This window comes from Grampus griseus, assembly GCF_964374135.1.
Source record: "Grampus griseus genome assembly, chromosome: 3".
Lineage (NCBI taxonomy): Eukaryota > Metazoa > Chordata > Mammalia > Artiodactyla > Delphinidae > Grampus > Grampus griseus.
This window is the reverse complement of record NC_139019.1, coordinates 63402127-63690484: the sequence shown is the minus strand read 5'-3', so window position 1 is coordinate 63690484 and position 288358 is coordinate 63402127. Positions and strand designations below refer to the sequence as shown.

At 37.9% G+C, this 288358-nt stretch overlaps 2 protein-coding genes across 5 annotated transcripts; one reads left to right on the top strand and one right to left on the bottom strand.

Moving 5' to 3' along the window:
* Positions 1 to 48846: 48846 nt before the first annotated feature.
* On the bottom strand, positions 48847 to 229755 carry MSH3 (mutS homolog 3). Of its 2 annotated transcripts, none has more exons than XM_082650995.1 (24): positions 229484 to 229755; positions 228147 to 228267; positions 216866 to 217086; positions 212660 to 212866; positions 210909 to 211025; positions 210391 to 210508; positions 208616 to 208761; positions 198558 to 198724; positions 171541 to 171653; positions 168826 to 168940; positions 163121 to 163205; positions 160577 to 160686; positions 142122 to 142254; positions 128168 to 128355; positions 127270 to 127438; positions 121658 to 121722; positions 119144 to 119260; positions 113592 to 113699; positions 107737 to 107848; positions 82890 to 83047; positions 63668 to 63854; positions 58705 to 58834; positions 51875 to 52046; positions 48847 to 49540 (listed from the first exon to the last, which is right to left on the bottom strand). In XM_082650995.1, the coding sequence occupies exons 1-24, from the start codon at positions 229721 to 229723 to the stop codon at positions 49432 to 49434; spliced, it is 3408 nt and encodes a 1135-aa protein (XP_082507121.1). In that variant the 5' UTR covers positions 229724 to 229755; the 3' UTR covers positions 48847 to 49431. The 2 variants fall into 2 exon arrangements, with proteins under 2 accessions (XP_082507121.1, XP_082507122.1); XM_082650996.1 differs by having other exon boundaries at positions 171547 to 171653.
* A 169-nt stretch (positions 229756 to 229924) lies between these two features.
* Positions 229925 to 254162, top strand: DHFR (dihydrofolate reductase). 3 transcript variants are annotated; one of them, XM_082650998.1, is made up of 6 exons: positions 229925 to 230065; positions 230405 to 230454; positions 232928 to 233033; positions 239851 to 239977; positions 244869 to 244984; positions 252917 to 254162. In XM_082650998.1, exons 1-6 carry the CDS (start codon positions 229980 to 229982, stop codon positions 252993 to 252995), a joined length of 564 nt encoding a protein of 187 aa, XP_082507124.1. In that variant the 5' UTR covers positions 229925 to 229979; the 3' UTR covers positions 252996 to 254162. The 3 variants fall into 3 exon arrangements, with proteins under 3 accessions (XP_082507124.1, XP_082507123.1, XP_082507125.1); XM_082650997.1 differs by having other exon boundaries at positions 229925 to 230083; XM_082650999.1 differs by having other exon boundaries at positions 230059 to 230187.
* The last annotated feature ends 34196 nt before the right edge of the window (positions 254163 to 288358 follow it).

Below are 288358 nucleotides of genomic sequence, written 5' to 3'. Positions count from 1 at the left end.
TCCCTGGTGGCGCAGTGGTTGAGAATCTGCCTGCCAATGCAGGGGACACGGGTTCGAGCCCTTGTCTGGAAAGATCCCACATGCCGCGGAGCAACTAAGCCCGTGAGCCACAACTACGGAGCCTGAGTGTCTGGAGCTTGTGCTCCGCAACAAGAGAGGCTGCGACAGTGAGAGGTCTGCGTACCGCGATGAAGAGTGGCTCCCACTCGCCGCAACTAGAGGAAGCCCTCGCACAGAAGTGAAGACCCAACACAGCCAAAAATTAATTAATTAATTAAGTTTTTTTAAAAAAACATGTTGGGCAGCTACACACATGATAAATATCAGCAATTGTCCTGTTCCACCCTCTGTTAAGTGATTGAGGAAATGAATCATTTTGTTTGCATCCATCTCCTGATCAGAACCTTCAGTGGTTCCTTGTAGGCTGGAGAATAATATCTAAGTTCCTTAAACTGCCCTGCGAGGGTCTTTCTAGTCCAATCTGTGTCCAGCACACTGTGCTCACCTGCCCTAACCCTTAGGGTTGGCCCTGCTCTCACCTGGAAAAGTCCACCATCTGGGAAAACTGGGAAATCTGATCTTTTCTGCAGGCCAACTAAGCCCCACCTCTGCCCTGAGGCCCCTACTCTAACCCTATACTCCCTTAGCCTCCTCTGAACTCCCATGGCAATTAGAATTGGTAAGATGTAGTTGACGACCAATATGTATTGCAGGCAACATCTCTTGAAATATTACTTTTTTGGAGGTCAGTAACTCCCATTTTATATTTTATCTTACTAGTCATATTGTGGACGTTTTGAAGAGCGATCATAGCTGATAATAGATCTAATTTCCCTGCAAGGTATTGCACAGGGACCCGCCCAGACAGACAGTGTTTGGTAACTTACAGACACACGGATTCTGACGGAAAAAAAACCCTCGTGTTCAAGGTTCAATGTTCAAATCCCAAATCTGCCACTTGCTGGCTAAGTGAATAACCCAAGGGAATTAACCACTCAGGACCCTAGGACGTCCTTTAAAGGGTAGTTAATGATCACTTACATCGCTTAGCCTGGCATACTAAGTACATTATGCATATTAGCTGTAGTTAATCTTTTCATTCTTATTTTTAACTCTAGGGCACCTTTAAAAGTTCACCTGGGGGCTTCCCTGGTGGCGCAGTGGTTGAGAGTCCGCCTGTCCATGCAGGGGACACGGGTTTGTGCCCCGGTCCGGGAAGATCCCACATGCCGCAGAGCAGCTAGGCCCGTGAGCCATGGCCTCTGAGCCTGCGCATCCAGAGCCTGTGCTCCGCAACGGGAGAGGCCACAACAGTGAGAGGCCCGCGTACTGGAAAAAAAAAAAAAAAAAAAGTTCACCTGAAGCCATAGGTCTCAGAACATAAAGAAGGTGAGGCACCTGACTTTGGCCATCGGAGAGGAGGAGTTTTGCTAGGGAAAGGTTCAAACGAGAAGAAAGGTGGCTTGAAGGAGCTCATGGTCACATCTCTCCTGTGGGTTCCAGGCTGTATATTGAACAATAGTATAAATATGACCCTGCCTTTCACCTTTCAGAATTTATATAAGAACTCAATTGTCCAAATAGTCCTAGCCTGTAAAGCCTGCTTTATTTTTTATTTTTTTTTTGGCCGCATGTCACAGCATGCGGACCAACCAGGGATTGAAGCCACGCCCCCTACATTGGAAGCATGGAGTCTTAACCACTGGACTGCCAGGGAAGTCCCCAGTTGTCCAAATAACAACAGAATTTATAGGGTTCGGTTTACTTTAGGTTTTACTTTTTTCCAGGCTTAGCTGTGGCCGATCCACAGCAGCATGAAACTTAAAAGGCTCTTTTAACAGAAGATAAATGTCACCACTGAAGCCATTTCTTTAAATGATCAATGGACATAATCCAACTTTTATCAGAAACCAGAGCATATGTAATTTGAACTAAGGAAGACAGACCTGGATGAGACACAACAGTAAGGATCTGGGGGGCAAGAAGCAAGATAGAGAAGCTCCCTGACAATGTTATCTGAGAAAGGCAAAGCACGATGGAGCCTTCTAACCCTCAAAAGATAGCACGTCTGAGGCAGTATTGTTTCATATAAATGCTGGGGGACGTCATGATACTGTAATGCATAGTATCAGACTCTAAGTCGAACAGATCAGAATTCAAATCCTGGCTCTGCTATTCATCAAAAGTAAGACTTTGGGGAACTCTATGAGCTGGTACTTCAGAATCCAGTGGAAATGTGTCTACTGATTTCCACATCTGTAAGTAGGGATGATGATGATAATGAACTAACCTCATAGGGTTGTTGTAAAGACTAAGGTATGCATATTTTTAATACAGTGCTAGGGACATAGTATGTATTCATTAGTTAGCTATTATTATTCTTACCCACGTAATAATTCTACCCTATTGTTTTAAGACCACAATCCCCGGTCTTTGCCAAAATGCCAAGAAATCAGCAGAAGCCTGAATTATTTAACAGCTTCCTTCCTTTGATCAATCTTCAGCTATTGCCACCCTCATTCTTTTATTTCTCACAAAGTTTATGGTAATGGACAATAAAGCATTTCCTGTGGGAAAGAGTCATCTGGATTTCCTATGCTGGGGATAAGCTCAATTTCCTGGGAAGGACCATCTGGCACTGCCCCCAGCTAGCCCTTGGAGCCAGGAATATTGCCTGGCAGTGAGCACAGGAGAACATTTCATTTTCTCTTGTAGGATTCAGATTTCATACAAATTATAGCTCTGTTCTCCTTTAGTGCTAGAATCAAATGTGAAAATTAGGCGTGAAATGCACATTCATCTTCTAAAATTGTACAGTTCTATGTAGCAGCAGCCTCTAGGTCTTCACTAGGTCTATAAATTCTGCGATATTTCTATTAAGAAGGCAACGTGAACCATAGAGATTAGAAAGGAAAGCTCAGAAATCCATATACCCTAGGCTGGCAAGAGGAAACTTCAGAAGATTCAAGCCTGAGAGTTTTTACACAGTGTTATATGTGCATTTTCATTTGCTTTCATTTGCCTTTGTTTGCATGAGTTGTGTGAAGTTAACTGTCAATGGGTTTATTTATTTATATGACTCTCATGGTATTATAGTTGCTGATATCTACTGCTGTAATTATTATTTATGACAAAATTAGCTCCTGTTGGTAAGCGTAGTAAATTTTCATTCACAGAGTACGTCTATTTTGTGTTATTTTAATCTCAAATACAAATTGGCAACCACTGTAATTGTGGAAGAGAACAAGGACGTGGGATTATAAATTGCCTTTATGGAGCTTCCCTGGTGGCACAGCGGTTGAGAGTCCACTTGCTGATGCAGGGGACACGGGTTCGTGCCCTGGTCTGGGAAGATCCCATATGCCGCGGAGTGGCTGGGCCCGTGAGCCATGGCCGCTGAGCCTGCGCGTCCAGAGCCTGTGCTCTGCAACGGGAAAGGCCACAACAGTGAGAGGCCCATGTACCGCAAAAAAAAAAAAAAAAATTAAAATAAATTGCCTTTAGAAGACAAAATATCCTTGGGATACTTAAAACCTTATTTTTAAATAGCATCTGATGCAAACTATTATACATAGAATGGGTAGACAACAAAGTCCTACTGTATAGCATAGGGAACTATATTCAATATCCTCTGATAAACCATAACGGAAAAGATTATGAAAAAGTATGTGTGTGTGTGTGTGTGTGTGTATATATATATATATATATTACTGAATCACTTTGCTGTAGAGTAGAAAGTAATACAACATTGTAAATCAACTATACTTCAATAAAATAAATTAAAAAAAAATAAATAGCATCTGAGGAAGAGATAAACCTATGGTCACCTAATCTATTACAAAGGAGGCAAAAATATACAATGGAGAAAAGACAGCCTCTTCCATAAGTGGTGCTGGGAAAACTGGACAGGTACATGCAAAAGAATGAAATTAGAACACTCCCTAACACCATACACAAACATAATCTCAAAATGGATTAAAGACCTAAATGTAAGACCGGACACTATAAAACTCTTAGAGGAAAACAGGCAGAACACGCTTTGACATAAATCACAGCAACATCTTTTTTGACCTGCCTTCTAAAGTAATGAAAATTAAAACAAAAATAAACAAATGAGACCTAATTAAACTTAAAAGCTTTTGCACAGCAAAGGAAACCATAAACAAGATGAAAAGACAACCCTCAGAATGGGAGAAAATATTTGCAAATGAAGCAACTGACAAAGGATTAATCTCCAAAATATACAAGCAGCTCATACAGCTCAATATCATAAACACAAACAACCCAGTCAAAAAATGGGTGGAAGACCTAAATAGACATTTCCCCAAAGAAGACATACAGATGGCCAAGAAACACATGTAAAGATGCTCAACATCACTAATTCTCAGAGAAATGCAAATCAAAAATGTAGTGAGGTATCACCTCACACTGGTCAGAATGGCCATCATCAAAAAATCTACAAACAATAAATGCCGGAGAGGGTGTGGAGAAAAGGGAACCCTCATACACTGTTGGTGGGAATGTAAATTGACACAGCCACTATGGAAAACAGTATGGAGGTTCCTTAAAAAACTAAAAACAGGGCTTCCCCGGTGGCGCAGTGGTTGAGAGTCCGCCTGCCGATGCAGGGACACGGGTTCGTGCCCCGGTCTGGGAAGATCCCACATGCCGCGGAGCGGCTGGGCCCGTGAGCCATGGCCCCTGAGCCTGTGCATCCGGAGCCTGTGCTCCGCAACGGGAGAGGCCACAGCAGTGAGAGGCCCACATACCGCAAAAAAACAAAAACAAAAACTAAAAAGAGAACTCCCATATCACCCAGCAATCCCACTACTAGGCATATACCCTGAGAAAACCATAATTCAAAAAGACACATGCATCCCAGTGTTCACTGAAGCACTATTTACAATAGCCAGGACATGGAAGCAACCTAAGTGTCCATCGACAGAGGAATAGATAAAGAAGATATGGTACATATATACAATGGAATATTACTCAGCCATAAAAAGAAATGAAATTGAGTTATTTGTAGTGAGGTGGATGGACCTAGAGACTGTCATACAGAGTGAAGTAAGTCAGAAAGAGAAAAGCAAATATCATATAATAACGCATATATGTGGAATCTAGGAAAATGGTACAGATGATCTTAGTTGCAAAGCAGAAATAGAGACACAGATGTAGAGAACAAATGTATGGATACCAAGGGGGAAAGAGGTGGGGTGGGAGGAATTGGGAGACTGGGATTGACACATATACATTATTGATATTATGTATAAAATAGAGAACTGATGGGAACATACTGTGTAGCACAGGGAACTCTACCTAATGCACTGTGGTGACCTAAATGGGAGGGCAGTCTGAAAGAGAGGGGATATCTGTATGTGTATGGCTGATTCATTTTGTTGTGCAGTGGAGGCTAACACAACATTGTAAAGCAACCATACTCCAATCAAAATTAAATAAATACATAGCATCTGAGGAAAAATGAGAAATTGAGAAATTGCCACAACTCTGATGACTTTGACGATGACATTTTTGGAGTTAAGAGGCTGAATTTTAGCTCATGATCTCCTGGTTTTATTTCCTATGCCATTACTGTAGCTTGTCAGATCACTGCAGGAATTAACTTGAAAGATCATGGCAACTTTTAAAATATATTCAATTGTCTTAATGGCAAGGAATATTGCTATACGTACACATATATATATATACATATATACATATATATATATATGTATATATGTATGTATGTATTTATTTATTTGGCTGCACCAGGTCTTAGTTGTGGCACACAGGATCTTTGTTGCCTTGTGTGGGCTCTTTAGTTGAGGCATGTGGGATCTAGTTCCCTGACCAGGGATCAAACCCGAGCCCCCTACATTGGGAGCAGGAAGTCTTAACCACTGGACCACCAGGGAAGTCCCTGCTATATTTTTAAGAACAAAAATTAATATTGAAATTGCTTTGAAATGAAGATGTGAAAAAAACTAGACTTGTACAGGGTCAGATGGGTGGACTTCGGTGCATTTGGAAAGAGAGTTTTGCTGATTAGGACTAGCACAGATGAACAGTTGCTGAGACGTTGGGAAATTCTTTGGTTTCCAGTCACTGAAACCCCCTTGGGAACTTTATTGCTAACTTTGCTATATGACCACAGTAACATTATCCCTTGAGCATTTTCGACTCTAAATTGTCAAAATGGTCAAGAAAAAGAAAAAATATTATTTTTCAAAGTCCTTTATCAAAGGCACTTCTGTGGTTAACTTTGGACTGAGGCCACAGGAAGCTGCTAAACCTCTCCTGGGCCACATCTGGTTCCAGCAGTGGCACCATTCTAAGTTCATCCTAAAGAGCCATTGCCCACTGAGGCCAGGATCACTGGAATATTCCCATTAGGGCAACGGGCGGGACACTGCTTGGGCAACAAAATAAAACAACAGTACTTCCTCATATTTTTTGCAGACTTTCATTTCAAAAAATATCTAAGTGTGCCTATATGTCATCTTACAGAAAAGACATTTAGGAAGTCATCTAGACCATGTTTCTCTAAACATTGGTTTACAAAGTCTCACTGTTCTCTGTGAAATGAGAAAAGTAAGAACAATGTAGTAAGTGTGTAGTACAACTACATTCATTAAAATTTAAAGGCCTGTCTTTTATTCTGAAAATTTTGCCCTTCCTATTTTAGGAATTAAAATATCACTTTTATATAAATGATAGTTACTGTTGACAGTATGTTTAAAAAATGTATATCCTTAGCAAAATAAGAAACTGACAACAAAAGTTGTCCTCTACCTTCCAACTTCCAGTTTAAAAAATAAATAAATAAATAACTTTGGATCCACTGATCTGTTCTTTTCAAAAGCTACACTGTATTCAAGTTTCAGGGGTGCTGTCTTCTCCACTGTATTTAAAAATCCTGCATGCACAGCAGCCATGTTTCACTCATCTTTGTGCTTTGACTTCCCTGAGAGCGTTTGGCACTCTGCATGCAGAAGGCGCTCCATAAATATATGTTGTGTTGACTATGAGGCAACCTCCATTCATAGTGAAAACATCGCCAGGGGAAACGGAAGGCAGCCTTTACTTTATGGTAATAGAGTAGTTTGAGATTTGGTTATAACAGTGAAATAGAGCAAAAAGAGATGTGGAGTGACAGGCTTGGGTGGATTCTTGGCTGCATCACTTTCCCATGAACCTCTTAAGTTTTTGGAACCTTGGTGTCCTCACCCAAAACTGTAGAATGTGTGCTTTGCTCCTCTGTGAAGTTAGTCGTGAGATCAGATGTGTGGGTAGCAGACCACAACTTGTCTACCTAGAACTCTATTCTGACGCACCCCAGGCTTCTCCCTGGGTCCCTCATATGATTCTAGGGCAGCCAATCACAGCGTCCCTACCTCTCAGCTGTAAGGCTGGATCAAAAAGATGGGGTATGGAACCAGCAGCCACTGCCCCCTCTGTATAGAAGATGCCTCTATGTAGTTGGAACCTGAGGGAGTCAGCCAAAGAGATAAAGCTAATGGGTCACATTTATTAAGTCCTCATTATTCACCAGCACCATCCTAAGCTCTGTCACACAAGAAGCCTGGGAGGTAGGTGCTGTTATTTTCATCCTCATTTGTCAGACGATAAAGCTGAGGCACAGGGTTTCTCTGGTGGCACAGTGGTTGAGAGTCCGCCTGCCGATGCAGGGGACGCGGGTTCGTGCCCCGGTCCGGGAGGATCCCACATGCCGCGGAGCTGCTGGGCCGGTGAGCCATGGCCGCTGAGGCTGCGCTTCCGGAGCCTGTGCTCCGCAACGAGAGAGGCCACAACAGTGAGAGGCCCGTGTACCGCAAAAAAAAAAAAAAAAAAAAAGCTGAGGCACAGCTAGTAACAGGGAGAGCTGAGTGAACCCAGGCCGTCTGAGAAGCGCCCAGAATCTCAGCCGCTGCATCATACCTGCTCCAAGGTGGAGGGACAGGAGGCAGAGTAAGTCCTAACAGAGCCTCCCTAGGTCCACTCTCATCCTCCTCAGTTACTAGAGCCAATAGATCCCCTTTTTTCAAGCAAGTTGTTTTCCTCAGCTCAGCGCTCAGGATCGTAGAGGGTCGGAACTGTAAGGAGTGTAAGAAGCAAACGCTCCATCCTCTCAGGAAGATGAGCAAACTGAGGTCCCAAGATTTATACAAACAAAGCCATGCACTCCGAACATCCCTGTTGACTCATACCCCACTGCTTCCTCTCACAAAATATCTGACATCCCTACGCAAACACTCTCTGACCCTCCGGCTCTCATGCCATGGCTCTCCTCTGGCTGTTTAATTTCTACTATCCGTCCAATTCCAACCTTTCTGTGCAGCCTTTGTACATCCCTCCAGCCCACAGTACCCTTCCCTCTGGATCACCCTAGCAGTGTAACTGTATTCACAGGCTGCCTTCCGGGATCTTTAATGTTAATATTAACTCTGATTAATTCATGTACCTGACCCCTAATGTCCATCTTGACTAAGTTCCTTGAAGGGTGGGACATTGTCTTTTGTGGTTCCCTAAGCAGCTAGTACCAGGACCTTACATATAATTAATATGTGTGGGTTGACCCTTTACTTGGCTGTTATTCATCTTCCTCTCACATGTTGCTGCCTATCACCTCTTTCCAAGAAAGTCAATAGCCTCCTCACCTTCTGGCAGAATGGCCCAAGCACTCCGCCCATGCCTGCTCTAGTTCTGGGTCTGGTGATGCTCAAACCTTCCAGCCTCAGGCAGGAGTCAGAAGAACCAGGCACTGGGCAGCCCCATGACAGACAAGCCACCATTTGGGAGCTGGATATTCCCTCCATGCAAACTGGACCAATGTACAACTTAGATATGTCACTGTAAATCTGTGCTGAATGAACACCTCAATGGCATTAAAGTTACATCTTAACTTCTTTTCTTTACAAAACAGTGGTCAAGAACCTCTGAAGAAAAGAAATATCTAGGAAACCTGAAGGCTCTGACCATGTGGAAACATTAAATATAGGAAGATATACTGTCCAGAATTCAAAGTGTTGAAAGAAATTCTACATGGGATCATATAAGTATATGAAATCTATGTTAGACCATATAAGTAAATAAACAAAACATTTGGTTTTGCCCAGTCAGAATAAAGTAGCTCCTTTTTTTTTTTAGTATCTTCTATATGTCACTACTACCAAGAGCTGTAACCCTCATGACAAAGTAAGGATTGTTCCATTTTGTAGACTAGGATGCTGACATCCTTCAAGGTTGAGTGACGAGCCCAGGATGACATAAGTGGGGAGTGAGAGAGCATATGGCCATTTAGCAAGGGCTCAAAACACTATTTCATACACATATTTTTAAAAGCATAGCAACTAAATCATTTCTTCAGTAGAATGTGTATGTTTACTCCATTATAACTCACATGAACTTGTCTTCATGCAAATGACAGCAAAGATTCTTCCATCGATCTTCGTTTCAATTATTCTAAAATGGAAACAGTTCAATTTTTATAATTATAAATTTACATGGTCAGTATATTTTACCACAATAAAAAATCACCAGAAAGGTAGATTCATTATAAAAACAAACAAAAGTAGATATTACCACAAATATAATGCACAGAATAGAAATACTAGTAATCTTCTCTTATCTAGGAATAACTAATTAATAATAAAGAGTTCCTGAACAAATTTAAATTCCTCTGCATTGCTATAGTTCTACAGTGATCCCTTAGAAATGTTAATCATGAATGGCTGGCTTTTCTTTTAGCCAGTTTGTTGCTATATTTTTATTTTAGTTTCATTAATATTTGAGAGGAAAGAAGAATTAAAGTCAAAGTACTGGCAAAGTTACACAAATCCATTGTAATCTTCAGTCTGATTGCACCTAAACTGACAGTTTCTCCTTTTGTACCCAGAAGACTCACTGTTCAAAACAATATTGTGTTGATCAAGAGACTGAAAGAAACAAGACACTTCAGAGCAAAGAGGACAATTTTACATATCAGTACAGGTGGAAAGTGCTGTCCTTCTAAACCCAGTAAAGTCATCCTGTTCTCCATACAAACAGGTTTTATTTTTTATAGAGACAACTGATTGTTGTTGAAATATTAACTATCTAAGAAGCTAACAAAAGGTCAAGTATACATGCTTTCTACTTATGCTACTGGCTAACTGCACCTATAACCCAAACAATGTATTACTTATGTGAAAAAGGGGCATATTTTACGTCTCATAACATACTATACTAAGGAATTACTACATAACATGAATTTAGAGCCCATTTTTATAATTTAACAGGATGTGATCATCTGAGCACTGGGAAAAAAGTACAAGAGAATTATTAAAGAAATTGAAAGCCTTTAGAATTTGAGTTATTTTGCCTGGATTGAGAAGGTTAAGAGGTGACCAAAACTGTCTTTGAGATATAAAGGGGAACTGTTAAAAATAAACTGAGGCAGGGACTTCCCTCGTGGTGCAGTGGTTAAGAATCTACCTGCCAATGCAGGGGACACGGGTTTGATCCCTGGTCTGGGAAGATCCCTCATGCCACAGAGCAACTAAGCCTGTGCACCACAACTACTGAGCCTGTGCTCTAGAGCCCGCGAGCCACAACTACTGAAGCCCATGTGCCACAAATACTGAGCCCACGTGCCACAACTACTGAAGCCCATGTGCCTAGAGCCCATGCTCCGCAACAAGAGAAGCCACAGCAATGAGAAGCCCGCGCACTGCAGTGAACAGTAGCCCCCGCTTGCAGCAACTAGAGAAAGCCCACACACAGCAACGAAGACCCAATGCAGCCAAAAATAAATAAATAATTAAAATTTAAAATAAAATAAATAAATAAACTGAGGCATATCAAAATTTTTAAAGTTTACTTGAGCAAAAAATTATTTTAATTGGCAGGGCCAAACTGGAAGTGGTTGGCAGTGCTCCATCAACAGGAGCCAGGGGAAAGACTTTTATACAGAAGAAGAGGAAGCAAAGCAAGGGGATTATTTGATTGGCAATGACTTAAGCATTTGTATTTGGGAAAGCCTAGTTGGGGATGTGTGATTGGTTGTCCTTAGGTCTCAATTTCTTAATCTTGAAGAATTTACCTGCTTATGTTTTGGTTTGCTTATGTGGGCTACTATGGTTTTAGAACCAGCTCAGTCTAATGGTCTCCTTGTTTATTTAACATTGCTTTGAGGGACTGTGTTGAACCTACAGTATTTACTGATCACAAACCATTGTCATTTAAATATGATTTATAATATCTCTAAACTTGAATGTGTAACTGGTATGGTCTGAGGGGCCCACCATGAATAATAAAGACACTGCTATCGCTGGGAAACTCTAAGGGTTTAGAGGTTACCTCCCAGGAACCGGGGACAAAGGCTAGGCCAATTCTTTATTATATAAAATTTTATATCTGATAAGGAGCTAGTGTCCAGAATATATAAAGAACACTTACAACTGAACAATAAAAGGACAACTCAATTAAAAAGTGAGCAAAGGATTTGAACAGACTTTTTTTCCAAAGAAGTTATACAAATGGCTAATAAGCACATAAAAATACACTCTGCATCATTACTTCATTACCCATCTTGGTCATGAAATATTTTCCTTCTTACATATTATTGAATTTATTTTTCCAATATTTTGTTGAGGATTTTTTAGTAGCAAAGGTATTTCTTATTGAATATTGATATCTTGTATCCAGAAACTAACCTGAAATCTCAACTCTTTTTTGACTGAGGGACAGGAAAGCAAAAGCAGCACGGCTTATCTCTCATTCTCTCTGTTCTGTCTGTATTTTCCAGACCTCCACCAGGAAGTCCTGTACTTTGGAAGGAATTAGGTAAGGCTCATCCTTTGGTGCTCGTTTAGGTCCTTTATCCACCATTTAGAATCTGAGGAATGGAGGGGACAGTTGATGTCTCCTTACACCTCTAATAGGCCTGGTCCTATGAGATAAGCTGTGCCTTCTGCTTCATGTCATTCTCCATGACTGATTTCTCCTCGTTCTTCAGTTGGATGCCACGTCTGCTAGATGACTTCCCTGAATTTCTCCGTGTTCCCAACCCCATTTTTTAAAAATATATTTATTTAGGGACCTCCCTGGTGGTACAGTGGTTAAGAATCCGCCTGCCAATGCAGGGGATACGGGTTCCATCCCTAGTTCAGGAAGATCCCACATGCCACAGAGCAACTAAGCCCATGTGCCACAACTACTGAGCCCGTGTGCCACAACTACTGAAGCCCACGTGCCTAGAGCCTGTGCTCCGTAACAAGAGAAGCCACCTCAATGAGAAGCCTGTGCACTGCAATGAAGAGTAGCTCCCCTTGCTGCGACTAGAGAAAGCCCATACTCAGCAACAAAGACCCAACACAGCCAAAAATAAATAGGTAAAATAAATAAAATTTAAAATAAAATGTTTATATGTTTATTTGGCTGCGCCAGGTCTTGGTTGTGGCACACAGGATCTTTGTTGTGGCACACGGGATCTTTAGTTGTGGCATGCGGTGTCTTAGTTGCAGTATGTGGGATCTAGTTCCCTGACCAAGGATTGAACCCATGCCCCCTGCATTGGGATCGTAGAGTCTTAACCACTGGACCACCAGGGAAGTCCCCCAACTCCAGTTTTGGCTCAAGTGCATCTCCCATATGTTCCTCCTGTACTTTATGTATATCTCTGCCATAGGTGGCATTATTACATGGTATTCCTGTGACATGTAGATAGTGTAGTGTGGTAATTAAAAGTAGGGACACTGAAGTCAGAATGTCTGGGTTTAAATTCTGGCTTTGTTTAGTATAGACAATGTGACGTAAAGCTTCTTAAATTCTTTGTGCCTCAGATTCCTCATTTATAACATAATGATAATAATGCCTCTTGCATAAGGTTGCTGAGAAGCAAAATGAACCCTAGATATTTGTAGATAGACTGAAGTTTATTTTTTTAGCTTTTATTATTTAGATAAATAATGTATCTATAGAAATTAGTATTATGTTTGGCACATGGTAATTGATCCATAAAAATTACCTATCATTATTGTTGTTTTTTAAAATTTCTAATTTATCCAGGGGATAGTAAGCTTCTTGAGGGCAGAGAGCTTTATCTTATTCCTTTGTCATTCTCCAGCACTAGCAAGTATGCCTGGCAAAGAGTAGGTACTCAACAAATGTTCTGTTGTTTTTTTAACATAGACAGACAAGAAGGCTTTGGTCTTAGGGGCAAAGCTAAAAAAATAAACTTCAGTCTATCTCCAAATACCTAGGGTTCATTTTGCTTCTTTCCAGAGTCCATGCAGTAATCATCCTTTGGGACTATCCATGGTGCTGACCTTTGCCCAATTGGCTTAAGTGGCCAGAGCCTGCCCCAACAATTTGGGTTGTATTCTCTATTGACTTAATACCTCTGCTGCACCCCCAGTCTGACTGAGCATGCTGTCACCTCAGTGTGCTGATGACTAAGGCTTTTCAGTAACCCTCCCTACCTGACTTCCTAAATCAGCCAGTAGGTGCTTCTTTCCTAAATCCTATTCAACTTGCTTCTCATGACTCCAGTCACTAATGTAGCTAACTCTCTTCTTTATTCCCAATCAGTCCCTTTCTCTCTCTCATGCCTTTTCTGCTTTGGTTCCCCCACTATTTTGTTGTGCTTGTTTTTTTTCTACCTTTTCCTCTTTCCCCAACTATGATGAAAAAAAATTTTATTTGGTATCCGCTTCATTAATGGTGACTCTCCCTCAAAAATCCCTCTGGAATCAGTGGCATATTTTATGTCAGTGCAGAAAGAGAAGAAGTAGGGCAGGCCTTCCATGGGAGACAAGCAAGAAACAGGCAGGTTTTTCAGAGGTAGGGAGCTGTGTGTTTGGCCTCTAACATTCACCTGTTTAAAGTAAGTTCAAATATAGATTTTTCTTAAGACAGAGTTTAGGATGACGGTGGTTATGGAGCGTGTGTGGCAACAGGGCTCTAACTGGGGGTTAAAACAGGTGGGAAATGCCCCACGGATGAACTTTGGTTACATCACTGGCTTGTGTGGGGCCTTATCTGGCTAGAGAGACATTTTTTTGGTCCAGATAAACTCTGCTAGAGGGAAGGCATCCAAAGAAGAAAGGGAAAATTCTATGATCACTTAAAAGAAAATTCCATGACCCACTTAAAAGAAATTTAGCTACATCCACAAACAGATAAAAATCATCACCATCTTTGAGTAGGAAGACTGAGAGCATGTATGTATGCAGTTCCTAACGTTGCTATACCAAAGTGTAACGAACAAGTTTAGCCTGGTTAAGGACCTCAAGTGAACCAGATTCAGATGTGACAGACTTAGAGCTCCTCAGATGGGTGGGTGCTGGGGGTGGTCTGAGCCCAAGGAGCTAAGCCAGCTTCTAACTATTTCCATGAACCCAGGCATTTACTAGAATGTTTCTTTTTCTTTTTTTTTTTTTTTTTTAGCTGTACGTGGGCCTCTCACTGTTGTGGCCTCTCCCGTTGCGGAGCACAGGCTCCGGACGCGCAGGCTCAGTGACCATGGCTCATGGGCCCAGCCGCTCCGTGGCATGTGGGATCTTCCCGGACCGGGGCACGAACCCGTGTCCCCTGTATCAACAGGCGGACTCTCAACCACTGCGCCACCAGGGAAGCCCTACTAGAATGTTTCTGAAGGCAAATGAGTATGTCCTCAGAAACATTTGCTATTGTTTTCGGCAACTATAAGTAACTGGGGCAGGAATTTTTTAAAGTTGTATTTTGTTTTGTTTTGCTTTTTAAAGCTAACACTGCTTAGAGGCAAGCATTTTTCAAAGAGCTTCACATACATTACCCACTCAATTTTTAAAGTAACCCAGTGACCTATGTGCTATTATTATGCCATTTTACATATAAAGAATTAGGGCCCAGAGAAGTTAAGTAACTTGCCCAAAGTCACACAACACAGCTAGGAAATGACTGTGTCCTTTGAGTCAGGATTCAAATCCAGAAGTTCTGACTCCAGAGTCTATGCTGTTAACCCCTCTGCTCCTCTGGTCCTTTAAGGGAACTATGTGTGGTGGGGCTATCTTTCCAGGGTGTAGGGACTGGGTGGATGTGCATTACTTTAAATACTTTTACAACAAATGTCAAGAACACCTTGAAATAAGGATAATAAGTGAAAATAAGGCTATCTCAATAAAAATAAATGCAATTCAAGGAAGCTGAGAAAGGGGTGAGCAAGTTGTCAGTTTGTGTCAGTTTCCCTACCCGCCCTGCATGGGGAGCCACTTTGTTCTTCATTCCTGGGGATCCAGTTACTTAGCTAGCACTCTCCAACTCTGTCCCTCCAAATACACTAGACAATTCGTAATCACACATTATAACAAATATAAAATAGCTTTTTTATTGTGAAAAAAATAGATCTGAATTGAAACTTCTGGACATTTCTCAAATTATCCCTTATGATTTACTCTTTGAAACCATGGAATTTATCTGAGCGAAATTGCTGCCAAATCATCTACCCTTTCCCTTTGCTTCACTTCCTATAGTTTCTAACATCCACCTTGCAAAACAGCCCCTTCCCTCCAGGCTGTGCTGAAATGGGCTCCCCGCCTATTTCATATCCCCACTGCCCTCCTAACACCCCTGCCAATTATATTCCCATCTAGTTAAATCTGTTTTACCTTGACAATCAGCATTCAACATATGTTTTGAAAACTTCTTTCTTATTCAACTGTATCGCTTTTCTGGCTATGTAAGACTTACCAATATTACAACAATATTCTGCTCTTACTTATTGTAATCTATAGGATTTTAGTTATATTTTGCGTGAAATAGGCTTTTATGAACTAACCTAGAAACTTAAGTGCCCCTCTTAACCTTGTTTCCATGGGGAAATGCATTTCAAATAACAAGCTGATATATAGATGATTAGAAAACAAGCCATTTGTACACCATTGGCTGTCTGGAATGTCAAGGGCCTATGACTTTTAATTTGCCACACGATATGCAGCAACAAAGCAGCTAAATGTGTTTTTCATTTCTATGTGACCACTGTTCTCCCAAGCACAGATGTTTCAAGGTTTCTGTGAGCTGATGGAAGAATGGAAATTCTCCAGAAACAACAAAAAAAAACCCCACAATAAATCAACAAGGTGAAATAGTCATTAAACTCCTTGAGAACTGGGTGCGTTAGTCTATCCAAAGAAAATTTTATGGTACAATGTATACAAACAGATTTTTTAATGAAGCTTTTCTGATTAAGGGCATAAATCTAAGAAAGAATGCTAAGAATTCACAGGTGCCAAGTAGCAACAAAACGACCTAAGGGCAATCAACCTATCTATAAAATGGAGGGCATAAAAAGTGGAGAAAAATTGCAAATATAGTCAATTACTATCTATACTAAGCAAATTAAAATAGGAAAATACAAACTAAAAGAGATAGTTATTGTGATGATTATGAACTTGGACCATTCAGGAAAAAAAAAACCCAAAAACTATTGGTTTAATAGCAATTTAACTGCTCTTAGTGGAATTTTTCAAAATAGCTACCAGGATTGATTTAAATAACTGTACGAGACAAATTTTGTATATTTCTCTCTTATTTACAAGGAGAAAAGAATTACATGGTAGCATAGGCAATAAAGAGAGACACCAAATATTAAAACAACATTTTTGGCAAAGATGAAATACGTATAAAACAGAGATAAAAGGAAAGTAGCACGAGAACAATTGAGATATTTGTCATGTGTTTCCAGAAACCTGAAATTAAAGTAACGCTCCTACATCATGTCCAGAAGCCACACTCAGCTATGACAACAAAGAAAACGATACCTAGAAAAATTAATGAATGATCAGATTTCTGAGACCTTTTCGAGGATCTACAAACACAGACATAAGGATTAAAAATAATAAAACATGGTTTGCGAAATAGAAAACTAGAATAATAACAAGAAACATCTGGAAATACTGCATGATAACAGAATGCCAAAATGGAGGTTGTTCCAAGAAACTATAAAAAGACAAAGCTTACGTTGAGCATCGAAAGGCAGGCCTGCTTGCCTAAACCCATGATCTACCCTGTGGTGGTTGCAGTCGCTTGAGACAGCGGCTGGCAGTGGGGGAATAGTCTTGCTTCAGAGGAATGACCCACAGAGTACTCTTTGAGGCTGAAGCCATGGGTCCCTCCTCACACATTTACTTGCAGCTTTAGGATACAATATAACAGAGAGAGATCAAGACAATGGCATTGGCAGCTTTTCTGGCTTGACTATCTTTCATTGGAGAAACCTCATATTGGGGTTTGGTGGTTGAAAAACTTGTTGTCCCCATTGGGGAAATAACCAAGGCCCAGGTAGCTTCTGGGACTACCTAGAGATATAGGACTCCACACCAAAAGTCCACAGGGAGCTGAGAGCTTCGTTCAGTGCCTATACCAAACAGGACTTCATGAAGGCTAGAGCTGCGCTAGGATGGCCAAATTAAGTAAAATCCCCAAATACCTTTAACTTCCATTGTACTTTTTAAAAAAGAACTGGTAAACCTAAGGCCTATCTAGGGTAGTCATAAAGAAGATGAATTGTGAAACGGACCAAGTGAACAATGCTTTGTCCACATGTGTTGCATCAGTTAGGATGCTTTTGGCAGCAAGGAACAGAAAAATCAGACTTATAGCTTAAACTATAAGGATGAATAGTTCACTAAGAAGTCTAGGCAGGCAGTCCTAAGGTTGATTTGATGGTTCAGTTGTGTCATTGAAGACTCCAGCTCTTTCTATCCTTGATTTCACTGCTCTCATGGTCATAGTTCCAGGCATCACATTCTTACATTACAGCTTGCAAAGCTACAAGTGGAGAAAAGTGGACAAAAAAACTTTCTCTTTGCATGCTCCTTTTATCAGAAAGGAAAAGAATCTCCTGAATTCTCTGGCAGATTCCCCTTAAATCTCATCGTTCAGAACTAGATCAGATGCTCATCCCTAGACCAATTACTCTCAAGGAGGAACAGAGTTGCTATGATTGGCTTAGACTAATCAAACTATTAGTTGGGTACATTGCAGCTAGAATGAAGTTGGGATTCTGCTATCAAAGAAGGAAGAAGAAATTATACAAACTTGTCCTTTAGGAAAGGATAAATAGGTAAATAAAAAGCATAAGCAAAATGTTATACAGACTACATAAACGTTTATGCTGCTGCTGTGGTGTGGATGGAAACATGCAAAGATCAGGATAGGCTAAGTAATGCTGCAGGAACAAACAACCCCAAGTAAACAGAAGTTGATTTCTCACTCACGTTACATGTCTATCATGGGTCTGCTCCACTCATAGACCAAGGCTCACAGAGCAGCTCTTATCTGGAATGCTGCTGGCTTTACAGCAGAGGAATAAAAGACATGGCGAACAAGATGCTCGTTCTTAATGTTTCTGCTCCAAAGTGACACATGTCATTTCTGCTCATAATTTATTACCTAAAGGAAATCATTTGGTCATGCCTGAGTTCAACAGCCAGAGAGTATTATCCTCCTGCAGGAAGGTGATCTCAGGGAAGGGCAACAAGTATTTTGAATGATAATGCAATCTACCAAAAGGGTGGATGTGTCATTTACCCGTTATCCACTTCAATGTGGTCATGCACATTTGTGACTCAGCATTAAGCTTTTTTTAAACAACAATCTAGTTTGAATGTTTCTGTTACCATTAAAGACAGTCCTTGCCATTTATCCTATGATAAGCCACCTGAAGAACCAAGTAAATGTACAACAGCATTTGTTGTTTAATTTTTTTCAATAGAATAATGCAACCATATAAAAAATAATTTAAAACACCCATAAACAGTTCCGTTTCCTGAGCTCCATCTCCCCTTTTCCCCTTAGCTTTAATTCATTCTGAGTGCAGAAAAGATTTTTAACTGTCCTCCTAACACCTCATGTTCTCTCTCTCTCTCTCTCTTTTAAATCTAGAATTAGGTTGGCTCAAGAAATAGTTCTGACACAACCACAATAGCCTAATCTTTCACAGTTCAGATATGGCCAAGTTGGAAAAAGCATATTTTATTGTTGAGAAGTTTGTTGATACTGGGGACAAATCCCACACTCTCTAAAGTTCTATTCTAGTCCTCCCAGGACATAGCCTGATAAAGTTCTTGCAAAGCAACTCTCTTCCAGAGAGAGTTTCCTTCTCATTCCGCTCCTGTATCCGCAGGATGAGAATCAGGGCAATTATGTAACTATCTGTGATTTCTCTGTACTTAATTATGGGAAGAAACATTGCTTTTCTTGTTGCCTAGGGTTTTGCAGAAGCAGTTAAAGCAAGTTTTTGCCCTGAGAGCTTATTTTAACTTATTTTGCAATTAACAAAGTTCTACGGCAACATATTATACAGAAATTATATACGATTTTTTGGAAACAGTTAATAGATTAACTTCTTTGTTCTCTAAAGAACTCAAAATTAACGTGAATTGGGCATACGTAAGGCATTTTCCCCTAGTATTTCTCAGTCAAGACCTACAGAAAAGCGATATTATGTGATCTATTAACTTTGTGTGTGTGTCTAAAATATACATAAAATTTACCATTTTAAGTGAATAATTTAGTGGCATTAAGTACAGTCATATTTTTCTGCAAATATCACCACCATCCTTTTCCAGAACTTTTTATCACCCCAAACAGAAGCTCTGTACCCATTTAACAGTAACTCTCCATTACTCCATCCTCTAAACCACTACTCTATTTTCTGTTTCTATGAATTTGACTATTCTAGGTGCTTCATATAAGTAGAATCATACAGTATTTGTCATCTTATAACTAGTTTATTTCATTTAGCATAGTGTCCTTAAGGTTCAACCATGTTGCAGCATGTGTCAGAATTTCCTTCATTTTAAAGACTATTAATTTTTAAACTGACATAGATGATAATGTATTTTAAAATGATCTGCATTGTTTTTAAATATTGTTTTGTCTTTTAATTTACACACAGTTAGATGTACTCTTCAGGTACAGTTCTATGTGCTTCAGTATATGCACAGGTTTGTGTAATCACAAACACAATAAGGATACAGAACTCCCCGAAATTTCTCTTGTTACATTCTACCCTCCTCCAATGCTAATCCCAAGCAATCATTAATCTGTTCTTCCTCCCTATAGTTTGTCTTTTCCAGAATGTCACATAAGTAAAATCATGAGTATGTAACCTTTTGGAACTGGCTTCTTTCAGTCAGAATAATACATGAGAGATTTATCCATGTTGTTTGTATCAATCATTTGTTCCTTTTCCTTCCTGCAAAGTATTCCATTGTATGGAACTGTCATAGTTTGTTTATCCAGCTGCCAGCTGTAAGACATTTGGATTGTTCCCAGTAATGGGCCATAATGAATAATGCTGTTATAAACATTCATGTCTAAGTTTTTGTGTGGATACAAGTTTTTGTTTCTCTAGGGTAAATAACTAAGAGTAGGAATGTTAAATCACATGGCAAATGCATATTTAACTTTAATAGAATTGCCAAACTGTTCTAAAGTGGCTTCCTACTAGCAAAGTATAAGAAATCCAGTTGCTCCATATTCTCACCAGCATTTGGTTTTGTGTGTGTGTGTTTTAAGACACTCTAATAGGTGTGCAGTGGTATCTTACTGTGGCTTTAATTTACATTTCTATAATAACTAATGGTGTTGCACATCATTTTATGTGCTTATTTCCCATTCAGTTCTCTTCTTTGGTGACCAGTCTGTTAAAATCTGTTGGCAATTCAGGTACTGAATTGTTTCCTTATTGCTGTTTTGAGAGTCCTTTATATATTATGGTTATGAGTCCTTTGTTTGATATGGAATTTGCAAATATTTTTCCCAGTATATAGCTGACATTTCATTCTCTTAACAGTGTATTTTGCAGGTCAAAAGTTATGTTTTATACGTTACTAAATAACCAAGAGATCACTAGAAGAAATCAAAGAGGAAATAAAAAAATACCTACAAACAAATGAAAATGAAAACACGATGACCCAAAACCTATGAGATTCAGCAAAAGCAGTTCTAAGAGGGAAGTTTATAGCAATACAAGCCTACCTCAAGAAATAAGAAAAAATCTCAAATAAACAACCTAAACTTACACCTAAAGCAATAGAGAAAGAAGAACAAAAAACCCCCCAAAATTAGCAGAAGGAAAGAAACTATAAAGATCAGATCAGAAATAAATGAAAAAGAAATGAAGGAAACGATAGCAAAGATCAATAAAACTAAAAGCTTGTTCCTTGAGAAGATAAACGAAATTGATAAACCATTAGCCAGACTCATCAAGAAAAAAGAGAGAAGACTCAAATCAACAGAATTAGAAATGAAGAAGGAGAAGTAACAACTGACACTACAGAAATACAAAGGATCCTGAGAGATTACTATAAACAACACTATGCCAGTAAAATGGACAACCTGGAAGAAATGGACAAATTCTTAGGAAAGCACAAGCTTCCGAGACTGAGCCAGGAAGAAATAGAAAATATAAACAGACCAATCACAAGCACTGAAATTAAACTGTGTTTAAAAATCTTCCAACAAACAAAAGCCCAGGACCAGAGGGCTTCACAGGCGAATTCTATCAAATATTTAGAGAAGAGCTAACACCTACCCTACTCAAACTCTTCCAAAATATAGCAGAGGGAGGAACACTCCCAAACACATTCTACGAGGCCACCATCACCCTGATACCAAAACCAGACAAAGATGTCACAAAAAAAGAAAACTACAGGCCAATATCACTGATGAACATAGATGCAAAAATCCTCAACAAAATACTAGCAAACAGAATCCAACAGCACATTAAAAGGATCACACACCCTGATCAAGTGGGGTTTATCCCAGGAATGCAAGGATTCTTTTTTTTTTTCTTTTGCGGTACGCGGGCCTCTCACTGCTGCGTATCTTTGCTCACCTTATCTTTGACAAAGGAGGCAAGAATACACAATGGAGAAAAGACAGCCCCTGCAATAAGTGGTGCTGGGAAAACTGGACAGCTACATGTAAAAGAATGAAATTAGAACACTCCTTAACACCATACACAAAAATAAACTCAAAATGGATTAAAGACCTAAATGTAAGACCAGACACTATAAAACTCTTAGAGGAAAACATAGGCAGAACATTCTATGACATAAATCACAGCAAGATCCTTTTTGACACACCTCCTAGAGAAATGGAAATAAAAATAAACAAATGGGACCTAATGAAACTTAAAAGTTTTGCACAGCAAATGAAACCATAAACAAGAGGAAAAGACAACCCTCAGAATGGGAGAAAATATTTGCAAAGGAAGTAACTGACAAAGGATTAATTGCCAAAATATACAAGCAGCTCACGCAGCTCAATATCAAATAAAAAACCCAACCCAATCCAAAACTGGGCAGAAGACTTGAATAGACATTTATTCAAAGAAGATAAACAGATTGCCAACAAATACATGAAAGGATGCTCAATGTCACTAATCATTAAAGAAATGCAAATCAAAACTACAATGAGGCATTACCTCACACCAGTCAGAATGGCCATCACCAAAAAAATCTACAAACAATAAATGCTGTAGAGGGTGTGGAGAAAAGGGAACCCTCTTGCACTGTTGGTGGGAATGTAAATTGATACAGCCACTATGGAGGACAGTATGGAGGTTCCTTAAAAAACTACAAATAGAACTACCATATGACCCAGCAATCCCACTACTGGGCATATACCCTGAGAAAACCATAACTCAAAAAGAGTCATGTACCACAATGTTCATTGCAGCACTATTTGCAATAGCCAGGACATGGAAGCAACCTAAGTGTCCATCGACAGATGAATGGATAAAGATGTGGCACATATAAACAATGGAATGTTACTCAGCCATAAAAAGAAACAAAATTGAGTTATTTGTAGTGAGGTGGGTGGAACTAGAGTCTGTCACACAGACTGAAGTAAGTCAGAAAGAGAAAAACAAATACAGTATGCTAACACATATATATGGAATCTAAAAAAAAAAAAAAGGATATGAAGAACTTAGGGGCAGGACAAGAATAAACATGCAGATGTATAGAGTGGTCTTGAGGACCTGGGAGGGGGAAGGGTAAGCTGGGATGAAGTGAGAGAGTGGCATTGACATATATACAATACCAAATGTAAAACAGATTGCTACTGGGGAGAAGCTGCAAAGCACAGGGAGATGAGCTTGGTGCTTTGTGACCACCTAGAGGGGTGGGATAGGGAGGGTGGGAGGGAGATGCAAGAGGGAGGGGATATGGGGATATATGTATACATATAGCTGATTCACCTTGTTATACAGCAGAAACTAACACAACAGTGTAAAGCAATTATACTTCAATAAAGATGTTAAAAAAAAGTGTTTTTTAAAAAATTTTGATGAAGGTCCATTTTTAAATTGTATTGTATTTGATGTCATATCTAAAAACTCTTTGCCTAATCCAAAGTCATGAAGATTTTTCTCCTATGTTTTCTTCTAGTAATTGTATAGTTTTACATTTACATTTAGGTCTACAGTAAATTTTGAGTTAATTTTTGTACAAGGAGTATAGTAGAGGTCAGGGTCATTTTTTTTTTTTGCACATGGATATCCAGTAGTTCTAACATCTAAGATTATATTTTCTCCAGGGAACTGCCTTTCTTCTTTGTCAAAAATCAATTGACCATTTTGTGTGGGTTTATTTCTGGACTTAGTCTATTCTATTCCTCTGATCTATGCAGTTATCCTTTTGCAAATGTCACTGTTTTGATTACTGTACTTTTTGAGTCTTAAAATCAAGTAAGATGAGTCTTTCAACTTGTTTTTTCTTTTTCAAAGTTGTTTTGCCTTTTCATACAAATATTAAAACAAGCTTGTCTATATCTACAAAAAAAATCTGCTGAGATTTGGGTTAGAATTCATTAATTATAGATCAATTTGGGAGAATTGACATCTTAATTATACTGAATGTCCAAATCCATGAGTAGTATCTCTTCATTTATTTAGGTCTTCTTTGATTTATTTAATCAATATTTCTAATTTTCGACATACAGATTCTGCAGATATCTTGTTAGACTTAAAAGTATTTTATTTGGGGGGAACTATGTAAATGGTACTTCTTTTTAAATTTCATCTTTCAATTGCTAATGGCTAGTATACAGCAATGTGCTTGATTTTTATGTCAACTGTGTATCCTGCAGCTAAACTGACTAATTAGTTCTAGGAGCTTTTTTATACACTCCTGTGGATTTTCTACATAGACAATCATATTGTTTCTGAATTAACTTTTGTTTTCTCCTTTCCAACTTGCATGCTTCTTATTTCTGTCTCTTGTCTTATTAAACTGGCCAGAACTTATGATGCTAAATAGAAATGCTGAGAACAGATATTCTTGCCTTTTTCCCAATCTTAGGGAAAAGTATTTGGTCCTTCACCATTAGGAATGATGTTAGCAGTAAGTTGTTTGTTTTTTTTTCCCCCTGCATCAACTTAAGGATCTTGTATTCCCAGTTTGTTTTCTTTTGTTTTTTTAAATAAAGAATGGATGTTGAATATTTTCAAGTGCATTTTCTACATCGATTGATATGATCATATGGTTTTTATGCTTTAGTCTGTTAATATGGTGGATTACATCAATTGATTTTGTAATAATAAATTTTTAAATTATTAATGTATTTATTCATTTATTTATTTAATGTGTATACATATTTTATTGGATCTCATTTTTTTTTACATCTTTATTGGAGGAAAATTGCTTTACAATGGTGTGTTAGTTTCTGCTGTATAACAAAGTGAATCAGCTATATATATACATATATCCCCATATCCCCTCCCTCTTGCATCTCCCTCTCACCCTCCCTATCCCACCTATCTAGGTGGTCACAAAGCACCGAGCTGATCTCCCTGTGCTATGCGGCTGCTTCCCACTAGCTATCTGTTTTACATTTAGTAGTGTATATATGTCAATGCTACTCTCTCACTTCGTCCCAGCTTCCCCTTCCCACCCCCACTGTCCTCAAGTCCATTCTCTACATCTGCATGTTTATTCCTGTCCTGTCGCTAGGTTCATCAGAACCTTTTTTAAAAAATTCCATATATATGTGTTAGTATATGGTATTTGTTTTTCTCTTTCTGACTTCACTCTGTATGACAGATTCTAAGTCCATCCACTTCACTACAAATAACTCAATTTCATTCCTTTTTATGGCTGAGTAATATTCCATTGTATATATGTGCCACATCTTCTTTATCCATTCATCTGTCGATGGACACTTAGGCTGCTTCCATATCTTGGTTATTGTAAGTAGTGCTGCAATGAACATTGTGGTACATGACTCTTTTTTTTCTTTGTGGTTTTTTTGTTTTTACTTTTTATTTTTTTTTAACATCTTTATTGGAGTATAATTGCTTTACAATGGTGTGTTAGTTTCTGCTTTATAACAAAGTGAATCAGTTATACATATACATACGTTCCCATATCTCTTCCCTCTTGCGTCTCCCTCCCTCTCACCCTTCCTATCCCACCCCTCTAGGTGGTCACAAAGCACCGAGCTGATCTCCTTGTGCTATGCGGCTGCTTCCAACTAGCTATCTATTTTACATTTGGTAGTGTATATATGTCCATGCCGCCCTCTCACTTTGTCACAGCTTCCCCTTCCCCTTCCCCATATCCTCAAGTCCATGCCCTAGTAGGTCTGTGTCTTTATTCCCGTCTTACCACTAGGTACTTCATGACCTTTTTTTTTTTCTTAGATTCCATATATTAGCATACAGTATTTGTCTTTCTCTTTCTGACTTACTTCACTCTGTATGACAGACTCTAGGTCCATCCACCTCACTACAAATAACTCAATTTCGTTTCTTTTTATGGCTGAGTAATATTCCATTGTATATATGTGCCACATCTTCTTTAACCATTCATCTGTTGATGGACACTTAGGTTGCTTCCATGTCCTGGCTACTGTAAATAGAGCTGCAATGAACATTTTTGTACATGACTCTTTTTGAATTATGGTTTTCTCAGGGTATATGCCCAGTAGTGGGATTGCTGGGTCACATGGTTGTTCTATTTGTAGTTTTTTAAGGAACCTCCATACTGTCCTCCATAGTGGCTGTATCAATTTACATTCCCACCAACAGTGCAAGTGTTCCCTTTTCTCCACACCCTCTCCAGCATTTATTGTTTCTAGATTTTTTGATGATGGCCATTCTGACCAGTGTGAGATGATATCTCATTGTAGTTTTGATTTGCATTTCTCTAATGATTAATGATATTAAGCATTCTTTCATGTGTTTGTTGGCAATCTGTATATCTTCTTTGGATAAATGTCTATTCAAGTCTTCTGCCCATTTTTGGATTTGTTTGTTTGTTTTTTTGATATTGAACTACATGAGCTGCTTGTATATTTTAGCGATTAATCCTTTGTCAGTTGTTTCCTTTGCAAATATTTTCTCCCATTCTGAGGGTTGTCTTTTCTTGTTTATGATTTCCTTTGCTGTGCAAAACTTTTAAGTTTCATTAGGCCCCACTTTTTAATTTTGTTTTTATCTCCATTTCTCTAGGAGGTGGGTCAAAAAGGATCTTGCTGTGATTTATGTCATAGAATGTTCTGTCTATGTTTTCCTCTAAGAGTTTGATAGTGTCTGGTCTTACATTTAGGTCTTTAACCCATTTTGAGTTTATTTTTGTGTATGGTGTTAGGGAGTGTTCTAATTTCATTCTTTTACATGTAGCTGTCCAGTTTTCCCAGCACCACTTATTACAGGGGCTGTATATTCTTGCCTCCTTTGTCAGAGATAAGGTGACTATATGTGCGTGGGTTTATCCCTGGGCTTTCTATCCTGTTCTATTGATCTATATTTCTGTTTTTGTGTCAGTACCATACTGTCTCGATTACTGTAGTTCTGTAGTATAGTCTGAAGTCAGGAAGCCTGGTTCATCCTGCTCCGTTTTTCTTTCTCAATATTGCTTTGGCTATTCAGGGTCTTTTGTGATTCCATACAAATTGTGAAACTTATTGTTCCAGTTCTGTGAAAAATGTGTTGGTAGTTTGATAGGGATTGCATTGAATCTGTAAGTTGCTTTGGGTAGTATAGTCATTTTCATAATGTTGACTCTTCCAATCCAGGAACATGGTGTATCTCTCCATCTGTTTGTATCATCTTTGACTTTTTTCATCAGTGTCTTATAGTTTTCTGCATACAGGTCTTTGGTCTCCTTAGGTAGGTTTATATCTAGGTATTTTTAACTTTTTGTTGTAATGGTAAAACGGATTGTTGCCTTAATTTCTCATGCAGATTCTTCGCTGTTAGTGTATAGGAATGCAAGAGATTTCTGTGCATTGATTTTGTATCCTGCTACTTTACCAAATTCATTGATTAGCTCTAGTAGTTTTCTGGTAGCATCTTTAGGATTCTCTATGTATAGTATCATGTCATCTGCAAACAGTGACAATTTTACTGCTTTTCTGATTTGGATTGCTTTTATTTCTTTTTCTTCCCTGATTGCTGTGGCTAAAACTTCCAAAGCTATGTTGAATAATAGTGGTGACAGTGGGCAGCCTTGTCTTCTTCCTGATCTTAGAGGAAATGGTTTCAATTTTTCACCATTGAGAATGATGTTGGCTGTGAGTTTGTCATATATGGCCTTTATTATGTTGAGGTAGGTTCACTCTATGCCCACTTTCTGGAGAGTTTTTATCATAAATGGGTGTTGAATTTTGTCAAAAGCTTTTTCTGCATCTATTATCATATTGTTTTTATCTTTCAATTTGTTAAGATGGTGTATCACATTGAATGACTTGTGTATACTGGAGAATCCTTGCATTCCTGGGATAAACCCCACTTGATCATGGTGTATGATCCTTTTAATGTGCTGTTGGATTCTGTTTGCTAGTATTTTGTTGAGGATTTTTGCATCTATGTTCATCAGTGATATTGGCCTGTAGTTTTCTTTTTTTGTGACATCTTTGTCTAGTTTTGGTATCAGGGTGATGGTGGCCTTGTAGAATGAGTTTGGGAGTGTTCCTCCCTCTGCTATATTCTGGAAGAGTTTGAGAAGGATAGGTGTTAGCTCTTCTCTAAATATTTGATAGAATTTGCCTGCGAAGCCCTCTGGTCCTGGGCTTTTGTTTGTTGGAAGATTTTTAATCACAGTTTAATTTCAGTGCTTGTGATTGGTCTGTTTATATTTTCTATTTCTTCCTGGCTCAGTCTCGGAAGCTTGTGCTTTCCTAAGAATTTGTCCATTTCTTCCAGGTTGTCCATTTTATTGGCATAGAGTTGCTTGTAGTAATCTCTCAGGATCCTTTGTATTTCTGTAGTGTCAGTTGTTACTTCTCCTTCTTCATTTCTAATTCTGTTGATTTGAGACTTTTCCATTTTTTTCTTGATGAGTCTGGCTTATGGTTTATCAATTTTGTTTATCTTGTCAAAGAAACAGCTTTTAGTTTTATTGATCTTTGCTATTGTTTCCTTCATTTCTTTTTCATTTATATCTCATCTGATCTTTATATTTCTTTCCTTGTGCTAACTAAGATTTTGTTTTTTTGTTTTTGTTTTGTTTTGTTCTTCTTTCTCTATTGCTTTAGGTGTAAGTTTAGGTTGTTTATTTGATATGTTTCTTGTTTCTTGAGGTAGGATTGTATTATTATAATCTTCCCTCTTAGAACTGCTTTTCCTGCATCCCATAGGTCTTGGGTCATTGTGTTTTTACTGTCATTTGTTTCTAGGTATTTTTTGATTTCCTTTGATTTCTTGAGTGATCTCTTGCTTATTTAGTAGCATATTGTTTAGCCTCCATGTGTTTGTATTTGTTACAGTTTTTTTCCTGTGATTGACATCTAGTCTCATTGCGTTGTGGTTGGAAAAGATACTTGATACAATTTCAATTTTCTTAAATTTACCAAGGCTTCATGGGTAAATTGACCCAAGATATGATCTATCCTGCAGAGTTGTCCATGTGTACTTGAGAAGAAAGTGCATTCTGTTGTTGTTGGATGGAATGGCCTTAAATATCAATTAATTCCACCTGGTCTACTGTGTTATTTAAAGCTTGTGTTTATTTATTTTCATTTTGGATGATCTGTCCATTGGTGAAAGTGGGGTGTTAAAGTCCCCTACTATTATTGTTACTGTTGATTTCCCCTTTTATGGCTGTTAGCATTTGCCTTATGTATTGAGGTGCTCCTATGTAGGCTGCATAAATATTTACAATTGTCATGTCTTCTTCTTGGATAGATCCCTTGATCATTATGTAGTGTCCTTCTTTGTCTCTTGTAATAGTCTTTATTTTAACGTCTATTTTGTCTGATATGAGTATTGCTACTCCAGCTTTCGATTTCCATTTGCATGGAATATCTTTTTCCATCCCCTCACTTTCAGTCTGTATGTGTCCCTAGGTCTGAAATGGGTCTCTTGTAGACAGCATATATATGAGTCTTGTTTTTTTATCCATACAGCCAGTCTGTATCCTTTGTTTGGAGCATTTAATCCATTTACATGTAAGGTAATGATCAATAGGTATGTTCTTATTACTATTTTCTTGTTTTGGGTTTGTTTTTGTAGGCCTTTTCCTTCTCTTGTGTTTCCTGCCTAGAGAAGTTCCTTTAGCATTTGTTTGTAAAGCTGGTTTGGTGGTGCTGAATTCTCTTAAGTTCTGCTTGTCTGTAAAGGTTTTACTTTCTCTGTTGAATCTGAATGAGATCCTTGTTGGGTAGAGTAATCTTGGTTATAGGATTTTCCCTTTCATCACTTTAAATATGTTCTGCCACTCCCTTCTGGCTTGCAGAGTTTCTGCTGAAAGATCAGCTGTTAACCTTATGGGGATTCCATTGTAAGTTATTTGTTGCTTTTCCCTTGCTGCTTTTAATATTTTTCTTTGTATTCAGTTTTTGATAGTTTAATATGTGTCTTGTCATGTTTCTCCTTAGATTTATCCTGTATGGTACTCTCTGTGCTTCCTGGACTTGATTGACTATTTTTTTCCCATGTTAGGGAAGTTTTTGACTATAATCTCTTCAAATATTTTGTCAGACCCTTTCTTTTTCTCTTCTTCTTCTGAGACCACTATAATTTGAATGTTGGTGCATTTAATGTTGTCTCAAAAGTCTCTGAGGCTATCCTAAATTCTGTTCATTTTTTTTTTTTATTCTGTTCTGCAGCAGTTATTTCCACTATTCTATCTTCCAGGTCGCTTATCTGTTCTTCTGCCTCAGTTATTCTGCTAATCACAGGTAAGACAAAAAGGAGTGTGCTTACTGCACCTTAAGTGGAAATTAAAGTCTGCACTCATTTTTATTTTTTAAGGGACTTGATATTATTCCTTAATCAGGGAAATGGAATATTTGGGGAAATAAGCATGAGAGTAGTCAGATGTTTTATCATCTATCTTACAACTGTTGATATGAATATTATAAGTTGTGTCTAATATTATTAATTATAAATATTAGACATTGTTAAAATATTACCAATAGAGCACAAAAAAAAAATCAATCACAACCCAAACAGAGTATGAGCTTCAAAGACAGATTTTCTCATCCTTGAGTTTTCTTCTTTGCTTTGGTCATTGGAAACTACTATACCTCTACTTCATTTTGACTCAACCTTCACAACAAGTATACCTCAGAGCTTGAGTACAAAGCACAACAATCGTTAAAATGCATAAGACTACAGTAATTAGTGGCATGTTTTACACAAAGAAACAGTTCTATGTGCTGCTCCACCAGGGCAAGATGCAGCTACAAAGAGGCAGCAGAGAACTAACAAGGAATTCTTAAGCAAAGTTCTTCTCAGAACACAACTAATAGCCTCAGAAACCATGTGCATTAGATATATATTTAAAGGATTCTTCAGAAGGAATAGTGATTTACTTTTTGTTTTTAAAAAATGAGCTGATCCCAAGCAGGACGTCTATGATTTGGTTTAGGGTCAAAATTGTGCCAATATTCATCATTTTAAAAAGAGGAAAGATTAAAGTTCCAGGAAACATGAGAGGAACATAAAATGCATAAATCTATTTTTTCCCCTCTGATACCCAGAAATAACAAACAGGGCCAAACGTGAAGAAGGAAATATCTATAATGAAATCAGTGCAGCCATAATCCCATTGAATAGACTCTGAAGAATGTTTGTCAAATACAGTAAAATTGGGATAAAAAAACTGAAGGAGGATGCAGAAATTTGACATACATCTAGTCTTATCTCAAGGATACAGGTGTAGGGAGGGAGGGGAAAATATGGTGAGCCCTCTCAACAATGCTTACATTGGATATAGCTAGATTGAGGGTGTGGATAAACACAGCAGGGGTAGTAAGCACACACCTTCACACCAGCCTACAGTGAAGCATTTGAAGAATGACCTTTCAGCATATTACTAAAAACAAAACCTTCTTACTGAAGTATACTACACACACAAAATGAATTAAATAAACACACCCATGTAACTAGCATCATCTCAAGAAAGAATATTATCATCACTACAGAAGCCCCTATTGTCCTTTTCCATGGGAGCCCTTCTAACAACATATATTGGTTTTGTTTCTTTCTGTACTTGATATATATGTGTGTGTGTGTATATATATATATATATATATATATATATATGATTTTGTCTGTCAGCCATGTCATTTTTATTTCCCCCTATCTGGTTTCCTAACCAGGGAGGAAGGTGAGGAGATGATGAAACTAGCTCTACCAGAACAAAGATGACTGTACAGAAATAGGTAAGACCAGACTTTCCAAACAAACGGCTTGCGAGAGGCAGGACCTCACACTGTCCTGCACTCTGAAGTGAGATGGACATGAGAAATCTGGGATTGTTAGAATCCTCTCCCCGTTATGCCAAACTAGATAGACCCCAAACTAGATAGTGATGGAAGATGCAATAACTATGTGATTATATATTTGGAGACAGCATACCTGAAGTGGGTTGGCTGATTTCTTGCTGCCTAATGTCACTCCTCCCTGCCTGCCTGCCCGGAACATAATTGAATGATTGCATAAAGATTATAGGATGAAAACATAAAGAAAAAGGCAGAAGCATTATTACTTTTACTATATTGGGCAAAGAGCAGTTCTACATAGAATTGCCTCAATTCGAAGATAAAAAAAATTGTATATGATCCATGCAAAAATAATTTTTATAATTAAGAAAAGGGTTATAACACAAAAAGATAAAAGCAGAATATACATCTGAAGAATTCCTCCAGACAATTTGATAAACTTTTAGGGGAAAATGTGTCCTATGCTGTCTTAGCATCTGAAAAAACAAAAGTAAAGAGAAGGGGATAGTAATGGAGGATAAGAAATAATAGATGAGGATACAGATTTGAACGTTATTATTAAATGAGTAACCATACAGAAAACGATAAAGAGTCAACATATGGTAACTGAGTTTTCTAAAGAAGATAACAGGGCATGAAACAAAAAAAAATATGCTCAAATATATAGAAGAAAAATTTTCCATGTGAAAGGAAAGCTGGAACATGCAGAATGAAAGGGATCAACATGTTTAAAAAAATAATAGAATATGGTCATTAATGAAACAAATTCTGGTTATACTGATGAACTTCAAGGATAAAGAAAAAATCATACAAGTATCTATGCACAGGAAAAATGTCATCCTAAAGGAAAATAAGACTGACTGCATATTCTTCTTCAGCAACATTAGATACCAAAAGGCAAGGATGCAAAGTCTATGGTGCTTGAATGAAACAATGAGATCCTAAAAAGCCAAGCTTCCATTCATTTATACGTGCAAAATAAACTATGTCCATATATGCAAGAATTCAGGAAATACAATAACCAATGAAACCTTTGTAAAAAATATTGTTAAACTATAATCTAACTAAGCTGCTGCATTACAATAAAGAACTCATAGAAAAGTTTTGGTATGAAAAAGCTGGAGATAAGCATTATTTTCACTTAAAGAAAGAGATAAATACAAACATACGTGGCAAGTGTAGATACCAAATAGACTATAATTTTTTTTTTTTTTTTTTTTTGCGGTACGCAGGCCTCTCACTGTTGTGGCCTCTCCCGTTGCGGAGCACAGGGTCCGGACACGCAGGCTCAGGGTCCAGCCACTCCGCGGCACGTGGGATCTTCCCGGACCGGGGCACGAATCCGTGTCCCCTGCATCGGCAGGCGGACTCTCAACCACTGTGCCACGAGGGAAGCCCCTAGACTATGATTTTTATAATTCTTTGAAGAAAAGCTAAATACAATTGACCCTTGAACAATGCAAGGGTTATGGGCACTGTCACCCCAGGCAGTTGAAAATTCACATATAACTTTTGACTTCCCCAAAACTAAACTCCTCATAGCCTACTGTTGACTGGAAACCGTACTGATAAAATAAACAGCCAATTAGCACATATTCTGCATGGTATATGTATTATATACTGCATTCTTACAATAAAGTGAGCTACAGAAAAGAAAATGTTACTAAGAAAATCATAAGGAAGAGAAAATACATTTACAGTACTGTATTGTATTTATTGATACTATAAGTTTACATCTGCTTACAAGATGAGTCATCTGTCAGTACCTATATCAATATTGTCTTATATGATACAAAACACTATAGATGCTATATGTATTACTAACACTAGACATGAAAAATGAAAAGAAAATGTTAAAGAGAAATTCACATTTATTTACAGATGTAACAATCATGCATTGATAATGAGGAAGCAGCAATATGATTATTTTATGGTAGCCTAGTGTAACTGATACAATTGCTTCACAGTAGCCTAGCCTATACACTAATGAATGATCATAAAATTTTTATGGCATACAGCTTACAATCATATTCATAATACAGTACTGGAAACACTGCTACATTAAAACAAACAAAAAAACAAACCACACACATACACTTCCTGTTTTTTTTTTTCGGTACACGGGCCTCTCACTGTTGTGGCCTCTCCCGTTGTGGAGCACAGTCTCTGGACGCACAGGCTCAGCGGCCATGGCTCACGGGCCTAGCCACTCCGTGGCATGTGGGATCCTCCTGGAGCGGGGCACGAACCTGTGTCCCTGCATCGGCAGGCGGACTCTCAACCACTGCACCACCAGGGAAGCCCCACACTTACTTTTTTAAAGACCTAAACGTAAGACCTGAAGCCATACAAGTCCTAAAAGAGAACATAGGCAGAACACTCTTTGACATAAATAGTAGCAATATCTTTTTTTAGATCTGTCTCCTAACGCAAAAGAAACGAAAGCAAAAATAAACAAATGGGACCTAATTAAACTTAAAAACTTTTGCACAGCATAGGACACCATCGACAAAACGAAAAGACAACCTACTGATTGGAAGAAAATATTTGCAAATGATGCAGCCAATAAGGGGTTAATATCCAAAATACATAAACAGCTCATACAACTCAATATAAAAAAAAAAAACTAAAAAATGGGAAGAGGATCTGAATAGACATTTTCCCAAAGAAGATATACATATGGCCAACAGGGACATGAAAAGATGCTCAACATCGCTAATCATCAGAGAAATGCAAATCAAAACCACAATGAATGTCACTTCAAACCTAGTCAGAATTGCTATCATCAAAGTCTGCAAATAACAAGTGTTGGAAAGGAAGTGGAAAAAAGGGGGCCCTATATACTTTTGGTGGGAATGTAAATTGGTACAGCCACTATGGAAAACAGTAAGGCGTCTTCTCAAGAAACTAAAAATAGCACTACCATATGACCCAGTAACTCCACTCCTGGGAATATATCCAAAGAAAACAAAAACACTAATTCAAAAAGATACATGCACTCCAATGTTCATAACAGCATTATTTGTAATAGCCAAGATATGGAAGCAAACTAAGTGTCCACCAACAGATGAATGGATAAAGAAGATGTGATATATATAAAAAATGGAATACTACGCAGCCATTAGAAAAAGAATGATATCCTGCCATTTGCAACAACGTGCATGGACCTAGAGGGTATTATACTTAGTAAAATAAGTCACAGGAAGACAAATACTCTATGTTATCACTTGTATGTGGAATCTAAAAAATAAAACGAATGAATATAACAAAACAGACTCACAGATACAGGAACAAACTAGTGGCTACCAGTGGGGACAGGGAAGCGGGGAGGAACAAGATACGGGTAGGCGATTAAGTGATACAAACTACTATGTAAAAAACAAATAAGCAACAGGGATATATTGTACAGTACAGGGAAATAAAGCCATTATTCTGTAGTAACTTTACTTTTTGGCCACACCATGCAGCATGTGGGATCCTAGTTCCCTGACCACAGATCCAACCAATGTCCCCTACGTTGGAAGCACAGAAGCTCAACAACTGGACTGCCTGGGAAGTCCCTGTAATAACTTTAAATGGAGTATAATCTACAAAAACAACAAACCACTATGTTATATGCCTGAAACTAATACTGTAAATCAACTATAATTTTTTTAAAAAACCACTTACTTGTGATGATAGTCTGATATGCGGTTTCTTCAGTTACAAAAGAGAGGAATACTGTATGGTAATTTTTTTTGACAGCAAAGTTATAAAACAGTAAGAAAGCTAACACATTATTAATTTTATATTAAATATCACTCACCTTATGCCTATGGAAAGATAGGCTATCCGCTTCAATGCAAGTCTTGCACACGGTGTTCTACAACATGAATATTTAGGCAGTGAAGATGATCATGATGACACAAAAACATCTCATATAATTCTTGCTGTAGTTACTAGATTTCCACACAAAGATACACAAACATACACAACAGATAAGTTTATTAACTGCATGGCACAATGATTCCTTACTATTCATTAAGTGGAGGTGAGTCATCATAAAGGTCTTCATCCTTGTCATCTTCACATTGAGTAGGCTGAGGAGAGGAAGAAGAGGAGGGCTTTGTCTTGCTGTCTGAGGGGTGGCAGAGGTGGAAAAGGAGGCAGGAGAGGCAAGCGCATTCAGTGTAACTTCATGGAAACACACAGTAATCTGTCTGACTTTTTTGCTTTCTCATGCATCTAAAGAATGTTTCTATACAACACCGATCCTTTTTCCACCATTTGCTTTTGTTTCAGTGTCCATATCATAGAAGGGTCTGTGTCGTGAAAGAAGTCAAAAGCAGTCTTGTATAATCAAAACTCTTCTGCCAGATTGTCTAATGTCAATATGTTTTGTGGCGCTGCTTCCTCTACATCATCTTCCTCATCATCTGGCACTGGTTTGGAAGCACCCATCTCCATCAGGTTGTCTTCTGTTCATTTCTCTAGTTTGCTGTCTACCAGCTCTTGAATTTTTCCAAGGTTCATATCTTGAAACACTTCACCCTCCATCTTTTTTTTTTGCCATATCCACAATCTCTTTCATGATTTCCTTGACTGTCTTTGTTGTAAAACCTGTGAGGTCATGCAAACATCTGGACAGTTTTCTCCAGCAGGAATTTATTGCTTTGGGCTTCATGGCTTTCACAGCTTTTTCTCTAACTATGATGGCATCTTCAATGGTGTAATCACTTCAGACTTTCATGATGTTTTCTGTATCTGGGTTCTCTTCCATAGCACTGACAATTCTTTCCATAGAGGACCATGCATAATGAGTCTTAAAGGTCCTTATGACCCCCTAATCTAGAGGCTGAGTTAGAGATGTGTTTGGGGGCAAGCAGATCACTTTGATGTCTTCAGTATTGAACTCATGGGGTTCTGGGTGGCCAAGGACATTTTCCAATATGAAAAGAACTTTAAAAGGCAGTCCTTTACTGGCAAGGTATTTCCTGACTTCAGGGACAGAGCATTGTTGGAATCAATCCAGAAAAAGTGTTCTGTTGTCCAGGTCTTCTTGTTGCACAACCAAAAGACTGACAGCTCTTGTTTATCTTTGCCCATTAAGGTCCAGGGGTGAGCAGCTTTATAGGTAAGGGCAGTCTTGGTCATAAACCTGACTGTATTTTCACAAAACAGTAGTTAGCCTATCTCTTCCTGCCTTAAATCCTGCCGCACGCTCCTCTTCCTTACTAATAAGTGCTCTTGGTGGAATTTATTTCCCCCAGAATAAGGCACTTTCATCTGCATTAAACACCTGTTCAGGCAGATATCATTTCTCCTTAATAATTTTCATAATGGCATCTGGGAACTTGTCTTCTGCCTCTTGGTCAACAGAAGCTGCTTCTCCTGTTACTTGACATTTTTTAAGCCAAACCTCTGTAACTACCAAATCAGCCCTTGCTGGTATTAAATTCTCCAGTTTTAGATCCTTTACATTCCTTTTGCTTTAACTTGGCATATAATGACTCCACTTTTTCTCAAATCATATTAGTCTATAGATATGCCTTTTTTATAGCAATCCTGCACCCACATAAAAGCTGCATTTTCAATACGAGCTAAAAATGTATTTTGCAAAAAGTGCAAGGTTTTTGTGTCTTCTGGTGTAGCTGCACTAACGGCTTCATGAATTTCCTTTTCTTTTTTTTACAGTGTGTCTTACCCTGAACTCATTTATCTTGAAATGGCAGGTAACCACAGCTGCAGACCTCAATCTATAATACATACCAAGCAATTCAACTTTTTCTTGTAATGTCATGACTTTTCTCTGCTTCTTGTGAGCACTTCCAGTGTCACTAACAGCACTTTGTATGGTCCCATGGTGTTTTTCAAAGTTTGTGGTATTGCATTAAACAAGGTAAAAAACATGCAAGAACCACAAGAGATCACTTTTTACTGTGACACACAATTTACTGGAGAAACAAACTGCTCACACAGAGACGACTAGCGTCACACAGCATTTTAAGTGGATACTCACAACTCTTGAGCTCACTGCAACAGCTACAGGAGGTGGCTACAAAATTATTATAGTAGTATGTACTACAGTTAATTTTATGCAATTATGACTTAATACTGCATCTTTATGTTTGCTTACATTTCTCTCATCTGCAGATGGTGCCATATGGCCTGTGTTTGCATGTCTAAATTTTGGTAAATTTTAACTTTTTATAGTAGATTTGTGTACATTTTATGGTAATAAATGATAAAATAGACTAGTGTCTGCATATATTTTATACATGGATAACATCCCTTTTTCTTACTTTTTCAATATCTCTAGGCTACTTGATTTATAAGTTTTTTCAAATTGCCACAAATCTCCAAAAATTTTCCAATATATTTATTTAAAAACATCCTCATATAAATAGACCCACTCAGTTCAAACTGATATTTTCAGACCATGATGATAAAAACCCCTCAGAATTAATAACAAAAGCAGATGCTGCAGGTTGGCTCAATCAATATAACTTCAACTCATCTGTCGTATTTCCTCCTCTAGAAAAGAGCTGGAAGGCCAAAGACCAAAGGGATTTCTCCCATTCCCTTGAAGCTAAAGTTATGTATGGACTACCTTTCGCCAACAAGACATAGTTGTGTGAGACTTAGCAGAATTGACTTTGTAAAGTGAAGATCACATGCCTCCTCAGGCAGGTTTTGTCTTGGAATGTGGTTTCTCTGCAGCAGTTATAGTAGAACATCTGGTGTCTAGTAATTATCTTTTGTGAACTGCAAAGGAAAGGTATTGTCTGCAACTAAGAACTTGGCCAAAACAACCCCAACTACTTGATGATTTTAAAACTGTCTCAACTTTAGACCAAAGAAGAAATAAAAACTGCACTTATATCATGTTTGGAAATTAACTACAATGAAAATATCAAAATTTATGGGATTATACCTAAAGCTGTATTTAGAGGAAAATTCATAGCTGTAAAATGTTAACATACAAGTATCATTATTAAATATGAGGACTTTGGGCTCAACTGCCTTTGTTTGAATATTGACTCTTTAACTCAGTGCTCAGAACTCAGTTATGTATGATTACAGGCAAGTTACTTAGTTCCCCTCCAAGCCTGTATTTCCTTATTTGAAAAATGGAGATATTACCTCAGAGGTTGTTACAAAGGTTAAATAGGAAATATCTAAAGCACTCAGCTCAGTGCTTAGCATAATCACTCAAACAATATTAATTATCATCATAAGGAGTTAGAAAATGGATAAACCAGTCTCTTGCTAGAGGAAAACAAAGGGAGGGGAGAGTAAAAGGGGAGTTAGAAAACTTAAGAATTTTCTCAATGAAGGAAATTCCATATCTACCCTTCATTTGCTTTCAGTAGGCTCTAGGACTGTCACAACCCTATTCAAAGCAATGAAAGAATTCGGAACCTTGCCCCAGGAAAAAATCCTTGAGGATTTCTCATAGAAACAATTTGTGTTTGAATCTCCTGATTCTGGGTGAGAGAAGTTTTAAAACTATTTTAGAGGCTATCCAAAATTAGACTGAATTAAGTCTCCCCACGTATGTTCATAATACATTCAATGCCAGTATTGTGGGATTTCTAACTTGGGCCATTTAGTCATCTCTATCAGTCATACTCAAAACAACAAGCATGTCATTTGTAACAGTATTTGATATTTATCAGGCATGTTATAATTATAGAGCTCTTCCTTATGCATTTCTACTTGACCCTTAGAACAATCCTACGAATAAGCTAAGTGAGTCACTTGTTACTATACTGATTAAAATTTTACAGAGGAGAAAATCAAGTTCCAGAGATATTTTATATGACTTGTTTGAAGATACTAAATGGCAGGGCACAGAAATTTAGAACTCAGTTAGGAACCAAAAAGTACTAGACTCACTGTCATATTTTCCTTATATTTTTATCCAGAAGTATCTTTAGGCTGCCTGCTAGAGTCATGGGATTTGAGAGGGTTTTTATTTACTAAGGAGAGAACACACTCCTATTTGTATTTCATCAGGATTTCTTTCTATAACCCATTCAACAGAGATTTAATCCTAAATACCTTAAGAGTATAAGGATCTGCCATTATCATTAGTACATGTATTCCCACCAGTATCTAGTTTTATTCCGTTCCCGAAGAAATGTAAAAAGCTTTTCCATGTCATGCTATATACATTTCAACATTAACTCTGGATTCATCATTTAAAGATCTTAACTCTTCATGAACACACTAACATTTCATCAAGTTTATTGTGTAGTAATGAAAACACTTATGTTTCTCCATACCTACCAGATATTTTTAGTTATACATTTATTTATTTTAAATTTTATTTAATTTATTTTTTATACAGCAGGTTCTTATTAGTCATCTATTTTATACATATGTATTTGTTTATTTTTATTGAAGTATAGTTGATTTGCAATGTGGGATTAGTTTCTGATGTACAGCAAAGTGATTCAGTTCTATATATATATAAAAAACACATATACATATGCATATATATATTCTTTTTCATATTCTTTTCCATTATGGTTTATTATAGGATATTATAGTTCCCTGTGCTATACAGTAGGACCTTGTTGTTTATTTTATATATAGTAGCTTATATCTGCTAATCCCAAACTCCTAATTTATCCCTCCCCCACCCCCTTTCCCCTTTGGTAACCATAAGTTTGTTTTCTATGTCTGTGAGTCTGTTTCTGTTTCTTAAATAAGTTCATTAGTATATTTTAGATTCCACATATAAATGATACCATATGGTATTTCTGATCAGATATTTTTATCTTTCCTTTAGTTATAGTCTCCTTTTCAATTTTAAGATGTTACTGAATCTATAAACAGATAGTGCAAAATGTTCTGTACTTCAGGTATTTCACTAATTCAGATGAGTATGTCGGAATACTCCTCCAACCAGGCTGAACCAGTGAGGTTTTTTGTTTCTAGAAGGCTGATTTCCAGTGTATTCACATATTGCACAAACCTCCAGCACTTTCATGAAATCAGATCAATCACTTGTACTGGTGCCCAAAGTTGCTGCCAAGCTCATAGTAAAGTGAAGCTGGGTAAAGTGAAGCTGCCATTCTGGACAGAACTGACTAAGCAGAGTAGATGCTTGATCTTGGGGTTGCTACTCTCCAGGCCAACCAGCTGCTCATGTGGTGGCCCAAGACAAGCTACTCAACAGGAACAACCATGATAAACTGAACCAATCAAGTCTGCCTTCTTAGGGCATCTGAAGAAAAAAGGAAGTAAGAAAATGGTAGTGGGGGCAGAAACAGAGACCCCTGGAGAGAAGGTAGTAAGCATAAGTGACGGAAATGCAGAGGCCAGAAAACAGAGAGAAACAGAGTACAAAGTCAGTAATGGCAGAGGCAGCAAAAACAGAGAAAAGCTGATTCACTACAATGGTGGAACAGCTGCCACATAGGGAGAAAACGAACCCTGTTGCTGATGAAATAACTAAACAACAGAAATAGAACTGTATATGCTATATTCTGAAAATCATTCAAATTTCTCCTCTTCCATAAGCCCAAGTTAGGCTGCTGTTTCTCTTTTCCTTACTTTCAATGTATCCTCTAGTGTCTTTCTGTTCTTGCAACTTAAAATAGAATCTATCACTATTAACTAAGTTTGCAGTTATTCACTTAAACACAGATCAATGAATTTATGATAAATTGCTGTTCTGAAGGAATCATTTTAGTCGAAAAAATATCTTAACTGTGGTTAGACATTTACGTAACATTTTATTTCTTCTGTTTTGAGGCCAGTAGCTAAATTGAATATAGTAAGATGTCTTGTAATTGGCTACCTACACTCACCTGCTACTAATAAATGTAGTTTTTACATTTAAATAAGATGCCTTGAAGTCTCTGGTACTTTCCTCCGTAGAAAAGTTACATTTTCAACTTGCTCCTTCCTATAAATAAGGAATTGCATTTTCTCACTGCAAGAGAACACTAACTCAATAACTTTTTTATTCAAACCTCACTCAAGGTTTCTATCTGACATAGGAGTGATTGTTCTGGAGCTTCTAATACTGAAGGTTTGTTAAACCACTGCTGACCAGCATTAATTTACACAGGGACCTGTAAGCCTGTTGCTTACAAAGTGAGAGTTTATTTTTGGTTCCATCAACAACTCTTTTCTAAGGTCATCTTGTTTTTGTGCCTACAGTGAAAGAATATTTTAGAACTTAGCTTGTGTACTAATAATATCAAAGCTACTGTTCACTAGAAAATTATAGTGCTCAAGGTCATGAAGCAGAGATGATGCTTGGAAAGATTTTCATTATCTCCTTTCCTGATTATGCTCTACATTGGCTGGAATGTTACTTAGAATATAAAGTACCATTATATCAGAGAGCTTACGAACAGTTTGAGGCATCATGCATGCTCTTTATGGACACTCCTTTAAGTTTCATAACACAAAAATGCAACTTTATGTGTTTCTTTTGCCTAATATTCTGTTACAAAGAAATGCAAGGAGTTTGGAGAAATTAAAGGCCCACCGTTATTTGCAGAACTGACTTCTTATGAATAAGAATTTGAAGGCATTATGACCATGCTTCTCATAACTCAATTCTTTAACTATCTGCATCAAGATCACTTATGAGACTCATTTCAAAAATAAACTTTCCTCTTGGTACTTTCCACTCAATTTTGCTGTGAACCAAAAACTCCTCTAAAAATAAAGTCTATTTTAAAAAATGAATCTGGATACAGACCTTACACTTGTCACAAAAATTAACTCAGAATGGATCACAGACCTACATGTAAAATGCAAAACTATAAATCTCTTAAAGGATAACAGAGAAGATCTAGATGACCTTGGGTATGGCAATGACTGTTTAGATATAACACCAAAGGCACGATCCATGAAAGAAATAGTTGATAAGCTGGATTTCATCAAAATTAAAAAAAACTTCTCTCTGCAAAAGACACTGTCAAGAGAATGAGAAAACAAGCCATAGACTGGGAGAAAATACCTGCAAAAGACACATCTGATAAAGGACTGTTATTAAAAAAATACAAAGATTCTTAAAATGCAACAATAAGAAAATGAACCTTGCAATTAAAAAAACAGGCAGAAGGCCTATACAGACAGCTTACCAAAGATATATTGATACATATGGCAAATAAGCATATGAAAAGATGCTTAGCATCATATGTCACTAGGGAATTGCAAATTAAAATCACAATAAACCTACACACCTATTAGAATGGCCCAAATCCAAAATACTGAGAACACCAAATGCTGGTGAGGATGTGGAACACCAGGAACTCTCCTTCATTGCTGGTGGGAATGCAAAACGGCACAGTCATTTTGGAAGAGAGTTTGGCAACTTTTTACAAAACTAAACTTACTCTTACCATACAACCCAGCAATCACACTCCTTGGTATTTACCCAAAACTGTGTCCACACAAAAACTTGCACACAGATATTTATAGCAGCTTTATTCGTAATTACCAAAACTTGGAAGCAATTACAAGGTCCTTTGTAAGTTGAATGGATAAACTGTAATAAAAACAGACAATGAAATATTATTCAGTGCTAAAAATATGAGCTATCAAGCCATGAAAAGACATGGAGGAAACAAACACATATTACTAGGTGAAAGGAGCCAATCTGAAAAGGCTACATACTGCATGATCCCAACTAAATGACAGAGGCAATGGAAAAGACAAAACTGTAAAACAAAGGTGGTAAAAAGAGCAGTAGTTACCAGGGGTTAGGGAAGAAAAAGGGATGAATAAGCAGTTAGAGGATTTTTAGGGCAGTGAAACTATTTTATATGATACTATAATGGTGGCTACGTGCCACTAAACACTTGTCCAAATCCATATAATGTACAATGCCAAGAATGAACCCTAGTATATATACCACGGGCTTTGAGTGATAATGATGTGACAATGAAGGGTCATCGATTGTGACAAATGTACTGCTCTAGTGGGGGATGCTGACAGTGGTGGAGGCTGTGCTTGTGTGGGCAGAGGGTACACGGGAAGTCTCTGTAGTTTCTCCTCAATTCTGCTGTGAACCTAAAACTGCTCTAAAAAATAAAGTCTATCCAAAAAAAAAAAAGTTCCCTGGGTTCCATACCAGAGTTACTGAACCAGACAGAATCCTGGAGAAGTGTTATGATCCGAGGAATATGAGTTTTAGCAAATCTCTTTGGAGATAAGACGACTAATCATGTAGGGAGAAGTGAGAAAAGGAAAGGAGAGAGAAAATGGGAAAGAAGAGATGAGGACAAAAAGTAACATTGACTGATATTCTTGTGTACCAACCTCAAAGATTCAGATTCAGCAGAGCTAAAGTGAGGCCTAGAAATCTGTATTTAAAACCTCCTTAGGTGATTCTGAAACTACAATGAGGTACCACCTCACACCAGTCAGAATGGCCATCATCAAAATGTCTACAAATAATAAATGCTGGAGGAAGTGTGGAGAAATGGGAACCCTCCTACACTGTTGGTGGGAGTGTAAACTGGTACAGGCACTATTGGAAAACAGTATCGAGGTTCCTCAGAAAACTAAAAATAGAGTTACCATATGATCCAGCAATCCCACTCCTGGGCATATATCCAGACAAAACTATAATTTAAAAAGATACATACACCCCTATGTTCACAACAGTACTATTTAAAATAGCCAAGACATGGAAACAACCTGAATGTCCATTGATGAATGGACAAAGAAGATGTGGTGTGTATGTGTATGTGTGTGTGTGTGTATAATTGTGTATATATATATGTGTCTGTCTGTGTGTATATATATATATATATATATATATATATGTATATATACACAACAGAATATTACTCAGCCTTAAAAAAGAATGAAACAATGTCATTTGCAGCAACATGGATGGACCTAGAGATTATCATACCAAGCAAAGTTAAGTCAGAAAGAGACAGACAGATACCATATGATATCACTTATATGTGGAATCTAAAATACGACACAAATGAACATATCTATGAAACAGAAATAGACTCACAGATAAAGAGAATAGACTTGAGGTTGCCAAGGGGGAGGGAGGGATAGGGGAGGGAAGGATGGGAGTTTGGGATTAGCAGATGCAAACTATTATATATAGGATGGATAAACAACAAGGTCCTACTGTGTAGCACAGGGAACTATATTCAATATCCTGTGATAAACCATAATGGAAAAGAATATGAAAAAGAATATAAATATGTACAACTGAATCGTTTTGCTGTACAGCAGAAATTAACATAACATTGTAAATCAACTATACTTCAATAAAATTTTTAAAAATAAAATAGAATAAAACCTCCTTAGGTGATTCTGATAGAGGGCGGGACATCCCTACATCCAATGAAGGAGCTTCATGGAAGTAAGGTTTTAAAAAAAAGGAGCATGAGGCTGAAAAGGAGGTTAAAATGGCACATAATATTTCTGATGTAGAAAATAAAATGACTGTTCTGAATGTTAAAAAGAAAAAGGATACAGTCAAAGGCAATGAAAAGATGATTTGAGCAAAGGACAAAACAACTAGAGAAAAGGGTTCTTCGTCCTGAGATCAATAATTATTTCTGCCAGACGACAGCCCTGCTATGTGTCTCATGATCATATAGGTGCACACTCTTCACCATCTTCATGGAGACGAGGCCGATGACAAAGTTATCTCTGGGGATTTAGTCTCAAAAACAGATTAGGTAGTAAAGCCCTAACATGCCAATTACCAGAGTGGTAGTTTCTAAATGCCACAATGTAAAGCATTTATTATAAACAAGCAAACAACAACTGGCAGATCGTTCAGATAAAAAGCAGTTCATACAGTGGGTTAAAAAAATCAATTTTTAAAGACGACATTAAAAATCCGTCAAGTCGGTAAGTGTGTCCATGAATTAGCACCTAAAACTAGGGTAACCACGTAATTTATTATTCAGAACAGGACACTTTTGAGTGAAAGAGGCTCTTAACAAGTACACCAGGAAAACAGGTGTAGACCAGAATGTCCCAGATTCATCCCAGGCAAACCAGAATGGATATCTCGCTAATGGTAATACCTCTTTGAACATTAATAAACCTAACGATAATAATCTATACTAACCACAATGTTCCAAAGAGGAATTGGTGGTAATTACAAAGTTAAAAACCGCAGATGGTATTAATCCAATTTCTTTTTGCTCTCCACCCATGTTCTTAGTGTGAAACATCAAATGACACTTTTATAATTACTTGGCACAGCAGTAATTAATACTGATCTTGGAACTTAGTAAAGCTCTACAATAATTTGTAGACCACATTGGATTCAATCTAGTCTTTACTCTGGAATTCATGCAGTGAGCACTATTTCACCAGCTACCTTACCACTACCACCAAGACAACAGGCTCTAACTTGGACAAATTGGCAGAAGAAATTTTAATTTTTTTGTTTTAAGATATAGTATACTTCTACATGGATCTTGAATCCCTAGTGAAATAGTATCTTGATTATGAAACGAAGAGTCATTTCGTTGGATTTCTAATATGAAAGGGTTTGGTTTTTCTTTTCTATTTCAACAAATATTTATTGGGGTTCTACAGTATGCCATGCTTTGTCTAAATGATAGATTAAACAGAGGAGAGAAACCAAATGACTGTCAATCCAATGAAAAGTATTGTTTAGTCACTTGTAATCTATGAGACTAGTGGTTCACAAACCAGACTGCACTTTAGAATTATCGGGGGGAGCTCTAAAAAAAAATCTTGTGGGGGCTTCCCTGGTGGCGCAGTGGTTGAGAATCTGCCTGCCAATGCAGGGGACACTGGTTCGAGCCTTGGTCTGGGAAGATCCCACATGCCGCTGAGCAACTAGGCCCGTGAGCCACAATTACTGAGCCTGCACGTCTGGAGCCTGTGCTCCTCCGCAACAAGAGAGGCCGCGATAGTGAAAGGCCCCGTGCACCGCGTTGAAGAGTGGCCCCCACTTGCCGCAACTAGAGAAAGCCCTCGCACAGAAATGAAGACCCAACACAGCCATAAATAAATAAATAAAATTAAAAAAAAAAAATCTTGTGGCTTGCCACATAAAAATCTGTACATAAATGTTCACAGTAGAACTATTCATAATAGCCAAAAAATGGAAAGAGACCAAATGTGTATCAGCTGATGAACGGATCAACAAAATGTGGTATATACATGTAATGGAATAGTTTTCAGTAATGAAAAAGAATGAAGTACTGCTACCTGCTACCACATGGATGAACCTTGAAAACAGTAAGCTAAATGAAAGAAGCCAGACACCAAGGACCACATATTGTATAATTCCATTCATATGAAATGTCCAAAATAGCAGATCTATAGAGACAGAAAGCAGGTTAGTGACTGTCTAGGACTGGGGATTTGGGGGAGGAATGGAGAGTAACTGCTAATGAGAACAGATTTTAGGGTGATAAAAACGTTATAGAACTGACTACAATCATCAGAGAAATGCAAATAAAACCACAACGAGATATCAGCTCACACCCCTTTGGATGGCTATTATCAAAAAGACAAGCAGTAACAAGTGTTGGTGAATGTGTGGAGAAAAGGGAACCCTTGTACCCTGTTGGTGAGACTGTAAATTGGTACAGCCATTATGGAAAACAGTATGGAGGTTGCTCAAGAAATAAAAAATAGAACTACCATATCATCCAGCAATCCCACTTCCAGGTATATAACTAAAGGAAATCAAATCAGGATCTCAAAGACATTATATCTAATATTAGAATTGCAGCACTCCTTAAGTGTGATACCTGGAGTACATACCCAATCAATGGCATCTTTCCTGCCAATCTCCATGGCATGTGTGCAATCTTCATGTCTAGGACTCTGACACAACTTTCCCTTCAACACCTCAGCACCCTGGCTGGGAAGGAGCCTCACTTAGAATTGCAGTTTGGCAATGCTGATCTTCTTCCAAACTTGGAGCAGGCCTGACCTCCTGCAAATTGGCTGGCTGGCTGATATCCTGCTTTATGTTAGAGAATCTACCTTGTAATATTCCACATTGTCACTTGCCAGACACTGTGGACCGTCACTCCCTGGACACACTGCTCCTGAAACTCTTACCTGCTTGAATGTTGACACTGGCCTGGGCAAGCCAGAGATAGCCCCAACTATCCACTTGGATATGACCTGTGATTGCTGGTCCCTGCAGCTCCCTCAGGCATGAGCGTGACATTCCTGGATTCATCTCCGTTTTCTGCTGGCCTGCCAGTAAGGTTACAGCACTACCTCTGTTAATATAAAACATTTATGGTCTTACGGAGTATTGAAACATTGCTTAAAAAGTGTTATTTTTAAAATTTAAAGAGTAAATCCCAACTAATTCTATTTGGAGATATGTTTGAGAATTTCACTGTATGTTAATATTTCTGGAAGGATGGAGGAATCAGACTACATCATATTCTAACTCCATAAAGGTGGGGAATCACAGGGCTAAAGCGTGAGTGACCCAAAAGTATAGCAACCAACCGCTCGCCATCAACTTGGGGAGACTTAATTGACTGTGTCCAGGGCTCACTGTTAGGGCCATTGTAAGAAATGATCTAAAGGGACCTTCCCTGGCGGTCCAGTGGTTAAGACTCCGCACTTCCACTGCAAGGGGCACAGGTTCCATCCCTGGTCGGGGAACTAAGATCCCGCAAGCTGCGCAGTGCAGCTAAAAAAAAAAAAAAAAAAAGAAAGAATCTAAAGAAGAAATTAGAAGTGTGGCCATCAAGTGAAGGCATTTCACTGAGTAGGAATGAAAACCGAGTGGGAAACAGGATGGAAAGCCTTTGTGCAAAATCATATATTTAGAAACAAAAAGAATAGATATGAGAAGCCAGGTTGTAAGTGCTATAAAAAGCTCAGGGACAAAGCTGAGCACTGTCACCCTAAACATGCAGGGAGGTAGCATTGTTATGAATCAACATGGCTATAAGGTTCAATACCGGGAAGACCATACATTTGCTACATCAATTAGCAGAAAGGTCCAAAATGGGAAAGCTCAGTTCTGTGTACTTGGGAGAAGCAGCAACCTTGGTTCCACAATTAAACCTAAAAAGTAACAAATGTCCCAAATAGTTGAGAACCCCCAAATTCAACATGAAAAAAAATCATATATTATAGCAAGTATTCATCACATGTTTATTACTTGAATGAATGACAAATAATTTAATCCAACAACCTTCAAATTGCTTAAAACTATGACAATATTTAGCTTTTCAAATTTCATATGACCTTACTCTTTCTGTGCTCTAGTTTCTAAAAGCCTGATAATACCTTCTATTTCTCTTCAAAAATTCTTATGCTTACAGTGAATAAACTGGCGGCATTATAAAATTATTTTAGTTCGAATGAAAATGTATATTCCTGCAAGACATTTCAACCAGCTGCAAATTATCTGAACTGAAACAAATAAAATTATGCATTAAATTTTTATATCACTCTAAAAGTTCATGAACTATATATTCTACCACTCCAGGTTTTACTTAGAAGTTTCTGATTTTATTTGAATCTTACCATCCATGAGATTTTCTAATGACATGATAGAAATCTTAATATTCAAAAGTGTTTATACTTTTAAAAGGATGGCAGGAACCTGAAACAGACTTTCTACACAAAAGGCCTCCCTGTTTCTAAAAGGAATATACCACGGTCAGGTTTTATGCTCAGGTCACACAAAGATGGGTTGTTACTAGAGAGTTGTTTTATACAGTTGGTATTTTTAATTCTTTATTTTTTGGTTCCAAAACGTAGTCTTCATTTTCATCAGGAAGAGAAGTCTGTAATTTCTTCCAGTTTGAACTCATCCATCCACTTTTGCAAATCATTTGCATCATTTATCGTCCATAACTTCGCAAAACACTTTAGCCTTTTCCTGGAGAGAAAATAAAATACTATTTCTTTTATAAATGAAATTGTTAGAGGCCACTACATTTCATGGAAAGCTATGAAAAGTCTGTAACATTAGACTCACAGGCAAGGTGATTGGGAAGCTGTGGTTGGGAAGCTATGTCAGGAAGCATCAGCCTTCCTGAGAAACAAGTTTTTCAGTGCTGCTATTATAATCAAGAGACCAAAGCTGTGGATCAGCTCTCTGACTCCGGGGAGGGGAAAGCCCAGCTTCCTCCCTCTTCTAACTCAGTCAGAGGCTATGTGTGCTCACAGGATGAAAAGTAAAATTGATTTAATAATATAATGCAGGCTATGGAAAGAGTAAAATGCCAACATAACAGAGACCTACTTAGGGTCTGAAGAGGGAGTATATGAGTTCCAATCACTGCTCCAGCACCAACTAGCTGCGTGACCCTGGTTTCCTGGTCAGCTTCCTACCCCCACCTGGCCTCATTTTCCCCAACTATAACATGGGGATGACAGCAGTACCTATCTCACAAGGCTGTCGTAAGGAATGAGTTAATGTATGTAAAGCAATAAGAACAGTAACTGGCACAGTGTCTAGGCTGCTGCAAAGGACTGACTGCCCAGACTTGCCGGTGCACACAGCAAGCATTCAATAAATATTAGCTATTACCAAACCCACATGAATGCACTGGATTCAGTTTGCTTTCTTTGATCTCGCCAATGGAATCGATGTGACAGGCGCTTTTAGTGAAAAGGAAAAACAATAAATGCAGTGTATCCTGATAAATCATCAGATTCCATCCCAGTGCAGCCTCTTTCTATAATTCTGTCTTTTTAAGATAACTTTCTAGATTTCAAAATGTCATACATTAGTCGGAAGAGTTAAAATATTTATAAATAACCTGTGAATTTCACTGCTCTTGCTTTATAGGCTATATAGCAGCAACATGTATAAACTCTCATATTTTATCACCATCGTGCTTATGTATCTTTTGTAGTAAAGTTTTATTCTAGTTTCTTTAGGGAAAAAGAAAAATAAGAAGACAACAAGAGAGGATTTAAATCAGCCCAAAGAACTACGGGCTAAGCTTATTTTTAAACTCTCACAGATGATTACTTTTCTCTCTAGAAAAATTTTATGTTAATCTATTATGTTACAAATAACTAGAAACAAGCGGTCACTGATTATAACATTTGTTTCTAACTTGGCATTGAGGAAAGGATCCAGAAGAGAAAGTCAACAGAGGAAACGACATGTCTTTTATAGTATTCCAGCACTTTGGACCTGGTTCACCACCATTTACCACTGCAAAGTGTGGAGTGCAAGGCAGAACCACAGAGGCAGGAAGAGGAGAAAGAGAAGTTGGTTGCACAACTGTACGTCAGTATACAAGTTGGCAAGTGCTTAACTAATATTAGGTGTTAAGATCTCAATATTTAAATAGGGGATGATTTCCAGAACTAAAACATATTCTTACAGTATAGTGGTCAGCCAAGATGTTCTATTGGACTAACAGCCTGTTCACTCCTGGTCATATGGTTATGGACCAGGGCAATCATGTCCTGCCCCAGGCCGATCAGACTCTCCAAGCAGAGAAGGAGTGGGGTAGGAGGTAGGTGAGGAGCTTATGTTGTTTTATAATATAATCTTATATTTGGGGAAAAAAGGCTATAATTTATTATTTATTAGTATGATATTTTCCTAGGAATATCTTCCTTCCAAAGTATGTCTCAAGTTTATATGAAGATTAGTATATATACTGACTATATACTTGCTGGCTATCCAGGGTAAAAAGTGAGTGCATTCACAAAAGCGTTCCTAGATGATGGAGAAGTCGGTTAGAATGAAAACTTTGTCACAAACAAATCCACAAAGTAAGTGACGTGTGGATACTGACTCTAATCACCTAGTTATGTGATATTATTATTTTCATTCCTGTCCTGACAGAATTCTTCATTTCTGAATGCAACTACTGCATATCTGAATGCAATATATGAATAAAAGAAGTACTCTAAACATTTTATATATTGAGGTTTCCATTAGTAATTTTTTGCATAAACGAATATTTTAGGCAACGAATGTGTTGGTACATATTAAGGAGTTAATTCTTTAGAAAAATGATTAAAAGGACCAATTTATCAACTTAATAAAGACCTGACTAGAGAGGCATGAGTGAATTCACGTGAGCTTTGGTAAGAGCTGTTTTCATTTTATTGTAATTAAATGTTTCACAATACTTGAAGAGACACTTGAAGGAAGTTCTGATGTTCATTTACAGGACAATCCTCTTCCTGGGACAACTTGGAAGATTTCATTATAAATCAAAAAATGCAGCACAATCATTCTGACCTTTTCATATTTACTAATCCTTCCAGCTCTTTTGATTTGCTAGCTGCTTTCTTTAAAATTTCTCCAGGAACATCTGCTAGTTTAGCCACATTGAGTCCATAACTCCTTGCTGCAACTCCTCTGGTTATTTGATAAAGAAAGGTGACAAAATCAGGAACCTGGTCTTCTTCACCTAAAAAATAGAGTTAAAAGAGAGAGAGAGAGAGAGAGAAAGAAAACCATGCTTGAAAGTTGAAAGAAATTAGAGGATTAAAGACAACATACAATTCTTATAACTTTATTCAATTAAAATTTATAATCTGAAAAAGAAATCCATTGTTCCTAATCCCTTGTTAGCTCCTTTTATCAATACTACATATCTAGAAAAGGGTAAATACTGCTTTGAAAATGCTTTTGCATTTAGAATCTATCTTTTAGCTCAGTTAAAATGGTTTTTAACAATTACTCATTGTAAGCTAAGAAGTATTTAGTTTTATGCTGTTTGCTGAAAAATTTCCACTGACCTTCTATATCAAAAAAAGAGTGATTCTGATACATGGTACAATACAATTTCTCCTTTAAAAATAGATTTAAAAAAAAAAAGTGTTTTCCAGTGGAAGAATATATGCACCAGTCTTGTAATACACTCTGTAAATTAACATATATAAAAGATGTTTCTAAGAGTGCTAGAAACAAAACCACAAAAACAGATAAGGAAATATTACATGTTGCACAGTTTAAATAACAAGACCGAGAAATTCTGGCTTCTTAAAGATCCTAGTTAACTAAGAGCTATACATATTGAAGTGGATGCTGTCTGGTACCACCCAAATCCCACTCAGGACTGAAGGGTTTACTGCCCCAACTGTCAGGAAGGCTGTTAAGCCTGCAACGCTCAGCGGTGTGCTCTCTTTGGGAACGTCCTCAGCTGAAGAGAACTGCTTCACCCAAGGTCGCGTCCCATCTTGGGAAACCTGCGTCCAGTGACTGGTTGCTATGGGGGTTTGCAGGCAGCCTCTAAGATGGCCACCAAAGTTCCCTGCCTCCTAGTGTTCAAGCCCTTGTGTCACTCCCTCTCCTTGAGTGTGTGCTGGTTCAAAGGACTTGCTTCTAATGAATAGAATATGACAAAAATTATGGCATGTCACTTTTGAGATTACATCATGAAAGACTGTGGCCTGTCTTGGGCACTCTCACTTTCTTTCTGGCTTGTCTGCTCTGAGGGAAGCCAGTGGTCATATTGTGGGCTGCCCTATGGAGGTCCCATGGAAAGAAACTGATGTCTCTGGCCAACAAGTCAGTGAGGGCCTGGAAGCCTACCAACAGCCACGTGAGTGAACTTGGAAGTGGCTATTCTGAGGTCTGCCAACAGCATGTGAGTGGGCTGGGAAGTGGATTGCCCCAGTCAAACCCTGAAGCGACTGCTGCCCTGGCCGATACCATGATGTAGCCTGTGAGAGACTGTGAGGCAGAGGTGTTCAGCTGAGCTGCCCCTGGATTCCTGCTCCACAGAAATTATGAGATAATAAATATTTGCTGTGCTAAGCTGCTATGTTTTGGGGGGTAATTTATTACGCAACAGTAGATAACTAATAAAAGGTATAAGGCCTGGCTCTCTCACCCGAAGTTGAGGTAACTCTGAAGGACCAACCCTCGTCAGAGCTCTCTGCAGCGTGGGCTGAAGCCTTATAACTGTAACCCAGCGTTGATCGTGAGAGCACTCCCCAATAAACTCCGGCATGTAAACCTCAGAATCTGCTTCCTGGGGAACAGTTTACCACACAGTACATATACATGAAGTTAAAACTTCTAAAGAATTGGGATATGATGAAGTACAATAAGACAAAGACAAGACTGTGAAGGGATTCAGAACAAGCCTTCCCAAGATGTGCCACTCTGGCGTGCAGAGTGTCTGGGGCTGAAGACAGGGGAGGCCCCACAGGCTCAGGAAAGGCTTTTTAGCTCCCCCTTCAACGGCCTGAAAGAATTTAGATGGAGGTAGGGGGGGCCCTGGCTCAGAGACAGACTGTTACCACAGATAACGTTTATCTGAATGACCTATGTATAGGGCAAGACAAACATCTAATTACCAAATATCTGTTTTTCTTATTTCCCTGTGAATTACCGTCCTCCCCTTTGATGCCCAGTCTCCTATCCCATTCCTTAGCTCAGGATGGCACAGAAGCCTCAACTGCCTGACTTGCCCTCATATTCTTATGAGGCCCCCGTAGACACATAATTAAATTTGGTTTTCTCCTGTTAATCTGTCTTATGTTAATTTGATTATTAGACCAGCCAAAGAACCAAGAAGGGTAGAGAACAAATTCTTCCCCAACAGCTGCATACAGTTTAATCTTTGATAAACCTAAAGCAGCTCGGGATTATGCAGCTTGTATTACAAAATTCAATATAATTGCACGGTATTGCAAAAATGTCCAAGATGAACCAGATTCACAATGACTTCTGAGACCCTAGTATACTTATTATTATAAGTTTATCAGGAGCTTTTCTCATATATTATTTCATTGGATAAATGTGTATGCTTTATTCTTTTATCCAGCTAAAAGCTAAAAAGCCAAAAGACTGAACACAACGGAGAAAAAGGATAATGGAATTTTCTTTAATCTCCTCTAAGAATTCAGCAACAGACAAATAATACCTTTCTAAGGGTGGGTGCTAGAGGTGGGAGGTGAAAAGAAGGCTGACACTCTCAGAAATACGTAGACTAAAACTCACATTACAAAGCACTAAGAATACCTTTTGCCTCCAAATAAAACTTAAGGAACACAAAGAACAGGTGACAAAGTGGGTGGGAAAAGACTAGGAAAGAAGCAGGTAGAAACCAGTACCTGCTAACCTGGATAGTTTTTTGTTACCTTTCAATGCTCACAAGACCCAAACTGAAGTGAACAGCAGTGGGGTATCAAAAAAGCCAATTCTTTTCATCTCAAAGACAAGTATTGCCTTTATCACTTCAACTGGGTTAGTCCTAACTGATTTCTCCACCTCCAGCCTCTCCTCTATAATCTAGCCTCCACACTGACCTTTCTAAAAAAGAGATTAATTCATCTGTCAGTCCATCTATCCATTCATTATCCACCTATCCATCTACCCATCCATCCACCCATCCATCCATCCATCCACCCATCCATCCATCCATCCATCCATCCTTTTCTGAAAGCCTACTAAATGCCACAAAACCCCCTCATTTAAACACTGCTTTGCTGACGGCTTTTTCCTTTTTTTTTGCTTTATATACATATAAGATGTAGTATATATAATATAGCTGGCTAAGAAATGTTTCTTAAATATAGTTAAATTATATAAAATATGATATTGCTCCCAAAAATCTCATTAACATAACTCAGTACAAACAACTGCTGAATTTGTCATCATATGCTGGTCTCTACTTTAGTACTAATTATGGTAGTTCTTACAGCATCAAGGTAAATAATGTAACCACTCTTCCATAATCACCTGAAGGAGCTATTTTTATAGTTACGTTCTACTTCAGGACTATCTTTCACCACTCTTCCATGGGAGAGAGAGGGAAGAAGAGGGAGAAAAGAGAGAGAAAGAGAGAGGGAGGCGTGTGTGCGTGTACAAAGGAAACATGGAGGTGGAGAGAGCCAGGTCGCAGAGCAGATGGTAAAATGACTCATTTCTTTACAGCTTCAAATAAAAGTTCTTAGTGAGGACCCTACTTGTAAGCTATGACCAATTTCTTAAACAGGTATTACTGAAAAGCTTATCTGACACTGCTTAGAGTCAGTGAAAGTAATCATTCAAGTTTCTGTTTGTTACAGGGAAACTTAGCAAAACTGTTTTAAAGCAAAACTCCTCTAGACAGGTATTAAAGAGATGTGTGCTGATCAAACAGTTTCTGAAGTCACTTTTAGGATAGATTCATAAAAATTTAGAGATGGATGAGGTTAGGAGACTTTTCCAACATCTTATGGACTGGAAGAGACTAAAACGCAGGTTTCTTACTGCTGGTCCATTGCTTTATCTACCACACCAAAGGAAATAGATAAGCATAGTATCTTGGAAGTCACCCAGAAGGTCACTGGGGCATTTTACTGATGACCAATGGCCTCTAATCTAGACAGAAGAGGAATTAGGTCAGAGGTAAAGGATGAAGCACAGATACAGTCAGGGATAATATTGGAAGTAAGCAGGCAATGGAGGAATGCTTCAAGTTTCTGAGTGAAAATTATTTTCAACCTAAAATTCTAGCCCTAGCTAAATTATAAATCAAGTGTGAAGGTATGGAGACATTTTCATTCATGCAAAATCTTAAAAACTTTACCTTCTTTAGTTGATATTATTAGTAGCCTATCCAAAATCTATTCCACCTCTAAGAAAACCCTGATTTATAAAGGAATTAACTCCCTGACCATTTATCTCAGGGAGCAGTGTCCTCATATCCAGCTCCAAATGTTGACCCCAATTAGTCTAGGCTGATCAAAGTTATCCCTTCCATTCTTACTTCTAGGAATTGGTTTAAGAATGATCATGTGATTCAATCCTGAAAATAAGATAGGACACTGAGGAGAAGCTAGTGGGTATCTAAGAAAAGTTCCCTTGCTCCTAAGAAAGAGTCACAGGAAAAGCTGGTCCCTCTTCTTCCTTCCGACATCGTCAATTCTGGATGCGATGCCCAAAAGAGCTGCAGCCATCTTGCTGCTAGTCTGATGATGAAACCAGCAGGGCAGGAAGACAAAGCCTGGAGAACTGCATAGAAGACGAGCTGAAGCCCACCCTTCCTGAGGTTCCTGTAATACGAGATTATATGTATCCTCATCGTCTGAGCTGGTGTGAGCCCAAGTGTTCTGTTACGTGCAATCCAATGCACAGAGGAGAGGTTAAGAGACTTCCTAGGATGACAGCAACATCTGGGCAGCAGGCCTAGGAAACAACCAGTTCAGATGAGCAGGAGGACAAAGGGCTCCAGGAAGAATGACACCAGTGGGGAAAACTGGAACCAACAGGTTCAGTCATGTGGAAAACTGTCTAGAGAGGTGTTTTGCAAAGCTATTGGAGGATACAGGAATTTTCAACAATAGACTCAAATAAAACAATGAAAGAATGAAAACAATTATTACCTTCAAGAAAAATGTTGTACAAGAAAGAAAACATACTTGGCTCATGAGTAAGCAATACCTACTGGCAGTAATAGTGAAAACAATGAATGTGAATGAAACGGAAAAAATGTGAAACTATTATACCAGGAGGAAGGGGAAGGGAGGGCGGAAGACCCTCATTTAACAGAAGTCAGTAAATATTGTGTCAGGTTGATGAACCAAGAGATAGGAAAATAAGCACAGTATTTAGAACTATGGAAGAAATGGATGAAAGAGTCAAAAGCAGTTGCCTTGGGACTGGGATGGGGAGGGGCCGTGGAGTAATAAAAGGATGGAAGCAGGGGACCACTGCCTGTTAGCATGAGTCTTTAGCTTTATTTAGTTTATAAAAATTATGTTCATGAATAAAAATCTAAATCAATAAAATAAAATGCCAAAACACTTAAGATGTAAGGGTCTGGGTTAGTAGTCAGTTCACATCAAACACTTACCACTGACCCTTCCCTGCTAGTGAACTCTGTTTTGTTTATCCCATTGGATTTTAGCTTATAAGCTCCTCCTGTCACTTTGGATGCAGATGAATAGATACAAAACTGCTTCCATGAGAGAATTTATGATGTGTTTTTCAAGACCGCATGGTGGTGAAAGGCCAGGACTGCCTAACATTACATTTATCTTAGGTCCAGTGCTTTGTTTTATTTGGGCCAGTTGCCTGATATCTTTTTCAGGTCCATCCTTACTTATTACTTTTCCAAAATAAAATTTGGACTCTGGAGTATCTTTGATAATGGATTTTCCATTGTAGCACACCAACTGCATAAGCCATCACTGGCCCACAGCTTAAAAATATTATTATTGGGCTTCCCTGGTGGCACAGTGGTTGAGAGTCCGCCTGCCGATGCAGGGGACACAGGTTCGTGCCCCGGTCCAGGAAGATCCCACATGCCGCAGAGCAGCTGGGCCTGTGAGCCATGGCCGCTGAGCCTGCGCGTCCGGAGCCTGTGCTCCGCAACGGGAGAGGCCACAACAGTGAGAGGCCCGTGTACCGCAAAAAAAAAAAAAAAATTATTATTGAACGGGGAAAAAAAAAGCTAAAATCTACTATATTACTTACAGCACTTGAATTTTTTCTATTGGCTAATGATGTACTTTTTCACGAAATGTTTCATTTCTGTGACATGAGTAGTAAGCAGAAGGCTAGGAAAAATACTGTAGCTCCCATATACCATTTCTAGCAGAGCAGAAGAGAACCTGCAGGCAGAGGACATGGATTCTAGGCTCAGTTCAGCCCCCACCCAGGTGGCTGACATGGGGAACCCACTTTACCTGAGATTCACTTTCCTTGTCAAATTAAGATAACATGTATGGCCAGTATAGAGTATTGCTCTTAGTAAGTTATTAATGCTAAATGATATTTGGGGAAATGTACTGAGTATTTTTAAAGATAACTAATACACTTGACTGTTAGGGCATCTTTTCTGAGATGGATCTAAGAATAAAACCTAAATGACCCCCTCACCCCACTTTCTTCTTGTAGAAAAATGAGATAAGGAGGGCCAGAGAAGGATTCAGACATGGTGAGGATAAATGCAAATTCTATCTGACCCTAAGCTTAGAGAAAATGAATTTGGACAAATGTCAATTACAATCAACATTCACAGCTTTCATGATTAATAAGCAATAAGTTCATGCTCCTATGAACTTCAAGTTATAAATTATGAAAACCAACAGAATTCTAGTTGTACTTACTGCAAGAACAATTCATACCTGGGTCCTGTTTGCTTTCATCCTCGTTGACCAAGAATCCCATGTGATAATTCCCCACCTGTTGTGAGTAACTTTTTTCTAATTCACAGACTGGTGGATAATGGGTAACAAAGAGGGTTAAGGATTTCACCTAAAGCAGTGAGACACAATGAAAGTTATTTTATTTTTAAATTTTAATTTAAACTTTTCTCCAACTTTATTTTGAAAAATTTCAAACCTTCATAAAAGCTTCAAGACAAGTACAATGAACACTCATGTATTCTTTATCTAAACAACCATTTGTTAATATTTTGCCATACTTCCCCTTTCTTCCTCCCTCCCCCTCTACACACACACACACACACACACACACACACACACACACTTTTTTTCCTGAACCATTTGAGAATTGTAGACATCATGACACTTGGTCCCTAAATACTTAAGATTCTATCTTCTGAGAACAAAAACATTCTCCTATATAACCAGAATAAAATTATTACACTCAAGAAGCTTAACAATGATATAGCACTATTTACTAATATATAGTCCATGAATTTCCCTTACTGTCCCAATAATGTTCTTCAGAAATTTCTTTATATTAAAAAAAAAAATCAAGACTCATGTGGTACACTTAGTCATGCCTCTTTAGTTCCCATTAATCTAGAACAGTTCCCAGACTTCTCTTTTTTCACTTCTATGTCTTTAAAATTTTTGAAGTATCCAGGAGGGCTGTTTTGCGTAATCTCCCTCAATTTGGATTTGCCTCATTCAATTCAGATTAAAACTTATTACCAGCAATATTACATATATAGGTAGGTGACATACCCTTTTCAGCATATCACATCAGGAGGTACATGATGTCAGTCTGATCTATTATTGGGAATGCTAAAGCTGATTATTTGGTTTAAGTGTGTGCCCAGAAGATTCTTTCACTGTACTGACACCTCTCTCCTTTGTAATTAATAAATAACTTGGGGGGTGATACTTTGAAACTGTGTGAATATCATTTTCTCCAACAATCTTGCATCCAAAGGTTTTACTATCTGTTGATCATCATTGCCTGAATCAGTTATTATTCTGGTAGTTAATAAATGTCGATTACTGGGCATATACCCTGAGAAAACCAAAATTCAAAGAGAGTCATGTACCAAAATGTTCATTTCAGCTCTATTTACAATAGCCCGTAGATGGAAACAACCTAAGTGCCCATCATCGGATGAATGGATAAAGAAGACGTGGCACATATATACAATGGAATATTACTCAGCCATAAAAAGAAACGAAATTGAGCTATTTGTAATGAGGTGGATAGACCTAGAGTCTGTCATACAGAGTGAAGTAAGTCAGAAAGAAAAAGACAAATACTGTATGCTAACACATATATATGGAATTTAAGAAGAGAAAAAAATGTCATGAAGAACCTAGGGGTAAGACAGGAATAAAGACGCAGACCTACTAGAGAATGGACTTGAAGATATGGGGAGGGGGAAGGGTGAGCTGTGACAGGGCGAGAGAGAGTCATGGACATGTACACACTAACAAACGTAGTAAGGTAGATAGCTAGTGGGAAGCAGCCGCATGGCACAGGGACATCGGCCCGGTGCTTTGTGACTGCCTGGAGGGTTCGGATAGGGAGGGTGGCAGGGAGGGAGACTCAAGAGGGAAGAGATATGGGAACATATGTATATGTATAACTGATTCACTTTGTTATAAAGCAGAAACTAACACACCATTGTAAAGCAATTATACCCCAATAAAGATGTTAAAAAACAAAACAAAACAAAGCTTTCTCTATTAGCTGGAATTTTGTAAAGTAGAGTTTTCCCTTCTTCCTCCCTACCCTCACCATTTTAAAATTTATTTTTGTGTTGTTAGTATCAATACAGACTTGTGGATTACTTAATTAGCAATGTTTTAAAGCACAGTTATATGTGTTCTAGAAATCCCTATCTTAAGGGAAGTTAACACCAAATCTTGGTCTAAACATTAGCAGCAGAGGGTAATCAAATTGAAGAACTCCAGTTTTGATTCATCTGCTATTCGCCTTATTAAAAGTCAGAACATATGTCTTTTCTCTAAAAACAATTACAAATAAACCTATTAAGGCAGAATTTCTTTGACAAGTTGCTCTTAAAATCTGCCCTGAAATATCTTAGGACCAGCTGTCTCCCCAGTGTCCCTTCCCTGAGCTGACGGGCATTTCTAGCTGGAAGACCTAAGGGTTTGGGTTACACCACTGTCCCCCTCAAGGCCATTTTCACCCTGCAGCAGCAACACGTAGCCTCCCTGACTCCTCCTTTTCCTCTCTTCCCCATCCCAGCAATCAAAAGACATCATGAAAAATAAAGATTTTCATCCATAAAAAAGTTAGGGACTCTTGTTCCTGAAGAAGCCTCTTCAATGACTTAACTCCAAAGTAAACTTTATCTAAAACTAACACTTTCTTCATCAACATTTAAAATATACAAAAACTGCTACAGAAGCAATGAAAACATAAGTGACAAATTCAATTCTGTCCTAATTTGTTCCTGAAGGTTCTTAAATGACTCTTTGAAATTGCGACAAACTGCTTTTGGCAGCCAGCCTCCAACATGGCCCCAGAGATCTTCGCTTCCCAATGCTCATGCTCTTGAGTGGCCTCTTCCACACTGATCAGGGCTGGCCCTGTGTACTCAACAACATGATGGCAAAATAAAATGCACTGCTGCTTCTACCTTGGCCTCTTGGAATGCCTCCTCTGGGGGAAGCCAGATGCCACTCTGTAAGGATACTCAAGCAGCCCATGGAGAGGCCCACAGCGAAAGAAACTGAGGGCCCTGGCCAATCGCCAGCACCAACTTGCCAGCCACGTGCGTGAGCCACGTTGGAAGAGGATCCTGTAGCCCTGGGTGATAACTTGACTGCAACCTCAGAAGAGGCCCTGGGCCAAAACCACCCAGCCAGGCTGCTCCCAAATTTCTCACCTCCAGATACTCTGAGAGACAATAAATGATTATTGTTGTTTTAAGCCACCAAGTTTCAGGGTATTTTGTTATGCAGTCATAGTAACTGATACACTGCTATAGAGTAGATACAATTAAAGGAAACTCGAAGTTGACAGATTCAGCTCTGTCATAATTTGTTCCTGAAGGCTCAAAACAAAGGAATGTCTTAATTAATCTAGTTTTTATTAAATGAAAGATTCTTTAAATTCTGTAGTGCTTTACAATTTTCCGAAGTGTCACGCACATGATTTCATATATCCCCATAATAACCCTTTCTCCCCTTACCCCTAAAAAGCCCCTCCCTGCTTCCTTCTCCCCACTAGTTTGCTCTCTGTATATGTGAGTCTGCTTCTTTTTTGTTATATTCACTACTTTGTTGTATTTTTTGATTCCACATAAGTGATATCATACAGTATTTGTCTTTCTCTGTCTGACCTATTTCACTTAGCATAATGCCCATCCATGTTGCTGCAAATGGCAAAATTCCTTTTTTTTTTTTACAGCTGAGTAGTATCCTTTTTTTTTTTAACATCTTTATTGGAGTATAATTTCTTTACAATGGTGTGTTAGTTTCTGCTTTATAATAAAGTGAATCAGCTATACATATACATATATTCCCATATCTCCTCCCTCTTGCATGAGTAGTATTCTTAAATGATGTTTAAAAAGTGTGTTTTGGAGGCAGATATAGAACTATACTGAACCTGTAGTTTCTACAATGATTAAAGAAAAGTTCCTGAGCTATATCTTTTTGAAAATACAGAATTTCTTTAAAAGTAAAAAGTATTTATTTTAAAACAGAAAATATGTCATCATTAACTATGTAATCTAACTAAACGTTTAAACAAAAAACTGAGGGCCACAAAACTTTAAAGAAAAGGGGATTTTATTTTTGCAAAGAAATACGAGCAAAAATGTGCTTTTATTGGCTATTTAAGGAAGAAAGAAAGAAATGAAAATGGAAGGAAGACACAGAGACAAAGAAAAGTTAAAAAGTAGAGAACAAAATAGAAAAAGAAAAACCAAAGAAGAGACAAGGTTCAGGCGCAGGTGCTAAGGTGAGAGAAAAAAAGGAGAGATCAAAATGAACAAAACCAGAGACAGTTAATAAAGGGGACAGTTTGATGGAGATGACGGAGGTGCAAAGTTTGACACAAACAAAAGTTCACATTCAGATGCTTAGAAACGAACTCTGGGACTTCCCTGGTGGCGCAGTGGTTAAGAATCCACCTGCCAATGCAGGGGACATGGGTTTGATCCCTGGTCGGGAAGATCCCATGTGCCGTGGAGCAACCAAGCCCGTGCACCTCAACTACTGAGCCTGTGCTCCAGAGTCCGCGAGCCACAACTACTGAAGCCCGCGTGCCTAAAGCCTGTGCTCCGCAACAAGAGAAGCCACCGCAATGAGAAGCCCACGCACTGCAAGAGAGTAGCCCCCGCTCGCCACAACTAGAGAAAGCCCACACACAGCAACAAAGACCCAATGCAGCCAAAAAAAAAAAGAAATGAACTCTAAAAAAAAAAAAAGACACATGCACTGAAGGTGTTACTAAGATAGAGACACCGAAAGATCAGATCAAAGGTCTTATAAGGAGACCTTCTAGGATATTGTTGAAAAAAGTATTTCACAGGGCAAAAATGGCACTATCTCTTATTTGGTTCTTTTCTCAAGGATTGGGTTGCAGGTGATGGGCCCTGCTCTTGATTTAGTTTGCCAAGGAGAGTAAGATACAGTTCTAGGTGGAAATATTGCCAAGGAGGCCTTTCTCCTACTGACCAGGTTTATTCTGCCTCAGCAAAAGAAAGCAAGACACATCAAAGAACTACAAACGTTACTTAGGGCCAATCTACCTGAGTTCCATATATAGCATTTGAATGATCAATTGCAGGAACAGGATCAACTGCAGGATAATATTGAATATTTTGAAACTGAGGTCAGGAAAACAATCTGTATAGTATGCACCATTCCTGTACAAAAAGGTATGCAAGATACTTACATCTCTAATAAAATGCTCAAGTGTAGCATAAGCAATGGCGATTCCATCATGGGTGCTTGTCCCTCTTCCCAATTCATCCAAGATAACCAAAGACTGTGATGTTGCTTTTCTTATTATTTCTGCTGTGTCAGCCAGTTCTTCCATAAATGTACTCTGTCCTTTACATATGTTATCTGCAGCCCCCATCCTACAAACAAGATGACAAAATCCTGATTTTCCTCTGAACTTCATTATTAGGAAGCCAGACATTATTTTCTGAGCAATAACTATAAAAGATCCCTACAGGGGTCTATGTACTTTGAGCCAATAACAGCTGAAATTGTATTAAAAGAAAATATGTTGGATATAAAGAGTGTCTAACATCAAATGGCACCTTACAGAAACATTCTGGGTAGAACCTGAGGTACTGGACAGAGCTCTTGAAAAGCAGGGAAACCTCTGACTCAGCCTCTTTCTGACCAATCATTTCAAATCAAGGTTTTAGTACTCACAGGGGAAAACAACGCTTCTCTGTATCACTGTGTGCAAAATCCTTGAGTACTAGGATGCTGTACAATCAAAGGCTTTTTCCAGTGTTTCCTGAAGAAGATTCCACACCGATATTACAAATTAAAGTACCATGTTGAAATAAAACTTTTCTTTTCTTTTTTTTACTAGAACTAGAATTATGGAGGTTTAAATAACCTCAGACACCTAATACAGGTTCCTAAAGTGGACTTCATGGAACAGTGTTCTTAGAGATGTCAAGAAACAGGTTCAAAAGTTGTAAGGGCTCTTTCCTGTAAGACTTCTTAGAGCCTTTAATATTCTACTACATATTGTGCATTTCTTACACCTGATCTAGTACACAGCATTTCTAACTCATTTAACCATGGACCCTTGAAACTTCTGGAGCACCTTCTGACAATAATGGTTTACAGAACACATTTGGGGGAATGTAAAAAAAAATCTGGGGGGAAAAATTAGGTATTTGCACTCCACGTCATGTAGTTTGCAGCAAAACCTAAAATTCAGACTCTGACCCACTAGCCAGCTTTGTGGACGCTGGTGACTATTTTCTCAGCAAAATACCTTCATCAATTTAGTTTTCCTACAACAGTTCACATGTGACCTACAGCAGCATAATATGTCTCTTATTTCTGGAAAAACTCATGGTAAAACCGAGCCTTAACTATCCTGTGGCTGGAGCCACGTACTGGGCAGGAACAATGGAGTATAATGCCCACCTCCTCAACTTCCAAAGACTGGTGGCACCTTAGGAGAACTGCTCCACTAATCAGTGGCATTTAGAAACTGTAATTAACTATATCTATGATGGAGGTGATAGTGCTGTCGAGTCCGTCTCCTTTAAAATCGATAACTACAAAACATAATTTCTGAAATGTTGCTAACTCAGGAGCATTCTGGTTACTTTTTCAAAGTTTAAATCCTGTTATTTACCTCAATTTTCAATGTTTACTTTACTAATATGTTCCCTACCACAAAGCAAGAATATTACACTTTCCTATCTCTGCAACCACTCTGAATTCTTCAGAACCATAATGTTTGATTCTCACTTAACAATGTTTGATTTTATTCCTGACAGGTTGTGAACTGACAAAAAGAACATATCTTTCGCTGATAATAAAATAGCTCTGATAAGGCAAATATCTGGGGGGGGGTATCTTTGATTCAAGAGTTAGAAAAACAAGCAAGCACTGGCTAAGATTTTAATGAAACAGTTTACGTATACTTAAGTGCTTTCTAGAAATACTACGGTAACAGAGTGGTCTCACTGGGAACTGCAGGAATTGTAGAATGCTTTGGGGAAAGACATTCTAAGGTGAGATTTCAAAACAGGAGGGAAGGCTGAATGATCAATCAATAAAAAAAGATGGTAGCTAATTGGTTCTTTCAGGAAAAAAAAAAAAAACGACAACAAAGATGTGTCCCTACTTACACCATATTCCAAAATCAATGTATATGAATTTAAAAGTTGAATGTAAAAATAGAAACCATACACATACCAAGCAGTCTAGATGAAATTTAATCTCTAGACAGGTGGGTGGATGGCTTTATATACATGGCATCAAAACATGTGTGCAGCAAAACGCCACGGTACCAATGTGTCTTACGGTATTACAGGGTTTCTGTCCTTAAGGAGGTCAGGCCAGATTTCAGGGGATCTTGGGTGTATTTTTATTAAACAATGGTCCCAACTCTACTATTAGACCAGTAGTTTTCAAATACCTTTTACCTGTTAAATCCTTTGTTCACATGAAATTTTACAAAGAAACTCACTCTGCCAATGAGATCAAAGGAACACTGATTTGGTCAAGAACCCAGCACTGAGGCCTCGCTTCCCTTCTAGAGGGGCCGCTGTGGGATTCCTAACACCCTGTAGAACAGTTTGAAAGCCACTCCATTATAGGAGCCAAAACATTTTTTCACAATTCTATTTTTCCATAGCACCTGATGATAAAGTAGCAATGCTGCCCAGCAGACACTAAAGAAATGGTGGCGCCTTAACCAGTCACTGAGGCCACTGGGGAAGTATGTGTTTGTAACTGTGGGAACTGTTTATTGATAAAAATATTTTCTGGGGCTTCCCTGGTGGCGCAGTGGTTGAGAGTCCACCTGCCGATGCAGGGGACAAGGGTTCGTGCCCCGGTCCGGGAGGATCCCACGTGCCGCGGAGCGGCTGGGCCCGTGAGCCATGGCCGCTGAGCCTGTGCGTCCGGAGCCTGTGCTCCGCAACGGGAGAGGCCACAGCAGTGAGAGGCCCGCATACTGCAAAAAAAAAAAAAAATAAATATATATATATATATATTTATTTTTTTTTTTTCTGTTAACTTCTCAAGAAATTTCCTTTAAGGAATTCCTCTTCTTAAATTTATTTTTCCAATAAATTTCAGCAATATAAAGATTTTATATGATTCTGATGGACACAGAATTTTATCAATAAATCCATTTTCCTTTTGGTCTTGGTTACTAGGAAACAACTGGATAGCACCTTATGATGACAAATAGCAACACTGACTTTATCTTAGGTTTCTATCCTTACTTGTCCTTGATCTTTGAATACCATTTTACTTTCTTGTTGTCCTGCTCTATTGTATATATCCCAGTAAACTGTCTAAAATAAGTTTTGGAAATAAGGCAGGGTATAACACCATTAACAAAAGGTCTGTAATTTTCTACTAATCCAACAAGCATTTACAACACATCCTACTGGACAATGATTCTGAAATTTTTCAAATGTTAAAATATGTTACAGATTTAAGGAATTCAGAACATATGTCATTATTATCATTCTGCCTGTATTTGTATTCAAATGCAGGGAAAAATGGAAAATGCATTCTTTAGGTTTCATCTCAGAGTAAGTTTGCTCTGACAGGTTACAGATACGTGATTAAGAAAAAAAAAATCACTCTGATATTTTTAGGAGTGGTGGCTGACTAATCTTTCTAATCCCCTACTCCCTCCTCGTCTAACCCTTATATAGGTCAACAAAGCTTAATAAAGCATTAATGGAGAAAAGAAATTACTACTTTTTTGAATCAGTTTCTAAAATCAAGAACACTTTCATGAAAATTTGAACAAGGGTTTGTTTTTATGAGGTCTTGATATTTTGAGATAACATTCTAGATGTTTCTAAATTATAGCAAATAGGGTGGGGCTCTGTCCCTTCAAACCACAATCTTTGGGCCTTATGAAAGGAAAATGCTAGCATGAGGGAGAAATTCTGAAATTAACAGGTGGAAAAAAGGATTCTTTATATCGAATGATAAGTAATTGGAGCTTAAATATGAAAACTGTTAACTAGAGGAAATGATTATTGTACTGCATCAGGATTTTTTTGGACATACTTTAAGTGCTTTTAAAATAATATATAAGTATATATATTTTACATATATATAACTAAAATTTACCATTTTTAAAAATTATTTATTTATTTATTTTTGGCTGTGTTGGGTCTTCGCTGCTGTGCTTTCTCTAGTTGTGGCGAGCTGGGGCTACTGTTCGTTGCGGTGCGCGGGCTTCTTCTCTTGTTGTGGAGCACGGGCTCGAGGCACGCGGGCTTCAGTAGTTATGGCACGCAGGCTCAGTAGTTGTGGCACACGTAAAATTTACCATTTTAACACTTTTCAGGTGTGTAATTCAGTGGTATTAAGCACATTCACAATGTTGTGCAGTCATCACTACTATCCATTAGCAGAACTTTTTCATCATCTCAAAATAACCCATCAAAAAATAACTCCCTGTTCTTCTCTCCCCTCAGCCTCTGCCTCTATGAATCTGCCTCTTCTAGTTCCTCAGATAAGTGAAATCATACTCTATTTGTCCTCTAAGTGTTTTGTATAGGAGGGCTTTTATATTAGCTAATTTTGCCTTCTTTTTGGAATTGAAGATGTTCTACTCACTTCATTTCGCTAAAAACTTTGCAGAATTCTGTACAGTATGGGTGTTTTAGCTTGGGTTTTTTTTGCATATTATGTAATTTTTATAGAAGGAAATAATCTCCTGAATAGCAAAGTACTCTAACTTAAGAAGGATGGTGTAAGGAAGAATAAAAAAGTTAAAGTCTAAGAAGAGAAAAAAGGCTTCAAAAGAATACCAAATATTGAAAGATGTGTAGATACAGCATGGTATTTAAAAGGTATAAAAAAATGTGAAGTAGTAGATCTGTATCACATTTACACATAAACATTAACCCAGCAATGGAATGAAGTCACAAATAATTTATCACTACACATGTGCATTTTTTAAAAGCCTGGAAGGCCATACACCTAAAGGACGATTTCCAGGTAGTGGAATTACAGGTGATTTAATTTTTTTTCCTTTTTGAGCTTTTCTATAGTTTTAAATTTTGCACAATGAATAAGCTTTACAGTATCATTAGAAAAACAAATGTTATTTTAAAAATCACAGTACATTTAAAACACTTTATACTCTATTGATACATTTAAAACACTTTATACTCTACTGTACCATTGTGTTAAGACAAGGCAAAATGACTGCAATTAGCAAGATAAATAACCAGCTTTCTTCTACCAATATCAAAAACACCTCATTAGCAGCAATGAAATTATTATAATAGATAATGAAAAAGATTTCTTTATCTAGGGTAATTGTTTCTACTAACAGCTGCAATCAGATCACACTATGGTATTTAAAGTCAATTTATAACCGCTATTACAGTGAACTGCAAATATAACCAAGCAAAAAAACACTACAACAATCTTTCAGTGTCAATGGAAACATAGCTGAAAATCAAGGCAGCAATCCAGGAAAATGCCAAACTTGTATTCGCTCACATGAAACCATGTTCACTAGAACCACCTACAAAGCACATGCAGGCCACATAAGGACACAGGTGTTTTCCTATCAAAGGAAACCCACAGTGTGCTGACTGGGCAAATCATTCCCCAACACATCTACTTGTCTATTCAGTGGGATAGTCCCAAGAAAGTCAAAGGAAAATAGTTAACTATTTCTTAACTATTTTCTGTGAAACAACACAATAATTAAGGCCATCAAAGCAAGGATAAATCAGTCATGAGGGAAAAGACTAACCAGATTAATTAATAAGTTCAGTACAGGGAAACGCTACACAACCAGAGGAGGCATTCTTATAACTGAACTCACACTATGAGCTTGAGCAAATCACAATCTCTCTTTCTGCTTTTCCTTCTGTAAAATGTCAAGTGTTGAAACTAAGTAATAGCTCCTAAACCTGGATATGTTTCTGAGTCACTTGCAGAGGTTCTTTTTTTAAAAATATTTTTTTCAGTTGAAGTATAGTTGATTTACAATGTCATATTAGTTTCAGGTGTACAGCACAGTGATTCAGTTATATATATGTAAATATGTGTGTGTGTGTGTATATATTCTTTTTCAGATTCTTTTCACTTATAGGTTATTACAAAATATTGCATACAATTCCCTGTACTATATGGTAGGTACCTGTTGGTTATCTATTTTATAAACAGTAGTGTGTATATATTAATCCCAACCTCCTAATTTATCACCCCCCCTTTCCCCTTTGATAGCCATAAGTTTGCTTTCTATGTCTGTGGGGTTATTTCTGCTTTGTAAGTAAGTTCAATTGAACCTTTTTTTTTTTTTTTGAAGATTCCACATATAAAGGATATCATATGATATTTTTCTTTCTCTGTCTGACTTACTTCACTTAGCATGATAATCTCTAGGTCCATCCATGTTGCTGCAAATGGCATTATATCATTCTTTTCTATGGCTGAGTAATATTCCATTGTGTATGTATACACATACACACACACACACCACATCCTCTTTATTCAGTCATCTGTCAAAGGACATTTAGGTTGCTTCCATGTCTTGGATACTGTAAACAGTGCTGCAATGAACACTGGGGTGCATGTATCTTTTTGAATTATAGTTTTCTCCAGATATATGCCCAGGAGTGGGACTGCTGGATGATATGGCAACCCTATTTTTAGTTTTTTAAAGAACATCCAAACTGTTCTCCATAGTAGCTGTACCAATTTACATTCCCACCAACAGTGTAGGAGGGTTTCTTTTTCTCCACACCCTTTCTAGCATTTATTATTTATAGACTTTTTGATGATGGCCCTTCTGACTGGAGTGAGATGATACCTCACTGTAGTTTTGATATCCATTTCTCTAATAATTAGCGATGTTGAGCATTTTTCCATGTGCCTGTTGGCCATCTGGATGTCTTCCTTGGAGAAATGTCTACAGATTCAATGCAATCCCTATCAAATTACCAAGGGCATTTTCCACAAAACTAGAAAAAAAATTAAAAAATTTGTATGGAAACACAAAAGACCCTGAATAGCCAAAACAATCTTGAGAAAGAAAAATGCAGCTGAAAGAATCAGGCTCCCTGACCTCAGACTATACTGCAAAGCTATAGTAATCAAAACAGTATGGTACTGGCACAAAAACAGACATACAAATCAGTGGAACAGGATAGAAAGCCCAGAAGTAAACCCATGTACCTATGGCCAATTAATCTACAACAAAGGAGGTAAGAATATACAATGGAGAAAAGACAGTCTCTTCAATAAGTGGTGCTCCAAAAACTAACTGTCCATTCTCTAACACCATACACAAAAACAAACTCAAAATGGATTAAAGACCTAAATGTAGGACCAGATACTATAAAACTCCTAGAGGAAAATATAGGCAAAAAGCTCTTTGATGTATATTATAGCAATATTTTTTTGTATCTGTCTCCTAGAGTAATTTTTTTGTATCTGTCTCCTAGAGTAATAAAAACAAAAATAAACAAATGAGACCTAATTAAACTTAAAAGATTTTGCACACCAAAGGAAACTGTAAACAAAATGAAAAGACAACCTACAGAATGGGAGAAAATATTTGCAAATGATGCAACTGACAAGGGATTAATTTCCAAAATATAAAAACAGCAAACAGCCCAATCAAAAATGGGAAGACCTAAGCACGAGTTCTTAATTACGAGGTCCAGGAGTCTCCTTCATCATACCAATAACAACTGTATCTCCAGGGAATCTACCTTCCAGGGACATGCCTGGAATCTGCACTTAAAACTAAACGAAACCAAACCCTCAGGTGACTTTGAAGCATTAAATTCATACAACCACTTCCCATCAAAAAGATGAAGTGAGATATCTCCTGTTTGGCAGACACAGCTACAGGAGCTAAATAAACCAGAGAGGCACTCACAAGGCAACATTTCTGTTGCCAATAAAATTCTCAACAGCCCACTCATTTCGTAAAATATAATGTGGTTTTTAGTGCTGGTATTTACCACCAACTAGAAGACATGTACTCAGTCAAGATATTTTCCTTCTGTCCAAGAAGTATACATATATTTTAACAGAGTAAAAATACTCCACAGTAGGTACTCAATCAATATGTGCTGAATTAAACTAAATTCAGCAAACAAACCAGTTATCATCCACACAGCCAAAAGCAAACATTTAAGATAATTTAATTTAAGCATTTGAAGACCTATTACCTTCCAATTCTCTCTCAAAGTAAACACAATGGTGCGATTCTGAGTACAAAGCATTCCTGAAGCTGGGGACCATAAGAAAGAGTTTACGTGGGGAGGGTGGCATGAAAATTATTAACCAGAGGCCACTTAATGTAAATACCCCTTTCTACCAACATTTAATCGACATAAATAGAAATAAATTATGCTGAGAGAAGCCAATTGTTTTGTTGTTTTTTTTCAACCAGACTTAATAATTCATCGCTTTTCTAAAACTTAAATACTGAGTCCAAAAAGTTGAATGAGGTTTAAGTTTGCACTTATCAGGATAATAAGAAACAGATCTTAATTGAGTGATGCACTCAAAGATGTTAATAATCCTTGGAAATATGTGTCTAGAAATATAATATTTCACCAATGAGTACATATATCACCAATTAGGGCCAAATGTATATGTTTGCCAAAATTCTACTTTTAAAAAAATCCTTCTTATTCAGAGAAAGGTTCATGAGGTTACAACATCCAGGAAAAGACTCCCAAAGCCTCCTGTTTATAGCTTTTCATGCATTTATTTATTCTTCTTACGGCACAGCACACACCACATAGTAGGCACTCAATGAATATTTATGGAAAACATGAATTTAAACCTAGTGTTGTAAATGTCCAATTAATAATGCAAAAATAACCAATTTAAAGATAAAGTTTGGGAATTCCCTGGCAGTCCAGTGGTTAGGACTCCATGCTTCCACTGCACAGGGCACGAATTCGATCCCTGGCTGGGGAACTAAGATCCCGCATGCCACGCGGCATGAACAAAAAAAAAAAAGACCAAGTTTGGAGCCAAATTTTATGCACACATCTGCTAGATTTTAATATTTTTTCCATTGAGCGCAAAAAAGGATCTGAAGTGATTTAGAATAACAAAATATTTATAACAGAAGAGTTACAATGAATATGAAAGTAAGATTACAAGCCATATAGTAGATGCTCAAATTTGAGACAGCAAGTTTAGCATGAGCTTTTAAAATGCTAATTTTAGGGTCTCACGCTGAAGATTCCAATATAATAGGTCTGTGACAGGCCTTAGAAAGCAGCATTTTTAACAAGCATCTCTGATTCTGATGCAGCTGTTCTAAGAATCATGCTAGAGAAATACTCATGGAGAAATACTCCCATATAAGAAGAGATGGGGAAAATTAAACCAAATTTGTTTCTACACTTGCGCCTCAAATTTAGCTCTTAACCTCTTGGCAGTCAAGACAAAAAGGAATTAAAGGGGGAGCAGCCATTGGCTGAAAACATGAGGCCTGGCAGTTTGTCAGGGAAGGCCAATAAAGTGCTTCAAATCTCTTTATAAACAGGCACAGCACGCACATGGAGAGAAAAAAATTCCTTAGCATTAATAAAATGTCATTTATCAGATGGTACTTCATGTAAAACATATTAATAGAAATGAAAATGCCCTTATGACCAATTTTTGAGACTATATAGAAACATATCAAATGGGTATTTCTTGTTCTAATTAATTTAAATCATAGGGACAAACTTTTATACACTGCTGGTGGGATTCTAAACTGGTCCATGTTCCTTGAAGAACAAGAAAGATGCACATTCCTTACACTCTACAGTCCCACTCCTAGGTAAAGCCCAGAATCAGAAAACTCACACGTGTACTAGATGTGTGTAAGACAGGTATCAGCACTGTTGATATTTGCAACAAATTTGAATCATATTAGATATTAATCAAGAAAAATGGATAAACTATGGTACATGCATACAATGGACTATCATAATTAGAGAAAAATGAGTGAACTAGAATTATATGCATCCATATGGATGAAGTTCATAAATATAACATTGAGGGGGAAAAAGCCACTTGCAGAAGAATGATGCTTAAAAGCATACCAAACATAAAGTTTAAAAGCATACCAAATAATTCCATATATTATTTCAAAACATATCTATGTAGTAAAAATATAGAGAAACTCATGAGATAAAAACCAGAGTCAAAAAGGGTTACTCTGGATGGGGTGGAGGGGAACAGGACCAGGGAGGGTTATGGGTTCAGTTGGATTTGCAATGCTTTATTTCTTTAGTAGGTTGGAAGCTACAAGGGGACTGTAATATGTCTGAATAATTTCATAATAAATGAAAAATATGAGGTTATAATATTAAACCATATCCTAGTAAAAATTTAAAATCCTAGGGATATAACTGAATGTGGTCCACATAGACTCCTTTCCAATGGTAATAGGAAGAGAAGGCGAGGACAGGGGGAATGGACAAAGAACAGGGTTCTTCTACTAGAGCAGTGCATCCCAGATGGAGGTCTCAGAGGTTAAAGAGTTCAGGGAACCTCTGCATAGCAGACACACCACAGCCAATAAAAGTGTGAGACTAATCTGTAAGAACTGACAGGGGAATTCAGTTTCCCCCAGGTTAGGAAATAAAAGCAAGCTACATGATAATAATGCTTAGTATAAGACCACGTAAGAGAGAAGACTTATGTACACCTCTAACCTTGTGGAAAGTTAAATGAAAAACCATAAATAGATGCTGACCTGTAGAGAAGGAAACATTTCACTTAATACCCTACTACACCGTAAACAGTTTTCATAATAAGCTTCTCTTACTTTTAGAATTAAATAACTGAGCTCTCCAGCAAGGGCTTGGGGAAATGCTTCTCAGCCTTGCCCACATTTCAAAACCACCTGGACACATGTAAAATTCAAATTCCCAAACCCTGCCCCAGGCCAACTTAGAACCTCTGAGGGCAGGGTCCAGGTTTCAATATACTTTAAAAGCTCCATTAAAAAAAAATCCAATGTACATTAAGGGTTAAAAAAATCAAAGATGTTAAATGTGCAAAGGGCAATGTTTCTGTTATGAAAATTAAAAACACCAGTCTTGCATACTGATCTGACAGAAAGCCATCAATTCCTAAAGGAGGAAGAACTAGGGCTACTTACAGGCTGGGTTACAACTTCGGAAAAATAAAGTCTGATATGCTCTTGGGAAGGTTTAAAGCTTAGAACCCCAAATTCCATGCTACTGAGTAGGGAAGAGAAGTCTGTCCAGGAAAAAAGTATTCCCAGACAATGACCATATATGCATTTCATTAGACGCCTATGAAACATCTCATTTTGACTGATATAACCCTTAACATTTTTGGGGCAGGGGAGTACTTTTGTTACCTGTTTATTTCAGAATTTTGAAAATGTTCATAAGCCAAACTAAAGAAAAGTCACCATAATCCTATATCTTTTACAATATTTTGGAATGCAGCCTTCTATATAGATGGTTTTCTCTGCATATATTTACATATACAATTTGTCATACAAAAGTGGAATCACACTGAATGCCAAGTTTCATAACCAGCTCTTTTTCATGTGTTGCAGTAAGAATATTCTTTCATGTGATACTACTTCTGGATTGGCCCATCAGGACCAGGTAACTATAAAATGTATCCCCAAGTAGATGAATAAACTAATGTGTTTGCAGGAGTTAACTCAGAATGAATGCTACTATACTGAAACAATGAATTTGGTGTTGGCAAGGTTTAAAGTGCGGAATATTTGGTTAACTTCTTTCAAGGATGACAGCTAAGACCAGCAATTCGTAGTGATTTCACACCCTTCAAAAATTATTCTCAAAACCTGGTATTATCAAACTTTTTGTTTTATAGATGTGAGACCTGAGGCTAAGTTTAGAAAAGGAGTACTATACTAACATATATATGAAGACAGACTTTTAAATCCAAAATACTAATGACACAGACTCTAGAAGAAGGAACAAAACTCAAATTTATTGAGTACCTATTACATACCAGGCACTTCATGTACTTAATTCCCACAATAATCTGTGATTAAGCAGTATTATCTCCATTTTATAGATGAAAAAACTGAGACATTGAGAAGTCAAGTAATTCGCCAAAGGTCAGATAGTTAAGTAGAAAAAGTGGGATTTGTACCCAACTATAATACTTTTTTTTTTTTTTTTTAAATTCCATGACACCATACTTCTTTCAAGGCTCTAGATGAATGAAGTAACTAGCACACAGTCAGGAAATTGGTGAACTTGTATTGAGACCTGACCTTTCTGGCTCTAAAGCTTCCATCCTTTCCCACATATAACCTATCTACTCACATTTTAGTAGCACTTATTATTAGCAAGAGATAAGAGAATCCTACTGACCCATGCAGAACTGGGCAAAGTCTGGGATTTTACCCTATTTATATCAAGTTAAGCCAATATGGTTTCACAGATGCTAGCAAAAGACATGAAAACCCTGAATCAGAAACAAAGGACTTTTACCCATATTGGTTTGCATCAGCTGTCAAGTCCCGTAAGGGCAAGGCAAAGGGCTCACCACGGATGCTGTGCATGCAGTGGGTTGTATTACAAGGCAGAAAACTGAACTTGAGGATTCACTACGTGTACAACAAAAAGAAGCACGCTTCCTCTTTGTGGGGAGATGTTATTACCTCTTCCCTCGAGACTGCTTGCTGCAAGCCCAACCCTGACAAATGCCCAGGTAGGGAGCAATCAGGGGCTTTCTTGGTGTACTCAGTAGGGACATGCAGGGACACTCAGGGCCCATGGCAGACTGCTTTTATAAACATGACCTTAAGGTCCATGAAACAACAGCTACTTAAATGGTAAAGCATAAGAGAGTGTCCCAGATTTCAGTGTTTATATCTTTATATCCTTTAACTGACTGAAATGATTCTTTGCTAATTAATGTTTTAAGGTTGTGACCAATCTTGCAGTATAGGGACTTCCCTGGTGGTCCAGTGGGTAAGACTGCGCTCCCAATGCAGGGGGCCCAGGTTCGATCCCTGGTCAGGGAACTAGATCCCGCATGCATGCCGCAACTAAGAAGTCTGCATGCCGCAACTAAAAAGATCCTGCATGCCGCAACTAAAAAGATCCTGCACGCCGCAACAAAGATCCCGTGTGCCGCAGCTAAGACCCAGTGCAGCCCTTCCCCCACAAAAAAATCCTGAAGTATAAAAGATCAATATCTCTCTGTGTTTCAGATAGATCTAGATATTCAAATAGATTAAGGTTTGATTTGTTTGCACAGACTTCATAGCTTGTGTTACAAACTTTGGCCAAATGTCTGGTCGTCTCTCTTTTCATGACGTGAGCAGCCATTTCTAATTATTGCCTAGATCTATAACTACACTAGGGATTGCAAAAAAAGAGAGGGGTGATATTCTAATACTACTATTCCTTCTCTGTTAGCTGGAACACTTCCATAAAGAGAAAATTCTTCTCATAATATTTTTGGAAAGGCATGGTAGCTGCATGATTCTTCCCCTTTATTTTTCAATTTTTATTCTCCAAAGTGACTAGTGATTTTTTGTTTTAAGTATCATGAATTCATTCTAATATCCTCTAAGGTGACTGATGCATTTTTTTAGAATCATAAATTCATGGACATAACATATTCCACTGGATACCCCTCTTAAACATGTTCAAGTCTACCACTCAAAAATAAAACAAGTCCCTTATTGGATCTCTAACCCTGTCTTCCCAGCCAATCTGCTCCAGGGTCACCTACAAACTCTATATCCTAACCTCTCACTTTAACTGGAGTGAGGCCCCACCACTCCACCATAACAGCTCTTGCAAAGGTCACTAGTCATATTCATTTTGCTAAAACCAAGGTGGACTTTTCAGGCTTCATCTCATTCAGTCTTTCAGCGCTGTGGACCACTTCCTTCCTCCTTGAAGCACTTTTCCCCGTGCCCCCATGACACTGGGCTGTCCTGGTTTTCCCCTGCCTCTCTGGGTACTCCTTCTCTGTTGGTTTTTCAAGCTTATCTTCTTACTCAGCCATGACATGTTGGCAGTTCTAAGGCTCAGCCTTGGAACATTATCTTCTTCACTATATTTACTCTCTGCCAACATGATCTCATCCACACCCAGGATCTCACTTCCCACTTATACAAAGATGTCTCACAACAAATCTATATTGTTACCTTTCATCTCTCCCTGTGAACTCAAACTTTATATCCAACTGACTACATGACAGCTTCCCTATGGTCTCAGAGTATTGCTACCTACTACATACAAAAACCAAGTCAATACTCAGCCATAAAAAAGAACCAAATAATGCCATTTGCAGCAACATAGATGGACCTAGAGATTAGCATACTAAGTGAAATAAGTCAAAGACAAGTATATGATATCACTCATATGTGGAATCTAATTTTTAAAAATGATACAAATAACTTATTTACAAAACAGAAACACTCACAGATTTCAAAAACAAATTTATGGTTACCAAAGGGGAAATGAGTGGGGGAGGGATAAATTAGGAGCTTGTGATTAACATATACACACTACTATATATAAAATAGATAACCAACAAGGACCTACTGTATAGGTCCTATTGAATATTCTGTAATAACCTACATGGGTAAAGAATCTGAAAAAGAATGAATATATGTATAACTGAATCACTTTGCTGTACGCCTGAAACTAACACAACATTGTAAATCAAAAAACCAAAAATAAAGTCAGGATCCAAGGAAAAAAAAATCACTCTCTTCCAGTAAATGCCGGCATTCTCCACCCAGATGCACAAAGCACTGTCATCGCTGAAAACTCCATTTATCTCAGCCTCATATCCCATCTATCACCAAATCCTGTTGATTTATTTCCTGTTATTTATTACCTTTCAAATACAACTCCTTTCCATTTAAACTAACACTACAACCCAAACTACTGATACCTCTCACCAAGGCCACCGCAAGGGCCTACTGATAAGACTGCACTGATCAACTGTGTCCTTCCTCCAAACATTCTCTGCATTTCAGCCAATGTAGATGTGATCATACCAAGCCCTGCTTAAAACCCTTCAATGGCTTCCCATGGCTTTTACACAAACTCCTAACACGGCCTACACTTTGTATAACTTGCCCTTACCTATTGTCTTCAGCTTCATGGAGAATCTTGCTCCCCTAGAGGGCCACCCTTCAGCTGTTGTCTCACTATGGTTTTTTTAATGTGAAAGAACATTTGCACATGCTGCTTTCTTGGTCTGAAATGCTCTTCTTTCCTTTGATTAGTTAACGCCTCCTTCAGATTACACATCACTTGCTAAAGGAAGCCTTCTCCTGACGTTCCTGAGCAGATCAGGTCCCAGCACCACAGGCTGCCACAGCCTCATATACCTAGCCTTTGTAGACTTGTCACAGCTGCAACTTTACATTTCTTTATACAATTTTTTGGTTTATGCTGATCTTCTCCATCAGGTAAACTTCATGGGAACAGAAACTATGATTGCTTTGTATTCTGAGTGCTTGTCATATGTTAGATGCCAAGTTAGTATATGTTGGATGAATGAACAAATGAAAATGAATGGATAAAGATCCAAATTTGCTGAATTAATGCACTTTGTCCTTTTCCAGAAGGCTTATATTTGCTCTCACCGAATATACTTTATATAAATATTTTATATACATAGAACAGGTTCTATACATTGGTAAAAATTTTATTATACTAATATTATAAATATGTTATCATTACAAAGGTTAGTTATTGTTATTATCATTGAATTCATTCCTTGTGGCAGAAACTATTTTCTGGTTACCAATAAATCCATTCCTGAACACCTGTCCCTTGCCTAGCTCCATTATAAAAGCTGGATAAAATCAAATTCATACTTTGTTTCGCTTGTAATTATGGCCATGAGACACAGCGCTGGTTAGCGAAATGTAAGTGAAAGTTTTCTGGGAGGCTTCTGAAAAGGTACTGATTTCCTGAAAAAAAGGAGAAGCTTTTGCATTCCTTTTCCCTTTTTCCTCATATGAATATCAATGTGATGTCTGGAGTCACAGCAACTATATTGCAACTATGAGGAGAAGACAACAAAACTGCAGAGCCACTGAAACATCAGAAGTGGTCACCTACTTCAAGCTTCCTTGTTAAATGAGAAAAGTAAACCCTTATTTTCTTTTCTATTAATTGTATCTAAAAACATTCCTGATACTCTGCTAACAAGATTCTCTTCCAGACAAATTACCTTACATTGCCCAAGATATTTTTTCTCTTTCTTTTTATTTTTCTCTTCCTTTTATCTTTTTTCTATTGATGAAATTTCTCTTGTCACTCCTCCTAATAATGTAACCAAAATAAAATACCTAGTATTTTTTCTTAGGAAATAGAAAATTAATTACAATGTTAAAAACTAAAGAAATATTTTTAAAATTTATTATATTGAGTTCATTTACAAATATATGGAGATCAAAATAACATCTGTTTGGTGATATGGCATCAAATATTGGGTTGTCCAAAAAGCGTCTTTGGTTTTTAAGTCAAAAGAAAAGACACATTTTTCATTTTCACCAAGAACTTTTTTTTTTTAAATTTTATTTACTTATTTTTGGCTGCATTAGGTCTCCGTTGCTGTACGCGGGTGCAAGCTACTCTTCATTGCAATGCGCGGGTCTCTCACTGCGGTGGCTTCTTTTGTTGTGGAGCACGGGCTCTAGAGTGCAGGCCCAGCAGCTGTGGCGCACGGGCCCAGCCGCTCTGCAGCATGTGGGATCCTCCTGGACCAGGGCCTGAACCCGTGTCCCCTGCACTGGCAGGTGGACTCCCAACCACTGTGCTTCTGGGAAGCCCTCACCAAGAACTTTATTGAACAACATATTTACTGTTTTGTTCCACTACCTTCTGCCATTTTTCAGGCAACTTCATAATTCCATCTTCCCAAAAATTTTTAACTTTTTGAGCAAAGAATTGTTTACAGTCTTCCAGGGAATTGAAATTTTTTCCTTTAAGAGAATTTTGTAAAGACCGAAATAAATGTAAATCTGAAGGTGCAGTGTCTCATGAATACGGTGGATGAATTAGAACTTCCCGGCCAAGCTGTAATAGTTTTTGCCTGGTCATCAAAGAAACATGTGATCTTGCGTTATCCTGATGGAAGACAATGCATTTTCTGTTGACTAATTATGGACACTTTTCATAAAGTGCTGCTTTCAGTTGGTCTAAATGGGAGCAGTACTTGTTGGAATTAATCGTTTGGTTTTCCAGAAGGAGTTCATAATAGAGGACTCCCTTCCAATCCCACGATGCACACAATATATCACCTTCTTTGGATGAAGACCAGCCTTTGGTGTGGTTGGTAGTGGTTCATTTCACTTGCCCCACGATCTCTTGCATTCCACATGATTGTACAATATCCACTTTTCATTGCCCGTCACAACTTGTTTTAAAAACACAACATTTTCATTACGTTTCAGTAGAGAATTGGACGTGGAAATACAGTCAAGAAGGTTTTTTTCACTTAACTTATGTGGAACCCAAACATCAAAGCGATTAACATAACCAAGCTGGTGCACATGATTTTCAATGCTTGATTTGGATATTTTGAGTATGTCGGTATCTCCTGGTATCTCCCGGGTATCTCAACGTGGTATAATGTTGATTGTTCTCACTGAATGTCTCGATTTGATCGCTATCAACTTCTACTGGTCTACCTGACCGTGGAGCATTGTCCAGCAAGAAATCTCCACAACAAAACTTCACAACCCACTTTTGACACATTTGATCAGTCACAGCACCCTCTCCATACATGCAAAATCTTTTTTTGCGTTTCAGTTGCCTTTTTACCTTCCTTAAAATAATAAAGCATAATACACTGAAAATGTTGCTTTCTTCTTCCATCTTCAATATTAAAATGGCTACACAAAAATTCACCAATTTTGATGTTTTTTTTAAATGCATGCTGATGTGACAGCTGTCACAATAAAATCTAACAAAATTGTTTCAAATGAAGTTAAAGACAGCTAAGAACTACTAGAGCCATCTTACGGTAAAAAAGGAACAAACCTTTTAGCCAACCCAACAGAATTTAGGTTGCTTTGCTTTGTTCATTCTCTGATTAAAACCCAAGCCTTAAAGTGTTTTAATGTCTACTCAACTGCATGAACCTTAGCAATGTGATATATTCTGATGTGTTCAAGGGTCAAATATTAAATAAGCAGGAAAATAAATCAGACACTCTACACATATACTTTGACTATACACTATAGACTATATTTACCTTTTTCTAAAAATGTAAGTATAAGAAGTATAAATAATATTTTAAGAACTGATAAATCTGAGTAAATAGATTAAACTATGAATCCTAATTGGTGAGACCACGATATTTCACCTATATTCCTAATATGGCATGCAATTTAGGTTTAAAGGTTGAGGGTAAATCTTAGCCAGTTGCATGTTATGTCCTTAGAGCAAAAAAGAATATGAATTAAATTATCTTGGGCCAGTGCCTTTTCCAGTCTGTTGTCAGTTCCCGACCTATAAAAATAAGGAGGGTAGACTAGGTTGCAGACTGCTTTATAGAGCCTAGAAGCCAAGTCTCCAAGCCTTCTACCTCTTTTTTTTTGAAATTAAGAAAAATTTTATTTTATATTGCAGTATAGTTGATTTACAATGTTGTGTTAGTTTTAGGTGTATAGCAAAGTGATTTAGTTATACATATACATATATCTATTCTTTTTCAGATTCTTTTCCCATATAGGTTATTACAGAGTATTGAATAGAGTTCCCTGTGCTGTCCAGTAGGTCCTTGTTGTTTATCTATTTTATATATAGTAATGTGTATATGTTAATCCTAACCTCCTAATTTATCCCTCCCTCCACCTTTCCCCTTTGGTAACCATAAGTTTGTTTTCTAAGTCTGTGAGTCTGTTTCTGTTTTGTAAATAAGTTCATTTGTATCACTGTTTAGATCCCACATATAAGTGATATATGATATTTGTCTTTGTCTGACTTACTTCATTTAATATGATAATTTCTAGGTCCATACATGTTGCTGCAAATGGCATTACTTCATTCTGTTTTACGGTTGAGTAATATTCCATTGTATATATGTACCACACCTTCTTTATCCATTCATCTGTCGATGGACATTTAGGTTCAAGCCTTCTACCTCTGATTAAGGCAGAGCAGATCTGCTTTTATCTGTTTAATTTTCAACTTCTACAAATAATTTCCTTTAAGAAAGAACTCGGTAACTAACAACAAGTTTAAAATGACCAGACAAAATGATCTCCTAGGTCTCTTCTGATATTAATTTCATGATGAAATGATTTCTTTAAGTTCCGAAATTCTAAATAGCAAAATCCTATATAGCAAATCTGTTCACCTAACTATGTACGTAAGAAGAAAATTCATGTGACGATGTGGGCTTGATTTATTGTCAGAAATATATTCAAACAGAACTCATGTTTTTACCTTGTGAAAATGCCATCCACAATTCCAACTGTTGCTTCCTCTGCCGGAACATAGGAGCCAATCTGAGCCATGATAGTAATCAATGCAACTTGCTTTATGTAGGAGCTCTTTCCACCCATGTTTGGTCCAGTAATTATCATTACTCTCTCTGAGTCCCCCTAGAAAATTAAAAAGCAATTTCACTTATTGTACTAGAGGGGCTTCTATGTAATAGCTACAATTTATTCCATAAATGAGAATGCATTAGGCAAAAGATTAAGGTGTGGTGTTTAAATATGTCACCCATTAAGTATCACAAAAGGAAAGAGGACCTCTTTGTCTTCAACTTGACCTGTGCTATTACAGAACAGTGAAGTCTTAGCAGCACACATGGTTGTTTCTGCACTTAAAAAAGGAAATAACAAGAAGCAACCTAAACGAGATAAATACTATGGCTTTCTCTTTAAATAATCATTAATCTGCCTATGTCTGTTTTTTATATTACTTACATTTAAAATCTATCAATTTCCATTTGTCCATACTAAAATTATAGGTATTACACATCTAATTGCAGAAAGCCCTAATCTGGGTTGGTAGCACATGAATATTTTCAGTTAAAGAGGGATAACTGCTAAAGGGATGGATAATACCAAATTCTAGATATTGGTTTTATCAGGATTTAATTACTCACTGGTATTTCACCAGAATAAGTGAAAACGGGAGAAAAGCTGCAACACTTGCAATGATTTAATTTCTAGAACTTACCTGTATTAACTAATTCTAGCACTTGCCATGTATAGACTCATCCTAAGAGAAACTGTCCAGCTGCAGCCCTCTACAGAGGAGTTAGCCTAAGGCATCCATGTGCTATGCTATGTGGACCCACCACTCTTGGCAATACCTGCCTGGTCAAGAGTAACCAATCGGTAACTGACCAACAGCCTAAGAGGTGGCTTCCCATACCGGTCTTCTGAAACTAATCAACTAATCTCTTGGGAGGTGAAATCGAGAACCAAGGAGAGGTTCAGTCAAACTGGAGAAGAGGTTGAAAAGAAACACAAAATGAGGCTACAAGGCACTGGGGACCATGAGTAAGAAGTTATGAGTAACCAAAAGGTAGGGCAGGGAAAGAAAAAATACAGAAGAGCCAAGAGGAAATAAGAAACTTCATGCAAATAATGGGGGCATTAGAGTAAAGCATTAGAAAGTCTTACTATTAAAGGTATTAAAAAGTAAACCTGTTCCCATCTCTAAAGATATCCCATATCCTTATTAACCATACATTTCCAGTCTCCCTAAAGCCAAGGTATACTAGAGATCTTGCTCTTCCTGTGTGATTCCTTTCTCTTAGGATTACATATGGCTTTATAATGAGCCTCATGAATCTCCATTACTTGAAGGAACGTGAGTGAATCTGTGTTTCTTGTAACAGAAAGAGCCTAGCACAGTAAGAGCAAAGGAAACAAACTTGGTACAGGTCGAATGATAAAACTTATGATTAAAATTTTTAAAATTCTCCTACAGATGTTAAAAAATAATAAGCCTATTATAAACAAATGAACATTTGGCATATGAAATGTTTTGAAAATTCAAATTAAATGAACAGATTTCTTTTTTAAAATTGACAGAAATTACACAAGAAATAGAAAATCTGAATAATTCTATACCTATTGAAGAATTAAATCTGTAATTAAAAGCCCTTCCAAAAGAAAAACCCCAAACCCAGATAACTTCCCCACTGAATTCTTGTAAACATATAAGAAAGAAATAGCACCAATCTTACAAAAACTCTTCTAGAGAAGAGAACAAGAGGGAACTCTTCCCAAATCATTTCAGAAAGCCAACATAATCTTGACATCAAAACCTGACAAGAGCATTACAAGAAAAAAAAAATACAGGTCAGTTTCATCCATAAATATATAATATATGCAAGACTCCTTAATAAAATATTAATAAGACAATCCAAGGATATACAAACCATTTAGAATTTTTGAGGAATGTAAGGTTGGTTTAATATTCAAAAGCCAATCAATGTAATTCACCACATTAACAGAATACAGAAATCATGATGCTCTCCAATGATACACAGAAAGCATCTGATAAAATTCAATATCCATTCATTTAAAAAATTGCAGGAAAAGGAAATAAAAGGTATAAGAATTGGAAAGAAAATGATGAAATTATGAAACTGTCATTATTCCTACATAAAGGAATAATGACATACAGGAAAAACTGTGTTTCCAGAAAAATCTAAAGTAATCTATGAAAATTATTAGAATTGACAAATGAATTGAGCAAGAGCTCTGGGCATAAGTTCAGTATTCAAATGCCAACTTTATTTCTACATTTTAGCAACTATTAATTACAAATTTTAAAAATTTAATGATATAATTTACCATAGTATCAAAAGAAATCAAATACCTAGGAATAAACCTAACAAAATGACCAAGACTTCTAAAGAGAAAACTACAAAACATTATTGAAAGAAATTAAAGAAGGCCTAAGTAAATTAAAGAAAGCGCCACGTTCATAGACTAGAAGGCTCAATATTGTAATGCTACAATAATTAAACTGGTGTGATTCCGGCACAGACACAAATAGACCAGTGGAACAGAATACAGTCCAGAACAGACTGACATGTATACAGTTTCCTGACTTACAACAAAAGTGACACTGTAGCACAGTGGACAAAGGATGTTCCTTTTAATAACTAGTGCTGAGTCAAAAAGATATCCATATAGAAAAATTTTAAATCTTGATTTCTTAAGTTACATCATAAAAATCAATTCCAGGTGGATTATAGATTTGAAAGACAGGGAAAAACTATAAGGTTATTAGACAATAACATATGACCTTGGGGGTAGACGAAGATTTCATAAGCTGATCATGAATCACAATTAACTGTAAAGAAAAACGCTGAAAATTAGAGTACATTAAAATTAAGAACTTTTATTCATTAAAAGATGTAATTAAGAGAATGAAAAATTATGGAATAAAAGATATATGTACTATTTCCCAAAGACCTGAATACAGTATACATAATGAACTCCCACAAATCAAAAGAAAGACAACCTCAAGAAATATGGCTGAAAAAAATTTTTTTAAATGACAAGAGAGGGATTTCCCTGGCGGTCCAGTGGTAAAGAATCCATCCTGCAATGCAGGGGACGCAGGTTCGATCCCTGGTTGGAGAACTAAGGTCCCACATGCCATGGGGCAACTAAGCTCATGCGCCACAACTGCTGAGCTCGTTGAGCGCCTCAACCAGAGAGCCCTGCATGCCGCAAACTACAGAGCCCACGTGCTCTGGAGCCCATGTGCCACAACTACAGAGAGAAAACCTGCAAGCCACAACTAGACAGAAGCCCGTGTGCTGCAGTGCAAGATCCCACAGACCACAACAAAGACCTCGCAGTGCCACAACTAAAGACCCAATGCAGCCTAAGTGAATGAATGAATGAATGAAGTAATGAATTAATGAATGACAAGAGAAAAAACACAAATGGCCAGTAAGATGACATTCTACTTCAAATCATTAAGAAAATGTAAACCAAATCAGAGAGACCACATCATTTCACTAAATGGCTAAAGTTAAAACCAAAAACTGCCAGTATTAAGCTTTGGCAAAGATGCAAAACAACTAGAATTTTTATATACTGCTACTGGGGAAGTAAACTGAACACTAGTTTGGAAAACTGTTTGGCAGAATCTATTAAAGCTGAAAGTAAACATATCTGAACAATTCTGCTCTTAGGTACATGTCTAACAGAAATGTATACGATGTATATTAAAAAAAATGTAAAAGAATGTTCACAGTAATACTTTTCATAATAGTACTAAATTGGAAGTAACTCAAATGTTTATCAATAGAACAGAAAAGTTATCATGTATTTATACAATGAAATTCTCTATGAAAATGGAAATAAATAATACGCAAAAAATATGGATGAACTGTATAAAACCAATGTTGAATCAAAGAAGCCAGACACAAAGAGTATATATTGTATGTCTCTATTGATATAAGGCTCAAAAACAAGCAAAAATAACCAAAATTATTATTCTTTGGTAAAAGATATTAGGACAGTGATTAACTTTCAGGGGGGAGGTAGCTGCTGGGAGGCCCTCTCATACTCTACAAGTGGAGCTTTTAGAATGTGTTCATTTCCATTCTATTGTTCTACTTCTCAACCTGGTTTTGGGATACTTAAATGGGTACACTGTGAAAATTCACTAAGCTGTACACTTATGATTTGTGCATAATTCTGTATATTTCAATAAAGGTTATTTTAAAAAGGAAATGAATATATTCTCACAAATTAATCTACCAAGCAATACAATTCCAGAAGTTAATTTTGAAATTTCTTTGATAGATTAAAAACAAACAAAAAACAAAGGAAAGTCAATACAATTTTGAAGAACCACAATTGTGAGAGGAGACTTTGTAATAAAGCTATAGTAATTAAAAGTGCAATATTGCTTTAGGCACAGGTAAACATAGCAGTAACAGAAAGCCCGGACACAAACGTATACATGGCACTTGGTATTTTGCTTATTTTATAAATAAGCAAAAAAGATACCATGGTTCAATAAACAATGGTGGGACAATTGGGTATCCATATGATAACTGAGTTAGGCTTGAATCTCACAGAGTCCCTAAATCGAATCTAGATGGATGAAAGAAAGAAATGTGAAAAGCAAATCTTAAACTTTTAGAAGAAAACATGGGAGAACGACTTAATGACATGAAGGTAGAGAATGATTTACTGAACAAGACAGGAAAAGCAACACAAAAATATAAATCATACAGGAAAAGACTAATACATTTGATTAAATTTTTAAAACCGCTGTTAAAAGCAGTCATCAAACACAAAATGAAAAGGCATATAACAAAGAAGTAGTACTCCTACTTATTAATAATACCAAAACAATGGAAAAATGGGCAAAGGACATGAATATGATATTTATAAAAAAAAAAGAAACATGAAAGGCCAAAAACATGTTAATCAGGGAAAGGAAAATGAAATCAGCAGTATTTTTCAAGGGACCTATTCCTTACATTCATATGAAAAAATAAAGAAATATCCATAGTGAAAACTTTTGAAGGAATAATTTTAAGAAATAACTTTTTACTTTCATCATACCATCAAAAAGTTTAAAAGTCTGTTTACATAGCATGTTGGCAAGAATGTGGACAGGAATTTTGGAAATATTTACGCTTTAACTGATGTTAAAGAGTCCATATACTGGTACATATGACACAGCAATTCTTTTAGAAATCTAGGAAAATGCACAAGCGCTCAAAAAGACATTTATAAAGCTGTTCACTCTAATAACTGTTTGTATTCGTAATAGACAAAAAATAGAAATTGTCTGTCACTAGGAAAATGAAAAGATCTACTTTGTACAATTATTAAAACAATTATTTACAAGGTAGAATACAATAAGATAGGTTCAGTGGCACATATTTATGTAAATTTTAAGTATATACGAAAATATTTATATAGTATTAAGATACATCTAGGGCTTTCCTGGTGGCGCAGTGGTTGAGAGGCCGCCTGCCGATGCAGGGGACACGGGTTTGTGCCCCGGTCCGGGAAGATCCCACATGCCGTGGAGCGGCTGGACCTATGAGCCATGGCCGCTGAGCCTGCGCGTCCGGAGCCTGTTGCTCCGCAATGGGAGAGGCCACAGCAGTGAGAGGCCCGCGTACCGCAAAAAAAAAAAAAAGAAATTATAGGTGAATACTTTATAAAGATTGGTCAAAAAGATTAATATATAACCCAAGTTTATAAAGTATACAGAACTCACATTTCAAAAAGTCATTTGTACTCTCTGTAAAACTAGTCAGGGATATGTGACTGCCTTTCCTCTCTAGTTCCCAAGATGACATAGCAAGTACATACATGATCAAGGAATTTCACCTATTTAATGTGTTTATCTATCTTTTCGTGAGGATCATATGTATTTGAGGTACCACACATCAAAGGGTGTCAGATATGAAAGATACATTAAATCTATCTGGAAGACCAGTTTGGATGAGTAAGCGTTCTAACAGAATAGCCAGAAGCCAAAAGTTGGCAAAAAATCACTACCCACTCTGGAGCCTACTAAAGTTACTAGTAATGCACCCAACAGGACTGGCCTAGACAGTGCCCAAACCTGTGATAGCATCAAGCGAGATGCCATGCACAGAGCAAGTTCTCAAGAAACCACACATGGATGGGTGGATGGATGGATGAATGACAGGGAACAAAAGGTGAAGTATTGCACCAAGGGGACTGTTTCTGGATAGCATCTATTACTCTGATGAACCTTTGGAGAGGCTAGAATTTCATTCTTTAAAGTTTTTACCTTAGTATTGGCAATGTCTGGAAAGCATGTCATAAGATCTTAGTATTGTGTACTAAGAGTCAAAACACTGAATTTAAATCAGTAAGTTTTAAGATAGCTAATCAAGTTCCACATTTAATGCCATGTTCTTTGGGAGAAAAAAGAGGTAAAGATAAAAAAAAAAAGGTAAACTTCAAGGTATCATAAGAAAATCATAGACAACAAGTGCCAGGCACTGTGCTCAAGATTTTATATTCGTCATCTCATCCATTTCTCATAACAGTCTCATGGGGTAATACTAGTATCACTGTATTTTCATGTTACAGGTGAGGAAAGAAAGGCTTGGGGAAGCTAACTATTACCTTGCCCAGTAATGCAGAACTACTAAGTAGTAGAACTGGGATGCTAAGTGAAGACCACCCTGACAAATGTCTCAAAGGGAATCCCTACTCAATGACAAGAAATCACAGTCACCACTAAATGAGAGTGCTGCTCTAGCTCAGAGCCAGCATCCTTGGATTTCTCACTGGGTAAACTACAGCGATGATCAGTCAGAATATCCCTGAAGTCAGGAGATGCATAGCAGAAAAAAAAAAAAAAAGATAAAATTGTTCAATGTTAATTTCCAAGACTTGAGTATCACCTAATTTTCTGCAAAAACTGCTTTCTTCCTTGACAAGTACAGATGTTGACATCTATCCTTTAAAAAGAATCATGGTAGGGCTTCCCTGGTGGCGCAGTGATTGAGAGTCCGCCTGCCGATGCAGGGGACACGGGTTCGTGCCCCGGTCCGGGAGGATCCCGCATGCCGCGGAGCGGCTGGGCCCGTGAGCCATGGCCGCTGGGCCTGCGCGTCCGGAGCCTGTGCTCCGCAGTGGGAGAGGCCGCGGCAGTGAGAGGCCCGCGTACCGAGAAAAAAAAAAAAGGAATCATGGTAGAACTACTTTTATAATAGCTGCAGACTGCTGAAAAAGTTCAACGGTATCAAAGTGCTTTATTCCCTGAAAACGTCAATCAGTGGCACGTTACAGTAAGACACTCCTCAGTGAAAGCTTCGTCCAGACAAGCTCTCAGCCAAATCCCTGCACTTTTAACCCAAGGCAAACTCCAAACAGAAAGGGGGAGAATGAGGCTGGAGAGGAGTACAGGCTGTATGGTGAGATACCAAGATAAAAGTCCAAATCCTTCCAACATCTACATGCTTCCCAATTTACGTTCCACTGAGAGCTAGTTGTTACTCTGCCCAACCTTTCATTTTATAGATGAAGAAATCAAGACCCAGCGAGTATGGTGGCCTATCTGAGATGACAGTAAACTAACAGCAGAGCAGGATTTGAAATTACATCTCCCATCACAGTCAGGCACTTTCTCACTACACTCATGTACCAAAAAGTAGTACACGATAAGAATTTTTTAAAAAAGGAATAGAGAAAGTGCTAGAATAGAAAGAAATTATTTCTGGCCACAGTGATGGGGAAGGCTCTAAGGAGGCAGTAGCATATTTTGGGTCTTGAAGGCTGAGTAGTTCAATCACTGGAGATGAGTAAGAGATAGGAAAAGAGAAGAGGAACATTCTGCACAGGTCAGAACACTTTAAAAAGCAGTTATCCTTGACAAGAAAATTCATGAAGTGTTCCATATTTTTAATCTATGGTGAAGGAAGCAAGAATATACAATGGAGAAAAGACAGTCTCTTCAATAAATGGTGCTGAGAAAACTGAACAGCTACGTGTAAAAAAAAATGAAATTAGAACATTCTCTAACACCATACACAAAATAAACTCAAAATGGATTAAAGACCTATATGTAAGACCAGATACTATAAAACTCTTAGAGGAAAACATAGGCAGAACACTCTCTGACATAAATTGAAGAAAGATCTTTTTTTTTTTTTTTGCGGTACGCGGGCCTCTCACTGTTGTGGCCTCTCCCGTTGCGGAGCACAGGCTCCGGACGCGCAGGCTCAGCGGCCATGGCTCACGGGCCTAGCTGCTCCGCGGCATGTGGGATCTTCCTGGACCGGGGCACGAACCCGCGTCCCCTGCATCGGCAGGTGGACTCTCAACCACTGCGCCACCAGGGAAGCCCGAAAGATCTTTTTTGATCCACCTCTGAGTGAACGAAATTAAAAACAAAAATAAATGAATGGGACCTAATAAAAGCTTTTGCACAGCAAAGGAAATCATCAACAAAACAAAAAGAAAACGCAGAGAATGGGAGAAAATATTTGCAAACGAAGCAACTGACAAGGGATTTATCTCCAAAATATACAAAGAGCTCATGCAGCTCAATATCAAAAAAAAACCAACCCAATCAAAAAGTGGGTGGAAGATCTAAACAGACATTTCTCCAAAGAAGACATACAGATGGCCAAGAGGCACATGAAAAGATGCTCAACATCACTAATCATTAGAGAAATGCAAATCAAAACTACAATGAGGTATGACTTCACACTGTTCAGAATGACCATCATCAAAAAATCTACAAACAATGGAGAGGGTGTGGAGAAAAGGGAACCCTCTTGCACTGTTGGTGGGAATGTAAATTGATACAGCCACTATGGAGAACAGTATGGAGGTTCCTTAAAAAACTAAAAATAGAGCTACCATATGATCCAGCAATCCCATTCCTGGGCATATATCCAGAGGAAACCATAATTGAAAAGGATGCATGCACCCCAATGTTCATTGCAGCACCATTTACAATAGCCAGGACATGGAAGCAACCTAAATGTCCATCAACGGAGGAATGGATAAAGAAGATGTGGTACATATATACAATGGAATATTACTCAGCCATAAAAAGGAAAGAAATTGGGTCATTTGTAGAGATGTGGATGGACCTAGAGACTGTCAGAGTGAAGTAAGTCAGAAAGAGAAAAACAAATATCATATGATATCACTTATATGTGGAATCTAAAGAAATGGTACAAATGAACCTATTTTCAAAACAGAAGTTGAGTCACAGATGTAGAAAATAAACTTGTGGTTCCCAGTGGGGGAAGGGGGGCAATAAATTGGGAGACTGGGATTGACATATACACACTACTATATATAGAATAGATAAATAATAAGAACCTACATGCAAGAAGGAAGAGATATGGGAACATATGTATATGTCTAACTGATTCACTTTGTTATAAAGCAGAAACGAACACACCATTGTAAAGCAATTATACTCCAATAAAGATGTTAAAAAAAAAGAACCTACATATACACACTACTATATATAGAATAAATAATAATAATAAGAAGAAGAACCTAGCAAGGGAGCTCTATTCAATTCTCTGAAAGGACCTGTATGGAAATAGAATCTAGAAGAGTGGATATATGTGTGTGTATAACTGACTCACTTTGCTGTACAGCAGAAACTAACACAACATTAGTTAATCCACTATACACCAATAAAAAAAAATTAATTAAAAAAAAGAGTTTTAAAAAAACTGTTGATTTAGAAAAAAAAAAAAAAAAAAGCAGTTTATCCAGGAAGAAAGGAGCACGAGAAGACAGAAATGATAGAAAATAACATTCAAATGCCATTAATATTTCCTCCAATCATTAACAATATATGATGATAATGCTATGTGAAAAACACATTTATAGTGATTCTCACTGAGGATAAACTGGAGACTGGCAGAAAGACTCTTGTACAACCAAAGCTGTAAGAAAGATCCACAGAGAGAATCAAAAACAAGGATACAAATGAACTTATTTACAAAACAGAAATAGACTCATAGATGCAGAAAACAAACTTATAGTTCCAAAGGGGAAGGGGTGGTGGGGATAAATTGGGAATTTGGGATTAACAAATACACATTATTATATATAAAATACATAAAAAACAAGGACCTACTGTATAGCACAGGGAACTATTTTCAGTATCTTCTAATAACCTTTTACAAAAAATAATCCAAAAAAGAATATATATACATATACGTATATATATATAACTGAATCACTTTGCTGTATACGTGAAACACTGTAAATCAACTACATTACAATAAAAAATATTGTTTTAAACAAAAATAAATAAACAAAAAGAAAGATCCACAAAGAATCAGGTAGGAAGGGAAGAGAAGCGATCAGGTCAGGACCTATGCCCCTGGGAAAGGACATAGAAGAGAAGGGGGATCCTTCCTGGGGAGTGAGCGGTTCAGGCCACATATTGGGCGCCCCAGCCCTGGGGTCCAACACAGGGAAGAAGAGTCTCCTTAGCTGGTTAGAAAGCCAGTGGGACTAACAGGAAGGCTGAAAGAAACCTAGACAACGTTCCCGAAGAGTGCACACAAACTTCCTTACTCTTGAAACAAGGTGCAGAAAGCAAGTTGAAACTACACTGGACTCTGGAAGGTTTCCTGCGACCACTCCAGCACATGCCCTAGTCTGAACCAAGCACCCGCTCAGGCCCCACCTGCTTTGTGACACAGCTCCATGCTAGGGTGAGCGCTGCTGCAGCTGAGGAGAATGTTCACTTGCAAGGGACTGCCAGCCCAGACCCGGAATGGCATCTGAATGGGGCAAGAGCAGCCGTTACTGGTGCTGACAGAAACAGCACATCAGAAGTGGTCCTGGGCTTTGACTGTGGCCAGGACCAACACAGCCCGTGCCCAGATCTAGGCCAAGTGCCCACAATGGCCCTGCCTGCTCTACGGCGCAGTTCCACACTAGGGTGAGAGCTGCAGCAGCCGAGGGGAGTGCTCAGTTGTAAAGCAAAAAGGCGGCTCAGACTGGGAACAGCATCTGAACAGGGCAGGGGCAGCCATTACTGGCACTTACAGAGGCAGCACACCAGAAGCAGTCTCAGGATCTGACAGTGGCTGAGGCCAACAGCCCGCACCCAGACTCTCTTGCTCCAGCACTGCTCCCTTCTGGGGCGAGGGTACTGGTGCCGGGAGTGGGGAGAGCAAGAGCACACACTTTGAGGGAATGGAGCCAGCTTGGACCCAACTCTCAGGGCTTCTGCTCCTGCACCTTGGGACCTGTCCCTGCCCCCAGTAGGGTGGTGTTGGCCACAGAGCAGAGGAGAAGCTCCAGCTCTCACTTGGCTCTGGCCCTGGGCCTTCCACCTCCAATCCCATTGCCTACCAAGGTGATGGCTTCTAGCACACCCTGGGGAAAGATGTGACTCATGCTCACGTGAGATCTAGCTCTCCCACCAAAGGCACTGGGCACATTCAGATTATATAAGGTCACTGCCACACAAGGATACCCCTTCAAGACCACAACAGGTAACTGTTTCACCTAATTTCACACAGACAGAGAAAGTTAAGTAAAATAATAAGACAAAGGAATTTGTTTCAATCAAAAGAACAAGAGAAAACCTCTGAAAAAACAACTAAGGAAACAGAAATAAGTAATTTGCCAGATAAAGAATTTAAAGCATTAGTAATAAGCATGCTAACTGAATTAGGCAAAAGAATAGAGGAACAGTGTGAATTGTAACAAGGACCAAGAAAGTATAAAAAAGAACCAGTCAGAACTTAAGAATAACTGAAATGAAAAACATACTAGAAGGAATTAATAGCAGACTAGGTGATACAGAAGAATGCACAACTGATTTGGAAGATAGAATAATGGAAATCACCCAATCAGAAGAACAAAAAGAAAAACAAATTTAAAAACTGAGAACTGTTTAAGGGACTTCTAAGACAACATCAAGCGAACCAACATTTGCATTATAGGGGTCCCAGAAGGAGAAGAGAGAGAAAAAGGGGTCAAAAGTATATTTGATCAAATTATGGCTGAAAACTTCCTGAACCTGAAGAATGAAACAGATAATCAGGTATAGGAAGCACAGAGACTCCCAAACAAGATGAACCCAAATAGACCCACACTAAGATATACCATAATTAAAATGGCAAAAGTTAAAGAGAGAATTCTAAAGTCATCAAGAGAAAAACAGTCATATATAAGGGAACCCTCATAACGTTATCAGCTGATTTTTCTGCAGAAAGTTTGCAGGCCAGAAGGGAGTGGTATGATATTTTTAAAGTGCTGAAAAAGAAAAACCTGCAAACTAGGATAACCTACCTAGCAAGATTATCATTTAGAACTGAAGGAGAGAGAAAGAACTTCTCAGACAAGCAAAAACTAAGAGTTTATCAATACTAAACCTACCCTAAAAGAACTGTTCAAAGGTCTTCTCTAAGTGGAAGAGACTATAACATGAAGTAAGTATCTATAGAGAAGGAAAATCCCAGTAGTAAAGGCAAATATATGGCAAAAGCTGAGGATCAACCACTCAAATAAGTTAGTATGAGATTAAAAGACAAAAAATTGTAGAAGGAACTATAACTACAATGAACAACCGTAAAGGGATAAACATGAAAATGTAAAATATGACATCAAAAACACAAAATGTGGGAGAGGGGATATATAGCTGTTAGGCTAACTGATGCCATCTCGGGCCCTTAGAGTCTCTCCTGTCCTTCCACTGACACTACCCAGGACTGTACTATGCAGTAAATCACTCCTCTGTCGTTAAGGGCTTTGAGTTAACAGATATTGTTTAATAATAATTAGGATCAGGTGGCCTCTATGCTCTGTTAGTCCCCAAACAATGATGAAAACCTTCACTGATGTATTCCTAGTGCCCACAAGACTAGTTACCCATTCATAAATTTAATTTAGGAATGCACATTCTGTTTCCAAACACCTATCCCCCACACCCTAGGTCAATTATAAAATTGTCTCAATGGTCCCTCGGCAGTGCAGACTGCACCTACGAATGCCTCCGTATCACTGTCTCCTCAATCCCAATTGCACCCTGTGAGTAAGTTACCCTATAATAAACTGACACATTGATTATATGGGGCTGCCTGCCTCATCGTTTGGTCTCAGGATGCCTTCTCAGTTGGGTGGGACTTTTTTTTTTTTTTTTTTGCGGTATGCGGGCCTCTCACTGTTGTGGCCTCTCCCGTAGTGGAGCACAGGCTCCGGACGCACAGGCTCAGTGGCCATGGCTCACGGGCCCAGCCGCTCTGCAGCATGTGGGATCTTCCCGGACCGGGGCACGAACCCGTGTCCCCTGCATCGACAGGAGGACTCTCAACCACTGCGCCACCAGGGAAGCCCTGGGTGGGACTTTTCATTCCCACTGTCCTCTAACAGGGGAGTAAAAAATTGTTCAAACACATCTTTTAGAATGTGTTTGAACTTAAATGACTACCAATTTAAAACAAGTAGATATAGTTATAGGTCAACATAAATAAATCCCAAGGTAACCACAAATCAAAAACCTACAATAAGTAAACAAAAACTAGAGAGAAAAGAACACAAGCATACCACAAAGAAAAATCATCAAGCCAAAAGGGAAGCAACTAAAATAATAAAAGAACAGAGAAGAACTACAAAAACAACCAGAAAACAAGTAACAAAATGGCAATGCCAATAAGTACATACCTATCAATAATCAATTTAAATGTCAATGAACTAAATGCTCCAGTCAAAAGACATAGTGTGGCTACTGAGATTTTTTTAAAAAGGACCCATCTATATGCTGCCTACAGGAGACTTACTTCAGAGCTAAAGAAACACACAGACTGAAAGTCAGGTTGGGAAGAAGGTATTTCATGCTAATAGAACAACAAGAAAGTGGAGGTAGCAATATTTATATCAGACAAAACAGACTCTAAAACAATGTCTATAACAAAACACACAAAAAAGGGCATTATATAGTGATAAAGGAATCAATACAAGAAGAGGCTATAATACTCACTAACATATATGAACCTAATAGAGGAGCACCTAAGTATATAAAGCAAATACTAACAGACATAAAAGGAGAAATTGACAATAATATAATAATAGTAGGGAACCTTAACACCCACTTACATGGATGCACAGATCATTCAGACAGAAAATCAATTAGGAAACAGTGGTCTCCAATGACACATTAGACCAGCTGTCTACAGGACATTCTATGCAAAAACAGTAGAATACACATTCTTTTCAACTGCACATGGAATGTTCTCATGCTAGGCCATAAAATAAGCCTCAACAAACTTAAGAGGGTAGAAATTATATCAAGCATTTCTCAATGACAACCATATGAAACTAAAAATCAATTATAGGAAGAAAAATGGGAGAAACACAAACACACAGAGACTAAACAACATGCTACTAAGACACCAATGGATCAATGAAGGAATCAAAGAGGTAATCAGAAAATACCTTGAGACAAATGAAAATGGAAATGCAACACTCCAAAATCTATAGGATGTAGCAAGAGCAGCTACAAGAGGTATGTTTATGGCAATACACACCTACCTCAAGAAACAAGAAAAATGTTACAGAAACAAGCTAACCTACCATCTAAAGGAATTAGAAAAAGAAGAACAAAGGTCAAAGCCACAAGAAGGAAGGAAATAATACAGATCAGAGAGGAAATGAATAAAATAGAGACAACCACCCTCCCCAAAATAGAAAAGAACAATGAAACCAAGAGCTGATTTTTTGAAAAGATAAACAAAATTGATAAACCTCATTAAGGAAAAAAAAGAGAGAAGGCCCAAATAAATAAGAAGAGAAATAATAATTGATATCACAGAGATACAAAAAATCATAGGAGAATACTATGAAGAGTTATATGCCAACAAAATGGACAACCTAGAAGAAACGGACAAATTTCTGGAAGGAGACAACCTTCCAAACTGAATCAAGAAGAAATCTGAACAAATGATCACTAGGAGTGAAATTGAACATATAATTACTGGTAGTGAAATTGAATTTGTAATTTAAAAAACCTCTCAGTGAACAAAAGTCCAGACCAGATGGCTTCAAAGGGGAATTCTACCAAACATACACAGAAGAGCAAATACCTATCTTTCTCAAACTATTCCAAAAAAAACTGAAGATGACAGAACACTCCCAAATTCATTCTATGAGGCCACCATTACCCTGATACCAAAATCAAAGACACTACAAAAAAAGAAAAGAAAATTATAGGCCAATATCTAAGATGAATATAGATGCAAAAATCCTCAATAAAATATTAGCAAACCAAACCCAACAATATATAAAAAGGGTCATATACCATGATCAAGTTGGATTTATTTCAGGGGCTTAAGGATGAATCAATATTCACAAAATCAATGTGATATACCACATTAACAAAAGGAAGGATAAAAATCACATGATCATCTCAAAAGACACAAAAAAAGCATTTGACAAAATCCATTCATGATAAAAAACTCTCAAAGTAGGTATATAGGGAACATATCTCAACATAATAAAGGCCATATATGATAAACCCACAGCTAACATTATACTCAACAGTGAAAAGCTAAAAGCTTACCCTCTAAAATCAGGAACAAGACAAGGATGCCAATTCTCACCACTTCTATTTAACATAATATTGGAAGACCAAGCCACAGCAATCACACAAGAAAAACAAATAGAAGGCATCCAAATTGGAAGAAAATAAGTAAAACTGTCACTATTTGCAGATGACATAATACTATACATAGAAAACCCTAAAGTCTCCACCAAAAAACTATTAAAACTAATAAATGAATTCAGTAAAGTTGCAAGATACAGGACTAATATAAACAAATCAGTTGCTTTTCTATACACCAACAGTGAATTATCAGAAAGAGAAAAGCAAGAAAACAATCCATTTAACATCGCATCAAAAAGAAAAAAAATAACGAGTAATAAACCTAACCAAGTGAAAGACCTATACTCTGAAATCTATAAAACATTAATGAAGGAAAATGAAGGTGATACAAAGAAATGGAAAGATATCCCGTGTTCATGGACTGGAAAAAATATTGTTAAAATGTCCATAATACCCAAAGCAATCTGCAGATTTAATGCAATTCCTATCAAAATACCCATGACATTTTTCACAGAACTAGAACAAATAACGTTAAAATTTATATGGAACCATAAAAGACCCCTAGTTGCCAAAGCAATCTTGACAAAAGAGAACAAAGCTGGAGGTATCACCCTCCCAGACTTCAGACAATACTACAAAGCTACAGTAATCAACACAGCATGGTACTGGCACAAAAACAGACACAAAGATCAATGGAACAGAGTGGAGAGCACTGAAATAAACCCACACACTAATGATCAATTAATTTACAACAAAGGAGACAAGAATATACAATGGAGAAAAGACAATCTCTTCAATAGGTGGTGCTGGGAAAACTGAACAACTACATTTAAAAGAATGAAATTGTAACACTTTATGACAACATATATAAAAATAAACTCAAAATGGATTAAAGATCTGAAATCATAAAACTCCATAAATCATAGCAGTATTTTTGGGGATCAGTTTCCTAAGGCAAAAGAAACAGAAGCCAAAAGAAACAAATGGGACCTAATTAAACCTAAAAGCTTTTGCACAGCACAGAAAGCCATCAACAAAACAAAAAGACAACCTACTGAATGGGAGAAAATATTTACAAATGATATGATCAATAAGGAATTAATATACAAAATATATAAACAACTCAGCATCAAAAACACAAACCACCGCATTAAAAATTGGGCAGAAGACCTGAATAGACAGTTTTCCAAAGAAGATATACAGATGGCCAACAGGCACATGAAAAGATGCTCAACATCACTAATCATTAGAGAAATGCAAATCAAAACTACAATGAGATATCACCTCACAGCTGTCAGAATGGCTACCATCAAAAAGTCTACAAATAAAAAATATTGGTGAGGATGCTGAAAAAGGCAACCCATTTACACTGTTGGTGGGAGTGTAAATTGGTGTAGTCACTATGGAAAATAGTATGGAGGTTCCTCAAAAAACTAAAAATAAAACTACCATATGATCCAGCAATTCCACTGCTGGGTATGCATCTGAAGAAAACAAAAAAACACTAATTTGAAAAGATTCATGCACCACAATGTTCACAGCAGCATTATTTACAATAGCCCAGATATGGAAGAGACCTAAGTGTCCATCAACAGATGAATGGATAAAGAAGATGTGGTACATATATATAAAATGGAATAACACTAAGCCGTAAAAAAGAATGAAATTCTGCCATTCATAACAATGTAGATGGACCTAGAGAGTATTACACTTAGAAAAATAAGTCAGACAAAGACAAATATTTTATGTTACCACTTACATGTGGAATCTAAAAAGTAAAGCAAACGAAGGAATATAATAGAATAGAAATTGACTCACAGATATAGAGAACAAACTAGTGGTTACCAGTGGGGAGAGGGAACAGGGGAATGGCAAGATAGGTGTAGGGAATTAGGAGATACAAATTACTATGTGTAAAATAAATAAGCTACAAGGCTATATTGTATAGCACAGGGAAATATAGCTATTATTTTGTAACAACTTTAAATGGAGAATAATCTATAAAAATACTGAATCAATATATTGTACACCTGAAATTAATAAAATACTGTAAGTCAACTAAACTTCAATTAAAAAGAAAACACATTTATAGCAGAATCATGAGAATAATCTGGCCATAGAATTAAATTAAGCTTACAACTCAAACATATTTTATGGTATGCATTATTGTTGCTCTGCTTTGTCATTAGGTACAAAGTCAACAGGGTATGCACATTATTGTAATCACTCTTACTTTTAACATTTATATAGACAAAACAAGCATTTCTGGGAGTATTTGTTCTGGGAGAAGAGAAGAAATGGAAAGTTTGTGGTCTTTGCTCTCCTCCCACACTACCTCAACTTGACTAGTTTCAAGTATCATTCGTGTAACAAATATGTGAGCTCCTACTATGTGCCCACATAGTAGTAGGTTCTAAGGCACCTTCTTGATCTCAGGGTAAGAAACTGTGACCAGGATTCTAGTGACCATCCTGCCCCACTCTAGAATACTTGGGCTGTGGATTTCCCTTGGGTGACAGAGATCCACAGGGTTCGAGCACTTCCTGGGAATCTTCCTGCTGTGCGTATTTGACTCATTTTCCTCCCTCTTACAAATTTAGAAGCCACCAACCACACTTTTCCCTTTCTCCCTCCCAAAAGGTAAAGTTATATTATTTATATTAAAAAAAAAAAACCACGAACTAAAAACTCCACCTTGGACTGCTATAAAAAAATCCATCCATTACGAAGTCATTTGGTTTAAAAAGTAAACAATCCTGAGACTGCTGTGGGTTATGGTGGCGTTTCCCAAGCAGTACTGAGACAGGCTGGGACCTGGGACCCTTTGCTCCAGTGCTTGCACCTGGACAAACGTCTCCTCGAGAAACAAAATACAAAGAAACTGTGTGAGACTAAAAACAACTGCATGAATGCGCAGTTGGGGTAAATTTTGGATAACAACATACAAAGAGACCAAAAACCGAACTGCCACTTCTGAAGAGCCAGGAGCAAAAGCAGGGTACTGAGCATGCCCCCTGCATACAGCACCACCAAAGGGGTGGGCGAACCCCCTAAGCCACTCTCCAGCCCATCCCTTGGACACACCCCCTACCCTCACCCCATATAAGGAACCAGCTTGGCCTCCCTGAGTGAGCCAGAGAACCTGTTGCTTGTTCTCGCTCCTCCTTGCTGAGGCAGGGGTCCCAATAAAGCCTTGCCTGAATTTCTTGTTTGGCCTCTTATCAATTTCTATTGATTAAGGAGGCTAAGAACCCTGGTTGGTAACAGTATGTTTTGGCAAACTGTCTTGGTCTGCTTCACAGGTTACAGGTGTTCCAAGATGCTGACCCTCAAAGTGGCAGGTGGAGCTGGGGCAGTCAGAGCTCCCAGGACAACCTCCTTTTGCTCTGAGCAACCTTTTCCTTCTCGTTTTATGCCAGTGTACCAGCACTAGCATCATTTTATTGGTGTGCTGCGAAGTGAAAAAGGTTGGAAAGCACTGGCTTGCCTTAGTACACTTTCATGTTTTGGGAAATAGTTCAAGACTATTCAACTTAACCCCTGGCAGTCAACTCCCCTTTCTGGGCCTTGGTTTACTCACAAGTATGAAGAGGTGGTTACACTAAATGATCCCTAATGTCCCTTTCTAGTTCTACAGTATAATTACTGTGTAAGTTGTGAACTTCCCATATAACATCCTGAAAAATAACATTTTGTGAAGAAGAAAAAAGCACAGATTTGGAGTAAGACTTGGAGACTGCTCAAGACTTCAAGTTAATCCTTATTTAACAAATCTGATTAGATGCCTGCTACGTGCCAGAGAGCCGTGATTGACAGTAGGATTATAACTAAAGCAGAGAAGCAAAGTCCCTGTTCTCTTCAAGCTTATAATCCACTGGGAACCACAAACCAAAAAAAGGCAATTACAATTTAGTGGCATAAAGACTAAACTGGGGAGAAATACAGAGTGTTGTGGGTATGTGACAGGGGTACCCATCCCAGCTTTGGTAGGGAAGCTTTAGTGCGGGATGTGACACCAGGACCAGACTTAAAGAAAAGCAGGAGCTGGAGGGCATGTGGGGTGGGAGGTGGGTGTGTGGGAGGTGGGTGCGGACGGTGTGGGGGAAGATGACATTCTAGGCAGAGGGAAGACCATCTGCCAAGTCCCTTAGTGGTGCAGTACGTTGGGAACTATACGACTGGAATTTTAAGCATTAATTCAAATAAGGGAGTGATATGACAGGTTAGGAAAAGCCCTGTGGCTGCAGAGTGGAGAATAAACTGGAGGTGGGCAGATTCGGTGGCTGCTAAGTCTACAAATACTCAGATTATGTAATGAGTCAGGGAAGGGAACCAAAAAGGGAGGGTTTAAAAGCGTATTCCTTTCAATTATGCTTGCAGAAGTCAAACAAGGTTTCCTAGAAGAGGAGGCAGAGCCAGGTCTTAAAGGATAAAAAGGAATATACACCTTGTTTTTTAAAATTTTTTGTATTTCTATTTTTTTTGATGTTCAGATGAAACAATAACTGAATGCTAAAAATTAGGTAGGGATATATTTAAAAGATACTTGAAAAATTCTGTTCAGCTAAACCCACTTTCAGTGAAATGACTCCTCTATGCCATGCCTGAGAGGGTTTTTTCTTCAGCCTTCTTTACATTTTTATACAATCTCCCTGAGTGACAGACCCAGAATTTAAACTCCCTGTACATGCATCGTGATGATTCTTAAATCCCTAACTCCAGCTCAGCCCTCTCTCCTGGCTTTTATATCCACCTTCACCTTGGGATCTCCACCAAATGTCCCACAAGCACCTCAAAGTCACAGTTCCTTTCTATTTGATTCTTTGTTATATTCCTGCCAGAAAATCCAATGTAGCAGGTTAAAAAAAAAATGTCAGTTTGTTTATTGACCATTCGGATATCCTGTACTTTGAAATGCCTGTTGAAGTCTGTTGCCAATTTCTCTACTGGATAATCCGTTAGTTCCCTCATAGCCTTTATAAGTACTCCATCAGTGTTAATTTAATTGGATCTACCTCCCACCAAATTAGAGCGGTATCGTGTCTCTTCTTTGTAAGCCTGAAATCAAGCACAATATTGACACAAAGTAACTGTGTCAAAATCTGTAAGAATAAAATATTCATAAAACAATGCTAGTAAAAAATTCATAAATCAATGCAAGATTGTGAAATGTGAAAAAAAATGAGTATTCTTAAAACCGGTTGAGGAAAAGCAGGCAGTAAGTTGGCTTGTTTAGAAGCATTACAATGAGTTCATATAATACAGAATCCAGAAAAGTATAATTACATGTGCAAAAGACCATTTCTTAAAATTACATGACTATCAAAAGCAACGATGCCACCTGACTTTCAGGAAATTATTTTCAGAGTGTATTTTATAATTAACACCTATAAAATATTTAAAATTGAGTTTTACATAGTAAGTTCTTTTTCAACAGTATCCCTATATAGAAATTTATACCCTGCAAAAAAGAATGCACTTCACCATAGCAACAGTTCTATATCAACTCCTACTCAAGTTAGAAAAAGCATATGTAAAAGAAATGAATATTCTGGAATATTCTGAGGTGCTTGCTGGAATAAATCACTCCACTTATTTTGTAAAAATTTAAAAGTAAGAGTTCAACGTTTCTTTGAAACATTCCTGTAATTAGGCTAATTTAGTTTCTCAAATCTTGCTTTTTTAAATAGTGTAATACGTTACTTAAAAGAGGGGGAAAAAAAGAATAAAAAAAGGAAAAAACAAATTCAATGTCAAGAATAACATACTTGATTGGTGTTTTGGGGGATGAGAATAACAACAGGAAATGATGTTTCAAGTGATTTATAAGTAAACCAAGGTACTATATGGTACAACTCTATTACTTTCTCAAGAAAAGTAACACCCTACTGGTATTATGGAAACTGAAAAAGAAATTCTTATGTTCACAGAGACTTCCTGTAATAAGTACTTCCAAGTACTTATTAACTTGGTTTGATAAATTAAGTAACTTACAAATTCCCTAATGAGAATAAACATGTTTACAGACACTGGGGATCTGGTTATGTACTCCTACAAGTCTTTGGATGATATTGCCAACGAAAAATTGCCACTTGCCATCTGCCTCTACAAGGACTAAGTCACAAACCACTGTAACCGCTGACCTTCAACACATCCTGGAAGGATTTCAGGGTGGAGATCAGGAATAAGGCACTCTGTGCTCTGGGAAAAACTGGCAGAACAGGCCTTCAGATAGTTAGATGTTTTCAGGAGGACATTTTGAGCCCAATTCTTGCATCTCCTCATATCTAGAAAAGCACTAAAATCATTAACAGTGACATCTGCTCCTCGTGACTAGCAGCAAGCCTCCGCGAAAACGTGTACTTCACCACACACACCCCCTTCACTAAAGTCATATGTAACACTGACCTTTCCCCCCACCTCTTTGGAGCAGTTTCTCAGAGCTATCTGAAATGCTGTCTCCCAGGCTATAGTCCTCATTTTGTCCCACATAAAACTCAACTCACAACTCTCACACTGTGCATGCATTTTTTTAGTCGGCAATATCAGAATGTATCGTTAAACTTGATGTAATTTGAAGCATTTCCTTTCACTCACCACCCTTGTGGTCAACCAAATTCACCAGGCTCATATCTCTGTCACCCTTGCTCACAGCCCAAGATGGAATACTCTGTGATATTCCCAACTCCCTTGCTCTCCTGGGCTTCCTTTCTCTGATCTAATTTCCAACTGCTCCCCTACATTTCAATTTTCTCACTATCCTCTGAAAAATTCCCCAATAGTTCTATGTTTCTAACTTCCTTGCTTAACATTTCCTTCATACGCTGACTTAGACTGAAAGCTGGCTGTTATTCCCCTGCAGTCCTCTCATTTCAAGGATGAGCTTTTTGCCACATCCTGTCACATGTATCTCAGGGTTCAAACGTTCTCCCATATCTGCTTCCTCAGGGCTTTACCATCTCTGCTTGTCTTCACCACAGGCATCTACATCTACCTCCAGGTCACCAGTCTCCATCCCTCGCAATCTCTGACACCTGGACCACCTTCACCTTCCACTACAAATCCTGTTGTTTTAGATGATTTCAATGTGCATATGGTTGCCTTTTTCTCAAATGCTGTTCCCTGATCTCCTCATCTCCGAAGACCTTCTCCACTTCCGCTACTCACCTTCCATGGCCATACCTAGAATCTTGCCCTCACCCAGAACACTACCTCTGAAATCTTGAAGTCAGGCATCTCATTCTCTGATACAATCTCTCTCACTTAACTATTCCCTACATATTAATTCTTTCATCTCATCACCAGATAATTTTCCTCTGTGCTGACAAAGACTCCCTCCTTGACTAAATTCTAGTCAGGCTCCTCTGAGCCCTCTTCTTGACTAGGCCCCAACCTTGGCCTATAACAACTGCAACCCTCTCAGCACAAATGACTTCACTTACCCTCCCCACTAAGAGACCAGAACAAAAGCCAGCAGAGCTTCTAACTGCTCAAGGCTGCATTCTTGGGATGACCCCAGTCCCCCTTAAAGTGCCTGCCTACAAAAGCACAACACTGCCAAGAGAGAATTTGTACTTGTTCCAGCCAAAACGTGGTGATAGGCAGATAGACCCCGAACCTTCTCTTAGAGCAGTTACTTCAGAAAGCTTGCAATTATAAATCCTTTCTCTGCCCCTCTAAGAGGTAAATCTTCTACCACCTAGAGCTGCGTGAAATGCAAACATTGAAATGCAAACATTCATTGAAATGCAAACATTCATGGAGATAACTCTCACTGTCCTTCTCAGTCCCTGTGGGAGGGTATTAGCAACAGTTGCCAGTTAATAAACGCAGAAGGGTCTCACACTAACCAAACCCCTTTCTCAATTTTTCTGTTCCCACTTCCTTGAACCTGCCCACACCCACCACTCCTCCCTACTCCCTCATTTTCCCTTTAAGACACCCAGTCACCTCTGTACAAACTGAAGTTGAATTCAGTTCAAGCTGGACTCTTTTCCCTATGCAATAATATTACTGAATAAAACCACCCTTGCCACTTTAATTAGTGTGAGGTAGTATACAGCTCTGTTTATCTTTGACAATGTAATTCTATGTAACACACTAACACACACACACACACACATACACACAGAGTTCACTTTTTTCCCCAGCTTTAATCATTCTCTTGCTAGTATTCTCAATCCTTTAGGGAAAAAAAAAAATCTAAATTCCTTAACATGGCTTTAAACAAATTGGCCTCTTCCTTATTTCTGACACTTTTTTCTTTACACTCTATGTCCCAACCTTCCTCAACATCTTTCAGTTCCCTGAACCCACCCTGCCTCACTCCCAGACTCTACCATGCTGGTTTCTGACCTGGAATACTCCTCTCCATTTTCCTGGCCTGCAGTGACTCACTCTCTTCAGTCAGTATTTCATCCCTGGGAAACTTCGCAAATGCTCCCCCTACATTGGGTTAGGTCAACCTACTACGTGCTCCATGACACCTGGTCTCCTGTACCCTAGCCTGACCAAGCTGTATTGTAATAAACTATCTTCTCTGCTAGACCACCAGCTCTCTAAGGGCAGGGGTATTTCTGTCTTGCTTCCCACTCTCTGTCCTAATACTCTGCTTCACTACCTGGGGCTAAATAGGAACTCAGTCAGTATGTGTTAAATGAATCAGTCAGTATGTGTTAAATCACATACTGACATACAAATAGGAAATCAGTCAGTATGTGTTAAAAATGAAATTTTAAATCATTAATGTAGTATAAGAGAACTCTAGCCCATATAACAAAAATTCTTATCATTGAAATCAGCTGAAGCATCTGTGATTTTTTAACAGAATGTTTGAAAACAGTAGAGCACAAGACAAAGCCTATACTATACACCAACAGGAATCTGCAAAACCATGGCATGATTCTACCCCATTAGCATCTGCGAGCATTTATAAATATAAAATATTTTCCCTGGATTACCAAGGATAACTAATTAAGGCTAATCCTTTAGTTGCTAAATTGTTCCCTCTATAGATAAGTCTTTCATTGGAAATAGCACTGATTCCATATTTGGTGGTGAATATAAAACTACAGCCAAGGATTAGTTGATTTAAAGCCTAAGGTAAAACTTATGTAAATTTTTAAAACATTATTTGGTATTTAAAAGTTTGAGATTAGTGTTATCATCTTTCACTTATTTTTGGCCATGATGTGGTACTTACCAACAAATTTGTACTATTGGGAACATACTGGCCCTGTTCTCCCAGCAGCACGTCAATCACAGGGTGCCGGCCATTTTTTATTATGATTTTCCTTTCTTCTTGTAGAGTTGGTCTGCGAAAAGAAGCATGTTTCAATTTACAAGGCAAGGAAACAGGCTTTAAAAAAATCTCTAAGAGCATGAAAATTTTTGTGGCCAGTCTGTCAGACACACAACAAAACCTTAAACATGGACTTTAAGAACATATGTTCAGAATGTCTTTGAGTATAAAACTTAAATTTCAACTGCAGAATCAGAATTGGAAAGACAATTATAATTATAGTGCTCTGAAGCACAAACTTTAGCAGAGTCTTACGATAGCTCCGTAACTACCTTTATGAGATCCTTTTTATTTTTCTACTATTCTCTAAAATATTTTCATTAACAGAAACTACAGTTCAGATCATTGCTACTTAAATCATTTTTAGTAATAAGCAAAATAAAGAAAATCAGGCAAAATTATTTCTAGATTTAATTACTACATTAATAAAAATTGTGTGTTGGACTTGGGGACAGAAGGACCTAAAAGTTTCATATTCTGTTTAATTAAAACATCTTTATATGGTCTTTAGTATCTTTCACTTTTTTTGATATAAAAAATGTTTGTTTGTTTTGCTGGTTTTGATTTTTACGGTTTTATCTTTCTGTTTTTATCTATAGCTTTATCTATCCAAGCTCTTGTGAGCACTGTCCTTCTCTCAGTCTCCTCCCCAGAGGTTACCACTGAGAGCAGTTTGGAGTCTACTCTTTCCAACCTTCTTCTCTGCATTTAAGTTTATATACACTGATTGTATTGCTTTGTGATTTCTTCTTAAAAAAAAAAAATCATACTGTAAGATATCATTCCACAACTACTTTTTTTCTCCCTTAATATTCCTCAATACATATAAAAGGCAGATTTCACCATTTACCATATGGGTCCAATGGAATCTTTCATTTATTTTTTAAGTATTTCTAAGTCATTTTACAAGTAATATGTAGAAATGCAAATAAAAGAATAGTGAAAAAAATCATGACAAATTTTAGTAAGAATTCAAATACAGCAAATCTCAAATTTTTATTCTCTATTTCCTGGTTTTGAAGGCATATATACCTGGAATGGGCAACACACTGTGAATGTAAATAACTGTTCATAAGCTGTCATGCATGCACCTGGACCATATTCATTTATAAATACTAATTCTAGATTTCAATACATTTCTAATAGGTTTTAGCTTATCATTATTTCTGATTCTTTTACCACTTGCAACAAAAATGCACTGTTTGGAAAAAAAAATGCACTGTTTGAAGAATTTTTTTGAAATCTTTTAAAGCTCATAATTTTGTAAAAGAGAAGACAAGCCATCTTCTTTGTTTCATAACTGCAAAACATTTTTGCACTTACCTTTATAAATACAATTAGAATAATCAATCAAATGAGTATTTTTATTTTATATCATCGATTTTCTTTCAATCTCCTGCCTTCAGCACCTATCCACCAGCAAACAGCATCAAGTAAATTTTAGCGCACAAATATCATAAAAGAATACTCCCAGACGTCCTTTTAGCAAAACAGGATGGTCCCGTTTCTTGTCACTAAGTATTGCATGCTGTGTGTTTCCTTTGGAATAACAAACTGGATAAGAATACTACATTTCATTTTGCCCTCACAAATAAATTACTCACACACTAATTCTTGAGTTGGAGACAGTGCACCTAGGATATTATTATCCACACACTCATAATCTGAGATTTTGTTTACACCAGAAATTTCACCACCATCATTAGTATCTAGAGCACTGCTATCTTTCCCTTCACATTCATCTTTTGAATAACCTAGTAACAATGAAATGTCTCCCATCACTTTTTTTCTCTTTGCTATTATGGGTGAGAAATGAAAAATTCTGAGTTCTCAACTGTGTAGCCTCAAAGTTAGAAGCAAACTACAAGAGTGGCATCTCCAATCTTCTTATATACCTTCTTGAAAGATGATGTAACTCTTCAGAAAATACAATGAGAAAAATGAAGAATGACGTGACAGTGCTTTCTATCTTAATTTTGCATCATCATTCTCCAGCTTCCTTCTTATTTTAGACTTTTACAGCATACTGGGAAAAATTGATAAACAGTGATGAAATCATTCCTAGGATGATAAAAGAGTAAAGCATTCCAGACATAAGCAAGATAAAAATCATTAAAGATCCCCAAATGAATCTTTGATTTATAAAAGGGTCCAATGGACCCATCTGGTAAATGCAAGACAGAATAAATTTTATTCTCCTTTAAAAAAAAAAAAGGTAAATTGTCTCTTTGTTCTTTGGAAGACCTTTAAAGAACTCAAAGCTGAAATTAGGTCCAGTGAACCCTGATGGCATGGAATACAGAAGATGACAGATCATTCCTTGTCAGAACTTCAGCATGCTTTGGAAGGTGCTGAATAATAAGTTAGCTGTTCTCCACTGCTGAACATTTAGACTGCCTAGATTTTCACTGTTATAAACAATGCTCCAATGAACACCCATATATACGTGTGCATGTGCACATTTCCAGGTGTTTCTCTAAGCCAGAGGAAATTCCTGAAGCAGAATTTCCAAAGCATAGGGTATGCGTATTTGTTAACAGATGAGATACCTGTATCAATTTCCCCTCCTACCAGCAGGATATGAAAGGTGACTTTTCATACCCTTACCTGAAGTTGGTATTATCAAACTTTCTAATTTTTAACAGTGTGACCTCATTGCTTTAATTTGCAATCACTGATTCCTAAGGTTGAACGTCTTTTCATCAATTTCTTGGCCACTTGCTGGTCTTTTTCATCTTAACATCCTATCAATGACCTCCTCAAGTGCTTAGACTCAGAACTTTCACATATAAGCACATTTCTGAACTTACTCAAAACACCAAGAAATACTACTTTCCTAAATAAATACTTAAATTCTTCTTAAATATATCTGGCTAACAAAACCCCAAGAATGTACACTCACATGTCTCAAAGAAAGTCACTAAAGTATCTTCTGAGTAAACAATTCGAAATCATCCTTTGGAAAAGGACATTTAAAATTACAAGAAAAGGACAGTTTTTGAATTTTAGGGTATAATTTTAAAATACAATTTTTACCTAAATGGGTTATGAATCTACTGTAAAAGAAAAAAGATGAAACCAACTATAAGCAATATCAGTTTTAAAATAAAATTCTAAGTGCTCTGCCAAGTGAAATCAACATATATTCATGACATTGATATGATTTCCCAGGAAGGTTTTCACTTTAGAATAAAAATTTGATTTTTTCTGCTCTAAAATCTACACTGACTTATTCTGTTACTATCAAAATTACATAATGACAAAACACTTCCTGGTATAGTAAGAAGCAAATGATTATTCAGAGAGCTGAGATGATATACTAGGACAGGACAGTTACAGCAAGAAAGATACGAAGATCATGTTGAGGGCATTTTGTGGCACTGAAGAGAAAGAACTGAGAAAATCTGGATTCTGCCTGAAAAGAATGAAACATTGAACTTGAACAAATTTACTTATTTTATATTTTTAAAATTGCATCATTCTCCTTTAAATGCCCCAGAGAAACAAAACATAATCCATATTAATAAAACAGTATAATGTCCAGAATACGAATTGGATAGAAAGACCTAGAATAAGAACTTCTGCATAAAGATTTAGACTCTAGTGAATAAAGTGTCCTAATAGCATTTAGAAAGAAGAGACTGTAATTATGAAGCCAAATAATCAATTTTAACTGCAATAACTCAGATGCACTGAAATCTTTAAACAAGTTGGAAATCTAAGGAAAAAAAAGTATAAACTTCAGATACTTAAGTACTAGTTTAAAAGGTATTTTAGATAAACGTTTCCTATTTCATGGCTATTTACACTCAATTTTATGGCTGCTAAAAAAGAGACTGAGTATATTACTTAAAGGTTATGGCGTGATTTTTCATTTAAATTTTTCAGGTGGATTTTTCTTAATATAAAATATATAGTATCCAATTAGAATAGTATTTTAGTGTGCAACATTTCTGAAATTGTCTTACTGATAGAAGAGGTGGTTTGGAACAATCGTACTGAGGACAAGTAAGAGGTTGGATAAAGTACAGAAAACAGCTACTTGAAGGCTCCTGACAACTAACAGGACAGCAAGGAATTACCAGGGCAGGATCTGGGGTAGAACTGAGGGTCAGGGAGACTGTTTGCCAATTACTGAGGGAACAGCTGACACTGAGCACTATGGACAGCTTTAATCTGGATTGAGATACCAAAGGCTGTGCATCAGGCATAAGAGTGCATATGAAGTGAGAAATGCAGATTCTGTATCTTTGAACCTTTGAATATTTGAGCCTTTGAATCTCTGAATCACCTCAAGCCCTGATAAGGACTAAGTGATGCCAGACGTTAGTGTATTGAGATGTGACTCTTTCAGAAGAAATATAACATCAAATTATTTCTACAAATGATTTTGCAAATACAATGCCTACAAGATAATCAAAATAACCAGGCATTCAAGGAGATACATGAATGAAAATGAACAGAAACAACAGACAATAGAAACAGGCCCACAAGGACTACAGATATTCGAATCATCAGACACAGACTTTAAGATAACTATGCTTACCATGTTCAAAGAGACAGACAAGATTGCGAATTGATAGAAAATGGAAAATGATTTTAAAAAAATAAATTATTATAGGTATGAAACATACTAAAAACCCTTAGGCTCAGATATTTTTTATTAAAGACAAAAAACTTTTACAATACTTAATTCTTTCTGATTTTTGAATAAACATCTGTGAGTAACAATTGCTGTTTATTAAGTGTTTATCATCTACCTGGTCCTGCTTAGAAGTTTCATAATGTCTTTATCACATTTAATTTGCACAACATTTCTAAGAGGCAGGTATTATTTCGTCAATGCAGAAACTGAGGATCAGACAGGTTACGAAACTTGTTTAAAGTCAGTTGTCAAAAACCAGGCTGGTATTCAAAACTATGCCCCTAAGAGATGATTAGGTCATAAGGGCAGAACCCTCAAGAATGGGCTAGTATTCTTATAAAAGAGACCCCACAGAGCCCCCGATAGGGCAATGCCCACAGGAGTCACAGAGAGCCACCAGTGCAAAATTCCGGTCTGGGGCAGCTGCTAGAGTGAGCTCAGGCACAGAGCACCAGCAGAAGTGGGGCCACCAAAGAGACCTATCTCATGGGCAGGGCCCAGGCACAGAGCCACCGTGGCAGCTGGGTGGCCTGGAGCCCTAGGGGCCCAACCTTTGCCAAGCAAATCTACAGGAACAGGACTGCCACCCCAGTGGGTCAGGAAAGCAGGACCCTTGTGCCCCAGTGGGCCTAGAGGATAGAGCACTGAGTCAAAGATTTAGCTGATGCTTAAGATTTGGACTTCAGCAAGAGCAACTGAGTGCAATTTGCCTCAAAATGAATCATACCTTAACTCTCCCCCATATCTGATTTAGATGATATTTAAATGAGACTTTTATAATTATAAAGTTAAACATATCATAAAGTGTTCCAGTGAATGCTAACAAATGAAAGGATTGCTCCTTTATGAAAATGTCACCCACATAAACCTAAAAATTGAAATATGTAACATTCCCCTCTAGTTATAGTGAATATCTGCTTTCACTGCACTCAATGGTACAGCAAGAAAGGAATTTCTTAAATCAAGCTATATGTGTATGACATTCAGCTTTACCAAGAGTTCAACATATTTGAGTAATTTTAATACCTTACAATAAAAACACTGAAATTAATTGAATAATTCTATCTGTTCTAAAGCACTGGAAAAGGGGAGAAATGAAAAAACACATTACCTGCAGTAATCTCCTTGCTTAGCGACCTTGGCCAAGGAGAAAATGCAGTCAACAGTTGCTAGGTGATGTACTGCTTTACACAAGGAGTGATAATGTTCACTGAAGTTCCTACAGAAACAACAACAACAAGGTGAGCAAATTGATTTCTTAGACCTGTAAAAGCTGCACAATAAGTAATCACTTTGTTAGCTTAGATGAGCATAAACAAAATAACCAGGCATACCTAGCAGTTAAGAAAGGTGGAAATTACAGTGAACTACTTTTCTGTTTAATAACTTGACTGAGGCTTCTTTTTCTTTCACTTGGAAAGAAATATATATATTTAAAAGTTTCTATACAAAAGATGTCTACTATTAATACCTTATTGCACATTTCATCTGACCATGACACCTCAACTCAGACCTAATGAACACTAATGTAGTGATCATTTTCATTTAGCTTAAATAATGTCATGAACTAGCCAAATGGGTCAGTCTCCCTTTGTGCTTCTCCTTCACAGCATCATCCAAACTAGGAATAACAGTCTTATTATCTTTCTCTCACATTGACTGGAAACTTCTCGATGGTAGAGCCCAAATCCATCTGATTTACTTATTTAACATCTAGCCCATAGAGTTGACACTGTAATGAATTTCATTGAAGGCAAGCAAGAAGAAAGGTACTTTTTTTCAGTAACCGTCAGTTGTCTTATTAATAATCCATATAGAAATTAAACCTTAGACTTGTTTTTCGATAGGTCTGCCATTGACTCAAATCTTTGGCCAATTAAGTAGCTGGTGATCTAAAAGCTTAAAAGACTTTACTGAAAGACTTATTCAAGAAAAAATATAGGAATGTATCCAGGGGGTTTCCTTCTCTTTGTTTTTTTTTTTTGCTTAGATTATTCCATTATCTCTTGTCACAGGAGTCCCTTATACCCTTTTAAAGAAGGTCCCCACAAAAGTGATGACTGTTATGCTGAATGCTTCTCTTAAAAAATATTTCTGTATTGTACTATGGGTTTCAGAAACAGAGATTTAGTCTGTTTGCTTCTTAAATCCAAAGGTTTTTAGAGTGCTTCCTAGCTTGAAAATGACATCCAGATTAAGCTACTATGTGATTAGTTATTACTATAATACTGTATTGATCTTTTAGAATCTGTAATTTCTGATTTTTTATTAATATTAGATTATTCTATGTAAATGACTTTTTCAGATACTAGAAACGACACGTTAAATATCCAGTTTTATTTCTGCATTAACTTTGTGAATTGAAAAATTTGTGAACTGAAAAATATATCTTTACATTACAGTATATTTTAAACTTCTTTGAGTAGATGGAGCATAATGAATACAATTTATCAATTTCTCCCTGAATTAAAGTTAATCAAAACAAATAACATGAATCCCACTAACAGTATTAGAAGTCTGTGCAAAATCCCAAGCACAAAGGAGACTGGCCCCTGCCATCAGACAGGAGCACCAAGTTTTCATCTTAAAAATGACTCTTGGGCTTCCCTGGTGGTGCAGTGGTTGAGAGTCCGCCTGTTGAAGCAGGGGACATGGGTTCGTGCCCTGGTCCAGGAAGATCCCACATGCTGCAGAGCAGCTGGGCCCATGAGCCATGGCCGCTGAGCCTGCACGTCTGGAGCCTCTGCTCCACAACAGGAGAGGCCACAGCAGTGAGAGGCCCGCATACCGCAAAAAACAAACAAACAAACAAACAAAACTCAGTTTTGAAGATGCCACGTGATGCACAGATGTAACACTCCTGAGTGGTTGCCCCGTGATCAGGCCTTGTCATTTCTGGTCTGGCTTCAATTTTAGATCTGACCACTCATCTATCCCTTGGACTGTGGCTGATTCTGTCCCTAATTCTAACTACTGACCCATCTGGTCTTCCTATCCTGGCACTCTCTCTTTTGCCAGAGAGCAGCCACATTTGATGTTTCTGCTCTTGCCTCTCTGGATCTGAGTGTCAAAGTACCTGTGGCACTTAAAAAAAAAAAAAAAAAAGCAGCCAATTTTTTCCTACTCTCACTCCATTCTTCTCAAGTCCTGTCCAGGCTACTAAAACCCTAATTTGCCACTACCCAACAGCCTTAGGTTGAGGGTAACTGTCCCTGATGACCTTCTAACTTCCGGGATTGAAATGAGTAACATAACTCTCAGTCAGTACCATTTCAGTTTAACAACAAAAAAGGCAGGAGAGAGAAGGTAATTATTTTGATACGGATGACAATGTTCTTTTTCATGTCAATTGTATAAATAAGGCATGTGAAAAAAAATTTTTAAACTATCATAAACCTTAAACATCACCATCATAACTTCATAATTCTTAAGAAGCCTTGTTTGACTTCTCGGTCTTTGTCTATTTGCTACACTTCGCCAAATTTCAAAGAGATCATTCATACTTAGAAAAATGACAAGCTGAAAAATGGGCAGTTCAGATAACAATCTGATAGACTGGGTTTATGTCATAACAACGTGCAACTTTATCACTAGGCCACCAAACAACTTCACCTAAACACTGTGATTTAATTTCTGGTCAAAAGATATTGGTGGGTCCATGGGAAGAAGATTAAGACACTTGTGTTCTAAAGCTGTTATGACAGTTTACCATCATATGTTTACTATCAAATGTTGCTCAATGATATCTGAAGTTAATAAAAAAGGAGGATATTTTTATTTGCAAATGAATTTCTAAAATAATCAAGTGACTGTGTGAGAGGTATTATAATTCAATTTTTAAAGAATTTGCAGTTGAGATTATTCAATATCCACAGCCCATCTTCTAGAACACAAAAGAAGAGACAGTTTTTTGAGAGAGGGTTCTATTCACAGACTTTGTTACAGCCTTGATTTCTTACGATATTTTGATAAAAAGTAATGTGACTAATGGACAACTGTTAGTATCTCAGTAAGAGACAAAAACACTTTGTATAGCTGGTATTCAATCCTCTGGTGTCACGTTCAATGAGGTTAATCATTTCTGAAATGACATTATATTCACACCATCTGGCACCTCAGTAAACAGTATGCCATAACAATCAATGCTATTCTCAAGTTGGGGCTCTAGTTGCAAATGCTGTAGCTAAATTTCAGCCAATACTCTTTTTTAAGATAAAAAATTTAACATATTTTTCTCATTTTGAAAGTAATATATGTATATTATAGAAACTTTTGATATCATGTATCTGCAAAGTACATTAAATTTCCAGTAACCTCATCATCCAGAATTAATCACTTAATATTTGAGACGATACACACGCCCCCACCCACCCCCACACACACACTTCTCCAAAGATATACACCTGGACAAACCTCTCCTCGAGCAACAAAATACAAAGGAACTATATGGGACCAAAACTAACTGCTCACATGCCCAGTTGGGGCAAATTCTGGACAAAAGACACAAAGAGACCAAAAAACCCAACTGTCACTTTTGAAGAGCCCCAAGCAAAAGCACGGGGTCAGGAGCAAAAGCAGGGCGCTGCACACGCCCCTAGCTCACAACATCACCTAAGGGGTGGGCAAGCCACCTAAGCCACCCCTCCGGCCTGACCCCTGGCCACACCCCTACCCTCACCCCGTATAAGGAACGAGCTTGGCCCCCCTGAGCGAGCAAGGGAACCTGTTGCTTGTTCTCATTCCCCCCTGCTGCAGCAGGGGCCCCAATAAAGCCTTGCCTGAACTTCTTGTCTGGCCTCTGATCAATTTCTATTGATTAAGGAGGCCAAAAACCCTGGTCGGTAACAAAATCTCTTTCTGATGCTATAATTCAAAACTTTGCTGGGCAACAAGAGACGGTACCAATTTATTACCTTTTAAAAACTGACATATTATCTTTTTTGTTCCTTTTTTTCCACTTGTCAGATTGGTTAATTTAAATGGAGTAAAGCTCCCTGAAGACTTCACTGAATACTGTTCAAGTTTTTAAAGAGAAAGATTTCTGTTTAGACTGATGCCCATGGATAGATTCACCATGGGTGGGCTCTACAGCCTGATGGTAAGGGGCACACACCCTACCACCAGATACCCTGGGTTGCATCTGGGCTCCAATCCTTACCCTTGTTGTGAGCAACTTATTTTTCATTTCTGCATCTCACTTTATCCATTTGTAAACTGGGGATGATAACAGTATTTCACTAATAGGGTTCTTGTGAGGAATAATGAGCCAACATATATAAAGTGCTTAGATGTGTGGTGGTCTGGAGCCAGCTCCCATTGACTCTTGAAACTCAGCTGTGCACATCTCTTCCCAATCCAGTCCAGCAGGAGATTGCAATCAGTCCAGGTGGGAGTAGTGACACAACAGAAATCAAACACACACTACTACTCTTCCAGAGAGTTGGCTGTTAACCATTTACCAGCACACGAGCAAATTAAATTAAATATGAGCACGTGACTATTAATAAATCCAGAATGAGACACTCTTTAAGACAAAGGCAGGACTCTTCAAAAAAAAAAAAAATCTCATAAAAATCCAAAAAGGTAGGGGCCTATTCTAGATTCAAATACACTAAAGAAACATAATAACCAAATGCAACATGTGAAAGTTTTTGTTAAATATGGGGGAGGAGGACTCAGACATAGAGAACAGACTTGTTGCCAAGGTGGAGGGAGGTGGGGGAGGAAAGGACTAGGAGTGTGGGATTAGCAGATGTAAACTATTATATACAGCATGGATAAACAACAACGTTCTACTGTATAGCACAGAGAACTATATTCAATATCCTGTGATAAATCATAATGGAAAAGAATATGAAAAAAGAATGTCTATATGTGTATAACTGAGTCACTTTGCTGTAAAGCAGAGATTGGCACAGCATTGTAAATCAACTCTACTTCAATAAAAAAAATTAAAAAATTAAATATGGGGGGAGGGGGAATTGAGGCAATTCAATATTTCTTAAATTAATATTAATTTTTCTTAGGTATGGTGTAAGATTACAAAGCAAAATGTCCTTATTTTTAGAAGATGTATGCTTAAGTATTTAGGTGTGAAGTATTACACTGTCTAAAACTTACTTTAAAATGTTTCAGGAAAAAAAAGTGTATGAGAGAGATATAAAACAAATGTAGCAAAATGTTAACACTTGATAAACCTAGGTGAAGGGTATATAGATCTTCATTTCAATTTTCCCACAGATGTAAAATTTTTCAAATTACAAAGTTAGGGGGAAAATGTAAAGGATGTAAAAATATAAGAAAAAAATTAAATGGCAATGATAAAAACAAAATAACTAACCCATACTTGTCCAACTCTGAAAATGTTAAGCCTTTATATAAGAAAAGTAAACAAAGTCCAAGGTAGAATTTCAAAGTGACACTACTAAACATTCTTAGCAACAAAATGTTAGTACAGTAACAATAAAGTATATTTGGTTTCTTACTAAAGACTAAAATGAGCTTACATTTCAAAGGATTAAAAATAAAATCAGAGAACACATGTACTCAACTATTTTATGGCAGGTCACAAGCAGTAATCTCTACTTTTCTTTTTGATGGAAAGATTTTCCGGTCTATTTCTCATAGCAAAAAGTCAGATTATATTTTTCATTGTAAACTCACTCTAGAAAATCAAGCCATTCAGCACTGCAGTCAAGGACTAGCTGCTCCCGGAGCTGATTCAGATGTCTGTAATTTTCTACAATAAAAGGAGAGTGAAAGCGGCTCACAGCTTTTGTGCTGGAAGAGAAGAAAAAACATAAATAGGAAATCAAGGTTACTAAGAAATCAGTAATGCCATCACTTCAGAAAACTAAAGTAGTTATTGTTCTCTGATAAGCGTTGAAAGTAAATAGCTGTAAATACAGAACATTCTTCAATTATGATCCTGAACTTTACTGACTCCAAAGATCTTTGCTGTAAATAAAATACTTGAAGTTCACAGGACTTTGTTCAGGAAGCTTTTAAAATTCATTTCAAGTTATATCCATATGGCAAAGTCAAAGTTTAGAATTTCTGTTTCATAAGTAAAGAGCTTTTTTCTTTAAATTATACTAAATGAAAATGCTTGCTTTTTTAAAAAAAGATCAGACGCAAATATAACAAAGGCAGTCCTAACAAAGCGGGGAGTTGGACATATTGGTGAGGGTGGTATTATTTTTTATATTTTATACTTTTTTGTATGATTAAAGTATTTCAGTGAAAAAAAAAAGCATTACAAAGAATAGCAATGTATTAATTCAGGAAGCAGTCAAAGAAGAGTTCTTCATGATCTAACTATAGATTCACAGTGACCCTGGATGGGAAGAAATATCATGTACTCCTCTTCTGGGCTTGCATATCACCTCTGCTTCTTCCTCAAGAAGCTGCAGAACACAATGGGGGATGCTATGGGTCCCCAGTCAGAGAATCCAGACCAAGGCTTCAACTCTGCCACTTACTTGCTAGCTATGTGACTTTGGGCCAATAAAACTGGCTTTCTCTAAACTAAAAACCTTCCTCATCTATCAAATAGGGATAATAATAATATCTACCTTATAGGTACAGTTGAGAGGATCAGATAGTGCTTAGCAGAGTACCTATGTCATTAGTACTCAATGTTAGGAGTTGTCCCATGGTGGTGGGGATTACTGCTATTGATGCTATTACTATGATGGGAACTTTAAGAAGAAAAGGTCAAGATTGAGTGATAGGCAGGTGATGACAGAGTGTATCCTGATCTTTGTTTGCACCCTCACTCCTGTAACATGCTGTCACAATTACCTTTAATTTGGCAAGTTATTGGATTATAGGTGAGCCTTTCACATTAGAAATCTGACTTGATATTCTAACCTATTCCTGTCAAGGTTCTGATAGCTAAACAACAGATAAAAAATAACAGTGAAACTTCCCCCATACCGTCTTATTTATTCATTCAATTTACATCATTGAAATGTTCAAAAGACGCTGGCACTGATTTATGCCTTGCTTATTGCTTTTAAAGTATGTCATCTAGATTTCTATGCAAACATATTTATCATAGTTCTCTTCTGACAAAACTCATTTAGTGAGACATTTTAGTGATTGTTCTAGATACACTAACATGATTTCTAGTAATTTCTCTTCACAAAGCATATTACCATTCATTAGCTGTAGCACAGGACAAAAACAGATAAAGAATGCCTGCAAAATGAGGAAACATTCCCTAAAATCAATAATACCCAAAATTCAATTATAGCTTCTGGTAACATAGGAAAAAAAAGGATGGTATCAAGGGTAAAGAAACCCATGACTGTGCCTTCAGGATCCTTTGATAGTGGCCATGGATAATAAATAGTTTTCTTTTTTAATTAAAATAATAATTAAAATTCATAATCATTCACACATCATGTCAAAATAATGTTAAAATTTCCTTCCATTCTTAACATAGAGTTCCTTCATACCATCACCAGCTACTAGTCCCTCTTCTACTATCTTAGGCAAATGTAGTATTTTCATCTCAAGTTCATGCAAACATATTAACAGTAGTAATAAATATTTCACAAACGATGCTACTCACAAGAGGAAATACACTTCGATAAAACCACTTCTTTAAAAGAGTCCCCTCTTGGGGATTAATGCCTAACCAAGGAGAAAAGGCAGGGTCTCAACGCGGTTCTCTAATTTTGTTTCTGATTATTTTCATCAATTCATGATATAACTTAAAAAAAAAAAAGAACATGTAAAGAGCTATTATAACTATGTGCCATGGAAAGCAAGCTCAGTGAGGCACAAAATGAAATGTCAGCTTCTTAAAAGAAATGTCAGGTATAGCATTCATCAAGAAGTTCAAGCAACCAAATTAATCTTATAACTGAAGGTTCTGCAACTTTCTTTTTCCATGTGTTTAAAGTGTTCTCTGAGGTATAAGAATAAAACAGTAGTTCACAAAACAAGAAAAGTGTACACAAATAAGATACCCTTTGGAAAAAATGTTTTAAAATCCAGGATAAAAAGAGTTTAAGATAATTATTTATCTAGTTAAAGTTCCATAAAGAAACTGAAGGGCCAAAATTGCTTTTAATGTCAAGGATGTGGTTATTAACATACCAGAAGCATGCAGGTAAACACATGTCATAATTCACGTTAATAAGAAAAAACATGTATTTTTAAACTTACCTTCCAACCTTAACCCAATCAGTTGGTATACAAGATACAGCAGAATTCTTTACCTCAATCATAAACTAAAATAAATACAAATAAAGGTTAGATATTAAAATGATTAACCATTATATTTTTAAATCTTTTAAATCTTCCTCAAAATTGTTCTATAATAGCTGAAAATAAATGTAATGATTGTAATTCAAAAAAAAAAACTGTGCTATAATAGTCTAGCAAATATTAATCTAAACATTCAAAATAAATCCAGTATTGTTATTGGGAGAGTTCACATGTGTCCGCACAACCAAATATTATTAATTAGGGTTTCAATACTTGGGATAAAGTACAATTTGTATTCAGCAAAAAGTTTGTGATAAAGGATATAACTTGGCGCTTTAATGTTTGTAACACTGTTATGTTCATACTACGAATGGTGATTTTTCTTTAATGACCTTTTTCATTTATTACTACCCACTTATCTTAAGAATTCTATTACTCAGTAATAAGACTGAATTTCTAAGTACACAAAATTTTAAAATATTTGATTATTAGATGTTATATCAGCTTGAGATATGGTCAGTCCCTAATTCTGAACAGAAGAGGATTCATCGTAATAGTTTTTATCCAAGAAACCTAAGTCCTCTAAAAGTATACTCAGACAAAGCACTTAACTTCCTCAGCAATTAAGGGAGGAATAGATTTCTTCACAAGTGTCTTCTTTAAGTTTTCATTTATATGAACCATATCTTTATAGATCCAACTGTACTCTACAAGCTTTTCTGAAATCATCCAGGAAGTAAATGAAATCACTACTTCAATCACACCTTCCATTTTTAGTACTAGTTATATATCATCTCTTCTTCCTGTTCACTTTCCTGTATTATTGCAATGAAACTTAATGTTTTATTTAAATAAATAAACAAATAAAAAATACACTTATTTTGTATGGGATGGGACCCAGAAGCTCTGTGGCGGCCACTAATTTTGAGATGGCTACAGGAACTTTGTCACATGTTTTACAACATTTCAGGTATTTATAATAGGCATATTATTAATAGTATCAGCCTGGGACTTCCCTGGTGGTCCAGTGGTGGAGAGTTTGCCTTCTAATGCAGGGGATGCAGGTTCGATCCCTGGTCAGGGAACTAAGATTCCAAATGCCGCGGGGCAACTAAGCCCGTGCGCGACAACTACTGAGCTCGTGTGCTTCAACTAGAGCCCGCACACTGCAAACTACAGAGCTCATGCACTCTGGAGCCTGCATGCCACAACTAGAGAGAAAACCCACGCTCCAAAACTAGAGAGAAACCCACGCACCACAACAAAGAGCCCGCGTGCTGCAACTGCAACTAAGACCCAACACAGCCAAAAAACAAAAAGTATCAGCCTAGCTTTTGAGTTTACTTTTCTATTAATAGAAACATTGTAGCTTTTACATTAATTATAATAGGAATTAATGGTTAATTTTAAGAATTTTCATCCTTAGCAAAGATTTTATAACTAATGATGTCCTCTTTTATAGAGGGAATTAATACAATTTCAAATCTGATATATCCAGTTAAAGAGTTAAGAGTGAAGAGTCTTTAAAAGTCCCCTTGGCTAAAAAAAAAAAAGTAACTAAGGAAAAAAATTCACAAAATAAATATCACTGATGAGAAATCACTTTAAGAGTAGGCTAAAAAATTCTGCTTAAATATTATTTTGAAATGTTCTATGAGAAAACATATTGGTCTTTTAAAAAATTAACTGTGGGGGGAGCTATGTCAAAGGCAAACAGCAAAATTGAGGACCACGTTAGATCACTAATATTTGGGAAGGACATGGTAACACAGAGCTCCATAGGAATTACTGCCTAAGGATGGTGGAAATTTTGAAAAGAAGCTACAACTGCCTCAGTGAGGTCTCTGGGCAGCCAGCTAGGATAGTGTACTTAAGTTATTCACCATAACTCTGCAGCATGGCAGCTCTGGATTCAGATCCATGCCTTATACTCATTACCAACTGCCACTGGCCACAGCCCTTTGGAGCACCTTGGGAATAGTTTGGACCATAACTGTTCAATCTGTAAGTATCCAGGGTCCATTCTAAGGACCACAGCTCCTCAAGCAAGCCATTTATAGAGCCAATACAGGATGGAAAACAGAGTGAGAATCAGGAAAGCTACGTGGACCTCCTGCTTGTTAAACCCCTGGAGTCACTTCCTCAGGTGCTGGTCCTGTGTGTCATCTTTTCAGCCTGTGTTTCTCCTCAGAATTGTCTTCAACTAGCAAATTTTTTTCTGTTCTACACTAGCTATGGAATAGGAAATTTTCTATTTCATGAACATTCTAAGAATGAGAAGACAGGCCTTTTGTTTAGAGACTTTATTACTAAAGAAAAGGAAACTAACAAAAATTGGAAATTAACATATATTTCAGAAATCTTAGAGAGTTCTCATAGCAACTTCCCTCACTCTATAGTTCGTGACTGTGTTTCTCAGGTGCGGATGCTAGAAGTCTGTCCAGATTCATTGTAACAAACCCTCATATTCTTCTGCTGGGATCCAGTTCTGTCCTGGTTAAATGTCAGATATTGTTACTCGATCTACAGCCCGTGGAATCACTGGACTGGCATCATTGTTAAGTTTGCTGAAATTCTTATCACACTCCAGAAACTGCTCTCCGTTTTCTCCAAGGCCACACTTCACCCATTCCTATTCTCCCCACTTTCTTTCCCACTATGTCTTAGGAATTTGCAAATATTTTTTATTTAGATGTAAAATATAACAGAGATTGCTTTCTACGTCTTAAACCTGCTAAGCAGATATTTGGATATGCTGCAAATTAATAAAATTGTTTCTACAGATTTTCCACTAATATTTCTTTCCTTTTCCTTAAGAAAACTACTAATCAATACTGCCTCAAGTCTAAATATCACCCCATGCCTATTCCATATCTGATTCAAGGTTAAGAAACAATTCTCTCCACAGATAAAACATGAAAGAGACTGCCACAGAAGCAATGAACTAACTATGTAAAGCTATGTAAATTTCTGCTTTCATTACTTTCTTTCCAGGATTTTCTTTCTTTCACTATTTTCTAAACCAATACTCTCTGAGTCAGACACAATAATTTACCATAGTCAATAAGGCTTAGTATTCTAACGCGTAAAAACTGGGAACAAAGGTGAAAAAAATGAATGGTGCCAAAAGTAACACTGACTTGACAGTCTATTTTTACTAATATCAACAAGATCCATGTACCACATAGGGCTGCTATAACAGGTTTTTAAAAATATATTACAAAGTTATATGTATGGAAATAAAATTTCAGACAGAACCGAAGGGTATAAAATAAGAACCACATATATATAAAACAAGGGTTTTCCTTCTCTCCTCCTTCACTTCTCAGAGGTAATCATATTTGATGGAGTCTGTTCTTATTCCTTTGAGTATCTCTAAATTTGCTTATAACTTCAGTACAAATGTTTAAACAGAATTTGATTATAACAATGCTGACTATCATTTGGTGTTCGAATGAACAGAATCACTAATTCCCAAAAAATGTTATAAAAGTGATTCTGTATTGATGTACTATTAAGATTCTACAGATTAAAAAAAAAAAACAAGAATCCATCCTATTGTTAAAAACTAAGAAATTTCTTGCCTCAAACTTATCACCTTAACTTAGTAAAGGTTAAAAATAATAAGATAATTTACCTTCCTTGTTAATCCTTTGTAATCCAATTACTTAATCTCCACTCTGCGCTTTTTCTTAAATGTCAATGCTATACTGATACAAAATAACTAATCTACTATCCCTTATGAATTCCTAATCAGTTTTCCCCACTTTTACTTTAAAACTGCCAAATGAATCCCTGGCTGTCTTCCAAAGCCTTGAGCTTTATTTAAGTCTGAATAGTATGAGCTCTAAAATGTCTGGATTTTATCAAATAAAATCTATGATGTTGATAATCTCTTGTATTAATATTTGTGAGTTGAGTGAAATAACGACATGGTATAAAGATCGGAGGCAGACCTGGGCTGGAAATGAGCTTCTAACTTGGGTAACTTATCTCACTATACTATGCCAAGTCTCAGTTTTCTTTCCTGCAAAACTGGAATAATCCCTTTTTGTGTTGTTACAAGGATTAATAATATATGCAAAGCACTTAGCACCATTCTGAACATTAACAAGTGCTTGACAAATGGTAACTATATTACTATTATTAGTATTATATGAATAATATATGCATAGTGCTTTCCAATTAGAAAATACTTTCATGTATTTTAACTCAATTGGTCTTCACAGTAGTCTCACTACAGAGGTGACTCTTCCATGGTCATGTAGCATTTAAGTGGTAGAAATGGCATCTTTCCCCACTTTTCTACTAAACATCTTTTATTAATGTATCAAGCAATTTTGATCATCTCATTTTCAACAAATAGAACAGAACAGTGGCACTGAGATCACTTGTCAGTTTGCAAGGTCATAATTATATAGTGAAACCAAGAGATGCAATTAAGTATTTGGTATTTGCCTGTTCAGGGGAAGAATGAGAAGTAAGTATATGTAGGGTGAAGTCATTTTTCTGTTATATAGAGCTCTATGTGGAATGCATTATGAAATGTCTGCCTTCGTATAATATCTTAATTTTGTCTAGAAGACAGGCTGACTTAATCACTGGTCTGTTACATTAATAAATATTTTAATAAAGATTATAATTTACTGTAGAATTTATTTCAAGTAATCAAACAAATCAACACTTGGCTAAATAGATAAAGCAGTGCAAATATTTTAAAAACATTTGAAATTACACTTTTCCCCACTAGAAAAATATCTATTTTTAAAAATTCAGAATAAAATGTTCATCCTATAGAAATTATTCACAAATTCCCTAATTTGCTATTTTAACAAAGTAGAATTTTTCAGATCCCCTCAGTTGGAATCTTTATATTTTATTAAACATAAGATGTAGAAGTAGCAATACGTCAAGACTCAGAATATGACCGACAGATACAAGTACACTTTAAAAAGTGTACTTATTCCTGGTTCTCTTTCAGATACTAATATCAAACTTTAAACAGAAATACACATACCAAAAAACACATTCTAGACAGCACCATAATCTTATGGAAGATCCACTAAATGTAGGTTTTTGCTATAGTTTTTTTTTCAGTTCTTTCAGCAGCTATACTGCTTCAAAAGGAACCCCTGCCATTTAATCACTTTGTGATCCAATTAGTGTAGGTTATTCACTACATTAGGCGGTTTGTATCATTTCATCATCTGCAGGCCGGGAGAAAAAGACTAACTTCTCTCTCCCGGATTTAGGGCAAATGAAGTCTTGAAAGTTATTATTTACAATAGTCAAGGTTCTCTACAATTTCAATAGATAATATTAAAACACATGTAACATTAAGTTCCATGGTTTTACCGAGACTAAAGTAAATAAGCAAACCAAATACTGTTATTAAAAGAAAATTCTTATCAAAATAAGCTATTACAATATATTTCCAAGAAACAAAACAGAAAATCTGAAAAAAAGAAAACAATAATACTTTCATCTATCCTCAGATTTTTATTTACATTTTAAAATATCCTTTCCAATTGAGAAAAACTAATGTAAAAGAAAAGTATGTTTGATACTACCTCCTGTCCTGATACTGTCACATATTGTGCAGAAGGATTTTTTAGTATTTTTCGTATTTCTTGCAAATGTGTTTGGATCTTGTCAGTAACTTCCTGAATTTCGTCCTTCCTCTTTTTTATTAAAGGGAAGTGAGAAAGGTCTTTGAATAATTCGGTTTTATCCCCAGTCCTAAAAAAATGAGAAAATGCAAATACATATATTAAAGCATATTACTTATACCAATTAACAATTATTTTTCAAAACATAATGAAAGACCAAAGGGTAGGAAGTCAGGAGAACAAGATTTTAATTCCAGCTCTTCCACTAAATACTTATGGGTGAGTTTCTTAATTTCTTTGAAGACAGACAAAATTACCCTAACATTATTTTCATTTTGCAAGTTCATGCTTGCCATGGTGAAACCAAGAGATGAAATTCAACATTTCATGTTGTATATTCAGAAAATAAACACTAATGTAAATACTGCCAAATCTTTTTTCTTATACATAGAGTTCTTTGTGGGATAAATTGTAAAACAACTACTCCTTAGAGGATAACTTTCCTTCCACAGTTTCTGAATATAAAGCAGAGGATCTCTGGATATCTAGCAAATAAGCACAAGATGCCATCTGCCATCTATTTTTGGATTAATAAACTGCTACTACTTGCTCGGCCTGTACTTTACCTTTTCATCACCTGATACCTGGAGAAGTACCGCATTTGTTCTGTATGACAGAACTGCCTAAACACTAAGTGTTATTTCCAGCTGTAATATAGAGCCTTTAGTATCCGATCACATTTCTAGTTTTACATGCAACTTCTATCATTACTTCTATAGAAGCTTAAGTATCCACACATCAAATGGCAAATACATTACTTTCACTGCTAGAAAGGAAGAACTAAGGGTCTGCTACTTACTTGGCAGCTTGTTCATTGAGAATCTTTAAGTAATGCTCCACTGGACTGAGGAGTTCAGGAATTTCTGAAATAAATGTCTGGAGCAACTCTGACTGAACATGGGAATTAACAGCAGGTATTAGTGCTTGAAATTCTGACTTCAGGTGATACAGGGTTTTGACAATCAGGAAGAACTCTTGCGTAGAACACTGAAAATAGAAATATTTTTCCTAAATAGCATAACATATGTGAAAATGAAATATAGTTAGTGGTCGTTTTAAAGGTAGAATCAGAATAAAAGAAAATTTTAATTTACCGTATAAATTAGTTAATTGAAATAAAGTTTTTGTTGATATGTCCTAAATGTTAATAGTTTAAGCACTTTATAAGATAATATTTTCAAGCTATAAAGAAAATAATTTGAGTCAAGGATAGGAAAGCCAATACTTGTTCAGTATTTTTTCATTTTAAAATATGTTGACCATATAACAAAAATACAGTAAACAATGTCGCAAATAAAAAGAATAATTCTGAGAAAATATCTGCAAAACATTTAAGAGATAAAGGGCAAAATTCTCTCAAGTATAATGAGGTTTTACAAATTGACATGGAAAAGATGAATAATCCAAAGAATAGTGGCTAAACGAACTGACTATGAAGCTCATAGAAAAAAATGTCCAATGAGCACATGATTAATGTCACATATAATTAGGATAAGCAAATTACAATGACAAGATAGCATTTTTCACTCATCAGAATGTCAAAGATTTTAAAGTATGACAATAGCTAAGTCACATAGAGTGTGAAAATGACACTTTTATATACTACTAGTAGAGGCGTAACTTTCTTGAAGAGCAATTTGGCATATATTTATAATAAAAAGTGTATATACCCTTTGACTAAACAATTCCACTTTAAAGGATTTAACTAAAATTATTTTTCACAAGTAGTGAAAATCTTTACAGTAGCACTGTTGGTAATAATATTAAAAAGATGAATAAGAAACAAGTATCCAGCAATTGAGATATTAGGAAAAACTCATTCAATGTGATACTATAAAACAGTTAAAAAACTTAGACATCTGTAAATACTGATGTGCAGGTTGATATGGAACTCTGTAGTTTCAACATATATTAAATATACATAGTATATGTTTACACTATATACCATATATGTATTTACACAGTAAAATATCATTTGTGATTCTTTGAACTATATATATTATTCTACAGAAATAAAAGTATAAATTGAAAATTTCTGGGAAGTACACATGTAACTTTCTCTAGTTACCTCTGGGTAGTGGATATGTAGGAGGGTGGTAAAGGGAGACTTTTTACTCTTTATTTTACACTCCTGTATACTCTTGTAATTTTGTAACATGAACGTGAATAATTTTTTCAGGGGCGTATAGTTGTTTTACAATGTTGTGTTACTTTCTACTGTACAGTGAAGTGGAGTTCCCTGTGCTATATATCATGCTCTTATTAGTTATTTTATACATATTAGTGTATGTATGTCAAACCCAATCTTCCAATTCACCCCACCAGCGCCCCCACCACTTTCCCCCCTTGGTGTCCATACATTTGTTCTCTATATCTGTGTCTCTATTTCTGCATTGCAAACTCTTTATCTGTATCATTTTTCTAGATTCCACATATATTCGTTAATATACAATATTTGTTTTTCTCTTTCTGACTTACTTCACCCTGTATGACAGTGTGCAGGTCCATCCACGTCTCTACAAATTACCCAATTTCATTCTTTTTATGGCTGAGTAATATTCCATTGTATATACGTACCATATCTTCTTTATCCATTTGTCTATCGATGGGCATTTAGGTGCGTCCATGACCTGGCCATTATAAATAGTGCTGCAATGAACACTTGGGTGCATGTGTCTTTTTGAATTATGGTTTTCTCTGGGTATATGCCCAGTAGTAGGATTGCTGGGTAATATAGTAATTCTATTTTTAGTTTTTTAAGGAACCTCCACACTGTTCTCCATAGTGGCTGTATCAATTTACATTCCCATCAACAGTGCAAGAGGGTTCCCTTTTCTCCACACCCTCTCCAGCATTTACTGTTTGTAGATTTTGTGATGATGTCCATTCTAAGTAGTGTGAGGCGTTACCTCATTGTAGCTTTGATTTGCATTTCTCTAATAATTAGTGATGTTGAGCAGCTTTTTATTGCCTCTTGGCCATCTGTATGTCTTATTTGGAGAAATGTCTATTTAGGTCTTCCACCCATTTTTGGATTCGGTTGTTTATTTTTTTCATGTTGAGCTGCATGAACTGTTTATATATTTTGGAGATTAATCCTTTGTCCGTTGATTTGTTTGCAAATATTTTCTCCCATTCTGAGCGCTGTCTTTTCATCTTGTTTATAGTTTCATTTGCAGTGCAAAAAATTTAAGTTTCATTATATCCCATTTGTTTATTTTTGTTTTTATTTCCATTACTCTGGGAGGTGGGTCAAAAAAGATCTTGCTGTGATTTATGTCAGAGTATTCTTCCCACATTTTCCTCTAAGAGTTTTATAGTGTCTGGTCTTACATTTAAGTTTTAATCCATTTTGAGTTTATTTTTGTGTATGGTGTTAGTGAAGTGTTCTAATTTCATTGTTTTACATGTAGCTGTCCAGTTTTCCCAGTGTCACTTATTGAAGAGACTGTCTTTTTCTCCATTGTATATCCTTGCCTCCTTTGTCAGAGATAATTGACCATAGGTGCATGGGTTTATCTCTGGGATTTCTATGCAGTTCCATTGATCTATATTTCTGTTTTTGTGCCAGTACCATATTGTCTTGATTACTGTAGCTTTGTAGTATAGTCTGAAGTCAGGGAGTTTGATTCCTCCAGCTCCGGTTTTTTTCTCAAGATCACTTTGGCTATTCGGGGTCTTTTGTGTTTCCATACAAATTGTAAGATTTTTTGTTCTATTTCTGTGAAAAATACCATTGGTATTTTGATAGGGATTGCACTGAATCTGTGGATTGCTTTTAGTAGTACAGTCAAATTTGCACAATATTGATTCTTCCAATCCAAGAACATGCTATATTTCTCCATCTGTTTGTGTCATCTTTGATTTCTTTCATCAGTGCTACAGTTTTCTGAATACAGGCCTTTTACCTCCTTAGATAGATTTATTCCTAGGTATTTTATTCTTTTTTTTTTTTTTTTTTTTTTGCGGTACGCGGGCCTCTCACTGTTGTGGCCTCTCCCGTTGTGGAACACAGGCTCCAGACGCGCAGGCTCAGCGGCCATGGCTCACGGGCCCAGCCGCTCCGCGGCATGTGGTATCTTCCTGGACCGGGGCACGAACCCTTGTCCCCTGCATCGGCAGGCGGACTCTCAACCACTGCGCCACCAGGGAAGCCCTATTTTATTCTTCTTGTTGTAATGGTGAATGGGATTGTTTTCTTAAATTTTCTTTCAAATTTTTCATTGTTAATATATAGGAATGCAAGAGATTTCTGTGCATTAATTTTATATCCTGCAACTTTACCAAATTCATTGATTAGCTCTAGTAGTTTTCTGGTGGCATCTTCAGGATTTTCTATGTATAGTATCATGTCATCTGCAAACAGTGACAGTTTTACTTCCTCTTTTCTAATTTGTAGTCCTTTTATTTCTTTTTCTTCTCTGATTGCCATGGGTAGGACTTCCAAAACTATGTTGAGTAATAGTGGCAAGAGTGGACATCCTTGTATTGTTCCTGATCCTAGAGGAAATGCTTTCAGTTTTTCACCATTGAGAATGATGTTTGCTGTGGGTTTGTCATATATGACCTTTATTATGTTGACGTAGGCTCCCTCTATGCCCACTTTCTGGAGAGTTTTTATCGTAAATGGTGTTGAATTTTGTCAAAAGCTTTTTCTGCATCTATTGAGATGATCATATGGTTCTTCTCCTTCAATTTGTTAATATGGTGTATGACATTAATTAATTTGCATATATTGAAGAAGCCTTGCATTCCTGGGATAAATCCCACCTGATCATGGTGTAGATCCTTTTAAAGTGTTGTTGGATTCTGTCTGCTAGTATTTTATTGAGGATTTTTGCATCTATATTCATCAATGATATTGGTGTGTAATTTTCTTTTTTTGGTCGTACCTTTGTCTGATTTTGGTATCAGGATGATGGTGGCCTCATAGAAAGAGTTTGGGAGTGTTCCTTCCTCTGCAATTTTTTGGACGAGTTTGAGAAGGATGGGTGTTAGCTCTTCTCTAAATGTTTGATAGAATTCACCTGTGAAGCCATCTGGTCCTGGACTTTTGTTTGCTGGAAGATTTTTAATCACAATTTCAATTTCATTACTTGTGATTGGTCTGTTTATATTTTCTATTTCTTCCTGGTTCACTCTTGGAAGATTATACTTTTCTAAGAATTTGTCCATTTCTTCCAGGTTGTCCATTTTATTGGCATAGAGTTTCTTGCAGTAGTCTCTTAGGATGCTTTGTATTTCTGAGGTGTCTGTTTTGACTTCTTTTTCATTTCTAATTTTACTGATTTAGTCCTCTCCCTCTTTTTCTTGATGAGTATGGCTAATGGTTTATCAATTTTGTTTATCTTCTCAAAGAACCAACTTTTCGTTTTATTGATCTTTGCTATTGTTTTCTTTGTCTCTATTTCATTTATTCCTGCTCTGATCTTTGTGATTTCTTTCCTTCTACTAACTTGAGGTGTTTTTGTTCTTCTTTCTCCAGTTCCTTTAGGTGTAAAGTTAGATTTTTTTTTTTTTGGTGGTATGTGGCCCTCTCACCGCTGTGGCCTCTCCCGTCGCGGAGCACAGGCTCCAGACGCGCAGGCCCAGCGGCCATGGCTCACGGGCCCAGCCGCCCCGCGGCACGCGGGATCCTCCCGGACCGGGGCACGAACCCGTGTCCCCTGCCTTGGCAGGCGGACTTTCCACCACTGCGCCACCAGGGAAGCCCTAGATTTTTTATTTGAAATTTTTCTTGTTTCTTGAGAGAGGATTGTATTGCTATAAACTTCCCCATTAGAACTGCTTTTGCTGCATCCCATAGGTTTTGGATCGTCGTGTTTCCATTGTCATTTGTCTCTAGGTATTTTTTGATTTCCTCTTAGATTTCTTCAGTGATATCTTGGTTATTTAGTAGCATATTGTTTAGCCTCCATGTGTTTGCATTTTGCACAGTTTTTTACCTGTAATCTCATTGTATTGTGGTCCGAAAAGATGCTTGATATGATTTCAATTTTCTTAAATTCACTGAGGCTTGATTTGTGACCCATGATGTGATCTATCCTGGAGAATGTTCTGTGTGCACTTGAGAAGAAAGTGTAATCTGCTGTTTTCGGATGGAACGTCCTATAAATATCAATTAAATCTATCTGTTCTATTGTGTCATTTAAAGCTTATATTTCCTTATTAATTTTCTGCCTGGATGATCTGTCCATTGGTGTAAGTGAGGTGTTAAATTCCCCCACTATTACTGTGTTACTGTCAATTTCCTCTTTTATAGCTGTTAGCATTTGCCTTATGTATTGAGGTGCTCCTTTGTTGGGTGCATATATATTTACAATTGTTATGTCTTCTTAGATTGATCCCTTGATCATTATGTAGTGTCCTTCCTTGTCTTGTAATACTGTTGATTTTAAAGTCTATTTTATCTGAGTTCTGCTACTTCAGGTTTCCTTTGATTATCATTTGCATGGAATATCTTTTTCCATCCCCTTACTTTCAGTCTGTATGTGACCCTAGGTCTGAAGTGGGTCTCTTGTAGACAGCATATATATGGGTCTTGTTTTTGTATCCATTTAGCCCATCTGTGTCTTTTGGTTGGGGCATTTAATCCATTCACATTTAAGGTAATTATTGACATGTATGTTCCTATTATCATTTTCTTAATTATTTTGGGTTTGTTTTTTAGGTCCTTTTCTTCTCTTGTGTTTCCCGCTTAGAGATGTTCCTTTAGCATTTGTTGTAGAGCTGGTTTGGTGGTTGGTGCTGAATTCTCTTAGCTTTTGCTTGTCTGTAAAGCTTTTGATTTCTCCATCAAATCTGAATGAGCTCCTTGCTGGGTACAATAATCTTGGTTGTAGGTTCTTCACTTTCATCATTTTAAATATATCGTACCACTCCCTTCTGGCTTGCAGAGTTTCTGCTGAGAAATCAGCTGTTAACCTTATGGGAGTTCCCTTGTGTGTTATTTTTCCTTTGTTGCTTTTAATAATTTCTCTTTTTCTTTAATTTTTGTCAATTTGATAACTATGTGTCTCGGTGTGTTTCTCCTTGGTTTTATCCTACCTGGGACTCTCTGTGCTTTCTGGACTTGGGTGGCTATTTCCTTTCCCACGTTAGGGAAGTTTTCGACTATAATCTCTTCAAACATTTTCTCGGGTCCTTTCTCTCTCTCTTCTCCTTCTGGGACCCCTATGATGCGAATGTTGGTGCATTTAATGTTGTCCCAGAGGTCTCTTAGGCTGTCTTCATTTCTTTTCTTTCTTTTTTCTTTATTCTGTTCTGCAGCAGTGAATTCCACCATTCTGTCTTCCAGGTCACTTATCCATTCTTCTGCCTCAGTTATTCTGCTACTGATTCCTTCTAGTGTATTTTTCATTTCAGTTATTGTATTGTTCATCTCTGTTTGTTTGTTCTTTAATTCTTCTAGGTGTTTGTTCTTTAATTCTTCTAGGTCTTTGTTAAACATTTCTTGCATCTTCTCGATCTTTGCCTCCATTCTTTTTCCGAGGTCCTGGATCATCTTCACTATCATTATTCTGAATTCTTTTTCAGGAAAGTTGCCTATCTCCACTGCATTTAGTTGTTTTTCTGGGGTTTTATCTTGTTCTTTCATCTGGTACATAGTCCTCTGCCTTTTCATTTTGTCTGTCTTTCTGTGATTGTAGTTTTTGTTCTGCGGGCTGCAGGACTGTAGCTCTTTTTGCTTCTGCTGTCTTCCTTCTAGTGCATGAAGCTATCTAAGAGGCCTGTGCAAGCTTCCTGATGGGAGCGACTAGTGGGTAGAGCTAAGTGTTGCTCTGGTGTGCAGAGCTCAGTAAAACTTTAATCCACCTGCCTGCTGATGGGTGGGCCTGTGTTCCCTCCCTGTTGATTGTTTGGCCTGAGGTGACCCAGCACTGGAGGCTACAGGCTCTTTGGTGGGGCTAATAGCAGACTCCAGGAGGGCTCACACCAATGAGTACTTCCCAGAACTTCTGCTACCAGTGTCCTTTCCCGGCGGTGAGCCACCCCCCCCCCCTGCAGGAGACCCTCCAACACTAGCAGGTAGGTCTGGTTCAGTCTCCTATGGGGTCACTGCTCCTTCCCCCTGGGTCCTGGTGCACACACTACTTTGTATGTGCCCTCCAAGAATGGAGTCTCTGTTTCCCCCCAGTCCTGTCGAAGTCCTGCAATCAAATCCCACTGGCCTTCAAAGTCCAATTCTCTGGGGATTCCTCCTCCCATTGCCAGACCCCAGCTTGGGAAGCCTGACATGGGGCTCAGAACCTTCACTGCAGTGGGTGGACTTCTGTGGTATAATCGTTCTCCAGTTTGTGAATCGTCCACCCAGCAGTAATGGGATTTGATTTTACTGTGATTGCACCCCTTCTACCGTCTCACTGCGGTTTCTCCTTTGTCTTTGGAACGTGGGGTATCTTTTTTGGTGAGTTCCAGTGCCTTTCTGTCGATGACTGTTCAGCAGTTAGTTGTAATTCCGGTGCTCTCACAAGAGGGAGTGAGCACACGTCCTTCTACTCCATCTTCGAACGTGAATAATTTTTACTTTTGGAGCTTGGGATAAAGAGTATGTGCTAAACATGTGCATCTAATTTCACTCTGTCTTGAAGCTACAGACCAAGATTGTTTTAAAAGTCATGAAACCTCAAGATTAGGAGAAAAAACAACAGCAACAATCCCTTAGATGCTACAAAGAAAATGGACTAACAGTTATTGACTTAGAAGCCTCAAGGTATTTGAATCTTAAGCAGCTATGAGGAAAAGTAGGACCCCACTTGAGTTATACCCAGAATCCTAAGACTCAGGAACTGGTGGCACAAAGTGGAAGTGGAAGCTGGGAGTAGGGGAGTTGGGAGGGGAGAAAACAACTGGTTGAAAGTGAATTAAGCAGCAATTAAATCCCTCAATCCCCTGTTCCTCTATATGCTACTAAACTACCACCATTTTCCTACCCTACAGAAGACTACAGTTGACCCTTGAACAATGTGGAGGTTAGGGGTGCCAACCCTTCACACAGTCAAAAATCTGAACATAACTTTACAGTCAGCCCTGCATATTTGTGTTTCTACATCCATGGATTCAACCAACCATGGATCATGTAGTACTGTAGTACATATTTATTGAAACAAATCTGCTATAAGAGGACACGCACAGTTCAAACCCATGCTGTTCAAGGGTCAACTGTAGTTTTCTTCTCTGGAGAAGGTAAAACATAGGGTGTGTGTACCAGCTTCAGGCACAGTGAAGGATGAGAGTACCACCAAAAGCAAGGGATTAAAGGAATGAGTACAAACTGAATGCTGAGATTCCCAGCTGTCCCCACTGAGCTCCCAGAACATTAGCAGTCAGAAAACTGAAAGAGTCCCTGGGGAATCTCACAAGCCCAAGAGGAAAATTCTAAAGGTACCATATACCAGGAGTTCCCCCAATAAGTGGACCATTGAGTTCACACTACAGTTCACCTCATAATTTGCAAGCCACATTCAACTACACAGACCTTGCTATCGGCATTTTAGTTCCCCACTCTTTAAAAATGATCAGACAGATTAAAAATTCTAACATGAAATGCAAAAATTAAAACAATCAATTAATGGACCAACAAATACTAGAAGAAATAGAGCCTATACAGGTAGAAGAAATCTTCTAAAAAAAATGTTAACAATATCCTCAGTTAAACAGAGAATATTGAAATAAGAGTACTGAAATAAACAGAGAATCATGAAGTAAGAATGGCATGTTATATTTTTTAAAAAAGAAACATTCAGAGAATAAGAAAACAACCAAAAATTTTTAGAACTTGAACTATCAGAGTAGAAATGAAAAATGCAACAAAAGAGGCAGAAGATCAACGTGATAAAATTTCCAAGAAGGTAAAGCAAAAGTGTAAAGAGATGGAAATACAGAAGAAAGTTCGATAATCAGTCCAGAAGATTCAATCAACTCAAATAATAGAGCTGCAGAAAGAAAGAAATCATCAAAAAATAATTCAGAGATGTGTTACATATATACAGTGGACTACTACTCAGCCATAAAAAAGAATGAAATAATGCCATTTGCAGCAACATGGACGGACTTAGAGATTATCATACTAAGTGAAGGAAGTCAGAAAGAGAAAGACAAATACCATATGATTATCACTTATATGTGGAATCTAAAATATGACACAAATGAACCTATCTATGAAACAGAAACAGACTCATGGACATAGAGAATAGACTTGTGGTTGCCAAGAGGGAGGGGGTTGGGGGAGGGGTGGAGTGGGAGGTTGGGGTTAACACATGTAAGCTATTATATATGGAACAGATAAACAACAAGGTCCTACTGTATAGCACAGAGAACTATATTCAATATCCTGTGATAAACCATAATGGAAAAGAATACATTAAAAAAAGAATGTGTGTATATGTATATATATATATACACACACACATCTGAATCACCTTGTTGTACAGCAGAAATTAACACATTGTAAATCAACTATACTTCAATAAAAAAAATAATTTTGAATTTATAATTGTACTTCCAAACTTTAAATAATAATAATAATAATAATTCAGAAAAATTTCCCAGAACTTGGTTGCCAGCTTGAAAGGGCCCAATACAATGAATTAAAACAGAACCAAATCATGGCAAATCACCATGAAATTTTAAAACACTGGAGACAGAGAGAATTTTCCGTTTCCAGAAGGAGAGAAAAAAAGAACAACAACAACAAAAAGTCACACAAAGAATCAGGAACCAGTATGACTTCAGACTGTTTAACAACAATAGTAGAAGCTATTGAAGAAGACAATGAAGTAACACAAAATTCTGAAGGAAAATAATTTATAGCTTAGAATTTTTATACCCAACCAAACTACCAATCAAATGTGAGAGTAAAAGAAAAAAGACATTTCCAGACATCTATGTTTCAAAACTTACTTCCAGTGCCCTTTCTCAGGATGCTTCTAGAGAACGTACTCTACCAAAATGATGGAATAAACCAAGAGGAAGTTATGGAATACAGAAAACAGAAGATTCAGTTCAAGGGAAATAAAGGGAATCTAAGAAGACAGCTATTCAACAGGTATAGCAGGGCAACCAGTCCAGGTTGGGTCAGGTAGGAAGGCTCAAGAAAATGAAATTAACAGAATATTTGATGAAAATAAATATCTGGAGATGAGAGGACAATGTAAGTTTGAGTTAATGATAAGTACACAACATAAATAGTATATATATATATATATATATACACACACACATATATATACACATATATGTATAAATGGATGAATGCTAAGAACATATTTAGAAAGATAATAATTAACTACAAGGAATGAAGTAAATTACGCAAAAAGAAAAAAAAGGAAGTTAGGTCCACCTGAACAAAAGCTGAGTTGAAAATGCATCATAAAGCACCTTTTCTCCAGAAAGGCCATGGCTTGCTGGGAAAGATACATACAGGAAGCTGCACTGTTTGTATAAATGTGCAGCCTAGAATTAATTTACAGCCTAGAATTGACCTAGAGTCATTTAATAGTACATGCTAATAAAAGAGCAAAAATTAACATTTTCAATAGAATTTCTGAATAATAATGTCTTGTAATTATTGTAATTTGATAAGCAAAAAAGGGGATTGATGGTTCACGTTCAGGTATGATATAAAGTTTAAGTCAGCAACAGAAGCAAGGTGAAAACCAGAAGTGCTTGCAATCAAGTCCTAAGTGCCCATGGCAGGTTGCTCCCAAACTTCTTAAGCAAAATGACTCAATGGAGCTGCAAGAAAGCTGAGGATAAGGGTAAAACTGTTGCTCCTGGAGTCGCTCATGTTCAACCCCATTTCTGGCAGCAACCTTCTCTGTGGAAGAGCTTGAGAACACATGCCCAAGTGCAGAGGCAGGTCATCACAGGACTGGAAGAACTCCAGCCTAAGCTCCATACTGAACACATGGCTTTGGGCTTCTACCAGTCTAGCTATGAAACTATTCTCGCCTACAAAATTCTGGAAACACTCTCCTTTCAACATTTACTAAGTGCTATAATCCTTTAAATGTATTCACCACCCTTAGCACTTATGTATCATTTTCTTACAAAATAGTTATTGAGCAGTTAATATGAATTCCTATGACTACCACTATTTTCTAAGATTTAAATTTGAAGTCTTACTATCAAAAGAAATGCTTATTTTATTTAAGAGTCGGCCCACTTGGTATCCTCTATTATTATCAACATAAAAATACCTATTTGTGCCTATTCCACGACACTTTCCACACAGCCAGATGGCCTAGGCCTACCACTTCCACAACATCCAAACCGTGTTCCTTACCATTTTCTGAATTTCACATAATTGGCACAATCTGTACCCAGGATATCACTCACCATTTGGTGCATACAGCAGAAGCTTATTTAGAGTAATCTAATGATAAAGAACAGACATGTGTTTGATGGTATGTTCCAAGAGCCAGCTAACTAATCTATAAAAATTTGCTTTAAAGCATTCAGACTTCCTAAAGTTGGTCTGTTACCAAATCATTTCTAATCTTCGCTTTTCAAATCAATCTTTAGGCACATTCTTGTGTAAACACTGAAACAGCAACAAGGAACAGCTTCTGAGTGAGTCACAAGTCCCTTTAGTATAGTCTGAAACTCTAAAAAGTCATTCCTACTCTGCCTGTTGGTTACCTTTAAAAGGATCATATTCCATCATACGTGGAATCTAAAAACAAAAACAAAAACAGAAAACCCAAATTCATAGATACAGAGCACACGTTAGTGGTTGCAGGGGGTGGTTGTGTGAGCAAAATGAGTGAAGATGGTCGAAAAGTATTTGTAAGTTGCTAAAAGAGTAGACCTTAAAAGTTCTCATCAAGAGAAAACAAAAAAAACTTTGTAAGTATGCAATGGTAAAGGATGTTAACCAGACTTACTGTTGTGATCATTCTGCAACATATATATATATATATATATATACACACACACACACACATTGAATCCTTATGTTATATATTGATACCTGAAACTACAATAACGTTGTTTATCAATTATACCTCAATTTAAAAAAGAACTAGATTCTGACATTTACCAGAGTTTTAAACTTTTATAAGTACACAAACTTCATGAAATGCAAATATTAAAGTACAGTTTAAAGAGAGGCAGGAAGGCATAATAGAAATCACTGCATCCATTTTGATGCCATGGATAGTTTGATTCAGCTCTTCTGATTAGCAATTGATAATTTTTTCAGCTTTGCTCCTATTTTCTTTTGAGAAAAACAAAAACCTCTAACATCTGTCAGTGAATCCTTTCAAGTAGTGAAGGCAATGTGTTTGGAGATCTGTTGCTTGATGAACGGTTATAAGCCCTGATTGTCAGCCACTGGGTTAAGGTCGAAAACAAAATAACAAATGGTTTGACATCCATTCTGTAACCTCAAAAGAGTCAACCATAAGACTTTCAACTACCAGGGCAGCCTCTAGTATTGGCAGCAAAACAACAACACAGTGCACCAAGCGATGGTACAACAGATGCCGCAAACCCCTTAACCAATGCACACATTTTTTCCCTAGGGGTTAGTATTTCCCAATTTCAACTTGTTCTTTCTTTTCAAATGTAGCCGAAGCATATGGAACAGTTACGTAAGTCCTCTTGGGCGCTGCAAGTATTCTTGGAAGCAGTAGTTATTATTCTAGTAAAACTTTGTGGGGGAAAAGGCCTAAAAAAAGTAAAGACTCATGAAAAATTGGTCACAACTAAAGTTTGGGCACATAAAAAAAGTTCTACAATAAAATTATTAAATTGGCAAGGGTTTACATTTGGGCAAAAAATAAAATTTGCTTATGTAGGGACAACCAGGGAAAAAAATGCAGTGGTATTCAAAACTGCTACTACATCAAAAATGGTAATGTCCAAAAATGTAAGCCACTAAAACCCCATCAAGGACCCTCATTTAAATATGAATTCTGTCACTTAGTAATAAGTTACTAACCCTCTTCTTAGCATCATCATTTAGTCAAGGTAATGCAAGCTGTTGTAGCATTATATAAAGACAGCAATATACATAATTTCTCACCAGTAAGAAGGTGCTAAACCTTCTCAACCTCATGAAGTTTTTTTTTACAAGGAACAAAGGGTCTAATGTATGTGAGTGACTTCTGCAGTAGGTAAGACACTATAAAAAGTTTATTAACAACGATAAATATAACTAATTGATAATTTTTAAAAATTTTAGGCACATTTTGAAGATAAAGCAAATTATTTCTCTAACAAACCTCACTTGTTACTGTTATGACTTAAACTGTAAAGCTTAAGTGATGAAAATCAAAGGAATGCTTTTTACTTACACTCAATATCCAAACTTGTCTGCATATTAATACCACCACAAATATTTTACTAGCAGATTTCTCCTTCAGTTAAGAAGGAGAAATAAGAAGTTGTTCTGAGGTCAAAAGAAATAAGGCATCTCTTTCTAAAAGTAGATGGTCTAAGTAGATTTCCTATTTTGATGATGGTCCATACTTTGAGGTTGAAACAGGAGAACATCCTGTATTATAACAGAAGGGCCTCTATGTATTGCTATAGTTAACAAAAGTGGGCAAACTTTACTATTTACAATGCAAAAATTGGAATAATCTCAGTTTGTGCAATTAAAATCTCTAAGGATTCTCTCATGTTAGCTGCAAGATTTTACAAAATAAAATAAAAATAAAGCTCTGAGATGTTTCCCATTAGCACCTGGTGTCCTCAAGCTGAAGAACATTATCAGTTTTAAAAGATTCGATTTCTATCACACTTACTTTTTTGTGATAAATGCTACAGAGTCCTCTTTCGATGTCAGGCAATTTACGTAGATGATTTTCTATCTGGCCAAACACACTGGATTCTGAATGGAGAACTTCAGATACAGCATCAAGTCGAGCATTTATCTCCCTGTGAGAACAGAGTAATGGCAATTATCAGATATGTTAGGAACTCAGACTGCAGACATTTCCCACTCTGATGCCCAGCACTGTGAGAGCAGCCACTTAGAAAAGAACAAAGGAGACTCTTCCTCCACACCTCTGGCCCTTCTCTGCCCCTTATCATCGAAATCGAAGAGCAGGTACCACACAAGGAAAGTCATTAACTAGATGGCTAGTCATTAACTAGCCAGCAGAGACTGGCTCCTTAAGTTTTCCTTCCTCCAGAGCAAACACACAGACTACACTTCCCAGCCTCCCCTGCAGTGAGGTATGGCCGTGTACCCAAGTTCTAGCCAGTGAAATGTGGGTAGGAATGATTACACCACTTTTAGCCCTGGCCCATAAAACCTCCTGTGATCTTCCACATTCACTCTTTCCCCCTTTGCCAACTGGATGTTGAGTCCAGGACAATTCTGTGAGCCCCTCACCTGCTGACTCCATCAGCATGGGTGTGTGAGTAGAGCAGAAAACCCTCCACTCCCACATCTGCTACCAAATGAACGTTTCATTAGCAAAAAATAAACTTGTATTGTATTTAAACCACTGAGATTGAAAATTTACTTGCTACCATTGCTTGTATTACCTGGCTAATAAAATGGGTCTACGGTGGGCAAATGAATTTTCTACTCTGACTGAAAGGACGGACCATCTCAATCAAAAAGCAATTCTTTCAGCTAACCAACTTTTTTGAGAGAATACTTGGTGGTGGTGGTTGAATTGATCAAGTGTTTGACTGAAATGGGACTAGGCACACTGAGCCTGGGCAAAGACTGGGAGCAGCAATAGAAAGTGCAGAGGATGGGACTTCCCTGGCGGTCCAGTGGTTAAGACTCCACGCTTCCACTGCAGGGGGCACGGGTTTCGATCCCTGGTCAGGGAACTAAGATCCCGCGTGTCGTACAGCACAGCCAAAACAACAAAAAGGAAAGTGCAGAGGAAAAACATCAGGAGACACGGGAGGCCAAGGCTGCAGGATTTTATGAATGGCTACACCCAAAGTGATGGGCCGCTTGGGGAGAAATGGTGAGACTCTGTCAACTCAACATGGAAACCTGACTAAATGTGTGCTAAATGAGATAAGGCCCATCCAGCACCTATACACATCAAAGGCCTACACTGGGTATGATGGCCATATGTGAAAAGACTGAAATAAGTAAACATATCTAGTAGAAAACGGGTCTTTAGTAAATGCTTTTTGGATCAATGAATGAACAAACAAGCAAGCAAATGAAAGAATGAACTGACATTTGGGGGGAAATGGGGCCATCAGCTGTTGAATACACATCTATCAAAGTTCTGTTGATATCATATACGCTGATGTGAAGGGCAAACCTATATCAGAATCCTGCCTAGATAACTATTAAATTGAGTATTTCACAATTAATTAAGTGCTTTTATCTTTGTTATCCTTATAACTATCTTGTGAATTCACAAAACAGATACTAACTTCAGGTCTCATTTTTTAAAAATATATTTATTTATTTGGCTGCACCAGGTCTTAGTTGCGGCATGCGGGATCTTTAGTTCCCTGACTAGGGATCAAACCCAGGCCCACTGCATTGGATGCCCAGAGTCTTAACCACTGGACCACCAGGGAAGTCCCCAGGTCTCATTTTTGTTCCATTTTGTCTCTGGCTCATCCTCTGCTATGGAGAACAGGCATTTGGTTTAGCATGACAAAGTAGAACAAGCCAGAGCTTTGTAGACACACAGGCTGATTCTTCCATTCTCAATGGGATGACCTCTTAAATCTATTCAGTTCTTTCCATGTCTATTGCCACTACCCTAGTCTAAGTAAAAATCATTTCTCACAAAGAGAAATGTTCTACCAAATCAGCCTCCTAACTTTCCACCCCATGCGCACTTTTGTCCCTTTTTCCAATCCATTCTCTACACTGTAGCCTGAGTGGTCTTCCTAGAACCCAAACTTGTTCATGCCATACCTCTGCCTTAAGCTCATCAATGACCTGCCATTAATCTTAGATTCAAATCCAGAATCCTTAACTGACCTTTCAGACAACTGATCCCTGCTTACCTCACAAGTCTCGTCTCAGATCACCTGTCACTCTCTTCCTTTCACTCTAAGTTCCAGCTGGACTGAACTTCTCCCAACATCACGGTCACTCCAAGTTCTCTGACATCAGGGCTTTATCATCTGCTCCTCACTCTGCCTTGAAGACTCCTTTCCCCTTTCCTACTGCCTACCAGCTTCCACTTTGGCAAACTCCTTCTCACTCTTCCTCTGAAAGGGCTTTCTAGACTCACTAGACTATATTTCATCCTTTGCCATCCTTTTCCATACAACCCTCTGTTTTCTTTCCATAGTGGAACTTACAACTGTATTTACTTCTCTACTATCTTTACTGCTAGACAGTAAGCTTGGTGAGAATGGGGATCATTTCTTCAGTCCCATAGTTCTGAGATCATGATACGTGCTCAATAAGTAGCTGTTGAATTTGATTCAATTGAATTTCAAAGACTACATATAAAATAAATCAAGATGAGGTGAAAAAATAAAAAATTAAATTTTCTTTGCATAAGATTGTTAGGGTAAAACACTGATTTATTTTATCACAACGTTTACCCCAAATGCTATACAAATATAAAGTTTTATTTTAATAACTCACTCCTGCACAAATGAAAGATGACACCAATTGAAATAGATTAAGTTGATGCTGCAGATGGTATGAGGACAGATAAAATAATGCCATCTGTGAATGTATAAAAGACAGCCAGATAGCTACTCCCTCAAAGATTATAAAGGTTGTCTGAAATATGGAAAGATAAAAGCAAAAGAGGTTAATAAAAACCTAAATCACATTTATGAAGTCTTCCAAAAGACTTTTAAAAAAATACTTTCTTGGAAAATAGAAAGGTAGTAGCTTTTTTTAGCCTTGTGACAGCCCAGACAAAAGCCTGTTCACTATGAATCACTTTCACATTAACCCAGCCTTTACTTGTTAGGGAGGTAACAGCTCAGAGGTTAAGAATTTGGGCTGAAAACGTAAATGACCTCAGTTCAAATCCAGGCTCTTCCATTTACCAGTAATTTAAACTTGCCCTATTTTCTCCATCTATAAAATGGAAATAATAATGGTCCCTAACTCATAGAGTTGTTACAAGAATTCAATGAAATAATACACATTAAGCACTTAGCACATTGCCTGGTACATAGTAACTACTCAATACATGTTAGCTGTTACCACCATTATTATTACAGAGATCTTTATTTGGTTATGAAATTTGTTTGGTAGGCATCACAGAGAACAGCTCAGGGGAGGGAGAAACAGCACCCAAAACATAAGCTTGGAAATAACTATGTGTAGACAAGCCTTTAGGCATAGATATGCAAAAAGGTGTTTTGTGCAAAGTGAACAGGAAAGGATTACACAAGGAAAGCTAGTTCTGGCATCTCAAGTGCTACATCTGACTGGTCGTAGTGACCTGAAGTACTGTACTAAGATTGGTTAGTAGGTACATTGAGAAAGAATGCCATAACCAACTACAGATGTCTAACACGGGCAGGGAGAGGGGGAGACGGGGAGAGGGTGTGAGGCACTGTTTACCACCACGAATTTCTCATCACTGGGGCAGCTATACTTCCACTTTTATCTCCTATAAGCAGAATGCAAATCAATGAAAAATGACTTCTAATCAAGTTTTTTAAATAAAATGGTATATCTTAGAACTGTTCTTTAATTAACAGGTATAAGACTTTCTAAATAACCGTAATAAAATAATAGGTCAGACCACCAGAACAGAAAACAATTATTTTGGTGCAGTCAATGAGAGAGATCAACAAAACAGGAAATAGCACTGTCAATTAAACGAGGATAAAGATATTATTCCAAGATGCCCTATGGTATTCTACAACTGATCTTATCACATGATACATTCTAAACAAATGAAAAGAGGACACCTGAGTCATTCATTTCATTCCATATGACAAAAAAACAATGAATGTGAGGTCCTGGGGATGACAAATATTCTTCTTCACCACCAAAGATCCAACGAGTAAATGTGGGTGTCACTGGAGGCCTTCACATTTGAAGATGAACTGAGTGATGACGTTAATGTCTGTTGTATGTGACTGTCACTCAGAAACACAGTGTATCACCTATAGCTACTGCCATAGTAAGGACATGTGATCAGTCTGTACCTGCTGGTTGCTATTTGTGGAGATGCCTCTATAATTCTAACATCAGGTTATTTGGGGAGGAAAGAAGTAAACTACTGGGGAGAGGTTTTTCGTTGTTGCTGTTTGTTCTGATTTTTTACTGAAAGGTTAGCTCTAAAGACAGATGATATAAAATGAGTAAATTAAATTCAGACATTAACACATTACTCATGCGATATGGCTAAACCAACTACCTAAACAACTTTCTGGTAGAAACATGAATCACAGGCCTTCTCCTAGGGCCTAACCATCATTATTTGAATCCACCTAGCTTTGCCTTTCACATACACTATTCACTCATTCATTCAATGAACAATTACTGAGTGCTTATAAAGCACCAATTGCAAAAATAGAAGATGGAGAGTGCAAATATCACGCTCAAAATCTTATAGATCACGAAAGAGTTTATTTTATTTATGAAATTACATTCTAAAGAGCTATTCTCAATATGTACTTTGTTGCAAATTGTAAATCACCCAAGTTTTTAAGGATTTTTATTACTCATGTTCAAATGAGGCATCATTTTACCAAGAGACAATTCACCCTTTTCAGAATATTAAACAGAACAATTTTCTGACAGCTACCTTCCATTATTGGTTCAGGCCACAAACCTGAGTCTTTGAAAAGAGCATGAATATGATTTGTGTTTTTGATGATAATGGGAATGGGTATTTTCAGACCATCCCTCCCACTGCGGACAATTCAAAAAGCCAAACAAAACATAAAACACGTTCATGAAAGCATCAAAGGACTAAAAAAATGGTAAGGAAAAACTATACTAAAATCTAAAAGAAAGCAAGAACCCAAAGAAATAATCCAGCAGTCAAAACCACTTTTGCACTAAAAAGATATGCCAGAAGGATCTGCTGTAAAAATAAGCTGGCCTCATAGTAAGGGTAAACTTGTAGAGTAGGTGAGCATCATTTGGATGAACTGAAACATGTCAAACACTGAACCTGGATTAAGATGTTCCAGACTGGAAGTATCACTGAGAATCTGGCAGGAGCAAATGAAAATCTTCTTTGGGAAAAGACACCTTCATCTTAGCTCTCATGTTATTTATTTATTTTTATTGGAGTATAGTTGATTTACCATATTGTGTTAGTTTCAGATGTAGAGCAAAGTGTTTCATTTTTTTCAGATTACATTCCATTATAAGTTATCATAAGATACTGAATATGATTCCCTTTGCTATACAGTTTATCTATTGTTATGTATAGTAGTCTGTATCTGTTAATCTCATACTCCTAATTTGTCCCTCCCTCCCTCCCTCCCCTTCCCCTTTGTTAACCATAAGTTTGTTTTCTGTGTCTGTGAGTCTGTTTCTGTTTTATATATAAATTTATTTGTATTATCTTTAGATTCCACATATAAGTGATATCATATAGTATTTGTCTTTCTCTGACTTTCACTAAGTATAATATTCTCTAGGTCCAATCATATTGCTGCAAATGGCATTATTTCACTCATTTTTAACGGCTGAGTAATATTCCATTGCATATATATATACCACATCTTCTTAAGCCAATTGTCTGATGATGGGCACTTGGGTTGTTTCCATGTCTTGTCTATTGTAAATAGTGCTGCTCTCTCACTTTATTCTTAAAAATAAAATTTCTAAATAATATAACCAGCATTCAAGCATAAAAAGAAATGAGATGAGTAAGAAGCAATAGAAACAACAGACAACAGGAAGAGACATAAAAACTACCAAGCTTTGTGGGGTGTGGGGCTGAATGATAAAAAATAATAAATTCAAAAGACATTGTCAAAAGAAAGCAGATGAATTACAGAACAGGTAGAAATTAGAAATCAAATCAGTTATATAATTTCCATTACTTTACAGGTGATCTTTCTTTGCTCTCTATAGGATTTTTGTCTCTGATTCAGTGTTATGTGTAGTTTCATCATGATTTAGCAAAATGTGGAATTCTTGTTTGTTTTCAATTGCACTTTGATTCAATTGTGTTTTCTAAACCTAAGGAGTCACATCTTTCATGAAATATGAGAAACTCTCATCTTCTATCTCTTTGAATACTGTCTCTCTTTTCCTATTCTCATTTTCTTCTACTGGAAATCTGATGAGGATTATGTTAGACCTGATTTGTCTTTCAGTCTCTTCTATCTCTGATCACACTATCTTTCTGTGCTACACTCTAGGTAATTTCTTCAGATATCATCTTGGAATTCAGATATTGCATCTATTCTGGTCTAACCCACCCACCATTTCTAAAAGTTGTATGTAGTTCTTCTTAAAAAATCAACCTGATCTCTTTTGATGGTATTTTTGTTCTGTGCTCATGTTTTTATTCTCTTTTGTATTTTTTTTAACTTGGTGGTTCAATATTTATCTTTATAATCCCCTTATCTGAAGGTCTTGGGATTCTAAGTCTACTGTTTTATAATTTCTGCGGACTCAACTCATGATTACTTGTTTCTCCACATCTTTTGTAATTACGGTTTATGAGCTTACAGCAGAACTTGCTCTTTGAAATTCCTAGGAGGCCTAGATGAGAGTGTATCCCTTCAGGGAGGACCTGTATTTGCTTTCGCTAGGAACCATAATGCACAATGGGACAATTTTAAATAAATTTCATAACTTAGAAATTGCCAGACCACAGAGATAAAACAAATTAAAATAACAAACCTGAGTGAAGGTGGGCCTGTGGTTAAGAATTCTTGGAAACTTGGCAACTATAGTACAAAGCAGAGACCAGCTAAATGTTCCTGAATAGACTGCCTCCCAAAAGATGCTGGTTAATCCACATGCAATAACAGGGCAGACGTTTGGGTAAGAGGCATTTAGGGTCACTTTTTTCTTGGTGGCAGCAGTCCCCTTCTCTGCTCTCACTCGCATCCACACAGCAAAGGAAAAGAGGCATGGGGTCAACACCAATCAGTCACAGCTCCCAGTTATGCTTCACCCACCACTCTTCCTTCCCATTTATGAGAAGTAGTGTGTCTCACTGGGCTGAGTAAGAGCAGAGTCACCACAGGTGAACATTTGTTGGCAGGCTCATGGAACATGGGAAACCACAAAGAATAAACAGAGCCTCCTCGTGTAATTAATTTCAGGAAGTTCCAGAGTTAAAATGGCATTTAGTTTTGCTAATATAAACTAAATGTTAAGTGGAGCAAATATATAATATTCTATTACTTTGTCATTTAGGCCAGGGCTATAAATTAGACATACAAATATTAATACTCGAAACATATGGGTTTACCAAAATAAAAGTCATTTAATTATTCAAGAAGATTAGCTATCACTAAAATGTACTTTAGAAAATTACACAAAAATCTAGTCAAGGACCTATTTCCTAAAACCAACAATTTTCAATTTTCTTAAATATTGGTGTGATTTAAATGCCAAGAATAAACTTAGCATGCTTAATTCTCTTAAGCAGTTTTATAAAAATCTAATTTGAATTATAAAAGTATTCTTCATTTGTTCTAATTATGTTATTGAGCTATACAGTGAGTCACAGCATTTTATTTCAGGTATAAAAGTTTCCATCAAAAAAAAAAAAAAAGTTTCCATCACTTGCATCTCCTTCTCCTCATTAGATTACACCTTGACCAAATTAGATTAGACACTCCTTGAGAGTAGGAACACTGTCATTGACACTAAATAATACAAAATTAATAATAACTATCTGGGACTTCCCTGGTGCCACAGTGGCTAAGAATCTGCCTGCCAATGCAAGGGACATGGGTTTGATCCCTAGTCCGGGAAGATCCCACATGCCACGGAGCAACTAAGCCCATGCACCACAACTACTGAGCCTGTGCTCTAGAGCTTGCGAGCCACAACTACTGAGGCTGCGTGCCACAACTAATGAAGCCCGTGCACCCAGAGTCCATGCTCTGTAGCAAAAGAAGCCAACGCAGTGAGAAGCTCATGCACCACAACAAAGAGTAGCCCCCGCTCACCGCAACTAGAGAAAGCCCGCAAGCAGCAACGAAGACCCAACACAGCCAAAAATAAATAAATAAGTTTAAAATAACTATCTTATACTACTAAGTGTTAATGTGCACTTGGTCAATCAGAACAGAAAGTTGAGCTTCCTAAATTCCCAGGACTCAGACAAGTTAAAGTATTAAATAAAAGAGAAAGGCTGTGATCCAAGCCCAATCACATACAATGACAGTCCTCAAATGCTAATGGTTGCGTCATGTGAGAAGGGACTCACACAAAGGCTCTACCTCCTTACCAGTGGTCCTTGAAAATTCTCCTCATGATTCTGACTATAGCTACAGGCAAAAGATAAAATACAGGGATGTACCAGATTCAGGAGAACTGACCAGGACAGATACTGGACAACTGACATCATGGGCACACAGCCTCCTTCCTGTCACGACTGGAAGCCCCCCAGCCAGGTCATCTTATGACTGTCTTCCCATCTTTCTAAAACAAGATGTGGTGGAAAACAGATGCTCTCAAGTCTAACATGGGCTTTCCAGAGAGATGGGCTTGGGTTTGAATCTCGCTTTTACCTGATCAGAATGGGGGTGAAGGGGTGGTAGCAGTACCATTTAAAAAATTCATATGTGTGTGTGTGTTTATGTATGTATTATATTCTCTATATTATTTACTTTTTAAGAATAAAACATTGCAAACACACATAAAACACTACCCCAGCTGTATTTCTTTCCCTTTCCTCCCTTCCCAGAAGTGACCATTTTCCTGATGTTAGTAAATATCCTTTCTACTTCCTATTTTTATATTTCTACCACTTATGTCTGAACCCCTAAACAACACAAATGTGTTACAAAGTTCAGATAAATGGTTATTGTGCTCTATGTATTCTTTTATAACATTGTTTTTATGAGATTTATCCACATTGAAACATGTAGACTTGAGTCATTCATTTTAACTGCCATATGATATTCTAATGTATGACCAGATAACTATTTTTCCATTCCCCTACTAATAGCTAGGTTGCTTACAATTTTTTGGTATCACAAAGCTCACAGCTATCTTCTTGACTGCACAACTGATGTCAGGAACCACAGTAATCCTTTATATGTACCATCTTATTTGGTCCTCACAACACCACTATGGGGTAGGTAATGCAATTCCCATTTTACAGGTAAAGAAACTGAGGTGTACAAAAGTTCATAACGTGACCCAAGTGACACAACTGAATGAGGGAATCAGAACAAGCTCAAGTGTCTCATTAACTCCAAAACTGTGCTTTCAGACATAGCCCTATGTGCTTTGCTGGATGATCTCAGTTAATGAACCTGAGTGTCAGTTTTTCTCATCTATAATATAGAAGCAGTAACCATCTCTGAGGATAGTTGAAAGAACAGAGATAACACAGATGAAAAATGCAGCTGAAAAACCAGATGAAACACCAGTTAGACCTGGTTTCCCTTTCTGCCATTTTCTTTCCACTCATATGATCCTCTTGAGTTTTCATCTTCTGCTTCCCCCCACATAGAGACTAGTTTACAGAGGAACAGACCTCACCTCTCAAGCCTCAGCACTTCCCTCTTCCCACCCTGGCTACTCTTCTTTCCTCAACTCTTAGATTTGGACGTCTGCTCCTTTCTACCAAACATTTCCCTTTCTTTTTTTAAAAAAATATGTCTCATTTTCATCCCTAAAATCAATCTAACATTTTGCATAAATACCTTCACCTGGACAGATACAATCCAGAATGTTTTTCAAAGGTAAGGGAGAGTAAAGATTTTTCAGAATACTGTACTATAGGAGCAAAATTGCATAATGTTTGCAATTTACAAAATTCAGTGTTCTTTACAATCTCACTACAGATATTGAAAAAATGTGTGATACATTTAAATAATCATCAAAACACTTGTTTCCATTCCAGAGATGTGTACATTTGATCTGCCCATGCCAGGAAGAGGAAAGATATGAAATAATTGAGCCTATCTGTTATGGATTGAACTGTGTCCCCCCAAAAATATATGTCGAAGACCTCCGTACCTCAGAATGTGACCTTACTTGAAAATAGGGTTATTGTAGATGTAATTAGTTAAGATGAGGTCATACTAGAATAGGGTAGGCCCCTAATCCAATTTGACTCTATTCTTATTAAAAGAATGCCACATGAAGAGAAATGCACACAGGGAGAATACTATGTGAACATAAAGGCAGAGATAAAAGACAACACATCTCCAAGCCAGCAAACCACCAGAAGCTAAGAGAGAGACACTGAATAGATTCTCCCTCACAGGCCCACTGACATTTTGATCTTGGACTTCTAGCCTCCAGAACTGTGAGACAAATTTATGCCATTTAAGCCACCCAGTTTGTGGTACTTTTGTTTCAGCAGCCATAGTAAACTAATACACTGTCTAAATCACCAATTATGTAATTCAGATTCTACAGGTATGGTCTTTAAGAGCCATATGAAAATCACGTTGACCCCAAATATTTCCAAGCAAATAAATTCTGATTCAGATGGGTTTAGAGTTACGAGCTAGACCTTTTTACATGATACTTAAAACTAGCTATGCCTGAGGTGGATGATAGCCCCTTCCTGTCACCCAGCCTGGCTTCCTTACTAAGTCACATGACTTTCTCTGATCAACTTCTATCTATTTTAATTCCACTAGGGGTTTGACAAGAATGCAAGATGTCGCCACACCATTTCTTCCACTGTTAAGTACAATGTTTTCACACCTGAACAAGCAATTATTCCACTAAAAGAGAAGAAATGATTTCTCAGAACCAAGTCTGTGGCACTAAAACAAGGAATCACATGAAAGAAAACTGCTTCTAAGGTTCTTTTACAATCAAGAAGTTTTTCTCAGAAAATTAAACTTCCCTTATATAGGTTTGTCTTTATTTTCAAAGCCTACTGAGAACCCTAAGATTTTCAAATGGATTCATTTGTTCATAGTTTCTTAATCATCTGTTATATTCAAAGTACTATGAGCTGCCAGTGTATTCTATGTGTGTGTTTGGGGTGAAGTAGTAAGAAACAGGACATAATTGAGAGTAGATAACTTTCTATAATGGGAGGAAGGAGAACAAGGAGGACTTCTCAAAGGAGGAGTCTGAGTTAGGACTTTAATGACTTTAAGGACTTTCTTTTCATTATCCATTCAATAAATACTTACCAGACTATACTACAAAGCCACAGTAATCAAAACAGTAGGATACTGGCACAGAAAGCAGACACATAGATCCATGGAACAGAATAGAGAGCCCATGGTCAATTAATGTACGTATGGTCAATTAATCTATGACAAAGAAGGCAAGAATGTACAGTGGACAAAAGACAGCTTCTTCAGTAAGTGGTACTGGGAAAACTGAACAATTATATGTAAATCAATGAAATGACAGCATTCCTCACACCATATGCAAAAATAAACTCAAAATGGATTAAAGACTTAAATAAAAGGCCTGAAACCGTAAAACTCCTAAAAGAGGACATAGGCAGAACACTCTTTGACATAAATTGTAGCAATATTGTTTTGGATCTGTCTCCTAAGGCAAAAGAAATAAAAGCAAAAATAAACAAATGGTGCCTAATTAAACCTAAAAGCTTTCGCACAGCAAAGGAAACCATCAACAAAATTAGAAGACAACCTACTGAACGGGAGAAAATATTTGCAAATGATATGACCAATAAGGAGCTAATATCCAAAATATAAAAACAGCTCATACAGCTCAATATCAAAAAAAATAAAATAAAAACAACCGGATTCCAAAGTGGGCAGAAGACCTGAACAGCCATTTTTCCAAAGAAGATATACAGATGGCCAACAGATGCATGAAAAGATGAACAATGTCACTCATCACCAGAGAAACGCAAATCAAAAGTACAAGGGGATATCACCTCACACCTGTCAAAATCGTTATCATCAAAAGGTCTACAAATAACAAATGCTGGAGAGGATATGGAAAAAGGGAACCCTAATACACTGTTGGCGAGACTGTAAATTGGTGCAGCCACTATGGAAAAGAGCATGGAGGTTTCTCAAAAAACTAAAAGTAGAACTACCATATGATCCCGCGATTCTCCTGCTGGGTATATATCTAAAGAAAACAAAAACACTAATTCACAAAGATACATACACCCCAATGTTCATTGCAGAATTATTTACAATAGCCAAGAAATGGAAGCAACCTAAATGTCCATCAATAGATGAATCGATAAAGAAGATCTAGTATATTTATACAATGGAATATTCTTCAGCCATAAAAAAGAATAAAATTCTGCCATTTGCAAGAATGTGGATGGACCTAGAGAGTATTATGCTTGTGAAATAAGTCAGAAAGAGAAAGACAAATATTCTACTCTATAACTTATATGTGAAATTTAAAAAATAAAACAAGCAAATTTATATAACAAAACAGAAATAGACTCCACAGACATTGAGAACAAACTAGTGGATACCAAGGGGGAGAGGGAAAGGTGGAGAGGCAAGATAGGGGTATGAGATTAAGAGATACAAACTATTATGTATAGAATAAACAAGGATATATTGTACAAACGGAATTATAGCCATTATTTTGTAATAACTTTAAATTGAATATAATCTATAAAAATATTCAATCACTATGTTTTACAATATTATATGTTTCAGGTATACAACACAGTGATAATGTTGTGAATCTACTATACAACTATACCTCAACTTAAAAAAAGGAATACTGATATATGCTACAACATGAATGAACCTTGAAGATATTATGCTAAGTGGTAAGATAGTCACAAAAATACAAACCTTGTGTTATTCCACTTATATGAGGTACCTATAATAGTCAACTTCATAGAGACAGAAAGTAACATGGTGTTTGCCAGAGTTTAGGAGAAATGAGTACTGAGAAGTTATTCATGAACGTGTACTGAGTTTCAGTTTTGCAAGATGAAAAGAGCTCTGAAGATGGACTGTGGTGATGGTTGCACAATACTAACGTATTTAATACACTTAAAATGTACTTAATGAATGTACTGTACTTAATGACATGTACACATAAAAATGATTAAGATAAATTTTACATTATGTGTATTTGACACTAATAATACAGATTTTGTTTAAAAAGTGCAAATGTAGAAAAATGAGCACAGGGGAAAAATACTTATCAATTGCTTGTTATAAATGAAACACACAGTTGAGTGAGACGGGCAGATATTAAACAAACACTGATAAACAAATACCAATCATAGTAAGTCCTATATACACTATCCAAGAATAATACGAAGAACATAATTTAGATCAGGAGGTCAGAGAAACGCTCTCTGAAGAACTAACACTTTAAGGTAAAACCTAAAGAATAAAGCAGTTAGCTGTGTAAAAACTGAAGAGAAAGAAAAGAATATTTTAGGTAGAGAGACAAGTAAATGCAGAGACCATGAGAAGAGAAAAAGCTCTGGGATGCTCAGGAACTAAAGGAAGGCCAGAGTGAACAGACGACAATGAATGCATGAATGCAGAGGAGAGTCGGACAGAACAGCCATGTTTAGGAATTTTAATTTTATTTGAAGCACAATGGAAAGCCAATGTAGAGTTTAAGGCAGGGGAGTAACATGATTCAGCTTTTATTTTCAAAAAAGAGATCAGTTAGGAGGATACTGCAGCAGTCCACGTGGGACTGACTGCAGTCAAGATGGCAAGACATGCACAGTCTCTGGATATATTTTAGAGGTAAAAGCATAGGACTTAGTATTAGATTGGATGTGGTTGTCAAAAGGAAATGTCCAGAGTAACTCCCAGGTTTCTGGCCCAAGCAACGCATTAGGTGGAGGGGACAGGGAACCAGGAGGAGGAATAGGGTTGAATACGTTAAGTTTGAGATGCCTATGATACACCTATGTGTTTAGGAGCCTGAGTTGAATATATAGGCCTGGAGAATAGAGGAGAGTAAGGACCAAAGATACAAATTTGAGAATCACTGACATTTTGATATTTATGGTCATGGGCATAGGTAAGTTCATTGGAGAGAAGAGAAGGGGAGGGAAGGATAAGGGAAGGAAGAAAGCTGAGCTCCTAAGGTTCAGGCCTCAGGAACTCCAACATTTGAAAGATACAGAGAAGATGAACAGTGAGCAAAGGAAACTTTGAAGAAGCAGCCAGCAAGTAAGGGAGACAAAAATGAGTAGTTTCCACTTTAGAAAAAGGGAACAGACTGTACAAAGGTCCAGAAATATATCACACCTTAGTGTGCTGTGAGAACGGTAAATAGTAGGGAGCAAAACATAATCAGATATACATTTTTAAAAAAATCATCTTTGGGTAATGCAGATAGAAACAGAGAAGGGCAACACAGAGGCATGGAGATGCTTAGTTTCCTTAATAAAAAGTCTTTCATGAAAGGGCTTTCATCTGAGTGCCTTTCATAAAAAGTGATTTTACAAAAAGGCAAGATGATATACTACTACTTCTTGCAGAGAGACAATGTTTTCATCATTGATCAAAATAGTTCATCCACTAGAAGGGGAGGAACTGATTTCTCAGGTTCCCTTTGTGGTTAATAATCTGCTGTTCTATAAGTGTGTATGCACACCTGCACACACATGTACACACACACACACACACAGACACACACAGCTGCATTTCCAAGAAATCACTATCTCACTGAAGGAAATGTCTTATTTCCAATTTGTTCTGCATACTCATGTTGAACATTTCCTGAGGCAGAGACATGCTAGTGGATGTGTGGGTCTGGAGCTGCGGGAGATAATGGAGACAAAGTCATCTGCACATGAGTTACAGGAGAAGCCATGGCCACAGATAAGATCCTAAGTAGTGCTGAAAGTAAGAAGATGCCCCAGGAAAGAACCACGGGTAACATCAACACTTAAGGTGCAGGTAGAAGAAGAGGTACTCACGGAGAAAACTCAGAACTTACCTTTGCTTAATACTTCAAAACACAGGGTAAGTTACTGAATCTTGAATACTCTTCTGAGATGACCAAATCTGCCTTGGAAATTAATATTTTGCCTAAAATACCATTTTAGATACTCATCCCACATTTTTCAAAGTTTTCTGCCCCTCCCCCCTCCCAACCAGTCACTATTTACAAGCAGAATTTGCATTTTGGGGCTTGTGGAGGAAACCAATAAAGTACCTATGGTATATGTATAAAAGACTGACAAGACCATATCAACTAAAAGAAGCAGAAGAAATTCAAAGATGGAATCTCGAAAAAAATGAATTCAATATAATTTAATTTTAAAAGGTCTTAGGACTAATGGCTTGCCAACATGGCATTCGGTTATAAGAAGCCAGAGACCTACACTGAAGAATCTTCTTGCCTAAAATTACAGAACTGATAAAATGTATGGGGCACAACACATAAGAAAGCATAGCCTATTTATAAAAGCCAATGTGGTTTCAGTAGAGTAACATCTGACCTCAATAACCCAAGTGAATTCTTTGAATCAGTAAGTATAGGGTAAAAGCCATTTGTACTTTCTAGAAAGTCACTAGAAAAATTTGCACCAAAGAGGCCATTTTATAGAATAAAAAGTAGTGGGAGTGGAAAATCCTCTGAAACTTGAAACACTTGGTCCTGAATTTATGAACTGTGTGATTGCCCTGGAAGCTAAAATAGGTTAAAAATGTTAAAAAGATCCTAAAGGATTTAAGAGAATTCATGGACGACTGACAAATAATGGCTCTTGAAGAACTTTGGGAGATCCACCTTATAGCTTGCTAAGTTCCCTTGTCACCAATTATTTGCTGTATGATCTCACTATAGACGAAAACTAGGCTTTAAACTAACCTTTGGCTGCCTATGTCAGAGACAGAATATTAGCCTGGATGCATGGCACCTAATGTTAGTACTAAAACAACAACAACAATAAATATATAGCTGAACTACTGACTAATCAGCTGAAGATTTTCTCTAGGTATTTGTTTGGAAGACATGGCAAGTGCAATTAAGATATAACTGGAATTCTTTTGAAGTCAATTTTTTTTATAAGCACATTTTTATTTATTAATATTTATTTATTTATTTTTGGCTGTGTCGGGTCTTAGTTGTGGTGCACAGGCTTCTCTCTAGTTGTGGGGCATGGGCTTTGTAGTTGTGGCATGCAGGCTCTCTAATTATGGCACACGAGTTCAGCCCCAGGGCATGTGGGATCTCAGTTCCCTGACCAGGGATCGAACCCTCATCCCCTGCACTGGCAGGCAGATTCTTAACCACTGGACCACCAGGGAAGTCCCTGAATTCAATTTTAATGGATTAGGAAGCTTAAAGTTTTTAAACTATGATTTAAAATAAAAATGGCAAAGGAAGAAGTTTTGTGTGCCTGTTTTCAGCTATATATGTTTTAGGCTGGTCTAAAGTTCATACTTGAAAGCACTGGAGTTCAATGCATGGAGTACCTTCTCTCAGCCTTTTTGGGAAAGGAGGGTCCCAAAGAGTACATGATCAACCCCCAAAGAGCATACAACACGATCTACTGAATTTATCTCAAATTAATCCTGTTTATACAAAACAAATTTAACAACAGAAATAAAAAATTTAATTTGCATGTAAAAGTCTGCTAGCAAGTCTGTTTCTGTTGAATATTTCAACCAACCAAATAAAATAAAAATAATAATGTGGATGCTTTAGATGCCTTTCTATCAGCCAGAAGGCAACACCCCTTATATTGCTGTCCGCACACTATCTACAGAAAGCCATCTTGTCTGCTTTTGCTCCATGAGGTATCTTTATCTTGTTTGAATACTGAACCAAAGTAGATACTTCCATTTTCAGAATTCCTTCTTTACCTAGTCAGTTACCCCTGTCCGAAGGTCTTTATGGTCAAGAAAAGAAACCGTAATGACCCACTAAAAGGTGAAGTGATTTAGTAACCAATCATCATCAGAACAGTATCTTAAAGCTTAGGACTAACAGTAACAGCATCTGCTATCCTTTGCCAAAGATGGCTATTTACTAAGCACAGCATAAGATGCAGCCATTAGTGAGGCTGCTGTGCAGTTTAAGAGACGATGCACGTAAAGCCCCTAGCATAGTGCTTGCTATATGATAAAGAGCTCAAAACTGGCAGTGAAGATTACTGCCTCATTCTATTCCTTACCGCAGCCCTGTGAGGAGGTACTGTACCACTGCAACGGTGAGAACACAGTGGGCTGGCTAGGGGGTGGTGAGCTGCAGCCTTAGTGGGACTGACTCAGTTGACAGAGCCCACTAACAGCACCAGCACTACATTCTCTCTGGTCCGTCCATATGGGAAGCTGTTCAAGATGGATTCAATGCTGATTTTAAATCTAGGCTCTACCAGCTGTGAAACATCAAGCAAGTTACTGAAGCTCTCTGAATCTGTTTACTCATCTCAAGGACCCACCCTCAGAGGATGATTCTGAATATTAAATACTGGTACATAGTAAAAGCACAATAAATAATAGCATTCATTCATTCAGTCCGTCAGTCAACATTATTTGGACTCCTACTATGTGACAGGCATAGGTCACAGCTCCCAAATCTATCTGCATGTCAGAATCATCTGGGAGCTTTTAAAAATTCCAACTCCCAGGCCACACTGGAGGCCACTGAAATCACAATATCTGGGGGCTGGATACAGGCGTTAAGTATTTCAAAGCTACCCAGGTGATTCCAACGTGCAGACAAGCTTGGAAACCACTGTGTTTTAGGCACCAGACTCACCTACCTTCCTGAAAGCACACCTAGTTTACTCATCCTACCTTCTTAAACATCTCACATCTAAGCCCTCTTTCAGATTCCTACTGTTACTTCTTTAGCTCAGGTCCTCAGAACCTCTCCGTGAACTTGCTAACTTGCTCCCCACCCATGACCACTTTGTCTGCTCCCACACACAAGCCAGCTCTGATCCTATCACTCCCATGTGCAGAATCACTGGATTAACCTCCTCTGGCTACCAGCTCCTCAGCCCAGCCTTCAAAGCCCTCAACAAAAGGCAGTGCCCCATCGCCCCAGCCTCTCTCCCCCTACACCCTTATGCTACTGATGACCCCAACTAACTGGTTAACTCACTTTCTCCGGGCAGACCCCATGTCTTCCAACTGAAAGCAGGCTCGTTGTTAGGGACAAGGAAAAAAATCTTCCCGATAATAGTCTATTGCCAGATACAAAATAAAATCTTCCCCAACTGAAAACAGTGTTCAGATTAAACACACAAAAGACAATTCCTTTTACCTTAGTTTAAGGAGTGGCTGGGTCACCCACTTCTTTAACTTCCGTCTCCCAAATGAAGTTTTAGTATGGTCTAAAACCCAAAATAAACTTCCTTTGGTTTTCATATCAGTCTAAAAAAGACCAGAAAACAAGGTTTATTAACTAGATGATTGTATTTGTACCAAAACTTCTAGTTGTTCATGCATCCTCATTATTCCATAGACCCCAATTTTAAATGATACGCCCTAGCATAAAACAGAGCTCAAAACAGGTGTTCATTTAATGTCAGATGAATGAATGTATACATACACACATCCTTATATACACACACAAAGTACTTATATTTTACACAAGAAAGATACAGTCTATGTATAGTTTTTAGTTCACTAACAATAAATTATTGAGAAGTCTCTTTTGAAATGTTTGTCCTAAACATCTCAAAAATATAACTGCATCCTTTCCTGCCTTGGAAAGCACAGTGAAGATAATTTCATTTTCCTCTGGCAGTTCAGTATCTCCCACTACCTAAGGGTTGCCATTCTAAAGACAGATACTCTCATGACAACACTGAACAAGTTTAAGGAGAGAAGTGAACCTGTACTGCACTCTAGGACTGTACCCCTGAAGGGTTTGATTTTAGTCTGTTTTATTAAATCCTTAGCAAAAATTTATCTATGCTTTGTCACTTTAAAATTAAGCCATTAAAAAAATTTTACAATTAACTAGAGATGGTATTAAATTTTACCAAGGTTTCACTGTAGTACAAAATGTCTAATAATAGGTTTAAGTTCTATTTGGAACATAAAGTTGTTTTCACCTGGTTTTTTTTTTTTTTTTTTTTTTTAACTCTTTCCTTTTCCTTCAAATCAACGAGCAGGTACTTACATAATACCTTCTGTGAGCTCAATAGAATAAGTGGCAAAGGTATATTAAGACATGGTCCCTCCCTCAGGGCACTTACATCCAAGTGTGGGAGAAAAGACTCCTAATGAGGACACAATGCCACCTGGCAGAAATCAACTATAAAAAGTGTGCTATAACCTCTCCAGGCCTTAGGAGTTTAAAGCAGAGCACACACAGAAACTACAGTGGTCATGGAAGGCTCCCTGAGGAGCTGGGCAGGCAGAGCAGACCTATGAGGAGAACCCACATCAGTGACTGCACCATCCCTTCCTGAAACGAGAGCCCGACTGCCTGGACCACAGTAAAGGGTCCCAGGAAGAGTACGGTGGAGGGGACTCATTCTCTAATTACCTGGCATCATTGGAGAAGCAGGCTCAGACAAGAGAGGGAGAGCTGGGGGAGACCTGAGTCCTGTTACACCTTTGCTCTCCCTGGCAACCAGCTCCCTCCTCATGACCCCTTTCCATTGCTCTATGGTAAAGGAGGACAAAGCCCAAGCACAAAGACAAGCAGAAGATGCTAATTCTCAGCTTCTATTTCTACAAGGGCCCAAGTCCTGATAAAGAAAGGGATTTTAGAGGGTATTCTGATGACGGATGATTTTTGCCTTAGGAATTTGATTTCAGAACTGACTCCACTGTAAAGGATGTGAACAGGGAGGATGTGGCAGAAGTAAAGAAATCTTGGAATACCAGGGCTGTGTCTGCAGGCTTTGACTGTGGGCTCTTCTTCACCCCAGAAATGCCCTTTTGTCTGCTACCTCGGGGATGTTTACAGAGTTGATGAGAAAGACTTGTGGGAAATATACTCAACTTCCGGATGACAGAATGACATGATAAAAATGTTATTGCATAAAAGGAAGGCTGACTCCAGTATACAAGGACAGCCTGGCAGAGGGAGAAACCAAGTGAGAGAAACTAGACAGCAATATACAAATCCAGGAGTCAGGAGAATACATTCAGCATTTACTTTAATTCACAGCAGTTCTAGTGATTCACAGCAGATGGTTCAGCTTTTCCACTACTTACTCAAATGACTTGGAACTGCTTTTTCTTTCTGTGACTTTATGTTATAATAACATTAGTTTTACAATATAATATCTCACATTTCCAAGTGATAGTTTAATACATGAAAGCAATAATTTTAATGTCTTCATTACCCTTCTCATTCATCAATAAAGGGCAAGTAAACAATGATGGAAGTTTGCGAAGTGAAATATTATGCATCTTACAGTCAAACTGAGTATCAGAGAAACTTGCTTTATATGCTGGATAATGAAGTAAGACTGCAGACATTTCAACAATCAGTTAAAAGTATGTAGAAAAAACATAACCAAGCAGACCAAAAAAATCCACTTTACATTAATTTCCAAAGATGATGCCTTTCCAAAGAAATATTTGATAAAGAAATTATCAGGATGGACGTGTTGCTTCAATCATTAAAAAGCACAGCTCTATAGCTCCCAACGTAACCCCCAAGTAAGTATTTCATGTATTTGGTCCTCAGAAAAAGTGAGCACTGCAGTTACCAGTAGATGTTAGGCAGAGCTGCCAGCTGAAGACAACACTGTTTTCACCTGCATACCTAAGAACAGACTGCTACCTTATCCCACATTTTTTTTCAAAACCATTTTGAATCTAATAGGCCTTATGTTTACCTGACCTGATTCTGAAGGATTTCCAGGTTCCTTAATGTTGTTCCATTAATTGTCATAAATTCCATTTCACCTGACAACTGTTTAAAATTCCTGTAAAAGAATGAAATATGAGCCATGATGCAAGTGCATAAAGAGAAAAACTAATTTAGGCATTAGAAATACTCAAGTAACATGATTTCCTGCGATAGGAAATCGAACCCAAAAAAGCCAAAAAGAATATTCATCATTATGAGAGTATCTTCTATCGACACTGGGCGCTGTTAGGTAAACTGATGTGAAAGGACAGCTGTTGTCACACCAAAAACCAAGAACAAGAAACGGAAGTAATGGTACCAACAATTTTTAAATTTTTTTATATTTCCAGTAATAGAACCAAACATAGTCTTTTATCATTGGCAGAGCAAGTGGTGGTCTCTTCAGGAAAAGGTATGCAATTTGCTAGAAAAATATGTCAGTATACTTAAAAACGTCCTCCTTATTCTTTAGCATGAGATCATCCTGATAAACACTTTAAAAGCTTTTAATCAACATTCTGGTATGTGCAAATGTTATTTACTCTATAATTAAGACCACAAATTAATGTGGCTAATGTTTTAGTAGAGTATAAAACTGAAAAAGTAGAAATTACTTCCTTAAGTTCAAAGAATTCACATTCTCCATATGTCCCTGTAACTATCCCAAACTAGATTAAAAATTCAATAAATTTCAAATAAACTTGACTATTGAGTTCAATGTGATTAATAAATGTATGCACAATTCAAATTTTGTCCTTATTAGCCTGTCATGTTAAAAAGTATATTAATCAATGCATTACTAACCCAGTAATTAATTTCCTTTATAAGCCAGTCCTTTGACATTTCTGTCCACAGCACTTACAGATTTGATGGCTCATTTTTCCAAGCAAGAAAAATAACGGCAAGTCACTAAACTATTTGGAAGGAAAGCATGAGTGTTTGCATCATAAAACTAACCCCACTCATCATGGCCATAATAAGATGTAAATAAAATCCAGTTTCTTAAGCCAGTTATAGAAGCAAGCTTTCATCCAGGAATCTAGAGCCTAAAATCAGAGCCCAAGGAGCCAGTGCTCATTGAGAGATGCCTCCACTTCTAGATGACTCCCACAACTAAGGTTCCAGAGCCCTGAAAAAGAAATAACTTACTGCATATTAGGAATGTTGCCTAGTACACTGTCCCCTGGCAGTGTAATTTACCTGCAACAGGTTTGACCTAGCTTCCAAAGGATGACTTGTTAATGATTTTTAGAGGGAAGCAACTCCAACACTGATAGTAGGTGTGTGTAGGCCATTCTCTCCTTCTTACAACTGTTAACTTGATTTGCCTTGCATTACAGTAATTTATCTTCTTCTGCTATCCTCATTAATAGATCTAAGCTCCTTGGAGGCATGGGTTCTCTGTGTCTTATACATTTTGCAGCACCTGCAGACCCTAGCAGAAAGTATATGCTCAGCAAAGGTCTGCCATCTTTCTGTGGGGAGGCCAGTTTGGGTTTGTTTGGTTTCCTTGGAGTCATAAAGCCCAGAAATGTATGTGAAACACCCAGAGACAGTAATAAAATGTAAAACATTATTTTCAGGAAGAAACAATTAGGCAGTGATTTGCTGTACAGCTGACAGATGTTCACACACCTTCATGGTCAAAGATACAAGTTGGAAGTATTGCTAGCCTGGACTCTGAGTTGCTATCTAACCAGTTCCTATGTGTTTAAAGAAAAGTCATTTACTTCCCCTGTTCTTGACAGGTTTAACCTACACCCTAGGGGTGATTAATGAACACTTGAGTACCTTAATAAGACAGACTCTCGAAGGATGCTTAGTTGGCATCAAGGACCCACAATTCAGCAGCATTGACATCTGCACTGATCTTAATAAAAGAGATCAACCACTGGGCAATATTAAGTTAGACTGATTCCTATGGAATGATAATTACCAAGCAACTGTAAGAACTAACTATGCTTCAGGTTTCCCATATGTTTGGATGATAATGTACTCTGGAGTTCTGACTCTTCCTTACAAATACAAAAGAAATTTCCTTCTGTCAGTGTCTATTTCCATTAGGAATTATATATATACTTTTGAAGTCAGGGTTATATCTGCCAGCATCCTTAGGAATTTGACAGTATATGATCACTGATCAAGCAATTCTAAATTATTTATCCTTTTGGAAAAAACCAAATTTTATGTGCTTTGAAATAAACCTTATAAACAATGCCTGGCTAGCATTCATCCTGTGTGAACTTCCAGAGAAATCTTCCAAGTAACATGGGAAAATACTTCATTAATATTTCAGACAACAATAATACAAAGGATGCTTTTTATCCCCTCAAGTTTTATAATGGGAGAAAAATGTTCTTGCTGAAAATTGCCAAAGAAATTTAAGATTCTACATCATTCCCATACTACTTAAAAAAAACAAAAACAAAAACCAATCTTTCTGATTTAGACAAAGGCAGCAAAGGCGTAGACCTTATGTGAAAGATCAACCCCTTACAAAGATTCTATTTAAATACTATTAATATTATTTGAAAATGAAAACAGACCAAAAAAAAAAAAAGACACCCTACCACATTACATATGAAATTTATAGTGGAGAATAGTTCTCTATGTAGTTTTCAGAGTTCATACATTCACCATTTGTCTAACCTTTTGATGGTTAATTTATGAATTATAAATTGTATCATACGACAAAAATTCAGTTTTATTGTAGATTCACTTCTAATTTATTTGCAATTAAAACAAATATCTTTGCATTCCTAAATGCTGCCAGTATGCATATGAAAGAAGAAAATAAGAAGAAGGGTGTATAACAGATCCCCAACGATTCACTAGGAGATTACACAGGACTCAGCATACAGTCATACTCACAGCTATGATTTATTACTGTGAAAGGATACAAAGCAAAATCAGAAAAGGGAAAACGTACATAAGGCAAAGTCCAGAGGAAACCAAGGGCAAGCTTCCAAGAGTCCTCTCCTGGTAAAGTCACACAAGATGTACTTAATTTCCCCAGCAGTGAGTTGTGGCAACATGTGTGAAATATCTACCAGAGAAGCTCATTGGAGACTCAGCACCCAGGGTTTTCACTGGGGGCTGCATTCACATAGGCACCTCTTCCCCACCGTGTACCAAAATTCCAGCTCCCAGAAAACAAGTAGGTGTTCAGCATAAACCATACTGTCTGCAGAAACCGTTTAGGCACAGTGAGCCATTCTTACCAGAGAATGCTGGAAACCCTCCCCAAAGGCAAGGTCTCCGATGCCGGTCAAGGGTCAAGCTTGCATGTAGGGTTTCCTAAGGATAGTTGTCTCATCGGGTTTGCCATGGTAATCTTTTCTTGCATCTCTCTTTTCAAATTCTGTTTCTCTTAAAAGTATCTCTGTTGTATTTATTTACTTTTGTATTCCTTCTAGTTTACTCTTTATTCCTAAATTGATCTTTTTCTTTAATATATAGTTCATTCTCAAATCCTATCACCTCATTTCAAATCTTTCCTATTTCTCATCTATTCTCATTTGTCCTTTCACATTTAGCATCATTTCCTTTTAGCTCATTTTGAAGTAGTAGGTTATAGTTAGGAATTATATATATACTTTTGAAGTCAGGGTTATATCTGCCAGCATCCTTAGGAATTCGACAGTATATGATCACTGATCAAGCAATTCTAAATTATTTATCCTTTGGGAAAAAAACAAATTTTATGTGCTTTGAAATAAACCTTATAAACAATGCCTGGCTAGCATTCATCCTGTGTGAACTTCCAGAGAAATATTCCAAGTAACATGGGAAAATACTTCATTAATATTTCAGACAACAATAATAATTTGTGGGCATGTCTTTCTGGCATGCGTTCACTTTCTGTAAGGACATTATCCTGCTCCTTGTTCTTTTTTATTATAATTTTATATGGGATTCCAATTTGGTTCTTTTCCCATTGCTAATTTTTAAGTGAAAATTAGTTTTCCAGAAGTTTCAGAACACAGACATTTTTTAGGATAGCTGATGTTACTTTACACATCTCCCTCTTCTGTTGTTTTTTTATGGTGTTCAATCATGGCACCTCACTTCTGCTTTCATTTGTAAAAGATTAAATGCATGAGTACTGTCCTTTAACCACAACTAGAAAATTATACAAATATATATATACATACACACTATATATATGTGTGTGTGTGTATATATATATACATATATATATACATTTAAAACTGTTTTCAGGCAGTTGGACATCAGGCAGCATAGAACTGTGATCCCTGAGAGAAGAAAAACAAAAGAGGTAAACACTATGACTAACTCTTTGGACAGACCAAGGAAAGTAGAAGTTGTGAGACAGAATGTCAGAGACAACAGAGCTGCATACAGAGAGATGCAGAAGGGTCCCATCAAAGTCTTTGGCCAAGCACTGATCCTAAAATATGCGGAGGACCTCACATGAGATCAGGGAAAGAACCACAAGAAACAGTAGGACGAACAAGGGTTCACATAGGGCTTAGAATAGTTTGCTCTCCGACTAAAGAGAGTAGAAATACCTCAAAATACTTAGGGCATTGGGTAGAAGTCTTGGAAGTGTATTGCTTTCAGGGTGGGATTAAAATAGACATAGACAAGGATTTCCCAATCTTGGTACTAAATGACATTTTACTGAGATAGCTCCTATCTGTCCACCCCACCTCTGCAGAAGAGGAAGTAGCTTACTTATCCAGGATCTATATGATATAGGGTAATTCTTCACAGAGCCAAAGATAAGGGGCTAGTGAAGGTAGAATATGGAAAGGCAAGAAAATTATTCTGCTACCCTTTTTTTATTCCACTGGCCTTTAAACTAGCATTTTCCTAGAATGTCAATTGCCAGCTTTTAAATCTCTCAACTCTACAAAGTTAATCACTCTTTTAAAAAGCTGTCTGTAAGGGGCTTCCCTGGTGGCGTAGTGGTTAAGAATCCGCCTGCCAATGCAGGGTACACGGGTTCGAGTCCTGGTCCGGGAAATTCCACACGCCGTGGAGCTACTAAGCCCGTGCGCCACAACTACTGAGCCTGCACTCTACAGCTCGCGAGCCACAACTACTGAACCCATGCGCCACAACCACTGAAGCCTGTGCACCTAGAGTCCGTGCTCCGCAACAAGCCCGCGCACTGCAACGAAGAGTAGCCCCTGCTCGCCACAACTAGAGAAAGCCCGAGTGCAGCAACAAATACCCAGTGTAGCCAAAAGTAAAAAAAGTTAAAAAAATTTTTAAAAAAGCTGTCTATGTTAGTAGCTGTCCTCTTTATCTTCAACTTTATGGTCTGTGAAATAAGAATTGAAACCAAGAATAAGAAAGGTGATGAAGTTTTATGAATGCTTTTCAATACCACTTCTTAATACTACTTCTCAATTAACTGTGCATTAGTATAAAGCGCAGTGTTATATTATGGTGTTGTGGTCAACGCTATAATACATTCAATACCTATCATGAATACAAATTGACAGAATTCTTAAGCTTTCTTTTAATTTATGTCAATTAATATTTTTAATATTCTTCAGCAACAATACCACACAGCTCATTCTTGCCCCAGAATATTCTATCCAGAGCAGGTAAACTTCTTTCCTAGTACTTAACAAAATTCAATTCAACAGTACTTACCAAATTCAATTTAAGAAATGTTTTTTAATATACCACCACCCTTTTTTTATTTTTGATAAATAACTTACTTGGGTTTGGAAAGCACCTTTTCCAAGTTAAATTCTTTCAGATATCTTATTATGGCAGCCAAAGAGCAAATCACAGGCTTTTCCAAGTTAATGATGCCAGAAAAACTTTGAGAACCTAAAAAAACAGAATATACACCTTCATTAAAGTTATTATTCCTTATTAAAAACAAACATTAAGTTAAATAAAATTTAGTTTATGATTTTTGAAATAATAATTTAGATCGTTATCTCCCAAAATTACCCTTTGGAAAAATACAGAAGTTTACAAATACTTAGGGTACGAAGGGCATTTTCTGACGGTGGATGACCCTTTTTTGGAGAGCAACAGAGCAACTATTTTCAAAGTGTAAAATGCTCATCCCCTTTGACCCAGAAATACTCCAAAATGCTTATTAAAGACGTGTATACCAGAAAGTGAGTTGAAAAATCTTTTCTAGTAGCTTCTGCTTTATAACAAAGTCAATCAGCTATACATATACATATATCCCCATATCTCTTCCCTCTTAAAAAATTAGACACAACCTAATTGAACATCAATAAGGTATTACTTAAATAAATTTCAGTACATCCAGATTATTATGCACCTACTAATGGGAATGACTTTCCCATTAGCTTTCCATCTGGTCTCCCACCTCTATCCCTGTGCCCTATAGGGTATTCTTAACAGAGTAGCCAAAGGAATCCTTTTTAAAATGTGCGTCACATAACTGGATTACTGTGCTTACAAATCCTCCAACATTTCCCAACTCACTGAGAGAAGCAGCACAAGTTCGTAAAGGGTCTACAAGTCCCTACACAACCTGCCTTCCATCTCCTTTCATCTCTAAGCACACCTCCTAATATTCTTAGTTACTCTGTCCCAGCACCCAGACTCCTTGATGTTCTTTAAACACACCAAGCACTTAAGATATGTTGTACTTACTGTTGTCTCTGCCTGAAACTGTTCCTTCACACATCCATGTGGTTTTCCCCCTTAACTCCTTTAATCTTCGTTCAAATCTTTGTTCAACTGCCACATTCTCAGTGTGGCCTTCCCTCACCGCTCTACTTAAAAATTCACCTCTTCCCTGCCTTTCTGTATAGTACTCATCACCTTTAAACACTATTTTATTGTACACCTCCCCCTATTAAACTGTAAACTCCAGAAGGGCAGGAATTTTTGTCTGTTTAATTCCTTACAGTACGTAAAATACCTCAAATAGGCATTCAATAAAAATCAGTTGAAAGAATAAATACAAGTTATATTAAACAAATACATAGAAATATGTATGTTTATGTGTAGATCTGTACATCAAAAAATTCTTAAGGATTTGAGGGGAAGGACTTGTACTTTTTTCCTTACACACAACTATGTTTTAACTTTTTTTGCAGTAGGTATTTATAACCTTTAGAAAAAATTACAAGATATCCTCTACAAATCTGCAATATAAAATATATTACTTTCAACTATAGCTTTTTATAAAACCAAGATGTAAATGATGAGTTAACAAAACTCTTCCCTTCAACTGAGAATTTCACCTTTTAACTGTCTAGCTCTGTTCCCCAGGAAACCTGACAAAGATGAAGTGCCATTGTGTTATGAGGTAGCATTGCATATGGTAAAAATGACCTGAAATCAGTAAACTGCAGCATCTGAACTAGGGGAAATTATAAATACCTGACTCCAGAATTTTGGCCTTCCTTGAGTACACTGACTCTTTAAACTTGGCATGTCCTTTGGAGAAATTCCAGCAAGAGATAAGGTTTCCTATAGGTCATGGGGCTTCTAAGCCAGGGCAGATCCTGCATCCCCCTGATGAAAGTCTGCTTTCCTTGCAACTGAGCAGTCACTAGAGGTGGGAGGGGATTTTAAGCGCCCAATGACTCTGTGGACTGCTGCAGACTGCTGAGGACTCCTCCCACTAAGAGGAACAGCGTCCTGTCGGCAAACTGGATTTTCTGTCCTATATCCTTCTAAGTGAATCTGATGCCAAGAGTGGCTTATGATAGTTTCCTGACTTAGTCTTGTCTTTAGTTGAACATAAGATGATGATCCCTTGGTGATATCTCGGACTGCCATTATAAGTGGGTTACACTCTCAGACGCCTGATTCAATTTGGCCAAGACACCATGAGATTAAAAGGAATGGGGAAAGAAATGCCAACAAGACATTGATGCCTAAGAGGGAGCTGGGGGAGGCTGGTCTAACAGTGAAAGCTCTGCAGCTTGTGACAGGGGATAAAATTGGATCTTAGCATAAGCTGGACTGGCAGGAATGAGGGGTACAGACCAAATCAAACAGATACTTGGCTGAGAAAATGTGAATTAGACAAACAATGGTAATCCAACATATTAAGACCCTGTCACTAATGTTCTGGTATTTTAATTCTGGCCATCAATTTCTGGAAATGCTAGCCTTCATTAGGAGATTTACATTTTATAAAATTGCAGGAAAATCATGGACTATCTTTTAAAGGAAGGTTCTTCTGTAACTAACTTGTTACACTCCAATGAATATGCCAAAAACATCAGGTTACTAAATGGGCATAATTACAAAGAAGCAGCTGCAGTTGTGCTTCTGATGAGTGCAATAACAGTGAACTCTTCCCTCTACTTCCAGCTATTAATCAATAACTATCTAGTTTCCATTAGAGTTTTAGTCAAACTTGCACCTTTATCCAAATCTCAACTCAGTTAAATTTGAGGACACATGGCTAACATGTATAAAATATCTACCTTTACCGTCAACTATGTCTTTTGCATAAAATTCTGTAACCTCTTGGAAAGCGTGGCTGTATTCAAAATACATGTTATCCATCCTTTCTACTCGAATTCTGTCATCCCGCATGCTGAAAGAAAAAAATGCAAAATTAAAAAATTAATTATCCATAATCTTGCACTATCTGTATTTAGGCCTTGACCTGACCAAAATAAATAAGACTCATTCCTTATTCTCTCCCAAGTTGAAAAAAAAGAGACAAAGAGCTAAGGTTTCCCGGTCAAAAGGCTGCATTTCATAAAATATTATTACTTTTACTACTAGTATTTTATATCACCTAGCACACTGTGAGTATTTTATATATATTGTTATTAAGAACTCATTAAAATTAAGGTCAGTTACTTTAATAAACACAAAAGGGAGAAAAATGGAAAAGCATCAATTTAATTGCATCAATTGTTTAAATCCACTAGAAACAGAATACATCATTAATTTCTTTGAAGTGGCATCTTTGGTTGGCACTATGCTAATAAGTCCATTTCTTCTACCACAGCCTCCAGTCAAATATAGTAAATTCCCCTTAAGTCAACTCTCACTGTTTCTATAAGTGGTTCTACACTTTTAAAAAATATGCATATGTGTGTGTGTGTATATACATAAATGATCACGTAAGTACATAAACAAAATCATCAAATCATCATCCATGCTAGTAGTGCATTGTCTTCCATTTTCTAGTTTGCTTGACTCCCCATTCCCCTCCCCTCCTCTCCTTTCCTAATCACCTCACTCCCAACCCATTAACAGCCTAGGAGGAACCCTTCCTCATCTTTTTCATGTTCATATGGTCATACATATGTCATATACACCTACTCATACATGCTTTGTTTTATAAAATGGGGATGACTTTATACAAACTTCCCTGCATCTTCTTTTCTTCACTAAATAATAACTCTTGGAAATCCCTCCATATAAAGTGACCTAGCTACAACTCACTCTTTTTAATGTCTGAAAAATATTTGATAGTATGTAAAAGCCATAATTTATTCCACCATTTCTTTACTATTGGACATTCACTTGATGTTAACATTTTGCCACATGTTGCTTTAGAATATTTTTATCTAAAAAAAAAATTATAGATACAGGTGTATCTTGCACACGTCCCTCTTCAGTCATATTCATCTACCATCTTCAGAAGTAAACACTACCTTCAATTTGGTGTATATTAGCACCATGTATGTTTTTATACTTTACAATATATTTTAGCATCTTTACACAATACACTGTACCATTTCATGTTTTAAATTTCATATAGGCAGTACTCTATTACACCTATCCTTCTACAACTTGCTTTTGCACTAAGAATTATATTTCTAAGATTTATACATGAAGATGGACATTTTTTTTAATATCTTTATTGGAGTATAATTGCTTTACAACAGTGTGTTAGTGTCTGCTATATAACAAAGTGAATCAGCTATATGTATACATATATCCCCATATCCCTTCCCTCTTGCATCTCCCTCCCACCCTTCCCTATCCCACCCCTCTAGGTGGTCACAAAGCACCAAGCTGATCTCCCTGTGCTAGGCGGCTGCTTCCCACTAGCTATCTATTTTACATTTCGTAGTGTATGTATGTCAATGCCACTCTCTCACTTCGTCCCAGCTAACCCTTCCCCCTCACCATGTCCTCAAGTCCATTCTCTACGTTTGCGTCTTTATTCCTGTCCTGCCCATAGGTTCTTCAGAACCTTTATTTTTTTTTAGATTCCATATATATGTGTTAGCATACGGTATTTGTTTTTCTCTTTCTGACTTACTTCACTCTGTATGACAGTGTCTAGGTCCATCCACCTCACTACAAATAGCTCAATTTTGTTTCTTTGTATCTGTTTTTAAATTTTCAATTATTTCTTATTTTTGAGTAAATTTTTAAGATTTGCTTTTCAAATTTAATTCACCTGAATTTATTTTGGGGGATGGTGTGAAGGTAGAAATACACTTTTATTTTCCATATGATTCTCAATTAAGGATAAAGCACCATTATAAAACATTCCATCTTTTCCTACTAATTTAGACTGCTGCCTCCACATTTCTACATATGTGTGACCCTGTTTCTGGCTTCTATCCTATTCCACTGATCTTTTTGTCTATCTCTGTATCAGGACCACAGTACTGTAATTTCCATGGCTTGGTATCAATATCTGTGGCAAGGCCCCTACCTTGCTTTTCAAGATTGTCTTGGTTATTCTTGCGCTTTTGAATTTTTTTAGAAATTTTAGGTTCATTTTGTCAAGTTTCACAAAAACCTTATTGGGCTTTTGACTGGATTTGCAATGAATTAATTTAGAGAGAAATGATATCTTAACAAATCAAGATATCCTATGTTAAAGATGGCATAATGTCTCTATTTATTCATGTCTTTTATATCTCACAATAATGTTCTGTAATTTTCTCCATGTTATATATATCTTTGGTTGTGCTCACTCTTAGATATATTATAGATTAATACTACTGTGAAGGGAATCTTTTCTTCTATTACATTAACTAAAAGCTTATCACTGGTGTACACGAATCTAAATTTTTATATGTAGCAACAATGCTAAACACTTTTTTCCTGTATTGTCTATGCATGAATTAATATCATCTTCAAGAAGAAAATTTCTATTTTTCATTTCTTTTTCCTGTTTCAGTACACAACTGGCTAAGACCTTCAGGGCTGCGTTGAACAAAGGTAAGGCTAACAGCCATCCTTTGTTTTCTTACTGATACTAATGGGAATGCTTCCAAAGTTTTGACTCTTAAATATGATTTTTACTAATGGGTTTTGGAATAAATGACTTATTAGCCCGAGGTTTGGTAAGTTTCCCAGTTTTTGCAAACATAAAAAAAAATTAGTCATAAAGGATTACTGAATCTTAGCTAATGTTCTTTCTATAGGTATTAAAATAATCATATTGTTTCCTCTCACTTAATCTGGTAAGATATTATTCATATTTTCTGATGCTGAATGATCTTTGCATTCCTGGAATATATTATACTTGTCCTGATGTTCTGCGTTGCTTAAATAAAGTTATAAATTTGATTTCTTAGTGTTTTTCTTTTCCCCCAGAAAATCTGTGATAGCATACCTAGCTCCAAAGGCTTTTTCTGTTCTACTGCAAGACTATGACAGGCATAAGCTGCTTCAGGAAGAAATCTAAGAGGGAGGATTTTCTCCCATCTGTAGTGCTGAAGAGGATTTTTCCACCTTAATCCAATGGAGAGAGTATCAGACTAACTATTGCAAATCTCTTATCAATTTTTATCTTCCTGTAGACACCCTTAATACCTGGATTTTTAGAAACCTACTGCAAAGCTATTTAGTAACTCAAAAAGCAATGAATGACCTTAGGTGAGTTCCACAATGCTTTTGTACAAGTCCCTAGAGTGAACACACGAGGCAGCTGGTAACTCAATTACTGTTCTAATATTTTGTTTGAGAAGCAGATGAGAATTTAGAAACACATTAATTTTGATAAAAATGGACTCGTCAGTTACCCTTGAGGCGTTCATGGAAGCATTACAAGAGTGTTAAATTCAACATTCTGCAATCTGTATATAAAATATCCTTATGCAAACATTTTTTTCCACAAACTGATTGGAGTTATATGTGAAATCTCTTATCTGTTTCCCTAGATTTCTTTATGATAAAATCAAATCACTGTATCTTTGAAACAAAAGTCTACTTGAAACACTGTATACATAGAGAGTAATATCCAACCAGAATTTTGTCAAACTAGATTTTAGTAAAATTTCTATATTCAACAGAGAACTGTCAATCTTGGTTTCCTCAAACTGTAGCCTGTGAAATACCTGCATCAGAATCACCTGCAACACACATTAAAAGCACAGATGCCACACCCCAAATGTGTTCCATCTGAATTCAGCAAGAAGCTGGAGGAGAGGGGGTATTTTCATTTCAACAGGGTTTTCGGGGTGACTCGCAGGCAAACTGCAGACTGAAAACACTCATCTACACGAAAAATACTGGCAGCCATTGTAGGACTAGAGTACAAAGTGGAAATATAAATCTTCTCCAAAGACAGTCTATGTTTTTAGCTGCTCTATTAGAGGTGAGCAGTAAATATCTTTTCACCAAAAAATTAAGTCAACGATGGTCCCCTAATTGACCTAGGAGTTAAAAAATTATAAAAAAAACACCTTCCCACCCTCTACAGAGGCTCTTTGTGACCAGAGGCTGAAGCCTTCTAAACAGAAAAGACACTGAACAGAGGCTATGCTCCTCCTCCGTGGGCCTGGGGTGGCAACTGCCCTTCTGCACTGGATGGGAGGACTAATGTCAGCATGTGAGTCTCAGTCACTACACGGGGTATGCAAAGCTGGACTGTTTTAAGATTTCTAATTTTATTTTATTTTTTGAAGATTTATTTTTTATTTATTTATTTTTGGCAGCATTGGGTCTTAGTTGCGGCACGTGGGACCTTCGTTGAGGCATGTGGGATCTTTCGTTGCAGCGTGAGGGCTTCTCTCTAGCTGTGGCAGCAGGTTTTCTCTTCTCTAGTTGTGGCGCGCAGGCTCCAGAGCACGTGTCCTCTGTAGTTTGTGGCGCGCGGGCTCTCTAGTTGAGGCACACAAGCTCAGTAGTTGCAGCACTCGGGCTTAGTTGCCCTGCAGCGAGTGGGATCTTAGTTCCCTGACCAGGGATCGAACCCATGTCCCCTGCATTGTAAGGTGGATTCTTTAGCACTGGACCACCAGGGAAGTCCCAAGATTTCTAATTTAAAAAAATCCTTTTCATATGTTACATGCCTCTGTGTTGCCAAATATATTGTTTTCGAAAAATTAAGTGGCAATAAAACTCTCAACAAGTGTGGAACCTACACTAAAAAAGGGGGGAACTTTAGACCCAGTAATGTCAACTTGGACATAAAATTGGTGATTCTCTGGTGCTGAGTAGCAAACTACCTACAAAGATTTTGATAATGTTTAATTGTGACCAAATGTCAACTTACCAATTTATGATCTATGCTGGCTTTTGAAACTATAATTTTTATAGATAAAAAGAGCCTTGCTAAAGGCTGACAATCTACTCTAGGAAAACCCAAGGCCTCTTCTGACAGTGTCCTTATTGATAATAATAATACGGATTGATTCCAAGCTTGCTGAGTGATTAATTCTTTCCTCTGAGGATAGAATGCAATAGAGATCGAGATTGACTAAAACAGACTATGTAACATAGTTACAATGCCTCTATATCAGAATTAGGATGAAATTCATTAATTTATTACTTCTTACAATAGGGAACCATCACTTTCTTAGAAGACTGAGGGCATTATGTCAAATTATAAAGACAACCACTAGAATGAAAATATCAGAATAACCCCAGAAGAACAGCAAAGAAAACAGATCATATAGTGGAAGATTCTTTAAGATATAAAAATAGAAAACTGAATATGGACAAACTAATATCAAATATATCTACCATAATGACAAATGTAAATGGGCTAAACTCACTTATTTAAAGAAAATTAACCTCGGATTGGATTACAAAAGAAGAAAACCTGGGACTTCCCTGGTGGCACCGTGGTTAAGAATCTGCCTGCCAATGCAGGGGACACAGGTTCAAGCCCTGGTCCGGGAAGATCCCACGTATCACGGAGCAACTAAGCCTGTGCACCACAAATACTGAACCTGCACTCTGGAGCCCATGAGCCACAACTACTGAAGCCCGCACACCCAGAGCCCATGCTCCGCAACAAGAGAAGCCACCACAATGAGAAGCCTGTGCACCACAATGAAGAGTAGCCCCTAATGCTGAATACTAGTGGTCATAGTAACTATTCTTGTTATTCTTCTGACTTTTCTGGGTCTATTATTAGTGCTTGCTATTGTTGCAGTTGTATAATCTTACACAGTATAGAAGTTTCCTGAAGCATTGCTGTCATTTTTGGTGTTGTCTTGTAATTAATAATGGATGAATGCTGGATGTTGAATTTTATCAAAATACTTTTCACATCTGTCTAGATGATCATACATTTTTCTCCTTTACCTTACTAATGTGATGGGTTATATTATTAGATTTCTTTATGTTGAACTGTTTTTATATTCTTCAGCTAAGGCATCACGCTATCTTGTATCTATCCTTTTTAGTATACTGATGGATTCTGTTTGCTAACATTTAATTTGGGAGCTTGATTATATGATTTACACCTTAAAAAAAAAAAGAGTAGCCTCTCATTCTTGCAACTAGAGAAAGCCTGCACAGCAATGAACACCCAAAGCAGCCATAAATAAATAAATAGATAGATAGATAGATAGATAAATAAATTTATTTTAAAAAGAAGAAGAAAAACTTTCTACACTACCAATAGGAGCAAAACTTAAAGTAATTCTGAAAGGTTAGAAAGAAAAGGTTAGCTGGAAAAAAATTGCCCAGATGAATATATTAGGCTAGTGCAAATAAAAAGAAAGCATGGGACAAGATTTTCTTATCAGGCAAGATAAAATTCAGGACGAAAAGCATTATAACAAGACAAAGAGAGGTACTTAATGATAAAAAGGACAAGATGGAAGAAAAGCTTTTCATCCCATATCCTTACAAGAGTTTTAGATTTTTGAACCATTGGAATATACTACTTATTCAAAAAATAAAGTTGTTTCTTTAGAAGAGAGAAAGAGGGCTTCCCTGGTGGCGCAGTGGTTGAGAGTCTGCCTGCCAATGCAGGGGACACAGGTTCGAGCTCTGGTCTGGGAGGATCCCACATGCCGCAGAGCAATTAGGCCCATGAGCCACAACTACTGAGCCTATGCGTCTGGAGCCTGTGCTCCGCAAGAAGAGAGGCCGCGATAGTGAGAGGCCCGTGCAACCGCGATGAAGAGTGGCCCCCACTTGCTGCAACTAGAGAAAAGCCCTTGCACAGAAACGAAGACCCAACACAGCCATAAATAAATAAATAAATAAATAAATAAAAAGCTAAAACTATAAAGCTTCTAGAAAAATATGGAGGAATACGCCTATGAACTTGGTATAGGCACAGATTTCTTAGGAATTAAAAAAGAAAAAAGGAAGAGAGAAAGAAAAAGGAAAGAGTGGATTACAGGATTTACACAAGAGCTCCCAGGAGAAGATGTTTGTCCACTTCCCTGGACTTAAACCTGGGAGGCTAAGGAGTCCAGGAAACCGGAATGGCTGCAACCTTCCTTGTGGAACGCAAGAGGGCAAACGCCAGAGGGAGAGACAAAGGAGAAGAGCCCCTAAATCCAGCCATGCCCAATTCCAGCCTACTTTCAAGCTTTTCACTTACATGAGCCAATATGTTCATTTTTAACTTTTAAAAATTCAATAAGAACTCACTATAAAGTATACAGTTTTCAAAAAGCAAAAGAGGAGTCTTTGCTGTCCAGAGAAGGAACTGGACACAATCACACAGGCAGCATCTTAGAAAGATGACAACCTCTACTGTCGGCCAGATGGGCAATAGTGAACTGAGGTGAGAAAGACCCAGTTTGATTTCAGCTGGTGAGCCTGCTTCCGACCAAACCAAGAGGGAGACAGAGTACAAGTCAGAGACTGTAGAGACCAGGAAGCCCCCGGCTACCACTGCACACTTTCCCACCAAGCAGAGATAAAGGGACCTTAGACAAGTTACCACCGGGGGTAGAAATTAAAAGCAGATTTAGGGCAAGCCCCCACAGGGTTAGAAAGACCCGAAGTAAGGAAACACTAGGACCTAGCCCCAGAGGACAGGCCTGTTGGGGAGCCAGAAGAAGAACTGAGAATCTCCTCACTCACTATGCAAACTCCATGGGGCCTCAGACAGAGGAGGCCTAAGGCCCAGGAAGTAACCAAGGCCTGCACGAATGGCAGCTGTGCCTGCTGTTCAAAAGACTAAGACAGGAGGTCTTATCTTATCTTACCTTATCTTAAGGTAAGAAGTCTACACTAGGTAAACTCATGTCTTTCTAAACTTTTCTCTAGCTTTTGATTTTACTTTTTCTTTTATAGTAGTTGTTACTTTAAGGAAAAAAAAAAAAATTGCTCATCTGTCTGGAAATTGCTAACCTGACAGGGAAGTACTTCTATCTGCAATGAGGTCAGGAAAACTAAGAGGATTAGAGTGCTCAAACTTTGGGGAACCAGGGGGAAGAGAAAAAGGAAGGGGGAGGGAATGGAGGCAGAAAGCCCAAGGGCCTAGAGAAGGCATCATTTCTGCACACAGTCATAACCTCCCAGCTCTTCTTCCCTGACCCTGGAAATCTTCTCTAAGGATGAACTCCCTTGGAACAATATTTTAAAACCTCCATCCTTTCTTATCTTTCAGTCCATCCCAATCCTGGGTCTTTTTGCCACCCATCTCCACATACCATACCCCCAGCCCTGTGCACATATTCTTACTTATTTAACAAGCCAGCCAAGACTCACCTCCTCTAAGACGTTTTCCCAGAAGAATAACCACATGCTAGGAGAGCCTGTGCTTTCTACTGGACATGTGGGACTGCAGTTTGTAAAGTAATACCTTCAGAAATAAAGCTACTTTGTTTGAAGCACACATGCTTTTTGTCAGGAACTTTACTGCCAGAGATAGAAATACAAACTGTAATATGCATTATAAAGGAATGAAAGTTTCATGGAATATTAACCAAAATAATGTCAACTGTGCTATAAAACATTACTTATTTTCAAGTCCAGAAGCAGAGGTGAAAGAAGGGAATGGTTGCTTCTTTGTGTGTTTTTACTGAGAAGCCATATAATGGAGTGGTTCAGAGCCTACGCTTCAGAGCCAGGAAGTCTGGATCAAATCCCAGTTCTGCCACTTATTAGTTGGATAACCCCAGACTTAACAGCTCTCTGCCTCAGTTTCCTGGAAATCTGTATTAAAAGAATAGTAGCTCCCTCACAGTGGGTTTGTGAAGATTAAATCAGTCAATAAATATTATAAAGCCCCTAGAATAGTGTCTAATACATAGTGTTAGTTATTGCTGTTATTATTAACATTATTATTGCTACTTAAGAATGAAAGATAGGAATAGTCATGTGCTCAAAGGAAAAGGGAAAAAAGGGAGAGCGCTTTAGAATAGATGAAATTGGGCAGGACAGGCACAAAGGAAAGAACACATCAGCAATGAAAAATATTCTCAGTAGCTACCAAGATGTCTCTAATGGTACCTTTTTCACTCCAGGGGAGCACAGGATGAAGATGAGGAAAAGCTAATGTGGGATTTCAGAAACCACTACCCCTCCCCAAAACAGCACCTCACCTACTTCTGACCTTTGAGTGACTCAAATAAGTCACTCAAAGGTCATTTAAAAGGTCACTTAAATAGCGGTCACTCAAAGGTCACTTAAATAGTGGTCTTCAAAGATGACAAAACAAAAGATACAGGTTAATTTTAAAGTTTACCTTTAGAAAAATTAACAAAAGTTACTAAACTCTAAAACCAATTACCTAGACATGTACACACTACTATATATAAAATAGATAACTAATAAGGACCTACTGTATAGCACAGGGAATACTACTCAATACGCTGTAATGACCCATATGGGAAAAGAATCTATGGGTTGGCCAAAAAGTTCCTTCAGTTCTTAAGTAAAAATAAAAGACATTTTTCATTTTCACCAAGAACTTTATTGAACAACGTATTCACCATTTTGTTCCACTAACTTCTGCCGTTTTTCAGGCAACTTCATAATTCCATCTTCCCAAAACTTTTTATCTTTTTGAGCAAAGAACTATTCCGGGTGCCTTTTATAGTCTTCCAGGGAATTAAAATTTTTTTCCACTAAGAGAATTTTGTAAAGACAGAAATAAATGGAAATCTGAAGGTGCAATGTCTGGTGAATAAGGTGGATGAATCAGAACTCTCCAGCCAATATGTAACAGTTTTTGCCTGGTCATCAAAGAAACATGTGGTCTTGCATTATCCTGATGGAAGATGACGTGTTTTCTGTTGACTAATTCTGGACACTTTTCATAGAGTGCTGCTTTCAGTTGGTCTAATTGGGAGCAGTACTTGTTGGAATTAATAGTTTGGTTTTCCAGAAGAAGCTCATAATAGAGGACTCCCTTCCAATCCCACGATATACAAAATACATCACCTTCTTTGGATGAAGATCGGCCTTTGGTGTGGTTGTTGGTGGTTCATTTCGCTTGCCCCACAATCTCTTCCATTCTTCCACATTATTGTACAGTATCCACTTTTCATTGCCCATCACAATTTGTTTTAAAAACAGAACGTTTTCGTTACATTTAAGTGGAGAACTGCATGTAGAAATACGGTCAAGAACGTTTTTTTCGCTTAACTTATGTGGAATCCAAACATCAAAGCTATTAACATAATCAAGCTGGTGCACATGATTTTCAATGCTTGATTTGGATATTTTGATTATGTCAGCTATCTGCTGTGTGGTATAACATTGACTGTTCTCAATTAATGTCTCAATTTGATCGCTATCAACTTCAACTGGTCTACCCAATGGTGGAGCATCAGCCAGCGAGAAATCACCAGCACGAAACTTCGCAAACCACTTTTGACACGTTCAATCAGTCACAGCACCAAAAACTCAAATGTTCAGCAAGTGAATGGATAAACAAGTTTGTAGCAATTCTACTGAACAATAAAAAGGAACAAACTACCGATACACTCAAAGCATGGGTGAATTTCACAGGCATTATGCTGAAAGGGGCTGGACATGAAAGAGTACGTACTGTAATGATTCCATCTATGTGAAATTCTGTAACAGTCGACTCAGATCAGTATTTGTTTGGCGTAGGAGGTGGACATGGGGAGAAAAATGACTGCAAAGAGGCACAGGGAACTTTCCGGGAAGATGGAAATGTTCTATATCTTAATTGGAGTGGTGGTTATATTGATACATATATTTATCAAAATTGATTTGACTCATATACTTAAAATGTGTAAATTGCATTGCATGTAAATTATACTTAAGGTTGATTAAAAATTAAAGCTTTATTCCAAAAAAATAAAAAATTAAAGCTTTATATATTTGCCATATATAATTTATAGCTGAAAATTTTCTATTAAAAAATCTGAACATTTTGGTACAGATGAACCGGTCTGCAGGGCAGAAATTGAGACACAGATGTAGAGAACAAACGTATGGACACCAAGTGGGGAAAGCGGCAGGGTGGTGGTGGTGGTGTGATTAATTGGGAGATTGGGATTGACATGTGTACACTGATGCGTATAAAATGGATAACTAAAAAAATCTGAACATTTAGACCAACCAATTCCTGTGCCAGTGTGTATTTCAAATACATTTTTGGAATAAGATTCTAATTCAAGTAGTTATTCAGCAAAAAGCAATGATGCAGAGAAGTATCTCATTTTGAAGAAAAACATTTAACTTCAAAAAGTACATTCCATATTTATATGCTTTGAGATGATCATAGTCTAAATGTCATCCACTATTTCACATACACACAATCATCCTAACACGAAGCAAATTTTTACAAAATAATTTACGTTTCCTGTGGTTCAAAGACATTTTTGTTAATCACAAAAATCACAAAATCTTTACCTGACATTATATGCCCTCGAGAAAAAGCAAAAGAAATCCTACTTTTCTGAGAGTCTTATATAATCCTGAAGAGAATGATCAGCATTAAAACATTCTCAGCTTAGTGGAAATTCATCTCAAACATTTTTTTCATGCATGATTAAAAGCATTCTCTCAGTGACAGACACAAAATCAAGACCATTTCACTCGGATCATATGCCTTTGAGTTCATTAACAAGCTCGAGCCTGCCTCAGACAACTTAAAATAACCAATCTTCCTAAACCGATATTTTTCTCTACAAATAACGAACTCTGATATTATCCCAAGAAACAGCTGCTTCAAAAAAAATAATCAAGTTGACGATCTGGAATTCATAGTACATGAATAACTAACTGATGTTTCCTTTTCAATTCAACAAATCTTCACTACAGGAATACATGGAAAAAAGGAGTTCCTTGCTGTGTGTGTGTTATGGGCTGAATTATGTCCTCCTAAAATCCCTATGTGGAACTCCTAACCTCCAGTACCTCAGAATGTGACCTTTTTTGAAGACAGAGTGCTTACAGAGGTCATCAAGTTGAAGTGAGGTCATTAGGGTGGGCTTTAGTTCAATATGACTGGTGTCCCTAAGAAAAGGGGAAATCTGGACACAGACACACACCCAAAACGAAGACTACATAAAGAAACATAGGAAGAAGATGGCCATCTATGAGCCAGGAGAGAGGCCTGGGAGAGCCTTCCCTCACAGCCCTGAGAAGGAACCAACCCTGCTGGAACCTTGATTTTGGATTTCTAGCCTCCAGAAGTGTAAAACAATAAATTTCTGTGTTTTAAGCCACCCAGTCTGTGGTACTTTGTTACATCAGTCCTAGCAAACTAACACAACCCTACTAAAGGGCTCAGTATCTATTTAGAGGTGCTTATAAACAAATCACTAAAATACCAAGTAGATTGAAAAGAATGCCTGTGGTAGTATCTGCCAATTTCAAGAGTGTAAATATTCTCACCATGGCTGATTTTAAGCTACCAAAGCTTACCTGAAAGAAAATTCCATGGAAATATAACCATCCATTCTCACAAGCCACTACAAGCGAAATCCAGCACAGAGCAAAAACGCAGGCATCAGTATTTAATACACAGGTGATTTCAATGTACAGCCAAGGCTAGAATCCCAACTGAAAACTGCAGGACAGCTTCATAAAAGCAATAAGACTGTTAAAATACAGATTATTTTAGAAGACAGAGGAGGAGAAAACACACCACACCACATAAGAATAGCAAAATAACAAGTGAAGAATGAAAAAAAGAGCTAATATCTACTGAGCACTTACTATGTTCTATGCACTGTTTTAAACCCATTATATGTATTAACTATCTTAATCCCCACTACTACTCTGTGAAAAAGTTCCATTATTATATACCTGGTTTTGCATAAGAAAACAGAGCCACAGAGAGGTTAATAAGATCCACAGCTAAAAAACGAAAACAAAAACAAAAAACCAAGGAAGCTAGGATTCAAACACAGGTTGTCTGGCCCCAGACTCTGTACTCAGACCACTGTCCTGTGTCATCTCTCATTGTACATGACATGTTTAGAACACAGCAATTAGTCTAGTGCAACAAGAGCCCAGAGAAAGGGACAAGGGACTAGACAGGAGAAAGTGCGCCATCTTCCTGGCTTCGTGCTACCTTACTTAAGCAATGGGTTTTCAACTCAAACTCTTGTAAAATCAATCAATTTAACCTTCTTGCATAACTTGTTGTTTAAAGACGTCCAATCAAATAGAAAAGTCTGGAAGTGAAAATCTATCTGTAAAACAAAATCACCACCTCTTTATTTATATGTGAAAATACGATTTAGACACAAGGATTGCTTAGCAGGCAACTGTCATCATTCAGGAGCAATTAGCGTGGCCTAGAGCCTCCGACAAGGAATGCAGGAAAATCATACACATTCCCTAAGCCACAAAGAGAATTCTGGAAGATGGGGCTGCACTCACTAAGCTCCTGGGGCAAAGACAGCACCACACACGAAAAGCCTAAGTTTTCCACTTCTGAGGTTAGAGGAAAGACACCTATAAACACTTCACATCACCGAGGCCCCGGGGTGCGGGGAGGGGGGGGGGGGACGAATGAATTCCACTATTGTTTCCAATATTCAGCCAGTATTTAACTCTGGAATTGTTCTTTTAAAAAAAAAGAGAATGCTTTTTATCTATGTATTTGCAGAGCACTGTAAAACATCAGCATTTTGACAAAGGTAGTATTTTAGTATACAGGGTAATGGCAAAACTGAATAAAACACATACCCTTTAAGTAACATCTTTGCATTGTCAGTACAGAGGGAAAGATAAAGTGAAAGGAAACAGGCAAACAAGGAGGGAGAGAGAGGCTTCTCTCCTTTTACAGGCAAATACTTTTATGCTCACAGGGCCTTGGAACTAACCTAAGGAAGCCCTTTCTTCTGCAGAAAAATGACAGAATGTGTTGAGAGGCTAAGTTCTGTGTCTCTCTGTAGCAGTAAGTAGGTGGGAAGGAGGTAGAATATGACAATCAACCTACAGGCCAGGCTGTTCCCACTGTTCTCCAGAAGGGAGAAGAAATAGGATTTTATTCTCCATGGGTGGGCAATCTCTTGTCTTGCTCAATTTAATCACCCACAAGTAAACTCTGTGATATCTGGGGGTTGAGAGTTAAAAGTTACATAAAGACTGTAAAGTATCCTTACCGATACCTAAATGACTGCCTGGCTTGGCAACCAGGAATTGCTTAAAAAGGGCAGTAACCACTTTATCAAATACTTCCAAACTCCCAATATTTTAGTCAGAAGCAAACTAGTTTTTACATTCTTACTTGCAAAAATTATATCTCAACAGTATTAAACACCTGTCACTTAGTGGCTTATTGGAACAACACACATTTATTATCTCACAGTTCTGTAGGTCAGAATTCTAACACTGGTCTCACTAGGCTGAAATCAGGGTATTGACAGGGCTGTGTTCCCTTTCTGAAGGCTCTGGAAGAGAATCTGGTTCCTTGCCCTTTCCAGTTTCTAGAGGCAGGCTACGTTTCTTGGCTTGTAGCCTCTTCCTCCATCTTCTGAGCCAAAATGGGTGGGTCACACACTCACAGCACATCACTCTGACTCTTCTGACCCCCCCCCCCGCCTTCCACATTTAAAGGACTTGTGGTTATTGAGCCCACCTGGATAATCCAGGGTACTCTCCCTACCTTAAAATCAGCTGAGTAGCTCCATTATTTCCCCTCTGTCATTTAACCTCATATATTCACAGGTCCTGGGTTTGGGACAAGGTAATCTTTGAAGACAGAAAGACAGATACATGCATATATGCATACATGCTACTAGACCACCTGTGCCTGATTCCTCACTATAAAAAATTTATAATTTATAAATTACATAGTAATTACTATATAATAATAGTAATTACCTCAAAGATTTGTTGTGAAGATTACCTGAGTTAATATGAGTAATCATCATGGAATATACCTGGTATATAGTAAGAGCTTCACTATTTTTTACAAACTCTTTAGAATTTCTTTTTTTTTGGCTGCACTGGGTCTTCGTTGCTGCATGTGGGCTTTCTCTAGTTGCAGCGAGCGGGGGCTACTCTTCGTTGCAGTGCATGGGCTTCTCATTGCAGTGGCTTCTCTTGTTGCGGCACACAGGCCCTAGAGTGTGTGGACTTCAGTAGTTGCAGCACACGGGCTCAGTAGTTGTGGCTCGCGGGCTCTAGAGAGCAGGCTCAGTCGTTGTGGCGCACGGGCTTAGTTGACCCGCGGCATGTGGGATCTTCCCAGATATTCGAACCCGCGTCCCCTGCATTGGCAGGCGGATTCTTAACCACTGAGCCCCCAGGGAAGTCACTACAAACCCTTATTTCATCTGTGTTTAAACCTTTCTCTCGTTGTGCAATGTATTTTCCCAACACCTGTCTAGTTAAGTGTTGCCTATCCTTCTAGGCCTTCTCTTGCATGATGCTTCCCTACATTGCATAAAATTGCATTTGTCTAATACAGCAGCTACTAATCACACGGAACTACTGAGCACTTGAAATAGGGCTGCTTGGAATTGAAGTGTGCTGTAAGTGTAAAATACACATTGGATTTCGAAAACTTTGTAAAAAGGAATGTAAAGATTTAATATATAAAAAGGGATGTAACCGTTATATGTTGAAATGATATTTTGGATATACTGAATTAAAGTATATTATTAAGATTAACTGCACCTGTTTCTTTTTACTTTTTAATGTGGCTACCAAAAATTTTAAATTACATATGTGATTCACATTACATTTCTACTGAGCAGTGTTGCTCTACACAGAATTATCCTCTCCCTCTCATGTACTCTCTCAGTATTTAGTTTGCTTTCCTATCACACACACTATATAATCTACTTTGTACTGCAGCGATTTGTATAGGTGCTGGCTTTCCAAGTAGACTGGTAGCCTTTAATGGGCAAAGGTCATGGATCTTCTAATCTCAAGAAGATCCAGGGTAACTGTACAATAACTGCTTATGAAGCTGAATGGAAAGGGAAACATTATTTAGCTAATGTGTTTTGTATACCTTACCTGATTTGTTGTTAACAGGAATGACCGGAAGTCAATCTGTCTTTGAAGCAACTTTTTCTTGGGTTAAATCATGATTAGGATGTATAGCAAATGGCAAAACAAAGCTTCATACAACAATACTTAGCTTATTACATACAACGCACCCATCTATCTTTGACTCCACACTATTGTATTTCTTTTTTTTAAGTGGTAATTGCAACCCATAATATTGTTTTCATAGTCCACTAATGATTTGTGACCACAGCTCAAAAAGCACTGCCTTGATGGGTGGGTCAGGTGCAGGCCTCCCTGGCTGGACACAAACCATCTTAAAGATGTCATGTGATACTCAGCACTCTCCTGATCTCAATGGCCCCACCAGGTAAAGACTAACCCTGTGGTGTGGTCAGGGTCCAACATGGCCATCAGGGAAGACACAGAGATCCACTCATCATGAATTCTTTTCTCCACCAGCCTTCCTGTTAGGGCTGGGGGCAATTTAGTACACAATCTAGTACAGTGTGTTCAGGGCCCATGTCCACTCCCTTGAGATGGAGAGCCCAGCTCAGCATGGCCAATGGATCAGAGCTGAAGGTACAAAGTAACAGAAAGAGCTCATGATGGTGCTGAGGGAAAGAGTCCTAAGAACTTGTCAGAGTTTTCTGAGCTGCTGTTGTGTGAAGGGGCTCCCAAGCAAGCCTGGAGAAACGGCATCAACCTCAGCATTATGTATATTAAATCAAATTATATATTGAATCAAATACTAGACAGGTATTTTCTTTAAAAAGGTGAAGGGAGGAGGGGTAAGGAAGGGAAGAGGGAAAGGGAGGTAGAGAAGAAAAATGGTAGAGGGAAAAGGCAAGCCAGGACTTCACAGACTTTTATTGCTCTAGGGATGAAGACTTGGGTTAGTGGTTAAAAAGAATTCACAAAAAGAGGATGGGAGGGAGAAGAACTTCCTGGCCTGAAAATAAGAGATAAGGGAATAATTTCAGAGTAATCAACAAAAATAATGGAAATTAGTAAGAAATCTCCTTTCAGCAGAATGGTTTGACAGGAAGGAGTCATTGAAAAGACTAATGGATAAGTCTGCGACCACAAAGGCTCCGACATAAGCAAGCCTGGTGGGGAGGCGGGGTGCGCTTTGAACCAAGGTTTTGGTTTAAGGTAGACAATGAAAGGAAGCTTTGTTAGAAGGGAAGAACGTGAAATGAATCTTTGAACTATGAAGAGGGAAAGGGAAGAAAAATAATTGAAGAGATCCTAAGGATAGATGGCTACCTTTTTAAAGAGTTCAATTATGGAGATTTTTGTACTTCATACTGCTATTAGGTTATATCTTAATGATGGCAGGAGGTGGACTTATCAACATCAAATAGGACTGGAGATCTAGTGGGCTTTGCCACTAATTACCTTGGTGATCATGTAACTTCAGAATAAAATGTTTTAATTAGGAGACTTTATGAAATTAAATCTCCAAGCCCAAACAAACAGGTGATTTACAAAAATCAAGTAAAAGTAGTAGAACAATTCTGCACATCTCACACAATTGCTTCCCAACTTTTCTGTTCAAGTAGACTGGCCCCACCTTGGGAGTTCTCTGTAGTAATCATTCCTCCAGACTCCTCAAATTCTGTTTTTTCCTATTCAACTACTATCAATAAACCTATAACATGTACACCCCATTATTCTTTTAAAATAGAGATATTCCTGAGGAGTTACACTCAATGAAAATGCACAAAGACGCTCACTATTTAGATAAACCACACAGCAAACACTCTTGTAGAATATCTATTAATTTATTGTGTTTTAAAATCTGGATTTTCATATATATGAGTTAAAAGTGCTACCCATTAAGGGCTTCCCTGATGGCACAGTGGTTAAGAATCCGCCTGCCAATGCAGGGACACGGGTTCGAGCCCTGGTCCAGGAAGATCCCACATGCCGCAGAGCAACTAAGCCCTTGCGCCACAACTACTGAGCCTGCGCTCTAGAGCCTGAGAGCCACAACTACCGAAGCCCGCGTGTCTAGAGCCCATGCTCAGCAACAAGAGAAGCCACCGCAGTGAGACGCCCACGCACCGCAATGAAGAGTAGTCTCCACTCTCTGCAACTAGAGAAAGCCCGCGTGCAGCAACAAAGACCCAACGCAGCCAAAAATAAATAAATATATAAATTTTTTTTAAAGTGCTACCCATTAAAAGTTCTAGCTAGAGATGTAAAAACTATCTGCACCAAGAAAACTACTGAAAATACAATGGCATTTCTACCAGAGAAGGAATTAATATAATTTTTAAAAGGAAATCAATATAAAACAGATTTTTAATATATTAAGACTTCCTCTTTAAATGTTTGCCTTGAGACACATTTTCCTACTGTGTATTAGATTTATTTCTGCTACTTAATCCACTACCATATCTACTACCACAATCAATATTCTAATTTTGAATTTTCTAAATAGTGAAGTGAAAATTATTACCTAATAAACAGAATGAAACAGAATGGAAAAAGGAGCCAACTTTACCTTTTATCTCCTACTCTAGAAACAAGGAATAAAGAAAATAAGAAAAACAGAACAGAAAGAGAAAAAAACAAAAAAAAGATTTCCTATGAGCATCACAGTAGAAAAAGTTTCAAGTGCCAGAGATGAGGTTGGAACCTTGCTGTCAAATGATAGGAAATTAATATGGTCTTCCCAAAATGAGTTGGCTATCCTCATACCATTTAAATACACATTTACCATCATATATCCCGTACGAATTTCCAGCTACTACAACAATCCCTTCATGTTTATAAAATCCAATTCATTTTTCCTAAGAAAAACAAACAGGAAATATTCATTATTCTCCTTATTCCAAAAGTTACTTGTTTAGTCATTCACTCATCAAGCATTTATTAAGTACCTACTATATTCAAGCTACTATAATAGGTCCTGGGGACACAAAAGATTATTATGACACAGTTTCTGCCACAAGCCATCCCTTCTTTGCCTTTTTCTGAGGAGACTCTTAATCCAACCCCTCCTTAATATTGCTCTCTCTCCACTGTTCCAACCTTGATTCTCTTTCAGTTCCACTTTATACAATCTTTCTCTCCAAACCCCACATCTGTCCTGCCTTAGGCTGCTACACTCACCCTGGCAGGGCAGCCAACCAAACTAGTTTCTTTTCCCTGAGAAAGCCACGCTCTCTCAAACCCCCATCAGCCTGGCTGTCATTCTCGAGTCTCAACGCTGGCATACTCTTCTGGGAAGCCTCGCTTAACTGCACAGACAAAGCTTCGTGTTCTTATGCTACCAGTGACTCTATAAGACCATAACATTTGGCACTTTTGTTATAACTGTTCGTTTTCATGACTACCAGCCCTGTAGACTGTAAGAATCCGGAAGGTAGCGACCTTACTCATTTTTGTATCTTCACCATCTAGTAATAAGCTTGGCACACAATGAATATTTTTAAGAATGAATGAATGAATGAATGGATGGATGAATAATAACGTGCAAATCAGAGGATGGATCAAAAGGTGAGAATCCACTGCAAACATCTATCAATACAAATATTTCTTAGGGATAAGAAAAGAATCATCAATCAGAATTTACTGCCAGCTATCTAAATTAATAAAATAAACTTGAAAGTGTAATAAAATACCTCAATTAGAAAGGTCAACTACTATAAAAAATGGAGACAAGCCCAACTCCAAGGAGCTTAAATGCCCTTTCTGGACCTCAAATACATCACCTGTATTTCTCTTAAACTCTGGTTTGGATTTTTTTCATTCAAGCAATGGTCCCATTTATACTGGATTTAGCTCTAACACTCATACAGAACTTAAATGACAAGAAGCAGATAAACATGACATATGCTGCCCCTAAAGTGTGCTCCAGCATGTTCCCCCTACCTCAGGCATTCCCCCTCCACCTTCAAGAATGTTCCCACATCTGCAAGTACATCACTACTACAACTCAGTAGTTTTTGGTAAACCAACCCACTGTTTTTTCAACACAAATACCAACTTAAGAATCTTCCTATGCCATAAAAATTTATGAAATCACAGGTTTGATTCACTAATTATACATTTTTAATATACCTTAAATAAATATTTAACTATGAAAGTAAAAAATATTTATTTGTGAACTGCTTGGAATTCTATCAAGTAAGTAAACCAAGTGTGACTCGGCTCCACCAGTGCTCAGAATCACCGACTCCCAACCTTCCCTGTTCCAGGGCCACTCCTCTTTTGACCTAAGACTCTACACCTGATTTATGCCCTTCTCCAGGCTCTCTGAATTCACTTGGTTTTGAGTTTCCTTCAATTCTTTTCGAATTTTAACTTAAATACTTATTTTTTTTTTTTTTTTGGTAATAAGCAATAAAGGAGAAACTTTATAAAAAGCTAATATGACTTAATCCTCGTGACAGCACTCTGATGGAGGACTGGTAAAACTTCACTACGGTTATTTTTTGTCTGCTCAGATTGTTAATTCACCAAAGAACGGAAGAAGGACTTTCCCCATTGGTTGTGCTTTTAAAAATATTCTAACATGCTTAAACTTTAGGTGATACCAAAACAAATTTTAAACTGTTTTAAATTATAAAAAATTTGAAAATGGAGTTTTCTTTTTCCCTGAGTCAGACTCACCCCACGTACAAAACTACAGTAAAGATTTGCACATTGGATTATCAACATAATCCAAGTGCTTTTTAAATTTTATTTTAATTAAATTAAAGTAATATCAAGGAAGCAAAGTTCATTCATACTCAGAACAATCTCTAAAATAAGATCTTGATTAGAAGCACTTCTGCTCTGGGAAAGAAGAGTAAACACACTTTTCCCTCTTTCTCTTGCTGAGTACAATTCCCTGGACATTATACATAAAACAAACAGAAGACACTCTGAAAGGCAGACAGAAAGCAGACCAGCAGGGAACTCAAGACCTAGAGGTGAGTCCCCTGAGTTTACTTTTGCCACATATATCCCAGCCTTGGAGGTGAAGAAGCTGACAATCGGGAAAGGCCAACAGGAGCAGGCAAAAAAGGTCCAACAATCCTGCTCTCCCCAAACACCCAGGAAAGGTGCAGCCAAGCAAGACAGAAAACTCTTAGACAATAACCACTCTACTCCAGCCAAACACCACAGTAAAAAAATGTGGTCCAACTCCACCCATGCTAGCAAAGGCCAAGGGGGGAACCTAGACATCCTTTCTCACCAGATGGATAAATGGTATCAACTGGTCACGGTTAGTTTTTAGCCAAGTATAATTTTCTAAATGTCATGCAGCTTCAGAAAATTTTAAGAGTTAATATTGTAAAAAATTCATACACACCACTGACCATATCATTTGCAACAGATGGACTACAACTACATATCCCTACCTTGTCCTGGTTCTCTACCTGGCTCTTTATCTCCTCCCTTTATGTTTCTTTCTATCCTTCTTCCTCCGACTCCCAACTACTGACATTCTCCAAATTCTTTGATCTTATCCTTTTCTCTGTACACTTTTTTCTTTTATGGGAACTGTTTATTTATTTCTTTTATCTCAACACTCGCACTAGGCCTCTTCTCTTTTATCATGCCATTCTTTGCCCAGAGACCCAACTGCCTTCCATTAGGAGTCCACACCCCTTGGCTGAATTTTAATGTCCTTGACTCTCTCTTCCCCCAACTCTCAGCACGAAAGTTCTCCTCCAATCAGAAAAGTCTCCCCACTGTTTTCACACTTCCTCTACTATTTCCAGCCTGTGGGCCCCAGAGTTCATGTCGTTTCCACACAAACATACTGTCCTCCCTCCCCACTACCAATTCAAAGCCCCCTGTCCTGCAAATGCCCCTATGCCAGCCAACCTCCTCCAACAGGCCTTCCTTGGTTATGTCAGGGCCCAGAAAGCTCTCCCTCTCTGTACTCAAAGTTGACCATCATCTGCTCTGTTCATCTGACTTGCCTCAAAAATCAGTTTCTTTGAGAACTAGTAAATATTAATTAATATTTGTTTATTTTTTTCTATACCTTTCCTCTTGACCAGTTTTTTTTTTTTTTTGCGGTATGCGGGCCTCTCACTGTTGTGGCCTCTCCCGTTGCGGAGCACAGGCTCCGGTCGCGCAGGCTCAGCGGCCACGGCTCACGGGCCCAGCCGCTCTGCAGCACATGGGATCTTCCCGGACCGGGGCACGAACCCGTGTGCCCTGCACCGGCAGGCAGACTCTCAACCACCGCGCCACCAGGGAAGCCCTTGACCAGTTTTATAAACATATAACATCTCTAAGCTAAAGTGATCTTAACTGCAGTTAATACAGTGCTTAAAATCATTACTTTCCCTTTGTTTCTCTCTATAGAGAATGTAAGAATGTATACATTCTTACAACAAATGGAAAAGATAACAATTAATATAGTAAAACTAATTTTCTAAGAACCAAATTGAAATCTATAAACACACTTTACATAAATGATCTATAAAATTTTACATAAATTATCTATAAAAGATAATTCACTGAAGAAAAATTGATAGTTTATCATTATTGAGAAAGAATAACTTTAGCTTAGTACTATCTTTGACTAATAGTTATTTACTCTAAATTATCATACAATACAAATTAATTCTGTATCTAGACAAATAAAAGTAAAGCTTTTCGTAGTCTTTCAATTGTTATCCATGGTATATGAAATGCTTTGGAGACCTCTTGTGGTCAAAGTTAAAAAGTACAAAACAAAACAAAAAACCTAATACGTACTTAAAATGGATATTCTGTAATTCCAAAACATTCTGCCTTTTCTCACAAAGCTCTATTATGTCTTCAGTATTAATAAAATATCAACCACTAAGTGACAAAAACGGATGGTTTTAACTTCAGGTTTATAGTGTAAGAAAAAAAAAGGAATTCTAAATCTGAGACTCAAGAACCTACCCATCACTATTTAAAACAAAGAAGAAGATACCACCAGAAACACAAAACAAACTTTTCTCCTTGAAAATTCAATGCTATGTTATTTACTGGTAGTAAATATGGAACAGAGTTTTGGCAAGCTCTGTTCTTCATACCCTAATTAAAAGCATTCCCGGGCTTCCCTGGTGGCGCAGTGGTTGAGAGTCCGCCTGCCGATGCAGGGGACATGGGTTCGTGCCCCGGTACGGGAAGATCCCACATGCCGCGGAGCGGCTGGACCCGTGAGCCATGGCCGCTGAGCCTGCGCGTCCGGAGCCTGTGCTCCGCAACGGGAGAGGCCACAACAGTGAGAGGCCCGCATACCGCAAAAAAAAAAAAAAAGCATTCCCGATCCCCGTTGCTAACTTTTTCTTTTTTTTTCTTTTAAACAAGGCTAGGAACTGTATCTCAGGTTGATAAAAGCTAAATTGTATGGATGTTAAAGTGGACCCACTAGCATTTAGGGAGAAATTAAGGTAGGACCACACTTCACACAGTAAAGCAAAATAAAAGTGAATTAGAAGTTGAATGTAAAAATTTTTTTAAAATAATAAATCGACTAAAATAAAATATAAGTAATTGTGTAAGTGTTTTCAGAATAAGGAGAGATATTTCTAAGCATAAAAATAATGGAATGCTACCATTAAGTATGGAGGCTTAATTGGTCCAGGCAGTACACTAAAAATACAGAGAAATAGTGAATTAATATATAATCAAAAATGTTTTTTCAAGAGATTCAAAAAAAAAAAAAGGAAATCCCCAAGGGCCAAAAACCATATGAAAATCATAGCTGTGGATGGGAGATGACACCGTAAAGGGCCATGCACAGAGAGTAGAATATGAAGATCCAACATACTTCTAGTAGGAGGTCTAGTGGAGCAGAGGGGAGAGGCAGTATTCAGAGAGATAATGGCTGATGGGAATAACAGAAAGAACAGCTTCCATCTATAGAGAGCTTTTTATGCTGGGTGCTGTTTCAAGCACTTTGCCTTTATTTTAACTTATTTAATGCTCACAGCAATCCTATGAGGTAAACATGCTTACTTTCTCTATTTTACAGAAAAGGAAACTGAAGGACAACACAATTGAGTAATTCAACCAAAGTCGCTACGAGGAAAGCCAATTTTCGAACCCAAACCCTATGTCACAAGAGCCACACTGCTTGACCGTTTGACTTTTGAATCTCTACTGCTCCATTCTACACCTAGATATGGATCAGCTTTAGACTACACAGAAATGTGGATTAACTGTTGAGTGTTTAGTCCATTATGTGAATAAAATAAAAAATTACATGTGGTTAGTACACACAGAAAAAATTACATACTCCCAATGCTAACCAGAAAAGTACAAAATAAAACAAGACAAAGGCAGTCATCAAATTTGGTAAAACCCACATATGACACCCAAACTATCTTTGGTATGCCAAATGGCTTTTGAATCTCATTTGATGAGTAAACATTTAGGAACATCCCCAGGCTTGCCAGCCAAAAAATTCCATTTTGGCAATGTCTTTGTGGAATGTTTTATTGAATTTTGCCTTTATTTTTTTATAAAAATAAGTGCTTTGTGACCATCTAGAGGGGTGGGATAGGGAGGGTGGGAGGGAGACGCAAGAGGGAGGAGATATGGGGATCTATGTATATATATATAGCTGATTCACTTTGTTATACAACAGAAACTAACACAACAATGTAAAGCAATTATACTCCAATAAAGATGTTAAAAAAAAAGAAGACTTTCTAGTTAGAATGCTGTGATTATACTTAGCTAGAATTGAATATATCCAATTTTCTGAGAATGAATAATAATCATGGTATGAGATATGATAATATAGTCTCAAATATTTTGTCTAGTTAAAAAAGTGTTTGTCACCAAAATGGGATAATCTATGCCAACTGAAGAATTTCCAGTTGTCTACATTAATTTATACATTTGTCTGTTGAGCATTATATCTTGTGTGAAAGATTTCTAAATGATGTGCTGTTTCAAAATCTTAATGTGGTCTTCATTTCTAGCTGTTGTTCAGTAGTACTGGTTTGAATCATAGTATTCTACTAAAAATAAATCATAAATTATGAAAATAAATAAATGAAAGCTAAAAAATAAGTGGAAATCAGAAAAATGAGAGTGTTGATTCAACTGATCAATTTTAATCTCAATTACATCTAATTTAATCAAATATACACTCAGGTATGAAGGAAAATTAACAAAATCAAAGATATAAAATATGGGAAATATAGTTTTAGAAGACTATCTTTAAAATCTTTAGAGATTTTATTAACTTTTTTAGCCCTCCAAAGGCAGCATCCCTTATCAAGTCTACTTGTCTGACTTTTAATTATCCAAGTTTGAACACTGTCAGAAAAGGATTAAGAACAAAATAAGGGGAATTCATGCAGAACTTTTCGTCTATCCAATTGGCAGAAATTATTTCAGTGATCACTTCCCATACTAGCAAGGGCTCAAACAACCTACCTATACTACAGTGGTAGAAGTATAAATTAATATTACCAACTCTAGCAAGCAATCAAGAGTTTCCTAAATGTTTATACTCTCTAACCAATTAATTCCACTTTCAGGAATTTAGCTTAAGGAAATAATCAGAAATGCACACAAATATTTCTATGCATGGATATTCATCATAGCAATATTTGTAATACTGAAAAAAATGAAAACAATCTAACAAAAGGGGAATAGATAAATTACTGTATGATCCACTTATATGACTGAATGTTATGTAGTCATCTTGTCTTCATAAATACTGACTGAAATATTGGCAGATGCAATGATGTTCTCTAGAATTTGCTTCAGATAAATAATCCAGGGATGGAGAGCGTAGAGTTATAGATGAAATGAGATTGGCTGGTTGAGAAATACTGAAGCTGGTTGATGGATTCATGGGGTTCACTAAACTATTCAGTATAATTTCATATACGTTTGAAATTTTCCATAATAAAGTAAAAAAATACATGGGGAATTTAAAAAAAAACAGAATACAAAACTGATTTTGTAACATGAATCAAAGTTTATAAACAAAAAATGATTATACCCAGAAATAATACACCAAGATGTTTAACAGTAGTTATCTCTGAGTTATAGCTTGTTATTTTTATGGGGTTTTTTTTAACTCTCAACTTTTCCTAAATGAATATGGATTAGGGTTACAATCAGAAAAACATATTTTGAAAGCTACTTTGAAAGAATTTCAAGTCAGATGAAAAAGGAACATTTAACTCGAAGAACAAAGAAACATACAGAACTTCACTGAATCAATTAATTTGATTTTCCAACTGATTTGTCAACCTATTAAATATAAATCTTCGTGGGCTCTCCGGCCTGGTCTAAAGTCCAAATTCCTCAATATATAAAGTCCTCTTCACCCGGGCCCCAGCCCACCTTTTCAGTCTCTTCTCCCACCAAACTCCTTGGGTAACAGTACAGAATCTTCTCACCTAGGCACCTTCATGTCTGTCATGCAATACACCATGTTTTGGGAATCCAGTTAGGTCTCTACACATCTGCTTCTCCCGCTGGATTATAAACTCTGCCAGACACATATCACAAGCACATCTTCTCCCTCCATACGCCATCGTGCCTAGCACACTGCCTCATAAATAAGAGGAGTGACCAGAGATCTAGTAAATTTAACTAGTGGACTCAGCCACAAATTGAAACTTGCAGCACAAATAAGGCATTTCCAAAATTATATAAACTTTCTAAGAAATGATTACCTGCAGAAACTGAAGATTAATTACCAAATAATATCATTTAATAATATCATAAACCCTTTAATTTCAAATAATTTCATTAAATATCATAACCCCCTTTAAAAAGAGCAACTTCTAAAAGCCTTCATTAAGGTGACATTAAGGGTCATTTTGGTTTTCTTTTTCGGAATTTCCACTACTACTGATGAAATATTTTTATAAAGAAAAATCATTTTTAACAACTTTATTATCAGTTTGGGAATCAGATCTAAGTTTCAGAATCAACATGACTTTCCAGCAATGTGCCAACTCACCTCACAGCTGTGGTCCTGTGGATGAGCATCTCTGTTTGCTCTGACAAGTCTGATGGAAGCAGAAGCTCCACTGGCTGCAGGCATAATATCCGAGTTTCTAGCTCTGAACGGGAAGCAGAGTCCTGGAAACTGTCGAACACAACCTCACCTGTGGTGGGCTGCACCCCCTAAAAACAAAAATATAATGGCACAGAAAATATATATATTTTCCCCATTGTAACTATGACACAGCATTAATAAACGTGGAAATAGTAAAGACGACACTCACAAGTATGTACTTGCATTTCTAAAATGTTTGAAAACCTGTCTGCTTTCCAAGACTCTTAAATAAGAAGTCAGACTCACCAATCTAAACTATGCTAGATGGGATTTTAGAGAGACACCCTGAGTCCAACTAAGTCCTGGATCTAACACACCGGACTGAGTGACTGTGACAAGTCATTAAACCCTCCTGGGCCTCAGGGTCATCCTCTGTAACTGGGGATAAACCAGCCTACTTCCCTCACAGAGTTATTGTAAGGGTCAAATCAGAAAATAAATGAACACCTTCTAAGCTATAAAGTACTGTACAAATAGTGGCTGCCAATACTGAGAGTAAGAAGTGATATGTTTCTAGAAACATGGCCACCACAGTAGGAGTAAGGTACTATTTCAATATATAAAATTAATAAATAAAAAATATAGGGGGGATGGGAGTGTCTGTCCTGAAGGCGAGGTCTGGGTGGCTCACCACAGCATCCACTACACAGCTTTTCTTTCTGGCATGTTAATTTCTTTATTGGAGTCACATTCTTTTGGTTTTTTTAGTTAAAAAGATTTTTTTTGGCTGCATTGGGTCTCCGTTGCGGCATGCGGGCTTTCTCTAGTTGCAAAAGCCTTCTTGGAATCTGACATGTTATCACTTTGGGACCGCTGGCCAGCTGCTCCTGACTTGGCCACATGAAGGCTCAGACTGTCCCAGTCTCTGAACTGAAGAGAACTAACACTATTAGCATATCTCTCACTACCAATGCAAGGTATTTCAATGAAGAGTAACAGGAAGACATCTACAAATCCCAGACTGGCATATGCAAGTTCTGAGGAATGGTGGAATAACCCAATGTATCTGGGTGACCTTTGGAGACAGCTGAGACAGAACTACAACAGGGCAGTGGCTGACACCCAACTCACAGCTCATCTTCTCCAGCCGTGTGGCTGATGGTTCAGGGTGCTCCAGCAGGCTGTCAGGCCTGAGCCTCTGACGTGGGAGAGCCGAATTCAGGACATTGGTCCATCAGAGACCTCCCAGCACCATGTAAATCAATCTGTGAGAGCTCTCCCAGAGATCTCCATCTCAACGTTAAGACCCAGCTCCACTCAACGACCAGCAAGCTCCAATGCTAGGCACCCCATGCCAAACAACTAGCAAGACAGAAACACGACCCCACCCATTAGCAGAGAGGCTGCCTAAACTCATACTAAGTTCACAGACACCCCAAAACACACCACCAGATGTGGTCCTGCCCACCAGAACACAGGCACCAGTACCCTCCACCAGGAAGCCTACACAACCCACTCAACCAAACTTACCCAATGGGGGCAGACACCAAAAACAACGGGAACTACGAACCTGCAGACTAGGAAAAGGACACCCCAAACACAGTAAGTTAAACAAAAGGAGAAGACAGAGAAATACACAGCAGGTGAAGGAGCAAGGCAAAAACCCACCAGAGCAAAAAAATGAAGAGGAAATACAGAGTCTACCTGAAAAAGAATTCAGAGCAATGATAGAAAAGATAATCCAAACTCCTGGAAATGGATCAGGAATGAGGAATGAGGAAAACACAAGAAACGTTTAACAAGGACCTAGAAGAACTAAAGAGCAAACAAACAATGATGACCACCACAAAAAATGCAATTTAAAATTCTCTAGAAGGAATCAATAGCAGAATAACTCAGGCAGAAGAACAGATAAGTGACCTGGAAGACAAAATAGTGGAAATAACTACCACAGAGCAGAATGAACAAAAAAGAATGAAAAGAACTGAGGACAGTCTCAGAGACCTCTGGGACAACATTAAACGCACCATAATTTGAATTATAGGGGTCCCACAAGAAGAGAAAAAGAAAGGGACTAAGAAAATATTTGAAGAGATTATAGTTGAAAATTTCCTTAATATGGGAAAGGAAATAGTCAATAAAGCCCAGGAAGCGCAGAGAGTCCCATACAGGAGAAATCCAAAGAGAAACACTCCAAGACACATATTAATCAAACTATCAAAAATTAAATACAAAGAAAAAATATTAAAAGCAGCAAGGGAAAAGCAACAAATAACATACAAGGGAATCCCCATAAGGTTAACAGTTGATCTTTCATCAGAAACTCTGCAAGCCAGAAGGGAGTGGCAGGACATATTTAAACTGACGAAAAGGAAAAAGATTACTCTACCCAGCAGGGATCTCATTCAGGTTCAACAGAGAAATTAAAGCCTTTACAGACAAGCAAAAGCTAAGAGAATTCAGCACTACCAAATCTGCTTTACAACAAATGCTAAAGGAACTTCTCTAGGCAGGAAACACAAGAGAAGGAAAAGACCTACAATAACAAACCCAAAACAATTAAGAAAATGGTAATAGGAACATACATATCAATAATTACCTTAAATGTAAATGGACTAAATGCTCCAACCAAAATACACAGACTGGCTGAATGGATAAAAAAAACAAGACCTGTACATATGCTATCTTCAAGAGACCGACTTCAGACCTAGGGACATATACAGACTGAAAGTGAGGGGATGGAAAAAGATATTCCACGCAAATGGAAATCAAAAAAAAGCTGGAGTAGAAATTCTCATATCAGACATAATAGACTTTAAAATAAAGACTACTGGGTTTCCCTGGTGGCGCAGTGGTTGAGAATCTGCCTGCCAATGCAGGGGACATGGGTTCGAGCCACGGTCTGGGAAGATCCCACATGCCGCGGAGCAACTAGGCCCGTGAGCCACAACTACTGAGCCTGCGCATCTGGAGCTTGTGCTCCGCAACAAGAGAGGCCGCGACAGTGAGAGGCCCACACACCGCGATGAAGAGTGGCCCCCCGCTTGCCGCAACTAGAGAAAGGCCTCGCACAGAAACGAAGACCCAACACAGCCAAAAATAATAAATGAATATATAAATAAAAATAAAGACTATTACAAGAGACAAAGAAGGACACTACATAATGATCAAGGGATCAATCCAAGAAGATATAACAATTGTAAATATTTATGCACCCAACATAGGAGCACCTCAATATATAAGGTGCTATATATGTTAACAGTCATAAAAGGGGAAATCAACAGTAACACAATCACCCCACTTTAACACTTTAACACCCCACTTTCACCAATGGACAGATCATCCAAAATGAAAATAAATAAGGAAACACAAGCTTTAAATGACACATTAAACAAGATGGATTTAAATGATATTTATAGCACATTCCATCCAAAAACAACAGAATACACTTTATTCTCAAGTGCTCATAGAACATTCTCCACGATAGATCATATCTTGGGTCACAAATCAAGCCTTGATAAATTTAAGAAAATTGAAATTGTATCAATTATCTTTTCCAAACACAATGCTATAAAACTAGATATCAATTACAGGCAAAAGACTGTAAAAAATACAAACACATGGAGGCTAAACAATACAGTACTAAATAACCAAGAGATCACTCAAGAAATCAAAGAGGAAATCAAAAAATACCTAGAAACAAATGACAATGAAAACATGACAACCCAAAAGCTATGGGATGCAGCAAAAGCAGTTCTAAGAGGGAAGTTTATAGCAATACAATACTACTTCAAGAAACAAGAAACATCTCGAATAAACAACCTAACCTTACACCTAAAGTAATTAGAGAAAGAAAAACAAAAAAAAACCCCACGGTTAGCAGAAGGAGAGAAATCATAAAGATCAGATCAGAAATAAATGAAAAAGAAATGAAGGAAACAATAGCAAAGATCAATAAAACTAAAAGCTGGTTCTTTGAGAAGATAAACAAAATTGATAAACCATTAGCCAGACTCATCAAGAAAAAAAGGGAGAAGACTCAAATCAACAGAATTAGAAATGAAAAAGAAGTAACAACTGACACTGCAGAAATACAAAGGATCATGAGAGATTACTACAAGCAACTCTATGCCAATAAAATGGCCAACCTGGAAGAAATGGACAAATTCTTAGAAAAGCACAACCTTCCGATACTGAACCAGGAAAAAATAGAAAATATAAACAGACCAATCACAAGCACTGATATTGGAAACTGTGATTAAAAATCTTTCAACAAACGAAAGCCCGGGACCAGATGGCTTCACAGGCAAATTCTAGCAAACATTTAGAGAAGACTTAACACCTATCATTCTGAAACTCTTCCAAAATAAAGCAGAGGGAGGAACACTCCCAAACTCATTCTACAAGGCCACCATCACCTTGATACCAAAGCCAGACAAAGATGTCACAAAGAAAGAAAACTACAGGCCATCTATCACTGACGAAGATAGATGCAAAAATCCTCAACAAAATACTAGCAAACAGAATCCAACAGCACATTAAAAGGATCATACACCCTGATCAAGTGGAGTTTATCCCAGGAATACAAGGATTCTTCAATATACACAAATCAATCAATGTGATAAACCATATTATCATACTGAAGGAGAAAACCATATGATCATCTCAACAGATTCAGAGAAAGCTTTCGACAAAATTCAACACCCCACTTATGATAAAAACCCTCCAAGAAAGTAGGCATAGAGGGAACTTACCCCAACATAATAAAGGCCATATATGACAAACCCACAGCCAACCTTGTTCTCAATGGTGAAAAACTGAAACCATTTCCTCTAAGATCAGGAACAAGACAAGCTTGCCCACTCTCACCACTATTATTCAACACAGTTTTGGAAGTTTTAGCCACAGCAATCAGAGACGAAAACCAAAAAAAGGAATCCAATTGGAAAAGAAGTAAAACTGTCACTGTTTTCAGATGACATGATACTATACATAGAGAATCCCAAAGATGCTACCAGAAAACTATTAGAGCTAATCAATTAATCTGGTAAAGTAGCAGATACAAAATAATGCACAGAAATCTCTTGCATTCTTATACACTAATGATGACAAATCTGAAAGAGAAATTAAGGAAAGACTCCCATTTACCATTGCAACAACAACAACAAAAAATACCTAGGAATAAACCTATCCAAGGAGACAAAAAACCTGTATGCAGAAAACTGTAAGACACTGATGAAAGAAATTAAAGATGATACAAACAGATGGAGATTTACTCTTGGATTGGAAGAATCAACATTGTGAAAATGACTATACTACCCAAAGCAATGTACAGATTTAGTGCAGCCCCTATCAAACTACCAATGGCATTTTTCACAGAACCAGAACAAAAATGACCCCAAATAGCCAAAGCAATCTTGAGTAAGAAAAATGGAGATGGAGAAATCAGGCTCCTTGACTTCAGACTATACTACAAAGCTACAGTGATCAAGACAGTATGGTACTGGCATAAAAACAGAAATATAGATCAATGGAACAAGACAGAAAGCCCAAAGATAAACCCACACACTTATGGTCACCTTATTTTTGATAAAGCAGGCAAGAATATACGATGGAGAAAAGACAGCCTTTTCAATAAGTGGTGCTGGGAAAACTGGACAGCTACATGTAAAGAATGAAATTAGAACATTCCCTAACACCGTACATAAAAATAAACTCAAACTGGATTAAAGACCTAAATGTAAGGCCAGACACTATAAAACTCTTAGAGGAAAACATAAGCAGAACACTCTATGACATAAATCACAGCAAGATCCTTTTTGACCCACCCCCTAGAGAAATGGAAACAAAACCAAAAATAAACAAATGGGACCTAATGAAACTTAAAAGCTTTTGCACAGCAAAGGAAACCATAAACAAGACAAAAAGACAACCCTCAGAATGGGAGAAAATATTTGCAAATGAAGCAACTGACAAAGGTTTACTCTCCAAAATATACAAGCAGCTTATGCAGCTCAATATCAAAAAAGCAAACAACCCAATCCAAAAATGAGCAGAAGACCTAAATAGACATTTCTCCAAAGATATACAGATTGCCAACATACACATGAAAGGATGCTCAACATCATTAAACATTAGAGAAATGCAAATCAAAACTACAATGAGGTATCACCTCACACTGGTCAGAAGGGCCATCATCAGAAAGTCTACAAACAATAAATGCTGGAGAGGGTGTGGAAAAATGGGAACCCTCTTGCACTGTTGGTGGGAATGTAAATTGATACAGCCACTAGGGAGAACAGTATGGAGGTTCCTTAAAAAGCTAAAAATAGAACTACCATATGACCTAGCAATAACACTACTGGGCATATACCCTGAGAAAACCATAATTCAAAAAGTCATGTACCACAATGTTCATTGCAGCACTATTTACAATAGCCAGGACATGGAAGCAACCTAAGTGTCCATCAATAGATGAATGGATAAAGAAGATGTGGCACATATATACAATGGAATATTACTCAGCCATAAAAAGAAACGAAATTGAGTTATTTGTAGTGAGGTGGATGGACCTAGAGTCTGTCATACAGAGTAAACTAAGTCAGAAAAAGAAAAATAAACACTGTATGCTAACACATATATATGGAATCCAAAAAAAAAAAAAAAAGATTCTGAAGAACCTAAGGGCAGGACTGGAATAACGACGTAGGCATGGAGAGTGTACTTGAGGACATGGGGAGAGGGAGGGGTGGGCTGGGACAAGGTGAGAGAGTGGCATGGACTTATATATACTACCAAATGTAAAACAGATAGCTAGTGGGAAGCAGCCACATAGCACAGGGAGATCAGCTCGGTGCTTTGTGACCACCTAGAGCGGTGGGATAGGGAGGGTGGGAGGGAGACGCAAGAGGGAGGGGATATGGGGATATATGTATACATACAGCTGATTCACTTTGTTATACAGCAGAAGCTAACGCACCAATGTACAGCAATCATACTCCAATAAAAACGTTGAAGGAAAAAAAAGTATAATTTTTGCAAAAAAAATCAAATATAACAAACTCTGATAAACACTATGTACATAGTCTATCCAGGGAAACAACTATGATAAGTAAAAGCCATCTCCATCACCCCAAGCCAATAATAGCCAAGATAACCTGGAAAAGATCATCGTTTGGAAGAGAAGAAAAAGATTAAGTAATTTACTGAAGGTCAAGGGGCAATAAAGTGGTGGAGGCAAGATTCACATAGTCTGACTCCACAAGCCACACTCTTACTCACTACTGACAATTACGAAAGGCATGGGGCCAGTAACAGACTGCATGAGCTAACAGGAGGAAAAACAACCAGTCCCTACACTCATGGTTGGCTGGTGGAAAGTCAACTGACACAGCCTCTCCAGAAAACTGCCTGGCATTTTCTAAGAAAGCTGAAAACATCCACATCCTATAAGTCAGCAACTCCTCCCCTACCTATATACTCTTGAGAAACTCAGGCACATGTATAAGGCATGTGCAAAAAGGTTGACAGTGTATCCTTTGTACAAGCAAAAACTGGAAAGAATCCACAAGAATAAAAAAACTGTAAAATGAAATACAATGTAGCAATGATAACAAAAAAACTACTAAGGTAACACATGTAATATCTGATAAATCCCATGTACAAAATGGTAAACAAAGAAGCAAGACCCAAAAGGATACATACAATATATTTACATTTATATACTTTTTAAGGACGTAAAACTGTATCTAAAAGCAAGGGAATTATTACCTTAAAGTCTGGATTATGGTTACCTCCAGAGGGAAGGGGCCCTTCTGTGAGCAGTGCTGTATTTCCTAACCTGGGTGGTTGTCTCAATATTACACTGTAAATTTCTGTTTTATGCATTTTTTCCTTGATTATTCTATAACTTTTTAAAAAATCACTCATTTTTGGCTCAAGGAAGTTCCTTAATTCTAGTCCAGAGGCCTTCTCTAGTGGCCAGATAGCTTGACTGTAAGTACATTAGCATACACATATAAGTTTATCTCCCAATCTACAACCAAATTTTTACAAAAGCTATTAACAGAAGTTCAAGTAATAAATTTATCAGCCAGATAAATTCCCCTCTGCTTTTTTAAATCAGAGAAATGGTCTATGTCATAAAACCTGCAACATGTACTACTCTGTGTGATATGTAACACTGATAAACCCATAGTCAGTCTGTATAAAGCTGTGCATTGCCCAGCCTGACGGTAGCGGGCCTGATGGCAGTGGCACTACAACGCAAAAGCCTTTGATTTCAGACTAACTACCAGTATCCAAAGGATGACTCCTAGGTAGTGACTGGGGAACATGTGACACTCACCACAACAGGGAAAAACCCAGCAAGAACAGGGTAAAGGAAGATGAGATCCGTTTCAGCCACACTGAATTTGAGTGCCTTGTCCAATGAAGAGTTGGAAGCAAGAGCCTGGAGCTCACAAGAGAGGTGCAGCCTGGACCAGACCTCTGGATGTCATCAGCCCAAAAGTGGTTGGTGAGGTAAAGAATGGGTCCCAAGAAAATGCCTGAGATGCAAACTATCATTTCTTTGGTTTTTTTTTTTGCATGCCAGTTCATACACTACGGTTAACTTTGGCAGTAGGCCAGAGCATATTTCTAACCGCACAAAGTAGGAGTTGTATACTATCAGCTCTGCTCCTTAGATTGAGTTCCAGGTAAATATAAAATAGCACATTACATCTGATAAAGCTTAAAAGCAAGTAACCTTACTATTTGTAGGTAGGTTCAATTGCCTGCAGCTAGATAAAAAGTGCTTCTCAAGGGTAAAAAAATCATTTAGAGCCATCCAACAGTAATGCAAAGTCCAGAGAGAAAGGCTTACTGATTAAGCAAATGTCAAGTTAGCACAAAGTTATGCAGTCAGAATGAGGTATTAAAAGGTACTTTGGAGACATTTGGGTTGTAAGAATTTTTGTTGATATTGTAGCTGGTTGCAGAAGTTTGCAAAAAACAAAGAGAATGAGTTATTATTAGGCAAAGTATCCTACTTGTGCTTAACAGAACAAGGGAGTCTAATAGTTCCAAAGGGTCCTTAAACCTAAGATTTTAAGCAGAGTCCAAGTAAGTCTATAAATGGGCAAATCTGCTCACAAATTGCCAGAAGGCAAGATCAATAAAACTATGATTCACAAATTATACTTACCTGGAAGACTGGTTATAAATATTCCTAATCCTTACTAAAAAGAGTTTTGTACTAGCCAGCTATCATTTCCCTTTAACTCTCAAACTTTCCTCTAAACTAGATATGACAATCCCATAATCATTTGTGTTTAACTTCAAATCCCTAGAGGAAATTTGTAAAACCCTTTGTTATCCATGCATGTGTTGACTTTTATTCTGCTATCTGTACACTGTCCACATGCATGCCTGTCACTGGGTCAATCTTCAACCCTAAACTGCTAGAGCCCATGGACAGAAACTATCTGGATCTCTCCATAGCACAGAGTGCCAAGTAGCCACCTGAGAAAATTATAACTAGTAACTTAACATATAAAATTGGGAGGAAAATATTTTTCTAGTATAATTACTTGAGGACACAACCCATCAGATAGCCTCATTATAAACCATACATGATTACACATATTTAAAGATTCTTTGAACATCTATCATTTGTTCTTTTTTTAAATTTTATTTATTTATTTTTGGCTGTGTTGGATCTTCGTTGCTGTGTGCAGGCTTTCTCTAGTGGTGGCGAGCGGGGGCTACTCTTCGTTGTGGTGCACGGGCCTTTCATTGCGGTGGCTTCTCTTGCTGCAGAGCACAGGCTCTAGGTGCACAGGCTCAATAGTTGTGGTTCGTGGGCTCTAGAGCACAGGCTCAACAGTTGTGGCTCACGGGCTTAGATGCTCCGCAGCATGTGGGATCTTCGCGGATCAGGGCTTGAACCTGTGTCCCCTGCACTGGCAGGCAGATTCTTAACCACTGCGCCACCAGGGAAGTCCCTATCATTCATTCTTCACCTACAAAGTACTTACCACAAGTCCAATGAAAACGTTCCCCTTTTTTTTGTCTTTAACATTTTCCTTATTTTCACAGATACACAGAAGATAGCTGGTAGAAGTATCAGTCATTATCTCATCGACATTAACAGCATCATCCAGCTTGACTAAAGGATTTACATGTAATAATCATTAAAGAAAAACAAATGCTACATTCCCATTAGCTTTTCTCCCTTAAAATAATGGTTCATTTTCCTGGGCATTTTTGCTTTATGCAAAACTTTTCCATACAGCATTTACTCTTCTGATTTATTCTGATCATAGTTACATGACTTATCTTCCCTAAGATATAAGACTCATGAGAACAGACAACTATTATCCTCTCACTTCCAAAGGGCCTGTGATATGCCTCAGATCCTGTGGAAGCACCAATGTTTAACCCTCTGCTTTACTTGGATAAGGCTGAGCCTTGACTCCTTAACAATCTCATGATGTTTAATTCCACAAGTCAAAGCATGGATACACTAAAATAGTGTAAATTACTTTCCTCCGTTAAAGTACCTAACAGCTCTCAGACATAGCAAGAGAATTTTTAAAAGATATGAGAAAAGAAAACCAAAAAAGAAAACAGAAACATACATACGTGTGTGTGTGTGTGTGCGCGTGTGTGTGTGTGTGCAGTAAGTCCATTACATAAATTCTCAGGGATGAAAGCTGATTTTGGACAAAGTCAGTCTGGGAACATCCACTTTGGGCATCAGCAGATAAGAGCTACAGCAGCAGCAAAAGAGAAGCACGGAGGGGTGCTGTTTTAGAAGCAGGCTTTGAAAAAGAGACTCAAGTTCAGGCAAAAGAAACAATAAAATTGCGAAGTTCTTACAGCCTGATCAGCTTAAAACAACAAAGAGCTATTAATGGTCTGGGGTCCACTCTGAGTGATAATCGTTCCATATTCATGGTATTAATGGAATAAAACAGCCTTCAGAATTTGGGTAGAAGCTAAGCAGGTGTCTAAATAAGCACATCTGTAATAAACCATAACAGCAATACCTTCACACAGTATCATTTAAGACCTTATCCCTACATTCTTTTATTCTGAGAGACCTGACCCCATTCCACAGTAAACAAAATGCTTCCTTATCATATTTGATATATAATTATTTGGTTTTTAAATAATTGATAGAATTTTATGACTTTGCTGTTAAAATCATTTTGCTTCGAGTAACTCATTGAATTTATCAATGACTATAAACTGGGGGGCAATCATTATATATACTGAGGGTTCTTGCAAGTGAGAAAGCTTACAATCCATTTTGAAAAGTAATAAAATTCTTATGATGCTAACAATTAATGAAGATGACCTACTATTATGTTTTATAAGCAGTTAACTGTGTGTTAACTTGGTAGTTTTCTTTTCACATTTTGAAGTAAATAAGCTATTTTTTAGGTCTCATCTTAGGAAGATCTACAAGAGCTTGTAAGCCCTAAGCACCTAACCACTGCCCACAAAGGCCTAGGAAAGATGCAATTTCACATCAGTTGCTAACTTGCTATCATCTTTTATCAGGCTCTCTTTTTTCTTGCTCTTAAAATACAATGAACTCTCCTTTTACTATGGCATTTGAAAAATGCTTCTTTCCAGCCAATATCAACTCTTCTCTCTTCAGTACCTTACGAATCACAGGTCAAGGTAACCATACTGCCTCATCTCATCAAAAAGGTACCCAATCAAAGAACAGTTTTAAAAAATGCTATTTAAAACAAAGTCCTTGTAACATTTAAGAAAAACAATTCCTATTTGAAAAGGATATCTTCTCCAATAAGTGTAGATTTTGTATAAAGAGCAGTCAATTTCCGGGAAAAGAGTGAACTTTTGCTGTCCCCAATGGCTTTTAACGCAGCTGTTTCAGTTTGTTTCACAACTCCCACCTTCAACAAAAGTAAGAAATACTGCATATCAAATACGATGGAAAATTTGTTAACAAAACATTAATTCTAGACTTTGAAAGGTTAATTCTGAAACATTTAAAATAAACAAATTAGTCCACAATGTCCAGAGGTAGGGCTTAAGTAATAAGTACCACAAGGACCTTGCAAGTGTGGATAAATCACTATGAAACACTCCATCACAGAGTTGAAAAAACTTTTTACCCTAAATATCTAGTATGTTAAAAACTCATGGAGCTATACTGCCAATAATTATGACAAATTTTAACTTCTCCAAAATATCAAATTCCAAAACCAGTTATAGCCTACCATCTTAGAAAACATTTCCCTCTCTGGAAGAGACTCTAATCCCCTTTTCCCACAAGTTGAAGCCAAAGCTGACCTTATATCCCTTGGCCACAAGGCGGCGTACGTGAACAAACAGCCGGTGAGTAGGTATGCTTGCTGTCATAAAGTTGTGATCTAAATGGCAATAGATATTGAGCTCCCGGGCTGCAATCTAAAAAAATTTAAGAAGAAAATATCAATAAATTTCTACTTCTAGATTCCCTGTGCAGTGTTTGTTCACTTTGTTAAAAATCCATCAAGGTATACATTTAGGATTTGTGCACTTCTCTGTGCGGTATGTCAATAAAAAGTTTAAAAGACATTCACTGTGTACAAGCCTATGGTTTTATCTTTTTTTTAACAGCGTCCATGGCCTAACCGCAAAGCCAACATCTATATTTATAAACAACTTAGAAAAATATGACAGGTTTTCTTTTATGTGCTTAGATCTATCAAAACCTTAAAAGTGCTGAGCTTTCCCTGCACAACACAGAGACCATGAGACTGAAGTAGAATAAGAATTTGCTACTTAGCACATGCAAATAACTGAAAATTAGGAGATACCACAGAGTATACATACATGATGAACCTCCTTGGACAGAGGGCATCTTTGAGGAAGTGAGAAAAGAACTCCCTGGTCTGGTTAGCTACTTAATGATGCATGAATGATAGGAATGCAGAATCAGGCAGCACCACCTGATTCCCTACGTTTTTCTACAAAGTCCCAGGGCTTAGATATTGCCCACTGGGGCCACGGAATTGGAGTCATTCCTCCACTCTCACTCCCCTATACCACCTGTCTCTGAACTGTATTAGTTCATCACTGCAGGGCAAGAAGACATCAGTCTTTACTGTGGTCAAGGCTGAATTTAGCACTCAACCTAGAGAGAAGGGCAGACAACAGCACTTCTTTCACCCCTTCATCTATAAGAGGCCAACCACGTGGTTCCTGTCCTCAGGAAACACGCGGATGCTGTTTCAAAGTCTAATTTCATGACACAAAAGAGAGCATCATGCCATCTGAACTAGAGAACACCACTTTCCAGCCACAGGACTCAGGACACTAGAAGAACAAAAGTTGGCCAGGTCTCCACTCCCCATTCATGAGGTGGCAGACGAGCCACCTCATCACTCTCTGAAGATGTACTATCCAACCAGGCCTAAAACTAAGAGATCATCACAATCATTCGTGACTTCAACAGCACCACCAGCAATACCAAGCCTAAGCTTGCCCCTAAATGCTCAAATTTACTTTTAACCTTCTTAACTTAGGCCATTATCAAACACCCCAAATTAAATACAAACCCACCTTAGACTAAGATAGCAAGACAGCTGATATACGGAGACCTGTAAGACTTCACACACTTGTTGGTGGCTGGCAGAGTTAATGTGCTCTTCCACTGAGATTTAACTATGTTCCTGGCTATGAAAATTCATAAGTTAAGGGTAAAAAGAGGAATATCTGTACATCTCAATTTTCTTTTTCTTGCTTGAGTCTTCATTAGGAATACTCACATGATTATGGTTCATTCACAACTGACTTTCGATGGATGAAAGGTACTGGGCCAGCACCATGGAGAATAAGCACGAACATTCCAATAGGGACCCCTCACTTCCTTCCCCACAAATCTAGCATCCACCAAGTTTGCTTGTGTCTATTTTTAGTTTTTACTTTAAATGAAAGTATTTTTGAAGGTAATTGATCACATTAGCTTCTCCATGAGGTCAGAAAATGAAATAAAAACACTGGAAAATATTTAAGGCTGGACAAAAAAACAGGAAACAGTGTCTGAGAAAACAACTTACCTCTGCATCTTCCCCAAAGAATCTATACTTATATCCACATTCCACACACAAAATTGCATCTTTCTGCTGCTGCTTCATTTCTATGTATTGTAATTCTAAGGGGGTGTAGATGCTTTTGGTCCGTTTGTTAGATGGTTTAGAATCAGAAGTCTTCTGTAAGTTTTCACAACTGCTATGTGATGATCCACAATGACTGAGTGTCTTGTCCTGGCAACCGAAAGATTTTTATAGTTTAAAAAGTATTAACTGTAATAATAGTTCCAGAACGTAAATTTGGCACAAGGCTAATAATTGGTGAATCCAAGTGAAAAGTTTACAAGAGTATATCATGTATTAGGCATATTTTCTTGCAGGTTTGGAATTTTCTCAAAGTAAATGACTTAAAAAAGTGAGCCAAACTAAACTACTGTATAATTATTTGAGCAAATTTTGAAAGCCTAAACTAAAAAAGCTTTCTATACTTCTCTTTAAATTGGATTTCATTAAACCAATTATAATTAACCATTTTCTTTTCTTTATTTCCAGATATATAAGGCACAAAAAGTCATCAGGCATCGATCTGTCTCCCTCAGCGGTAAGGCAAAACCACTTTCAACAAGCATGCCAGCAGCTAAACCTGCACTTAACGTTTAAATTTCCAAGTACAGTCTAAAAGATAGTATGTTCCATAATCTTTATTCCAAGAAAGAATCACAATTTGTTTGGTAAAGAGAGATGAGAAACAGCTTTTGGAAAGCATAAAGCACAAGGTTACATTTTCAACATTAGTATTCCTGATATCCACCTGTCTATATGAAAACCATAATTAAATCCAGTTCACAGCTTAGAGCGAATTCCTTGCTTCTGAGACTTATTAAGGTCAAATGAAACAAATCTGTACAATTGATGACATAAAAATTCATATTTTAAGAAAAGGCAAGAAAAATCTAAACATAAAATTTTTCTCTCCCCATTTTGGGCCCCTCCCTCCCCTTCAGTGTGCATTGTGCATCTATCTGCCTTATGCTTAGGTTTAGCAGAAATACCTGCTCAACCATGAAGATCAATTTTCCTCCTTCTGGTGCCAGCCTTATAACTCCTTGGAAACTAACATTTCTTTCTCAATCCTTTAAGGGGTCACGATGACCCACCCACTCGCCTCGTACACACAGACATCTATGGGGAACTTTATATACAATGCCAACATACCATTTCCCTTAAAGATAGCCATTGGTGCATAACATACCGGTCAGACGACCTGGGGAGACACTGGGCACCTAATGGAAGTCTTCTTAGTTTAAATACTTACTTATGACCTTATTAACGTTACTAGCTATATTACTTGTATTCTGCCTATTTTATAATATAATTGTTTCTTGCGTTATCAAATGTATGACTGAGCCTCCAATAAAATTAATGATTAGGCGACTTAAAACAATTGACAAAATATACAGTCCTATATGATCAGTGATTTTAATAGTGTAACTCTAGATATGGGAAGAATCAACAAGAGAGAATCATTTTCTAGACCATAACAGACTATAAGACAGGTGGTTCAGAGGCTCTCGGCTACTGTGAACAGGGCCTAGTCCAGGAACAGCACAGTGGGTGGCCTATCAACAAAATCCTTGCCTGACCTGAGAATGAGTATTCCTAGCGCCATAGGACAAATTGATCACAAAATGCCTCCCAAACCTTGGTTGAAATTAAGACCGAAAGGGAACCGATTATAAAATAAAGACTGTTTGCCCATCAACCAATTCTACAAGAATGAAGTCATTAGCTACTGTGGTTGCTGACCTATATTACACCCTGAAAGGAATTCAGGAAGATCAGGATGAGGCTCTTTGTGAAATTTGCCCTCAGATAGATATTTTCAGGAGAAATTTTTTTATAAACCTGGATTCTTGCATCATCCCATACTTAGAAAAGCACTAAAATCATTAACTAAGATGTCTGTTCCTTGTGACTAGCAGCAACCTTCTACCGAGATGTGTGCTTGAGTGCACATACCCCCTTTACCAAAATCACACATATGCTGGCCTCCCCGCCCTTTACTTCTTTGGAACAGTTCTCAGAGCTCTCTGAGAGACTACCTCCTGGGTTATAATCCTCAGGTTGGCTCAAATAAAATTTTTCACTTCTTTCTTAGATTGACTATTGATTATTTTTGTCAAAAGGATAAATCCAGCTTCTAATTAACTGTCACTGGGTCACTGCCAACATCTAAAAACTTACCAGCTACCCCTGAGATTAAAAATATGGCCTAAAAGACTAGTGACCAGCAGAGGCAGAGAAGAGAGAAAGAGAAATGTCTTATATGGCCCAGGGAGGGGACCGCAGTACAAGGAAAGCCCAGAAACACGTTCTTTACAGTTGCAGTTGCTAAAGGTTTAAAAAATTCAGCTTAGCTGGAGTAGCAGGTAGAGACACAGTTTATCTGAATAGCGAAGCCAAGCAAACCTCCAAAGATCAGCAATGAGATCTGGTAAGGTATGGACAGGTAGGGCAGGAGAAAAGTGGGTCAATATACCAGGTTGGAGAATGCATTTGCTTTTAATTATGATGGATTTTCTACTTCGTTTCCATGACTGTTATCTAAAATTCAAGAAAACCACATATTGCAAAACTTAATGAATACTTAAAAAAATATATTTCCTGGAAAAAGAAAGTTCTTACTTTATACCTTATTCATATAGGGAATGAAAGTAGGAATCCAGCAAATAGTTTTAAGCATACGGGATATGAATAAACAAGTCAATCTGAATACTTGAGTATTAAGCAACTTTTTTTCCCCACCATTTGGGTGAAAATATTTCTCAGATATACTCTTTTTCATATTCCCAGAGACAGCATTCTGAACTCAATTTAACTTTGTCTTGACAATTGAGGATGATGAGAATAATAAAATGGGACTTTCAGGACCTATTTCTCGGTGTCCCTTCTAACTGGTTACTTCTAATGTGCTGTGAATCAGAAATGCCAAGTTGGTCATTTTATGTATAAACCAACAGTAAATCTCATGAGACCCTAGGATAAATTCTCCAATTAATAAAGTGAACATACACAGACAAACTTTTTGACCTCTATACTTTATGACCACTACACTCAGGTGAACTGCTTCTAAGTACTAAAAAAAGATTAAAAATGAAAACAAAGCAACTTCTTTTCTGATGATGTAAAATAAGTCAATGGATCTTACGGCCTGGCTGAAGGAGGAGTTCATGAATCTGGACTTTGTGGGAAGGAGTGTGAACTTCTGAAAATTAGATACAAAATTGTGTTGGTCTGAGTATTTTTCTGAGTAACAAATCCATAGTTTTCATTAGATTTAAATGACTCATAAAAAAAAGTAAAGAACTAGTTCTCTAACTCCATGGTTTTCGATCATGGCTACACATTAAAATGAGAGCTTTTAAACGATATCCATGCCCAGTTTTTCATGAAAACTAACTAAACATGATTCTGAAGAAGGGTTCTTACTATCGGTATTTTATTTTATTGACGTATAGTTGACATACAATATTACGTTAGTTTCAGGTGTACAACATAGTGATCTGATAGTCAAATACATTATGAAGTGATCATAAGTCCAATAACTAACTGTCACCATACAAAATTATGACAGTAAGGTGATTCTAATTTAAAGCTGGGCTGAGAACCACTAATTCTGATTTATAATAGATTTCAATGATGGATCAAGAGTTAAATTCCCTGATTTTGCAATGGTGAAAAATACTAATAATCACCGAACAGTGGAAGAAGTAAGGAAGCCATATACGTTTGGTTAAACTCTGAATTTATTATATCAGCCAAGCTTTCAACTAAAAACCTCAAAACATCTCTACAAATTATTCACTGTGATTTTCCAGACTAATCATGGAAACTATAAGGAGGACTATAAGAAACTGTGCTTGTATTAATTATTAATAAAGAATCCCCCCAAGTCAGTGGCTCCTAATCCAGGCTGTATATCAGAATCTGCTGGGAGGTTTTCTTGGTTTTCTGTTGTTTTAATAAAACTAATTCATCCTGCCTTAATACATAGTAAATCACAATCTCCAGGAATTTAAAAACAAAAAACTAAAAAGCAAAAGCTCCCTCAGCTCATTTGGATGATCAGCCAAGTTTGGGAACCAGTGCCCTGAGTGAACCCACAAACCTAATGGCACGTGAGAACCTACAGTTCTAAGTAACTGGATATTCATCTATATAAGAGTTACATACCTTTTGACTAGTTTGAGATTTGGAATCTTCAGAAGAAACTGCATTCTTTGCACGTAGAAGATCGATATCATCAAAATCAGTACATTTTGGCAGAACTGCAAATCTCTTCTGAAGAGACTCTGTCTGGACTCTATTTTGAGGAAGGGCAGAATCGCAGCAGAATTCTTTCAATTTTTCCAGAGACTTTAAAACAATCCTGGTCCTCAGATGTTTCTTTGGCTCTTAGCAAGTCAGAAGAAAATATAACAATAGTATTTTATCTCATTATGTCAATTCATAATTAGCATAGGATTTTTAAAGAGGGAGCTTCTCACTAAAGCAATGAATCTAACTATACTGTGATAAGGAAATAAAGAAACCTCGGGTTCAGGGTGAAGATGGCATATTGAAACATAGATCTAATTTCACTTGGTCCTGAAACCCCATTAAAAACTACAACAGGGGCTTCCCTGGTGGCGCAGTGGTTGAGAGTCCGCCTGCTAATGCAGGGGACAAGGGTTCATGCCCCGGTCCAGGAAGATCCCACATGCCGCGGAGCAGCTGGGCCCGTGAGCCATGGCCGCTGAGCCTGCGCGTCCGGAGCCCGTGCTCCGCAACGGGAGAGGCCACAACAGTGAGGCCCACATACAGCAAAATAAATAAATAAATAAATAAAAAATAAAAGGGGGAAAAGGATTCAAAAAAAAAAAAAAACTACAACAGGGCAGACAGAAAAGAAGAGGTGACAACTGCAAACAAAATATCTGAAGCTAGAAGGATAAATGGATAAGCAATAACCAATTTAGCATACCTGAAAGCTAAATCCTAAATCAGTAATATATAAAACCAGGAACTAATCCTACTTAGAACACAAAATACTTATTAAATGTCTCAAGAATCAGGGTACCAGTAGCTCTGGAAATGGAAAAAAGGGAGGTTCTAAAATAAACAGAACTGGTTCAAAACAATTTAATCCCTAGACCCCTACCCCACTCCAAACTCAAGGGTAACTGTCCTCCTTCTACCTCAGAAGAAGACTGGAGATTTCTCTGGAAAAGGCAACACAGGCACAGGTGAGACGCAGTACTGTGCCTGAGCCATAAGAATGATGGGAATACAGGCTTACTGTATGTGGAGAAACCAGCCTCTTCTCACCAGCTCCCAGAACACAGGCAGCCAGAGTTCTCTCTCCAGGCAGGAGCTCACAAGACTCTGGACTGGGGAAACTGACCAGCTCCATGGGAAAGACCTAAAGATACTGACACCAGGAATTCACCAAGGAAACCACCCCCAGGACATGTGCCTTCCTGCCTCCACAGCTTTGCTCATGCTATTCTTTCTCCCCAGAATGCCCTTGACCCCAATTTCCACATGGCAAATTGTACTCACTTCGTCCAGACCCATCTCAAAACTACTTTTTCATGAAATTCTGCTAATTCTCCCAGTTTAAAGTCATCTTTTCTTTCTCTATGTTCCTATAACAAGATCGCATCTCTCTACAGCACTTATCACACTCTGCCAATTAGCAGTTATTAATAAGCAAGCAACCCATAAAATAAGGGAAACTATCATGTACTGGGTATCTACTATATGCCAGAATACATCTTTTCACCCTTTAGAGCAATACTATTAGGTAATTATTATTTAATATAAAGAAACTGGGACTGCATTTATTATCTCTTACTTTCCCATTAAAGCAAAAACACTCTGAGGGCAAGAGTTGGGTTTTGTTCATTTCTAAAAGTTTAAATATTTTCATATTAATATGCAAACCTCTTTTTAGATCTATACTTTATCCTGTCTCCTGTTAACCTTGTAGCTAGAAAAATGTATATTTGAAATCTCTTTTCAAATGTGTATATTCATCTTGTTTACTGTTATTCTCCCCTTTTCAGGATGTATACTTGAATCACTCTTCAAACATATAGTGTAAGTTTTTATATTATATAAGGACTTCCCCCTATCGATTCAAAAAAACTTTCCCGTGATGGGAGTGGGGTATAAGTCTCAGAATTGCACTCATGTGAAAAAAGAATATCTAAAACTGAAGTGTTAAAAACTAAGGTGAAGTAGCCAGAGACTCTTCTAGCTAGTGAACGCTCTGCTCTTTTCTTCCCATTATTTATTTTTTTAAGTAAACAGTAAAGTTCATATTTCAAAAAATTCCATGTCTAGGCCTTATTTCCACAAACTTCAGGGTTTGCTCAGCTGGATGTGCAGCAAGGACTTAGCGTGCATGTGGTAAGAGCCCTTGATTGCTCAGTTTCTTGCCCTCCTCCTTACCATCCTTCCCTACCCTACCCTACTCTCACCACTGCCAAGGAAGATTCCACCTTGAAGCTCCATCCTTGAGTTATGCTCAATACAGAAAGGTTTTTGTCGGTTCAGAAAGATCCTGGATTGAGCCCATGCTTCTGTACAACCTCTCTGCTACCCTTCCACATCTCTTAAAGTTTTTTCTCTCCTTTTTCTGTGTAGCCATCTTTCATCCTTAGGCTACAATGACTTTCTACGAGTGCACCACAGCTCAAGAGTTAGGAAAGAAGGTGTCCCACACTTGTTCATTTCTATCAAGCCATTATGATTCCTGAATTCTAAAATAAGAGAAAGAACTGGTACACAAGCGATTACCCAAAATTACAATTTTTTCTTAATGCTCCTAGGACCATCAAATCTTGAGCCATCTAAAAGAAAACCAGGGGGAAATATGAACATGTTATCTGTGGGAAGAATGAAGCTTACACAGGAAAACCAAAATCTTTCATTGCCTTCCTCACAGATACCTAAGAGAGATTCTAACACCTCATAAGGCCCTCAATGAAAAAAACTAAATTGGAAGGCTTCTCAAGTGCAAAGCCCCCAAGAGCTACGAAACCCTCATGTCTGAGAAGGGACACAGATATAGGCACCAGTCCCTCAATTAGGCCTTGAGGAAGACTGTAACTACTGTGCAAAACCTGGCTCATGGAAAACTGAGTACTATGAAAATTAAAAGGGAAACCTCCTAAAATGGAGTTGGGAGGCCAGCAGGGAGAGCTCTCCTGGACATACTACCCAGCATCAATACAGATCCCAACAGGAAGAGACTTACCTTGCATCCCCTATAAAAGTGACACTAGCTTACTACCACCAGCAGGAGGAAGATTTTCTCCTTGCCTGGCAACAGTACAACCAATGAGAGACTGTCACAACTCAGCCAAAGAAAAGCCACTATACTTTGAACTCCCAGTTTCCTCCAATGACCCTCCCAAATTCCTCTTCTCCTCTATAAAAGAGTTTCCTCTCCTTTGCCTTGCTGAACTTGCATGTGGTTTGCCAGAGTTGCATGTCCTAAATTGCAGTTCTTACCTGCTCCCAGATAAATCCATTTTGCTGGTAAAATAATTGGCTGTTCTCCTGTTTTAGTTTAACAGTACCCCAATAAACCTTAACAACCTCCATATTCTGCTCCTATACTTAAAACCTCACTTATACTATTTCCTTTTCTGAAGATGCCATGAAATGAACTATCAAATTGCCACAATATGAGATTAAGACTTGCCAGCATTATCACTAAAGTCTCTGAGCCCTTAAGAGGATATACCCTAGAAATAAGGCCATCGGTTGCTGTCCCAACACGTTAAATAGGCCAAAAACTTCTCAGTAAAAATCTTTCACTGAATTAACACCTTCACTGTTTGAGCTTTAATTTTTTGTGTACCATAAAATGTAAATACATAATAGTTACTTTCTCTACTCAGGCTTCCTCCTCTAGGCCTAGGTTAGGAAGGATCAAGGAGGTAGAAGAATTATCATATTTTAAATAAAGAATTTTAATCTAGAAGGAAGCAGAGTAGATGCTGAAATAAAAATATGTGCCACTATAAACAGATTTTTTTTAATCTGTATAAGAATCTGTTTTACAGATAAAATAATTCATCTTAAAAAAAGGAAAAAAAGAAAAACCTCTGGAATATTACAAACATATTTTAAATCAGTTGAATTAAACACAATGTTCAGGCAAAACCAATCTATACTGAAGTCAGGATAGTGGTTATCCTTGGTGGGGGGAAGGGGTTGCCAGTGGGAGGGAGCACAGAGAGGTTTCCGGGGGTCCTAGTAATATAGTTTCTTGATCTAAGTGATGGTTATATAGGTGACTTCGGTTTGTGAAATTTATCAAGCTTATGATTCTCTACATGTGTTAAACATCTATAATGAATTAAAAACATCAACAAATCCATGTTCATAGATCTCAGGGTCTCAAGAATTCTCTTTTGGGAAGATAAATTACACCCAATGTTTTCGAGGGTTTAAGCTCAAAAGAAGATATTTAAGCTTAGGCAGATAAAAATAAGACACAAGTCAAGGAGGAGAGTCTTAAAAAGAAAAATAAATAGATTTAAGAGGCAGTTTCAAATCTTGTCTAACAACAGAAACCCAGGTAAAGGGCAGAACTTCTTCTTTTAAAAGACTTATTTTTTAATCTTAGTGCCCTTGTTTTTAAATATTCATTCCAAATTGGGGCATGTTGTTTTAAACGTCAAAAGGTGATTCTTTTTTTAAGAGCATAAAATGAAAATGGAAAGTTTGCTGGATAAAATTTTTTACCCGGTATAATAGGCAATCATTACAGAATGCAAAAATGGGAATTTGGGGAATGGCATATTTGATTCCATGAAAAATTTTGATTTTTTCACGAAAACTAAGTAGCTTTATACTCAGCCATAAAAAAAAAAAAAAAAAGAATGCCATTAGCAGCAACATGGATGGAGCTAGAGATTATCATACTAAGTGAAGTAAGTCAGACAAAATCTTTTATCATATGATATCACTTATATGTGGAATCTAAAATGTGATACAAATGAACTTATTTACAAAAACAGAAACAGATTCACAGTGTTAGAAAACAAACTTATGGTTACCAAAGGGGAAAGGCCAGGGGTGGGGGGGCCACGGTGTGGATAAATTAGGAGTTTGGGATTAGCAGATACAAACTACTATATATAAAACAGATAAACAATGAGGACCTACTGTATAGCAAGGGAACTATACTCAATATTTTGTAATAACCTATAAGGGAAAAAAATCCAAAAAAAAAAAAATATATGTCTGACTGAATCACTTTGCTGTACACCGGAATCTAACACAACATTGTAAATCAACTATACGTCAATTAAAAAAATATTTTAAATAACTAAGCAGCTTTATGTTAGGATATTAATTGCAGTGTGTAATAATTATAAATATTAATCGATGTCTTTTATAAAATGGTCTAGGGTAAACTGGAAAAAATGAATTTAAGTCAGATTTCAATTTGAACTTCCTGCATATGGTTTAAAGGTATAATATCTGATACATTTCCCGGGTCTTTTTAAAAAATTGTATCTTATTTTTATATACTCTGGCTATATTTTATAATATCTTTGATTTTGGAAAGTCCACATTTATATAGTATTAAGATAATGGATATTTGTATTTATCAAAATGCATTTGAGACAGAGTTCTACACTGTTTATCTGTAATTAAAGTAAGAATAATAACAAAAAGTCAAGTCTGAATCTGGGGAGATTTTATTTACCAAACGTAGCCAGACATATATATATTCCATCCCATATGTTTTTCCTATGTGATGCTGACACTCCTGCACTGAAAGGTGGAATCCATGTTCCTTCCCCTTGAACCCACACAGGCCTTTGTAACTAATTCAACCAACAGAGTATGGCAGAAGTGACACTATATAACTTCCAAAGCTAGACTGTGAAAGACAATACAGCTTCCGTCTGGCTCTCTCTCACAGATACTCATTCTTGGAAACCAGCCACCACTGCTATGAGGAAGCTAAAATTAGCCCACACAGAGAGACAAGGGAGTCAGCTCATACTGGTAAGTGAAATCTTCAAGAACTTTGTGAGCCAGTTGTAAAACACAGCTATTATGTTACAGTATATAAACTTACAATTAAATGAATTACATTAAAAACAAAGGTAACAGAGGGCTTCCCTGGTGGTGCAGTGGTTGAGAATCTGCTTGCTAATGCTGGGGACACTGGTTCAAGCCCTGGTCTGGGAGGATCGAGCCCTGGTCTGGGAGGATCCCACATGCTGCTGCAGAGCAGCTAGGCCCGTGAGCCACAGATACTGAGCCTGCGCGTTTGGAGCCTGTGCTCCGCAACAAGAGAGGCCGCGATAGTGAAAGGCCCGCGCACCGCGATGAAGAGTGGCCCCCGCTCACCACAACTAGAGAAAGCCCTCGCACAGAAACGAAGACCCAACACAGCAAAAATAAATAATAATAATAATTAATTAATAAAAAATCCTACCCCAATTATCTACTTAAAAAAAACAAAAAACAAAGGTAATAAATACTCAGGCCTCATTGCTTCCTAAAACTTTTATTACATTTTACTATTGTCTATAATCTAAAGATTATTAACATGTATTGTCTCTTTATGGTGTAAATACTATATAATGGTGTGCTATTGCAACTATCCATCCTTTCCCAACTCTAGAAAAGTCAGGGCTTAAGAACGGGGCTACTCTAGACCTTCTCTTCCAAAGCTTAAAAACAATCCCTAAAAAGATCAAACTGATCCACAAGGAATTTAACTACTTGACAGAACAAAATTCAACATTCTTTAAAGAAACACAAATCCCAGCACACGACAACACAAAGTTCAAAATACTTATTATCAGGACTTCCCTGGTGGCGCAGTGGTTGGGAGTCCACCTGCCGATGCAGGGCACAGGGGTTCCATCCCTGGTCCAGGAAGATCCCACATGCTGTGAAGCAACGAAGCCCGTGCACCACAACTACTGAGCCTGCGTTCTAGAGCCCGTGAGTCACAACTACTGAGCCCACACACCACAACTACTGAAGCCCACGTGCCCAGAGCCCGTGCTTTGCAACAAGAGAAGCCACCGCAATGAGAAGCACACACACAGCAAGGAAGAGTAGCCCCCGCGCCCACACGCAGCAATGAAGACCCAACGCAGCCAAAAATAAATAAATTTAAAAAACAAAAATACAAAACACAATCCAAATAATTAATTACTAAACATGCAAAAAGTAGAAAAATCAGTCAAGGTGTACCAAACCAGAAATGATAGAGATGACAGAATTAGCATATAAGGACATGAAAACACATATTATAAACATGTTCCATATAATGAAAAATGAAAAGGAAAAAATAAAGAGGAGCAGAATGGAAGGTTTTTGTTTGGTAACAGCTTTACTGAAATACAATTCACATAGAAAAATGGGATGTTTTTTAAAAAGAACAATACAGAACTTCTAGAGATGAAATATACAATATCTGAACTGAACATTTCACTGAATTAAATTTATATCATATTAGATACTACTGGAAAAAAATATCACTGAACTTGAAAATACAGCAGGAGAATCAATCCAAAATGAAGCAGAAGGGGAAATAATACTGGAAAATAAATGAAAAGAGCTTCCTTATTTGAGGGATAATGTTAAGTAATCTAGCATCCCTATTAATAAACTCTCAGAAGAAGAGAAAGGGAAGAGACAGAAAAAAATTTTGAGAAAAAAGTGGCCAAAAAATTCTTCCAAATTTGATGAAAACTATAAACTGATGGAACCCAAGAAGCTTTAAATGAACTCCAAACAGGATAAAGATTAATGAAGAAATAAGAATTTTTTTAAATACTAGACTAAGGCTCATCAAAATCAAATGTGGCAAATGGGACCTAATGAAACTTCAAAGCTTTTGCAAAGCAAAGGAAACCATAAACAAGACCAAAAGACAACCCTCAGAATGGGAGAAAATATTTGCAAATGAAGCAACTGACAAAGGATTAATTTCCAAAATTTACAAGCAGCTCATGCAGCTCAATAACAAAAAAACAAACAACCCAATCCAAAAATGGGCAGAAGACCTAGACATTTCTCCAAAGAAGATATACAGATTGCCAACAAACACATGAAAGAATGCTCAACATCATTAATCATTAGGGAAATGCAAATCAAAACTACAATGAGATATCATCTCACACCAGTCAGAATGGCCATCATCAAAAAATCTAGAAACAATAAATGCTGGAGAGGGTGTGGAGAAAAGGGAACACTCCTGCACTGCTGGTGGGAATGTGAATTGGTACAGCCACTATGGAGAACAGGATGGAGGTTCCTTAAAAAACTACAAATAGAACTACCATACGACCCAGCAATCCCACTACTGGGCATATACCCTGAGAAAACCATAATTCAAAAAGAGTCATGTACCAAAATGTTCATTTCAGCTCTATTTACAATAGCCCGGAGATGGAAACAACCTAAATGCCCATCATCAGATGAATGGATAAAGAAGATGTGGCACATATATACAATGGAATATTACTCAGCCATAAAAAGAAACGAAATTGAGCTATTTGTAATGAGGTGGATAGACTCAGAGTCTGTCATACAAAGTGAAGTAAGTCAGAAAGAGAAAGACAAACACCGTATGCTAACACATATATATGGAATTTAAGGAAAAAAAATGTCATGAAGAACCTAGGGGTAAGACAGGAATAAAGACACAGACCTACTGGAGAATGGACTTGAGGATATGGGGAGGGGGAAGGGTGAGCTGTGACAAAGCGAGAGAGAGGCATGGACATATATACACTACCAAACGTAAGGTAGATAGCTAGTGGGAAGCAGCCGCATGGCACAGGGAGATCAGCTCGGTGCTTTGTGACTGCCTGGAGGGCTGGGATTGGGAGGGTGGGAGGGAGGAAGATGCAAGAGGGAAGAGATATGGGAACATATGTATATGTATAACTGATTCACTTTGTTATAAAGCAGAAACTAACACACCATTGTAAAGCAATTATACCCCAATAAAGATGTTAAAAAAAAAAAAATCAAATGTGGGCAAACGAGTGATAAATACAAAATCGTAAAAGCAGCCAGAGGAAAAAAGACATATTAGGGAAATCAACACCATAATTAAAAAACACCAAAAACACCTTGATGTCACAAATGTTAAAGGTTAAGAACCTTTCAAGGAATACTATGACTCCCTTTCTTCTTAAATATAGGACTTTTCTAATATATACTTTACCTAGTTTCCTGTGACTTCTCTTCTTTTAGAGATATATATTTGAATTTCTTTTCAAATGTACGTTTTACCTTTTTATTATTATTCAATTTGTTTTCAAAACACATATTTAAATCACTTTTCAAATGTATCAAGTTTCCTTGTGAGTATAAAAGCTTCCTTCCCCTGTGGATCCTAGGTATAAAAATGAGCTTATAAATTGAAGAATTAAGAACTGAAGTGGATCCATATAATGGCATATTATTCAACAATAAAAAGGAATGATGTAATTTAGAGTACTCAAAATCATGGAAAGTAGAATGTTGATGGCCAGGGACTGGGGGAGGAGGGAATGTGGAGCTATTATTTAATGGCTATAGAGTTTCAATTCTGCAAGACAAAAAGAATTCTAGAGATGGATGGAGGTAATGGTTGTACAAAATTATGAATGCACTTAATTGAACTGTACACTTAAAAATGGTTAAGATGAAAATTTTATGTTCTGTGTACTTTACCACAATAAAAAGAAATCAAATCAAAACAACTTTTGAAAGGAAGGAGGTACTGATACATGCTGCAACATGGATGAACCTTAGAAACATTAGGCTAAGTGAAAGAAATCAGACAAAAAGGCCACATACTGTATGATTCTATTTATATGACATGTTCAGAATAGACAAATCTATAGACAGAAAATAGATTCGTGGCTGCTTAGGTCGGTGAGGGGGGCGCTGCTTGGGGAAAATGGGAAGTGACTGCTATTTGGGTACTGAGTTTCCTTTGAGGGTGATGAAAATGCTCTAAAATTGACTTAATGAGGGCTGCACAATTCTGTGAATATACTGAAAGTCATTGAATTGTACATGGTAAAGGGTGAATTGTATAACATGTGATTATATCTTAATAATCTGTTATTTAAAAAAAAAAAAAAAACCCGAGGTGGAGCAATCACCCAGCGTTCGACTGGGGAAAGCTCTTTCTTCTTCCTGAGTGTGATTTTTACCAAGTAGCAAAGGTCTTATTTCAAAACATTCCAAGTCTGTTGCCCCTTTTCCACCTCAGCTCCCCTGGGTGCCTGGAAAAGTTACTTAAGTGTGGTAACCCTCAACCTCACCTATCACTGGAGGACAGCAAGGGTTGTTTGGAAGAATAAAAGAACTACAAAAACCTGTACAGCAATGGCAGGCAAACAGAGGGTTCATTAACAGCTTGACGAATTTACTGAAAAACTGAATAGATCAGATCTATGTAGAGTAATGAAACCCTAGAAAATGCAAATTCTGTCAAGTCATGCCTCTCGTCATGGCCCCTTCAGGTAGGAGGAGAAAAAGGGTATCATCAGATTTATCCTTCTCTTTAACCATACGTCTCCATTTCTATAGTTATTTCATACTAAGGCTTTCATGTTAACCCTAAATCCAAACTTTACCTCTTGATCCACTAAATAGAAACTTTTTTTTTTTTTTTTTTTGGTTTTGTCTCGTTTTCTTTACCTAAATTCCTGGGGATAATGAAGAAAGAAGCATTTTCTGTCCTCCCCTATCACAAATTGTCTGAGGCCAAAAACTAGAGAAAAATCTGCTCAACCATCTGTATCCAATACCTCCCCTAGAAGTCCAACAGCTCAGGAATAGTGGTTTTACCCAAAACCCTTTAGCATACAGAAAAAGCAGCTCCATGATTAAAAAGGACAGGGTAGATCTACATGTCCTGACATTGAAAATTGTTCAAAATGTTCTGCTAAGTGGAAAAAAACAGTTGCAAATTAGTATATATAGTATAATATAATTTATAAAATATTATTATTAGTTAACTTATTTTGGGGTCTATTTGAGTACATATAGATGTGTATAAACAGAAAAACCTGGAAGAATGTACAGCACCCCCAAAAATTAGCAGTAGCCCTTACTGAAAGGGAGAGATTATGAGGTCTTTTACTGTCCACCTTCTACATTTCTGTATTGTTTGAAATTTTTATAACAAGAACGTTTTACTTTTATAATCAAGACAAAAATTTGCTAGAGGGAATAAGAGAGAAAATTGGGAGAACTACAGCCAAATTGCAGAACTCCATCTCTTACCTCCACTCCCCCAACCTCTTACCCACACCACCCCTTATGAAGGGGCTAGTCTACTCAAGCACAATGGAGACCTTTCTCCACAAAGGAAAAAATGGCCCAATACTCCAACAGTCTCCTCTGCCCTCAGGAGAATGTGAGAATATCAGAGTCATTACTTGTAAGAATGAAGAAAAATTGCCCCAGAACTCACCAGCGTTCCCAGACATTACTGAATCACTTCCTTCTTCCTTTTCTTGGACTTTCTTTGCTTTCTTTTTAACAGGCCCATCACTCTCCAGTGGTCTCTTCTTACTCCTATCGATTTCTGCAACCTATGTTAGAAAATGATATTATCTCTAATCTCAAAACTTGATGTATGCAAAATAATTTAAACCTTACTTCTGAATGACAGCAAAGTTCTTGCCATCCACCCTTCATAGAATCATCTGTTTAGAGTTATGGGTGAACTGTTTTACCATCTTCAAAGACAAGGTGGAGACTGGCAAGTCATGAGCCTCAGCACCTCAAGCCCTCCTAGAATTAGAACCAAGGCTGCTACTTTTCTTCACTCGATCAGTCTTCTCCTATCTCAGATTATGAATCACCCTACTTACCTATGTTAAATAGAATACCTTTAAGAAAAAAACCTAATATTTAGAAAAGTTGAATTTAGACAGATAATTTAAAACAGTATCATTTTTGAAATGTTAATTGTCATTTAACTGTTTCACATTCAAACTTGATTTATGTTCACCACTGAAAATGCCACAAGATTATGGACTATATGCTGGCAGAAAACCTGTCAAAAACTTAAGTCCTTCACCAAATAACCTCTAAATGGTAGGCATAAAATAAAATCTTGGTGAATTCATGAAAATATAGGCTATGGTCAAAAAACAAAGACAGGAGAGGAACAATCATCTATGGAAGAAACATAAATGAAGGGAACAAGATTTTGAAGCAACAGGAAGCATACAACAACTAGCCATCACATCTGTATCATCTTAAGAAACTTTATCCACCCAAATTGTGTATCAGACTTTATAACCTGAACTACAAGGGGTACAGTCACCAGGGAACTGCACATGACTTTGACCCGTAAACGCTTGAAATACTAAGCAAGGCTGTTGCAGCCTTAAAAACTAGAGATTTAACGGCAGTTTTCGTCTAGTCAGCTAACCAAACACATACAAATAATAAATAATGCTCCTCTTCAACCCTCAATCCAGAAAAAAAACGGGGGGGAGGGGAGAGAATGGAGATTAAAATATGTATCCTTTGACTCTAACCGCATCAGAATGAGCGGTCTGCCATTAAGAGCCGGTGTGACCTTAGCCTCAAATCTATTACCCCAAGTGTAATATTACCCTAAAATGTCTGAACTGCACCTAGGACGGATGCTGCCCTGCCTCTTCCCTCTTTCTCCTTCTTGAGCCCCGCCCCTTTCCCGCCTGGCCCAGCCATCTCGCATATTCTCGCGCACAGTCCCCGCCTCGTCCAGCTCCACCCACAAGCACCGCCCCCGGCCGTATGGTCGCGCCCACTCACCGATGGCCCCGCCCCGCCCTGGACCGAACCCACCACGTGTGGCGGCAACTGAGGCGGGAGAGTGGCCGCTAGGGGCGCTGCGGAGTCAGAGTCAGGATCCGCCTTCTCGGCTGTACCCGTTGCGGAGGAGGTGGATTTCAGGCTTCCCGTAGACTGGAAGAATCTGCTCAAAACCGCCTGCCTTGCAGGGCCTGGGCCGGCGGGAGCGGCGCCACCAGACACCGGCTTCCGGCGCGACATCGCGGAGCACGCAGCCACAGCCCTGCAGCAGGTCGAGCTGGGAGCGCGAGCCCGCGGCCGCCGTTCCCAGGGCGTCTGCGGGCGCGAGCACGTCGCAACCCTGCAGTGCGCCGGGGCGGGGGGCGGGACGAGGGCGGGGTCTCGCCTGCACAAATAGGACTGAGGGGGCGGGGTGGCCAAAATTTCGCGCCAAACTGGCGGGTAATCCCCGTGGTCAGTGTGACGTGCTATCTTGGAAGTGTTTTCTGCTGCTATCATGGTTCGTCCGCTAAACTGCATTGTCGCTGTGTCCCAGAACATGGGCATCGGCAAGAACGGGGATCTGCCCTGGCCCCCGCTCAGGTACCTGCTGGGCCGGAGGTGGGTCGATTGTGTTGGATCGGAGCTTAATCGGGGCACCTGGGCCGGGCCGGGTCGACGCTGCGAAAAGAAGGGGTCGGACTCGTGACCTGAGTTGGCGGGAGGTAGGCTTAGACTTCCTTCCGCGTCAGGAGCCTGGCGGCTAGTTACTGATTTCCGTCCCGCTCCAGCTGCCCCGCTAGGCCTTTTCCCCCCGCGTCCTACCCCAGAGCAAAGTCCCAGTCCTGGAGGTCCCCCCAGCGCACCGTTTGTCGGGTGCGTTAGAGCTGAAGCCCACGGGATCCCATTCTGAGTAACTCCATGTGTTTCTCTAACTTGTAGGAATGAATACAGGTATTTCCAAAGAATGACTACAACCTCTTCAGTAGAAGGTAATGTGGGATTTTTAAGTGATTCAAATTTGCGAAGGGTCTTGCCTAAGGAAGCTTACCAGTGCAAATTTTACTTAAATTAAAAGTTTTTCATGTTAGTCTGGGACCTTTTGTCCTAACATAAATGAGGATGCAGTTCCCAAGATTCATTAAACTTTTTTTTTTTTAATTTCTTTGAAATTTTATGTGAGCGTGCGTACAACTCAGGTATTGGTCAAAATTGGAAGCTAGGTAGAGGCTTCTGTGGAGGTTAGCGCTGGCAAAGGAAACCAGAACAGGCCTTTGAAATAGCTGCTGGAAGAGATGATAGTGCCTGAATGGCAATGGAGAGGACAAAAGTCCAAAAAGCGGTTACAAGATACTCAATTTGGAGATTAGAAAGTTAAAGGTGATGCAGGAAGGCATCAAAGATGAACTCTCAGATTTTCAGTTTGAGAGTCTGGGTGACATGGAAAATAAAGGAGTGGGGAATAGTGTGCAGCTGTAATGATGATGATTTTAAAGTGCTTGTAGTATATCCGGGACAATTTCAGGCACGGGGAACTAGATGAATTGAGCCACTGGAGAGAAGAGGATAACCAAGGATAAGAATGTGGGCATGAGGGAGAAAAAACCTAAGAGACATGTGTGTTTATTCATTAGAGGAGGAATAGCAGAGTAAACAGGGAAACAGTAAATCAGAAAGGAGCAGATGCAGCATAACTATAACAGGACAGATAAAACGTACTTCAATTTGGCCCTTGAGTCACTAGTTGGAGACATGATGGCAAAAGCTTGAAGCTAAAAAATTGACATGAACCATGTGAATGAAGCACAACTACAGAATTGTGACATGAATCCCAAGTATGGCCTGCTAATAGGAAGAGCATCCCATGCCTGACCTGTTCGCTGGTTTTCAGTAAATATAGTATTACTTGGATAAATGAATGAAAGGGTACCAAGGATGTCTTGGCTTTTTTTTTTTTTTTAACGCCTCCCTATGTCCTTCACTCATCATCTCTACCTTAGTTGTTAGGTTAGGTCTGTGCCATATTCCTCATCAGAATTCCTCACCTATTAGCTCCATTATCTTTAATAGTTGATATCTCCTTATTGAACACGTAAAACTCTGTCTTTGAAAATATAGTGCATATTGTATAAGGGTGCTCTGAATTACAGGGGGTTTTTTGTTTGTTCTTGGAGGAAAAAACTTTTTTCCAACACTTGGAGGTGATATTTGGTAAGCGTAGTGAAGCAAAACCTGAAAAATGCTTAGTCTTACAACTTGCAGTTTGTAAATTTAGTGTTTTTGTTTAAATAAAATCAAACTAATGATGATTCTTTAAGAAAACAGATACAGGGACTTCCCTGGTGGCACAGTGGTTAAGAATCCGCCTGCCAATGCAGGGGACACGGGTTCGATCCCTGGTCCGGGAAGATCCCACATGCCACGGATCAACTAAGCTCATGCGCCACAACTACTGAGCCTGCGCTGTAGAGCCTGCGAAGCACAACTACTGAATCCCGCAAGCCACAACTACTGAAGCCCATGCGCCTGGAGCCCGTGCTCCACAACAAGAGAAGCCACCGCAATGAGAAGCCTGTGCACTGCAACAAAGAGTAGCCCCCACTCACCGCGACTAGAGAAAGCCCACGCACAGCAACGAATACCCAACGCAGCCAAAAATAAATTAAATAAATAAATTTCTTTAAAAAGTAATAAAACAAAACTACATTAAAAAAAGAAAACATACATGCACTCCTTTGGATAGTCTATCAGAACATATCAAGAATCATAGAAATGAGTATGTTCCTTTGATCCAGATACCTGACTCCCAAGGGTTTTTTTCTCCTAAGTAATTAAACAAAAATGGAAGCTTTACATGTGTATAGTTTTTATAGAAGCGTTATACTTGAACTAGATGCACAGAGGCACAATTGATAATGTTTTAAGCTAATTGCATGGAATATTAAGCAGCTGTCTTTTAAAAAATGACTAAATGTATAAAGTATGGAAATATGAATAATACTGTTATATCAGTTATTACAGTACATATTAGATGCTGAGTATTGTAAGTCTTCAATCGCCACAACAACTCTACAAGTAGGAACTACCTTTATCTCCGTTTTATAGATAAGGAAAATAGGACACAGGAGATAAACATGACTCGCCTAGTAGATGACAGAATACATTCTATTTGAGCACTTCAACCCAGAATCTTTGCTCTTAACTACTATAATATACATGACTACAGTTGATGAAAACTATATATTGGTTATAAGTTGGCTAAAGCCAAAGGAAATAACAGTTACTAGACTTAGATAATGGATGACAAATGGTAAATTTTGATAAAGCTGTTTTAAATTTTAATTTTTTAAAGCAGATCCACTAGGTGTCCCTACGACAATCATATCTATGCATATATGTATGAATATATAAAAATATATATGTATACTCCCAAAATACATTTATCTTTTGCGTGTGATTTTACAGGTAAACAGAATTTGGTGATTATGGGTAGGAAAACCTGGTTCTCCATTCCAGAGAAGAATCGACCATTAAAGGACAGAATTAATATAGTTCTCAGTAGAGAACTCAAGTAAGTACTGTACCATAAATTCACCACAAGAAAATCATGTTCCGTTTCTTATGGTAGAGGTCAGTATAGGACAAAATAAAATAGTATGAATGTAACTATGGATGAAGCTACTTAATATCATAAAGGTGATTACAGAAAATAAGCAGTTATTTATGCCATATGACAGTAACTTATTCTGTTACTCAAGTGACTGATTTCATCACCTTGACAAATTACATTAAATCTAACTATGGTAATAATAGATTTGCACGTTTCCTTGAACCATTATTCAGTAGACTTAAATATCAGTTATATAATGTAATTTAATAAACTTTTCTAGTTTCATGTAAAATCAAAATACATATATTATGGAACTTGCCAAACTTAAGTGTTATCCCCTCTCTGTACCTAGCCCTAAATGCAATAAGATGTAAATTTTAGGATTGGGCTAAAAACTGGTCCTAGTCTTGTGCCCTGTTATTTCTAGTTTACCACAACAGCCAAATAATATTTTGTGCTTTTGTTCTTTACCCAGCATCTGAAGGTTAAAATTTTCAAAGTTTTGAAATGGAAGCATTTCCTAGGAATTCTAGGGAGTGTCTCTAGTTGGCCTGGGGGAGGAATTTTCCTGTTTACCAATTTAACATTAGGTAACATAGTTCTGGATGCCTGGAAATGCCCTGGGGACTTGGCAGGGTGAGGAGGGGGAAGCAGTTTAGGTAAAAGCATTAAGACTCTTCATCAAGTCAACTCCAGTGCTTTTACCTTCACCAAGGCTTCCATGGCATTTACTCTACATGTAGTGCAAACTGATTGCTATTTTGTTTCTTTTTGTTATTTTTTACATTGGTCCCAGCCCACTAAAATAACTTCTGGAACCCCAAGGGGTTTTGCAGGAGTTTACTGTGGCGGGGGGAGAGGGGAGCCTGAATTATACCATAAGGGAAGGTTTAGGACTGGCATGGTAATTATTCTCTCTTAAACTAATAATATAATCACACAAAAAATGCAGCATCCTGGGGCACTGCTTGCTTAATAACGGTGGTCATAGTATTCCTTTCCCATGTGTATTATTAGGGTTCACCCAGAGCAGCAGAACCAGTAGAAGATAGATAGATAAAAGAATCTAAATATAAAAGAATCTAAAAAAGAATCTAAATAATCTATAAAAGAATCTAAATAAAAAGAATCTAAATAAAAGAATTTTATTGCAAGGAATTCCACAGTTGTGGGGCTGGGTAGGCAAGTCCAGATACCTGTAGGGCAGGCCATCAGGAAGGGCAGGGAGGAACTCTGCAGAAGGGGCTGAAGCTGCTGCCCGCTGGTGAAATTTCTTCTTCAAGGAAGCCTCAGATCTGTTCTTAAGGCCTTTCAACCCCTTGAATTAGGTCCACCCAGATAAAAGTCATTTAATTATCAACTTTAATCACATCTGCAAAATACCTTCACAGCAACACCTAGATTAGTGTCTAAATAACAGTACTATAGCCTAGGCAAGTGAACACCTGAAGACTATCCAACCACGGAAGGAAAAACACTACACAGCTGTAGCCTAAGGGGACTCAGGCTTATATAGATTTTCTCCTAAATCCCTCCTAGAATGGTATAGGTTAAAAACCTGGAAGAAAGTATACCAGAATATTTCACTGATTGCCTTTGGGTGATGGGGAATATGTTGATGTGCATCTTGCCATCTGCCCCGATCTTCATGCTGTTCTCTTTCTCCTGGTTGCTAGGATATTCTGATTATATCTGTACTTCATAGAATCCAAATTCACAGACCGTATTGCCATTCCCAGAGACTCTTTAATAACATATTCTTGAATACTACTAAGGTTTATTTATGGCCAGCTTGAGCTAAAACAAACATAAAGAAATCTCAGTGGGGTAGATGTTCAGTTGGGCCAGCATATCTCCTCAAATGATGAGTCTTATTTCTTCTTTATGACCCCCCTATGATGGTGTATGTAATTGGATTCAGTTGTTTCTTATGTATTTATATGTAACATTTGTTGGTGCATTTCACTTTTTTTTTTTAAGGCAGAGAGAAAATTTAAAATCTTTATCACCAAGCACACCAAGGAAATAGGGATACCAGTTAGAGAAAAAAATTAGAGTTATTTTTTGTCCTTCCTTCTGCTTCCCTACTTGCTGGTCAGTTCCACACATATCCTGAGCACCTGCTATGTGCCAGGCACTGCTAGGTCCTAAATAAAAGGGGGGGGATATATACATGTAAATCTCTTGCTCATGCAAGCTTTTAGAGATATTCAATTTTTCACCACCACCCCACAATGTAAAAAGAAACTGAATCCTCAAAGTAATCCAAAAATTTGCTGCCAGATACTAGTCATTTTGCATAACTGTTCCCTTAATAAGGTATAGGAAAAATGCCTTTCTAAAGCTTTCTAGACAACCAAGTTGTGGCTTTAAAAGAAATATTATGCAGCCACATTTGGAAAACAGGCATTTTCTCAAAATGTTAAACATAGAATCATCATATGACCCAGCAATTCCACTCTTTGGTATATAACCAAGAGAAATGAAAACATGATTACATAAAAACTTGTACACAAATGTTCATAGCAGCATCATTCATAGTAGCCAAAAAGTGGAAACATCCCAAATGTCCATCAGCTGATAAATGGATAAACAAAATGTGCTACATCCATGCAATGCAATATTATTCCACAATAAAAGGAATGAAGTACTGATATATGCTACAACATGAATAAGCTTTAAAGTCTTTGGAACCAAAAACCAAATAAAGAAGTTTTACTGCAATGCTGCAGCTTTGGCAGCATCTTTAGAAAATCCAAAATTGCCTGCATGATATAAGATGTTGTAAACTGTCTTCAGTCCATGAAGTTGTCTAACATTTCATGGCAGAATAATTTTTTATGGTCGTGCTATCATATTCTCCACAGTGATTAAAACTTTCTTCTCTTCATAAAGCTTCAGTTCTCTCCCCACCACTCACATACTTGGTGTAGCAAAGACTTAGCAACCTGGCTTCTAATACCTGTTCTGGCACCTATTAACCTTGAGCCTTGCTGAACCTCAACTTTCTTACCTACTGAATGGGATTAATGACAACTTCTTAGGGTGATTTTGAGGGTTAATTAATATTTTATATGTTAAATTTCTGGCACACAGAGGGTACCCTACAGATATCAGGTCCTACTCCCCCAGTCCTTGCTATTTTACCAAAATTACATAATTTTGTAGCTTATTGAAAATATTAATATTAATGAGATCACAATGGACAGGCTCATGATCTTATTTCCACCTTAACGTATCAATTTGTTCTTCCTTCCCTCAATCTTGAGACAGAAAACTCCCCTGCTTTTAAAATCAATTCCTTCCCCCGCCTCCACTGTTTTATTCTAGACTCCATTTTGTTTCTGTCCTCAGGACCTTGCTCTATTATACTGCCCTTTAGTATTTTAAACCTCACCACAGATTACTTTTCTTCTCTCAGTTTTCCTGGAGCTTTCTTGTGTTAAATAACCTTAATGTAAGCCTCAATAATATTTATAGTGGCCTGTCACTTCTGTGTTTTGCTCATACTTTTACCTCCTTCAAGACTCAGCTAAGGGATCAGACTCCAAAGAGAATTCTTCCTGTCACCCCAGCCAGATGATGCACAACCTCTGTGCCCATCTAGCATCCTCCACACATCCCCAGTGCATGTCCTTTTCACTTTTATGGGCACTGCTGAGCTATTTCTTTGCCTGCCATCACAATCTTTTTGGTACAGGAAGTGCTTTTTTTTTTAAATCTCTATTTCAAGCACCTGGCATATCTCCTAGCAAAGTAGGGGGTTCCAGAATTTTCATGGAATAAATGGTCTGTAGTCAGTTTATAAAAATAGAATCATCCCACATAACAACACTTTGTAACCTGCCTTTTCCCCACTCAATATATTAAAAGATTAATTTCTATAAATATTTTTAGTGGCCGCATAGTATTCAATTATGAGGATGAAGCATATTTGAATCAATTTTTAATAGTTAGAAATCACATTTTTAAAGACTGAGTATTAAAGGTCTTAAAGTGAACATACTTCTGAATTCTGGTTAAGATGTGATTCTAGCCTAGGGTTTTTCTTTTTAACTGTTTTCCCAACAGTCCTCAGGGAAATTGGGGCAGAATTCTATCTGCCATCCTCTTTCATCAGGCACAATGGAAAGGATAATGTTTATATAATACCCCAGAGTAATCAAATGAGGCAGCTCAAGGCTGGAAAACACTGGTCTGAGGGCTCTGCCTAAACTAGGCCACACCATCTGAGGCCTGAGGGAACCAGAATCTAACACCTTTGTAGCCCATGACCACCAGTTGAAAGCCTATTGTCTGAATAAGAAGTGCCCCTCAGGCCCCAAGGTCAGGCTGCTGGAACTCAAATCCTAGGTCCACCATTTCCTAGCTGTGTGACTATTGGCAACCTAATCCCTCAACCTCAACATCCTCATCTGTAAAAAGGGATAATAGTACCTACATGGGACTGCTGGCAACATTAAATGGTATGATGAGTATAAAGCACTGCCTGACCCTACTACTTGTCAGAGCAAGTAGGCACTCAATAAATGTTAGATATTTTCTTTGTAATACAGCTATCCATCAGGTAGAAAGCAGCCTCCCTTGAATAGGGCTTTTAAGGAAAGGGATGGAAGTATCACTGGAGTGCCTGCTATGTGCATTATCTCTTTTAATCTTCATGCCAACCCTCAGGGAATTCAAGATTCTGGGTAACGAGCAAAATATCAAGCATGGCCACACACTTCTTGATGTAGAGTGTGTGTGCTACCACATACCAACTGTCCTTTGTAAGGGAATCCAATCTGGATCGGATTGAGATAATTATAGAAAGAAAATTTAGCAATGAAATAAGTAACAATATTGAGTGCTTGCCATATGGTATTTATTGTGTTAGTTTCTAGGATTTGTGCTGTGAAGAGGCCGATGAACCATTGGCTCAAATTTTTGCTAATTTTCTGCCCATCTAGGGTCAAGTGTTTCTTGTGAAACATTTCTATACCACTAAGTAGCAATACTGTGCTGAAGCATTTCCTCCATGTCTTTGTTATATCTAAAATCTGAAACAAATCCTTAATCTGTTCTTTGTTTTCCTTTTTAGACTCACTGCAAAAGGGCAAAGAAGTAGTCTTTACCTTAATCCCTTGAATCATTCTCAAGCCATTGTTCCACAGTCTTCACAAAAAGATTGTCCCCTTTCTTTGAAGTTCACACCAACCACGTATACCACCTTCTAAATCATTTTGCCGTAATCCACCTACTTCTAGAATACCTCTTCCGGTTTTCCTTGTATGTCAGTTCCTAAATCACCAATTTACATCCTACCTTAACTCCTGTCAGCAGTCCTGATTTAAACATCCTCAGTTACCAAAACCATCTTGACTCTTTCAAAGTCATTGTAAACTTGGTTTATTAACTAGACTGTCTTCTCCCCCCAACTCCAAATCTGTTTCTTCTAAATTCAGTTCTCCCCTCGAATGGCCTGGTCCATCCTAGTCACTGCAACTGCCCTGATACCTTTGGGGATCCCTTGGCTCCTTTAGCTTCACCCTAGTCTCCGTGTCTTCTTCCAGCTTTGAATCAAAATACATTCTTTGTGCTATCTTAACTCCTTGAGAGATGACAAAGAGCGAAGTAAGTCAAATAGATATCAAGAAGGTGAGAAAGGAGGCAGCAAAGAGAATGAGTAGTCCCCATTAGCTCTTAGTTAATCATTGTTAGAACTACTAGTTCAAAGGCAATTACATTATTTTTTTAAAGCATCAGTCTAAGAACTTGACATTGAATTGTAATTTCTGTTGTGTCTAATTACTCTGAAAGCCAATTCTGCATGTTTCTTCATTTATAAAGGGAATTGCAAACTCTCACCAAAATAACATTTTTGGAGGTTGGGAGAGACTGAGCTAATCAATATAAACAATAAATTAATTGACTTTTCCCCTTTGGGATTTTTAATTACAAAAGTAATAACATGCTCGTTTTTTGATAATTCATTTATTTCTATATTGTTTGAAACATGAGAATCCTTTCCCCACACCCCAAAGGTAACCACTTATTAACAGTTTGAATATCATTCCAAACTAAAGTCACTCAAACATATCACTCTTTTTCCAACATTTTATCTGAAGACTGTCAAGCCTATAGAAAGAATTTTACAGTAAACACCTGTATACCCACAACATAGATTCTACCACATAGATTATTTTATACTATGCTTGTTTTATCATCCATCCAACCATCCATCAGTCTTGTTATTTTTATGCTTTTCCAAGTAAACTGCAGACATTAGTATATTTTCCCCTAAATAATTCATTATATATCTCATTAACTAGAGTTTAATATTACTTTACTGTTTTTTCTTTTGAAATAAATATTATGTACAATGAAATGTACAAGTCTTACATGTACATTTGCTATATTTTAACAAATATATGCACCTATGTAACCCCATATCAAAGATATAGGACATTACTGTCACTCCCAGAAAGCTGCCTCAAGCCCCTTCCCAGTGAATCTTTACCCCATCCCTCCAGAAACAACTACTGTTGTGATTTTTTTTCCACCACAAATATCATGCAGTATCACAAGTGGTTCTGTTTTTCATTCATTGTAGACCATACATACACAAATGTGGGTTGCATTATTGGCCATGGGCCATACTGATGTTAAATGCTTTTTATTGAAAGGTTTCATATTTATGATGCTTTTAATTTTATAATTACTGCCTCCTAGTCAGATTATTTGACTAGTATGAATGGGGTTTATAGAAATTACGTGTAATTCTTTCTTGTAATCTCAGGGAACCTCCACAGGGAGCTCATTTTCTTGCCAAAAGTCTGGATGGTGCCTTAAAACTTATTGAGCAACCAGAATTAACAAATACAGTGGACATGGTCTGGATAGTGGGAGGCAGTTCTGTTTATAAGGTAAGTAACGTTATCTGTGACTATAAGGAAATAGTCTACCCTCTTTCTTTCAGCTTCCCTGCCATCTCAACTTTAAAAGATTAAGCCATGAGCAAAGGAAGCACGTTATTTCTCCTGGAAGTTAGACATATTGCCAATTTGCACTATTCATTTTTTGATACTATCATACAAACTAAATGAAAAGTAAGTTTTTAGGTCTGTACCAGTCTATTTTCAATTCAAAATAGTTGATGTTTCCAATTTTAAAAACATTCTAAATCCTTCCTGAGAATTGTACTTGCACTGCATTGTCTTCTCCTCCCTGGATGTGCCTAAATACACTAAGCTGTCATCTTTTCCTCAAGGATAAATATTATGTCCCTTACTGAGGAAAGGCTCTGTTGAGATACACTGACTAGATGTATGTGAACTTGTTCAAAGCACAAGACTTGCCCTCAACAATTTTCATATAACGTGAGGGTAGGGGGAAAGTGTTACATGATTTCGTATCATAAGAGAAGACACTGTGTTAAATAGAAAATATTCCTTTTTCTTGATACCAGATGACTTCCAGCTTTAAACATTTTTGAGGATAATAAATAGAATTTTATAACTCTTTTATAACACTGAGGAAAGATTACATTTATGGAGAGGAAAAATCAGCCCCTACCCTTTGTGGCTTGTCATAATATATGAACACAAATTATTTTAGAAAGAAGTATACCAGGATCCTAGGTGGCATTATAAAAACTCTGTTTCTTGGGTTCCTGTTTCTACAATCTTTAACATTCTCCATTTGTAATAGGGGGAAAATGGACATTTTCCTTTGATCTTTTCAGCCAAGAATGAATTTCTAAGAAAATAAGTTGTTTATTTTGCTGAGTGCCGATCACAATTTGAATGATTCAATACCATAGTCACTTGAAAATGTATTCTTTAAACAATATAAGTACTTAAATACATTTATATAATTTGATATATCTGTACTTATATAAATAATAAAGAAGTAGAATCTGTAGGTTTTTGCATTATCCGCCTCACACCACATTGACTTACAGAACATTTGGGACTACCAGCCTGTTTTTGTAAATAAGGTTTCAATGGAACACAACCATGCCCATTGGTTTAGTGTTGTTTATGGCTGCTTTTGCCTACAAAGGTAAGAAACCATATGGCCCACAAAGCCTAAAATGTTTACCATCTGACCCTGTACAGAAAAGGTGGGCCAGGATTATTTGGCCTGGGGCAAACCAGCAATGGAGCCTACAGGCCCTTTGGTGGGCCTAATGGTGGACTCTTGGAGGGCTCACACCAAGGAGTACTTCCCAGAACTTCTGCTGCCAGTGTCCTTGTCCCCGCAGTGAGCCCCAGCTGCCCCCCGCCTCTGCAGGAGCATTCCAACACTAGTAGCCGTGTGGCTGACAGGGTCTTGGTGCTCCAGCCGGGAGTCAGGCCAGAGCCTCTGAGGTGGGAGAGCCGAGACTGACATTGGTCTACCAGAGACCTCCCGGCCCCGTGTAATATCAAATGGCGATAGCTCTCCCAGAGATCTCCAACTCAACACTAAGACTCAGCTCAACTCAACGACCAACAGGCTACAGTGCAGGATACCCTATGCCAAACAACTAGCAAGACAGGAACATGACACCACCCATTAGCAGAGAGGCTGCCTAAAATCATATAAGTTCACAGACACTGCAAAATACAACACTGGACGTGGTCGTGCCCACTAGAAAGACAAGATCCAGCCTCATCCACCAGAACACAGGCACCAGTCCCCTCCACCAGGAAGCCTACAACCCACTGAACCAACCTTAGCCACTGGGGACAGACACCAAAAACAATGGGAACTATAAGCCTGCAGCCTGCGAAAAGGAGACCGCAAACACAGTAAGTTAAGCAAAATGAAAAGACAGAGAAACATACAGCAGATGAAGGAGCAAGGTAAAAACCCACCAGACCAAACAAATGAAGAGGAAATAGGCAGTCTACCTGAAAAAGAATTCAGAGTAATGACAGTAAAGATGATCCAAAATCTTGGAAATAGAATGGAAAAAATACAAGAAACATTTAACAAGGACCTAGAAGAATTAAAGAGCAAACAAATAATGATGAACAACACAAATATTGAAATTTAAAATTCTCTAAAAGGAATCAATAGCAGAATAACTGAGGCAGAAGAACAGATGAGTGACCTGGAAGATAAAATAGTGGAAATAACTACTGCAGAGCAGAATAAAGAAAAAAGAATGAAAAGAACTGACAGTCTCACAGACCTCTGGGACAACATTAAATGCACCAACATTCAAATTATAGGGGTCCCAGAAGAAGAAGAGAAAAAGAAAGCGTCTGAGAAAATATCTGAAGAGATGAAAACTTCCCTAACATGGGAAAGGAAATAGTCAATCAAGTCCAGGAAGTGCAGAGAGTCCCATACTGGATAAATCCAAGGAGAAACACGCCAAGACACATATTAATCAGACTATCAAAAATTAAATGCAAAGGGCTTCCCTGGTGGCGCAGTGGTTGAGAGTCCGCCTGCCGATGCAGGGGACACGGGTTCATGCCCCGATCCGGGAAGATCCAACATGCCACGGAGCGGCTGGGCCCGTAAGCCAAGGCTACTGAGCCTGTGCATCCGGAGCCTGTGCTCCGCAACAGGAGAGGCCACAACAGTGAGAGGCCCACGTACAGCAAAAAAAAAAAAAAAAAAAATTAAATCCAAAGAAAAAATATTAAAAGCAGCAAGGGAAAAGCAACAAATAACATAGAAGGGAATCCCCATAAGGTTAACAGCTGATCTTTCAGCAGAAGCTGCAAGCCAGAAGGGAGTGGCAGGACATATTTAAAGTGATGAAAGGGAAAAACCTACAACCAAGATTACTCTACCCACCAAGGATCTCATTCAGATTCAATGGAGAAATTAAAACCTTTACAGACAAGCAAAAGTTAAGAGAATTCAGCACCACCAAACCAGCTTTACAACAAATGCTAAAGGAACTTCTCTAGGCAGGAAACACAAGAGAAGGAAAACAAACCCAAAACAGTTAAGTAAATGGTAATAGGAATATACATATCAACGACTACCTTAAATGTAAATGGATTAAATCCTCCAACCAAAAGACAGACTGGCTGAATAGAAACAAAAACAAGACCTGTATATATGCTGTCTACAAGAGACCCACTTCAGACCTAGGGACACATACAGAATGATAGCAAGGGGATGGAAAAAGGTATTCCATGCAAATGGAAATCAAAAGAAAGCTGGAGTAGCAATTCTCATATCAGATAAAATAGACTTTAAAATAAAGACTATTAAAGAGACAAGGATACTACATAATGATCAAGGGATCAATCAATGAAGAAGTTATGACAATTGTAAATATTTATGCACCCAACATAGGAACACCTCAATACATAAGGCAAATGCTAACAGGCATAAAAGGGGAAATCAACACAATACAGTAACAGTAGGGGACTTTAACACCCCACTTTCACCAATGGACAGATCATCCAAAATGAAAATAAATAAGGAAATACATATGCTAACACATTTATATGGAATCTAAAAAAGAAAAAAAAAAACGGTTCTTAAGAACCATGGAGCAGGACCGGAATAAAGACGCAGATGTAGAGAATGGACTTGAGGACACGGGGAGGGGGAAGGGTAAGCTGGGACGAAGTGAGAGAGTGGCATGGACATATATACACTACCAAATGTAAAATAGATAGCTAGTGGGAAGCAGCCACATAGCACAGGGAGATCAGCTGGGTGCTTTGTGTCCACCTAGAGCAGTGGGATAGGGAGGGTGAGAGGAAGATGCAAGAGGGAGGAGATATGGGGGTATATATATATGTATAGCTGATTCACTTTGTTATACAGCAGAAACTAACACAGCATTGTAAAGCAATTATACTCCTATAAAGATGTTAAAAAAAGAAAAAGAAAAGTTGGGCCATATATCATTAACTTTGATACAGATCTTCAAATGCTGCTGTGATTAGTCCCTTCAATTTTTCTAATTTTTGGTATAGTAAGAATTGGTAGAATACTGATTTGATCGGGGCAAGAGAATAAATGATTTAATGTAAGCCATAGGATTGAAAATAAAAAGTAAAATTTGTTCTATGCCCTTTGTATGGAATTTTAAGGATTACACACAGTTGAATTTATATGTATATGTGTTTTTGTTTTGTTTCAAAAGCTATTTCAAAATCAAGAGTTATTGCTTTCTTAGAGTTGCAGTTGGGACTCCTGACTTTGTATTCGAATTTTAAGATATTTGTTCCAGGGCAGTTTTTTTTCTGTATAAACTATCAATAGTACTATAGGCAGTAATAGAAAAGTCATTAACAATATAATGCCAAATGCAATCATTAGCAACAAAAGACAGAATAAATTACCTACTAGCATTGTAACTATCTGCTGAGAAACTGAGGCATTAAATTTTATGTATATGTACTAAGCATGTCCTTGGGATTTTCATTAGTCAAGGTCTCATGAAATTACTATCCTATCCATATATACATATGTAAATTTTTCTGTGAAGGGTAACTAGATAATTTGGGGTTTTTAATTCTTAAACAACAACCAAAGATAAAAGACAAAATTGAATGCTTAAAATGAAAAAAAGAGTTCATGTAAGCAAACTAGAGCCCAGAGTATGTTTGAACTCACCCTTGTAATTATTGATAAATGATTAGGGCCATTCCCAACTAAGTCATACTTTGCAGGGTCCCAAACTAAAGAATAGGATAATTAAATAGCATGCTTTGGAGGTAACAAGATATGTAGCATGTCTCTAATACCTAGTACAAACTTCAGTATGTAATTAAAGCAAAAATATTAGAGTTTCTATAACTTTTGACACAGATAAATAAGGAAATTGATGCCTTTTGTTTTATTTCAAAGGAAGCCATGAACAAGCCAGGCCATCTTAGACTATTTGTGACAAGGATCATGCAGGAATTTGAAAGTGACACATTTTTTCCAGAAATTGATTTGGAAAAATATAAACTTATCCCAGAGTAAGTAAAATGTTATTCATTGGTCTGAAGCACCTTTGGCTTTCCTGCTTAAGAATTATAGAAAAGAGAATGTCTCTTCAGATTGAATTCGAAGTAGCAATGTGTTTTATAGACAAAAACTATAGGAATTTTTGGATATGTTTTAATGTTGAAGACTTGGGAATGTTCAGGTTTTAATGACTTCACTGAAATCTAGAGAATAGGCATTAGTTCATTCTGTAAGATCAGTGCTTATTTAGCATCAGACTTTGTCTTAGGCATTGGGGATACAGTGTTTACCAAGACAGAAGATGTCACTATTCTCCAGGAGATTACATCGTTTATAGTAGAGGAGGAGGGTGGCAAATAATAGATAAACATCCAAAGAGTCGCTGTGTGGTAAATTGAAATACTGTGATGTGGTAGATACTGTGTAGTCTGAGAAGTCCTCTCTGAAGAGTGATGTCTACACCAGATCTAAATGGCAAGAAGCCAGCCACACAAAGGGCTGAGGAGAGCATTCCAGAAACCAGAAGTAGCTAGCACAGAGAACTGAGGGCAGAAAGAAGCCTGGCGTGTTCCCTGAACCTGAAAGCCATGGTGGGCATTGTGAGCGAGGGGGAGACCAAGAGAGATCAGACCCAGGGCAGGTTTAGAGGGTTCTGAATAGAGAGTGATACTCTTCTGTTTATGGGCAATGGGCTGGAGGAGGCAAGAGTGAAGCAGGGAGACCACTTACAGTAGTTCAGGTGAAAGATGAAGGAACTAACTTAGTGGTGGAGGTGGAAGAAGATGTTACACTTGATTTACTCTGTAGTTTACTTTGATTTTAGCATGAAACTGTCTGCTTTTGAAAACATTTTAGTTTAAAAGCGCTTTTCAGCTGTTGGCTATGCAGAGTAGAAGATTAATTATATCAACACTTTTAGACTAGCTCTTAACACATTCTTTCAAACACTCAGTTGAAAACAGTCATTCTTTGAGTGCAAGTTTGATTTTGGAAATACCTCCTAAAAGCAGCATTCAGAGCCAAGTCTGAATAAATGGATGGCCAAGTTTAGAATAAAGTATATTACTTTACAGAGTAATATAGGTAATGGTCTCAAGTCAAATGAAGTTGGTGACTGATTTTCTTGGGCTCTTAACTAGGTCTAAGGAAAACTGGAAATTCTAAGAACTCTAAAAAGTTTCTAAACAGCTAAAGTACAGGCTTTTGCTTATAGTCTCCAAAGGTGACTACTTAGAAAAATCACATTGATTTCATATATATATATATATTTTTTTAAATCAGCTGTTTCTTTGTCCCACCTTATTTTCTCTTGTACCGCTTAGATGGCTGATTCTCACATTATGTGGCTATTGATCTCTGCTATCCCTCATTTCTTTCCTTTCTTTTTGCTACTAACAAAAAGAATAGATTACTGTGTGAATCAGCTTCATATTAAATACCTTTGTAAACCCTGTCACTCTCGATTAGACCTCTTTCCAAAGCTATGACCCTTCAAGATCCTTGATAACTTAAAACAAATACAATTCTGGCTCTTTGACTCTTAGAAAAGAAAATATTAACATCTCCTGAGAAATGATTCACACATCTCAATATTCACCCATTCGAAGTATATAATTCAATGGTTTTAGTATATTCAGAGTTGTGCAGCCATCACCACAATCTTAAGTTCAGAACATTTTCACCATCCAAAAAGAACCGCTGTACACATTAGCAGTCGCTCTCCATTCCCTTCCCCTGCTGGCTCTAGGAACCACTAAATCTATTTTCTATCTCTATAGATATGCTTATTCTGGATATTTCATGTTAACAGAATCATATAATATGAAGTCCTTCTTGGAATTGGCTTCTTTCGTGGAATTGGCTTCTTTCACCTAGCATACTGTTTTCAAGGTCATCCATGTTGTAATATGTATCAGTACTTCATGCCAAAAAGAATTCCATTGTATAGATTTACTACATTATATATATCCATTCACCAATTAGTAGACATTTGATTTATTTCCACTTTTTGGTTAATGTAATGCTGTTTTGAACATTCATGTACAAGTTTTTGTGGGGATTTATTTTTCATTCCTCTTGGGTATAATCTGGGAGAAGAATCACTGGGTCATATAGTTTAACATTTTGAGGAACTGCTGAACTTTTGATAACGTGACTGTACCATTTTACAGTCCCACCAGCAACATACGAAGGTTCCAGTTTCTCTATATCCTTGTCAACACTTGTTATTGTCTGCCTTTTTGGTTATAAGCTATCCTAGTAGGGATGAGGTGGTATCTCATTGTGGTTTTGATTTGCATTTCCCTAATGACTAATGATGTTGAACATCTTTTCAGGTGCTTATTTGAGATTTATATACTGTATCTTCTTTGGAAAAATACCAATTCACATCCTTTGCCCATTTTTAAAATTTGGTTATTTATCTTTCTATTACTGAGTTTTAAGTGTTCTTTGAATATTCTGGTACAACTCCTTTATCAGATATATGAGTTGAAAATATTTTCTCCTATTATCTGAGTTGTCTTTTCACTTTCCTGATTGACTTTCACTTTTCCTAATCATTTACAGCACAAAGGTTTTTAATTTTTATGTAGTCCAATTTTTCTATTTTTTTCTTTTGTCGATTTTCCTTTTGGTTTCATACCTAAGAAACCATTACCTAATCCAAGCTCACAGAGATTTTTTTCCTGTGTTTTCTTCTAAGAGTTTTATAGTTTTAACTCTTAAGTCTATGATCTGTTTGATTTAATTTATATATGCTATAAGGAAGAGGTCCAAGTTCATTCTTCGGTAAGCAGCACACTAGTTGTCCTAGCACTATTTGTTGAAAAGACTGTTCTTTTCCCCAACTGAATTGTCTTAGCACCTCTGTGGAAAATCTATTGACCATAAATGTGAGGGTTTATTTCTGGACACTCGGTTCTATTCCACTGATCTACATGTGTATCTTTATGCCAGAACCACACTGTCTTGATTACTGCAGCCGTGTAATAACTTTTGTGATCAGGAAGTACTAGTCTTCCAACTTTGTTGTTCTTTGTTGTTTTGACTACTCTATGTTCCTTGCATTTCCACATGAATTTTATGATCAGCTTGTCAATTTCTGCCAAAAAGCAAGCTAGGATTTTGATAGATTGCCCTGTATCTGTAAATTACTTTGGAGAGTATTGCCATCACATCAGTATTAACTGCCAAATCATGAACATTTGATGTCTTTTCAACTTATTGAGATCTTCCTTAATTTCTTTCAGCAATGTTTTGTAGCTTTCAGTGTACAAACCTTGCACTTCATTGTTAAATTTATTCTTAAATATTTTGTTCTTTTTGATACTATTGTAAATCAAATTGTTTCTTAATTTTATTTTCAGATTGTTCATTGCTAATATATAGAAATACAATTGATTTTTGTTTATGGAGCTTGTATCCTGTAACCTCACTGAACTCATTTATTCTGATTGTAAATGGATTCCTTCAGCTTTTCTAGATACCAAATATATCATTTGCAAATAGAGATAGTTTTACTTCTTCCTTTCTAATCTGGATGTTGTTTATTTCTTTTTCTTGCCTAATTGTCCTGGCTAGAACCTCCAGTATGATGTTCAATAGAAATGGCAAGAGCAGGCATCCTTGTCTTGTTCCTGATCTTAGAGAGAAAGCATCCATTAAATACGATGTTAGCTGTGGGTCTTTCATACATGCCCTTTATCACACTGAGGAAGATCTCTTCTATTTCTTATTCATTGAGTGTTTTTATCATGAAGGAGTATTGGGTTTTGTCAGATACTTTTTTTTTGAGTCTCTTGAGATAATCATGTGGTTTTTGTCATTAATAAGACAAAATATATAATTAATACTTAATATGCTATCAATATGGTATATGACATCAGTTGATTTTTCTGTTAAACCCATCTGGCATTTTTGAGATAAATCCTACTTGGTAGTAATGTATAATCCTTTTTATATGTTGCTGAATTCCATTTGCTAATATTTTGTTGAGGATTTTTACATTTATATTCATAAGGATATTGGTATATTGGTCCGTAGGGCTTTTTTGGTAACGTCTTCATCTAGTTTTGCTATCAGGATAGTGCTAGCCTCACAGAATGAGTTGGGAAGTGTTCTCTCCTCTTCTACATTTTAGAAGAGTTTGTGAAGGACTGGTATTAATTCTTCTTTAAATGTCTGAGAAATTTTTAATGGTGAATAGACTGAGATAGGAAATTGCTATCCAAAGCCAAAATTCAAAGAAATTGCTCCAAAATGGACATTCTAAACAAGGCTATGGAAGAAAACAGAAAGTCCTTTCTTCCACTGCAGCACGTCACAGTCATCTGTACTTTCAAGCCTGTAGCAACATAGTAACAGCCTCTTTAACATGGGATGGAGGGAATCCCCTAAGGGATAAGGGAGATATGAAGCAGTATAAATCTTTCATGAAATAGAGAAAAAGGAAACCTCTGAAGCAAAGAGAATATGCTTTGTCCCTGGACATCTGTAACACTGCTCAATTCTGGAGCTTTCTTTCCAAATCTCTCTACATTGGGCAACTTAGAATTGCTCCCTACTGTCCAGAAATGAGTTCTGATCATTCTTTACTCCCCTTCATTCTTTCCCCACAGCTACCCACTTCGTTTAGTCTTCCATTATCCCTATCCTAGGCCTCTGTGGTTACATAGGTTTCAGTTCAAACACAGTATCTTTTATTAACACCAAAATTCCTGGTAATAAAAGCACCAGTATAATGAAATAAAAATGAAAGAGGACTACTATGAGCAAGAAGAGAATAAATTAAAATGTAGATGAAGCCACAAGTGGTAGAAGTCTAAAAGCAGAATATTAATGAAGTAAGATGGTTTTACTTTGTGTCTCCCTTTTTCTCCCAGTGGGTCATTGTCAATGCAATCATTTTTTTTGACAGCACCATGCCAGCCTGTCCATTAATCTGCCCTTATTCATCTTGCCTGGAAGAAGTCTTTCTGTCTCAGACTATTTCACACTAGGATCCAACCAAACCATCAGAGCAAAATATTTTATAGCAGCAGTTTTCCCACTTAATGAGCCCCAAACAGACTTCTCCTTCTAGTTAACAACCTTTCATGTGACCATGTAGTCAAATAGGATTAAAGACCAGAAGAGGCCTTTGAGGCAGTCATTGGCTCCAGAGCTGGGACAGATGCCCCTCACCAGTAGACACTTGAAGTAGGATTTAGATGGGTTGACGTTTCCTCTTCTGTTCCCATTATTTCTTGACTGTCCAACAGGATCCTGGTGTATTTGTCCATATTATTTGTGGATCCCTCTCCTCCTGAGCTTGTGCTTCCTATAGAGTCATCATTTTTAGTTATGATTTGGTTCTTATGGATACCTGTTCCAGGAACTCTGTTTACCTCTATTTTAGACCTTCCATCAAATCACCTCTGCATTATTCTCATGCTCCTTTGTCAGTTCAGATCTTATGATTATTTGTATTCATTTGCTTCTTTAGTGCTTGAAGATTCTAGAAAAGACCATCTATCTGGGTGGTTCATAATAAATAGGTGGTATTTCCAAATCCTGTTAGACTTAAACTTGGAGTTCAAAGGTTGCTCTTAGACAGTTTGTTCTTCAGAAAAGTTTGGAATTATGATTATGAGGTAGTTATCATTATTAAAACAGACTGAATATGTGAATATTGTGGAAAGTAAAATTAATCTTAAGCAGAATTCAATTTTCGTTTCACAGAGAAAATAAACATTATTACCATGACTAGTGAGCATATCTAGCCCATAGCATAGTTATTTCTAAATCATTATTATTCATGGTTTTAGAAATAGCTTTGATTTGATACTTTGCTTTTATCTTGTTAGCTGACAATCTTGATACTCTTGAGAATTTTACACACACACACAAATGTAAATGTTGCTTTTGGTGACTCATCTAAGAAAGTAAAATTGTGGTTTAAAGTTGGCCTAGTAAAATCATTTCTTTAAACAAAGAAAAAACTATATTGCTACTAAAACAGTAGAACAGAAACAGCTTAGGAAATGGTTAGTAAATACAAACATACCTTCTTCCTCTGAAATATATTCTCCTTTTTTTTCTTACCTATTATTATGCTATTGTTATTTCATGTTTCTAATTATATATTTTTTCAAAATGGCATAATCTCTAATTGGTCAACAAAAGGTTAATTCCTATTATTACTCAGCATTCTGTTGGGTATCATAAGAGACTTAAATTTGTTTTCTATGTTATCTCTGCCTACGATGAGGTTAGAAAATAGTTAGGGGGACAAAACAAACTAATATCATTAATGGGTAACATTTGTAGAGCACTTAATATATCAGGCACAGTGCTAAATTCTCTATAAGGATGAAGACTTTTTATTGATAGCTAAGTGTCACACAGCAGAACCAGGTTCAAACACAAGCCTGACTAAAGCAAGTCTTCCTGACCCCTCACCTCCAGCACAGTGGATACAGCCAGCACAAGCCTACAGAAGTGCACCAAGATTAGGGTTGTGGACAAGAGTGGTCAGAACAGCCTTCAGTGGAAGACCCGGGTTTGGGGTTTTTTTTTGTTGGGGGCGGGCAGTGGTGTTCAGTGAAAAATAATTTTTTTTGTTGTCATAAGAACACAGCATGAGATCTACTCTCAACAAATGCTTAAGTGTACAATATACTATTTTAAACTGTAGGGCCAGCGTTACACAGAAGATCTCCAGAACTTGCTCATCTTGCTGAAACTTTATATACCGTTTGAACAGCTACTCCCTGTTTCCTCCTTCCCTCAACTCCTGTGAACTACCCTTCTACTCTCTGTTTCTATGAATTTGACCATTGTAGATTTCTCATATAAGTAGAATCATGCAGTATTTGTCCTTCTGTGACTGACTTATTCCACTTAGCATAACGTCCTCCAAGTTCATCCATGTTGCTGCGTATGGCAGGACTGCCTTGTTTTTTGAAGGCTGAATAATATTCCATTGTATGTATACATATTTTCTTTATATATTCATCTGTCACTGTAGTTTCCATATCTTGGCTATTGTGGATCATGCTGCAGTAAACATGGAAGTGCAAATATCACTACAAAAGATAAGTGTTGGCGAGGATGTGGAGAAATTGGCACTCTTGTACATTGTTGGTAGGAATGTAAAATGATGCAGCCACTATGAAAAATAGTATGATGTTTCCTCAAATTACTAACAGTAGAACTACCATGTGATCCAGCAATCCCACGTCTAAGTATATACCCAAAGGAGGGCCTGGGTTTTGACTTAGAAGCTGAAGGAAACACACACCTAAGTGAGTGTTAGGAGTAGAAAAGATCAGATAAACAGTGATTCTAGTAAAGGATATGAAATAAGCCACACAGTGGGGAATTAGAGCAGTGTGGCGTCCACTGATTAAACAAATCAAGAATCCCCGGGCTTCCCTGGTGGCGCAGTGGTTGAGAGTCCACCTGCCGATGCAGGGGACATGGGTTCGTGCCCCAGTCCAGGAAGATCCCACATGCCGCGGAGGAGCTGGGCCCGTGGCCATGGCCGCTGAGCCTGTGCATCTGGAGCCTGTGCTCCGCAACGGGAGAGGCCACAACAGTGAGAGGCCCGCGTACAGCAAAAAAAAAAAAAGAATCCCCATGCACCACACACAACTTCAGTTCCACTCTAACAGCTAAAGGTTGTGTTTTATTTTTTCTTTGCTCACACAAGAGATTTGATAACATATGTAAGACTTGCAAAAAGTTCTTAAGAAATTTCATATTAGCTGGGTGACAAGAGTGGGAACATAAAAGAGAAACTGCTAACAGTGGTTAGTTTGGGGGAGAAAAACTAGGAGTTAGAAGGAAAGGAAGAATTATACTTTTTATTTTCTAACTTTCTGTAGTTTGAAATTTTTCTTACTATTTGCATGTGTAGTGTATTTGCATAATATTTAATTATACATCTTTTTCTTTTACAGATACCCAGGTGTTCCTTCTGATGTCCAGGAGGAGAAAGGCATTAAGTACAAATTTGAAGTATATGAAAAGAGCAATTAATGTGAAAGTGTTTTCTGATCTATTTCAAGCCTCCTCCTCCCCCAGCAAAATTATGTATTTTTTGTTGTAGAGACTTTTGTTGACTTTAGATCTATAGATAATTATTTCTAAGCAAAGTACTTTTATTCCCCATTAATCTTAACTAGACTGTATCAGATACCATCTGTGAAACATTTCTTGCTGTAACTTCCTGAATGCCAATCAAGAGTCAAGAATAGGTGACCAGCACCTGCCTAGGGTAGAATATCTATCAAGACAGCCCAAAGTAGGAAAGTGCCCTGGTAGCATGAGCTGAAACCAGAGCCTATATATAGCGCTAGGAGCTAGGTAGATGGGTCCAAAGGTCAGAAATGGATTATAAACAGAAGAGCTAGCATTCAGTTATTTAAATTAGATCAAAAGAGGGACTGTGAATTACTTTATATCACACTTCTGAAAAACATTCCCTTCACTTAGACTAGGAGTCAGTAAGTTGAAAAATCCAGGATATTCCACAGGGATAGTAAAGAGGCAGGTACGAGACTACCTTTTCAGTGGATAAAGGAGAAGGTTTGAGACCTTAAAAAACTTTGTTCCTGATCTTCAGTGAGATTGCATGGGATGTTACAATGATAGAACAAGAATTGGCTGCTCTTTACAAAAAAGAATCTAATATCAAACATAATATCTAAAATTAAAAATTCAAAGAGGTAATAAATTGAGAATGAATATTGCTAGAAACCAAAATTAGTAAGTTAGAAACTAAACTTCACAGAATTAAAAAATGAAAATTAAAACATGTTTTACCCATCACGTGAGCAAAGATTTAGATTAAGTATCCAAAAAAAATAGCATTTTCTGCCTTATAAATTGGTACAAACTTTTTAGAGTGTAAGTTAGCAATATCAATTAAAATTCAAAATATTCTGGGTTTGGACCCAGAACTTCCACTTCTAGAAATTAATCCTGAACAAAGATATGGACCCAAGAGTATTTGTTGCGACTTTTTTTTTCAAACTTAGAAACAGCCCAAATGTTGATTAATAAGAAATAACTAACCAATATGTCTATAAAATGTAACATCTGCATCAGTTAAAAAGAATGAAGTACTGACAGGAAAATGCCAAAAATTGCTAAATAAAAGAAGCAAATTGTGTATAATACTCAAAACGTTTAATAAGTGTTCATGTGTGGGAAAAAGCGTGCTGCAAACTGTTGACAGTATCAAAGTTGGGAGTGTTATTTTCTGCGTTAGGTATGTCTGTTGTGATTAGATTTTTTATAGCATTATGTACTTATTTTCATGAAAAACTACTTAAAATGATAAATTGAGCCCTTTACTCTTAGCAGTAAAATTAGGTTACAGAACATCAGGAATAAAAAGAAATGTCCGAAAATCTTCCATAGAGGGAAAAAAACAGATCACACAGAAGAATAGGAATCAATACTGACTAAGACTTACAACCACAAGAAGACAGTGGTGCTCTCTGCAAGGAACATAACCAGAAAACTATTAGTATCCAGAATTTATAGGTATCAGATACTGCTAAGAAAAAGAAACAAGCCATTTAGAGAAGAGGAAACTCAAGGGGCCAAAAATATATAAAAAGTTTTACCTTCCCACTAGTAATTGGGGAAATGCAAATTAAAACTACAGCAAGGGCTTCTCTGGCGGCACAGTGGTTAAGAATCTGCTTGGGGCTCCCCTGGTGGCGCAGTGGTTGAGAGTCTGCCTGCCGATGCAGGGGACACGGGTTTGTGCCCCGGTCCGGGAAGATCCCACATGATGTGGAGCAGCTAGGCCCATGAGCCATGGCCGCTGAGCCTGCGCATCCGGAGCCTGTGCTCCGCAACGGGAGAGGCCACAACAGTGAGAGGCCCACGTACTGCAGAAAAAAAAAAAAGAATCTGCTTGCCAATGCAGGGGACATGGGTTCAAGCCCTGGTCCAGGAAGATCCCACATACTTCGGAGCAGCTAAGCCTGTGCACCACAACTAATGAGCCTGTGCTCTAGAGCCCACGAGCCACAATTACTGAGCCCACGTGCCACAACTACTGAAGCCTGCATGCCTAGAGCCCGTGCTCCGCAACAAGAAGCTACCACAATGAGAAGCCCATGCACCGCAATGAAGAGTAGCTCCCGCTCGCCACAACTAGAGAAAGCCCGCGTGCAGCAACGAAGACCCAGTGCAGCCAAAAACAGAAAAATAAATAAATTTTTAAAAAATAAATGAAACTACAGCAAGGTACCATCCATACACATCAGATGTGGCATTCTCTCCAATACTTAACATTGTCAGACTGTTAAAAATGTTGGCAATATTTATTAAGGATGAAGATGCACATACCCTTTGACCCAGCAGTTCCATTCAATACCAAGAGATAACCTCCTACATGAATCTTGAGAAGTTTGTAGAAAAATGTTGCGGCCTTGTTTGTAACAGTGAAAAACAAAACAACCTGCAAGTCCAGTGACAAAATGAGTATGTTACTGTCTTATATTGGGTTTCCCCCAGAGCAGATCCTGAGACTAGAATTTGAATGAAGCAGTTTATTTGATAGATGATACCAGAAAGCACCAATTGGTATGTGGAAAAGTAAAACTGGGAAGGTAAGAAGGCCAGTTCAAGGTCAGTGAGCAGATTCCCATTGGGTAACAAACTCAATAGTGCTGAGATATCTGGGAAATGGAGGGGAGGAAATCCGGAGTATTTATCCCGAACTCGTTGATTTGGGGCTGCTCCCAGGTTTGTCAGCTCCCTGACCTGTGTATTGAACACACTCCAGCTGCTAGAGTCCCAGGTATTTGCAATAAGAGGCTGCTGGCATGCATAGGAACAGCGAATGCTAAACACTTAAAGCAATTGCATATATTTATGATTGTGTATGTAAGATTTTCATACTTTTTAATATAGTAAAAAGTATAAAGCCACACATTGTTTGAAATATTTTACAATTTAAAAATATACAGAATTAGGAAAATCAATTAGAAGTTCAGGAGAGGAATGATGGTAATTCAGACTAGAGGATTGGGCATAGTAAAAATATTTGATTTAGGATAGATTTAAAAGTTGGAAGTAGGGACTTCCCTGGTGACACAGTGGTTAAGAATCCACCTGCCAATGCAGGGGACATGGGTTCGATCCCTGGTCCAGGAAGATCCCACATGCTATGGAGCAACTAAGCCCATATGCCACAACTACTGAGCCTGCACCCTAGATCCTGCGTGCCACAACTACTGAGCCCATGCACAGCAACTACTGAAGCCCATGCACTCTAGGGTCCATGTGCCACAGCTACTGAACACGTGTCTTGCAACTACTGAAGCCCATGCGCCTAGAGCCCGTGCTCTGCCACAAGAGAAGCCACCACAATGAGAAGCCCGTGCACTGCAACAAAGAGTATCCTCTGCTCGTCACAACTAGAGAAAGCCTGCACATGGCAACAAAGACCCAATGCAGCCAAAAATAAGTAAAATTAATTTTTTTTTTAAAGTTGGAGGTAACGGGATTTTCTGGAGTTTGATTTTGGCTTTGGGCCCACTGAATTTGAGATACCTTTAAGGAAGGAAGGAAGGAGAGAGGGAATTAAAAAAAACTGAAATAATAGAACCATGCCTTCAAAATTGAGAGAAGTTATTTTCAACTGATAAATCTATACTCAGCCAAATAATCAGGGGTGATGCACACCTGAACAGTTGATCTGATAAATGAATTGGCTACTAAGTCCTAACAGGCAGGACAAAGGGATGATTCATGTCCTGGGAGGGACAAAGTGGGCCACCGTGTGAGAGTTCATCACACTGCTCAGAACGGTGTGAGGTTTAAAACTAATTATTTCTGGAATTTTCCATTTAATATTTCGGACTGTGGTTGACCTTGGGTAACTAAAACTGCAGAAAGAAACCTTGGATAAGGGGGTGCTGCTGTACATTGACATTTCTGTTAAAACTCTTTATCCTTGGGACGAAAAAAAGCAAATCACGTTGTTGTGTGCTATTTCAAATAACTCTGCAGTCGATAGTAAAAGTAAATAAATGTGAAATGTGTTTATTGGAAGACAAATTTTAGGTGTCCTCTACCTCCTTGCCCCAGGGCCATAGGACACACAGAAGACAAACACTTGAAGGAATAGAGGGTTAATCTGCAAGGAGACATGGTGATACTGGACTCAGGAAAAACTGGAGAGAACAAAGATTTTCTACTCCATCTACCAGCCAGAATCATTTGGGAAAGGGACCCTGAATGAGACTGCCCCTTTTTCAGCCTCTGGTCACAGCCCCCTTCAAAAGGCCAAAGCTTGCCCACAGGTTGGTTTTGCACTGCCAGTACTCTCTGAGAGGTGAATTAGCATAACTTAAACCTGGCATTTCCCACCCCCACCAACAGCATTTTATTTTATTATGAACTCTTTCAAGCACACAGAAAAGTTGAGAGAAGTTACCCATCACCTGGATTCTATCATTGTTAACACTTTGCTGTCTCTGCTTTATCACATTTTTTGCCAAACATCCATCTATACATCTTATATTTTGATGCCTCTCAAAAGTAAATTGTAGGTATCAGTCTGCTTCATTCATAGATTCTTCAGCTTGTATATCATTAACTATATTTCAATATTTGTTACTCTATTTTGGCAAAATTTACATAGCAAAATGCAGATCTTAAGTGGAGCATTCTACAAGTTTTAACAAAAGCATATGACTGTGACACAAACCTCTGTCCATCACCCCAGAAAATTCCCTCATGTCCCTTCCTAGTCAATCCCCATCCCCCAGAGGCAACCACTATTCTGGGCTTTTTTTCTCATAGATTAGTTCTTCCTGTTCCTGAACTTCACAGTATGTACTCTTTTGGTCTGGCTTATTTCACTCAGCAAAATTTATTTGAGATTCACCCACGTTGTTGCATGTATCACTGGTTTGTTCCTTTTCATTACTGAATACCTTCCATTGTATGGCTGTACCACAGTCTGTTCATTCTCCTGTTGATGGACATGAGGGCTTTTTTTGGTGGGGGTGCTGTGTTGGGTCTTCATTGCTGTGTGCGGGCTTTCTCTAGTCGTGGCGGGCGGGGTTGCTCTTCATTGCAGTGCATGGGCTTCTCATTGTGGTGGCTTCTCTTGTTGTGGAGCACAGGCTCTAGGAGGGCAGGCTTCAGTAGTTGTGGCACACGGGCTCTAGAATGCAGGCTCAGTAATTGTGGTGCACAGGCTTAGTTGCTCCACGGCATGTGGGATCTTCCTGGCCCAGGGATCAAACACGTGTCTCCTGCATTGGCGGGTGTATTCTTAACCACTGCACCACCAGGGAAGTCCCCATGAGGGCTCTTTTAAGGTGGGATTTGAGCCTGGTATTGAAAGGTCTAGAGAGGTGATGAGTGACAGGCAGAAGGCAGAGGTATGCTCCAGGCAGAGGGAAAGCCATGAAGAAACCTCATCTCCAGATGTTGGGCTGCACCCTGCAGGCCCACAAGCCTTGTAGTTACCCAGCCTCAAGACTGAAGAAAGAGACAGAGACATCACCAGTTTATTGGATAGGAGGATCTTACATATCTGAAGCAAAGTCCTACAGTGACATCCCACCCTGTGCAGCAGAGGGCAGGCAGGACCTGGCAGCAGTCTTTCAGTACTCCGGGGAGAAGGAGGCTACCACTTATAGGGGGCATTGACGTCAGGTGGCCTCATCAGTTACCCAGTTACTAATCAAGCCCTATAATTAAGAAGACTGGATAGTCATGTGAGTGAAGCGGGGAGTGGTTGAGCAGGGGATATACAGAGAGCAAGAGAACAACCATCTCAAATGGCCTGACCGTAAACCAGATTCCAGAAGCCGGGACAAGGCCTTACCAAGGAAGGTAGGTGTGATAGGCCCTGCCTCCACCAAGTGCCAAGTGCCTACTCCACCTTCACTGTGCCTCTCAATCTGTTCTTTTTCAAAACCATATCTAATTCAGGTCTTTATTTTCTCTCACTTAGACAGTTGGAGGAACCTAAATTGGTGGTTTTTCCATATCTGCTCTCCTTCCCCAACATTCTCTCATAAACATGGCCACCAAGACCAGCTTTCTGAACTGCACCTCTGATTATGTTGCTGTCTCACCTCGTTAAAGCTCACCCAGCTAAGAACAAATACCACCTTGGCCTTTAGGGTCCTCTGCCGAAGGCATTGATCAACCTCTCCAAACTTATCTACCATTTCCACTCCCCACATGTTATACACAAACCACACTCAGCTCCTCACAAATCCCCAAACAGACCCAAGCTTTGCCACACACATGTCCTTCCTGTGCAGTTCTCTCTGCCTATAATTCCTCCCTCCCCGCATCCTCCAGTCTAAGCCATACCTGATCCTCAGAGCCCTGCCCAAATCCAAAATGTTACCTCTTTCATGAAGCTTTCCATCTCACCATTCTCTGAATCACCCAGCACTACCTGTCTGTTACAGCCCTTAAATGCGGTTTGCCTCACAGCTATATGTTATTCTCATCTCTCCTTCATCAACTAGGAATGTTTTCAGCTGCAAGTACCAGAAAACCCAACTGGCAGTGGCTTAAACAAATTGGGATTTGCTGACTCAGAACAATTTGGTTTCTTGCTCAAGGTTGCAGAATGGCTTATACTGCTTCAGAAACAAAGTCTGTGGTCACAGCAGGAAGAGAGAAAGGGAGCAATGTCAGGCACATTGCTTTCATCAGGAAAACAAAACTTGTCCCAAATCCTCCTAGCACTAGAGCCTAATTCTAATTCATGCACATCAGAATTTAGGATCGCTGGTTTAAAACTAATCTTGATCTATCACCTGGGGCTGGTATATTGCCCCCACCCCAACAAAATCAGAGGTCTCTTGTCAATTAAGACAGGAAGATGGATATGAGACTACAATTAACAGTGTTTTTGCTACATCAACTCTGCCTGACAGCTGTTTCAAGACAGAAACTACATCTTATTCACCTCTGTCTGCCCTCAAGATGTCAAAAATATTGGTTTTTGACATCTCGAAAATATTGGTTGATTGACTGATCGATCAATCGATAGACAGATGGATGAACAGAATGCCATGCACTGGGGAGGACTATACACTGGGGAGGACCATGCCTGGGGAGGAATTCAACTGCATGGAGGATAGCACAGATCATCACAATGCCAGCCACCAGGAACAGAACTCCAAACACTTCTGCCCACAGCATCTTAAGTATCGGAGTTGCCAAGGAAAACACAATACAGTCAAGCACTGGACGGAACAACACTTTACTCACATAGAGAAGAAAGAGAGCAAAAGCAGCTCCAGTAGTGTACGTGGTTCCCCATGGCAAGCAGGTCCGCCTGGCAGCCAATGCAGGGCAAATGGCATACTGGCACCCCTCTTGTGCTGTCGTAGAAGGACCCCGACCTCTACTCCGTGGAGTCTGAAATACTGAATGCCGAGAGTGTGCCTGAGGTCATTGATGCAGATACCTAAGCGGAACAAAGGAGCCCACATTGAGCCTGAGATAGGGAAGGTGGTAAACCCAGCACAGGCTGCGTGGCTCTTTATTTCTTGGTAAGGAAGTGTTCTAGGCCCAAGGCCCATATTTATATGCCTAAGCAGGGGTCAAAATATGTGCCTTACAGCAGTTTGGGTTGAAAGGCACATACGAGACTGCCTTTCCCAACACTTAGATAGATAGATAACAAAATGGGTTAAATAAAATTTTGTATATCATCTTTGAAACCTCATAGCCTATATAACATTGATTCTTTAGGGAAATGGCCTTCAAGTTTTAAACAATCAATTTACAAATGAGTTATTTGCAATAATAATAATAATAGCAACAACAACAAGACAATCAACACACAGCTCTTTTAATGAAGTGTTCTTTAGTTGGTTTTATTCTGTAAGAACAGAGTAGAGAAAACCATGCTAATTTCTCTCTTATTCACTGTGTGTCTGGTGGCCGTGTGTGAAAACCTAGGAAGGCAAAACACCTAGAGAGGAACGAATTGGCTGCCCCCAGCCCCTAGCCACCTTGCATCTACTTTCCTCCCTGGTTACCAGTGCCTCCACTCTCCACAGCTGATAAAAAATTTCCAGGCCATGAAGGCTTAACACACCAGCACAGCGCTTGGAGGGTGGAGGGAATGGCAATCTAGAATTGAAGAGTCATATTTAATTTCTATCATATATTCAATCTCATTTAAATAAATTCTATGTGGCATCCGCATTTGGGGCTGATTTGGCATTTCATTATATCAGCCACATTGCCATAAATGACATTCCCAATCAATAGATTAAAATAAACTTGTGGGCTTTCCCTGCAGTACATTAAAGGTGACAGCAATGCTCTTCACTCACTGTGTTGATTAAGAATTCACTGCTTTAGCAGATAAACCCCTAATCACAGTGCTTTAACACAATGGAAGTTTATTTCTTGCCCAGATGAAGTCCAACACAGGTGTTTCTGATCAGCAGGCAGCTCTCCAGGTGGTGATTCAGGGATCAAGGTCATTCCATCCTGTGGCTTCTATCTTCAACTAGGGATTTCCAAGATTGTTGCCAAAAAGGAAAGAGCATGGAGGGTCACATGTGGGAGGTCTGATGGGGAGGGCAGGCTGCAAAGTGGCACACAGGACTTTCCCTCACATTCCACTGACAAAAACTTTGTCATATAACCACACCCAACTGCAGGGAGGCTGTAGTCTAGCTGTGGAGCAGGAGATAAAGGAAACAGATTTGGTGAACAGCTAGGTAGAAAGGAAAAGAGAAAGATACCAGGATTATAACTGGACCTCTGCTTCTCCATTTTTCTATTTTTGCATCTTTGTTCTGGGGTTAAGAGATTTGGGTGAATAGTATGGAAATGCCTCTTGCTTCTAGTAAGGGTCCATGAAAATATTAGGCTAGAAGGAGTTAATGCTAATTGTTCTTTAATGGTTGTGAGAAATATAAGCAGAGTTCAGGTCTTCTTAGGAAAGAGCTCCATATTTTAGGAAAGTGACTCATTCATAGGCAGAGACTAGATCTCTCTTGTAAAGAATGGAAAGAGTAATACCAGTCTTTGCACATGGAAATAACTTTGTCATTTAGAGCCTTTTTTTAACATTACAGATTGGGCTTGTAATTTAGTTCCATATTACCTATATTCTCATTGCCTGTGTCATTATATTTGGTAAAAAGTGTTCTTCTGTTGTGGAATATATTCTTGTTTGGCTCTTCCCTCTAGACTAGGAAGCCTGTCCTTCCCCAACAGGCCATTAGTAGCACAGACTTCTCCACATTCTGTCCTCAAAACTTACTCCTGGAAGGAGTAAGATTTCAGGTTGAGTGGAAATCGGGTCTGAACTCTGTGGGTCTCATTCAGTGAATGCTCCCTGCTGGTCCTCTCACTCCCTAGAGTTCTCTTGTGTGTATCTCCAGGCAGCCTGACATCCAAACATCTTTCTCACTTCCCTCAGATAGGACTTTGTAGCATCTGAATTGAAATTAAGAATGTTATCACTTCATTTAGTACAAACTCAGAGGGGCAAGAAGAAAGTTCATCCAGATTGAATGGTTCTGAATTTCCATCTTAAAAACTCCAGCTATTACTCAGGTACACAAATGTGATTGAATTGGTCTGAGTTTTCCATAGAATGTGAAATATATATGTCAATTCATGTATATATATATATATATATATATATATATATATAAATATATATATATAGAGAGAGAGAGAGAGAAATTTATTTTAAGTAATTGACTCATGTAATTGTGAGCACTGACAAGCCTGAAGTCTGCAGAGCAGGCCAGCAGGCTGGAAATCCAGCCAGGAGTTGACGTTGCAATCTTGAGACAAAATTTCTTCTCAAAAAACCCTGCTTTTGATGAAAACTGTAATTCAAAAAGATACATGCTCCCCAATATTCATAGCAACACTATTTACATCTAGCCAAGACATCGAAGCAACCTAAGTGTCCATCAACAGATAAATGGATAAAGAAGATGTGGTACATATATACAATGCAATATTACTCAGCCATAAAAAAGAATGAAATGAGCTTCCCTGGTGGCACACTGGATAAGAATCTGCCTGCCAATGCAGGGTACACGGGTGCGATCCCTGGTCCAGGAATATCCCACATGCCGTGGAGCAATTAAGCCCATGTGCCACAACTACTGAGTCTGCGCTCTAGAGCCCGCGAGCCACAACTACTGAAGCCCATGTGCCACAACTACTGAAGACTGCGTGCCTAGAGCCCATGCTCTGCAACAAGAGAAGCCACTGCAATGAGAAGCCTGCGTACTGCAACAATGAGCAGCCCCCACTCACCGCAACTAGAGAAAGCCCGCGTGCAGCAATGAAGACCCAACATAGCCAAAAGTAAAAAAACAAATAAAAAGTAAATTAAATTAAAGAAACAAAAAAGCAAAAAAAAAAGGAATGAAATAATTCCATTTGCATCAACATGGATGGACTTAGAGATTATCACATTAAGTGAAGTAAGTCAGGCAGAGAAAGACAAATATCATATATCACTTATACGTGGAATCTTAAAAAAATGATACAAATGAACTTATTTACATAACAGAAACAGACTCACAGACATAGAAAACAAACTTATTGTTACCAAAGGGGAAAGGACTGGGGGGGATAAATTAGGAGTTTGGGATTAACAGACACACTACTATATATAAAATAGATAAACATCAAGGACCTACTGTGCAGCACAGGGAACTGTATTCAATAGCTTGTAATAACCAAGATGGAAAAGAATCTGAAAAAGAATATGTATATATCTGAATCACTTTGCTTTACACCTGAAAAAACATTGTAAATCAACTATGTTTCAATTTTAAAATATTATCAGGGCAGGAAAAACAACAACAACCTGCTTTTGCTCTAAAACCTCTGACTGATTAGATCCGGCCCACCCATGTTGTTAACGGTCATCTCCGTTACTTAAGGTTTACTGATTGTGGGTGTTAACTATATCTACAAAACACCTTTATGGCAATACCTAGATTCATGTTTGATTAACTTACCAAGTACTACAGCCTGGCCAAGTTAACCCAGAAAACTTACCATCAAAGTAATCAAAAATGTGATTGTGCCATATGCCTCCTTGCAGTTATTTCCTTTTCACTTCAGGAAGCTTTTTGAAATAAAGGCAACAGTCTCTTAAACACTAATGTCACACTTCTTGGTCTATCAGGATGATTTTTCTTAAAGAGTTTGTGGTTCGGTCTAAATGGAATGTCAACCAGATTGGAGGTTTTTGATTTATGATTGGGTCTTAATTGTCACCTCCTCCATAGTTCAGTGATGCTTCAAGCTTAGATTAAAAATAAAAAGTGAACTCGAACTTTTCAGATTGTCTCCCCTTGCCCCTGAAAATCCAGCTCCAACACAACATCTCACTCTTGCTTTTTATCAGCGCCTCCAAGTGTCTGTAGCTTCAAAAAACATTCCTTTGGAAAATCAAATCTGAAAACATTCAAAGGGCTGGCCCTCAGCTCTGCGAACTTTTGACAATAATGTACATTGAATGAAGTTTGTCAAAATCTGTTTCTTTTCATAGCCTGTGGCTTGTGAGTGATTTCTGGGAAATGTTGATTATGAAATAAGCTCTCTTCAGTCGGTTTCAAAAGATGATCCCCAGGTAGGTAATCGTCAAGTAGAGGCATCTTTTCAGAGAAACGCAGGGGTGAGCAAACCCCTCTGGGCCTGTGTTGTCACTGCCCAGAGTCATGAACCTGCCCATTCAGCCCTTGAAAAGTGGCACTGAGCACCCGCCAGGAGCCGTGGAGCCTGCTCCCCCATAGGCAGGTGCGTGGGGGTGCTTCAGCGTTTTGTACTGTAACCTTTCAACACAAATTCTAAAGCCGGGGAAGAGGGCAGGAAAACAACCAGGATTCAATACGAGCCAGCTGTCAGATCCATCCTTGAGTCACTCTGTTAAGTGGAACCAGTAATTGTCTCGTTGGAGACCTGCAGAAATAGCTCATCGGAGAGAACGATCTGTACCTGGAATATATTCATTAGCTTGTGTGTCAAAAGGCCACACGTGGATAGAAACCATAATCTTGGTATTTCTTTGCACTCTGCAGCCTTGAGACTTCAAGGGCAGAAGCCCACGTGCCCTGGTGGTCACCTATCAACCTTTCCTACCTGCCTGCCTGGCAAGCCGGGTAGCAGGTGAAAGTGGTGGGAGGGGGCAGCTAGAAACCCAGGGATTTAGGTCCAAAGAGAGCAGAGAAGATGGATGCATTGTACAAATAAGCACTCCGTTAAAGGCCTGTTTCTGGTTTCTTGGGACCCTCCTACTGGTCTACCTTATATATATATATATATATATATATATATATATATATATTTTTGGCTGCGTTGGGTCTTTGTTGCTGCGCACAGGCTTTCTCTAGTTGTGGTGAGTGGGGCTACTCTTTGTTGCGGTGCATGGGCTTCTCACTGCGGTGGCTTCTCTTGTTGCAGAGCACAGGCTCTAGGCACGTGGGCTTCAGTAGTTGTGGCACACGGTCTCAGTAGTTGTGGCTCACAGGCTCTACAGCACAGGCTCAACAGTTGTGGCACATGGGCTTAGTTACTCTGCTGCACGTGGGATCTTCCCGGACCAGGGCTCGAACCTGTGTCTCCTGCATTGGCAGGCGGATTCTTAACCATTGCACCACCAGGGAAGTCCTGCTGGTCTAGCTTAAATTGAGAGGGGATTTGGTGCTCCTCACGGGCTGTTTCCTCCCATTCATACTCAGTTACAGCTCTTTTCATTTTCATTAAATACATTTAATATGCACCATTTTTGCATGGCCCTCTGCTAAAATCTGCACAAAGGCAACATCCCTAGCCCTGAAATTGTGAAAAGAGCACTGGACTCAGGGAAAGAAGGCCTGGGTTTCAATCTGGAATGTTCATTAAAAACCTTAGTTACAAGGAACAGATCCTCACTGGAATCACCTCATGTGATTGGGTGGGACAGGGTATTGACTGTAAAGATACACACAAATTGACATGGGAAGGTGTAGTGGGATAACTGAGGACATGGAAAGGAGACGTGACCCATGAGCCCACCCCCCCAGCAAACTGGGGGCTGGCGAATAAGCCAGAACTGCAAACAGTCCTGATTGCTTTGAGCCCCCCCGGCAAACCGGGGGCATGCGAATAAGCCAGAGTTGTGAACAGTTCTGAATGCTTCGAGCGCGCCCCCCCCCCCCCGGCAAACCGGGGGCCTGCAAAAGAAGCATTGAGTGCTTTGGGCACTGATCCATGAGATGTCCTCAGTATAATCAGAGTGGTGGGAACGCAAGGAGATGTCCTTGTGCTAGTTCAGTGTAATCAAAATAATGGTGGGAACTTTGTGCTGCTTTTGCGCTCAAGGACGAAGCATGGCATGTTTTCAAGAAAGCCAATTATTGCTTGTATAATTAACAAAACACAGGTTGCTGCTTTGGCACTTCTGAAATGTTAAGAAAACAAGTCTTAAAATGTAAACCTAGATAATGCTTTAATAAAAGCTACCACAGCAGGACAGACGGCGCTGTTTTGCCTGAGCGAGCGGCAGCCCTCTGCTGCTGTGCTTCGGCACAGTTCATCTCGCGTGATGAGCTTCCTTTCGGCCCTGTCCTAAGAAACGACAACAGGAAGGTGAAGGCCATCTGGAAGCTGAAGCAGGGTAGGGAAGGGGGTGGGGGGATGGAGCTGTGCTGGTTGTCAGTTGTGGTTTCTTTCCTGCTGTCTGATTTCCTCTGTGTGCCCCTTGTAACTCCAGCCTACCATCCCCAAAGGCTTGTTTTGGGATCCCACTACTAACTCCTCAATTTCCACATTCCTTAATTCAAATTCCCAAGCAATAATATGATTATTCCAGCTTTTAAAGTCAGGCCTCACAATAGCCCAGTAAGGATTGGCCGCTTTGGGACAAGGGCCCTCCCCTGGTCAATCGGCTGCCTTGAGCAGCCCACTTCCTTCCTTCTCTAAAGAGACGTGGCAGGCCAGGCATTCTGAGGCTTGGCTTGTCCAACACACTTAAGCAGGTTATTTAACCTCTCCCAGACCACCGTTCCTCAACTGTATTAGGATGTTAGCACCTGCGCAGCCAACAGAGTTATCACTCGTGCATTCAAAATCACGTATTAATGCAAAACAAAACTACAAGGAGGTACCACCTCACACCAGGCAGAATGGCCATCATTAAGAAGTCTACAGGGCTTCCCTGGTGGCACAGTGGTTAAGAGTCCACCTGCCAATGCAGGGAACACAGGTTCGGTCCCTGGTCCGGGAGGATCCCACATGCTGTGAAGCAACTAAGCCCGTGCACCACAACTACTGAGCCTGCGCACCTAGAGCCTGTGCTCCGCAACAAGAGAAGTCACTGCAATGAGAAGCCAGCGCACCGCAACGAAGAGCAGCCGTCGCTCGTGGCAACTAGAGAAAGCCCGCGTGCAGCAACGAAGACCCAATGCAGCCAAAAATAAATAAATAAAATAAATAAAATTTTTTTAAAAAGTCTACAAATAATAAATGCTGGAAAGGATGTGCAGAACCCTCCTACACTGTTGGTGGGAATGTAGATTGGTGCAGCCATTATGGAAAACAGTATGAGGTTCCTCAAAAAACTAAAAGTATAGTTGCCATATGATCCAGCAATCCCACTCTTGGGCATATATCCAGACAAAGCTATAATTAGAAAAGATACATGCACCCATATGTTCATAACAGCACTATTTATAGCCAAGACATGGAAAATACCTAAATGTCCATAGACAGATGAAGGGATAAAGAAGATGTGGTATACATATTACAGTGGAATATTACTCAGCCATAAAAAGAATGAAATAATGCCATTTCCAGCAACATGGATGGACCATGGGCCTAGAGATGGACCTAGAGATTACCATGCTAAGTGAAGTAAGTCAGAAAGAGAAAGACAAATAACATATGATATCACTTATATGTGGAATCTAAAATACAATACAAATCAACATATCTATGAAACAAAAACAGACTCACAGATATAGCAAACAGACTTGTGGTTGCCAAGGGGGAGGTGAGGTAGGGGAGGGAAGGAATGGGAGTTTGGGATTAGCAGAGAGGCGCACTATCGTATACAGGATGGATAAACAACAAGGTCCTACTGTATAGCACAGGGAACTATATTCAATATCCTGTGACAGGAACTTCCCTGGTGGTCCAGTGGCTAAGACTCCACGCTCCCAATGCAGGAGGCCCGGGTTCAATCCCTAGTGGGGGAACTAGATCCCACACGCCACAACTAAGAGTTCGCATGTTACAACTAAAGATCCCACATGCTGCAACTAAAGATCCTGAATGCCACGACAAAGATCCTGTGTGCCGCAACTAAGACCCAGCACAGCCAAATAAATAAATAAATATTTAAAAAAAAATATCCTGTGACAAATCATAATGGAAAGGAATATGAAAAAGAATATATATATTTACATATATTTGCATATATGTATAACTGAATCACTTTGCTGTACAGAAGAAATTAACACAAAATTGTAAATCAACTATACTTCAATAAAATTAAAAAAAAAAAAGCATTTACTGAGCTTCTATATGAAGCACTTTGATTGAGTGCTTTCCAGGCACTGTGCTTAGCAATGGGGTTACAAGAGTGAATAAAACTGATGTATATCTGCCCTCATGGAGTTGACCATCCAGGATCAAACAAGATCGTATCTGTGAAAGCAGCCCCAACCGTCCCACCTACAGCCCCACTGCAGACTTAGTGTTAAGATGCCTTCCTTCAGTCTTTTTCATAAGCATGTACTGTAAGTCATAGCAGCACTAGGGATCCAAAGATAAATAAGACATGGTTTCTGATCTCAAGGAACTCACAGTCTATGTGAGAAACAAACACGCAAGAAAACAGTGATGGTGCCGCAGCACAAGTTAGCAGGTAGCAGATGAGGTAGGGAAAAAGGAGCCTCAGCTTGGCTGAGTAAGTCAGAGGAGGCTTCTCAGAGAAGGTGACACCTGAGCTGAGATATAAAGGACGAGGAGACATTTGTCAGATGTTCAAGCAGTGGAGGGGGGTAGGGTGAGGAAGGACTATGGACATTCCAAGCAAAGAAAATAACATGCAAAGCACAGTGGTTGTAGAGATTATGGGGAGTTCCAAAAACAGAAACACTCTAGGATTGCCGGAACCTGAAATTTAAGAAATATGGCCCAACATGAAGCCAGAAGAGTAGCAAAGGCAAGATAATCATGTAGAATTTTGGATGCCTTGCTAAGTTGTTTGAGTTTTATCCCATGCCCTTCGGGGAGTCATGAAAGAATTTAGATTAGTGGATCAATCTCGGTCATTAACCGGAGTCATTTCAGATTTACTTTTTACAATGAGCAAGCTGGGGGACAGAGCAAGACTGGACTGGAGAGGGGCAAGAACAGAGGCAGAGATGTGGTAAAGACACAGAGACAGTAGTCTCAAGGAGAGACAACGAGGACCTGATCTGATGAGGGAAGAGTGGGTAGGAGAGGACGTAAGCATCTCCAGAGTTTTAGAAGGTAGAATTTGCAGAACGTGGTGATCGTTTTGAAAGTAGGGAAGAGAAGGGATGAGAAGATGACTCCCAGGGTTCTAGCTTGAGGGTCTAAGGAGGAGAGGAGTGCTGAGCTCCAGAGAAGGAGTTCAGAAAGGAAGCAAGCAGGGAGACGCTACCTCCATTGGGACAGATGGAGTTTGAGGTGCCTCTGGAACATGAAGAGATGTTGAGGGGCTCTGCAGCTGGATGTGCCAGCCTGTTGCTCATCATAGGAGGCTGCGATGGAGGTCTAGATGTGGAGACATCAAAATGTGAAAGTATCTGAGACGATGGGTCCAGAGAAGGTAGAGTGTGAGAGGGACGGTCCATGGTAGGGACCTTGGGCAGACACCTGTCTGCAGGAGTGAGGGAGACTCATTAATTGGAAGAAAACCCCACCGTCCCTAAGACTAGCTGCTCACTCCCATCCTGCCACTCAGGAGTATGCTCTGGACAGAGACAGAACAAATCATTATTCTCTGACAAAGATTAGAGGTGTTTGCCTTAACTAAGAATTTGATCTGGACCAACATACGGATAAGCTGTAGTTTCAAAGTTTAGGCCGTGTGTGTGTGTGTGTGTGTGTGTGTGTGTGTTTACGTAGCATTCGGGGTAGATGTTCTCTGAAAGGCTCAGTAATGTGCTGTTTTTCTTATGCTCCCTGAGTCTCTAGCCCAGTCCAGAACTCCTAGTGTTCTGCCTGGTAATATACTTGGCTATCCCCATTGTGAACACAAGAAACTGTCCTGGCAAACATGTTCTAGAGAAGGATTTAAGATGGGGGTGGGGGGAACATGTATTTATAGATTAGCTGAAAGGAAAGATGTCAGTGACGCCGAGAATGAAAGTAGACAAAAGTGAGAGAGGGAAGTGATGGAGAGGGAGGACGGCCCTGAGAGCTTCAGAACAGAGGTGAGGGGGCTGGTCCTGAAGAGCAGGTGGCAAGGAGGAAGGAGTCAGGAGGGGGGCCCAGCTCGCAGGATAAGTGAAGGAAAGGAAGTCATATGTGTAACTGAAGATAGTTCATATGCAGAGCTTAAATCCCTGTGAATATGGAGAGATGGAGCAAGCCTCTCTGAGAAGAGAGAGCACATGCTTAGGCCACGTGGGCTCCAGAACAGGCAGCAATGTGACATGGAGCTGACGAGGGTCATAGATACATAAAGAACAAGCCAGCCTATATTTGGAGTGGTGTATGCAGCATCTGTCAAGGTCATGTATAGTTGGGGATGAAAGTAGACATCTCATATATTCCAGTTTTTCAGTAGAAAAGGATGCAGGGAAAGTCATCATTTCTCCTTTAATAAACCCAGAATAAATCATAGAGAATACTAAAAGAAAACACATGGATTGGTTGAGCTTTGGGCAATCACGTACCTTTTTAAAAAAAGTTTCAGTCTCCATAATATATTAAAAGTACTGAAGAATAAAGAAGAAAAGGAGCAAAGGGCTGATAGCAAAATGGCAAAAGATAAGAACAGAAAGGTCACAGAAAAAAAACAAATGGACCTTACGTATGTGAAAAGCTGCTCACATCACCAAAAATAAGAAAAATGCCAATTAAAATTGCACCATAAAACTGAAAAACTTGACAGCATACTCTGGTACAACTCCCATGGAGGGAAACTTGGCAGAGTCAAGTACACAGCACTACATATGTAGTCTTTCACCAAAAAACTTAATCTGAATTGAATCAAGCCTCCAGACCCAAATTCTAATTTATTAGAATGCAGAGGATAAAGGAACAAGTCAAATCGCACCATCATAAAACCAGAGTGTTGAATATTTTTTAAGAAAACTAGATTGGACTCTGAAAAATGTCAATGCCGTAAACTAGAAATGACCCAAATACCCATCAACAGTGGCATGGATAAATGTTGGTACAATCCTATATTGTAATGCTATAGAGCAAGAATAAATGAACTTCAACTGCACACAAGGGAATAGATAAATTCACAAATATAATGATGAGTAAAAGAAACAGAAACAGAAGAATCATTACGCTACAGTTCAGTTTACATAAAGTTCATAAACAGGCAAAACTAATCTATCGTGTTTTAAGTCAGGATCCTGGTTACACTGAGGGGGATAGTGATGGGAAGAGATCAGGGCTGTTCAGTTTGTGAAAATTCAGTCATAAACTGCTGTGTATTTTTCTTTCTTTTAAAACTTTTTTAAAAAAATTGTGGTGTACACATACAGTGAAGGGCATAAAGTAATAATCTTAATACATACTGTTAGATGGATTTTTTACAATTATATGCAACTTGTAACCACCACCCACATCAAGATATAGAACATTTTCAACACCCCAGAAAGTTCCGTGATGCCCATTTCCCATCTAAAAATCACACACACACACACACACACACTATTCTGACTCCTATCATATTGGATTAGTTTTTCATGTGCTGAACTTCATCCGACTTCTGTGTCTGATCTATTTTTGCTCAGCATAACACCTGTGAAGTTCATCCTGACTGCTGCATGTGTCAAGTTTTTTTTAAGTTGTATAATAGTCCATTGTCTGAATATAGCACATTATGTTTCTTGATTCTCCTGTTGGTGGATATTTGAGTTGTTTCTAGCGTTGAATTATGAATAATTCCTGTACATATCTTTGGTGGACACAGGCACTCATTTCTCTTTGGTTATAAATCTAAGAGTGGACTTGCCAAGTCATCGAGTGGACCTATGTTTAGCTTTAGTAGATACTACCAAACAATTTCAGAAGTAGTTGTACCAGCCTTACTCTTACCTGCAATATATGACATATTTGAGATATTCTAATATTTCCATAACCTCTTCAACTCTTGGATTTGTCATCTTTTTAATTTTAGCTATTTTGATGGGTGGATAATCGTATCTCACTGTGGTTTTAATTTGCATTTCTCTTATGACTAATGATGTCTAACACCTTTACATATGTTTATTAGTCACTTGGATATCTTTTTTGTAAGGTACTTGTTAATGCTTTTGTCCATTTTTCTAAAGCTTCGGTTTTGTTTTGTTTGGTTATTTGTACTTGTTCTGTATATTCTGAAACTCAGAAAGTTGTCAAATACAAGCACTGAAGCTGTCTTCTCAGCTGTGGCTTTCTTTTTGCTTTCTTTATTGTGTCTTCTGATGAACAGTCTTTATTTTCATGAGGTCCAATTTATCAGGTTTTCTTTTTCTTTTAAGGTTAATGCTTTTGTTTACTATTTTATATATATTTATCTTCCTAAGGACAGAAAGACTTTTTTCTTTGTTTTCTTTTAGAAACTTTATTGTTTCACTTGACACATCTCGGTCTATGATCCACCTTAAATTACTTTTTGTACGTCGTGTGAGGTAGGGGTCAATTTTATTTTATTTTCTATATAAATACCCCATTGCTCCAAGGCCATCTATTAAAAAGGTAATACTTTCCCCCACATGACTGCAGTAGTGCTTTTATCATATATCAAGGGACAATATGTGTTTGCATACATTTCTGGACTCCCTGTTTTATGCCATTGATCTATTTGTCTTTCCTTAAGCTAATATCATACTATCTTGATTATTCTTCCTTTAATGAAAGTCTTGAAATCTTATAGTACACATCCTCCAAATTTGTTTCTTATTCAAATTACCTTGACTATTCTAGGTGCTTTGCAGTATCACATAAATTTTAGAATCACCTTGTCAATTTCCACTTTAAGTGGAATTATTATGAATCTAAAGATTAACTATGTAGATTTAACATCTTCCATTTATTTAGGTCTTTAATTCTCTCATCAACATTTTATACTTCTTAGTGTAGAGGAGAGGTCTTTTACATCTTTTGTTAGGTTTGCTTATGGGAATTTGGTGTTTTTTGATTGTTATAATTAAATTTTTTACATTCATTTTCATTTTTTGTTGCTAGTATATAGAAATGATTTTTTAATATAAATTTATTTTATTTATTTATTTTTGGCTGCATTGGGTCTTCATTGTGCACGTGGGCTTTCTCTAGTTGTGGTGAGCAAGGGCTATTCTTCATTGCAATGCACAGGCTTCTCACTGCAGTGACTTCTCTTGTTAAGGAGCATGGGCTCTAGGTGCTCGGGCTCAGTAGTTGTGGCTCATGGGCTCTAGAGTGCAGGCTCAGTAGTTGTGGTGCACCAGCTTAGTTGCTCCGCAGCATGTGGGATCTTCCTGGACCAGGGATCAAACCTGTGTCCCCTGCATTGGCAGGCGGATTCTTAGCCACTGCACCACCAGGAAGGTCCCTAGAAATTATTTTTGAATAATGACTTTATATCAAGAGACCTTGATGAATTTCTTTATTCTAATAGTTTATAGATTATTTGGGATTTTCTTTGTATATATTCATATCATCTGTAAGTAAAGATAGTTTTCTTTCTTCCTTTCCAAACTTTACACCTATTTATTTATTTTTCTAGCTTATAATGCAGGCTACAACTTCCAATGATTTTTGTACTTTTCTATATGTACAGTATAATTCAAAAAATTTTTAATTTAGTGGCATAACTGAGCTAGACTAACAGAGACTAAAATGACATAACCAAATGTAATGCATGAAAACGTATTGAATCTTGGTTTTAAAATATTTACAAAAGACCTGTTTTACAATTGGCAAATCTGAACGTGATCTGAATATTAAATGATTAAATGAAATTATTGTTAATTTTTTGAAAACAGCTTGATAATAGTGTTGTAGTTATGTAAAAATGTACTACTCTGAGGAGATAAATGTTTATTTAGAGAGTAATGTTAATCATGACAAGTACTTTTAAACAGTTCAACAAAAATGTATGCATGTGTATGTGTTTGTATGTATATATGTATAGAGAGAGAGACAGGGAGAAAGCAGATGTGGCAAAATGTTAACAATTCTTGAATCTAAATAGAGAATTGTGGTGCACAGTTGGAGTGGCTCCCATGATCCCCACCTCCTGGAGTTTATGCTCTTTTGTGATGCCTTGTCCTTGACTGTGAGCAGGACCTGTGACTTGCTTGTAGACAATAAAATGTGGCAAAGATGTAGAGTGCACATATTTATGTGTACATGATTATGTGATTAAGTTACATAAGACTCCAGTTTCTGTCTTAGTGGAGTCTCTCTCTCCCTTGCTAGCTTTGAGGAAGCAATTGGCCATGTTGGGAGCCCCACATGGCAAGGAACTGTGGTAGCCTCTAGGATCTGAAGATGCCTTCCAGCTGACAGCCAGAAAGAAACTGAACTCCTCAAAGAACTGAATTCTGCCAACAACCTGAGTGAGCTTAGAAGCAGATCCTTCCCCAGTTGAGCCTCAGATGAGACCACAGCCCTGGTCACCACCTTGTGCAGCCTTGAGTGATGCTAAGAACAGGACCCAGCTAAGCCATGCTAAGATCCTGAATCACAAAAACTGTGAGATAACAGATATGTGTTGTTTTAAGGTGTTAAATTTGTGATGATATTTTTGTGTAGTAATAGAAAACTAACACAGGTGTGATGGTTAATTATGTCAACTTAACTGGGCCATAGGGTCCCCAGATATTTGGTCATACTTTATTCTGGATATTTCTGTGAGGGCGTTTTTGGGTGAGATTAACATTTAAATAGGTATACCTAGTAAAGCAGACTGTTCTCCCTAATGTGGGTGGGCCTCATCCAATCAGCTGAAGGCCTGAATAGAACAGAAAAGCTGACCTTTCCCCAAGTAAGAGAATTCTTTCTGCCTGACTGTCTTTGAACTGGGACATTACCTTTTTTTCCCTCTTATTCTCAACCTCTCTCCTTTCCTTTTTTTCTCAGTGAATCTACTTTATTTAATATGAGATTTTTTTAAAATTTATTTTATTGAAGTATAGTTGATTTACAATATTGTGTTAATTTCTACTGTGCAGCAAAATGATTCAGTTATACATATATATACATTCTTTTTCATATTCTTTTACATTATGGTTTATCACAGGATATTGAGTATAGTTCCCTGTGATATACAATAGGACCTTGTTGTTTATCCATTCCATATAGCTTGTATCTGCTAATCCCAAACTCCCAATCCATCCTTCTACCACCCTACCCCGCTTAGCAGCCACAAGTCTGTTCTCTATGTCTGTGAGTCTGTTTGTATTTTGTAGATAAGTTCATTTGTGTCATATTTTAGATTCCACATAATATGAGATTTTTAAACACACAATAGCCACTGTAGTTAAACATAAATAATAAATCTACTCTTTTTTGTGGAGATTTATCCTCTATAAACATTACACTGAGAAAGTTTGGCCTTAGCCTTTGTTCTGCAAATGTTTCAGAATTTTTTTCTACTGCCACATTACAAGATAAATGTCAGTCTAACTGAAGGCTTTTCTGTAAAACTCAGCAGCTTCACAGATGGCCTCTAATCCACACTCATAAAAGACAAGGCTACATTTTTTTGGTTGAAAATAATTTCAAAAGCTCTTCTTAAGTTCCCACCAGAACATAATGCTACTTTTGATGCTGCATGAGGTCAGTTAAATAAACTCAGGCAGTGTTCTCCAGGAGTTATCAAACAAACTGAGAAAATTACATAAAAATTATGGTTTTACCTAGGATTAATATAAACAATTTTCCCAGAAACCTCAATAATTACATATGGCCAAATCACTGCTTTGCCCCAGGTTGCTTCCTCTGATGTGACTTGATGAATAATCCTTCACAGAAAGTGATCAAGGTTAGATGAAGGCAAACAATGGAGATATGCCTCAAATTCATTTTCTTAAAAGCACACCTTAAAGAAACCTCTAACCATTGAGAGCATATTTTTAAGGAGGTCCGTCACATAGTAAAGCAGTTTCCGGCTTGGGCTACACATTAGAATCACCTGGGGATCTTAACAAAACACTGGTGCTATGGGCCTTCCCTGGTGGTCCAGTGGCTAACACTCCGTGCTCCCAATGCAGGAGGCCTGGGTTCGATCCCTGGTTGGGGAACTAGATCCCATATGCATGCCCCAACATGAGTCCTCATGCCACAACTAAGAAGTCTGCACACCGCAACAAAGATCCCTTATGCCACAACTAAGACCCAGCACAGCCAAAACAAGTAGATGATAGATAGATAGATAGATAGAAAATCTCAGCAGAGAACTGGAAATTATTATTAAAAAAAAAACCAAAACACTGGTGCAAGAATTTCCATCCCCCATCCCAGAAAGTCCAATGTTGGTCTGGTATCAGGATTTTTAAGTTTCTTTTATGCAACAAAGGTTTAGGAATTATTATAATAGAAGCACCATATATGTAAACTCTTTACATATTCTTAGATTACATGCAGAAACTAATATGAATCAACTGTACTAAATGGTGGATACTCATAATCTAGGCCACTCATGCTATACCAAAATGCACAAACCTAGAGGAAGAAAGAAAGGGTCTAAGATGGAGAAAGGATTCAAAATGCTGTCAGATTAGGAATTTCTATAGCAACAGGTGATGTTGGTTCTGAAAAGGAAGACCTGGAACCCAAGAGCTGCCTTCACATAATTCAAGGGTACACCAAAGGGCAGAGCTAGAGTCACAGATGACAGCTAAAGGAAGCTATATTTTGGTGCAATATAAGACTTTCTTAAAAAGCAGTGTATCTGTGGAACATTCTTTGACATAAACCATAGCAATAATTTTTTTTTGGATCTGTCTCCTAAAGCAAAGGAAATAAAAGCAAAAATAAACAAATGGCACCTAATTAAACTTAAAAGCTTTTGCACAGCAAAAGAAACCATCAACAAAATGAAAAAACAACCTATAAATGGGAGAGAATATTTGCAAATGATGTGATCAATAAGGGGTTACTCTCCAAAATATATAAACAGCTCATACAACTCAATATCAAAAAAACAAACAACCTGATTAAAAAATGAGCAGAAGACCTGAATAGACATTTTTCCAAAAAAGACATACAGATGGCCAACAGGCACATGAAAAGATGCTCAACATCATTAATTATTAGAGAAATGAAAATTAAAACCACAATGAGATATCACCTCTCACCTGTCAGAATGGCTATCATGAAAAAGAACAGAAATAACAAATGTTAGCAAGTATGTGGAGAAAAGGGAACCCTCATACATTGTTGGTAGGGATATAAATTGGTGCAGTCACTGTGGAAAACAGTATGGAGGTTTCTCAAAAAACTAAAAATAGAACTACCATACGACCCAGCAATTCCACTCCTGGGCATATATTCAAAGAAAATGAAAACACTAATTCAAAAAGATACATACACCCCAATGTTCATAGCAGCATTATTCACAATTGTCAATATATGGAAGCAACCTAAGTGTCCATCTAAGCAAACTAAGGAATGGAGATAAACACACACACACACACACACACACACACACACACACACAATGGAATACTATTCAGCCATAAAGAAGAATGAATTTTTGCCATTTTTAACAACATGAATGGACTTGGGAGGGTATTATGCCAAGTGAAAAAAGTCAGACAGAGAAAGACAATTATTGTACGATGTCACTTGTATGTGGAATCTAAAAAATAAAACAAACCAGTGAATATAACAAAAAAGAAACAGACTCACAGATATAGAGAACAAACTAGTGGTTACCAGTAGGGAGGGGGGAGGGGCGAGGGGCAAGATAGGGGTAGGGGATAAAGAGGTACTAACAACTATGTATAAAATGAATAAGCTACAAGGATATAGTGTACAACACAGGGAATATAGCCAATATTTTATAATAACTATAAATGGAATATAACCTTTAAAAATTGTGAATCACTATGTTGTACACCTGAAACCTATATAATATTGTATATCAACTATACCTCAGTTCTTAAAAAAGCAATATTATCTGGGAATAGACTGGGTTGCCTTGAAATTGTGAGTAGCTGGTCACTGCAGGAATTCTGACACTAGCTTTTTTTTTTTTTTTAATTATTTTATTTATTTATTTTTGGCTGCATTGGGTCTTCGTTGCAGCATGGGGGCTTTCTGTAGTTGCAACGAGCGGGGGCTACTCTTCGTTGCGGTGCACAGTCTTCTCATTGCGGTGGCCTCTCCTGCTGCGGAGCACGGGCTCCAGGCATGTGGGCCTCAGCAGTTGTGACACGCAGGCTCAGCAGTAGTGGCTCCCGGGCTCCAGAGCACAGGCCCAGTAGTCATGGCACACGGGCCCAGCCGCTCTGCGGAATGTGGGATCCTCCCAGACCAGGGCTCGATCCCATGCCCACTGTGTTGGCAGGCGGATTCTCAATCACTGCACCACCAGGGAAGCCCCTTACACTAACTTTTGAGCTCTAGGCCAGGCTGTTACAGAGGAAACCCCTGTACCAGGTGCTGTGTTAAGCATATTTGCTATTTTTGTGACCATCCAATATCCCTTTGTTCTTTTCCTAGTAACAGCCCCCTAGTTTTCTTTGAAGGCCCACTTCTATCTTACTCTCAGTTCTGATAGAGCCAACTCTCTGTCTAGCTCTAGAAAAGAACATCGATCCACTCCCAATCAAGTGGAAAACTGTGATTGCCCTACACAGTGACTGGTTCAAGAATAAGCAAATAACCCGACTTGAGCCAATCAGAGGTAACGAGATTAAACTCTGGGAATATTCCTTACATTTTTGAAGACTCTCTCCCATTAGATTCAAAATTGTGACAATGTAATGTGGAAAATATGAACTTGGAAATAACAAAAAGAAGAGAAGAAAATTTCAAAATGATCTTATTAATAGGCTTAGAGATTAAATAAGATAATATATCTGTGAAACAAGAGGATGATGCTATAGAACAAGAATATTCAGATGCCAAAAAAGAGTTCTTGGAAATTAAAAGATATGATGATAGTTCACACACACACACACACACACACACACACACACACACAACACAAATGTACTATGGCTATGCTCAAGCATCCTTAGCAGCAGCCCCCTTCAACAGACTTCTGGATAAACCACCTTTTATTATACTGCTGAGCTGCTTGGGTTCTGCTGACAACTGTGTATGAAGTACTTTCGTTTGATATTTTCAGTAAACCTCAGTTGTTAAAAAGAAACTAATAGGGCTTCCCTGGTGGCGCAGTGGTTGAGAGTCTGCCTGCCGATGCAGGGGATACGGGTTCGTGCCCCAGTCCGGGAAGATCCCACATGCAGCGGAGTGGCTGGGCCTGTGAGCCATGGCTGCTGAGCCTGCACGTCCGTAGCCTGGGAGAGGCCACAATGGGAGAGGCCACAACAGTGAGAGGCCCGCGTACAGCAGAAAAGAAAAAAAAAAACAAAAAAACAAAAAGAAAACTAATAAAAATTTAAAATATGACATTAGTAATGAAAACAATCACTTATGAAGTTGAAAGATAAATATGAATAAATCCTACCAAAAGTAGAAAAAGACAAAGGGATGAATAATAGGAGAGAAATTATATATATGATTAATCCAATATTAACATGCTAAAAATAGGAGACCCAGACAAATAGAACAGAGAAGAGGAAACAAATAAATTATCAAAGAAATAATGAAAAAAAATTCCTAGAATTGAAGGATGGGAGTGTTCATGGTAAAAGGTCCTACCACTGAAAGCACAGCAAAAATAAAATTTAAAGACCCACAGTAAGGCACATCATCGTCTCTGATGATAAGTTATCATCAAAGGATTTGGAAGAAAGTAAAAATCCTACCACTGAAAGCACAGCAAAAATGAATTTTAAAGACCCACAGTAAGGCACATCATTGTCTCTGATGATGTTAACGTCATAGGATTTGGAAGAAAGTAAAAATCAAAGTGTAGCAGTAAAGAAGGGTCTTGCCCAGACTCTGAAATGCAAATCCAAACAATGTCCTGCTTTCGTAATACGTATTTCTCTTCAACAAAGGTAAAAAAAAATTTAAACATTTTGAAAGCTTGCTATTTTGAGGCATTCTATAGTGACCTCTTTCATAAATATGAAAACCAAGATTCCCTGATCTAAACGAGACTATAAAACAATGAGGTGATTCAAGAAAGGTTATCAGGAAAATAGCCTTGATGATGAAGGACTGCTGACTGTATATAATCCCAGGAAACTACATGTGACTAGCAGATCTCTCAAGATGACTTCTTAATGCTCCAAAATTCTCTCGATAAAGGACTGAATACAAAATTTTATGAATGCTACAATTGTGTAAAAGATATATCCGTATCATGGCCATCATCATATCACAAAAATCTATAAAATTAAAATAACAAGTTTAGTATGTTTTCTCTATCGATGATGTTTTTATTCATCAAATTGTTCTTAATATTGTTATATTGGTTCAGCAACAAAAAATTAAATTCCTTTTCTTTTTCCTTTAAAACAATTGATCCCAAGTACAAAATAATAACTTCAATTCATTTTGATTACTCCCATGACATGTTCCAAGATAATTTTATGAAGACCTAAGTGTTCCATTTAGTATTAGGAAAAGCAAAATGTTAAGGGATGTTTAAGCTCTGTAAAGTTGAATAGAATAGCATTTGAATGGCAGGATATAATTACAGATCACTAAGGATACAGTACAAAATGTACCCAATCCCACCTCTTCATACTTTGCTAAGAACAGAGTGCTTCAGTGATATATGAGATTAATAAAATATCAAAAGAAATAATAGTTCTGGAAGAACCAAATCTTCCTGGTTAGAGTTATCAGAGCTGTAAGAATTACTACTAAAATTTAATAAAATCTATATCAACTATAAAGGACTAGACCCTGTACTACTTGTGTGTCATTGAATTGAAGTCTACCTTTTATTTTCATTTTACTGTTTCCAACAATGTCTGTCCAAATACTCCATCTAAACTTATAAGATGTCTATGGGCAAATATCATATCCTATATATTTATTTGTCTTAGTTCAAGTTCCCCCTCGACAAGGTCTGGAAACAGGTGGAATGCGATCCTAGGAAGAAGAAGTGAGAGAATAAAGCAAGAAAGGACAGAAAGTATTTAAAGGGCACTTTCCTAAGGTCACTATTAGGTAATGGAGACCTGGCTGAAATTAGAGGTGATCCAACGGGATGTGACATGGGGCACCAAAAGCATCTGCTATACTCATACCTAAAATCTTGCCCCACACTCAAAAGACTCTCAGTAAAAGCTTTCCAAGTCATTTAATCTATTCCAGGACCCCCCAAAGCTTCCTGATCCAAACAGTGATATTGTCAAAGATATCTGAGGGGCTTCCCTGTTGGCGAAGTGGTTAAGAATCCGCCTGCCAATGCAGGGGACACATGTTCGAGCCCTGGTCCGGGAAGATCCCACATACCGCAGAGCAACTAAGCCCGTACACCACAACTACTGAGCCTGCATTCTACAACCCATGCTCTAGAGCCCGTGAGCCACAACTACTGAAGCCCGTGGGTCTAGAGCCCATGCTCTGCAGCAAGAGAAGCCACCGCAGTGAGAAGCCCGCGCACTGGAAGGAAGAGCAGCCCCCACTTGAGGCAACTAGAGAAAGCCCGTGCGCAGCAACGAAGACCCAACACAGCCAAAAATAAATAAATAAATTTATATATAAAAAAAAGATTATCTGAGAAGTTGTACATTGCCTTTTACAGTTACATTCCAGGACCTAATTTAATTTTGTCAGTTCCATGTGTCTTTGAAGCAAATAGCAGAAACATTCTCATATTAGCTTAAGCTAAGGGGGTAGTTATTATGTGAGGATATCTCAGGAATTCCAACATGACTTTTAGGCTGAGTCTGGATTTGGAAATCTGAAGGCAGCTCTCTTCCCTGCATGCTGGTTTCTTCTCTCTGCAGAGTTTAAAATGAACCATGATGCTGAATGGAGTTGTTGATCAGTCATGCAGGGCTCATTGCCTGTACTGAGGTGGCACCAGCAGTGATTCAGAGATCTAAGATATGACTCTGGAACTTAAAGAGCTCAGAATTTTGCTAAGAAGGTAAGGCACATAAAGAATAATCTACATACAAACTAAAGACCAAATGACTGTTACCATGTAAGTATCATAGGAATTCTAAAAAGGGATGCACCATGGTGGTTGGGATGGCTGGCCAAGGCTCCATGGAGGAGGTGAGCTAGGTTTCCAAAGAGATGTAAGAGTTAGAAAAGTAGAGGAAAAGAGGGGGCAGAAAGGACAAAATGAGCAAGCAAAGGGCCAGAGGAAGGAATGTGTCTGGTCCATTTCCAAGAAATGACTTGACCGGTGGCGATGGTGACTCCATCCATACTCATTAACTAACTCCTTACTGAATGCTGCTCATGACGGTAAAACAGAACCAATTAGTATGTTGGAAATATCTTCCTGTTCTTTTCAAACTACAATTCAGTCATTGCCTTACCTTGCATAAGATCCTGAAAACTGTCTGCAGAGAATATCCTGGGTGAACTCTCTTACCTAAGCATAATCAATATTAAACCTAAGCATAATCATTTTTAACTGGGATCAAGGAACACTTAAAATTCAGCCACCTGAAAATCACAGAAAAGTTGGTTTTCTTTTCCAAGAAGCATTGACAAGTTCTGTGTATTTTTCCACAGAACTTAGAGACATGGACTATATTACATTAGTACGAAGGCCTCATAATCCATTTTAACATTTCGTGCTCAAAATGATTTCCTTGAATTAGAAACAAAACTGAAAGCAACATTAATTCTTAATATTCTAGTTATTAAATTCCCCATTGCTTAAGAAATAGCACATCCTTGACTTAAATCCATGAACTATCGAAGTATCATATTCCTCAATGATTATTATCACCTAAACATTACTTGAATACAGAATATAACAGCTATTTTCATCACACTGCGATGTAAAAACACTCACCAAATATTTTCAAAGTTAAAAAATATTTTTAAATATTGTATCTTAATCAGGTGATCATTTCTTAGTTTTCTTTCTTCCTTCTACATATTTGTTAAGTAGGAGGTAAAACATCAGCAGGAATGGTTCTTCTTTGAACACTGCTTTCTCCTGGAGTAACATATTGCTGGAGTTTCCCCACTAAAGTTTGTCCTAGTTTTGCCAGGATTCTCTAGTCTTCTCTGTACTAGGATACCACCATCCCCTACATAGTCACCAGCTTGGTTTGGAAAGAGGTTTTTTTTTCCCACTGCAGATCGTTTGCTCATCCAGCAATGTAACTTTAAAAAATAGTAAGAAGGTCTATATTGGGCATAAACCAAATGATAAACAAAAAGAAACTCTAAATGGCAAGAGCATGCAGAAGAGATGAGCTATCCTGAAGCACATCAGTGATTTCGACACATCCCATCTGTCAATAACGTAACATTAAAGCATGCTGGAGTTTGGTCCTGCACCAGCCTCTCAGCTTCCTCCCTGCACAGCCTGTGAGTGACAGCCCTTCCCTCGCACCTGACTGGGCCTTTGGGGCAAGGAGGTGCTGCACGAAAGGAAATCTGAGGCACACAGAAGTTAACTACCTGGTCCAAGATCACAGAACTAAGCTGTGAGACTTGAGTTGGATTCCTTCATGCATCACATCTTCCCCATCACTTAAGAAGCCATTGAGATACTTGCATATTTAGCTGTCTCCTACCTGCCGTGTGGTTGAAAGGGTCTTGGTGCTCTGGCCTGGTGTCAGGCCTGAGCCTCTGAGGTGGGAGAGCCGAGTTCAGGACGTTGGACAACCAGAGACCTCCAGGTCCCACGTAATATCAATCAGCGAAAGATTTCTCAGAGATCTCCGTCTCAATGCTAAGACCCAGCTCCATGCAACGATGAACAAACTCCAATGCTGGACGCCTCATGCCAATCACCTAGCAAGATAGGAACACAACCCTACCCACTAGCAGAGAGGCTCCCTGAAATCATAGTAGGTTCACAGACACCCCAAAACACACCACTGGACGCAGACTTGCCCACCAGAAAGAGAAAATCCAGCCCCACCCCCCAGAACACAGGCACCAGTCCCCTCCACCAGGAAGCCTACACAACCCACTGAACCAACCACACCTACTGAGAGCAGACACCAAAAACAACAGGAACTATGAACCTGCAGCCTGGGAAAAGGACACCCCAAACACGGTAAATTAAGCAAAATGAGAAGACAAGGAAACACACAGCAGATGAAGGAGCAAGGTAAAAACCCACCAAACCAAACAAATGAAGAGTAAATAGGCAGTCTACCTGAAAAAGAATTCAGAGTAATATAGTAAAGATGATCCAAAATCTTGGCAATAGAATGGAAAAAATACAAGAAACGTTTAACAAGGACCTACAAGAACTAAAGAGCAAAAAAACAATGATGAACAACACAATAAATGAAATTAAAAATTCTCTAGAAGGAATCAATAGCAGAATAACTGAGGCAGCAGAACAGATAAGTGACCTGGAAGATAAAACAGTGGAACTAACTACTGCAGAGCAGAATAAAGAAAAAAATGAAAAGAAATGAGGACAGTCTCAGAGACCTCTGGGACAACATTAAACATACCTACATTCAAATTATAGGGGTTCCAGAAGAAGAAGAGAAAAAGAAAGGGTCTAAGAAAATATTTGAAGAGATTATAGTTGAAAACTTCTCTAACATGGGAAAGAAATAGTCAATCAAGTCCAGGAAGCACAGAGAGTCTCATACAGGATAAATTCAAGGAGAAACATACCAAGTCACATATTAATCAAACTATCAAAAATTAAATACAAAGAAAGAATATTAAAAGCAGCAAGAGAAAAGCAACAAATAACATACAAGGGAATCCCCATAAGGTTAACAGCTGATCTTTCAGCAGAAACTGCAAACCAGAAGGGAGTGGCAGGACATATTTAAAGTGATGAAAAGGAAAACCTACAACCAAGATTACTCTACCCAGCAAGGATCTCATTCAGATTTGACAGAAAAATTAAAACCTTTACAAACAAGCAAAAGTTAAGAGAATTCAGCACCACCAAACCAGATTTACAACAAATGCTAAAAGAACTTTTCTAGGCAGGAAACACAAGAGAAGGAAAAGACCTATAATAAGAAACCCAAAACAATTAAGAAAATAGTAATAGGAACATACATATCAATATATACCTTACATGTAAATGGATTAAAAGCTCCAACCAAAAGACATAGACTGACTGAATGGATACAAAAACAAGACCCGTACATATGCTGTCTACAAGAGACCTACTTCAGACATAGGGACACAAACAGACTGAAAGTGAGGGGATGGAAAAAGATATTTCATCCAAATGACAGTCAAAAAAAAGTTGGAGTAGCAATTCTCATATCAGACAAAATAGACTTTAAAATAAAGAATATTACAAGAGATAAAGAAGGACACTACATAATGATCAATGGATCAATCCAAGAAAAAGATAAAACAATTATAAATATTTATGCACCCAACATAGGAACACCTCAATACCTAAGGCAAATGCTAACAGCCATAAAAGGGGAAATTAACAGTAACACAATCATAGTAGGGGACTTTAACACCCTACTTTCACCAATGGTCAGATCATCCAAAATGAAAATAAATAAGGAAACACAAGCTTTAAATGACACATTAAACAAGATGGACTTAATTGGTATTTATAGGACATTTCATCCAAAAACAACAGAATACACTTTCTTTCCAAGTGCTCATGGAACATTCTCCAGGATAGATCATATCTTGGGTCACAAGTCAAGCCTTGGTAAATTTAAGAAAATTGAAATCATATCAAGTATCTTTTCTGACCACAACACTATGAGACTAGATATCAATTACAGGAAAAAAATCTGTAAAAAATACAAACATATGGAGGCTAAATGATATGCTAATAAATAACCAAGAGATCACTGAAGAAATCAAAGAGGAAATCAAAAAATACCAAGAAACAAATAACAATCAAAACACGACAACCCAAAACTTATGGGATGCAGGAAAAGCAACCCTAAGAGGAAAGTTTATAGCCATACAATCCCATCTCAAGAAACAAGAAAAGTCTCAAATAAAAAACCTAACCTTACACCTAAAGCAATTAGATAAAGAAGAACAAAAACAACCCCAAAGTTAGCAGAAGGAGAAAAATCATAAAGATCAGACCAGAAATAAATGAAAAAGAAATGAAGGAAACAATAGCAAAGATCAATAAAACTAAAAGCTAGATCTTTGAGAAGATAAACAAAATTGATAAACCATTAGCCAGACTCATCAAGAAAAAAAGGAGAAAGGCTCAAATCAACAGAATTAGAAATGAAAAAGGAGAAGTAACAACTGACACTGCAGAAATACAAAGGATCATGAGAGATTACTAGAAGCAACAATATGCCAATAAAATGGACAACCGGGAAGAAATGGAGAAATTCTTAGAAAAGCACAACCTTCTGAGACTGAACCAGAAAGAAACAGAAAGTATAAACAGACCAATCGTAAGCACTGAAATTGAAACTGTGATTAAAAATCTTCCAACAGACAAAAGCCCAGGACCAGATGGCTTCACAGACGAATTCTATCAAACATTTAGAGGAGTGCTAACACCTATCCTTCTCAAACTCTTCCAAAATATAGCAGAGGGAGGAACACTCCCAAACTCTTTCTATGAGGCCACCATCACTCTGATACCAAAACCAGACAAAGATGTCACAAAAAAAGAAAACTACAGGCCAGTACCACCGATAAACATAGATGCAAAAATCCTCAACAAAATACTTGCAAACAGAATCCAATAGCACACTAAAAGGATTATACACCCTGATCAAGTGAGGTTTATCCCAGCAATGCAAGGATTCTTCAATATACACAAATCAATCAATGTGATAAACCATATTAACAAATTGAAGGATAAAAACCATATGATGATCTCAAGAGATGTAGAAAAACTTTCGACAAAATTCAACAACCATTTTTGATAAAAACTCTCCAGAAATTGGGCATAGAGGGAGTCTACCTCAACATAACAAAGGCTATATATGACAAACCCACAGTCAACATCATTCTCAATGGTGAAAAACTGAAACCATTTCCTCAAAGATCAGGAACAAGACAAGGCTGCCCACTCTCACCACTATTATTCAACATAGTTTGGAATTTTTAGCCACAGCAATCAGAGAAAAAAAGAAATAAAAGGAATCCAAACCAGAAAATAAGAAGTAAATCTGTCACTGTTTGCAGATGACATGATACTATACATAGAGAATCCCAAAGATGCTACCAGAAACTACTAGAGCTAATCAATGAATTTGGTAAAGTAGCAGGATACAAAATTAATGCACAGAAATCTCTTGCATTCCTATACACTAACGACATAAAATCTGAAAGAGAAATTAAGGAAACACTCCCATTTACCATGCAACAAAAAGAATAAAATACCTAGGAATAAACCCACCTAAGGAGACAAATGAACTGTATCAGAAAAAACTATAAGACACTGATGAAAGAAATTAAAGACTATACAAACAGATGGAGAGATATACCATGTTCTTGGACTGGAAGAATCAACATTGTGAATATGTCTATACTACCCAAAGCAATCTACAGATTCAGTGCAATCCCTATCAAATTACCAACGGCATTTTTCACAGAACTAGAAAATTTTTTTTTACAATTTGTATGGAAACACAAAAGACCCGAATAGCAAAGCAATCTTGAGAAAGAAAAATAGAACTGGAGGAATCAGGCTCCTTGACTTCAGACTATACTACAAAGCTACAGCAATCAAGACAGTATGGTACTGGCTCAATAGCAGAAATATAGATCAATGGAACAGGATAGTAAGCCCAGAGATAAACCCAGGCACATATGGTCACCTTATCTTTGATAAAGGAGGCAAGAATATACAATGGAGAAAATACAGCCTCTTCAATAAGTGGTGCTGGGAAAACTGGACAGCGACATGTAAAAGAATGAAATTAGAACACTCCCTAACACCATACACAAAAATAAACTCAAAATGGATTAAAGACCTAAATGTAAGCCCAGATACTATAAAACTC

Excerpts from the sequence above, each read along its gene's own strand:
- MSH3 (XM_082650995.1), bottom strand. The coding sequence starts at position 229,723 with ATGTCGCGCCGGAAGCCGGTGTCTGGTGGCGCCGCTCCCGCCGGCCCA. Across the intron at positions 208,762-210,390 it reads ATCTACACTTATTGGAGAAG|ATGTAAATCCTTTAGTCAAG; the intron begins ATATCCTTTTCA and ends AATGATTATTAC. Across the intron at positions 119,261-121,657 it reads GATTGGGTTAAGGTTGGAAG|CACAAAAGCTGTGAGCCGCT; the intron begins GTAAGTTTAAAA and ends CTTCTCTTCCAG.
- DHFR (XM_082650997.1), top strand. The coding sequence starts at position 229,980 with ATGGTTCGTCCGCTAAACTGCATTGTCGCTGTGTCCCAGAACATGGGC. Across the intron at positions 230,455-232,927 it reads TACAACCTCTTCAGTAGAAG|GTAAACAGAATTTGGTGATT; the intron begins GTAATGTGGGAT and ends GTGATTTTACAG. Across the intron at positions 244,985-252,916 it reads AAATATAAACTTATCCCAGA|ATACCCAGGTGTTCCTTCTG; the intron begins GTAAGTAAAATG and ends TTTCTTTTACAG.